The 257,097-nt window shown below is 52.5% G+C and overlaps 2 protein-coding genes across 9 annotated transcripts; one reads left to right on the forward strand and one right to left on the reverse strand.

Moving 5' to 3' along the window:
* Positions 1 to 11,324: 11,324 nt before the first annotated feature.
* TMEM241 (transmembrane protein 241) lies at positions 11,325 to 64,274 on the forward strand. 7 transcript variants are annotated; one of them, XR_013814256.1, is made up of 15 exons: positions 11,325 to 11,471; positions 15,509 to 15,555; positions 21,070 to 21,147; positions 24,131 to 24,212; positions 26,302 to 26,379; positions 31,233 to 31,258; positions 34,299 to 34,350; positions 35,884 to 35,932; positions 36,644 to 36,689; positions 39,486 to 39,521; positions 42,205 to 42,239; positions 43,519 to 43,588; positions 45,418 to 45,511; positions 46,205 to 48,293; positions 48,542 to 53,786. XR_013814256.1 is itself a non-coding variant. In XM_079785281.1 (15 exons), the coding sequence occupies exons 1-15, from the start codon at positions 11,400 to 11,402 to the stop codon at positions 63,338 to 63,340; spliced, it is 897 nt and encodes a 298-aa protein (XP_079641407.1). In that variant the 5' UTR covers positions 11,325 to 11,399; the 3' UTR covers positions 63,341 to 64,274. The 7 variants fall into 7 exon arrangements, 6 of the variants coding, with proteins under 6 accessions (XP_079641407.1, XP_079641405.1, XP_079641409.1 ...); XM_079785281.1 differs by lacking the exons at positions 46,205 to 48,293; positions 48,542 to 53,786 and adding exons at positions 58,521 to 58,585; positions 63,274 to 64,274; XM_079785279.1 differs by lacking the exons at positions 46,205 to 48,293; positions 48,542 to 53,786 and adding an exon at positions 57,326 to 58,217.
* A 6,097-nt stretch (positions 64,275 to 70,371) lies between these two features.
* CABLES1 (Cdk5 and Abl enzyme substrate 1) lies at positions 70,372 to 149,169 on the reverse strand. 2 transcript variants are annotated; one of them, XM_079783965.1, is made up of 10 exons: positions 148,019 to 149,167; positions 109,827 to 109,898; positions 104,917 to 105,009; positions 96,647 to 96,724; positions 86,846 to 86,942; positions 84,973 to 85,129; positions 83,898 to 84,001; positions 74,422 to 74,528; positions 72,813 to 73,020; positions 70,372 to 71,840 (listed from the first exon to the last, which is right to left on the reverse strand). In XM_079783965.1, the coding sequence occupies exons 1-10, from the start codon at positions 148,639 to 148,641 to the stop codon at positions 71,700 to 71,702; spliced, it is 1,680 nt and encodes a 559-aa protein (XP_079640091.1). In that variant the 5' UTR covers positions 148,642 to 149,167; the 3' UTR covers positions 70,372 to 71,699. The 2 variants fall into 2 exon arrangements, with proteins under 2 accessions (XP_079640091.1, XP_079640090.1); XM_079783964.1 differs by lacking the exon at positions 70,372 to 71,840 and having other exon boundaries at positions 72,301 to 73,020; positions 148,019 to 149,169.
* Between the last annotated feature and the right edge of the window lie 107,928 nt (positions 149,170 to 257,097).

Here is a 257,097-nt window from a genome sequence, read left to right on the forward strand (position 1 = left end):
GCCTCCCATTTACCTGCCTTTTTAAAAAATATATATAATTCGACCTTAAATGCCATCTAAGGTTATGGTCTTGCCCCCATCCCCAGTGGTCCACCTGTTCAGCAAGACATGCTGACACTGAGACATCCTAGGAATGAGCCTTCCTAGCAACGTGGGATTCCATTATCCAACCAAAAGGTTGGTCATCAATGCATCCTTTGGATTGATTTATGACCAAAAGGGGAATGTGTGGACGAAAGGAGCCACATGCTAACCTGACAAGCTCAGGGGAGGCCTGCGTGGCAGTCTTGCAAACTCAGAGACCTGGAATAACCACAAAGGATGGTTTGAAAATTAAATATTTAACTACAAACAGGTTATGGTGGGCAGTCATTCCTAGGCTGCTATCTTCCCTGACAAAGATCAACTTGGATCTTCTTTACTGAGCCCATTTGCCTTTTTGCCTCTACGATAACATATCTGTGAGATGTCTGGGTAACTTGTAACTTCCTTCTTTTGCTGGAGCCCCTGGGGCACAACCAAATGTGGTGGGCGCCAGGACAGATGCCTCAAATTCCTTCATTATCCTGTTAATTGTTCCTGTACCCACCTAAGTATGTGTCCATCATTTTACTTTTTGTCCAATCCCAGGGGTTTCCCACCGTTTGACTTTATCCAATGAATTTCATGTAGCCCACCTATGTCCCTCCTTTAATGGCAATGCATAAATACAGATGTAACCCACCATTCTTCGGAGCATAATCTCAATTCGTTGAGGTTCTGCTTCCCGGCATATGTCGACAGTTTGGCTCAAATAAACTCACTAAAATTCTTTACAGGTTTCAATGGTTTTTTCGTTAACAACAGTTAAGCATTACATTTCTCTTCTATATTCATGCACTGTGCCAGGTTCTGTGTCAACTCGCCAGGCCTGAAATACTCCTGAGGGAAATTGTGTCGTTTATCTCGGTGTTACCAACCAAGAAACTGAGGCAAAGGGCGGCGAAGTCACGTGCTCCGGTCCTACAGCAAATAAGGCCGGGACCGCTGTCTTCCCTGCAAACGGCATCGCTCTTCCGCTGTTGCGGTTCTGAGCCAGGCTCCACGCCTGACACCCCTGGGTCCTGACCTTGTGATTTCCAGTAGCATACTGTTCTTGCCTCCTTCCCATTCCAGTCAGAACGGTTCTGAATCTTCCGAAACTCCAAACTAAAATAAGGCAAAGCTACCTATTATTATAAAAATGTAATATGCTAATTAGACCAGACAGCCAAACGACCTTCCAGAAGTCATTCCAGACGTCCTTCCGGAGGAGCCATGGCAGCGTGGCAGAAGACAGAGGTGGTTAGGGGTGATCAGGCAGGCAGGTGAGTGGTTAGGGGTGATCAGGCAGGCAGGTGAGTGGTTAGAGGCAATCAGGCAGGTAGGTGAGTGGTTAGGGGCAATCAGGCAGGCAGGCAGAGGGGTTAGGGGTGATCAGGCAGGCAGGCAGGCAGAGGGGTTAGGGGCAATCAGGCAGGCAGGCAGGCAGGCCAGTGGTTAGGAGCCAGCAGTCCCAGATTGGGAGAGGGATGTCCGACTGCCGGTTTAGGCCCGATCCTGGATTGTGAGAGGGTGCAGGCGGGCTGAGGGACCGTTCCCCCCACCCCTGTGCATTGGGCCTCTAGTAGCTATATAATAAGATACAGACTTGTGCTTGGCAAATGTTGTCTATATTTGTGAATGTGTGGGGGAATTGTATTCCCTCTTAGTGTTTAAAGGATTACAGTCAGTGTTCAAAGGTGTAGACAGTTGAGGACAAATGGTTGTAACCAGAAATTAAATGGACCTCTCACTTCTGGGTAAGAAAGGAATAGGAGAGAGGATTAACCAAGAGAAGTTATTGTTTGTTTTGTGTGTTTTTTGCCATATATATTTTTATCTTAATTTTCTACTACAGTTGACATACAATATTACATTAAAGTACAAATAGTGATTAGACATTTACAGACCTTATGAAGTGTCTCCTGTGATAATTCTAGTACCCATCTGACACCAGACATAGTTATTACAATACCAGAGGCTCAGTGCATGAAATTCATGCACTGGTAAGGTCCCTAGTGGCTACCAGCTGCCCACTGGTGCCTCCCTCCCTTCCCCCAGCCGGCTCCACCCCCTGATCAAATTCCCAAACAACTCTTGGTCAAGGGGACAATTTGCATACTGTGCTTTTATTATATAGGACTAGAGGCATTGTGCATGAAATTCATGCAAGGGGAGGGGTCCCTCAGCCCACCCTGCCCCCTCTCACAGTCCGGGAGCCCTCAGGGGATGTCCAAAACTAAAATAACGCAAAGCTACCTATAATAATAAAAGTGTAATATGCTAATTATTACATACGCTCCCTGCGGGCCTAAGCCATCAGTAGGCCTCCTTCTGCAGGAGGCAATCTGGCTGATCAGGGGAAGGTGCTGCCCCCATCACCCCGCTGCTGCTGCCACTGCTGGCCGCCAAAGCTGCCAAGGTGTTTTCATCAACACAGACTCCAGTCCTTTCACCATGAAAAAATGACAACTTTCTTTAGGCATTTTCAAGATGTCTGTTTCATAGGATATGACATTTCTTTTTTTTTTTTATCCTCACCTGAGGATGTTTTTCCATTGATTTTTAGAGAGTGTGGAAGGGAGAGAAACATCAATGTGAGAGGGACACTTCGATTGGTTGCCTCCTGCATGAGCCCTGACCTGGGCCCCAGCCAGGGAGGAGCCTGCAACCTAGGTACATGCCCTTGACCAGAATCAAACCTGGACCCCGCGGGCGGCAGGCCGAGGCTCTATCCACTGAGCCAAACCAGCCAGGGCAGAATATGACATTTCTTAGCCCCTCCAGCAGCGGACCTTCATTTTTTCCTCCAGGAGTGTGGTGGAAAAACCCTAGATCAGGGGTCCTCAAACTTTTTAAACGGGGCCAGTTCACTGTCCCTCAGACCGTTGGAGGGCCAGACTATAGTTTAAAAAAAACTATGAACAAATTCCTATGCACACTGCACATATCTTATTTTGAAGTAAAAAAACAAAACGGCAAAAACACCCGCATGTGGCCCGCGGGCCGTAGTTTGAGGATGCCTGCTAGATCACCTTCTTGGATTCTTATTACCCAAGTTACCAAGAACACTGTGAGTAGCGTACAGGGAGCTTAGCCAATGAGTGGTCAGAAAAGGTGTTTCCTCTGCAGCTCATGTGCAGAGGCGGGGCCGCTGGTGAGGGCCTTTTCTTCTCCTCCTCTCCTTCCCATTCCCTCCCCCTCCCCTTCCCTCTTCCCCTCCCTCTGGTCCACTCTCTCTAAAAAGCAGTGAAAAAATATCCTCTGGTGAGTATTAAAAAACAAAGCAAAACACAGGATAACAGGCCTCCTCCGTGGAGATGCTGAATATGTAGGCCTGAAAGAGAGAATTCTTGGCTCTGAAGATCCCTACATGAATTTTATTAACAATATTTGGAAAATTAGCCTAAGCCACACAATGACTCAATTTTTTGCTTTTCTGTGTTCCAGGGAAGACTCAAATGATCTTTTGTTTTATTGTGTCAAAACAAAATTTTGCATGTGTTAAATACATTATTCTTATTCAAATACATAATAGCAGATGCAAAAGTTCTCTTTAACTCGGTGAAGGGACTGGCAGGATGATAATGCTGTTCAAATGAGATTGCCAAACATGAAAGCCTGAAGTAAAACTGCTAAATTAGATACAATCTGGCTAATGTCCTAAGGGACAATAAAACCATCACTTTTTGAATTGGTGTGTCTTCTAGACAGAAATTAGTAACATCTTTAAAAGCCTAAACATTCTTTTCATCTTCTCACTTTGCTGATCATTATATGTAACTTCCCAGAGCTGTGAAATGTCAAAATAAACGGAACTGCCCTAACCGGTTTGGCTCAGTGGATAGAGCGTCGGCCTGTGGACTGAAAGGTCCCAGGTTCAATTCCGGTCAAGGGCATGTACCTTGGTTGCGGGCACATCCCCAATAGGAGGTGTGCAGGAGGCAGCTGATCGATGTTTCTCTCTCATCGATGTTTCTACCTCTCTATCCCTCTCCCTTCCTCTCTGTAAAAAATCAATAAAATATATTTTTTAAAAAATAAAATAAAATAAACGGAACTTATATAATTGTAAATAGTGTGTCAGAGTTACGTGTTTCATAGAAAAGGAAATAATCATTCTGTGGGCCTCTAATGCCCCAATTATACTGAAAGGACTTGCTGTCAACGTTTTACTCCGGGCCTGCGCTCAGCCGTGGAGGCTGTGGGCCGGCCCCCCGTCTCTCAGAGGCCCTCCACAGCGACGAAGCAAGCGTCCCGCCCTGGCCGCTCCACACCCGCTGCCCAGAGGCCCTCCGTCGCCGCGGTGGCGAAACAAGCATTCCGCCAGGCTGCTCACACTGCCCACTCCCAGCGGCAGCCCCCCCAGGAATGGGGGACTTCGTTGAGGCTGAGGGGACTGGGCACTGCCATCTTGTGGCTATGGGCGCCGCCATCTTTGTGACAGAGTGACGGTTAATTTGCATATCACCCTTTTATTAGATGGGATTATTGACTATGCCATACTTTACACGCCGTGACTGTTTTTATAACTTGGAGCCTCCAAGTACAAGTTGTAAATAAGCCGAGAGTTTCTAAAGGTTACTAGAGTGGAATGTTATACATATGAGTTAGTCAGGTTCATATGAGACTCGACAGTTCTGAACTCTATGTCAATCATGGCCATTTAAAAAATATATATATATATATACATATATATATTTTATTGATTTTTTACAGAGAGAAAGGGAGAAAGATGGAGAGTTAGAAACATCGATGAGAGAGAAACATCAATTAGCTGCCTCCTGCACATCTCCCACTGGGGATGTGCCCACAACCAAGGTACATGCCCTTGACCACAATCGAACCCAGGACCCCTCAGTCCTCAGGCCGATGCTCTATCCACTGAGCCAAACCGGTTTCGGCATGGCCATTTTAAAATAACAGATATCTTGTTTTGCTTCCTTAATGGAAAAGTATTTTTATATGTGATGGTTTTTATTGAGGTGTATGTTAAATCAATGTGTACGGATCTTTAAGGGTTTCGTTTGTTGAGTTTTTGACAATTGTATGGACAAGATGTAGGACATTTCCATCACCCAAATAGTTCTTGGTGCCCCTCCCAGTAACATAACTTTTTAAACATGAGTTTTCGATAGCACTGGAAGTGAAAGGAACGGCGCAATATTTTTTTAAATTGTTATATCGCCCTCACTGACTGTAAAGGATAAATAGAAAGAGAATATTTTAATGAAATATATGTGCCCTAGCCGGCTTTGCTCAGTGGATAGAATGTCGACCTGCGGACTGAAGGGTCCCAGGTTCAATTCTGTCCAAGGGTACATGCCCGGGTTGCGGGCTTGATCCCCAGTAGGGGGCATGGAGGTGGTGGCTGATCAAAGATTCTCTCATCATGTTTCTCTCTCCCTCCCCACTCCCTCTCTGAAATCAATAAAGATATATTATAAATACGTAAATAAATACATAAAATAAATGTGTTTGATTCCACCTATATGGGGTATCTAAAGTAGTCAGACTCTTTAGAAAATAGAATGGTGGTGCCAGGGGCTGGCGGAAGTGGGACGAGAATTGGATATAGGCTTTCTGTTCAGTGAGACCTTATGCGTAGCAGTGTGCATATAGTTAACACTATTGTGCTGTACAATATGATGTGGCTAAAACAGTAAATTATATGTTATTTTTAATACAATCTATATATACGCCAAAACCGGTTTGGCTCAGTGGATAGAGCGTCAGCCTGCGGACTGAAAGATCCCAGGTTCGATTCTGGTCAAGGGCATGTACCTTGGTTGCGGGCACATCCCCAGTAGGGGGTGTGCAGGAGGCAGCTGATCGATATTTCTCTCTCATCGATGTTTCTAACTCTCTATCCCTCTCCCTTCCTCTCTGTAAAAGTCAATAAAATAAAACATATTAAAAAAATAAATAAATAATACAATCTATATATATAAAACCCTAAGCGACCAGTCGACCGTTTGACGCACACTGACCACCAGAGGGCAAGCGTTCAATGCAGGAGCTGCCCCTGGTGGTCAGTGTGCTCCCACAGTGGGAGCACCGCTCAGCTGACCGAAGGGTGCCAGATACCGGGCTCATGGCTGGCGAGCGCTGCTTCGGCAGCATGAGCCTCTTCCGCCTCCACGGCAGCGCTATTGAGCAGCAGCAGCGGCAGGTGCAGCGGGGCTGGGATGAGCAGGAGTGGCTCAGTGCCCTGACTGGGCTCGGGCTCTTCTCTGGTGGCCTGCTGCTTTGGGCACTACTCCATCCCTCGGGGGATATCGGACTGCCGGTTTTGGCCCGATCCCTGCGACTGGCAGTCTGACATCCCCTGAGGGGTCCTGGATTGTAAGAGGGACCCCATTGGTGCACAAATCCATGCACCGGGCCTCTAGTAAAATATAAATTTGAATATGTAAATATGTCTGAGTAGATTTCTTTTCATTTGGTTTGCTTGGGATTTGTTGTCCCTAATGTATCTGAGGATTCATGCCTTACATTAGTTCTGGGGGGGAAAATGTCTCTCACATTCTCAATATCCTCTTTTTATGGAACTAATATTAAATGACCTTATTCTATCTTTTATGACACTTAATACTTTTCATATTTTCCATATCTTTGTTTCTTTGTGCTGTGTGCTTTTTATTGAAGTCAAACATTCATACCAAAAAAAAAACAAAAAAAAAAAAACACAGCAAAGTAGTAAGTGTACAACTGACGTGGATAGTTACAAACTGAGTACATTGTGGAACCAGCATCCCCATCAGGAAAGAGACTAGTACCAGCACTCCAGTTACAGCTACCCTCAAGGGTAGTCCCTGTCCTCTTTACCTTAGTCTTGAGGTAGATGTTATCTATGGGATGTTTTTGCCAGGGGCTCTGTTGTTGTTGTTTTAATAGAAGTTTTGTTGAGATATAATTCACACACTCTGTAACTCAGTCAGTACAATTCAATGATTTTTAGTATCGTCACTAAATTGTGCAACCCTCAAGACAACCAGTTTTAGAACATTTCATCACCCCTTAAAGAAACCCGTGCCCCTGACCAGTCACTCTCCACTCCCCTCACCCGCTCCTCGCAGCCCCAGGAAACCACTATTCTATCCTCTGTCTCTGGATTTGCCTATTCTGGATATTTCATATAAATGGAATCACACAGCATGTGGTTTTTGTTACTGGCTTCTTTCACATAGCATTTGAGTTAACTTTTGTAGATGGTATAAGATAGAGGTCTAACTTCAGTGGAGATCAGCAGTCTCAGCACCGTTTGGGGAAAAGTGCTGTTCTTTGCTCATCAGATTGTCTTGACACCTTGGACAAAAATCAGTTGGTCATAATGTGAGGGTTCACTTCTGGATCTCAGTTCTACTCCATTCATCTGTGGCGTATCCCTGTTTTGCAATCTGGATACCATACTGTTTTGACTGCCAGGGCTTTGTAGTAATCTGTGAACTTAAGAACTATGAGTCATCTAAGTTTGTTCTTATTTGGGCTCACATTGGTCTCTTGAATTTCCATATGAGTTATAGGATCAGCTTGTTAATTTCTACAGAAAAACTACTCAAATTTTGGTGAAGTTTTGAGCTGAATTTGTAGATCAAGTTGGGAAATATTGCCATCTAAATAATATTAAGTGTGCCAGTCTATGAGCATGAATATTTTTTCATTCATTTTGGTCTTCTTCAATAATGTTTTGTAGTTTTCAGAGTATAAATTTTGCACTTACTTTGCTAAATTTATTACTAAGTGTTTTATTCTATTTGATGCTATTTTAATTGAATTGTTTCCCTAATTTCATTTTCATATTGTTCATTGCAAGTGTATCAAAATACAATTGATTTTTTGTGTATCGGTCTTATATTTTGCAACCTTGCTGAACTCATTTATTAGTTCTAATAGTATTTTTTAAAAATATATTTTATTGATTTTTTACAGAGAGGAAGAGAGAGGGATAGAGAGTTAGAAACATCGATGAGAGAGAAACATCGATCAGCTGCCTCTTGCACACCCCCTACTGGGGATGTGCCCGTAACCAAGGTACATGCCCTTGACCGGAATCAAACCTGGGACCCTTGAGTCCTCAGGCCGACGCTCTATCCACTGAGCCAAACCGGTTTCGGCCTAATAGTATTTCTTTAGTGTGTTCTTTAAGGTTTTCTATATTCAAAATCTTGTCATCTGTGATACAGTTTTTACCTATTTTGCAATCTGGATGCCTTAAAAAAATTGTTTTTGCCTTAATGTCTTGTTAGAACCTCCAATACCATCCTATATAATAACAAGCTAATAAGCAAATCAACCCAACGGCAAAACAACCGGTCGCTATGATGCACTCTGACCACCAGGGGGCAGACGCTTAACACAAGAGCTGCCCCCTGGTGGTCAGTGCGCTCCCACAGGGGGAACGTCACTCAGCCAGAATCTGGGCTCACGGGGGCGGTGGGGGGAGGGGGTGGTGAGAGCAGTGGCGGTGGCCAGAGCCTCTCCTGCCTCTGCAGCAGTGCTAAGGATGTCCGACTGATGGCTTAGGCCTTGCACAGGAAGCGGGCGTATGCCGTCAGTCGGACATCCCCCAAGGGTTCCCGGACTGCGAGAGGGCGCAGGCCGGGCTGAGGGACCCCTGCTACCCTGAGTGCACGAATTTTGTGCACCAGGCCTCTGGTGTTTAATAAAATGACAAGAACAGTTATCCTTCTCTTGTTCAGGAACCTTAGGGAGGAAAGCAATGTCTTTCATTAAGTATAATGCTGGCTGTAGGGTTTTTATGTATGCCTTTTATTAAGTTGTGGAAGTTGCCTTCTATCCTGGTTTTAAAAAAAACTTTTTTTAAATCACGAAAGTGTGTTACATTTTGTCAAGTGCCTTATCTGTTTCTGTTGAGATGATGATGTGGTTTTTGCCCTTTGTTTTATTGATATGATGTATTACATTAATTGATTTTTGGATGTTAAACCAACCCTGCATTCCTGGGATAAATCACGCTTGGTCATGTGTCTGTTTTTTTTTTTTTTTTTTAGGTTAAACCTGCTTTATTTCCCCCCCTCATTATATATATATCTGAATTCCACTCACTACTGTTTTGTTGAGGATTTTTGTATTTATATTCATAAAAATATTGATTTTTTAATCTGTTTTGAAGAGGAAATTAGGAAGTTTCAAAAAGTATACAGCTGCTTCTGCTGTATTTTGAAAATTCTCCATGTTTGCTGTCAAAAAATCATTATTAAAATAGATTTGTATGGGGAAAAAACTCACAAAGTATTTTTTTATGCAATTTCTCTTCTTTTAAAAATATGTTTTTATTGATTTTTAGGGAGAGAGAGGTAGAAACATTGATAAAAGGGAAATATTGATAGGCTGCCTCCTGCATATCCCCTCCTGTGGACCGAGCCCACAACCGGGGCATGTGCCCTGACCAGGAATCGAACGGTGACCTGGTTCATAGGTCACTGACTGGGCAGGTCCTGTTTTTTATTCAACAAACATTTCCTGAGCACTTATGGATTCATTATAAAAAATAAATTAATGACTGTATTCTTTGGACACAAAGACCTCAACTAACAGTATAAATACTTAAACCTTTTAAAAAAATATTTTTATTGATTTCAGAGAGGAAGGGAGAGGGAGAGAGAGATAGAAACATCAATGATGAAAGAGAATCATTGATTGGCTTCCTCCTGCACACTCCCAACTGGGAATCGAGCCTGCAACCTGGGCATGTGCCCTTCACCAGAATCGAACCTGGGACCCTTCAGTCCACAGGTCGACGCTCTGTCCACTGAGCCAAACCGGCTAGGGCTAAGTAGTTAAATCTTTTCATATGTATAGGATATCTGCTTCAATCTCATCTATAGCAGCTTATTGTTTGTCAATGTAAGACCTGATGATTTTATTTTGATTCAGTCTTAGTTTAGTTTGTTTTGTGGAACAAAATAATATAGCTTGGGAAAAATCATTACCTCTGGCAAGGTTTGTAGCTCCTTTGCTACAAATGTTACCTTCTGTTTACAAGGTTCTTAACTGTGCTGGCTGTTTTTTGCTTGTTAATCAAATTCTGCCAAACAAAATAAGTGAAGCAATAACCAAGAAATAATAAGGCCTGAATTGAATTTGTTCATCTACTAAAAGAGCTCAGGGAAATCTCAGGAAATCAAATCAAACATTGGTTTCAATCAAATTCGATTGGGCAGAAATTTTTGTTATAAGGACAAGTTATCTCTGAAATAGTTTTTCTAAAATAATGTCAAGAGAAAATAACTTCTTAGTTTATTTGTCTTCTACGTGGAGACAACACGTCCAGTAGTTGCTTGGATGCCATAGTTTGACACACAATGTTAACTAGGGAATACGGATAAAAGGAAGAGAGGGTTTTGTGGTGTGTGTGGTATTCCTAAAAACCTGCATGTTTCTGCATGTGGTGAGCGCTCACTTGCACCAGACAAAGTCCATCACCATGTGGCGGGGTATGGTCCCTACTCTTGGCCAGAAGCCCAGCGAGGTCGATTTTCCACCCTAGAAACTAGGAGCAGGGCTCTGGGTTTGAAAACCCACTTTTGGAAGAATTTCTTATGTAAATCTCAACACAAATCTCCCCCTCAGCCTGTCTTCTTTAAAAAAAAAAAATAAATATATATATATATATATATATATATATATATATATATATATATATAATTGTTAACTTTTTTGTGTTGTTTACAAAAGTAACATAAACTCAACGTAGAAAATTGGGGAAATTCAATAAACCACAAACATTTTAGCCCCATCATGTAGAGATGGCTATGGACATTTTTCCTTACTTCTTATTTACTTTCCATTTTTGAGAATCCTCTCCAGAGGATTTTTTTTCCCCATTGAGAGTGGAAGGGAGGGGCAGAGACAGAAATACCGATGTGAGGGAGACACATAGACTGGTTGCCTCCTCCACTCACCCTGCCTGGGGCCAGGGATCCAGCCTGCAACGGAGGTACCTGCCCTTGACCCTTGGGTCCGAGGGCCTGACCCTCTAACCACTGAACCACACCGACCAGGGTCACTTTCCACTTTTTTACTCTTGTCCGTTCTTTCTCTGCAGGTGCTCGCAACCCCACCCCGGCTGACCTAGCTTCTCCTGCAAGGTCATGCCGCCCGCTGGCTCCGTGGTGCCCACCTGAGTAAGCCACATCCTTGGGGGGGCCTGGCCCCTTTAAGAGCGGGGGGGGGGGGGCGGGGTGGTCCCCGAGGGGCGGCCCCCGCGCCGATTGGCGGAGCGCGGAGCCACGTGGCAGTCCAGGCGGCGGCCGCTCCGCTCTGGGCCGGCCGCGGGGCTGTGGGGGTCTCTGGCGGGGGCCGCCCGCCCGCAGATGTGCGTGAGGCGGGGCCTGGTGGGCCTCGCCTTCTGCACCTGCTACCTGGCGTCCCACCTCACGAACAAGGTGAGGGGGCGGCAGCGAGGGTCCGGGTGGGAGACTGAGCCCCTCCGCCTGGTCCCGCTTCCGGGCGGGGATGGGGAACGACTGGCGGCTCCGTAGGGTCGAGATTGGGGACCGCCCCGCCCCAGGCTGCTCTGGAGCCGGCGCCGGGACTGCAGCCCCGCAGGCCGGGCGCGGAGTTTGGGCAGGGCGAGCTCTCTGAGGGCGAGAAAGCGGTGGCTCCCAGGTGGCTCCCAGCCCGGGGAAGGAGGAGGGAAGAAGAGGGGACCCATCGCTTCGCCCTGAACCCGCCCCGCCCGGAACCGCAGCTTCCCGAGCCTTCGGGGAAGAGCTGGTCCGCCTCCGTCTCCCACCGCTGATTCCAGACCGATTTAAAAAGATAGGTGACCATCCTTGGTACTTCCGGCACATGCAAGAGATTTTCGTGGAATTCTTTTTTAAAAGTAAAGATAATTAGTCTGAAGTCATGTCAGGATCCCTTTGGATGAAGAGGCAGAAAAGCGGTGGTACCTTTTCTGTGTTTGCAGGAGGGGAACTTCCTGGGGTTGGTACATGCAGGGAAGGGTGGCCGCGTGGGGCTCCCCTGGACCCCCCCAATATAGGGTCTCTACTGCCCGCTCTGCACCACCCCAAAGCCCCTCTTGCTCTCTGGAAAAGAACCATTAACTGACAGCATTTTCTTTTTTCATTGATTTCAGAGAGAAAGAGAGAGGGAGAGATGGAAACATCACTGATGAGAGAGAATCACGGATCGGCTGCCTTCTGCACGCCCCACCCTGGGGATGGAGCCGCAACCAGGGCCTGTGCCCTGACCGGGAATGGAACCATGACCTCCTGGTTCATAAGTCGATGCTCAACCACCGAGCCACACCAGCTGGGCTTGATGGATATATTGATAAGGTTACACTTGAAAACAGAATGACCTTCCTTTAATTTCCATTTAATCATCAGAAGGGACAGAGTAACAGGTCTTTCATGACAGCCCACAAGTCATGGCATTGGTTAGGAAGAAAAAGTGTATTTAAGCAAAAAAATACCCAGCATGCGGACAGTGTTTCGTTCACTGACATTCATACCCTTCTGGATGTACATCTGCATCGGTGGCATTATTTCTGTATTTATTGGGGCACCACAGCATTTTATAACTAATGTAATAAAGACTGAGTACCTTCTACGTGCAGCGCCTCGAGGTGCTACATAAAAATAACCCAAATCTTCATGTCCCCAGGAATATCTAATCTGAGTAATAGCGATCACTCAGACTCACACAATCAGCCAGAGACAGCGCTCTGCATTTCCCATGCTGGTGTGGATGCTTTGGGACGTGTCGGGAGCTGGATGGAGAGGAGGAGAATAACAGCAGAAGGCAGCGGGGAGGCGAGGAGACGCATGAAGAGGAGGGAGGAGGTGAAGTCAAGAGTGATGGAGATGCCCTGGCTGGTGTGGCTCAATGATTGAGCAGTCCCATGTAGGCCGTGGGTTTGATTCCCGGTCAGGGCACATGCCCGGGGTGCGGGCTCCGTCCCCAGCCGGGTCATGCAGGTGGCAGCCCATCGATGTTTCTCTCCCTCTCTCAAATCAATAAAAACATTCTTTTAAAAAAAGAGTTGTGGAGAGGAGGTGGGAGACCCAGGTAGGGCTGGTGAGATGGTTGTTCACAATGGGACTCTGGTAGGGACTTAGTAACGCTCAGGTAATGCTACGGTTTCTCCTCAGCCAGGGCACTTCCTGTGGCAGCCCAGGCGAGTGGGTTGGACCAAACAAAGGCCCAGTGGGAAAGGGGCTGGGGCTGTGCTCGGGCTGGGCACCCCCTGGGCATGTGCTTCTGCATCCAGTCTCTGCCAAAGGAATTCTCTTTCATTGTGAAGTCTTTTCGTGTCGACAGGAGAGGATCTTTTCTTCAACTTTTTAGAACGCTCTATGCTAATTTCTTTGTTGTCATAGTTCTCTGTAGTTTTCTCCTCAAACTGTTTCCCTCTCTATTTGTCTAAAGGAAGTTCATTAAGAAAATCTTGCCCATCTTAGTTTCATTCCTTAGTCTCATTACTGTTTAAAAGAGTGGTGAGCCCTATCCAGTTCAGCTCATTGTTTAGTGCTTTGGTCCTTGAACTGAAGGGTGGCAGGTTTGATTCCAGTCAAGGGCGTGTACCTTGGTTGCAGGCTTGATCCCAGGCCCTGGTCTAGGGTGTGTGCAGGAGGCAACCAGTCGGTGTCTCTCTCTCACATCTGTGCTTCTCTCTCTCTCTCTCTCTCTCTCTCTCTCTCTCTCTCTCTCTCTCTCCCCCCCTCTCTCTCCCTCTCTCCTCCTCCCCCCCTCCTCCTCCTCCTCCTCCTCCTCCTCCTCCTCCTCTTCCTCCTCCCCGCCCCCCCCCCCCCTGTTTAAAAATCAATGGAAAAAACATCCTTGGGTGAGGATGAACAAAAAAAATCCTATATAATAAAAGCCCAATATGGAAATCAACCCAACAGTGGAGGTTGCTATGATGTGTACTGACCACGGGGGGTGGGGGGGGGGTGGGGGGGGGGGTGGGGGGGCAGATGCTCAACACAGGAGCTGCCCCCTGGTGGTCAGTGCGCTCCCACAGCGGGAGCGCTGCTCAGCCAGAAGCCGTGCTCTCCCGCCTCCCAGGCAGTGCTAAGGAGCAGCAAGCTGAGGGGGAAGGAGCAGTGAGCAAGCGGGTGGTAAGGAGCAAGGGGTCCCGGACATCCCCCGAGGGGTCCTGGACTGCGAGAGGGCGCAGGCCAGGCTGAGGGACTCCCCCCCCCCCCTCCGTGCACGAAATTTCGTGCATGGGGCCTCTAGTAAATAAATTAAAGTGTGGTTGATGTTTGCTCAGTTTGGACAGCAGGTGCTGTGGCCGCCTGGCTGGCCGGCCTGGTGAGAGTGGCGCACTCCTCCATCCTGCAGGAGGTCCAGCCGTAGCCGGCCTGGGCCCAGGCAGCCACCTGTCCTTCCCCTCACAGGTGTTAGCCCTTCCGTCTGGAGGCAAAGTCCAATCCGTTCTCCTCGTAAAGGCCCCAAATTGATCCTGTTCCCTTGAGAAACTCTTACTGCTCCTCTTCCAAATAGGCCTCTGTCTGAGCAACACTTTGCTGACAGGAGAGGTAGCCGTTGTTCAGAGATTTCCTTGTTTTCTCACTGTTCTTGCGGGAGGTGAAGTGGGAGCTGCAGCGTTCTCTGTCTCCCCGGTATCGACAAAGCCCAGCACACAATAAACTAAATATTTGTTATCTGCATGAGGGTTGTTAAGGGAGATGCAGGATATGGCCCAGATATTCACGCAATCCTTTCTCTATGTCTGTTTTAGAATGAAAATATCGGGAAAGTGGGAGGGACATGGAATTATGGGAGTAAATAGACCAGAGAAGAGTGAAGGTATTCTAATAAATAAGTGCATAGGCGGGAGCCAGAATTGTGACATTTAGGAACTCACACAGGCAATTATGTGCAGGCTGCTCCACGGGGACCCAACACCGTTCTATTCCATTTTTCAGAGCGTGCAAGGAATCAGTAGAGTCCTTCCTAAAGCCCTTTAGTAGAATTAGGCTTTTAAATAATTCTTCAAATGTTTAATAGAAAAAGTAGCAAAAGATATCCATAAGGACACCCCCCTCCCCGCCCATTCGTAAAGTGCTGTCAATCTGATTGAAAGACAATAGAAATACAAGGTGACCTTAGCTGAGCTGGTTTTTAAAAAAACGATTAAGCCCTTCTGGGTCCGGGAAGATGCTGGTCAGCCATCCCAGCATCAGACCCGGCTGCTGCCCCATTGCTCATGCGCCCCTTCCTCCCCATGAGGTGGTCAGGCTTCTGGGGACCAGGGGAAGCAGGCAGGCCTGCTGTCTAGAGCAGGGGTTGGCAGGTTTTTTTTTGTGTGTGTTCTTGCCCTGTGTGTGATAGTGGTGGGGAGAGGATGGGAATAAAGGCCTTTTTGAAACTTGAGTGTTCTTATGTTTTTTTGCTAGAGATTTCTGGATTATGTGGTTTCTTAATTCTCTATCATTTGAAAACGCCCATTAACCTGGTATTTGTTTTTCAGTATGTCCTGTCTGTCTTGAAATTTACCTGCCCTACATTGTTCCAAGGGTGAGTATTGCTATGCTCTTCACATACATTTGTAGGAAAGGTTCTACCAGCATCATCAAGTCTTCTTTAAAATATAAATTTAAAAATGTTTTTAATTAAATGTATTGGGCTGACCTTGGTTAATAAAATTACATAGGTTTCAAGCTCATGATTTTATAATACAGTAGAGGCCCGGTGCACGAATTCGTGCACGGGTGGGGTCCCTCTGGGTGGCATGCAGGGATTGGGCTGAAACCCACAGTCCAATTCTGCCTGCAGCTCCTACATGCCACTCCCGCTCATCCTGGCCCCACTGTGCCTACTGTGGGCTTGTGCCCAATCAGTCCCGATCGGGAGACTCACCAGCCATGAGCCCTGCATCTGGCGCCCTCCCAAGGGGAGTGGCCTGCAGGATTGGGCTGAAACTGGCTCTCCGACATCCTCCGAGGGGTCCAAGAGGGTACAGGCCAGGCTGAGGGACCCCACCAGTGCACCATTGTGCCAGGGAGGGACTACGGGAGGGCTCCAGGGCATTTCCGGCCCATCTCGCTCAGTCTTCATCAGCCAGACCCCAACAGCAAGCTAACCTACTGGTTGGAGCATCTGCCCCCTGGTGGTCAGTGCACATCATAGCGAGCCGTTGAGCAGCCTTGGCATATCATTAGCATATTGCACTTTGATTGGTTGTTCAGTTATTCTACCGTTCAGTCTATTTGCATATTACCCTTTTATTATATAGGATCATCTGTATATGCATTGTGTGTTCACCACTCAAAGTCAAATCTCCTGTTACCAAGTACTTGACCTTCTTTACCTTTTATCTTTTATATATATATATATATATATATATATATATATATATTTTTTTTTTTTTAAATATATTTTATTGATTTTTTACAGAGAGGAATGGAGAGGGAGAGAAAGTTAGAAACATTGATAAGAGAGAAACATCGATCAGCTGCCTCCTGCACACCCCCTACTGGGGATATGCCCGCAACCAAGGTACATGCCCTTGACCGGAATCGAACCTGGGCCTTTCAGTCCGCAGGCCGACGCTCTATCCACTGAGCCAAACCGGTTTTGGCTTTAATATATTTTTAATGACTGCATGGATTTTTCACCAAATAGATATAATATTTAACTATTCTATTAATGGGCATTTAAGTTGTGACCCAGTTGGGTGGTATAATACAATAGAGTTATCAGACTTTTTTTATATTTAACTCTGCCAAATTTCAACTATTTCGTTGGCATAGATTCATTCCTACATTAGAAATTTGCCTTAAAGAATATGAACTTCTTTAATATTCTTCTTGAATGTTAACAAAATCTTTTCCAAAGATGGCTTACCAATTTACATCGTCAGCAGGCTGTACATGAAAGTTTCTGTATTATTACACTAGAACCATGACTATTTTTTCCTTCTCTGCTGATTTCATGAGCCAAAATTGGTATCACATTGTTTTATCATTTCTTAAATTACTCATCAAGTTGGACAGTTTTCTTACATTTATTACTCACTTGCATCTTTTTTTTCCCAGTGAATTGTCTATATTTGCCTTTTACACTTTTATTTTTACAGGGTTTTCTAAATATTTTTCTTAGCAGTTTAATGAATTCCTCATATTTTAAGGATGCCAACCACTTGTCCGTTATGTTTATTGGATTTTTTTATTTTTGTTTTTTTTTGTGGCAATTTTAGTTTGTTCTTTGCCTTTTTATTTTGGTGAACAGAACAATGAACAACCAACCGAGCCACCCGGGTAGGCCTCCCATTTATTATGTTCTATTTATAACCCTTTCTTTGCCTTTGGGTTGTTAATGTAATATATAAAGTTGTTTCTCTTTTTTTCAAATGTTTTTAAATTGATTTTAGAGAGAGAGGAAGGGGTGAGAGAGAAAAACATTGATCAGTGCCCTCCCCCCGCCCATGTGCCCCAACCAGGGATCGAACCCCCAACCCAGGCATGTGCCCTGACCAGGAATCGAACTGGTGACCTTTGGGTGCATAGGATGATGCTCACCCACTGTTCCCCCCTTCCAGGGCTGAAGTTATTTTCTTGGGGTCTATTTTTAAGCATTATCTTGGTAATACATTTCCTTTTCTTAGCTTTTTCAGTTACAGTTGACATAAAATATTTGTTCAGGTGTACAACATAGTGAATAGACATTTGTATAACTTACGAAGCAGTCACCCTGATAAATCTAGTACAGGGTATATTATTGAGTGCTTCTTTGTCAACTTTTATGGAAAGGGGCTATGCTAAATTGTTTTAATTATTAGCATTTAAATATGTGGTAGAGCTCTTAATCTCTCACTTTTCTTCTTTTTTTGTGTTACACAAATGCAAATAAAAAAGCAGGGCTCATGATCTTAATGTCAGACGAAGCTGAATTCAGGACAGAAAGCATGAAACAAGTGAGAATATATACGTGTTATAATGTGGGAACGTAGTTCAAAATGAAAATGATGGTGATGAACATCTATAACCCAGTCAACAGGGCATCATCATTTACCAAACAAAAGTGCAGGAATACCAGGGATAAATAGAAACAAACTAATAATAGGAGACAAGTTTACTACTATATTTCCATGACAGTTCAGTTGGACAAACAAGAACTTCATATGTATATTAATTATATTAATTAGCCCCCCCCACACACATATCTGCTAAATAATACAATCTATATCTATATATATAAAAGCCTAAGCAACCATTACAACTGGTTGCTATGATGCGCACTGACCACCAGGGGGCAGATGCTCAATGCAGGAGCTGCCCCCTGGTGGTCAGTGCACTCCCACAGCCAACCTCCTGCGGTATCTCCCCCCGGCCGGCTGCCCGATTAGGACTGGGCGAGACAGCCCCAGTCGGCCCTGTCGCTGCCAGGCCGAGGGACCCCACCCATGCACGAATTCATGCACCGGGCCTGCCTGAGTATATATATACATTAAAAATGGTTGATTCTTCCCAGTGCTGCAGGTGGCAGTTCTCAGCCACAACATATGTGGGGTCATGAAGCTCACCTGAGACACATTTCCTCAGCCTGCAGAGTTTAGGGGGAGCACAGGTTATAAAATAAACACCCCTCCCTTTCCCAATGCAGAAAAAAGTATAGCAAAATACCAAAGTAATGAGAGGGGAACTATAGGCATAAACTTATCCTGTTCCATTCTAGTTGCTTTTTTATTTAAGCGAATCATTCATAAATTTCAGAACCTTATTTTTAGTTATGACTTGAGACACGACCTCAGAAATGAGTACCACACACCTAGGTATCGCGACACCAGGACTGAGAACCCTGGCCTAGAGGATGAGGTCATTGGTGTGGCTCACAGGCCTCCCGGGGCTTGCACCCACCCCTCCCCAGGACCAGGTGCTGTCCCGGGCCATGGACAGCCACCTTCCACCACGCTGATCGCCCGCAGCCTGGGATGTGCCAGGCCGTTTCACACTTCCGGGAGTTTGCCCGTGCTGTCCTCTTGACCTTCTAGACCTGCCCAGAACAACGTAATGTTCTTCCATCTCCTTGTGTGGTGTGGTGGTGAGCAGCTGCTTATTCTAAGATCAGTTTTCCAGTCCCCCTTGCGAAGCCTTCACGGACAGGCAGGCAGAGCAGACGATATGGGCCGTTCCCTCAAACAGCTTGGTCTAGAGTGGTGGTTCTCAGCCAGATGGCCCCCCCTCCAGGGGGTACTGGCAGCATCTGGAGACAGTGTGGGTAGTCACAGCCGGAGGAGAGGAGGGGACGGTTGCTCCAGGCACCTGGACAGTGGAGGCCTGGGGTGCTGCTGAGCTCCCTGCCCGGTGCAGGACGGCCTGTAACACAGACGTCCACTTGGGAAAGTGCCCTCTTTCCAAGGGAAAGGGGATCTTGGAGAAAAGTAAGATTGGGCCAGAACACAAGCTAGGAGTTGTTAGAGTAACGGAGAGAGGACAGCGGCCAGGAAGGGGCAGCTGGACGAAGAAGGTGGACAGATCCTAACCGTGTCCAGGAGGCCTTGGTGGCTACCTGCATGCTAGGGCTGCAGGAGAAGAAGGAAGCAAGAGTAACCACAGGTTTCATCACTGCGGGTAAATCTAAGGGGCAGGCAGAAGAGAAGGGCAGGCCCACAGGACAGGGGTCTTTGTTTTCTTCACTGATGCTTGGAGTGTAGATCAGCACTGGGCACATAGTATGCACCCAATAAATATTTGTGGAAGAATTACTCTGCCCTACTGTGCACCTTCTATTGCTTTATTCATGGAGAATATTCCCAGGGCATTTGCGAAGAGAACATAATCTCTATTTTCAAGATACAGCGTTTGATATTTATCTAGTAACTAAAGGCTCGGTGCATGAATTCGTGTATAGGTGCAGTCCCTCAGCCTGGCCGGCGATTGGAGCCGATTGGGGCCATCTTGCCCAGTCCTGATTGAGAGCGGGGGGGAGGGGGGCGGGGGGGGAGAAGGGGATGATCCGGGGCGGCCAGCCGGGGGGAGGGACTGCGGGAAGTTGGCTGGCCGTGGGAGGTTGGCTGTGGGAGTGCACTGACCACCAGGGGGCAGCTCCTGCGATGAGCATCTGCCCCCTGGTGGTCAGTGTGCGTCATAGTGACTGGTCATAATGGTTGCTTAGGCTTTTATATATATAGATTTTTATTGATTTCAGAGAGAAAGGGAGAAGGAGAGAGACATAACACATCAATGATGAGAGCAAATCATTGATTGGCTGTCTCCCACACACCCCCTACTGGGGATCGAGCCTGAAACCCCAGGCATGTGCTCTGACCTGGAATTGAACCTGTGACCTCCTGGTTTGTAGGTCGTCGCTCAACCACTGAGTCACACCGGCTGGGCTTGACCATTTTCAAAACAAGCGAGTAGCACATTTAAGTTTGCATTTCAGAACAAATCCTTTGGCTTCAAGGGAGAGACTGGATGGGGCGGGGCATCCCTGGATGGGGGACTGGTGCTGGGGTTCAGGTGGGAGCTCATGGGAGTCTGAGGAGACAGAGGCGTAGGGATGGAAGGAGGGCTTCTGACGTGGGAACTGTTATGGGGATAAATCAGTAGGATTTTGCAAGTAAAGGCGGGGGGTGAGGATGGAGAAAGGGCTAGGAGGGCATCGAGCTTCCTGGCTCGCTGATTAGGGAGAGTGGGAAGGCGACCAGAATGGAAGGTGGAAGTTCCAGGGAGTGTTTTGGACGTGTTCTATGTGGGAGCTTGTGGGTTTCGAGTGAAAAGGCGACTGGGAATCGTCAGTGCAGAGGCAGTGGGAACGCAGGTGGCTGTGGGGAGTTGTAGGGCAGCTCTAGGAAGGAGAGCTCGGTGTCAGCTCCTGGATTCAAGGGAGTAAGTAGAAGCTGGGAAGGACGTGAGCATCGGGGTGGTCATAGGAGAGAGGGGGAGGGAAAGGCCCAGAAGGGTGGATGTGTATTTGTGTCGGCAGATCTTCCTTCCGGGCGATGGCTTTTGAGACCATTAAGTTAAATTCAGATTGGAAAAAAAAATAAAAAATTTTAAAATTCAAATGGACCCTTATTCCTTTCAGGTGGCAGACGTTAGTTGGTGGACTTTTGCTTCATGTGTCATGGAGACTGGGCTGGGTGGAGATCAACAGCAGTTCCAGGTAGAACCTCCTGTATGCTTCGTGACTCATACCTGCTTCCTCTTTCTGTAATCTCTTTTGGCTTTATATTGGGAAACACGGATGTTTATTTGAGTTGTTTGGTCTCTTAGTTCTCTTCTTCCTTTAAGATGCCATGATTTCATAATCAAATAGAACTCAAGTAGTGTTTTTCTGGTAAGTAATGCCACTAATATGGTATTAAAATTAATTGAGATATATAGTGTATGATACCATACTAATTTAACTTTGTTTTAGATCAGAAGACCACTATGAATGAGTTTTTAAATAAATTTTTAAACATTTTTAGTAAATTTTGAAATTTTCTTATAGAAGAATTAGAAATAATATAAAGAACTTCCACTCTCTTTACTCAGATTCCCTAACAGGTGGGAGAGAAGCCCCCACCCCTTATTTTCCATTGAGTGTCTTTGTGGAGAGCCTTAACAAATATCTTTGATAAAACTCCCAAATGTACTCAGTCCTGTCCCTAAAGAAATGAACAGGGAGACAGTCAGTTAGGGTCCGGACTATACTTTCTTTTAATGATGGGTTATTTCTCTTTTTATTTTATTTCAGAGAGAGGAAAGGAGAGGGAGAGAGAGATAGAAACATCAATGATGAGAGAGATCATGGATCGGCTGCCTCCTGCACGCCCCCTACTGGGGACTGAGCCAGCAACCCGAGCATGTGCCCTGACCGGGAATCGAACTGTGAGACTCCCAGGCCAGAGAAATGGGAAATGGGGAGAAGTGATGATTCCAAAGGAGAAGAACCAGTTATGAAAGTGCCCTGAAAAATTAAACTTTACCAAAAAAAATGGCAGCGGTCCCTCTGTCTAGCCAGGGATACTGCCTCGTGTGGGAAGCCTCGGGCTCCCAGCTCGGAGGTTCTGGAGGTGGGGACCAGGCGGCCTTCCTGTAAACCAGGAGCCAGCGACAGAGACAGAGACGAGGTACGTTAGGCTTTGTGGGCCGCATGTCTGTCACAGCTGCTCCTCTGCCTCTGCAGGGAAGCAGCCGCAGACGGACTTGAGCGGACCGGCGTGGTTGTGTGCTAACAATATGCTGTTTGCAGAGCGAGGCAGCAGGCGGGATCTGGCCCACAGGCTGTAGCTTGCTGACTCCAACTTTAAGTTGTGCTCTGTGACAGGGAGGATCATCACAGCGTTCTTGGGATCAAGTAATATCGGGGTTGAACTCTGTCAGGGGTATGTGGCCTTCTGTGAGTCAGAGGAAGAGGAAAGAGGGAGGAGAAAGGTCTAAGAAAAGGAGGAGGGAGGACAAGAGAGAATAAGACTCTTTGGGGACCATATTCACCAGTAATGGACCCCCCAAAATGGAATCTAGGGACCTTCTGTAAGTATTGAGCCAATATAGCTAGAAGTCCTGTAACCTGTGAAACAAATGGTGACTTGACAGCTGTCAGGCGTTACTGTTGAGGCAATGCCGACAGTCACCACCAGAGCCTTGGTGTCTTGGCCACTTGTTATTCTCATGCAGGGGTCCTCAAACTATGGCCCGCAGGCCACATGCGGCTCGCCAAGGACATTTATCCGGCCCGCCGGGTGTTTTTGCCGCCGCTGCCTGTCCTGCTTAGCAGCCGACTCGTCCCGGGCCCGCATTGCGCATGTGTGGAATGTGCGATGCACTCTCCGACTCCCCTCCTTCTCTCCGAGGGACAGTGAACTGGCCCCCCGTTTAAAAAGTTTGAGGACCCCTGTGTGTGGAAAGGGTTTCTCCATCTACTGGGTGTCAGTATAACAAGAGAGTTTCCGAGAATTCAGCCCAAGGGGCCCTTTTGGCATTCACGACAGATGGACGGAGTGCTCCAGGGAGCAGATGCTCCCTCAGTCCTGTGCTCTGTTTGAGAGACAAGTGCTTTAATGTAATCAGCCTTCATCTCAGTAACAACAGTTTGATTCTTCAGGCCAGCATTTCACATGCTGCTTGTAAATGCTTTCTTCTCCAGGTGCTCAGGGACAGGAGTGTGCACACACCAAAAGCAGACCCACAACTCCAGCAAGGTGCAGCATTTGTGCTTATAAATCCTGTGAGGTATAAAGCATAAATCCTGTGAGAACAATTGGATAGCACCGCGATTTTCAAATCAGACCCGGTGGCAACTAGTCCTTCAACAGGGACTGCATTCTGCAATTGCACAGTCTAATCTTTACCGCAAGGAGTCGCTGTGAGCTCCCTTCCTTTACACACGCACACATACATACCTATACTTACACCAGACACACAGACACAACATACAGACATAGACACACACACACACACACACACACACACACACACACACACCCCTACACACCTACTCACTGGCTCGGCCACTCCCTGGAGGCCCATGGACCACAGAGAGCCAGGACCACCCCAGGATTTAATTCCCTCTTGCTTCCTTTGTTGGCATGGAGACTGTAAGAACACACCAGCACAGGAGGTCCAGGTGGTGTGGTCACGACTGAAGCAGGCCCTTGGGACTCTGGAGCCGGCACTCGGGGCTCACGGTCGGAGAAGCTGGCCCGTGGCCCCCAGCTCAGGCTCTCTCTCTGCTGTTTCCCAGTTCTGTCCTTGGGCACTGTGGGTCCTTCGGTTGTGGTTCCTCGGAGCTGTTTGGTGTATTGCCTTTAAATAGCCTTTAACATTTAATGATGTGGCTTAAGTTCAAAACTTCTGGCTGCTTAAAATCCACAGAATAATGTTCACTGGCCCCTTAAAAATTAGGTTGGTTCTCCCTCCCAGCCTGCAGGAGGCTTTTTCCACGTCCAGCTCACCTGTGCCCTGCGGTGGGACCCCTGCCGCTAGGTAGGTGGCCGAGTGGCCTCCATCACTCAGAGATACACGTGTCACACTGCTGGACTCCCCCAGGGATGTGTAATAGCTGCTGTCACTGCACCTGGGGCACCTGAGGTCATTCCTTCCAACGAAGGCTTTTGGACATAAAGTGACGGAAGTATTACAGCCTCTTTTCTTCTTTCTAGATATGATGTCTTGGCGTGGCTTCCTGCTTCGGTGCTGTTTGTGGGCATAATATACGCTGGTTCCAGAGCATTATCCAGACTGGTGAGTGATGGAGGTTTTGGGGGACAGCCCTTCTCTCTCCTGCCCCCCTGCCTGTTAGCTTATTGCATCCGATTAATGGGACAAAGCAGTAGCTTTGATAATGGTACGGCTGAGTGGAGAGCCAGCCCTGGACCTGAGGCAGCGGGGGGCCATTACCCACCCGCTCCCTGGATTGAAGACACACAGGCAGCAGGGAAGGGCCAGCTCCTTTTAGACGACGAGGCGCACAGATGGAGGTGCAGGAAGGAAGGCTGGTGGCTTTGTGGAGCTGTCGGTAGGGCCGCCGTCCTCGGGCCAGGAGAGGGTTGAGCCTGCCCTTTGCTTCCGGGGAACCGTAACCCTGCCCCCTGGTAATGTGGCCCGGGGCATGCTGGGTTCAGGCGTGGAAGTACGTGCCGGGTACAGGGTTGATTGATGTCCAGTAGCATGGGATGCCAGTGAAAAGAGTCTCTATCCTCCTACCCTGTCCCCCCGGATTGAGCTCCTCAAAGGTGGGAACTGTAAAGAACAAACTTCTTCTAGTTTCGTTATATGGAACTCCAAAAATTTAGTTGTTTTGCCATCAAAAGATAACCCATTCATACCACCACTGGCTAGAGACTGAGAACGTGGCTTAAAACAATCTTAACGATAGTAATGTCCCTTCCATTTAAAAAAAAATAAGTTTTTATTGATTTCAGAAAGGAAGGGAGAGGGAGAGAGAGATAGAAACATCGATGATACAAGAGAATCATTGATAGGCTGCCTCCTGCACGCCCCCTACTGGGGATCGAGCCTTGACCTCCTGGTTCAAAGGTCAATGCTCAACCACTGAGCCATGATGGCTAGACTAACCACTTCCCTTTTTTTGCCCTGCGACTAACTGTTCTTATCTATCGGGAAATGATTGCATTCCTGCTTTTTTGGATAAATGCAAAATTTGCAAAACAATTCAGGCCTTTTATGTAAAGTTTGTTGATATGTGAAAGCAGTAATAAAACAAATGAGAGCTCTCTAACTGGATAACAATATTATTGCTAGGACAGCTCCCAAGTTGCAAAATAGTGGTTGAGAATTAAAAGCAGTAATTTATAAGTTAAATCAACATTTTTCTTTCTCGATTTATAAGCCTGAGTAGATGGGATGCTGCGTGCCGTGGGGGAGAGACGCCCTGGGTGGGCTAAGGAGTGACCTGCAGTGCCAGGCGGTGCTCAGCCAGACCCCGAGCTGCGCTGGCCGTGCGGCTCTGCTGGATGCTGTGCCCTCGGGCTGGTCTGCTGCCTTACTCGCAGCCCGTGGCCTGGGGGGCTTCCTCTCCTCTGCAGAGTAGAGCACTGGGTAAGAAAGGTGTGTTGTCCAAAGGTTTTTAACATTTTGTAGGATCTGGGTAGTTACTGATGCCAGAATTTTGAAGTTTGAATAACAAGGGTGTCGTACTAATAATAACAATATGTTTTTGTTGTACAGTGCTTTTTCATATGTTTCTAGAGTGATTTTCCCCCTGTATGTTTGTATGTGTTTCTCATAGTCACCTGATAGGTGATGGGTGAGGCAGAGGGTAACCGCCTGGCAGAAGAAGGAACTCAAGTGTTTCAAGGCTTGGTTATCTGCCTCTGGTTCTAGACAGTGGTCTGGACAGTGGCAACTCCTCTGGCCTTTCGCCTTTCCAGACTCGCTCTTTAGGACCCATGCACACCCACCGAGAGCAGGCCAGTCCGTCTTGCAGGGGTCCACTTATTCACGGGATGTGTCCTCTGTACCTGGCACAGTGCTTGACACAAAGCTGATGCGTAGTAACTGTGTGCTGATGGAGTAGCCGTGGGAAGGGAGCCTCTACAGCCACCTCCCCTAGCACAGGACTCCGACCCAGAGCACCAGCCCATGCAGGAGGGGTGTTGCTGGAGATGATTATGCTAGTACATGTGACCACATGGGGGCGGCCATCTTGTGTGAGGGCGTGACAGTCAATTTGCATATTACCTCTTTATTATATAGGATATGTGAATGCCAAACGTTCCCACGGGTCTTTATTTTTAAGCAGAAATCAAGAATTATGTAATTATGAGATCACAGAAAATATCTTCATGCTTCTTATTCTGTTTCCTTTCAGGCCATTCCTGTGTTTCTCACTTTGCACAATGCAGCTGAAGTCATCATCTGTGGGCACCGGATATGTTTTCGGAAAGAGGTAAATGATAATGCATAATGCCAGTCTCACGTCCCTCGCTTTAAATTTCAAAGACGCGCCTTTTTTTAACGGCTGAAATTAGTGTCTACCTTCTCCGGATATCTGTTGCCAGTCAGGACTGCTGGACATTACTTTTGAGGACCACGGTTTTGACATCCGTCAGTCCACCAAGCATAGGTGGGAGTGCGTGTTGACCCTGTGGGACTCCAGGCCAAGCCTGAGCCAGGGCCTTGGGATGCCAGGAGGGATTCCCAGTGGGCCTGGTGGGTCCCCTCCCAGCGCCTCCCAGCGCCTCCGAGTACCACATGGACGCCCCTATCCAAGCTTTCTATAGAGCTCTGGGGCATTGCCCACTTTCCACCCCGGGGACAGACATTCCTTTCCCTTCCCAGTGCCAGCTCAGCCTCAAACCAGCTAGGACATGCTTCTTCACCTCTGTGCCTTCGTCTGCGAAGGGGCAGTGACTTCACCCAGCTCATAGTGCTGTCGGGAGGGCACAGTGCAGCACACATCAGTGCTTCCCACGGTGTCTGGCACGTAGTCGGTGCTCTGTATGTTAGCTGTGTTGATTGACATTATTAGTGGTGGTTTTAACTCTGTCCCTCTTTCAGGAGTTACTTTTTTCCTAACATCTTCCCTTTTAAAATGATTCCATATCAAAATTTTGGAACTTTTAAGAGAGGCTTGTGAGCCATTCAGGCAGCACACTTCTTACAGGTGGGGAGGAGGGAGGAGTCCCTCCCGTGGCCGAGGCCACTGCGCACCCATGCGCCCTATCATGCCTGCCTGCAGCTCCTGGGTTACCTGCCCTCCTCTCCGTGCTAGTTACCCTCCCACTCTGCTGGCTGTTCGCTCGGCCCACAACACGCTCAGTGCTCTCAGTCAGGGGTGGAGCATGTCCCAGAGACCCACTCACAAAAACTGTGCTTACTTACTTGTTTTTAAGTTTATCTTTATTGTTGAAAGTATTACAGATGTCCCTTCCCCCATTGACTCTCTCTATCACATACCCGTCCCCCATTCGCCATCCTGGGCCTTCACTGCATATTGTCTGTGTCCACAGTTAAGCATATCTATATATATAAAAGGCTAAGCGACTGTCTGACCGTCTGACCAGTAGCTATGACGTGCACTGACCAACAGGGGCCAGCTGCTCAACGCAGGAGCTGCCGAGCTGCAGTGACCTGGCAGTGGCAGTTCTCGGGGGAAGCACCCCGGAACCAGAGAAGAGGGAGCCCAATTCTGGGTGCATCACCTGAGAACCGCCGTCTTGCAATATGGGACCCCTCGGGAGATGTCGGAGAGCCGGAGATCCCCACAGGCCAGGCCGAGGGACCTCACCTGCTGGAGGGACCCTGCTCACTCTGTAGACGCCCTTTGAGCCGTGGTGCTGCCCCAGCTGTGACCACCAGTGAAGGGAGAACCCTGCCCAGTCCTACCCTGCCGGCCACCTTCTAATTAATTTCCTCTCAATGTACACGAATCCATGCTCCGGGGCACTAGTCCTATATAATAAAAGCCCAGCGACTGAACGGCCGAACGACTAGAACGACCACTCGACCAGTCGCTATGATGCACACTGACCACCAGGGGGCAGATGCTCAATGCAGGAGCTGCCCTCTGGTGGTCAGTGTGCTGCCACAGTGGGAGTGCTGCTTGGCTGACTGGGATGATGAGCGGCTGCTCCTGCTGTGGGCCGATCCCCGCAGGCCACGCCCCCTACCAGGGCACTAGTGTACATATAAGCTCTTTGGTTAATCTCTTCCCACCCACCCTCCCCTGCTGGCCCTCTGAGATTTTGCACTCTGTTCCATGCTTCTGTGTCTCTGGATCTGTTTTGTGTCATCAGTTTATTTTGTTCATTAGATTCCACGTAGGAGTGAGGTCATGGATACTTGTCTTTCTCTGACTGGCTTATTTCGCTTAGCATGATACTCTCCAGGTCCCTCCATGCTGTCTCAGAGGGTAAGAGAGCCTTCTTTGTTACAGCTGCATAGTATTCCATGGTCTAGATACACCACAGCTTTTTTATCAACTGTGTTTGTAAAACCAAAACCGGACAGGAAAGCCAGCACGCTGCTGTGCCCATGCACACCCCCCCCCCCCTGCACCTCCACTCTTCTCGTCCTGGCCCTTGCCCGTACCGAGTCCATGCTGTCCACATCCTCCTGTCTCTCTCACCTCCCACATTTCCTGCTTCCGCCCCCACCATTACCTGAAATTGCTCTGGGGAAGCCCCTGATGGCTTCATGTTTGCGACTCTGTTGGTCTTTTGCACCTTCCACCACCCCACACCCTGCTCTCAGCTCAGCTCACATGACCTCATTCCCCTCCCTGCTGGCCTCTTCCCGAGTCTCTGGCTCTTTCTTCATAGCCGCCCGTCCTTCTTCCTTTGTCTGCCCTCCAGGGCCTCCTAGGGAGCCTCGGAGACCAGACACGTTCTGGACAATCTCCTCCCCCTGTGGCACCAGCTGCCTTCAGTTCCTGGTGACCCCAAGTCCGCTGCCTCTTGAGCTTAGCGCTGCCTCTTCAGCTCAGCCCCGGGGCCTGCTGGGTGTTTCCTGGGCAGCCGAGCTGCCAGGGGGTCCAAATGGAACTGGCATGTTTCCTCAGAGTCGCTTCTCACTGGGCTCTCCCAGCCTGATCATTGTCTCCCCAGCCAGAACCAGCACGTGAGGGCTGAGGCCTGAAAGGGCTATGGGGCTGGGGTAGCGGGGGGAGAGACAGGTCTGGCCGGTGGGCTGTGGCCGAGCAGGGTCATAGGGTCATAAAGGGTCGGGCTGTGGCGCTAGGTTGTGTGTCCCAAGCCCTTCGACCTTGGGCAGCTGACCTAATTCTCGGGGCCTCAGTGTCCTCACGTGTAGCCCATAACCCAAGACCCTAATGAACGCGGACGCAGTGAGGACTGGTAGAGCGCGAGGATAGCAGCGGCCAGAGCGAGGAGCCTTGGAGGCGGTCAGCTAACCCAGCCACGCGAGGTTCGTGCGTGACGTTGGCAGTGACTTGGAGGCGTGTGCTGACCCAATCTGAGCCCTGGGTCAGCACCAGGACTTACCCTGATGACACCCCCACCCCGTCTTTGTTCCTGGAGCCATGGGGGATGGAGCTCTGTCTCAGGTCGGAGCTCCTTTAGTCTGAGGGGTTTAAAATAAAAAAGGACGCCCAGCTGGCGTGGCTCAGGGGTTGAGCATCAACCCATGAACCAGGAGGTCGAGGTTGGGGCACATGCCTGGGCATATGCCCGGGTTGTGGGCTGATGCCTAGTAGGGGGCGTGTAGGAGGCCGGCGATCAAGGATTCTCTCTTGTCATTGATGTTTCTATCTCTCCCTCTCCCTTCCTCTCTGAAATCAATAAAAACATATTTTTAGAAAATAATAACATAAAAAAGCACCCTCTCCTCTGTGGAACCGGTGTGCTCGCTCAGGCACTGGACTGGTGTGCTACCTGTAACGAAGTTCCCAAACGGTGGGGTGAGCATGTCCCTCACAGGAGAGCTGGGGGCCTCCCTTTGTGTCTGTCCCTCTGTCCCTGCACCTCCATCCGTCCTGAGGTGTTGGCTATATTTAGCTCAGAATCTCTTAGGGACACGTTTTCCCCGTCCTGGGGACGCTTATCCAGTTGTCAGGAGCAGGTCACCTGGGCGTGGGTCATCCTTTCTGTACTGAAGGGCTAGGTGTCGCCACCAGGGGGCAGTGGAGGCAAGGTTAGCCTGTCCCCTGTGCTGCTGAGGCAGGGCCCACAGAGATGAGCGAGGGAAGTCTGTGCATTGAAACTGCGGGCTGGGCTGTTCAGTGATGTGGGAGACTTAGAGTCTCCTCATAGCAAACCAGGCGTCCTCTTGTCAGTGCTCTCTCTTAACCAGTGTGGTTGTACCTCACACTTAATCCGGATTCAGAAAATTATAGTTAGGCCTGGCCGGTGTGGCTCAGGGGTTAAGCATCGACCTATGAAACAGGAGGTCAGGGCTCGATTCCCAGTCAGGGCACAGGCCCAGGTTGCAGGCTCAACCCCCAGTGGGGGACGTGCAGGAGGCAGCCGATCCATGGTTTTCTCTCATCATCGATGTTTCTATCTCTCTTCCCCTCTCCCTTCCTCTCTGAAAGCAATAAAAATAAAATTAAAAAAAAGTATAGTTTGTCCTCAGCCAGCAGCATAACCCTTCTGAAATGTTCAGGATTCGCCTGTTCTCCTACTCGACCGTTTCCCCTGCAAGTACAGCGCGATCTGTGCTCCTCCCTGCAGACTCTCTCCCTGAGTGCAGAGACCAGTGCCCTTCAACCCACCACAGACAGGAGGCGATCAGGGAGCGTCCGCATTAGGATGTCTTCATTTCCCTGAGCTTTGAGCGCCAAGTTGAGATTCCTGCTCTTATTTTTCCTTCTCGGTAAGGGTGGAGTCCAATGTCCCTTCTTTTTTTGTTTCTTAATTTACACATCATGCCAGAGAATTTATAGCACCGCCGAGAGTCAGAGCTGGATTAATGGAAGGAAAATTAAAGAGACGGCTGTACTGGGAGTCGGACACACACTTCAATCCTTTATCACAGTCACATGGGTCTCTCCCTCCCTCCCGTGATGCGTGGGATGGGAGGCTTGGCCCGCGTCTTGCCGCTCTCTCCCATGGAGCGTATTTGGACAGGGCTGGGGGTGGCGGGGATGGGGAACGCTGCACCCACAGGCGCTTTGCCGAGGTGACAGCCTGAGCGCTGAGTCATCCTCCTCCGGTCCCAGCAGCGAGCCTCAGCACCGCTCCATGCAGCTGCCGCTCGGCCCCCAGTACACTTGACCTTCACGTTTTCTTTTACGGAAAAGGGTCTTTAAAGACTAATTATAAATCTCTTATTTTCATGCAGAAAACGCCTCCTGCCAAGATCTGTAGGTAAGTTTAAAACACACACACACACACAAACACAAACCCACAAACCTCTAAAATACAAGATTTAACCTGATTTTTAACTTCGATGGTAAAACTGTTTGTGGAAGATTCATACTTGAGAGTTGACAGAGGAATTTGTTATAAATACTCATGTATCCCTGTTTTGTGTCTTACTCTAAAATTTACTTCCTCTTTTTCTGGAATATTTTATTCGTAAGGCAAAAACAACCCCTGCTCGATTTCAGTCGTTGATGCCCAAAACTTCACAGAGTTGTGCAATACCAATGGAGAGTGAAAATGGAAAACATGGAATGACTTAAAAATTTAAAAATAGTGCTCAGTTCATTGGGTTTGAAAGCATTCCCAGTGGAGAAAGCACTGGCCTGCGAGTCAGGGATCTGCACCGTGAGCCTGGGCGAAGGCCAGGTGACAGCAGGCAGGTGCCAGCGCCACCCCCTCCTCCGTGCCTCAGTTTCCCCAGCAGGACACTCAGGCAGGCCCCTGCCCAGGGGCGCTGATTCTGACCTGGATGACTAGTGCACTTCCTGTCCCTCTGCAGGAGTTCCGTGCCGGGGCTGGAAACCCAGCGAGAGGCTTGTTGTTCCCAGCATTTCTGGGCTTCCATTCAGTCTCTATTTTTTACTTTATTTCAGGCTGCTACTTGGAAAAAGAAAAGAAACATCAGGACTCATCCTCTTGTTTAAGAGATTAGCAGGTGCTGCCCTAGCGGGTGTGACTCAGTGGATAAAGCGTCGGCCTGTGGACTGAAGGGTCCTGGGTTCGATTCCAGTCAAGGGCACATGCCTGGGTTGCGGGCTCGGTCCCCAGTGGGCAACGTGCAGGAGGCAGTCAATCAATGATTCTCTCTCATCATTGATGTTTCTATCTCTCTCTTCCTTTCCCTCCTCTCTGAAGTCAATAAAACACTTTTTTTTTTAAAAAAAAAGGTTAGCAGGTGCTCAACAGGCTTGAAAGCCCACCCACACTGAGGCAGTTAGGCACTGCCAGGGCCATGGTTGGTGGGAAACCAGGGCTGTCTCCCTCCCCTCAGCCCGGGGGTTGTCAGCTTGAGGGGACCCTCCTGCTCATGGCCTGGGATGAGGAGGGGCCCTGTGTTCTGGAGAGCCTTCCTCCGAAGGTAGACCCCAAACTCATTAGGAGCCACCTCTCCTCCCAGCTTAACCCTTCCCATCCCGGGCAGCCCAGCAAAGCCTCCCGACAGCTTCCCTCCACCCAGCCCTTTGCCTCTGAGCCGGGGCAGTCTGTGCCTTGGCGTCCTCCGTGTGTGCGTGTGTGCGCGCACACGTGTGTGTATGTGTGTGAGCTGGAGGGGCTGGAGAGGAGAGCCTTTCTGAGCCTCAGGATGACCCATGTTGTCCTGACCTTCCCAAGGTTGTGTTGCCCCCACTCTCTGAAATCCCTCCATACCAGTCCCCAGGCCTTGGGCCCAGGGTCCGGGATCGATGCTGCAACCGAGGTATGTGCCCTTGACTGGAATCGAACCCGGGATCCCTCCGTCCTATGACCGACGCTCTAACCACTGAGCAAACTGGCTAGGGCAATAGTTTTCACCCTGTGCCTCCACCCAGGGCCTCCCACTCCAGCAGATCGCAGGCACCGTATCATCTCAGCTGTAAATGTCTGAGTAAGGATAAAAGACTTCCTAATAAAACCTTTTATTTGGGAAAAAGGTTTAAACCTACTGAAAAGTTGCAAGACCATTACAGGAACTCGCTCACATATACCTTTTGCTTAGATTCGAGAAATCTAAGCAAAAAAATATATATACATACATATCACATAAATAAGAATATGCATATACAATTTTTCTTTAACTAGAGGCCCGGTGCACGAAATTCGTGCACTCGGGTGGGTCCCTCAGCCCAGCCTGCGCCCTCTTGCAGTCTGGGAGCCCTCGGGGGATGTCTGACTGATGGCTTAGGATCGCTTCCCATGGGGAGCAGGCCTAAGCTGGAAGTCAGACATCCTTAGCGCTGCCGTGGAGGTGGGAGAGGCTCCTGCCATTGCCACTGCACTCGCCAGCCATGAGCCGGCTCAGGGCTTCTGGCTGAGTGGCGCCCCCGCTGTGGGAGTGCACTGACCATCAGGGAGAACCTGCGTCGAGCGCCTGCCCCCTGGTAGTCAGTGCGTGTCATAGCAACCAGTGGTTCTGTTGTTCGGTCTATTTGCATATTAACCTTTTATTATATAGGATTTTTTCTGAGCCATTTGAGAATAAGTTGCAGAGACCTCACCCTTACCCCTGAATATGTTAACGTGTGTCTCCTAAAAATAACACTCCTGTGTAAACTGCAATTATTAAACTTAGGAAATACGTATCTTGTACAATCCTGTTACCTAATATGGAGTCCATGTCCACACTTGGCCGTCTATCCCAATGTGGTCTTTCATGGTCATCTCCCCCCGAGGTGTTGTGTCTGCGTGCTCTCCAGTCTGGACGGTTCCTCTGCCTCCCGTGGTCTTTCACTGCCTTCGCTGTGTGCGTGTGTGTATGTGTGTGCGTGTGCGTGTGTGCATGTGCGTGTGTGTGCACGTGTGTGTGTGTGCATGTGTGTGTGTGTGTTAAATTTTTTAAATTTTTGGGGTGACATTGGTCAACATGAACATAGAGGTTTCAGGGTGGGTTTCTGTTTACAAGATCTCTGTATTGCACCTTGTGCCCAGCACCCGAAGTCAGATCTCCTGTCCCCACATACTATGAGCCGTCACATTTTTGAAGAGGGGAAGCCCAGTTTTGTGGATTGTCCCTAAGTTTGAGTTTGTCTCAAATGTTTGCTTATGATTCAGCTTTGATTTTGCAAATGTCCTGCCAACGCCCGTCTTTGGGGAGACGGCTGGTGGTCGGTGGGGCACACAGTTGAAAACTGCGGAAGTCATGGGCTCTCTGAGAGTGGACAGGGGCCAGACTTGGTCTCGCGGGACCATGGCCTCCGCTGAGCTCCGTCCATGTAGCTCAGCCCCACGCTCTCGAGGATTCGCGGATGCTGAACCCTGAATCTGCTTGTCTTCCTTCTCTCCACAGCGCCCTCCTGCTCCTGGCCGCTGCGGGGAGCCTCCCCTTCAATGACGCCCAGGTAAGCTCAGTCAGCGTGTTTTCTTTCCCCCCAAGGCCTTTTCCTATGAAGCTGCTCATGGAGCAGAATTTCCCAGTCCTTCCTTTTGGGGTCGGCACAAGCCTGGCCTGTGCGTCGACATTGAGTGCTTTCAGGCCGGGTGCCTGCTGGCCAGGCCAACGCGTTCCCTTGGGGCCCCACCTTCTACCCGTGGCTGCGCAGTGTGGCCGCAGAGCTCTGGCCTCTGGGTGCTGCGGTGGGTGCTGTGATGGGTGCAGTCTGCCTCCGTAGGTTCTCGGAGAGCCTGCAGCCAGCGCCCGAGTTGCCCGAGCCTCGCACATTGGGGCGCAGCTGACCTCTCTCCCCAAGGCCTCTTCTGCAGAGTGACTTTCACTTGCCCTGCCCCCCTGCTTTCTTTCTGAGGCTGAGAGCCACCCGCACTCCAGTAGTCCCCTCGCTGCCTGCCTGCCGGGACTTTCTTTGCTCCCCCAGCACTTACCGAGGCTCCAGGAAGATTCAGGCCCCGAGCCAGGCTCTGGGGCACAAAGAGGTGTCCTCTACAGACAGAGGCGGAGTCTTGTCAGAGCAAAGGAGAGGAGGGCAGACGATTGAGAGAGAATTACTAGTACAGCAGGGCAGCGTGGGATGTGTGAGCACCTGAGAGACCTGGGGACACGGGAACGGAAGCTAACGGTTCCAGGGCCTGCTGTGCCCTGGGCTCGGGCCAGTGCTTCCTGTGCCCTATTTAAGACCTCACAAGTCCACAGGGGTCACTGGTGTCTCCATGTCATAGCCAGAGACTGAGGCGGCCCATGAGGCCACCAGCTGACGATTGAATGGGCTTTTAGAGTTTAACCCAGATCTTTCCGATGCTGGAGCCAGGCCCTGCTTTCTGGACCTAATCATGAAGAGGGACGATGATTAGCCAGGAGCAAGCAGGGGTGGGCCCTGCCCTGGGGTGCCCTAAGCATGCTGGGACTTAATTCCATTGAGCACCTACTACACACGTGTGTGCTTCTAGGCTGGTCACTGGCTCCTGGAATTTACGTTCAAGTGCAGGTGGCGACAGAGACAGGAATTAGTAAACCTGTGGGATGAGAACCTCTGTGGAGACAGGAAGGGGAGGGGAGTAGGGCTGAGCCTGGGGGAGCATTGGGACTGGGGAGGAGGAGTTCCCTTTCTCTATAGAGGGGCCGTGGATGCACTCTATAGGGGGCAGGGGCTTGTCGCGATGCCGGGTGCCCTGAGTTTGGAGTTTACCCTGAAGTCTCTGGAGCACTGCCGAGGGATTTGAAGCCATTGGTGACATCATCACGTGGCCTTCTAGAGGCCCAGGGCGAGCGGGGAGGGAGAGGGAGGGAGCTGGGGGCAGGGAGCATGTTGGGAGGAGTGGCAGGCACCTGGGTGAGACCCTGACTCCAGGCCCCACAGTCCCATCTGGGCCCCTGGCTGGCGCCTGTGCCTGGCACTGCGTTAACATTTAGGGTTTCTGATTGCCAGGCTGGCCTGTTTGTGGGAACCTACAGCCATTTTTCTCTAAATCCTGTGTTACAGTTTGATCCGGATGGGTACTTCTGGGCTGTGATTCACTTACTCTGTGTAGGTAAGTCTTGAAAGAATGCTCCCTATGATGATTAAGGCTTAGTATTTAGATCTTATTGTGAATCTGCAGTTTAGTGACTTTGGACAATAGGAAATTAAATACGGCGTCGAGGTTAAAATAAATGGACATTCTCTGGTTTGACTGTCCTGTTTGGGAGGTTTCCTCAAACTGTATTTCCAATACAGTCTCCTCTCTTCAGGGACAAACAAGAACAAAATCACCACCGCACAGTTCTGCTTGCTCAGGTCCTCCGTGGGAGGCTGGTCGGTCTTCTCTAAACACGGTGGGAAGAGACCCAGAAGTCTGTGCCAAAGACACTCCATCAATATACAAAAAAGGAACTGGGTGAAAAAAGGGCCATCTGACTATTCAAGTCATACGTTCAGTGCTTCTTGTCTGTGGTCCTGGGGCACCGTGCCCCGAGGTACCCACGGTCAGACATCCTGGAGTTTCTCCTGCGCATCACTCGATAGCTTCCTGTTAACCACACCCCGGGACCACCGGCCTCCCCCAGCACCTCTGTGCTGAAGGCATCACCACCCGGATTATCCACTTCCACCCCAACCCTCCCGGTGTGGTGGCGGCCCCTGTGGGCGTGGGGACCTGCAGGGCGAGGGCTGCCTTCTCCCTGTGGATTTGGTGCTTCCTGGAGGTGCAGGCAGCCCCTTACCCAGAGTGCCCTGTGCCAGTAACACGTTGCTTCCTTTTCAGGGGCCTATAAGGTCCTCCAGAAGTCCCCGAAACCCAGTGCGCTAAGGTAAGTGCTGGGGTGGCGCGTTGTGGTTTGGTTAAGGAGCAGGGTGAGACCCAGGCGCCAGGGCTGCTCCGGTCCGCAGACTCTGCCAGTCGGGTGCAGTGGGCAGCAGGCTCGGCCCAGAGCTTTCTTTTGTCTTTGAGTCGCTCCAGGCAGGTGCCCAGGGCCTGGCACGGGCCAGCGTCAGTGCCAGGCGGAGAGGGAAAGTCTGTCCTCCTCCTTCAGGGGTTACTCCCTCGGCTCAGGGCTCCTTTTCCTAATCCCCAGCCCTCCCCAGCATGACTCTGGTCAGACCCCGAGTCCCCGTCAGAGGCTCTGTGCTGGGGAGAGTGAGGCCCTCGCTGTGGGCAGGCAGTGGGTCAGCCTCGGCGAATGTGAAAGAAGGGAACCCAGGCTGGGGCTGGGCTGGGCTGTGAGGTGGGAACCCCAACCAGCCATCTGGCTGTGGGTCCCAGGCCCTCCTAAGGCCGAGAGGGGAGAGGTGCAGAGGGAGTGGCTCCTGGGAGCAGGTTACACCTGAGAACGTGTGACTCTGGGCCTATAGCACGTGTTGTGCTGTTAATAAAGTATTTTCTGCTGCAAAAAGCCAGTGAAGTTACCAGATAAAATATAGGGTACCCAGTTAAATTTGAATTTCAGACAAGCAGTGAGTCATCTTTTTTGGTGTAAGTACTTACCATACAATAATTAGAACGTAGTTATAATGAAACATTGTTCTTTATTTGAAACTCTGGTTTCTTTGGGGTCCTATGTTTTTATTGGTCAAATACAGTAACCCTAGAGCTGGTGCCCTGGTCTGAGCTAGTTGACACTCATTTAAAGTGGCCGATGAACCTATTATCTATCTATCTATATCTCTATCTATCTATCATCTATCTATCTATCTATCTATCTATCTATCTATCTATCTATCATCTATCTATATCATCTATCATCTATCTATCGTCTATATCTATCTATCTATCATCTATCTAGCTAGCTATCTTACCTAATAAAAGAGAAAAATGAAAATTAACCATCACTCCGCTACGCCCACAGCCTATCAGAGTGAGTATGTAAATTAACCCATGGAGGTTAATTTGCATATGCAGGCGCGGAGCGGCCGGGAGGGGCGTGATGCCTGCTATGAGGGGAAGGGGAGTGGTGGAGGGAGCTACTGGAGCGGTGCTCTGGACAGAAGCGAGGACTTGCCGGCTCCAGGGCAGGCCGGGAGCGGAGACTTGCTGGCTCCTGGGCGGTCGGGGAGCGGGGACTTGCCGGCTCCTGGGTGGGCCGGGAGTGGGGACGTGCTGACTCCTGGGCGGTCGGGGAGCGGGGACTTGCCGGCTCCTGGGTGGGCCAGGAGCAGGGACGTGCTGACTCCCGGGTGGCCAGGGAGCGGGGACGTGCCGGCTCCTGGGCAGCTGGGAGTGAAGCCAGGGGAAGGAAGGCCTATTCTTGCACGAATATTGTGCAACGGGCCTCTAGTCTATAATAAAAGAGTAATACGCTAATTAGACTGGACAGCCGAACAACCTCCGGATGTCATTCCGGACATAGCGGAGGTGGTTAGGGGCAATGAGGCAGGCAGGCAGAGTCATTAGGGGTGATCAGGTAGGCAGGCAGGCGAGTGGTTAGGAGTCAGCGGTCTCAGATTGCGAGAGGGATGTCCGACTGTTGGTTTAGGCCTGATCCCATGGGGATCCCTGTGGGATCAGCAGTAGGACATCTCCCAAGGGGTCCTGGTTTGCGAGAGGGTGCAGGCTGGGCTAAGGGATACCCCACCCCCTGTGCATGAATTTTGTGCACTGGGCCTCTACTCCTATATAATAAAGAGGTAATATGCAAAATAACCCTCACACCATCACAAGATGGCTGCTTATGACCAGGCTGGCAGGGGTGTTAGTGAGGGACAACCAGATGACTGAACAAGCAGGCTGTGTGGGGTGACCAGGCTGGCAGGGGGGTTAGTGAGGGATGGCCAAATGACTGAACAGCAGGCTGTGTGGGGTGACCAGGCCGGCAGGGGTGTTAGTGAGGGATGGCCAAATGACTGAACAAGCAGGCTGTGTGGGGTGACCAGGCCGGCAGGGGGGTTAGTGAGGGGAGACCAGGCTGGTAGAGGGGGCAGTTGGGGGTGACTAGGCCAGCAGGGGGGCAGTTGGGGGCGACCATGCTGGAAGGGGGGGGCAGTTAGGGTGACCAGGCCAGTAGAGGGGGGCAGCTGGGGGGTGACCAGGCCGGCAGGGGGGTGGGCAGTTAAGGCCGACCAGGCTGGCGGGAGGGGTGCAGTTGGGGGCAACCTGGCCGGCAGCGGGGGTCTGTTAGGGGTGACCAGGCCAGCATGGGGGGGCAGTTAGAGGTGATCAGGCTGGCACGCAGAGGCAGTGAGGGGTGATCAGGCCGGCGGGAGGCGGGTTGTTAGGGGTGACCAGGCAGGCAGGCAGGTGAGCGATTAGGAGCCAGCGGTCCAGGATTGTGAGAGGGATGTCTGACTGCCTGCAGTTGGACATCCCCCGAGGGGTCCTGGATTGGAGAGGGTGCAGGCTGAGGGGACCCCCCGTGCACGAATTTCATGCACCGGACCTCTAGTGAGAAATAATCAGCCACAAGTGAGTGTGTGTGACCAGACTAGGAAACGTGTTTTTTAAATGAACCAGGATTTAGTTTTGAGTATGAAGTACTTTTCAGACCATTTAATGATAATTTGTAAATGTAGTAACTTATGCATGGATATAATTTATTAACACAGGATAGCGACTACTTTCTATACGTAAAACACTTCTATTATTTTATGTTTGTCTTTTTCTTATTCCTTAGTGACATCGACCAGCAGTACATAAACTATTTATTCAGGTAAATATAATTTACATTTTCAAAGAGTAACTCATATATTTTTAGAGCTATTTTCTATATATTTCTAGAGCTTATTTCCCAATAATATTGTGACTTGGGAGTTCTGAGCCAACATGCCCCCAGGGAGGCGAGCTAAGTGTCTGTGAGGGACCAATCAGGACACCAGCCAGCAGCCCTGCCTAGATCAGGTGGGAGGGGCCCTAGACCAGGTGGGAGGGGCCCTAGACCAGGTGGGAGGAGCCCTAGACCAGGTGGGAGGGGCCCTAGACCAGGTGGGAGGGCCCTAGACCAGGGGGGAGGGCCCTAGACCATGTGGGAGGGGCCCTAAACCAGGTGGGAGGGGCCCTAGACCAGGTGGGAGGGGCCCTAGACCAGGTAGGAGGGGCCCTAAACCAGGTGGAAGGGCCCTAGACCAGGTGGGAGGGGCCCTAAACCAGGTGGGAGGGGCCCTAGACCAGGTGGGAGGGGCCCTAGACCAGGTGGGAGGGGCCCTAGACCAGGTGGGAGGGGCCCTAGACCAGGTGGGAGGGGCCCTAGACCAGGTGGGAGGGGCCCTAGACCAGGTAGGAGGGGCCCTAAACCAGGTGGAAGGGCCCTAGACCAGGTGGGAGGGCCCTAGACCAGGTGGGAGGGCCCTAGACCAGGTGGGAGGGGCCCTAGACCAGGTGGGAGGGCCCTAGACCAGGTGGAAGGGGCCCTAGACCAGGGGGGAGGGGCCCTAGACCAGGTGGGAGGGGCCCTAGACCAGGTGGGAGGGGCCCTAGACCAGGTGGGAGGGGCCCTAGACCAGGTGGGAGGGGCCCTAGACCAGGTAGGAGGGGCCCTAAACCAGGTGGAAGGGCCCTAGACCAGGTGGGAGGGCCCTAGACCAGGTGGGAGGGCCCTAGACCAGGTGGGAGGGGCCCTAGACCAGGTGGGAGGGCCCTAGACCAGGTGGGAGGGGCCCTAGACCAGGGGGGAGGGGCCCTAGACCAGGGGGAGGTCCCTAGACCAGGTGGGAGGGGCCCTAGACCAGGTGGGAGGGGCCCTAGACCAGGTAGGAGGGGCCCTAGACCAGGTGGGAGGGGCCCTAGACCAGGTGGGAGGGGCCCTAGACCAGGGGGGAGGGGCCCTAGACCAGGGGGGAGGGGCCCTAGACCAGGTGGGAGGGGCCCTAGACCAGCGGGGAGGGCCCTAGACCAGGAGGGAGGGCCTCTGTCCTGCCCACAGTTCCGAGGCTGAGTCTCCTGGGGTGTGGAGTCTGTAAGGCTAAGGGGGCAGTTTTCCTAGAGCCCAGAGCCTCCCTCTAGCCTGGGCCCTGGACTTCCCGCCCCGAGTGGTCCTGACTTTGATTCCAGGGCCTCCCTGGCCTGTCTTCCCAACTCATTCCCAGACCCAGCGGTGCCCGTGGGGAGGCTGTCAGTGGAAGGCGAGGCGGTGGGTGGACTTGCAGGCTGAGGGGTCCACATGCAGCATGTGAGGTCCTCGGGGTGCAGAACGGAGCCGGAGCCAGGGGCCGGGGCCGGGTCTCCCCACGGCGCCCCCTCCGGCAGGGAGCTCCTGGGACCCCTCGTTTCTAACTTTTAATCTGGCCACAGGTTGTTTTGAGGCTATAATCTCTGTTCATACCCGCTCCTTGTTTTGCAGATGAAATTGTGTGTGTGTGCGTGCGTGTGTGTTTGTGCGTGTATGTGTGCACGTGTGTCTCTGTGCGTGTGCATGTATGCATGTGCATGCATGTGTGTGTTGTGTGTGTGCGTGCATGTGTGTGTTGTGTGTCCATGTGTCTGTGTGAAAGGGGTGTGCATAGCTGTTCTCTCTGGGGTGTGACTTGTGAAACTGAATGTATTGGAGCTCAGCCTCTGGAGATGATGGTTTTCCCACATTTCTCCATTTCATTCCCATGAGTGTAGGAGTATCTTCTCTTTTGCTTGCTGTGTCCCCAGATTAGAGCAGTACCTGGCACTTCCTAGGCACTCAGTAACGATTGCTGAGTGAATGGATTTAAAAGGTCTGCTGTGTATCTGGCCTGATTGGTCTTGGGGGAAAAGTCTTACTCCTGACCTCTGACTGGACCAGCTGCCTGGTGGCTGGAATGGAGAAGGACAGAGTACAGAAGTGGGCTCGGGCCCGGGAGGCACTGTCCACGGGCCCGGGAGGCGGGAGAAGCTTCCGGAGAGGAAGGTAGGAGAGTGCCAGGAAGAATATGGCCTCCACAGCAGAACACGCCTCCTCCTCTTCCTCATCCTTTCTGGCATCGATTGCAAACCAGGAGTTTTCAGGCCCGTGGTGGATGGGGTGGGTCATTTTGTGGGCTGGCTTCGTGAGCATTTAACTTACCTGCTATGCAGTTAATTCTGTGGCAAAAATAGACTTAGCTCACGTTCAACAGCCACGGTGTAGAACGCAGCCTGCTGTAATTCGGAGGCCGCTTGATGTGGCTGACACGACTCTGTGGAGGAGGTGGGTGTGATGACAGCCAGGGCACGGCTGACCCTCGGGGGTGGGGCATGGACGCTCGTGTCCGGGCAGGCTCCACCCGGGCCACCGGGAGAGTTTCAGGAGGCTCCACTCACCGAGGAGCTGGGTGCGGGCGGAGGGAGCCCATCGGCGAGGTCACGTGCCAGGTTCACGTTTCCGAGGAGAAAGGTTGGAAACGTGTGTTCTTGGTGCGGGGTTCCTTCACTCGCCGTTTCCGTTTCAGCGTGGCGCTCCTGGCCTCCGCAGCTCATCCCACAGGTAAGCCTCATCTTGTCTGTGTGTTTGCCTCACGGTGTCTGTTCAGTGCAGGGCTGCCCCGGTCCTGTCTCTGAGGACATGCTGGAGGGTACGTGGCTGCCTTCCAGCGTGTCACACCCAGGGTTAGACATGGCCCCGGAACCTTCCGGAGTCATCGCCCACGCACTCATTCTCATCCCCTCCTTCAGTTAAACACACACATGTGATAAATGGAACAAAACAGTCATCTTCATGAAAACACACAGCCCCCGAGAGATGGAATTCAGAACGTTCCTTCCAATGCGAGGCGGTGATCACGGAGATTGTTAGGGTCTGAGGGAGGGCCTTGTGTCCTCAAGTTCCTGATGAACGAGTGCCGTGCGGCCCTTACAGCGCCCGTGCTGCCAGTGCTCGCACACCCCCCCCCCCCACCCCCCCCCCCACCCCCCCCCCCCCCGGCTCCAGGGCTGCAGAACCAGAGGCGGCAGAGCGGGGCTTGAGGCCCGGCCCCTCCCGCGCCTCCGAGACTCCCGGTTTGGAAGGATGAGCGATCTGTGGAAACGCTCAATGCCTTTCCTTGGGACGTTTTTGGAAGACTTGCTGCTTTTTTAATCTCCTGACTTCTTGTTTGTGACCAAGTTCAAATTCCAGAGAGGGAAGCAGCCAGTATGTGTGATTATTTCCTCTCGCACCAAGTGGGACTCAAAGAATGAACTGACTTCACGCGAAATACATGTGCCCTTTGGACCGGCACCTAAAACGAGCGTGCACGGCCGGCCTGGCCCTGGGCCGGGGCCGTCATGAAACACGACAAGGGAAGAGGATGTCAGGCGTCTCTCTCAGTCTGGCTTTAGGTCTGAGGCAGAGGAGAACAGAACAGTCTTTGGAAAAGAGGATTGTTTTTGTCCCCCCTCTGCTGCGGGCAGGGTGCTGCTGGGGAAGGGGAGGATCCAGGCTTGTGAGGGAGGGGTTCCTGCTGTGGCTCCCAGCTCGAGTGGTGCCATCTGGGGCAAATCTCTCACCTTCTCTGAGCTCCAGGCCAAGGGGGGAGACATTGTCACAGCCCTGAGAGAGGTGATGTGCAGGGCTTGAGCAGGGTCCTGCCCAGGGCCGACTCCCTCCGTGCATCCTCCTCTCAGACTATTATAGTTACTGGGAGAAAGGGCCAGTACCAGGAACCTGGGGACACTGGTGTGAACTCATTGCCGGCAGCTCCTCGCTCGGGGGCTGGGCGGAGGCCCTGTCTGGGACCGTGGGCGCGGGCGTGCGGGCCACCGTCTCACCCTCGCTGTGCCCGCAGGTGACCTCCTCCGCGCCCAGGACTTCCCCTTCTTGTATTTCTACAGATTCCACGGCAGCTGCTGCGCCAGGTAATCTGACCTCATGACCCTCGCACGGTTCTCTCCTGTTTCTGTGCTCCCAGCGGTGTCTTTGCTCCGGCGAAGCCCAAGGTCACTGGCGGTCACCCATTGCGTGGCCGGGGGTGGGGTGGGGGAGGTTGGGTGCTCGGAGCTGGCTTCGGCCTTCGAGGACCCCTGTCCTGCGGAAGTGTTTATGCCCCAGCAGTGGTTTCCAAACTTGCCCAAGAGCTGGGATTTCCTGACTTTCTTTTCCTCTCCACAAGCAGTTCTTTCAACTTTAATCTGAGCTAGTTGAGTTCAAGGGAAGATTGGGGTCCACAGTCCTACCCTCTCCACTTCCACCTTGGTCTCCCTCTTGCTCCTGAAGGGCAGCCTCAAAAAAAACTCCACTGAACCCCAAGATTATGAGACAGACTGTGGAAACCACTGAGGAGGAGCTGGCTGGACGAGGTGATCTTGAACAGGGGCCTTGGGAAGTACTCAGGGATGTGGACCAACCACGTGGATAGAACTAGGCACGTGCGCCGTCCTGTCTCCCTGTTCCCCTCCCCCGCACCCCCACCCAGCCCGACTTCACTGCTCTGGGGGGGCAGGTCTCTGCGGGCAGGCTCAGCGCGTGCCCTCGGCTGTGGCGGGAAAGCTGACGTGGGGTGAGGTCCAGCCCGCTCCTCCCTGACCGTGTGTCTCAGCCACGTTACCTGCTTCTCCCCGCCCTCACTCGTTTCCTCGTCTGGAGGAGGGAAATGCTAGCAGGGCAGGGCTGTGTGCCCTGAAGAGGGAGTCTGCAGCCCTGCATGTGCCCGGCCCCGTAATGACGGCCACCGTTGTTACCTGCCGAGGCCGCCTGTGGGTCCAGTGCCCGCAGACCGTGAGCAAGTGCTCCATGAAGTCCCGGCTGGGGACCTGCAGAGCAGCCAAGGCCAGGCCCCGCCCCCCCCCCCCCCCCCCCCGAGCTCCCGGTCAGGTCAGAGCCACCCATCAGCGCCTGCACAACGGTCAGAGGGCAGCATGGGACTCGAGGCCCTGGGGGTGCAAACGGCACAGCTCACAGCCTGCCTGTGGTTTGGGGCACAACTGCAGGCGTGTCTCTTGCTTTTCGAGCCACACTCGCCCTCACTGCGTGTCTTTGCTGAGTCGGCCTCCATGCTGGCGTCCCTGCATACTCCCTTCCCCAGTGCCTGCCCCACGTCAGGAGGAGCGATCATTCCGCTTGGAGTTCCCTTTGCTTTGCACGTGGCCACACGGTGACCGTGAAGATGGTTCTGGTGCAGCCACTGCTCCCGACCACGGCTGTCAGTGCCGGGCCCCAGATGCTCCCACCTCCGGCCCCCAGGGTGGGGCGCGTGCAGGTCACCCCAGCGTAGGCTCGTTCCTAGAGCGCAGCTGCTGTGTGGGTGCCTCGCTTGGGGGCGTGTCATGGGAGCCAGCCCTCCCCAGACCTCGAACCCAGACCCTCTGCCCTCAGGTGGTGCTTTCCCTGGGGAATCTGTCCTGGCCGTGTGTTCTGCTGGGAGAAATGGAAGCTGCTTGGCAAGCACCAAGCTCCAGCATAACGGAGGGGCGGGAGGTGCTGTCCCCCCTTTCCTTTTCTCGTGATTTAACAGAGACCTCCCAGATTTCTGTACCCCACTCCCCAGCTCTAGTAAAATGCTTTCTTCACAGCTCCTAGGAAAGTAGCGCTTACTGGGTTTCTAATTGTCTTTTTTAAACCTAGAGATCACTGGGAAGCAGAGGAAGTGGGTGTGTAAGTTAGAACTGGCTGGTGAAGTGTCCCAGGGAACAGTTCCCTGTTGGCTCAGAGAAGACAGGCCTCACTCACAGGTGGTCTCTCCTTCCAGTGGGCTTGTGGGCTTCCTCCTCACGCTAAGCGCCCTGAAGCTGAAGAGCCTGGTGGCCCCCGGGCAGTGTGCGGCCTGGCTGCTCATGGCTCAGGTAAGAGAGGAGGCGGGAGAGGGCTTGGGCTGGACCCAGTGCTCGCAGAGCTGGCACCGTCAGCTTTACTCCACGGAGTCCGTTCTAGGCGCCGGCCCTTCGCCTGATCCCGCTCAGGTCCATATCTGCGCCTCCTCCTCGTGCTCCCGGCCGGGGCGCCGGGGAGCCCCCTCGCTCTCCTGAGCCCTGATGTCCCCACCTGAACACAAGAGGTTTATAAACAAACAACATCTCGAAAGCTGCTCCAGTCCTACGAGACTGGCCTCTGGATGCACGGGGAGTTCTGACCCCTTCCTGGGCCATGTGGTGTCAGAACCCAACTGGCCAGGAGGTCTCACCTTCAGAAGTGGCAGAGCAAGGGAGTGGGCCCATGACCCACTGGATGAAGCGGAAAAGGGGCGCCTTATGGTCGGACCGCCCACCTGTACCTGACTGGCCGGGCTCCTCGGGAGCCGGGAGCTGGGAGAGAGGAGACAGAGGGGAGGAGCAGGAAGCAGCTGTGGGACCAGGATCCTCGGGAGGTCCTGGTGGAGCATTTCGTTCCCTCGTGTGGCCCGCAGGGGCTGCCTGCCAGGAGTGGCCGTTGTTAATGAGCTTGATCGAGGGAAATAATCACCGAAACAAGTGCCCTTAGTCATCTGTATGTTGATTGGTTAGTCCCCCCCCGCCCCCCCCCCATGTCTTTGAAAGGAGATTTCACAGCGGCATCTTCACCCGCGTGGTCTCCTGTGTGAGAGCACGACTAATTCTGACCCCACGGACGGGAAGCGTGGCTGAGATGCTGACTTCCGCGTGATGGAGGAGCATGTGGACCCACCCTCTCCCCACGTCAACTGGAAAGCCAGACCACGGCGCACTGACCACAGGCCGCGGCACACGGAGCAGCCTCGTCATGAGAGCGGCCGCTCCGGGTGGGGTTCTCACCTGAGGTTGCTCCCGCGCCTTCCTCCCCAGCTCTGTCCATGTCATAGTGGAACCAGAGCGGGGCGGCTGCGAAAACCAGTGGCCTTGTTGGTGCTTCCAGAATATTCCACGCACAGTATTTTCAGTTAAAGGCCCTGTCAGTGTAAATGAGCAAGAAGAGCCAGGGCCCCGCCGTCCTGAGCTCACAGCTCTGTGGTACAAGCAGTGGACAGGTCTAGCTGGGGACATGGGAGCTCGGGGGGCTGAGAGGCCCATCAGGGGCTGGACAGCTCTGCATGTGCCCCGGCTGACCCTTGTCTGTGCACCAGAAGCAGAGGTGTCGTGCGCCGGAGCCCCCACACTCTGCCCGCAGAGCCCGAGCGCACTCACGGGATGGGAGCGAGCCGGCAGCAAGGGAAAGCCGGGCGGCGTGAGCCCCCTGAGATGCGACGTGCTCCCCGGCCACTCACAGAGCCAGAAGCAGAGAGTCTCCGGCTCCAGGTATGTGAGCGCGACCTCCGACTAGTCTTTGCCAGAACTCTAAGCTGTGCAGACGGGTGACCCCGAGGAAAGCCGGCTGAAGAAAACACGGGAAACGCGGTGAAGACCTCAGAGCTGCACCTTCTGTGGGAGATGGATCTTAAAGACTCCGTCCAGGCAGGTGACTGAGCGCAGGACAGACCGACGACGGCGCTCCAGAGGAGGTCAGGCCCAGAGCTGCTGCCGTGGGTTATGTCCAGTGTCCAGTGTCCAGCAGAAAATTAGATGCTTTCCGAGAAACAGGAAGGCGTGATTTATGCCAGGAAAGAGCAGTCAATAGGAACCGTGACTGCGTCCTCAGATTTACAGCTTAGCAGGAAAAGACTGCAGTGCGGCTGTTTAAATATGTTCAGACACAGAAAGGAAACCACATTCAGAGAATTCAAGGAAAGACAATACAGAACCTCAATAAAGAGGCCAAAATGATTTTGAAAAAGAAAGCCAAATGGGAAATCTGGCGTTGAAAGTGTAACTGACATGAAATGACAGAGTCTCCAAAGGTGTTCGCTAATAGATTAGAGATGACCCAGGAGGAAGAACGAAGGGAATTCTTCAATCTAAAGAACAAAGATTAAAAAATCCCTGAAGAAATATAAACAGAGGCTTAGAGATCTGTGGGACATCAACCACAGCCACGTCTATATAAGAAATCCAGAAGAAGAGGAAAGAGAGGTAGAAAAAAATAGTATAAATGGATGACTTCTCATAAAAAACACCGGAGGGTAGCACATTTAATGTGCTGAGAGAAAATCTCCAACCAGGAATTCTGTATACAGCAAAACTATCCTTCAAATATGAACGAAAAAGACATTCCCAATTAAAGACAGGGATTTGTTGCTAGCAGTCATATCAATAGTTATATGGGAATAGACTAAATAGCCCACTCAAAAGTCAGAGATTGTCAGTCTGGATAAAAAAGCAAGACCCAACTGTATGCTGTCTGTAAGAGACACATCTTAGATTCAGAGACACAGATAGGTTGAAAGTAAAAGGATGGAAAAACAGAACCATGCAAACAGTAGCCATAATGCAGCTAGCCAGAGTGACTATTAAAATCAAACTAGACTTCACAACAGGAGCTATGCCTAGAGAAGGTCACTACATTGGGAAGATGTAACAGTTATAAACACCCCTAACAGCAGCCCAAAGCATACGAAGCAACAAGTGACAGAACAGAAAGGAGGAACGGTGACAGCTGGGATTCCAGTACTGCAGGAGTGCGGACCGGGGCAGCCACTGGAAAACAGTGTGGAGCTTCCTCAGAAAATTAAAAATGGAGCTGCCTTTTGACCCAGCGATCCCACTTCTGGGAATAAGAATCCTGAAACAGCCGAAACCGGTTTGGCTCAGTGGATAGAGCGTCGGTCTGCGGACTGAGGGGTCCCGGTTTCGGTTCCGGTCAAGGGCATGTACATTGGTTGCGGGCACATCCCCGGTGGGGGGTGTGCAGGAGGCAGCTGGTCGATGTTTCTCTCTCGTCGATGTTTCTAGCTCTCTCTCCCTCTCCCTTCCTCTCTGTAAAAAATCAATAAAATATATTAGAAAAAAAAAAAGAAAAAAAGAAGAATCCTGAAACACCAGTCAAAGAATACACACACCCCTATGTTCATAGCAGCAGCATTTACAATAGCCAAGATCGGGAAACAGCCCAAGTGCCCATCGGCAGATGCATGGATAAAAAAAGCTGTGGTACATTTACACAATGGAATGCTACTTGGCCGTAAAAAAAAGAAGGAAGCCTTACCTTTTGCAACAGCATGGAGGGCCTTGGAGATGGTTATGCTAAGTGAAATAAGCCAGTCGGAGAAAGACAAATACCATATGGTCTCAATTACATGTGAAATCTAATGAACAAAATAGAACTGGGGCATTAATGCATGGAACAGACTGAGCTGTCAGAGGGAGTGGGAGGGAGATGGGATGGAAGAAGGTGAAGAGCCTGGCTGGTGTGGCTCAGTGGTTGAACGTTGACCTAGGAACCAGGAGGCCACGGGCCATGGTTCGGTTCCTGGTCAGGGCACATGCCTGGGTTGTTTGCTCGCTCCCTAGTAGGGGGCGTGCAGGAGGCAGCTGATAGCTGATGTTTATCATTGATATTTCTAATTCTCCCTCTTCTTTCCTCTTTCTCAAAAAAAAAAAAAAGAATAAAAACATATTTCTTTAAAAAGTTGAAGGATTTTTAATCCTTCCTAAATGTGAAGGATTGAATAAAAGGAGCCATTAAGGATTCTTCTGGCCTCAATATATTAGACAATCTTCCCTTCTCTCTTCTTCTTTTCTATTGAAAAATAAACTCTGACCTTTAATGGCATACTATTTACGCATCCCGACATGCATTTTCCTACAGACCAGATGTGCTGACATTGAAGTGCAGCAAGTTGTACGCCCTTCCCGTGATGTCACTGGGACCGCCAGGCGCCAGTGTGTAGAGGGGCTCCGTTGGCCCCAGAGGAGAATTGGGATTCTGTGAAACACTCATAGATACACAGGCCGAGAGGCCATTCGGAAGGGCCTGGGACACCTTCTTCCTCTTCCCAAAGGTACCCAGGCTCCGCCCCTTCCAAGGAGGTGTCACGGCGCGTTATCACGCCCGCCCTCCTTGGGAGAGGAGGCATCCCTGCTGCTCTCTTTCCTCATCTTTCTCTGCCTCTTTCCTGGGCTCAGTGCTCAGCAAGGAAAGTGCCTTCTCAGTCACTGTGTGTCATCACGGTTATTGCTGTTCTCGGGGACTGGAGCGACATTCTAAGAAGCTGAAAATAACAATAATTAGCAACCTTTTCCGTTCCTTCGTTCTGGTAAAGCGAGCTATGTGAAATCTAACGCAGCCTCATGAAATCTTGGGGTCCCTTCCCACTTGTGCTGAAAAGCGTTGATCCAGGGAAAAAGTGGTTGTGTTTAAGAGAAAAGCGATGACATGTAGGCGTGTAAGGAAGACGTGTTTGCTGGTGGGTTGTCCAGCAGCTCTGTGTTCTCCTGAGAATTCTTCCCGTGTCAAGTAGCGTCTCATCTCATCCTTCCGACGGACGGCAGCTCTCCGCGTCCGGGGAAGAGGCAGCTGAGGCTGAGCCAGGAGAGGAGACGCAGCACCGGCCCCAGCTCTCGAGGACCCAGTGTTTGCTCCCCATGCAGAGCTGCTCCCCAAGAGGGCAGAGTCTTCCGCCGGCGAATGCAAGGCGATGGCAGCCCAGGAAGCGGCTTCCTCTGCTCCTGTGACCCTCGGAAGCAGCTCGCTGTCCTTGCCTACAAGCGTCTGCTGACTTGTTGGCTTAGTTTTTTTATTGTTCGAGTTTCATCTTTTAGACCGGGACTAGGTGGCTGTCGGCGCTGGCCATGCAGGCGGCGTGGTGCGGCGTGATGTCTGCGTGTGACGGGGTTCTCGGGGCCTGCGGGAGTGAAGGGGCCTCACTCACCCCGCCCAGCGCCCAGGTGTGCTGCCTGCGGAACAGCTGTGTGTGCACGGGGTTTTAAGGGTTACTGGGCGTGTACAGTTTGGGGGACATCGAAGGTGTCTTTGAATGGGGGGGGGCTCTGAGTTGAGGCAGCGGAGTGGCTGAGCGGCCCCTGTCAGCACCGAATGTCAAGCACGTGACATGATGGTGCGATGTGTGTGCGCTGTGAAGGGATCACGCGGAGGTAAGCCAGCACCCGTCCTCACACACTCACAGGAGGACACGGGCGCCTCAGGTGTGGGCGCGGCCTTCTGCGGCTCCGCGTTAGTGTCTGTGCTGCAACGTCTTTCTCTCTGTTGTCTTCATCACGCCGGTCTCCCCGTCTCCGCCACCGCCGCTGGGTGGGCGACACTGGCTGTCCTTCTGGGGAAGCTCGGCGCTCTGAGGCCTCGCCCCTTCTTCCTGTCACACACGGAGTCTCACCTGAACGCCTGGCTTTCCGGGAGCAGGCCAGTCCCGCGTCCTCTCCCTCTGGCTGTGGCTTGCACCTCCCTGTGCCCTGGACCGGGCGGAGAGCAGCTGCTGACTCGGTGATGTGCGCGGTGAGGGGCCTCCCGTGGAAACCTCATCACGGCTGTTTCCGCGGACGGCTGAGCGGCTGTGGCGAGAATGATTTTTTGTGGAAAATGAAAACCTAGCGGCGGCGAATTTCCCTTCGCAGCCTCTAGCTGGGCGGCCACAGCGCATGTCCGTGTCGTTCCCGGGCGTCTGTGGGGCCGCATGGCAGCGCTTATCTGGGAATTATTCCTTCATGAGCACGGTTTTCCCAGAGGGACATGGGCGGGGGGCGGGGGCATAGTTTTGGATTAAAGAAAAACATTAAAGTTCCATTTCCTATTGTCAAATAATTCATCGGGAAGTGAGGCATGTTCATAGACATTTTGCTATTTTGGATGAAGTTGTTTTTCTTGTTCCCAGTGATGAACTCTAATTTTTTTCTGGGCTATTTTTAGAGCCATTGATCATCCCAATGTTCTGTGCTGCAGAAATATGATAACAATTCTGGTTTCACAACTCTGACCTGAATGAGTTTGCTTATTGAGGAAATACTTTGAATTTCTGTAAATTTCCTGGCTGCAAGGTCTTATATGGATGCTGTTATTACCCACGATTATTTATTTATTAAATGTGCCTTTATTGATTTTGAGAGCGAGAGAAAGGGAGAGGGAGAGAGAGAAACATTGCTCCACAGACAGCAGCTCAGCAACCAGCCAGGCTTTAGGTTTGGGTCCCCCCGACGCCCCTGGTCCCTGGAACAACGCAAGTGCGGGCAGGGTCACAGCCAACATGGCGCTCCCGTGTGCAGCCGTGTGGTTGGTACTCGGGCACACGTTTCTTATTTAATTCCCATCCGACCGTGTGGCCCGACCATGTGCTCCTCTGGCCCCTTCGGACGAGAGGGAGCACAGATGTGCGTGACTCCTCTGTTAGAGCCCAGGAGCGGCCCGACCCCAGGCCCCCTGCAGGAGGTGCCCCCCCCCCCCCCCCCCCGCCTTTCTTGAGGGACTCCGGGAGGAGGTCCTTGCGCGGGTGACGAGGGACTAGGTGAGTGCGTGCGCTGGGGGGAGTGTCTCCGGGGAGGAAGGCTGTACCCTGTAGTTACCGTTTCCGTAACCGGTAACCCACGACGTGGAAAACCCTCCGGGAGCTCATGGAAAACAGAGCGTGAAGGGACTGGACCTGCAGCCACGGGGGCTGTGCCTGGGGCCACCCCGGCCACCCCGGAGCGCCGTGCTGGCTGGGCCGGGGATGTGGGCGCTGGCTCCGGGGTGAGGCCTTGAGGCCTTCGGTTCTGTTCGGTGTCTAACTGCAGGTGTGTGCTCCACTAGGAAGCAAATAACCTTTTCTTTCATTTGTAACTTTAATTTTGGCCCATGACTTACATCTTGATTCCCCCAGGAAAAAGCCTTAGGAACCATTTAGTTAACTCCCTTCACTTAAAGAATGTCACAAGGCTTAGGATAGAAAACTTGGAAAGTTAAACGAAAAAGAGAAGAAAGCGTCTGTGATCCCAGCACTGTGGCCGTCTCTCTGAACACACACCTGGGCTGGCTGTTGTCACAGAGACGGGGTCACTCTCCACCCGTTGTTTCTATGGAACGGTGTTGGGGGCGTTTCCCCACGTGGGCGAGGGGGTTAGGTTTGAAGGGAGCTGACCTGAGACCATAGGGGAGGGGCCGGCACCGCGTGGTGCTGTGGGAAGTGCTGAGGGTCATCTGGTCTGTCCACGGCATTCACTTCCTGTCTCTGAACATCTCAGGGAGCACGTTTTATGTGCGTCTGTGTTGGAGACCAGCGTTGTCACGTGGAGCAGGTGCTAGGAGATGCCCAGATGGGGCGGGGCGGGGCCGTCCGGTGTTGCTGGCACCTGGACACAGGAGGGCAGTCGGCAGGTCCCTACTGCGCAGGGGTAACCGGCTCCTTGGAGGACTGCGGGGGATTGTGAAACGCGTGCGGACTCCGTCCGAATCCCGGCCTGGGCCTGGCCCCAGGGTCCCCATTTCTTCAGGGAAAAGTCGCTCTGATGGAGGAAGGGGTTGCTGGGCTCCTGGCTGCGCCCACAGGGGGTGGCCCTCGCCCACACCTGTGCCTAGGTCCCGCCACAGAAGCCAGGCAGAGACCAGGGTGCAGGCCCTGAGCCTCACGAGGGGGTGCCGAGAAGTGGGATGGAGACAGGGCACCGCTGGGTCCTACCTGGGTCTCGTGGCCGCGACTGACTGACACGCCACCTGCTCTCTGCTTCCTCTGGAACGAGTGTGTTGGCTTTACACCCAGGAGAGAATCAGAAGGAAGTGCACGGCCCCTCACCTGCGCCGTCTTACTCACGGGGTGAGAGGTGGCTGAGCTTGGCACTGCTCTCCCTCCCGCCATTCCTCGGCAGCTGCCTTAGTCCATCAAGATGGGCCCAGGGGTGTGGGCTTCTTCCCACGACACTCGGCGTGCACCGTATCTCGGCCTTCGCACATCCCATTCCGTTACCTGCCAGTGACCTCGGGAACCGGCTGGCCGGGCCGAGGCTGCGTGAGGCCAAGGCTCTTGCCTCCCAGGTGCCTAGTGTGGCTTCAGTGAGCACAGTGTGGCCTCAGCCTCAGCCAGCAGCAGCGCCAGGCCCTTCTCCTTGTTTACTTCTGAGTCAGCTCCACTTCTGTGACCGTTAGTCATTGCTTTTTTAAAAACTTTCATTTTTTAAACTCCGAAAGAGCAAGGGGTATCGTCTTCGCTCAGGCTGCTGTAACCAAATACCACAGGCCGGGTGGCTCCCACACGGACATTTATTCCTCCTCGTCCTGGAGGCGGAGGTCCAAGACCAAATGCCAGCAGAGCAGGTGTCTGTGAGGGCTCTTCGCTGGGTTTGCAGATGGCTGCCCTCTGGCTGTGTTCTTACCTGGGAGAGGGGGGGAGGAGGGGAGGGGGCGGGAGGAGGAGAGGGGGAGTGGGAGGGGCGGGAGGAGGAGAGGGAGACACCACCCCATCACGGGACCCCTCATGCTCTCATCTCACACCAGCTAACTTCCCAAGGCCCCATCGACTGAGGCAGGTGGGCAGGGGATGGGGACACCCAGTCCATCCAGGCGGCAGGGTGACGTCTGCAGTGAGTGCCAGGTGCTGGCAAGTCCTCGTGGTCTGTGTGTCCCTGACGCGGGCTGAGAGGTGGGCGCGTCCTGGGCCAGCGAGGTGCATCTCTGAGGTTCTCACTCTCCGGTCCGGTTGGACTGTGACCAGGTCCGGAGCCAGGGCACAGCCTGGCATCGTGGGCTGCTCCTCCCAGCCGACACCAATGCAGGGTCGCTGGGGTGAAGGAGGGAGGCTGCCAGCGGTGCGGGGTTTTACCAAACGGGCGCCACATTTCCTATCTGAACATTTTCCCGGAGGTGTTTCACGTGTATCTTTGGCAAATGCATTCTGTCACCTCCATGTTGCTTGACCGTTGTATCAAAGGAGGTGAAGAAACCTCCCGCCTTGGAGCAAGTGTAATCGTGGTGCTTTTATTTAAAGCGCCTTTGAGCCTAAGTTCGTTTCGTTCCTAAAACAAGCTGCAGAGACGAGATCTGCCCTTTGAGTGAATCAGAACAACTTCCAAAGTAAAAATGCCTCGGCCACCTGCCCCTCGGGCCGGGAGCGCTGCTTCACTTGGGAACTTGAGTCCGGGACAAAGGTGACCCTCTTCGGTCTGCGAGCTGACAGGCGGTGAGCATGTTTACGGTAAAAGGAAACGGAGGAAGTTGAGCAAGTGACAAGTACTAGAATGGAGACGCCACTGACCCCACACCGGGCGTCTCTGAGCGAGTTTGAGGGGAGTAGGAGGGCCTCGAATTCCCCGTTTGTCTTCTGCAGTCGAGTGCTTTAAGGACGTCTACATTGTGTGGCTCTTCATACCACTTGGCAAAGGAGAGGACGTGTCCAATGTGCAGCCTCTTTATTCAGAGAACACAGTGAGGAGAGCCAGGGCTTGTGGGCTGAGCAGAACGGTGCACCCCGAGAGCAGGAGAGGACTCGCCTCCCGGAGGTCCGGGCGCACCGCTCCCCCAGCGGACATCACCACGGCCTCTGGGGAACGGAGGCGCGTCTGACTCTCAGCGAGGGAGGAGCGCCCCTCTGCACGCCTGTGCCAGGAGCGTTGCACGTCCAGGGAGCAGAAGGCTCCAGCGCCCCCAGGTCTGAAGGTGCAGCCAGGGGACCGTGTCGAGGGTGTGAACGGCTCGGCCTTTTCAGGACGCGGCTGTGTCCACCGCTGAGTGTCGGCACTCGCACTGCTGCCTGCTCTCTTCCTCCTCGGGGTGCAGATGCGGGGAGCACGCCCTCCTGTGCAGGCGGAAGCCTGGCCGTCTCCGAGCTCGCTGCGCAGCTTTCCACCCACGGGTGGCTGGTCACAGACGCCACCACCACCCGGTTCTCAGGTCTGGGCCCCAGGCACCCTGATGTACGAAAAGGAAAGTTAAACAAACAGCAAACTGGCCTTCGGGCTGTGCCCAGCGCCGATGGTCCGAGCAGCCCCATACAGTGTGCCAGGCGCTGGCCTGGTGCCGGTCTCCGCTGGGGGCCCCGGGCATACAGCGACGCCGCGTGCAGTCCCTGCCGGAGACTCGGGCAGTGGCTTGGCCTGTGCCGGGCAAGTAGGTGTGGGAGCCCCCGAGGGGCCTGTGCGGGCAGGCCCAGCGCGGGGAAGGTCTTCTGGACGTGTGTTCCCAAAGGGCGAGAGGAATGTGGGGGGTGAAGTCTCCAGGCAGAGAGGACTTCGAGTGCAGGTGAGACGATGGGATAAAGTCGAGTTTGAAACCGTAGCCGGTGAAGTGGGGGGCGTGGGCTTTACCAGCAGTTCCCGTGGAGGGCACACTCAGTCAGCGCTTGTTAGGAATTCACCACAAATCGCAGCAAATCCTAACAACCAGTCTGAATCTCGGATTCTCCCCCAAATACGGGACTATCGGGCAGGTTCCACTCACAGCCACTTTATTTTCTTAAAAAAAAACAAAACACAAAAATTTATCTTTGGATTGGAATGAGTGTTTCAAAAACAAATCTGACCTGCCTGAAACACCACCCGTTTGAATAACACGAGGCTGTGACCGCCTTCCACGAAGCCAGGAAGTTCAAAGCCGGCACAGACGCAGGGCGCCGAGTTCCTGCGGTTGGCGTCCCTCCGCGTGGTGACCTGCTGTTTGTTATTCGGCTCCGCATGTGCGAGGGAGCCGTTCCTCAGGCCACAGAGCTCTCTCTGCAGACAGATGTGTCCTTCAGATGCCCTTGGTGAGCGAGAACGAGGGTGCAGTGGCTGCCGCTTCGTGTCTTCAGGGTCCAGTTCCAGGAGCAACGTGACGTCTTTCACAAACAGATTCCTGCCTCCTTAAAGCTCAAGACCAGCCCCTGCTCTCACGGACATCCATCTCCAGAACGTCTCATCGTCCAAACCGAAACTGCCCGTTAGAAACGACCCGAGAGTGACGCCCGGTACCTCACGCGTGGGGTCACACGGAGTCAGCACAGGGCCCCCGGCCTCACCCCCGCTGCCGCGTGCTGCAGAGCCTCCTTCCTTTAGGGCCAAGGAATGCTCCGTGTGTCGTCACGTGTCGCTGTCGACGCGTCCTCAGTGGGTAGTTGGGGCGCTCCACAGCGGTGGCTGTGGGTTGCTGCGATGAACATAGGGGTGCAGGTGCCTGTGTGCGTCCCTGCTTTCAGTGATTCTTCCCCGTGTGCCCCCTCCCTCCAAAACCCACAAAAAACCTGGGGGCGCTCGTAGGCCCTGCTGAGTTTCTGGCTGAGAGAAGGCAGCCCGGTTCCTGTTCTTTGGTGGAATTGGAAGTGGGCGGGCCCTTGGCACGAGCAGAGCTGCCATTCTCACCTCCGTGCCCTGAGCGCCCTGACAGCCAGGCACATAGGGACCTGCCCTCCCACGGGAGGCGGCAGTGGGAGCCTGAGTCACCGTCACCGAGTGGTGCCCAGGCCGACCAGCTGCTCTCCGCGAGGTGCTGGCTGGCTGCTCCCATCCTCCTGTGGCGGCTTTTGTGAAGGGTTAGAACTTTGGTGAGTGTGTGTGGGGAGGGGAGAGGGCGGGAGAGAGGGAGAGACTGGGGGGGAGGGGGAGGGAGAGGGAGGGGGGAGAGGGCCGCCATGGAGAGCTGCTGGGGCTGGGCTGGAGATACGGTGGAGGAGCTGAGGAGCTGCGGTGCCCACTGAACAGACTGGACAGCAGCCATGTGACTCCCCGTGCCGGCGCATTTGCTGCAGAAAGGAGACAACCCTGTGGAGCGCCCGTGGTCAGCCGCAGAGCGAGCGCCGTGAGATGGGTGTGGAGGCGGCGGAAAGAGCGGCGGGAGGAGGAGGCGGCCATGACGGGGCCGGGAGGCAGAGGCCCCGGGCTCCTGAGCCAGCCTACGTTCACATGAGGGCCGGTGTGACCACTGCGGTGTTTTCTTGGCAAAAGGTGCAGTTAATCGGGACAAGCCGGCCAGCCGGCCACCTCGGAGCAGGCGAGGTTTTTCCAAAGCGAAAGGAACTCAAGGAAACAGGCGAGTCCCGGCTGTGGCTCTGCAGGTGCGGGGGGTGCCCGCTCCTGGCTTATTCTCAGACTTCCTGTGGAGATGGCCGACGGGCGACAGGGACTCGGTGAACGCACTTTCCTCCTGACCGCCGGCTGCAGCCCCGAGAGGCCTTGGTGCAGCATAAGTCCCTTCGTGAGCGGCGCCCAGCACAGCCTGCTGAGGCTTTTTTACGTTTTTACGGATTTCAGAGAGGAAGGGAGAGGCAGAGAGGAACACCAATGAGGGAATCATCGATCGGCTGCCTCCTGCACGCCCCACACTGGGGATCAAGCCCGCAACCCGGGCGTGTGCCCTGGGAATCAAACCGTGACCTGGTTCCTAGGTGGACGCTCAACCACTGAGCCAACGCCCGGGCATGCAGCCTGCCTCTTTCTTGTTCTTGCAAGAAAGCCAGTCCTGGGTGACCGCCCCGGATGCTGTTGGGCAGCGTTCTGGGGGGACATCTTTTCCTGAGCGGACGTTCCAAGTGTTGACAAAACAGGGCCTTTGGGTCACATAGAGGCACTGCCAGGTCCTGCCACCGACAGTCCTCAGAGACGTTTCTAATTTCCAGCTCAGCTGTGGGAGGGGCCTCCATCTGGCTCCTGTGTTTGCAGATAATTAGTGATCTAATTGCTGTCTCCCCGGAAGCCCTGGGCTCCTCGAACCGAGAGACAGAGGCCACTGGGCAGGGAGGCCGGGCCGCAGGCCAAGGCAGGACAGACGTGTTGTCGGGAGGACCTGGGATGGCCGTACACCTGGACCTGGGTTCACGTGGACGAGACGGAGACAAGGGTCTGCTCTGCCCACCGGGGAGGGGGGGGGGGGAGGGGGCTGAGGGGGGCTGCCCACCGCCTCCGTTGACCAGTTTGGGAATGAAATGCCTTTGCAGACGCCCACCTCCCACACAGACAGGGTTTAGCGTTTTCCCGCCAGAGCTTCCCTCAGAGCAATGCTGACCACAGGCACTGGGCGTGGGCAGGGGGGAGGGGAGGGAGGGCAACGTCGGGGACCTGGCCCAGCCTGCACTCGGCGTGTGAAGGGCTGGAGAAGGTTCTGGAGTCCACGCTGACGCTTTTGTTGGGCTTCTCTCTGCAGGTGGCCACAGCTGGCGCCTCGGTGCTGCTGTTCGAGGGGGTCCTGACCAGGGCGGCCGTGGGCTGGTGAGTCTGACGGTGGGTGGTGGGGTTCTCCAGGTGCTGCCTTCCGCTCCAAGAGCCACGGGAAGGGCGAGGCGTGGGCATGTGCATGCAGAGGCGTGCGTGGCATGAATGCAGCGTGATGGCTGTTCCCACTGGGTACACCCTCCCTGCCGTGCCGTGCAGCCGAAAACACAGAACACGCAGCCCCTTGCACCCTCGTCTGCACGGGAGCGCACGGCAGGCAGCCATGTCCGCGTGTGAGGCTGTGTGGGTCTCTTCCGTCCTCCAGTCCGTTTGCTCTCGGACAAGCTCCAACCGTCTTCCCTAGAAGGACCCGGCCTAGCTGGGAGACAGCAATGCCTCTCTGACCGAGCAGAGACCTGAGGAGCGAGTCGTGGGGTTCGCGGGGGGACAGCGCGTGCAGAGGGCCTGCGGTGCAGGGTGACCAGAGCTGTGTGGCGAGGGAGAGCGGCAGGAGGGAGGCTGGAGAGGCAGCTGACCACATGGGCCTTGAAGGCCGTGGTGGGCGTGGCTCGACCTGAGTGGAGGGGAGGGGAGGCGACCAGGACTGGGAGCCGCACTCCCTGTGCCTGTCTGAGGCTCACTGTCGAGCAGGCCGGCTCCGGCAGCGATCTCGCAGGCAGCCCTGGAAGTGGGGGGCTGGTCGGACCCTGCATGTGCTGGCGAAGGCCGTGGGTTGGAGAGGAAGGGAGGAGGCGGGATGATGTGCACGCTCTGGCCGAGCTGTGGAGAACACGCGGTGCCTCTCGCTGAGGTGGGGAGTCGGGAGCGCAGCGCTGCAAGTTGGGGTGCAGGGTTCGTGAGGGCTGGTGCCCGTTCCCCGCGTGTCGAGGTCTCCGTGGGCAGGTGGCGAGAGGCCTGGCGGTCGGGAGGGGGAGAAAGGGGTGTGTGCCCGAGTCACGGGAGCAGCCTGGGCGGTTATTGCAAAAGGAACCTGGGCTCGGGGAGTTCCTGGGTCTTGAGAGCTCTTGGGTTGAAGGATGGTGTGTTTTCAGCCGCCAAGAGTTCTCCAGCCGCAGGGTGAACCGCAGAGGAGGGCGTCCGACGGGGCCTCCGCGTGGCCGCTTCAGCGAGCGGTCTGCAGTCTCCGTGTGCCGTGTCTTCAAGCCGAGACGGGTGCTGCCTGGCACCTCCGGGTGGGGCCGGGCTGGTCTCTGTCCGTGGGGCTTGGACCGTCACACGTCCCAGAGGGCAGCCCGGGTGGTTCTTGCTTCTGTCTCGTGTCTTTCAGATTTCAGTCGACAGTCAGAGGTCGGGGATTTCCCCTGAAGTCCAGCTCTCTGGATTCTTCTGAGAATGTGGCCTGCACGTCCCGCTGTAGCCGCTGCGGGAGTGGGGAGAGGCTGCCCCTCCGTGGACGTGGGCTCGGCCGTCAGCCCCTCCGTGGACGTAGGCTCGGCCGTCAGCCCCTCCGTGGACGTGGGCTCGGTCGTCAGCCCCTCCGTGGACGTGGGCTCGGCCGTCAGCCCCTCCGTGGACGTAGGCTCGGCCGTCAGCCCCTCCGTGGACGTGGGCTCGGTCGTCAGCGTAGCCCCACAGCTCCGGCAGGAGCCAGGCCCTAGTCCCCGTGCCTCTCCCACCCGGTGCTGAGGACACGCGTGGCCAGCCTTTCACAGGCTCACTCCAGAGAAATTACAAATCTAGGGCCAATGTCGGTCACTGTCCAGCTAATGAGCTTGTTTTAAATTTTATAAAAACAATCTCTGACAAGCCCAGTAACTGACATACACAGGTTAATGTTTATTCTTTTTTGTTGTTAATCCTCAATCGAGGGTTTTTTTTCTATTGATATTTTTACAGAGAGTGGAAGGGAGGAAAGGAAGGAGGGGGAGAGAGAGAGAGAAACATTGATTGGTTGCCTCCCACATGCACCCCGACCGGGGCTGGCATCGAACCTGCAACCCAGGTACGTGCACGGGACCCAGAATCAACCCGTGACCCTTCGGTGTACGGGCCGACGCTCTAACCACGGGCCACACCGACCAGGGCTAAGAATTCATTTTTAAGTAACAGAGTTTTAGGGTAGGTATCGATAGGAATTCCCTCTTCCAAAATTCAGCCAACAGGGTTTAGTCCATACCCTGTCAAGTGGAATTGGTTGTGGGGCCTCCTTTTAGGCCAGGAGAGTCCCTCTTGTCCGTGGGACGGTGCCGGCCGGTGTGCGGAGAGAGGGAGTGACCAGACACACCACCATGTGCTCTCAGGGCTCCGTGCTCAGCCCTCGCCTTGCCCGCCCGCCCTGACCGCCGTGGACCAGGGTGCCCGGTGTGGGCATCACGCCAACTTGGTCCTGGCACCGGCCTCCTGGCACCAGCGTCCTCACGAGTGGCCGCATCTCGTCTTTGAGTGGAGATGTTTGCCTTCAGCTCAGGGCCAGCATGGCGACTGCGCATCGCTTGCAGGGAAGGGATTCAGGGTGGAGGGGGCTCCCCCGCATGGCACACTGCACCCAGGACCGCAGCCCCGGAGTCACCGCCTCCCGCCGGGTGCACACGGGAACTCCTCTCTAAAGCGCTCCGAGCGCCTGCTGTCTCCCGCACAGCCCGGCCCCAGGGATGCGCACTGTCCCTCGCGGGTCCCCCGAGGACGGTGCCTTACGTCAGGCACACACATTGGTGAGGAAACGCGAAAAGAACAAAGTAGTTTGAAATATAGGTGGGAAAGGGGAGCGTTTCATCTGTTGACTAGAGAAGGCCTCACAAGGTTTATTTGAGCCAAATGTTGAGGACGCGCCCAGAAGCAAAGTCGCGACAGACAGAAAACGTGGGAGAACAGCCGTTTCCGCTCCCTCCTGTGCATCAGAGTCCGGGGGGCCACAGGGAAGGTCCTGGACCCACTGGCGGGGGTGAAGGCAGCGGGGAAGCAAGGCGGGAGCACTCCAGGGTGGGTGAGCGGCAGCAGGAGAAACAGCTTCCTTCCGTGTGGGGACAGAGATGGTGCTGGGGCAAAGGTGACCGTGAGGTCTGTGGTGTCTGCTCTGAGCTGCGGCGGTGCCGTTGAGGGGCCACAAGAAAATTACTCTCATTTCCAGCGGCGTGCTGTCCTGGGTGCGTGCTGTCCTGGGTGTGTGTTATCCTGGATTCGTGTTATCCTGGATGTGTGCTATCCTGGGTGCGTGCTGTCCTGGGTGCGTGCTGTCCTGAGTGCGTGCTATCCAGGGTGCGTGCTGTCCTGGATTCGTGCTGTCCTGGGTGCGTGCTGTCCTGGGTGCGTGCTATCCTGGGTGCGTGCTGTCCTGTGGGATCCCCTTTCACGTCCCGCGTGATTCAGGGTTCCGGTTCAGGGTTCGGTTTCTGGAGAAGGGCCGCACGCAAATTAAAAGAGACTAGAAGAAAATTAATTTGGCGATATGGGGGGCCAGGCGGGAGCCCACCTCTAGTGGGAGGACTGCCGCTAGGCTCTGGCCTTGCTGTGCCTTTTATTGAGACTGTGGGATACACCCATTACCCTTAAGCAGGTTTGGGATACACCCATAGCCCTTAGGCAGGTAATAAGCGGATTACCATATCAGTAAGGATTTACATGATTACAGATGGGGAAGTTGCCTCAGTTACCATTGTCTCAGATAGGGAGTGGTTGGCTCTGACCTTTCAGAGCTTCAAGGTTGACCAGCCTTTTTCTATTAGTGAGACAATGGTTGGTTTCCGGCACTGTCCTGGGTGCGTGTTATCCTGGATGCGGGAGGGCGGGAGGGCTCGCTGAGGGTCAGCACGGCCTTGCTGAGGCTCTAGGCTGCCCTGCACCGCCTGCCGGTCGGAGTTTGTGATCAGACCATGCCATGAGGTTGCTGATGGTCACTGAGCGTGTGTGGCCCGCGTGTGCCCCCGAGCGTGTCAGGTTCATGATGGAGCCCTTTCGCTCACATCACCGACCGAGGAGATGTTTCCTGGGTGCGACGGGCGTGCGGGACGCAGCGGGAAAAGGTGCGGCTCTGTCCTCCGCCCGGCGGTTCTGTGGGATTCACTGAATGACCACAATAATAAACGTGAACATCGAGACGGGCCTGGTCCTGATGGGAGAGAAGGGAAGGACGGACGGGGAGACGCTGAAAGCCGTGGGAGAGCGGCGGGGGGTGGGTTTCTGGCCGGCGCTCGGCCGCCCCCGTGTTAGTCACTGTGACTGAGGAGGATCCCTGGAAACGAGAAAATGGGGGGTGGGGGGCCTGGAGACATCAACAGGAGTAAAACCCCCAAACCCAGAGTCCGGGCAGCCTTCCCTCAGGCACGGCGGCCCCGCCCTGCCCGCTGGGTGGTGGGTGCATCCTTGACGGGAGGGTGAGGGAGCAGCAGCCTTTCCTGGGGGAGCAGAGAAGCCAGGTCACGTGATGTGCAGTGAATCCAGCTAAAGCGGGTTCAGAGGTCGTCACCGTAGCAATTCTGCGATACGGAGACTCCATGGCACCAGCCCCTTTAGCAGACGGCCCAGCAGCTCCGTGGGGACTCTCCGGCGGTATTTCCTCCAGAGTGTGACCCAGGCACACACACACACACACACCCCTGTCAGGCGAGTGGACACAGCCCCTCCTCCACCTTGCAATCCCCTCCCCCAGCTCAGGGGGACTTTGCATGATGGGCGGTTCCTGGGCCTGACCTGGAAGGGGGTGCGGGGAGCCCCAGGGCAGAACCAGGGCGTCCCTCACCCGCATACGTGGCACCCGGCAGCCTCTTGACCTCTCGACTCCTTTGCAGCCTCCTGCTCGGCGGACTGGGAGAGGCCTTGCTGGTGTTTGCAGAGAGGAGGGGCGCCCCGAGATGACGAGGTGACGACGGAAAGGGAGACGGCGTGTGAGCTCCAGCGAGGGTGAGGGAGCCGAGCACGGAGCCGAGCACGGCAGGACCACTTCCCCTGCGCCAGGAGCTCGCGGGCGTCTGGCCGCAGAGAACGGACCGGGTGCCTCTTCCTTGAGGGGCTCGCCGCGCCCCCGGGTGTGCCGACGCCTGGGACGCCCCGTGGAGGCGCCGCTCACCTGCCTGCATGCGGCCTGCTGGAGCCCGCACAGACGCCGCTCTCCCTGCTCACGCTCCGGGGGCCGCCCCGGCATCTCGTGGCATTTTTGGGGTTTGTTTTTTGTGTTTACATCTTCGGAGCCTCCTGGGACATCCCTTCCTCGCGCTCGTGCGGGCTGGTCCGAGCCTCTCCCACCCACTCACGGGGATCCCTCCCGAGGGCGTCCACGGGGCGAGCGGGCGCCATCGGCCCAGAGCGGGCGCCGAAGCCTTGATGTGGTCACATGTTCCTTCTGTGGGTTGTCATCCCGCTCACCGTGCAGTTAACCTGAGGCGAAAGGGTCGCCACAGAAGAGGTGGGTTCGCCCTGAGGTGTCCTCCGGCCAGGGAAGAGGAAACACGTCTCACATGGACGCACACACCTTTATGTTCACGTTCCTTAAGCTCTGAGGCCGTTCCTTCCCCGTGTCTGAGGAGGTTTCAGTCACTGAACAAAAGTGTCTTTTTCAGGCCAATTAAAGGTTGGATTAAAGCTCTAAACTGTGCCTAAATGGGACTCAAAAGAAGTGAATTTGCATGAAACGGTTGTTTGATTCTGAGCCCACAGTGAAGGTTTAGGAAAATAGTGCAAATCCACATGGCTCTGCCGTGTCGGCCTGGGGCACCTGGAGATGCAGGAGGGCAGGACCCCACGCAGGTCACCATGGGACCCCCCACCCAGGGTCATCATGGGAGCCCCACCCAGGTCACCATGGGAGCCCCCCCCCCAGGTTGCCGTGGGAACCCCAGCCCGTCACTGCGGTTGCCCCGGCCCCAGGCCCCAAACGGGCCCCCTTCAGGCACCCAGGCACCCTTCCCCTGAAGGGCCCGTGTGCTCACGTCCTCTCTAGATCCTGGTGACCCGAGGCCTCGGTGGCTGCGAGTCAGAGGGTTTTGTTTGTACAAGGAATTGCTTTGTGTCGAGAGGCGGTTGCTGACCGCTGCGGCCGGGAGGAGACGTAACCCTGGCATCTGTGTTTGTGGGTGACCTGCCTCTCGTCTCTGCAGCCCCAGCAGGGGAGTCGCCCTGGGAGGGCGCCCTCCCTCTTTCTGATCCTCGGCCGAGGAAGCTCTTTCCATAGTTCTCAGACAGAGGGGAGCGGTTGGAAGGAGCTGCCCCCGCCCAGCCCCCAGCCCCCTCCCTGGCAGCGAGGTGGACCCCAGAGGAGCGCGCAGCACGAGGCCCACAGGCCGCCCGTCTTCACCCGGCACGGCCTGCACCTCGGGGAGAGCGCGGCCCTGGAAACGGGGACTTAGTCCAGACGCCGGTCCTGGGCCCGCGGATTCACAAGTAGAAGGTGGGGCGGGGGGCGGGGGGGTGGCTACTTAGTAACAGGGTGCCAAGTCAGAGCTGGGGCCCCAGGGTCTGTCCCAGGCTGTCCCCCACTCGGGCCAGGGGTGTCAATCACGCCTTCACTGGTCACCATCCTGCCTCCGGCACCCACTCACTGCCTGTCCACGGCTTCGGCGTTGTCTCCAGCAGAGCGGCCATCAGCGGGAGCCGAGTGGCCGGTCCTCAGGTCGGTGAGCTGCAGGCCGACTGCCCAGCGGGAGGCGCTGGGCGTTCACACGGTCGCAGACCTAAAGCAACGCACATCCTGCTCCCAGGGAGGCCCGGGCCTGCGAGAAGACCCAGGGATTGAAATTACACACAAACCACCCGCTTTATTGAGCTGTAACCCACGTGCCTGGACGTGCACCCAGGACGAGCAGACCGTCCGCGGTTCTCAGTGCAGTCACAGCGTTCTGCAGCCGTCACCACCATCCGCCTTCAGCACATTTCATCCCCCCGCCCCCACGGCCCCCACGGCCTCCCCCTCCCCCGTCCCTCCCGCTGACCAGGCCGTGTGCTGTCCACGCCACAGACCCCTGTCCGGGGCTCCACAGGAACGGGCCATGCCCACGTGGCCTCGTGCTAGACTCGGGCCTGAACCTCTCCTGCCAGCTCCGGGGTGAAGATGGGCCCTTTGAAGCCGACAGAGAGGTGCCTGGCCTCCGCGCACGGTGGGACGCCCGGCAATGGCGCCACGACGGCTTTTCCCAGCAAATCCTGTGCCCGTCTCGGCGGGAGGCTCCACGTCCTTCCGGCACAGACTGCGTTTTCCTGAGACCAAGTCTGCCTGACACACATGGCACCCAAGAGCCTCTCATCGTGCCGGGCCGTGTGGCTCCATGGTGGCTGAGCATCGGCCTGCGGACTGAAGGGTCACGGGTTCGATTCCGGTCAAGGGCACGGACCTCGGCTGCAGGCTCCCCGCTCTGGTCAGGGTGCGTGCAGGAGACAACCACATTGATGTGTGTCTCACATCGACGTCTCTCTCATCTTTCCTCCTCCTCCCACGCTCTGAAAATCAGTGGGAAATACCCTCGGGCGAACCGCATCCCTCCCAGCCTCCCACCCACGCTCTGCAGCCCGGGGTGGGGTCCACCCAGCTGGTGCCAGGCTGCTGGGTGGGGCCTGGAACCTGCCTGCGAGCGGCTCAGAGGCCAGTGCAGCCCCCGCTGCACTGAGGGGGCAGGGACCAGGGGCCCTTCCCGTGGACATGGGCAGCGAGGCGACGGGAAGGCGGAGGGGACACAGGTGCCTCGGCGCAGCGTGCCGCCCGCTCCCGTGCGAAGCGCAGCAGCTGGAGGGCTGGGTCGGCCCCTCTGACCTGGTCCGCTGGCTGGAGAGGAACGTGAGGCACCGGGGACCAGCTGGGAGGGGCTCCAGGCCTGACCCTGACCCCCCGCCTGGCCCCACCCGTGGGGAGGTTAGAGCTGGGTCCCTGGTCCTCGCCCCCTCCCCTCCTCTACCACCCTCTCCTCGGCAGCGGCCTGGGCAGCTGGGTCCCTGCTGCAGCTCCTGACTCTCCTGCTCGACCTCGGGACGTCCGAGGGACCCTCACGCCCTCTCCATCCCTGGCCACAGTCCTCTGAGGGACCCATGTTCCCTGCTGCACCCCAAGACCCTAGCAGCCAGCCGCCCCGTGGACCTGGGGAGGGGGAGGCTCGTCTCTCTGGCTCCCAAGGGGACCAGTACGCCCTCTCCCCCGCCCTCAGAAGGCTCCGGAGTGGGCATTGCTCTCCCCGGCTGCCTGGCACCATGCTGTCCTGAGCAGAACAGCCAAAGGCGCCCCCTCCTCCGGGCCGTGCCACACACGGGCTTGCAAGGGCTGTGTACAGCCTGCCTCCTGCCCCGCATGGGGCACCCGGCCGGGCAGGCTGTCTGGCTGCACCCCCGTGACCCAGGGAATTCAAATGAGCAACATGTTTATCGTCCCCGTTCTGACCCAATGCCAGGTCTGTGCTCCAAGAGAGTCCCTGCGAACCAGGGGTTTGTTTATATAGTTTTGCCAACTCAGCTGAGTTCCGGGGTGGTAACAACATTGTCCTCCGACTGAGCGCCTTCAGGAGTCAGCGGCAGCTCACGTGTCCTCTGGACGCCCGGCGCGCTCTTCGCAGCAGGTACCATCCTGCGGCCGGCCTGCCGGGGTCACACCTTCCCCTCTGCACCTCGGGGTCACCGCCTCCTCCTACCCGGGCCCCGCAGGGCCCTGTGCAAGCCCGGGCCTCCGCTCCGCTCCGGGCCGCCTGCTCTCCTTCCTCGAGCACCGTCCCGCCGTCTCCGCGCACAGGGCAGGAGCTGGAGAGCAGCCGTCCTGTTTGGGTCTGGCTTGTATTTTGCAAATAAAATCAAAACTGGTTTCATGAGCGCAGGCAGCAGCCTCAGGAAACAGTGACCTCGGACTGAGAGCCCGTAAAAGCCTGCAGGTCTCACCGGGATCCCCACGGAGCCGCCAAAGGTCAGCCTCCCTCCGGGCTCCGTCCTTTATGGTCGCCCTGGAGCCCAGCTCTGGCTCAGGAGTCGCCCATAAAGGGGCTCCGAGGCCAGGAGGGAGCGGCCACGTGGGGTGAGGGGAGGGCGACTGCTCGGGGCCAGACTGCCTTTTCCTAAAGGGGCAGTGACCCTCCTGACTTTCCCATCAATTCTTTTTCTTTTTTGCTAATCCTCACCTGAAGGTGTTTTTTCCATTGAGTTTTTTTAGAGAAAGTGGAAGAGAGGGATGCGGAGAAAGAAACACTAATGTGAGAAACACCTCGATTGGCTGCTCCCGCATGGACCCCGACTGGGTCTGGGGATCGAACCCACGACCCAGGCACATGCCTGTGACCCTTCCGCAGAGCACATCGCCAGGGATCCCGTCAGCGCCTGTGCTCTCGTGAGCGGTCCGTGGGCAAAGGCCACCCTCACCGGCTCAGCTCCACCAGCCCGTCTGCACTTGCCCGGAAGTCTGTTTGTGTCTGAATGGTCCTTAACGGGGCGGGGGACGGACCTCGGAGCAGGGAGCGCTCCGCATTCTCACTGGGCTCCTTGGGCGGCCAGAGGAGCTGCTACCATGTTCATCAGCCGCCGTTTCCTCCTCTTACAGCTTTTTACCTCATTCGGTCTGCCTCCCACCCCTGCGGCCCCCCCTAGGCACACCCTGCCCCCCGCCCGCAGCCGCCCCACGGGACGCCTCCTCCTGAGCCTTCAGTCCCGATTCAGTCTGTGTCCTCCTGTCCTGCCCTCCGCACTCTCCCGACCCCCTGCTGTGGCCTGGCCAGCTGTCCTCACCAAATGGCACAGGGCCCTTGGGGTGGAGCTCAGGACCCTCTGGGCGAGGGGAGACCCTGGGGCGCCCCGCCCCCCCGGCCCCCAAACCCCTTTACTTGAAAGACTTCTGTAGCTGGACAGACAACACCGTCACCAGGTGACAGAACGGCCTGGCTCAGCCCTGCCTGGTTCCCCAGCCCAGCCTCCTCTGCAGCCGGATTGTGGGGGGGAGGGGGAGCCCCGAAGGCTGCAGGCCCTGACGGGTTAGGGAGGCCAGGGCGAGGAGGGCGGCCTGGCTGTAGGCAGACCCGGAGGAAGGACTCAGCAGCAGCAGGCAGTAAGAAGTTTTATTGGCTGTTGGGGGGATGGGGGGACAGAACCCCAACACCCCATTTCCACATCAGCAAGGCAGTGTCTGTGGTGTGGGGGAGGGGTGGTGTAGCTTAGGGTTCCCCCCGAAGGGCCTGCGGGTGAGGAGGGAGCCATGCAGGGTCATCGTTTGTCACCCCCCCCCCCCCCCGCATCAGGAACACGCGTGGCCTTGGGGGGGTCCTGCTCCGGGTGTGACAGGGAAGGGGGGCGGTGGCTGCACGAGTCCCGGGCTGCCCGGGCGCTGGGGGCACAGACAGGCCCACCGCCTCCTCCCGGGGGCGCGGCGTGTCCCCCCACACACACACACCTGATGAAGCAGCGAGGAGCCCTGGGACCCCAGGACAGTCTGGGGAAACCAAGTCAGGCCGAGAGACGAGGGCTGCCCCGGAGCATGGGGTGGGGGGTGGGGGTTGGGGGGCTGCAGGGAGCTGGGAGGCAGCAGGGCAGGGCCTCAGGGGCTAGACCAGTGGTTCCCAACCTTCTTTCGGCCACATCCACCCCCCAGCATCTCTATATCCTGAACCCCGCCCCCCCCCCCCCGTGACAGAATTCTTATTCAGAAAGTGAGCTCCTATTCACGTGGAGGAAGCCGAAAAGGGCATGAACTTGGTCTAAACAAGCTTCCAAAGAACATGGCATCCACGAAAGAGAAAAATAAGAGAACGGAAGGACAGTGGAAGTCCTGAGGAAGACATCACTAGAAATTGTTAAAATAATATGAAGTGATATGAGAAAATAGCAAATAAAATTTCAAAACGTATTACAGAACTAAAATGCACAAATATGTCGCAATCTGTATTTATATGCTGTAGATGAGGCCCCTAGAACCGTAAGAAATGCAAAAGGTTCAGCGTTAATAACTCATTCTCAAATCGCCCCCCTTAAAAGCCAGACCACCCCCCTGGGGGCGTGTGCCCCGTTGGGAGCTGCTGGCCTAGAGGGTGCAGAGTGGCCTCATCCTGACCCCTTCCAAGCCCAGGGCTGAGGCCGTGTCTGACATGCACCCACCCCGGAGCGTCTCTGGCAGCCAGCGCCCCCTCCCCCAGCCCCCCAGCCCCCCAGTCCCTTCCTGGCTGTCTTTCCCCTCGGGTGACACACAGATGGTCTCAGGCTATGGACACACCTCTGGACACACAGCTATCATCCTCCCCCCCTCCCCCAACTAACTTCAACCCGACAGGCCCGCTCTCACAACCCACAGGCCACAACAGTGTGAGACTTGACCCAATGGACCAACGTCCGTCTAGAAGGAAAAGATGAAACCAAGCAAGCCCCACATCCAGGAGCACCCGCTCTCCCCCCTCGTTGGACCAGGCCTGGCCCCCAGCGGACGTCCCAGGTGCAGCCCGAGGCTGGAGGACCCGGAGGTGGTGGGGGGCCGGGCGAGAGCCAGGGCCACCTGGGAGCTGGGAGCAGACACCCGGAGGCAGGGCCCAGGGCACGTGGGGCCTCGGGATGGAGACCGTGGAGCGCTGGGCCCTACATCTTAGCGGGTCCAGCCAGACCCTCCACAGAATCCCTCTGACACGCAATCCACCGAAGGAAACGTGTCAGCAAACGCTTAGCACCCAGCACAGCCAATCGGGAGCCTCCCGCTCACTCTCCCCAGCGGCGCCGGAACCTCTGACCTCTGGCCAGCGAGCCCGGTCCAGGCCGCTAGGAAGGCTGCTCCAACCCCCCCTCGCCCGGGCCCCGGGGAGACGGGAGAGCGTCTGCTTCCCGTGTGAGGTCTGCCGTGGGAACGGCGGCAGGTGAATCAGTGATGCAGGGCGGGGGGTGACCACTGAGACACGTGTGTAAACACACACACACCCACACACACACACACACACACACACACGGATATAGAAACAATAAAATACTTTAATTCTCTTTACATGGCCACAGGCCTTCCCGCTGGGCGAACCTCGGTGGGCGCTTCTCTTGGGCTTTAGGCGAAGGCGTGGTGACTACAGGTGGTGACACGCAGGCTGGTCACGTACAGGTGGTCCCAGGCGTCAGCACAGGTCCCTGCACGCAGCACCGCCCGCACGCAGGGGTGACCCTCTCAACGGGCACAGCCTCAGCCCGAGGCGGCTGGTCCCAGCTGGCTAACAGCCTCAAATACGAACTGTGCGTCTTGCCCTTGTTCTGGATTTTATAAAACACGGGGATGTATGTACATACAGCACAACAAAGTGCCTAGCGTGCACTCTAACATAGAGCACCGAGCCCACCACGGAGCGCTGCCCCCGCCGTCCCCATGGGCAAGGGCGGGGTGAAACACGTGAGAAAGGTAGGATGCAGGAAGGTGCAGAGCCGCCTGCACCCTCCCCGCGGGACCCCCCACACGAGCACTGGCTTTTGTCCGTGGGGGGTGAAGTGAAGAAGCCAGGTCACTGTCTGGGGCACAGGTGTCAGACAATCTGGTACCGAGAGCGATGGCTACTCAGAGGTTCTCCAGAACCAGAACCCACCGTGAAGGCCAGCTGGGCTCATGGCCCCGGGCGAGCAGTCCCCGGGCGAGGAGTCCCCGGGCGAGGTCTGTGCCGAGGGGCAGGGCTGGCTGGGGCTCAGGGCTGAGGCAGCATCTCTCAGACACACTGACACGCACGCGGGCACACGCCCCCGGGGACAGTGCCCCCCAACAACTGGTAGAGACACTGGCCCCTCTTCTGACACCGTGAGGGCCTCTGCACAGCTTCCCTCCAACGTGTCCACGCCGTCTTCCCTGCTCGGCTCTAGCGTGACGCTCAGACTTGGCGTGGGTCTGGAGAGTGCTGGACCAGCCGCAGGTCTGTGTGTGCCCGGGAGGAGGAGGACTGGGGTGGGGGGGTAAGAACTCTTGCTGGTGGAGAGCCGGGAGGGCCACCGTGTCTTCCGCCCAGGCCTCCCCTCCCCCGGTGGGCAGTCACGGCTCCCAGGGGCTCTCGGCCAGCAGACCAGACTCCCGAAAAGGTCCCCGGCACAGCCTCTGTACACGCGTGTTGGGAAGAGAGTCCTGTGTGCTGAGCTCTGCTTGGGAATGAGTCTCCAGCAGCAGCGCGGCCTCTGGTGCCGGGAAGCATCAGCCTCTGGGCCTGTGTTGGGAGCTCCGAGGGGAACCAGGAAGCGCCGGCCCCCTCCTCCGGCACCAGGAAGCGCCAGCCCCCTCCACCCGCACCAGGAAGCGTGTGGCACCAGGAAGCGCCGGCCGGCCGTGCTAGGAGCTCTGGACCAGGCGTCTGTAGTGGGGCATGACCTCGTGCTCCGGCAGGTGAAGGGCGAACTCCAAGGCCACCAACACGGGGAACTCGAAGGCGATCAGCTCGCGTCTGTTCAGCCGGAACTTCTCCTCCAGCTTCTGCAACAGGAAGAGAGAAAACGAAAGCACGTGAGCGTGACAGACCGAGTCCCAGGCTTTCTCCACGTGGCGCCTCTCCCCACCGCCAGGGAGGCTACAGAGAGACGGGTGGTGGGCACGGCCGTGGAGGGCGTGAGGGCGTCAGAGCTCGGGAGCAGAGGGAGGCCTCGCACGGGACTAGTGCCGGGGCGTGTGGGCACTGGCCGTGGCGTGTGGGCACTGGCCGTGGCGTGTGGGCACTGGCCGTGGCGTGTGGGTCCTGGCCGTGGCGTGTGGGCACTGGCCGTGGCGTGTGGGCACTGGCCGTGGCGTGTGGGCACTGGCCGTGGCGTGTGGGCACTGGCTGTGGCGTGTGGGCACTGGCTGTGGCGTGTGGGTCCTGGCCGTGGCGTGTGGGCACTGGCCGTGGCGTGTGGGCACTGGCCGTGGCGTGTGGGCACTGGCCGTGGCGTGTGGGCACTGGCTGTGGCGTGTGGGTCCTGGCCGTGGCGTGTGGGTCCTGGCCGTGGCGTGTGGGCACTGGCCGTGGCGTGTGGGCACTGGCCGTGGCGTGTGGGCACTGGCCGTGGCGTGTGGGCACTGGCCGTGGCGTGTGGGCACTGGCTGTGGCGTGTGGGCACTGGCTGTGGCGTGTGGGTCCTGGCTGGGGCGTGTGGGCACTGGCTGTGGCAGCTGGCCCCTCCCTGCTGGCTCCCCCCACGTTCTCCGTGAACTCAGCGTGTGAAGCAGGCCTTCGTGGACCCCCTAAGGAGGCGAGCGTTTCCTTATGCCAAGGGGGGTCTCCTTTAAGAGAGGAGAAACCCGCGCCCTCCCCCGAAGAAGAGGCCACCGAGGCCATAGGAGGCCGAGGTCAGTGACCCGTGTGTGACGGATGCCCTGAGGTGACCGCCCACGAGACCCCGCAGCATTACCGTGGCTGAGAGAGTAACATGGGTGGGGCAGCCGGCCACGGCCACGGCCACGGCCACTCACATCGATCAGGTGCTTGACCTCGTGCTTCCGGAGGTCGCTGCTGATCTTGGCCGCCAGCAGCACGCAGGCCCCCGCGCAGAGCTTCCGGTTCTGCTTGTTCAGCTTCCCCTTGAGGGCGAGCTTCTCGAAGTAGACGAAGGCCGTGGCCACCGTGGGCTCCTCGAGGCCACAGTCCTCCTGCGCCAGCTTCCGCATCTCGCGCTTCAGGCTGGAGGGGCGGGGAGGGGCCTGCTGGAGCCTGAGCACCAGGCCCCGAGGACAAGACTTCGCCCCGAAAGCGCTTCCCTTCCCGTTCCCAAGGGGACGGCATGAAACGTGAGCGAGACGCCTAGACCAGCCGTCGCCAACCGGTGGTCCGTGAGGTCCGAGAGGGTGGCGGCCGTGGTCTAGACCCCGCGGCACGGGCGCACCCGGGACCCCAGGGCGGGCGGGGTCCCTGGACACTCGGAGAGCTGCCCAGATGGAAGAGGGACCCCACGGAGGGACTAGGTCCCACCAGAGACGGAGCCAGACGTGAGGCGGGCGTCCGGAGTCCGCGCTGTGGAGTGACCGTCACGCTTGTTACTGACGTCAGAAGGTCAGGCTCAGAGCGCGCTGCGAGCTCAGGGCGGCTGCCAGCGAGAGGGCAGAGAGAAGCCCGAGCTCTGCTCACCTCTGGTCAAACCGAACACGCCAGCACCAGAGCAGCACTGAAATCCACACGGACATACATGCTGGCAATTACTGCCACACGGCGTTGTTACACGCAGTCCAGCCCCATTACCACGCGCACACACACACACACGCATACACATGCACACACATGCACGCGTGTGCACACACACTCTCCGGGTACACAGGCACCACACGCCGGTCTCCCTCCGGCGCAGCCAGAGACTGCTTGGGCAGCAGACACGCGCCCCCAAATCGACCCACGGCCACGAGGAAACGTCGGTTTTGCTTCGGCTGCTTTGCTGCAAGACCGGGCGCGGCCGTCCCTCCCGGGAGTGGCTGTGGGCAGGGAGCCCTTCCAGACCCAGGAGCCCAGTTCCTTGCTCCGGCTCTGCCTGCCTCTGAGCACGCAGGGACCCGTGTCTCCTTCGCCGTTTCCCGTAACATAAATCGGACTGAACGGTGGGCTGCAGACATGACAGCGGGAATGATTCCTCCCTAACAGGCGCCTCCCCTGGTCCTTGCCAGCTCCTGCCACAAGACCCGCCCTCTGCCCTCCGCCCTCTTCCCTGGCGCTCACAGGGGGCCTCCCAGCAGCTAGCCCCTCATGGGCCTTTTTGTTAGTTCTCCCCCAAGGACGTTCTCCCATTGATTTTTAGAGCGTGGAAGAGAGGGAGAGAGAAACACTGGTGTGAGAGACACACTGACTGGTTGCCACCCACACACGCCCCCACCAAGGCCGCGATCCAACCTGCAGCCAGGTCCGTGCCCTTGACTGAAAAGCAAACCTGTGACCGCCCCCCCCCCCGCCCCCGGGGACGCTCTAACCACTGAGCAACCGCCAGGGCTCAGGAGCCTCTTTGCTGAACTGCCCACATTTCGCTTGATCCGCCGTCCAGAGCACAAGTGTGAGGGGCGCCGGGAGGGGCTGAGGGAGTGTGAGCGGATGGCCACGTACCTCCTTATTTTGCTGAGCGTCAGCTTGATGTGAGGGAACCTCTCCCTGAAGGTCTCGTTCATGTCCTTCTTGAGGTCTGAGGGCTTCACGTAGGCGATCACTGTGGTCTGCAAGGAAGGCCGCCAGGTCACGCCTGCCCGAGGCCCCGCCGTCACTGCAGTGGGTGCTCACGGTGACTCCCACGCCCCATGCCACGGGGAGCCAGGGGAGCTCCGGCCTGAGGAGGCCCCGCCTCCGGAGACAGAGGGAGACCACCCCGGCTCTCAGCAGGACCGGGGGACGCGCAGCACATGGCCTCTGACCTCCAGGCTCAGCGCCGACAGGGAGGGAGCCCCACTCGCACACGTGGACGCGCACGGCGTCACCCCACCCCGGCCACCACCGGAGACGACATGTGATGGAACCTCAGGCTGCACCTCCGGAAAGTGAGGCGGCACGTGCCTCCCCGGAGGGCCACTTCGAGAACCACGGGAGACGTCTGTCGTGCTTGGCATTCAGCGCGCACTCAACACACGTGAGTACTTTTCCGATTGTGGGAAAACATACGAAACGGAGACGCGTCCCCATGAACCCCCCTTCCTCCCTCGGCTCCTCCTGGCCACCATCCACCTCCTGTCGCGGCCACGCTGACGACCCCGAGGCCTCAGACGAGTGGGACATGTGGTGTCTGTCCCTCAGTGAGCACAGCATCCTCAGGGCCCATCCACGCCGCGGCACGTGTCAGCACACGTCGTGGCATGTGTCAGCACACGCCGTGGCACGTGTCAGCATCTCCTTCCTTCGTAAGACTCAGCAGCGCGGGCAGGGCCAGTGTGGCCCCAGGCCCCCCGTCTCGCCCCTGCCCCTGCTTTTCTGTCCTTAATCCGATGGAACAGCAGCAGGAGTGGGTCTGCGTGGGGTCAGGGCTCCCCGCCAGCCCACTGTCGCTCTGAGAAAGTGGCTAACGTGCCCGAGCCTCACCGCTTCTCCTCTGCACAGGTGAGAACGCCTGGCGGCGGCTCCAGGGGCTTACCGTGACGACACACAGAACAGAGCCGCCGAGAGGCCACGGGAGCCTCATGGAGAGCAGCGCAGGGGAGGGCAGCACCGCTCGGCTCCGGCCCAGAGCCGGTCTGAGGTGGGCCCGCTCTGCAGGCGACGCTGCCCAGGGAGTTCCAGGGAAGTCAGGTCCTCCTGAGCCCGGGTGCCGGGGGCCGGGGGTGACAGCCCTGCCATCCTCAGCCCCATCTCCCTAAGGCACGCTTTCTGGGGTCCAGCAGCCACGACTCCTCTGTGTGGCTCATGTGCCTGGGACGGCCTATGCCACCCTCAGAGGGAAGACCAACTCCCCACCATCCTGAGAGCCGGCCACGGGTCACCATGGCCCCTGCCACCCTCCTCCCGGCCTGAGAGAGAATGGAAAGCGAGATCAAGGCTCTTCCTGACTCTCCTCTCAGTCTAACTACAGTTCATAGCGACACGCCCAGCCCCCGTGGTTCTAGTTACCACTAGAGGCCCGGTGCACGAAATTCGTGTGGGGCGGGGGGGGGGGGGGGCCCTCAGCCTGGCCTGCATCCTCTCCAGTAAGGGACCCCTCGGGGGATGTCTGACTGGAGGCAGTTGGACATCCCTCTCGCAATCTGGGACCACTGGCTCCTAACTGCTCGCCTGCCTGCCGGCCTGGTCGCCCCAACGGTCTGGAAGGAAGTCGGATGTCAGGAAGATGTCCAGTCACCGGTCTAACTAGCACGTTACCCTTTTATTGGTGCAGATCATTACACAGACGAGTCAGGTGCTAACACACAGGCTGTGCGGCCCCTTCCTGGTCATGAGGGCGTTGTGCAGCCGCAGCGGCCGACCCCTGGGCCGGCTGCGTGACATGGGGATGGTGGTGGCTCCAGGCTACCTGCGTGTTTGCAGAGGGAGCCGTTCTGTGGTTGCGGGGGGCGGGGGGGGGGGTCCCATAAACTGATTTCCTCGCAGCTGCCTGGCGGCAGGGAACGGCGAGTGCACCGTGCTGAGAGGAGGCCACCAACTGCAGAAGGTCCGAGAGGAGCCCGCCCGCCGCCCCGCTGGGGCAGTCAGGAAAGGAGGGGCCGGCGTGGGGGTCCCAGGGAGAGCGAGGAAGACCACGCTGTCCCCCACCTACTGCGGAGACCGGAGCAGCCTTTGCTGAAAAACAAACCCGGGACTGAGTCGTCAGGAGAGCAGGGAGGCCTCCACGGAGCTGAACCAGGGCCCGTCCCCCCCACAGCAACGTCTCGATGCCCAAAGCGAAGGCCTCGGGCTGGTGGGCTGCAGCGGGAGGGGCCGGGGCAGAGCGGAGAGGAGGGGGCAGCGGGTGTGTGGGGGGCGGGAGGTGCGACAGCACTGGAGACAGTGGGGCTCCCAGCCGACAGGCCGCCACGGGAACAGAAACAACGTAAAAGGTGCTCCACCTCGGAGCCCCTTGGTCTCTCCTCTTCCTCCCCCACCCCCTGCCCTCCACATCGCCCCGAATCCGCGTGGGCAGCCCGAACGGGGTGAGCTGGCTGTGCACTCCCTACTGCTCCCCTCTGGGCCGGAGGGGCCCCGACAGGACATGCCCAGGGAGGCTGGTTCCCGCCCAGGAGCCCCGGGAGCTGGGGCAGGCAGGCCCCCTCCGGAAGCCCAGGTCCTCGGTCCCTCGCTCCTGAGGGAGGAGGGAGAGGGTGAGCAATGCCCAGCCAGGCTCACCTGCGCCTATCGCACCTGTCGGCACCATCGCCGAGCTCAGCCGGGAAAACAGATGCTCCCGCTCGCTCAGCGAACTAAGCAGACGGCGACGACCAACTAAACCTCTCTCACCACCAACAGCTGGGCACCCGGGTGCTCTGTGCAGTAATTCTTCCCCGAGAGGACAGTACGCCACAGGGCGCGATGGGGATGGCGGGCGGCCGGCGCATCTGCTGCTATTTCTACCCGTCGGCTCCAAACACAGAATCCTGGGCCTCCTCTCCCTCCCCCTCCTCAGGGGAGCCGTTCTTCTGGTTCCTTTGCTGAAATAAAGTGGAGGAGAGAAACGCGGGAAAACGGCCTCCGCTTCTGGTGTTCACACGGCTGCGTAGATTTAAGAGATGCTGCCAGAGCAGGCCCACAGCTTCAGAGGTTTGTCACATGTTCACCGGGCGTCGTAGAAGCTCCCAGAACATCCTCTCCGCCCGGGGGACCCCCGAGTGCATGTGGCCCGAGTTCACGCTCACCCGACAGGACGCGGACTCACTTTCAAATGCACGGTGGGCTCAGACACGAGCCGGTGAGCTGAGTGTGGAGGCCACGTGGCTGCATTATCAAAAGTCTGAGACCAATCACAGACCAGGAGCAGCTGCTGCCACGTGACGGGTAAAGTGAAAAGCTAACATTTCACTTTGTACTATTTTTACAAGGAAGAGAATTTAAAAAGCCACCCCGATACCGACGCTGCTCTGACATGGGTGAACGTTATGCCGTGACCAGGTGCAAACGGCCCCATGGCGTACGACTCCATTTTTATGAAATGCCCAGAACGGCCAGGTCTACAGACAGGAGGAGGTGAGTGCTGCCTGAGTCCATCGGGTGGGGACGGCGGGGCTTCTTGTGGGGAGAAAAAACGTCCTCAACTCCACGCCTTTGTGAATAAGCTAAAACCCGCTGCACTGTAAGCGTTGAAGAGGTGAACTGTGTGATGTGTGAATTATCCTATACAATAAAAGCCTAATATGCTAACTGTCCAGTCAACCAGTCAGCCATTCAACCAACCAAAGCATAATATGCTACTGATATGCTAAGGCGGCTCAATCACTCGCTATGACGTGCACTGACCACCAGGGAGCAGACAGTTGACCGATCAACCAGTCGCTATGATGTGCACTGACCACCAGGGGGCAGATGCTCCGACCAGCAGGTTAGCTTGCTGCTGGTGACTGAGCCAGACGGGCCGGACACAGACCCTCCCTGGCTGGCCAACCTCTGCATCTCTCCCTGGCCCCCATTGTGCACCAGTGGGGTCCCTTGGCTTGGCCTGCACCCTCTCGCAATCCGGGACTCCTTGGGGGATGTCGGAGAGCCGGTTTCGGTTGGAGAGCCGGTTTCGGCCCGATCCCACAGGCCAGGCCGAGGGACCCCACTGGTGCAGGAATTTGCGCACCGGGCCTCTGTGTCCAATAAGGCTGTTACAGCCTCCGATCCCGAAAGAGAGCAGAAGAAACCGACATGGTCGGCGCTTTGTGTTTAACGCCCGCACCGAAGCCGCTGCCCCACAGGCCTCTGCTCACCCTGCGCTGGAGCAGGTTCTCCCAGGAGCGGGGAGTCCCCTTCACGGCCCGGGAGGTGGGGCATCCACGGTGTTGGCGAGACTCCTTCACCAGGGTCTGCTGGACTGAGGAAGCTCCGTGCACCTCGACCCTCAGGGCCCGGAAGGGACTGCAAGGGAGGCCGCGGCTCCAGCTGCTCCAGCTCCTCCGTGAGCCGCGTGCAGGCAGGCGCAGGCGTGCGTCCCCGAGAGCTTTCACAGACAAGGCAGCGTGCAGAGCCCACGGGAAGGACTTGTCTGCCTTTGCCACGCTCAGCATCGCACACTGTGCCCAAAATTACACCCTGAGCCACATTCCCACCACCCTCGGGAGACGGCGGGAGGAGGGGTCTGTGGACACGTAGGTTGTCATAGTAAGTGATCGAGCACGGGCACTTGGTCGGGGGCTCGGGCCCAGCGCTGACCTGGAGAGGTATCACAAGGGTTCTGTGTCGAAACAGTTGGAGGGTTTATCTTTCCTGAGAAAGGAAAGGGGTCCAGAAACCCATGCAGATCAGTTAATCCTGTTGGCGTTCCCTCAGTCAGCTCTTCCGCTCACTTTCTCTTCCTAATCGCTCTCCACGCTCATGGGGGCGGGGGGGGGCCCCGAGGGGGGGGGCGCTGTGGCCTCAGCTGCTCTGACAACAAACAGCCTCCCTCGCGCAACTTCCCTGACAGGCAGGCGGCACGGGAGCAGGAAGCGCCGGCCCGGCCCCAGAAACACCGTCCTCAGTGAAGCCGGCGAGAACCTGCCGGCGGCCGGGGGCTCACACCTCCCGTGTCCCTGGTCTCCTTCTGGGAACTCGGCCGGAACCACAGGGGCTGCGCCCATCCGGCCTCCACACCGGCCCCCGGAATGTCTGTGTGCGTCATGACCTCTGACCTCTCCGGGGGCTAACGGGAGAGACCTGCACGGATCAGAGTGAAAACCACGATGGGAACGTGACGGCGAAGCCAACGGTACAGGGAGCCACTGAACCCACGTAAACCACAGGCCTTCTGAGCCTCCGATCGTCCGCCTCCGGAGCCTCCCGCTTTACGCCGTGTCCCGACCCTGAGGACCAGTGGCCTGTGAACCTGGAACAAACGTGCGTGAACAGATGACCCGGCTACATCCTGGCTCTAACGTCCCCTGCCCTGTGACGCAGGAAGCCTGCGCCTCGGTGTTGGCCTGAGAAATAAACACACGTCCTGAGAAAGGCACACATAGGAGCCTCATCACATCCCTAAACTGGAAACAGCCCAGATGCCCCTCACAGGACGACGGGGAATGAACTCTGGTGAAGTCATACCAAGAAACCCTACTCAGCAATTTGTAAAAAGCTTACTGAGGCGCGGAGCCTAAGAGAACCTCACAGATACCGAGTGGAAGACGGACGAGAAAATAAAAGAGTGCACAGTACGTGATCCCATTCATGTGACGTGTGAGTGTACGCAGAACCGGTCCATGGGCCAGGACTCGGAACCGCGGGGCCTGTGCGGGGTGAAGGCGGAGGTCGGGCAGGAGGGCATCTCCCGAGGAGACAGAACGTCCTGTGTCTTGGTCAGAGGCTGCAGCAGCCACGGACCCGGCACTCAGAACGGGCGCATCTGGTCGTGCGTCACATGACGAGAAAATAAATGGTGCAGCAGGTCGGGGGTCAAAGGTCAGGGCTGCTTCTCTCTGCAGAGGCCACAGGAACAGCTCAGACCTGGAATCCCACAGGCCAGGACACCCCCAACACCGGACACAGCCCAGGTCTCCAGGCTCGAGGCCCCCCCGGGGGCGGGGGGCGCTCACTCAGCTGCCCTGGGGCCAAGGGGACAGGCATGAGCAGCAGCCCGAGCCCTGGCGACCCTGAGGGAGGGGGTGCCGCGCAGACCTCTGCGACCAGCAGGCCACCCTCCCCCCGCTCCACGCCCAGGCCCCCGCCGGGCCCTGAGGGGGCAGAGTGGGGGCGCCCTCCCGACATGAGGTCACCCCGCAGCGGGCGTGCACCAGCCAGGCCTGTCTGGGCAGCGCCCACCTGCCCCAGGGCTGAGAACCCAGACCTCAGAGGGGTCTCGACAACCTGGGCCGAGCAACCGCGTCCTCGTCTCCTCGGTCCTCAGAGCCTGTCACACGTGAGGCTCCGCACCCGGGGGAGGGCCGGTGTCAGGAGCGCCATCCTGCAGGCTCGACGTCGTGTGCGTGTGCGTGTGCGTGCGCGTGTAAAGAGTAGGACAGCGACTCTTACTGTTTTTCTTTTCATTGATTTCAGAGAGGAAGGGAGAGGGAGACAGAAACATCAATGATGAGGGAGAATCATGGGCCTCCTGCACGCCCCCCACTGGGGATCAAGCCTGAAACCAGGCATGTGCCTTGGCCGGGAATCAAGCCATGATCTTCTGGTTCATAGGTCGACGCTCAACCACTGAGCCACGCCGGCCGGGCTGACGCTACCGTTGAAAATACTGATTTTACACCAAGTCAGCTTCTCTCATACCGCAGGGTCTCCCACGTGGGCTCCCTGCGAGGCCTGGCATGGCCCCCTTGCCAGCACCCATTCTCAGTCTCCTTCTTCGGGGAGCCTCTCACCTGTGACCTCCAACCTCCGACCCTCCCTGACATCTACCACTTTCCTCACGACTTCTCCATTCACCATGAGGTCAAGGAGCATGGCGACTGTGGTGGGTTTAACCTCCTCTGAGCAGGAAGCACCTGGCCTGGCACACAGGAGGCCCGTCAATAGGGGCCGAGTGGGCAAATCCTATGCCTGTTGCCCAACACACAAAGTGAGCAAGCAACCTCCCCCCACACACTCCTGCACACTCCATGTGAGATACACGTGAGGAGGCCCGTGCTCCGGGCCCACTTCTGGCGAGGGATCCCCTGGGCGCAAAAGTGAGGCTCACGTGACACGCACATCCGTGACTGAGACGAGCGTGCCGAAACGTGGGCGCCTTGCGTGTTACCCAAGTGCGCGTATCTACAGCAAAGGAGCGTTTCTTTCTCTGGAAGGTGAACCACGACGGAAGCACGCAGGTTCGATGCGGTGAATGAAAAATGAGCAGCTTGGGAACATGAAACACGCAGTGGGACACGTGTGCGGACCGGGCAAGTCACCCAGCCACTGTGCACGGAGGGAGAACCACCTGTGTGCACAGTGCCACGGGGACGGCAGCCCAGCCCGTGAAGCTCCTGAGAAATGATTTAAAGAGAAAAACCCCCAACTGGGCAGCAGCCGGACCCCAGGCCTGTGGCAGGAGGGGCCGTGTCATCCCAGACGTGACGCGTCTGTGGACGAGCTCCCACTGAACCTCCATGTCCATGAGAACGGTGCCGCTGATTCTCGGGGGGCCTAGAGCTCGTTAAACTGCTGACCCAGAGAGTCCTTTGCTCCTCCCCAAGTCAGCGGTGCGGCCGCGGGGCGCCGAGGGCTGTGGGGTTCAGCGGCAAAGGGAGCCAGGCTCTGCGCCAGGAGCTCCGGCCCCACGCCCACTTCCTGTCTGTCACCGTGACAGCCAGTGGCTCTGGAGCAGCTTCCTGCCCAGTCACTTAACAAATGAAGTGACTGATGAGTAAAGCAGGGACATACAGGCCGCTTCCTCCTACAGTCATGACCTCTGCTCTCCCTGGACATCAGGGCAATGCGTCTGGCTGTTTACTAAGCGCTTACTATGCGCTGGCTCAGACCGATGAGCTCCCTACTGTGTGCTGGCTCAGACCGATGAGCTCCCTACTGTGCGCTGGCTCAGACCGATGAGCTCCCTACTGTGTGCTGGCTCAGACCTATGAGCTCCCTACTGTGCGCTGGCTCAGACCTATGAGCTCCCTACTATGCGCTGGCTCAGACCTATGAGCTCCGGTGGTTGTTTTTAAAGAAGCAATTGACAGGTCAGAGTGGAAAAGAAGTACCCACAGGTCTGGTTCGCTTTCTGTGTGAGCAGCTGGGGAATAAGGAGGCCTCGTGGGTGTTACACGAGGAAGGCCGGTGTGTAACACCCACACCGTCCTGCTTCCACTTTCCCGGGAGAGGGCTCGGTCTCCCTGAACAAGGAGTCGGGGCAGTTTTAAACTAAATGCCTTTGGCCCAGCCTGCGTGGCTCAGAGGTTGAGCATCGTCCTACCAGGAGGTCACGGTTCGATTTCCGGTCAGGGAACATGCCTGGGTTGCAGGCTGGGGTGTGGGGCGTGCAGGAGGCAGCCAGTCAATGATTCTCTAGCATCACTGATGCTTCTCTCCCTCTCTCCTTCTCTGTAGTCAATAAAAGTATATTTTAAAAATGAGTAAGTACACTAAATGCCTTTGGTAATTCATCCCGACTCTGTGGCACACTGGAATGTCTCTGGCTACCCGCCCAGTTACAGGAGGAGACACGCGGAGTAGCGGGCCAGGCCCCGGTTTCTCTGACGTCGGCTCGTTGCCAAATGTTCCGTGAGGAGAGGCGGAGGGCGGGGCCCTGCACGGGGGCCGCTCAGCGCTGAGTGGGTGCCAGGCGCCCTTTCACACGTAGACTGGGCCACTACGGCTTCCGAGACACGGCTCGAGGCCTGTCCCAGGAGAAGGGCCGGGCTCACTGTGCTCAGCTGTGCCCTCCGGCCGGCAGGGAGGCGACGGGGCGTTCCGGTTGCGCTCTCCACCGATTCCTGTGTGCAGCCCAGGGGCAGCGGGTTTCCCGAAAGCCCTCGTGCCTCTCCCCCACGGCGTCCCGGGCTCGGCCTGCCTCCGAGTTGGCGCGTCTCCCCAAGGAAGTACCTGGGCCCTGCCAGGCCCTCTGATCTCGGGGCATGGCTGCCCGGAGCAGAGCGGTGGGAGGTGGTCAGCCAGGAGCCGAAACCACACTCACAGAGGAAAACAGGAAAAGCCCGAGCAGCAGCAGCGAGGAAGGCCGGCGTGTAACACCCACACGGTCCTGCTTCCACCTTCCGGGAGAGAGCTCGGTCGCTCTGAGCCCGGCCACGTGTCTGCTCAGCGGGCACTGCAGACCCACCCTCGCGAGGACTCCACCGAGCCGCTTGACCTCAGTGTGGCCGGCGGGCCCACCCTCTCCTAGTGGGTCTACAGATGCCACGCTGTGGCGAGTGAGCCGGTAGCTAACGTGATGCGTGCAGGCCAGTGACCAGCAGAACCCTGGACCGGCCACGCTCCGGTCTCCCCGTCAGCAAGGCACCTGGAGGGTCCAGGCTGAGCAGGTTCCAGGCAGCGCAGCCGAGGGAAGGCCTGCCTGCCGCCTCCACGCTACTCACCATGTACGAAGGGAAGATGAGGACCCGTTTGTGCTTCCCACAAGGCCACTGGGGGTCGTCCAGGAGGTTCGGGTCGTAGTCCACAAAGTCTCCCAGGTCGCTGCCTAAGGGCCACAGGCAGAGGGACGGTTAGGGCCCGGCCTCGGGCAGCGCAGAGGTGAGCGCCCGTGCGGAGGGGCTGAGGGCTGGTCAGGGCACCGCCTGCCGTGCAGTCACGGTCTCTGCAGCCAAGGAGGCGTGTCCTCTCCGACAGGGACACCAGGTTCTCAACGTGACGACGATCTTTCCCACTTTAGAAAGCGACGTCTGAACCTCCCAGACCCCGAGAGCACAGAACCCCCGGAGCACGGACAACGCAGGGACTCTCGGGTCAGAGCACGTGGCGCCGAGAGGCTCGTTCCGAACCCTGCAGCTCATTGGCAGCCGAGCCCCGCGAGAAGCACATTTTGGGGTGAACCCTCCTGGGCAAACCACTGTGTCCACAGAAACACAGATAAAGCGGGCCCATGCGCCGAGGCCCAGCGTGGCGGGAGCACGGACAGTGTTTCCGACTCAGCACCTGAGCCCTCCGATCGCCTGGGGTCTCCGAGCAGTGACACTGCTCCCCAAGAGCTCCCGGCGACCCCACAGGGCCGCTGAGGCCGAGCAGGAGCACCCAGCCTCCTTCCGCAGCCCGTCTGCTCGCGCGGAGACCCACAGGCACGTTCTCATGCAGATCCTGGGCCTCCGGCCCAGCTATTTGAAGAAAAGCCCAACCTGAGCGTGCGAAGTGCAGGCAAGGCGCAGGTGACAGGGAGGCGACTCTGAGGTGCAGGAGGTGGTGAAGCCAGATCCCGCCCAGCCCCCTCCGCACGAGGCCGTGGGGTTTCCCCGGGGGCGCTCAGGGGCTGGGGCGGAGGCATCTCACTGGAGAGGCCACCCTGGGGCCGCTTGAGGCTGCGTGGCCTGAAGTCCTCTTGCCCAATCACGTCGCCTGCGGCACGAGCTCACACTCAGGGACCCCGGCCCTCCAGTCTGCACACGGAGACCCACCCACGCTGTACCCCAAGACGCCTCCTGCCCCAGCCCCCCGCACCTGTGTCGAGGCTCCCCTGGGTGCTGCTGGCCCGCCCTATGGAGAGGCTGCGGTGGCTCAGGGTGCGGACGTGGGAGAAGGAGGAGGTGGAGTCGATGGTGCCCCTCCGGGCTCCCAAGGCGTTCGTGGGCCACAGGAACTGGGTGTAGGACACCGTCTAGAAGGAAGGCAAAAGGGCAGGTGAGGGACACCCCAGGCAGCGAGGTGTCCACGCCTCCCCAGCGACTCGGCATCAGCGACCTGGAAGTGACCTCTATTCCGGCCACACCTGCCGGAGCCACTGCCTGTGGCTGTCCCTGACATCCCCCCACCCCCCCCCCCCCCGCCCCCCCTGAGAACGCTCAGGTGACGGGCAGATGAGTGTTTGATAACAAGGCGTTGTCCTTGACGCTGTGGGGATGGGGTGAGCTGTGGGGATGGGGTGAGCTGTGGGGATGGGGTGAGCTGTGGGGTGGGGTGAGCTGTGGGGATGGGGTGAGCTGTGGGGTGGGGTGAGCTGTGGGGTGGGGTGAGCTGTGGGGATGGGGTGAGCTGTGGGGATGGGGTGAGCTGTGGGGATGGGGTGAGCTGTGGGGTGGGGTGAGCTGTGGGGATGGGGTGAGCTGTGGGGATGGGGTGAGCTGTGGGGATGGGGTGAGCTGTGGGGATGGGGTGAGCAGTGGGGATGGGGTGAGCTGTGGGGATGGGGTGAGCTGTGGGGATGGGGTGAGCAGTGGGGATGGGGTGAGCTGTGGGGATGGGGTGAGCTGTGGGGATGGGGTGAGCTGTGGGGTGGGGTGAGCTGTGGGGTGGGGTGAGCTGTGGGGTGGGTGAGCTGTGGGGATGGGGTGAGCTGTGGGGTGGGGTGAGCTGTGGCGTGGGGTGAGCTGTGGGGATGGGGTGAGCTGTGGGGTGGGGTGAGCTGTGGGGTGGGGTGAGCTGTGGGGATGGGGTGAGCTGTGGGGATGGGGTGAGCTGTGGGATGGGGTGAGCTGTGGGGATGGGGTGAGCTGTGGGGATGGGGTGAGCTGTGGGGTGGGGTGAGCTGTGGGGTGGGGTGAGCTGTGGGGTGGGGTGAGCTGTGGGGTGGGGTGAGCTGTGGGGTGGGGTGAGCTGTGGGGATGGGGTGAGCTGCGGGGTGGGGTGAGCTGTGGGAGGCGCAGACAGGCACTGCTTTCCATACACCAGCACCTGCAGCATTCCAGGCCCCGACGGCTGGAGCCCCTGACGAGGTACGTGACCCGGGCCCTGCGGCAGATCCATCCACGGGGCTCACCTCCGCTGTCCCTCCCCCAACCCCCCCATTCCTGGGTGGACACTCCGCCTTCTCACCACCTGCCTGGGGACCACGGCTCAGGCCCTGGGGGAGCTGTGCCACCCCAGCAGCTCCCTGCATGCACTCTGCTGGGACAGTCTCCCCAAGGACACCCTGCATGGTCTCCCCAACAGGCTTTGGGGGGCTCCTGGAAGACTGGATTCACCCTTCACACCCAGACCTCACCCGCAGCCTGGTGAGCTGCATGTGGAAGAGGCGTGGCAGCCCTGGTGCCGGGGGTCTCCGCTCAGGGCCCCAGGAGGCCGGCACCCCGTCTGGTCGTGGGGGCGCGGCTTGCGGGCACCATCCGTTACTGCTGTTCACACGACCCACATCCCTGCACCCAGAACATGCATGTGGACACATGTGTGTGTGCAGGCAGGAAAACCATGTGCTGCTATGTAATCGTGGCCTCGACGGACTTTGCCTGCCCGCTGGGAGCGGAAGGCTGGCGTCACGAGCCCAGGAAGGTGCCCCCTCCCCCCCGCCCCGAGGGAGGCGCGTGGCCTGCCCCCCGCTTCTGCTTCCCGACCCTGGGGCTTGGGCACAGGCTCGCCGGCGGGAGCCGGGCCGCCTTACCTTCCCGTCAGCGCCCAGCTCCACTCCTTCCAGGCCAATGACCTCTTTCAGGCTCACGGCACCCGCTGACTGTCGCCCTCCATCCGACTTCAAGTCCCTGGAGGACAAGCCAGAGAGGAAACGCTGCTGTTTGCACCCAAAAGAGACGCTGTGGTGCTCACCACACGAGGCACCAGTCGTGCTGACGAAAGGGACTGAGCAGGCGCTGCCGGGCTTCCCTTTGCCCCTCCGCTGGGCCGGGTCAGCGGCTCAAGGGCAGTCCCCCGCTCCCCCCGCCCCCCGACATGAAGAACGTGCAGCTGAATGAGCGCCTGAGGGAGAGAGGGGGTGCAGAGTGAGGGATCCCCGGCTTCCTCCGCTCAGCAAGTCCCTCCCTCTGCGACGGTCCTGGCACAGGGACTACGTTCTCCTGGGCTCGTGCTGCTGGCTTCTTAAATCTGGGGGAGACCCCCTCTCGACCCCCCTTTATTAGACAGGAGAATCTGCCATCCTGAACAGCTCTCAGGCTTACTGCTGGCCACGAAAGAACTGGCGCAACCGGAGTCACCCCACCTACCTGCCAGGCCGCCTGGAAACGAGTGTCTTTCTATAAAACACGCTAACAGCACGCTAACAGCACACAGTTACAGGCCACGTCACACCTGACAAGGCTTCCACACACCATCCCTTTCATTCTTTTTTAAAAAAATACAATCTTACTGATGTCAGAGAGGAAGGGAGAGGGGGAGATAGAAATACCAACGAAGAGCGAGGATCACGGATCGGCTGCCTCTGCACGCCCTCTAATGGGGATCGAGCCCGCACTAGGCTTGTGTGCTGACAAGGAATCAAACCATGACCTCCTGGTTCATACGTCAACGCTCAACCACTGAGCCACGCCAGCAGGGCACTTTCATTCTTGATGATGCCCTTATCAGACTGTTGTTGCTGTTACTATCCCATTTTACAGATGAGAAAAACGAGGCCCAGAGTAGCAGATGGCTTGCCAGGTCCCCTCTCCTTACAGTTCTCACTAAGCTGCGTGTTGGAATCACCGGGGATTTCTGACAAACTCCTGCTGCCTGGCTCCCACCCCAGCCACGCCGATTCCGTCGTCATGGGTGCGAGCTGGGTGGCAGGAGTTCTGAACGCTCGCAGGGGACTAAGCCCAGCCATGTCCACGAAGGACCGCCTTCCGCTGCTGCCTCTGGGCCACAGGCAGACCCCTTCGGTCGAGGCGCCGTGTGTGCCGAGAGGCACCGTGCTCAGGGCTGTCCTGTAAGCTGGAAGAGCCAGCGGGCTGGAGTGATGCTCACAACCACTCCCCCTGCCCAGCACCTCAGGGCCACAGACGGGACCACCCGCCCTGCCCCGCCCGCCCCTCCAGGAGCCTCCAGGCAGCCCTCAGACTTCCTCCAGCAGAGAGGACAGAGCACAGGGAAACGCCTGGGAGCCAGGTCCGGGCACCGAGGCCAACACAGCCCGTGGGTCGGGAGCGAGGTCCCCAGGGAAGCCTGGAGCAGAGCTGGACAGGCCTCGGGGGAGCGAGGAGAAGCAGGAGACCGTGGCCTTGATGCCCCTCTTTCGGACCCAGAGGGTGGGCAGGCCCTGCAGAAAGGCCCGGAAGGGTGCGCTGGATCCCCCAAAGGGAGAGAGGAAAACACCCAGCGAAGAAGCCGCCGAAGGTACAGGACTGACTAGCGATCACGTCTTCCCGTCTCTCAGATCACAACTCTCACCAACACGGTGACGAACACGGACCGCGCGGGTGCCGGGCTGACCCTGCAGCACCCGAGGCGGACCCCGGGGAACTGCGGCTCAAAGTGCTAAAAGCAAACGAAGCTGGGCTTTGCAACTGGTTTGAAAAGCCTCAGAGATCATCTTCCCAGATGCATGTTGAATTCACATATGAATTTATTTATGTTCCGCCTCCTTCTAAGCATGGAACGGAGGCAAGTTCAACGGCCACGTGTGGGTCTCGTCCAAAACCGCGAGCGGAACGGTTTACGTGTCGCTTGGACTCGCAGGTGAGCATGGTCAGTCCGGTTCAGCACAGGATCTCGTGGGCACAGATGCCCCGACAGGACCGCTGCTCTGATTCCCCGCGTGCCCACAGCCCCAGGGCGGGCTGCTCAGCTTGTTTAGCTGCACGACCTCATGTCTCACGCTATTCAAGTTTCTTTTTAAAAAATATTTTTATTGATTTCAGAGAGGAAGGGAGGAGAGACAGAAACATCAATGAGGAGAGAGAATCATGGATCGGCTGACTCTGGCACACCCCACACTGGGGACGGAGCCCGCAACCCGGGTCTGTGACCTGACGGGAACTAAACCGTGGCCTCCTAGTTCCTGGCTGACGCTCAACCACGGAGCCACACCGTCCTATTTACGTTTCTTAACCTTTGCAGAGGCCGTGAGCATCAAACACACTTTGAAAACACAGGGCGCGCGTGCACTCACCCCGTGACTGTCCGTCAACCAGGACTGCTTCTCAGGGGTCTGTCCCCAACACACACACCGTGCAGGCGCTCCTCTGCTGGGATCACGAGCGTGGTTGTTTTATAGAACCCTCAACCACAAGCTCCGGGACGCACCCCGACTTCCCTCCCATCGAGCTACACGGCACAAGTAGGCTCACAGCCCTGGCCAGTGTGGCTCAGTGGGTTGGGCATCGCCCACAAGGTTGCTGGTTCAATTCCCGTCAGGGCACACGCCTGGGTGCAGGCTCAATCCCCAAGAGGGGGCGTGCAGGGGCAGCCAATGGATGCTCCCCCCTCTCCCTTCCATTCTCTCTAGAATCAATTTAAAATAGAGGTAGGCTCACAGTTGTACGAGGATCCGAGCTTATTCTTGTGTTCGTTAATATTGTATCACTGCCCACGGAAACGGCAGCCCTCCTCTGCCCCACCCTGTACGTGCAAGAGGCCTGCGGGTGCCCCCCTTCAGGGGTGGAAGCCCATCTGGCTCTCACGCAGCCCCTGTGCAGGGGTCATGCTGGGGCTGCCCCGACTCCAGGCCTGCAGTGTCCCGCTCACAGGGGGGCCCGCTCCCAGAGCTGTGGCGTCGTCCGTCTGGGACGGGGCGTGCCCGTTCCCGCTGACAGGATGCCATGGATGAGCGAAGCCCACAGGACGCCCTTTCAGCCTGTCATGCAGCTGCTCTAGCCCGAGGGTCCAAGCAGGAGGTCCGGTCGCAGGAGGAACAGGCCAGAGGGTGGTAGAGGGCGGAGAGGCAGGAGGAAGCTCTGGGGCCCGGGCTGACCTTCGGCAACACTTTAGAGGTCACGCTTACATCATTCCCACCTCCCTCTCCAAGCCTTTCTTTCCCGCCAGGATCCTCTCCTTAGCCGCTCCGGCTTTTCATGATTTCTCCCCTCTGTCTCTGCACCCAGAGTCCCGTGCAGCAACCAGGCTTCAATCCCTGGTCCCAGGGTGGCCCAGAGGATGGTGGAGATGCCGGGGGGGGGGGGGGGGGGGGGGTCTTAGCTGGAGGGGTGGACCCGGCGAGGGGGCTGCCCACTCAGGAAACGGCAAGAACTTGCTTTCATCTCCCTTTGTCAGCGGAGGGTCGCCAGGCCAAACACAAACCCTCACCCGAGGGGAGAAGGCAGGGACTCACGCGGATAAAAGGCACCGGGACCCAGACGGCCTTGGCAACCGCCGGCGAGGAGAGGCGCTGGTTTCAGGCTGGGACTTGGCCCAGAACACGTGTAATTTACGAGCTTAATCTGAGGAGCGTTCACAGGACGGGAAGGCCTGACGTCACGGCGACCGCGGCAGAGACGGCCACACTGCCTGCCTTCTGTGTAACTGGCTGAAAACCGCTCGTTGGAAAAGGTGGGCTCTGGCAGAGCTTCCTCGCGCCAGCAAGAAAGATCAAAACCAAACAATGCCCCCGTCACAGTCCACGCGAGGCCACGCACCAGGAAGGAGAAACGAGGAAAGACTGGAAGGAAATAGACCCCAGTGGGAGTGAGGCTGCTCACTGCTGCTCAGGGCGTCCCTCTCCCTTCACACCTGTGCACCTGCCGGGGGGTTCTCAGCCCAGGCAGCTGAGGACACAGGTGAAAAGCGAGTGAATGCGGAGCTGACGGTGGGCCTCGCTGGTCGGGACGCACGGCGGGCGAGGCCGGGGAGCCGCCGATGGCTGTGCTGGGGCAGAGCCGGGAAGAGCAGCGCAGCGGCTCTCGAGACGGAGCAGGAAGGGGCCCAAAGCGACGCTCAGTGAGCGCCCGCCGCAGGGGCAGGCGCGAGAGCCTTCATTCCTGACGTGCCCCCGTGCTCAGCCCGTGACAGCACAGCCGGTGCCACAGACGAGCAGCGCTGTCCACTCTCTCCCGAGACCCACTGCTCCCAGCAGCACCCACTGGGCAGGGGCTCCGGGCCAGGGCTGTGCTCTCTGAAAGGGTGAGCGACCTGAACAGCCTCCGTCTGAGCTGCCAGCAGATCCCACATCTTCCCGACCAACACCTGCACCCGGGGAGGAATGGCCAGCGGGGCCGCGTGAGGACCAGAGTGTGTGTGAGTGTGTGTGAGTGTGTGAGAGAGAGACAGAGAGAGAGAGGGGGGGGGGGGGAGACACCAAGGCAGGGGCGCCCCTACACTGAGAGGGGCTCCAGGGACAAGACAAGTCCCCTCCCGACTTCCACCCAGAACTGACCTGGGGAGACCACCCCCTTCCAACTCCACGCCACATTCAAGCCAAGACTGTCCCTTGCTTCAAGCAAGCCCAGCACACGCAAAAGGAAGGCCTGTGCTGATCTGCTCACACGGGCTGCATGCTATTTACATTTCACGCCGACCACAGGATGCTCGGTTGGGAGGTGACACGGAGCTGACGGAGGGCGAGGCAAGCAAACTGCTGACAGCCAGAGACCCGAGGGGTGTGGACAGGGACGGGGAGCTGGGTGTTGTCTGAATGCACCCCGCCCTGCACCCCCTCCATGCCGATCATGCCCCGGGAAAGACTGAATTCCCAACGGGAAAAGAAGAGAGTTATTAGAAGCATCTCCTACCTCAGAGGGCAGTAAGGAGCCGGGAAAATTCCAGGGCAAGTGCAATAGGGAAACTGAGGCAGGAAAGTGCAAGCAAGGCCAAACAGCCCTGGCCCGTGTTGCTCAGTGGATAGAGCATCTGCCCACGGACCAAAGGGTCTCGTGTTCAACTCCTGGTCAAGGGCACGTACCAGGGCTGCAAGTTTGACCCCCTGCCCGGGTTAGGGCTCAAGCAGGAAGAATCTATCCATGTGTCTCTCACATCAGTGTTTCTCTCTGCCTCTCCCCTCCTCCCTCCCTTCCACTCTCTCTAAAAATCATTGAAAAAATTTCCCAGGGTGAGGACTGACCAAAACAAAGAGACAGAAAACAAAAAACCAAGACCAAACAGTGTGGGCCATTGGCAGCCAGCCTGTCACTAACAATCACGGTGTTCCCAGCCGAGGACCAGAGAGCAAAGGGTTAGAAACCTCCCTAAGGAGCGAACGCAGAGGGAGGGGGAGGGAAAAGGCCTTTCACTCCCCAGCAGAGAAGCCGCAGCCTTGGGCTGGCAAGGCCAAGTGGCAGGTGCTTCTCAGGAGTTCTGGGAGGCCACACCAAGTAAACAGGGGCATGAGAACTAATCTGCACCAAGACAGTCAGCAAGGAACCCGGAACCCTCAGGCAGGAGGGCCTGTAAGGCCTTGGACCCCCAACCAGAGGCGTGGGGCTGCTTGCCTGGCTTCTTTAGAAAAGGTGCCGCTTCAACTGCTTTAACACAAGGGCTTGACCGCAGCGCAGTCGAGGTCTCTCGTACGAATCCATTTACATGAGAAGGCTGGGTGGGGGCCGGGACAGCTCTCCCTCTGACTCGACTCGACTGGACTCGACTCTGGTGTCGGGGAGGGGCCTAGCAGGACGACTGAGTCAGGAACGCACGTGAGCAGTCCAGAGACGGAAGATGCTGATGTGGCCTTCCCATACTAGCAGTTAGCAGCTGTGCGTCACTGCAGATTGCCCAGGACCAAACCGGACAGAGTCGGACCTGCATTACCACCATTTGTCCACCATCCAGAACTGAAAAGTCAGTGCTGACATGTACACATAAGGAACTGTTGGACATTGAAATTGGGTCTCAAAAGAACTGTTGGCCCAGAAAGAAACTCACTACACACTGATTCATTTGCCTGTCACCATAACCATTATTGCTTGTTTCATTTTCGGTTCTTATAAGTGTATTTCTAATAGCACATGATCTCACTCATCTAGGGGAAATAATGAACAACATAGACTGATGAACAAGAACAGACCCAGAAACAAGGAGGCATGGATCAGACTGTCGGGCCTCAGGGGGAGGGTAAGGAAGGGTGGGGGTAAAGGGGGAGATCAACCAAAGGACTTGTGTGCAAGCATATGAGCCTAACCAGCGGTTAAGGACAACAGGGGGGTGGGGGCCTGTGTGGGGAGGGGTGTGGGATGGGAATGGGGGGACGAGGACAAATGTGTGATACCTTATTCAATAAAGAAATTAAAATAATAATAATAAAAAAATAATAATAATAAAAAAGGAACGCACGTGAAGCCCCCCCCCCCCCCCCCCCCGCCAGGCTGGCCTGTCTGCTTCGCTCGCAGAAGTCAGGAGCCAAAGTCAGTCCAGTTCAGCTTAAACCCAAGGACAAAGCGGGGGTGGGGGTGGGGGGTAGAGGGGCTGGGACGCTCGGCAGCCGCAGAGGCCAGCAGACGGACCCGGAAGAGATAAGGCCGCCCCGACGGATGCTCTCCACGTCAGGGGTTCCAGTGCACAGCGAAGGGACCTTTGAGTTTCCTGTTTTTAAAACTTTCTTGGGATGAAGTTGGGACTGCAGATGCACCCGTCCGGGGTGGTCTGCGCCTGTCGGAATAATCGGGGACACATGGCCTGGTCCACGTGCCTAAGCACAACAGAACCATGGGAGCCAGAAACCGCGGGGTGAGCAGCCCGGTGGCCGGAGTCCGGGGGCTGGCTCAGCTGGGGGTGGGGGCAAGGAGCATCACCCCCCGTGCCTACGGGCTTGAGCTGCCAGGCAGGGAAGCCCCCCACCTCATCCCTCACGTCCTTTCCACCCGGAACGTCTAGGACTTAGGTCCTGGTCAGGAAGAGGGCTTTAGCGTAAAAGGAAAGGAACTGTCCACAGTGAAAACATGCTAGTTAACATGTACGTGAACTACAGTAGTTTAAAAAACACGTATATGTATAAATTTACTAGCATAAATACTTATCACTTGAGCATAACTGTTTCCCAATAATCAGTTTAAAAATCATAATTACAAGTGGCCGTTATTATAAATAGGATATCTGTTCATGAAAACATTTAAAAAGCAGGACAGCCCGGCCGGCGTGGCTCAGAGGTTGAGCACTGACCTATGAAACAAGAGGTCAGGGTTCAATTCCCCGTCAGGGCACATCCCCAGTGTGGGGCGTGCAGGAGGCAGCCGATGCGTGAGTCTCTCTCATCATTGATGGTTCTCTCTCTCTCCCTCCCTCTCCCTTCCTCTCTGAAATCAATAAAAATATATTTAAAAAATGAAAAGCAGAACACTTCTCAGTCCTGCTGCTCAGGCCGACTGTGCTCCGTTCTTCCGAGGACCCCAGCATATGCTGCCAGTGGGCGTTCTTTCTCTGCGGGGGGACACGGGACCCGACCGCGGGCTTTGTTACAGAAATTCCTCTCCTGAATCTTGGTTTCTCATCTATAAAAGCGGAGGGAGCGGCGAGTTGGGTTGCTTGTATCCAAGATGTGAGGCTGTGTCCCGTGAGCCCTGCCTCTGGGACAAATGCAGGACGCGTCTCCCAATAACCCCCCGCAACTCCCCTCAACGCCCCGTCCTCTCTCACCCGCGGCTTCGCCTCCTGCGGTTTCAGTGACCCCTGGTCCACCGTGGCCCGAAAATATTAAATGGAAAATTCCAGAAACAAACAATTCATGTTTAAATTCCGCGCCATCCGCAGGCCAGGATGAATCTGTCCGCTCCGTCCCGCCCAATGGGAACCCCCCTGTCAGTGCGTCATACAGACGCCCCCGTCACTCCGCAGCCGCCTCCGTTATCAGACCCCGTCCCCGTCCGAGGGTCTGTGCTCACGCGACCCCCGTCTACGTGATGGGCCACGTTCTCCCAGCTGTCACTGCAGCACTGCTCCACGGCTCCATTTCACTCCCAGTTACTGTTGTCAGTCTCTACCTGTGCCTGATTCACAAACTAAACTTCATCACAGGTGTGCGCATCTAGGAGAAAACGTGGTCTATACAGGGTCGGTACCACCCGCAGGTTAGGCCTCCACGGGGTCTTAAAACGCATCTCCCAGGGACCAGGGGCAGCGTCAAGGGTGTATCAGCACCGGGACCACGCGCCCTCCCCCGGCCAGGTCCTGTGTGGACAGCCTGTGACCGTCACAACGCCCAGAGGCAGCCCTGCACGCCGCTCCCACGCGCTCCCGGCTCCCACGGTGCTCCCGGCTCCCACGGCCCCGCCCTGAGCACCCGCGCTCCCCACACAGATGCAGGGAACAGGGGCGGCGCGGGGCAGGACTCCGAGGAGGGGCACAGAGTCGGGCTGGGAAGGAGGCAGCGCTTTGCAAGGTCCGAGCCTCACGACCCACGTTTTTTCAGACCGAAGGGGAGCTTGCTGACCGTGAGAGGTGCTCCTCCTCCGCTTCTGGTCCACTTGGCTCTGGTTCCGGTTCCGCGGGCTGGTCGGGTTCCAGCCCCAAGCCCAGGCACAGGAGGCAGAGTGGGCACACGGCTTGGGTCACTCCTTTCCCGACCGACCTGTCTCCAGAGCTGGCAAGGCCCAGGGCCTGGGGTGGGCCCTGCATTGTCCTTGCTTCACAGGATCGGGAGATGCCAACGTGCACATCAGAAGCAGCAGGCAGCATGGCGAGGACACACACGTGCGTGCACACACACACACGCACAGATACACACGGGGATACACACAGATACACACGGGATACACACGGGGATACACAGAGATACACACGGGGATACACACACACAGATACAGGGATACACACACACAGATACACATGGGGATACACACACACACAGAGATACACACACACAGATACACACAGGGATACACACACAGATACACATGGGGATACACACACACACAGATACACACGGGGATACACACACAGAGATACACACACACAGATACACACAGGGATACACACACAGATACATACACACACAGATACACACGGGGATACACACACACAGATACACACGGGGATACACACACACAGATACACATGGGGATACACACACGGGGATACACACGGGGATACACACAGATACACACGGGGATACACACACACAGATACACACGGGGATACACACACAGATACACACGGGGATACACACACAGATACACACGGGGATACACACACGGGGATACACACAGATACACACGGGGATACACACACACAGATACACACGGGGATACACACACAGATACACACGGGGATACACACACGGGGATACACACGGGGATACACACAGATACACACAGGGATACACACAGACACACACGGGGATATACACACAGATACACACGGGGATACACACACAGAGATACACAGATACACACGGGGATACACACACAGATACACACGGGGACACACACACACACACACACACACGCACACACACGCGCACACACACCCCTGCAGGACGCTTTCTGGCTGAAAGAAGGTAGGATTTTTCCTGTGACGTTTACACTCCATTTTCAGTGTCAGAGAGAGGCCAGCCCCTCCCACACGTGGTCCCACAGCCTCGCGCCCAGAGAGCCACGATGAAACGCGTACGTACCCGGGCTGGGCGCTGTCCCGATACGGCAGCACGGAGAAGACGCTACAGAAGGACCGCCTGCCACTGAGGAGGACGATTCTACAAAACAAAACAGAAAAAGAACAAACTAAACGCAAAGACTCTTAAATTTAAAAAACCCCAGCGATGAAGCGCGCATGGGATTCGCAGTGGTGCCCGCCCCTCCCACGGCCCCTGCTGACGCTGCCTCTGATCCCAACGTCAGCCGCGGGCGAGACACCCGCTCGGCGGGTCTGCAAGGAGCGCACGGCACGTGAGTCCTCCTCCGTGCGACCTGCTCGCTGTGGCTGCCCAGGCAGACGGTGCGGGGCTGAGCTGGTGCCCGTTGCTGTGCCCGCAGCCATGAACCCCTGGCTCCCACCCTGCACCGCGGAGCCAGAGCGACGGGCCAGGACCGGGCAGGAGACACGCAGGTGCTCGTCAGGCGTGTCTCTCAGCTGCAGCGCGTGAGCTCTGGGGGCCAACGCAGGAACAGGACCAGCAGCCTCAGCCTCCGTCCTGCGACACGCTCCTGGGAACGGCTCTCCACGAGCTCTCCCGCGGTCGGCGGGCACGCAGACAGGCGTCAGCGAGCTCCCAACAGCACTGACCCCGGCGTCGAGAAGAACGCGTGCGAAAGAACGCCGGGTGCAAACAACGGAGAAACAAGTGGAAATTAAACAACAACCTTCTGGGCGCCATGGCAACACGTCAGGGCGAAGCTTGGCTCCTGCTCTCTGTCCTTCGTAACCGTCACCCTGGAGCCCCGCACGCATCAGGCTGGGGGCTCTGACCTTGTCTCCCCGTGACCGGCCGTGGCTTTCATGCTCGCAAGTCGCGCTTCTCAGCACGGCGACGGCTTGTCTCCTCGCTCTTCCTGCCTCTGGTCCTCACACACGGCACCCCCCGCGCCCCTCACTCACCACGCCCAAGGACGTGCACACCCTCCGTCAAGTCCCGCCTCGCCCGCCTCTGTCCCTGGCTATTCCTCCTGCCTGTTGTGCCCACACGGCACGCCCATCACTCCCATTTGTCCCTCAACACCGGCTCCGCAGGCCCCTCCCCAGGGAGCACGGCCCGTCCCCCGAGTTCCTTGTTCCCCTCGGCGCTGCTTCTGCTCCCGACTCCCACTTCAGGGGGGCACGGACCCCGCGCGGCTAACCAGGGCCGCTCCCTTCTTCCGGCGGAGGGCGCAAGTGCGGCACCTGGCAGCCCCCTCCCCCCAACGCCCTGGGAGCACTGAGCCCCGCAACCGGGGACAGGACTGCGGCTGCTCCCTGCACAGCCACTCCTGCCCACAGTGGCCGACAGGACCCAGCTTCACACTCCAGTGGGCTTTCCTCTGAGCCCGGGTCCCACACGGAACGGAGAGGAATTGTAACCACCTTGTTGGAACACCCAACAGCGCATGGAGCACAGGGAGCCAGTCAGAGCCCGGTCCTGGGGGGGTTTCACCAGCGGGTCTCGGACCGAGAACCCTGCGGTCTGTGCTCCACGGATAGACGAGGACCACGCGTGGCCTGTCTGTGAACGTACACACACACAGAGGTCCTCTTCTCCCTCAAGGGGGATTCTCATCGGCTGCCACAGCCCCGAGGCCTGCACACCCCACCCCCACACACACCGCTCCCGGGTCCGCACCTGCTGATTGGCTCAAGTAGATGTAATAGCAACTGCTCACAAGCGTCTGTCCGACGCCAGATTCTAAACATTTTAACGGAGGGGACATGGGAGGTGACGCACTCGCGGGGTGACTGGCCGTGGGCCCATCACCCCGTGGGCCTGAGGCTGCGCTCCTCCCTGAGACCAGAGAGGCTGCTCCTGTGGGCGGGGCGCCCTATGGCTCCGGGGGTTGAGGGTGACTTTCAGCCTGGCCTGCTGGTCACCAGGCGGAGCGTGGGGTGGGGACGGAGGTGACTGATCCCCACAACAGCCTTGACATCAGGGCTCTGTGTCCCCTGCTCTGCACAGCCTGGGCCCCTGTCCAGAGGGGAGGAGAGAGGTTCTGCACCCCCAGCCGGACCCCGCTTCCCACCAGGAGAAAAGCCTGAACCCCCCCCTCTCCCCATGCCATGCGAGGAAGGCAGGCGTCGGGCAGACTTGTCTGGCTTAGCGACGGCATCTCGTCACTCAGGGCTGAAGGGCGCTCCTTCCCACACAGACTTGTTGGGAATTTCCACTAGAACAAGAGCATGAGGGCATGCACATGCCTGCGAAATGCGGGCATTCTTTCCACGGCTTCGGCCACCGTGTGCCATCAGTCAATGAGCTGCCTTGTTCGGCCACACGGAGCTCGCACTGTGGTCTGGCCGGGAGGCCTGGGGGCGGCCGGCAGCTCGCGCCCATTCAGAAAAGCTCGTTCCGCCAACAGGGCAGGCTCAGCAGCGAGCAGGTGCCTCTGGTCCAGCCGCCGGGCTGGGGGAGGCGAGGGAGGACCGCACGCCTCTGGGCACGTCCCTTCCTTTCTCGGCCGCCGGCACCCGCCCGCCTCCTCAGGGACAGAGCAGCCCACGGGTCTGCAGCGGTTCCCGCCCCGCGGAGCCGGAAACGGTCCATGCGGCCACCGAGAACACATCCCACGTGTGTCCCGAAGTAGCTCTGGGATCCGGGGGCGGCAGGCCTCGGCCTGAGCAGCAAACACCAACGCGCGGCGAGCTCGTGCCTCTGCTTCCCACACCGGCAGCTCCACGCCGTGGCTCCAGAGCCCCGCGGGGTCCGACCTGGCGGTTCCTGTGAACGTGCCGACTCGCTCTTTGTGAGCGCCAGGCAGCGTCTGTCCTGCACACGCACGTCAGACTCGCGGCCCCTACACACGTGTGCGCATTTGCAGGAGCAGATCAGACGCAGCACAGGACGACATGACAGCCCCGCTCCGTTCCGATGGCCGCTTCGGAAACCGGCGCCTCCACACCTCCCTCCGGCCACGGGCGCCCTCCCTCCTGCGCGAGGGGCCTGTGAAGCCGAGTCCCGTCAGGATGAGCAGGAAGCAGTACACGGAGGGGAGGGCTTCGAAAGAGGCACTAACTGCAGAGAGCTGGGCCTCTGAGGGTTCGAGATCACAGTCCCACACGCAGGACCCGTCAGCGCGGCGGCCCAGGCTGGGCTCCCTCGGGCCCAGGGTTTTCCGAGCCTCCAGGAGGCTCCCTCTAACTCTCTTCTCCACGCAGCCCTTTCTGTGCTTAGGAACGTGCTTCTGGTCTGAGGGAACGTGCGCTTCAGGCCACAAAGCCTACACCCTGGTGAGATGTCGGAGGGCCCGGGACGCCGGGAAATGCACTCGGCCCCGCAGCCGACAGAGCCCCGTGGCCATGGGCACACGTCTGCCTTCAGCCCGCAGCCCGGTGCCCGGTGTCTGCGCAGACGGGCCAGGGTCATCCAGGGCTTGTCGTGTTGCCTCTGACGCCCAAACCAGCACCGGCTCTATTTCTAGACCTCGAGGCGTCTCTCTTGGCCGTGAGGAGGCCCAAGGTCTCCAGGTGGAACGTTCCAGTTGGGCAGGAGTGTTCTCCTCCAGACAGAGAGCAGGCAGCCGACTTTGGAAGTTGGAGCGAACAGAACGGCACGCACCACGTGGTGGCCGAGTCGGTGACGCAGGGACACAGCCCAGGCGTCCACGCGGGTGCCGGGCACACAGGCAGAAACACTCTCAAACGCTGCAGTTCACCCTCACGTGCCCAGGGAAGCAGGAAGGAACACGCCGTGAACGTGTCGAGCCGTGTTCCCCAAAGGACGTGTGGAGTCCTATCCCTGTGAGTGCGGCCTCACCTGGAGCCAGGGGCCTGGCAGAGGCAACCAGCCTAGGGTGAGGCCATGCTGGACGGGGTGCGCCCTGGATCCAGGGACGGGGTTCCACAGGAGCGGGGTTCGGAGAAAACCCGATGGCGAGGGAAGACGCCACGAAATGGAGGTGGGGGCGGGAGGCGCCCACGGAGAGGGACCTGAGCCCGAGCAAGTGCGTGGCCCCGTGGGGGAGCACGCCGAGTGTGAGGCGCCGCGGTGCAGACTGTGTGGCTGAAGGTGGTGTGATGAGTTCTTTCTTTTTTCTTTTTCTTTTTTTTTCCAGAGAGGGGGAGGAAGGGAGGGAGGGAGAGAAACATCCGTCAGTTGCCTCTCATACGCACCCAGTTCTCTTTCTGCCTTCACCTGGAGATGGGCTGGCGATGGGGAAGTCCGTTGGACGTGACAGTCGGAAAAGAAAGCACCGCTTGGCTGGGTTTGGGGAGAACAACGATTTCGGGAAGTCCAGACTACGAAGGGATGCTGGGTTGCCGGCTGGATCCCAGTCGGGCGTACAGGAGGCAGCAGGTCCATGATTCTCTCACTGATGTTCCTCTTTCTCCCTCTCCCTTCCTCTCTCTGAAACATGGGCGTGGCCGTGGGCAGCCATGAACAGAAGACGGGCAGCTCCGTGACGACAGCGCCACCAGCCCGTATGGCGTAGGCCTGCAAGGCATTTTCCCACCTGACTGTGCCAGCTCCGCGCCCCACCCCCCGCCCCCCGCGCTCCGACGCCCCGTGACGCCCCGTGCCGCCTCACTCACCGCCGTGCTGGCCACGCTTCCCTTCGTCTCGGGCTCCCCCTTTCCCGTGCTCACCTGTAGGCCCGGTCCCTGCTCCAGGACCTGTCCCGGCCCAGCCCCCTCCAAGGCCCGTCTTCTAGGTCCCCCTTCTCCGTGGCGCCCTCCCTCCTCCGCCCCCTGAACTGGAACAGTGCTGTCCACGCACCCGCAACGTGGCAGGGCCCGGAGCCGCTGAGCGGCTGAGGTGTGGGCTGAGCATGCTGGGAGAAGAGAGAGCAGCCGGCTGCCTGTTCCCTGGGGGTGCCCCCAACGCGCCACAATGGGGCGCCTTCCACAGCACACTGTGCCCTCCCCGGGCTGGAGCCGGACACCAGAAACCAAAGCGCCTGCAGGCCCACAACCCTCTGAACGCTCCAAGGAGGGCCGTGCCCCTTCCGGCTGCCGGTGGCCTCGGTCCTGGCACCCCCTCCCTGACCCGCTCACTCCGCAGGCCCCAATCCAGCCTCACGGTGCTCACTGATTCAGGACACGGGGAGGTGGTTCTGACTCGAAGCAGATCCACCCGCCATCGGACCACGCCTCCCGCCAAGGCTCACTTCCCCTCCACTTGCCTGGGGTCTGATGTCATGGAGAGAGCGGGGAGGGGGGGGGGGCGCGGAGAGAAAGGGGGGGTTGGGAGGGAACGCGGAGAGAAGCGGGGAGCGGGGCGGGGGACGCGGAGACGCCGAGGCCCCGACTGTGTCTCCAAGCAGCTACCTGACGTTACTGACCGTGAGGCTGACGGGAGTTTTGAGTTGCTTTCCGGGTAACACGGGATTGTCTTTCCTCACGTCTGGCTTTCAGTGTCTGATCTTTCCCCTTCTACCTCACACTGTGCTGGACACTCAGGGTCGGTCAGGCGTTGTGTCCGAGGGCAGAGGCCGCCCTCTGGTCCTGGCGGAGCCGGAGCCTCTGCCACGGCAGCAGGTCTGGGGACCGAGGAGCCTCGGCACCGAACAGCAAGCGCCCGTCCGCCCGCAGCCCGAGTCACAGGAGGCGGGAGGGGCCCTGAGGGGTCAGAGGTCGGGCTGAGCGGCTCCCTTCCCCGGGGGCGGGACGAGGCGGGCACAGCGGCACTGAGGCCCTTCTGTTCTCAGTCTAGCCCAGTGGTTCTCCTCCTTCCTAATGCCGAGACCCACAGGTTGAGAACCGCTGCTGCAGAGCCTAAGACCATCAGAAAACACCGATATTTACATTACGATTCATAACAGTAGCCAAATTACAGTTATGAAGTAGCAACAAAAATAATGTTATGGTTGGGGGTCACCACAACATGAGGAGCTGTATTAAAGGGTCGCGGTGTTAGGAAGGTTGAGAACCACTGTTCTAGACCTTCGCCGTCTTCATGAACACGCCGCCTCCTGCGTGAAGCCTCGTCCCCCAGCGTGGGCAGGAAACGTGTGTGAGTGGCCCCGACACGCTGTGGGCGTCCCGAGTGCCCATGAGGGGGGCACAGGAGGCCACGCCCCCCACTCCCCTCCCCCCCCCCCCCGAGGGCTTCTGCAAACTTAGCAGGACCCTCCTACCCCCCGCGGACCGCAGCCGTCCGCTGTCCCCGGCCCCTCCCCCCTGCCCCCCCCCCCCCAGGACGATGGCATGGCGGCCGTGGGCACTCCTCTCCTCTCTCGGAAAGCTGGGCCACGTCCTCCCACTCGTCAGCTCCGACCCCAGTTCCCTCCGTCACCGCAGGACTCGTACTGTCCCCCTGGCGTCCTCCCGGCCGTCCTCCATCTAGAACTTCCCTCGTTGCTCCTAAACCTGCCGTCCTCGTGCCCCTTTGGCGCAGGAGAGCCGTTCTCCCCTGGGCCGTTAGTCCCGGCTGGCCAGGCCACGGCCACAGCCTGCCGTCCCTCACAGCGGCCAGCGCCTGCTTCCTGTCCCCATCCCAGTCCTCAGACCGTCAGGTGAGCACACGGCCTCTCCTGCCCCAGAAACTCCCCGCGGACCACCGGCAGCAGCGTGCTCTCGGCTGTGCCTGTGGCTCCGGGCGAGGGTTTGCCGAGGAAGGCAAGGCGGCTCCGTAATGGCACCGGCGATGCCGTTAGTGCGCACCCTGCATTAGCCGCTCCCTCACTGCTCACCGGCCCGGCGTCACCTGGCCTGTGCCCCCGACGCACCTGGAGGTGGGGTCGCGTCACACGCCCGCTCCTGTGGCTGTGCCGCTGACCACCAGGACCTGAAGGCTTCCCTGCCTCTTTCGCGGGCGAAGAGGATGGACAGAAGCAGAAACGTGGCTAAAGGGCGAGCAGTCACAGTAAACACGGCGTCAGGAAGGCTGGTTCAGGGACTGGGAGCCACAGAAGACAAAGGCGGCGGTTCGATGGGCGAGGCACACGATTGTGAGCGAGAAGGGGGAGAGCGAGTCGGAAGAGTCTTTTAACAAACCCAGTTGGGTACGTTTTAACTGAAAACCTTGTACTTAAAATAAGAAAATACGCTGACTGTGTAAATATTATTGGACAAAAGAGCTCAGTGTTGCTATTCTAAAATTACTGAATAGCCCTTAATTATGTTCAACTAAGGCTTAAAAAGTAGGTATAAACTTCAGGAAAACAAGTCTGTAAACTGTAATCATGATTGTTCACGTTGTACAACGTGTTTTACAGCCAATCAGTCACGCTGGGCCCTCATCCTTCCTGGAGTCTAACAGCCTTTTCGTCTGCATGGACTAGACATGAGGGGCCTTTTGCAACCAGAACATCAAGCAGAGTGGTCGGCCCTGAGACTGTGTCCCTAATGCCCCCGTTTGGGGGACCCACTACCCAGGTCAGAGGTCAGCAGAGGGAGCTGCCCCTCGGTGCAGCACCAGGGACCCCGAGCCGCCGTGGGCTCTGGTCCAACGCTACCCTCGCTGCCATGAATGCACGCAGCCACCCCTCGCCGATGCGCCAGCAGTGATGACTCCGATCTACGTGTCCCGGACGGCATTCCTATTGGGGTCGTGTAAGCTTTCACGACCAGCGCTTTCTGAAAGGCCACGTGGAGAAGCTGGAGAAGCAGGCGCCCGGTGCCACCAGCCAGGCAGCGCAGCCAGCGCCCAGGGCGCCAGCGGGCACGGCTACGGCTCCCCTCCTGCAGCTCCACAGCCGCACCCTGACCCCCCCCCCCCGCACAGGCCTGGGGGCATCAGCTGACCAAGGCGCACGGCCCAGGTGGAACAGAAAACAGCCCAACAAACCAGAAAAGGGAAAAGACAAAACACGAAAATTCAGCTGTTTTTCTTTTCAAAGGTTTCCATGCGAATATGTTTGTGTTGTATTCAAGACTCAGTGTGGCCTGGCCGGTGCGGCTCAGTGGATAGAACGTCGGCCTGCGGACTGAAGGGTCCCGGTCGATTCCCGTCAGGGCACATGCCTGGGTGTGGGCTCGATCCCCAGTGGGGGACTTGCAGGAGGCATCCGATCCATGATTCTCTCTCATCACTGACGTTTCTGTCTCTCTCCCTCTCCCTTCCTCTCTGAAATCAATAAAAATATATATATATATAAAAAAAGACACAGCGTGCGGTTAACCTAAATCTCACCGAGCCTCCGGGCAGTGTGAGGAAGCACTGCCTTCTATAGACTTCTCCGACGATTCTGGCGGGAGGCGGGTGAAAGGTCACGGGAGAGCCTGCGCTTCACTTGGCAGGTCCCGGCATCAGGCGTCCCTCGCCCTTCCCCCGGCCCCACCCCTCCTACAGCCGGAGACGAGGGCGGCGTCTGAGTGAAGTACCTGCCGTTCCTCGTGTCGTGCTGCCGCATGTTCTTGATGAAATGTATCTTCTTAAAGCTCTTCGGTCTGGGCGAACCGGAGAGAGTCCGACATCTGAAAAACAACGTCATTTAAAAAATGCAGTCAGTGGCCGCTGGACGGCAGAGCCATCCCCACACAAAGACAGGAAGGAAAGACCAGACAAACGGGTGAGTCACCCCGGATAATGAGGACAATATGGCTGGGAGCGAGGAAGCTTAAAAAAACCCAACGACAGACAACTTCCTTGATGATGCTGATAGTAATTTATACGAGTCTCCAAAACGCCAGCTCATGAAAACCATTGTCCTCAGTCACAACAACCCAGCCTCCCGGATTCCAAAGACATCGGTCTTGCTTGCCATCCTAAAGCCCTCCTGCATCCGCGTAGGGAACGGAAACAGAGACTGTGAACCTAAGGGTTTGAGGGGACGCAGCCTGGTGCAAAGTGGGGGAAAGTCGGGGTGAAACAGCCGGAACCATCTTTCTCGTCAGCAGCCTCTGGCCTGAGCTGCTTCGGTTTCAACTTGGCTCCACCTGGAGCTTCACTAGAATGAGAGGGGGCGGCTTCTTTTCCTTTAAGATAAATTTTAAATAAATATTTGTTGGACAGAACGACCTGGACTGAAGTTATTTTTTCCTGGAATGTACGACATGGGCGCACGGCGGGGCTGACAGCACAGCCCGCGGGCTGAAAGGTCTTTTTTGTGTGTGTTTTTCCACAGTTACCGGGTGCAGTCCAAGCTCCGCAGCTGCAACAACACGAGGAGAGCAAACACCCCCACACGCGAGAACGAGGCTTAGTCTTTTCTCGGAGACGGGAGCTGTGACTTTTCCGTTTGGGTTTTTGCTACCAAACACTGTTGTTCACTTAGACCTTTCCGACCACGGGCCCCAGGGCTGACTCTGCCATTGGGAGTGGGGACCCCAGACTTGGCCTCAGAGGGAAGTTGCGGGGAGCTGTACCACTGCCGAAGCCACAGCGAGGTCCGGGCTGGGCCCCCAACTTCAGTCAGGTCTGAGCTTGGAGGTTCAGGGACTAGAGTAACAAGGGAACCAACACGCAGGTGAGTGTGGGCAGGCGGGCGGAGGGCGGACGGGCGGGGTCACAGACCCTCAGCCATCCAGCCTCTCAAATCCCCCAAGGCCAAGCTCGGGGAATTAGGTCCAGGCCTCAGGGTCCCGTGCCCCGAGCCCCCTGACCCACCTCTAGGAAGGCCAGTCTTTCCAGAAGCCGTTCGCCAAAGGGCAGACACTGATTTCCTTTCTAAGCAGCAGCCCCTTCAAATGTGACTTCACTTGCAAACAATCACAGTGGAGCCAGGAGTGCGGCAGAAGCCAAGGCGTGACATGAGGTATGTGGGGGTGACTCTGTAGGAAAAGGGGGTTCCCTGGCCTTGGGTCTAGTCAGGTCGCTGCATCCGAGCAGGGTCCGCAGCCCTACCCGCAGACTCGTCCCTTCCCTGGCGCTGCTGTGAGGGTTCCCGCGGTGGCGTGTACCAGAGCTTCGCCAGCTGTAGGTGGCGCATGATGCGGTCAAATGGAAATCTGCACCTCCGTGCATTTGCACATGGATGCAAATATGCACACACATGACATATGTGTTGCGGTTATTGAGACCATCAACCTCCAAGGGTGCACACCTTGTCACCGTCACCACCCACCCCCTATGTTGAAAGTGCATCCTTGCCAAGGGTCCTGAGTTCTTGGTTTTAAATAGATTCTTTCCAAGACCTGCACAGCCTGCTGGAGGGCACGTAGCAGAGCTTCCTGTGGACTTCGGGGACAAGCACCCCCAAACCCCACACGCCTCAGGCTCTAACCCAGGCTCAGTCTCCTTGGGGCTCCTCCTGTCTTCTCGGCCAGCTCTGTGGAGCAGACCCAGGACCTCAATGGCCTCACTTCTTCCCCAGAAATCAATGCTGGAGTCTGCAGTCACTCAAGGTCCCCAACTGTGTGTCTCCCACACGGCAGAAGATTCTCGAAGCACAGTCACTGGTGAGGGGGCCTCTGAGAGAGTAAGGAAGCTCCCAGGGGATTCTGCACAGGGCGGGGGGCCAGTTGTGCCTCACACCCTCCCCTGCCTTCCCCACAGGAGAGCTTCCTGGGCCGGCCAGTCCAGGGCAGTGGCCACAGCAGGGTGAGCAGGACTGTGAGCACCTTCCCATCCTGAGCACCCTCCCAGGCCAGAGGAGGAACACCCGCTGCTCCCTGCCTCTGGGCCTGCAGAAAGGGCTGCCGGTCGGGGGACACAGCCCCCCAGGCCTCTGCAGGAACTGGGAGTCATCGGTGGCTGTTGGCACCAGCAGGGCAAGGAGGAGGGGCACCAGGCAGTCCCCACGGACCCAGACAGGCTGGAAACGGGGGCGGCGGCGGCGGCTGCCACGTGTGCACAGGTAAAGGAGGTTTCTGGACACCTAGGGAGTCCTGGGTCCTTGTTTCTAGGACACTAGGGAACCACCAGCCGGAGGAACCCCCCTCCGTGTAAATGCTCAGTTCTTGGACGCTTCCTAACAAACTCTGATGCACAAGAGAGAGCAGGACTTGCAAAAGGAGAACTAACAAAGGTGCCTTCTGTGGCTCTCAGCGCCCCATCCTAGCCGCCTGGGCTCCCTTTCAAGAGCCGTGTTGTCTTGCGTTTTTTAAGCATTCAGCTCCACCCCAGGGAGCCTAAGGACGCCCTGGAGAACCGTGGCGTTAGCAACCATTGCCAAGGAGACCGGAAGACTGAGCACGTGTTGTGGCAGGGTGAGCAAGAACGAATTAATTTTGAAACCGCCTGAATTAACATGCAAACATCCATTTTAAAACATACACTTTAAGTGATGCAAAATTAAATTAGTAGGATTAAATTAAAAGCTAATTTAATGAAAGATTAGCTCTTTCTTGTTAGCACTGATTACGGGACACACTCAGTGATGCAAAAGGTTTTTAATAGATGCCTTGGAGCCACTTGTTCAATGTGCTGAGGTTAAAAGCAAGTTGGGCATTAGCATTCCACCCCCAGTTCCCCCAAAACCAGTGCCATTAACGATATATTCATTTCACAGAACCCAGGAGCTGGGAGGACCGCAGCGAGCAGCCCCTTGCCCCTCCCATTTTACAGATGGGAAGACTGAGGCCGCAGAGAAGCTAAGTGAACTTCCAAGGCCACGTGACAGGTCTGTAGAAGAATCCGGCCAAGCCCTCAAGTCCCCTGACTCCTAACCTAAGGTCCCCTCCTGCCATGCTAATTTTATTTCTTAGGAACAAGTAAATTTCTAAGAAAAAGTTTTTAATTAAGAAAGAAGTCCATGGGAAAATGAAGACTTCTCAAGCTGCCTCGATTCCCTTGATTTCTGACTGACGGTTAAATGCTGGATTTGGTTGGACAAGATTTGCTGGGAGCTCAGCAGTTTCTGGAAGAGCTGAGGGAGAGAAGCCGGCCTCACTCTGCCTGTGTGTGCCACCAGGGGCTCAGCCCGGGCCGATTCTGAGAGGTGCAGGGTGACGGGCGTGTGACAGGAGCTCCGTGCCCAGTGCCTCCTCGGCCCCTTAACCACCTGGAGCCCCTAAAGGGGAGCGACGTCTTCCCACCGGCCCCCTTGTCGCACGGCCACAGGCGCCCTGAGGACGAGCTGCTCGGGCCCTGGGACACCCCGGGGGCTTCCAGCTCCGCGCACCGGCGTCCGTGTGTGGCACCTGCTCGGACGCCAGAGCCGCCCGGTGCCTCCTGAGCACCGCCCCCGCCTCCCCCCTCCCCCGCTCGCTGACCACCTGGAGCAGCCCAGCCTCACGGACTTGGGTGCAGCTTTTACAGCACCTCCTCCAGGAAGCACCCCTTCTCCCAACATTGACAACAGTGACGACGAAGGGCGCTCGCACACGCCCCATCTGTCACGCAGCTACACGCCATTCACCTGGGACGGGCCCAGAGGTCACAGCCGTCTTCAAAAAGACATCGAAGTGGAAAGTGAACTGTCAGCCCCGTGTCTCTTTGGAATAAAGTCAATGATGAGACTCAGGGGCATCTGACACGCTTGACCCGACCCAGGCCTGTCCATGCTCCACCCTCCACCCGGTGGTCTGTGCACAAGACCCAGGACCTGGGGTGAGGCTCTGGGCCGGGAAGGAGCCAGCCCCAGGGTGAGCGGCCTCCCTCCACATCAGCACCTCCCAGGCCCAAAGGGAAGGGCCCGAGACTCCCCAATCCTGACCCTCGGCCCCACACGGGTGCAGGTGTGGGGTCCCTGGTGCGAGCTGAGGGCACATCCTCCGCAGGCCCCCGGCCGCTGCCACACGTGCCCTGAGGCGGCGCCCAGCTCGCTCAGCTCCTTCCGCAGGAGGAGCCCCCACCGGCCACCAACCGGGCAGCAGTGAGTGCTGCCTCCTCCAGGGGCCTGGGTGGCCCGTGGCGCAGACGGGCGGGCGGCAGAGGGGGTTAGAGGAGGTGGCACAGCTCAGCACTGCAGTCACCCCAAAAGGTGCCTGCCAGCACCTCTCATCTCCAGGGAGAAATGGAACAGCCCCGGGAGCACCACAGCCCCCTCACGCGTTGCCCAGCACCTGCCTGCCCAGGGCACCGCGGGCACCATCGAGCGAGCCCGGGGCTGTGGCTGCTGCGTCACACGGCACCTGGACGGGGGCCGCTGGGCTGCTTTGTTGCCGGCAGCTTTCCCAGGGAAGGGAGAAGGGCCCCACATGCCCAGGGGGATGCCAGGCGGATGGATTTGGAGGTCAATCCTTTCCAGTCCTCATGGCCTCAGGGCAGGGGTGGCCAAACTCTGACCCTGGGGCTCAGAAGGTCATTTTAAACACTCAATTCTGCAGACCAGGAATTTTAACTTTGGCCGTGACCTTGTCCAGCGAGCCATTCACACACAGAAACACAGGCCGGATGGACGGACACTCACCTGCGCAGGGGGGCGTTCTCCTCAATGTCTTCCAGCGTCTCCAGCGAGGACCTCTGCGAGATGAGCCGGCGTCTGCAGAGAGAAGGGGGAACCTGGGCGTTAAAACCGCCTTGTGAAAGGGAACAGGCGCTCCTGTGCGTCTAAGAAGTCGAGTCCAATCAAGTCCAAAGAGATGGGACAAAACCTCTCCTCACGAGGCCGCCGTGCTCCCAGCCTGCGCCCTCCAGGCCAGGCCCAGCGTGCCGTCCAGTTCCAGGGCTGCTTGGTGGCGATCAGGGAAGCGACTGCTCCGTTTACGCTGCAACTTTCCCCAGAGACCAGAAGACAAGGTGGCTCTTCCAATGCGCCCTCGGGCACCGAGTCAGACAGCGCTGCTACGTGTTCAGATGTTAGTAGTCTGTACAAGGCTACCTGATGAGTATTGCATTTTAAAGTATTGCCGTGCTAAATGGAATCGCAATCAGGGTGCAATAACACCATTCGGATGCAATAAGAAAGTGATGGTCTCCGATGGTCATGATTTCAAAAGCCATTAGAAACAAGGACGACCGATTCCCTCAGGAGAGTGTCTCAGAGACCAGTGAGGCACATATGGGCACGTTTAGACAATCCGTTTACTCCTTCCCATTGCTGAAGAGCTGCAAACCGCCTGCCAAAGCCTCCTCAACCTCGTTTCTCTGAAGAACAGGCCGTTAACTGAGACTCCCCCGTATGGGACGGGGCGGGGCGGGGCGGCTGAGCCTCACAGAAGCCACCTGAACAAGGACCTCATTTCCTGTAAGTGGTCTGGCTGACGGGGTGGAACGAGTCTGAATGGGTCTCTCTCTACCTTGAAAAAAACGGGACTAAAACTAGAGGGATAATTCTATTTTGTATTACAGTTGACAAAACTTAGGTAAGAACATGCAATTATAACTACTTTGTTCTAAAGAACAAAAAAGTATAAATGAGACACTCTGAAAGCTCATTTCTGCAAACTATTTAAGGGCACCATCAACTTCTAAGAGCCTTGTCTCATCTTTGATATTTCAGTGCTTCCTAAAGTGCTCATCCCACACCCCCTCCATCGGCGAGCTGCCTAATTTGTGGGTGTGTGAGCACCAAGAGCGTCCTCACGCCCCAGGGCCTTCTGCACGGCCCCACGTTCAGCTCTGCAATGACTCACAAGGAACTTCCCGGCGAAACTGCAATACTGCCCGATTCCCAACGGCCAGCCAGACCGGAGGCCACGGCTACGGGAGACACTGGTCTTGCCTGCAAGGTGCAGGGGGCCTGAGGGATGGGGAGCTAATTTTATAGGCGCCGACTCGCCAGTCCCTGGGGCTGGTCTGCGCAGCCCTGCAACTCGGGGCTCGGCTCAGGGACACCAGGACCACAGCTCGCAGCTGTGACTCTGAAGTGTCCAGGCCACAGCTGAGGCGCGGCCGCTCCCAGTCCTCGGCCAGGCTGGTCTGAAGTCCCAGCGGGACAGGCCGACGCCAGCAGGTCACACCCCTCCCGGCAGGCCCGCATCGCCTCATCCGAAGGCAGGGCAGTTCCACAAGGAGCGTGCGTGCCAGTCAGCCTTGGACGTCCGTCCTGGGGCTGGAGGCTGGGGCTCAGAAAATGCCTTCATCCCGGAGCCTCAGTCTCCTCGCCTGTGAAATGGGAAAGTGCGAGGAAGCAGCAGACACAGGGGTCCTGGGTGCAGGGCAGTCACTGACATGCAGCTACTGGGTTTTGATCAACACTCACTTCCTCCACTGGAGATGCACCCTGACCCGCCTTCCCCTCAGATGACCAGGATCGGGGGCTGTCCTAGCTCTGCCAACCCCAATCCCAGGCAGGGGCAGGGGCACCCCAAAAGGCCTTGTGCCTGAGCTTACCTGGGACCCTGCTCCTTCTATACGCGTACCCACAGAGCATAACTAACTCACGGGCCACCCATAAAATTACCCCCCCCCCCCCTGACTGTTCCTTTAAATTGGGCCGACGTCTTCCCTTCTCATGAGAGCAACTAGCAGCGTTTTCTCCGAGATGCACAGCTTGGGAAGGACCATGTTATAAAGAAACCGTCACGGCACCACGGAAACAGGCGGGGCTGCCCTTCCACGTAAACAGGGACCTGTTTGCTGCCTCGAGGGCCTGCCCCGTGGTGGTCACACAGGTTCTCACCTCTGCCCTCTGCCCTCTGCCCCCTGCCAGGTCCTCCCAAGCCATGTAGCAACCGTCCTTGGAAAGCCCGCAATGGAAAGAAGGCTCAGGGCAGGTGCCAACCCTCAGCAGGCACGTTTCACCCACAGCGTGCCTCCTACACTAAGCCCACTGCCAGGCAGACTCCTCACCAGGGACAGCCAACAAGCAAGGTCTGCACATTTCAATGACGGGCAATACCTAGTCTTGGACCACAATGTCCTGCCCCTTACGACCACAGCCAGCCAGCAAGAGGCCGGCAGACGCAAAACAGCAGCACCGGGGGCCACGTCATGAGAGGGAACGCCTGCGTCTGGTCCTCAGGTTCCGTCTTGTCTGACAGCAACACCCTGGCCCCTCCTCCCGCCTTATGCACGGAGGCCAGTGTGGGCCCCATGCAGCGCCCACAGGTGAGGCCACCTCCCCGACGCCCCAGACTCCGTCCGAAGGTCACCTTGTTCTTGCTCCACTTGGCCCGAGCGAGGCATCGTCAGCCGGGACAGGGCTGTGCGCCTGGTGGACACACTCGCTCCCCATGAGTCCGCGCCTCATCGGGGCCAATGGTCCACCTGTGAGTGCAAGTCCCTGTCCCGGGCCCGGGCTCACAGTGGAGGCAGAATAAACCCACTTGTGGAGGCTCACGGAAGGTCACGGGGAGGAGAAGAGGAACCCGACAGGAACGCATGTGACAGGACAAGTGGGGCAGGACCCACGGCCAGTCCTCTCAGTGTCTCAGCACAAACCGTCACTGGCCCCATTTTTAGGGCAGGAGCGTGACCCACCCCCCACACTGACCCCTCACTGACCCCCCCACTGACCACCACCCACACTGACCACCCACACTGACCACCCACCACCCACACTGACCCCCCACCCCCCACACTGACGACCCACCACCCACACTGAGCACCCACCCTCACTGGTGACTGGGAGCAAACAGCCCGCAGCCTGGTCTAAGCTCGGCCGTTGCCCAATGGACAGCACCCGGGACCCAGGAGAGTGAGGGGAGGTGGGAGTGAGGCCCAGGGCGCCTCCATCAGCATCTGGAAAGAGGGCGTCTCTTCTTAGCCGGGTGGGCAGAGCCCCTGGGAGAGAGGGCTAGCGTGGGCAGGACTCCGGGCTCGCTGTGTCCCTGCTGACCGGCGAGGCCAGGACAGGGTGACCGGGGACCAGCAGTGCCAGCTCGTCATGGCTGATCCCCTTGTGGGGTAACCTGGGCAGCAGCTCAGCCCAAAGACCAATGAGCTTGTGGGCACCACGGGGCCAGCTCCAGTCTGAGGGAGGACGTGTGATGAGGAGGGTGGCCCTGCCTCCGTGTCCAGGGAGGAGGTTAGACGGATCCACGCGCCCCACCTGGTGCACGTCGGGCCCCGGGGAGCGTAGAAATCTCTGGAGGCAAAACAAATCCCGAGGGCAAACGCCCCGCCATGTGGGCGAACCGTCGCTGCCACCTCTCCTCACAGAAGGGCCCTTGTCCACGTGGCTCTAACCCCCCCCCCCCCGCAGGGGCCCCTCCGGCTGTGAGAGGCCACGGGTGGGAGGAAGCAGGGCTTCCCGGGCACCTCAGTCACACAGGTGAGGGTGAGCCGGGTCATGATCACCTCGGAGCGTCCAGACAATTATGACGACAAAAAACCCAACCATAAAAGTAGCTTATTCACAGTCACATGACACCCACACCCGTAATTTACTGCTTTGTCACCGTGTCTGTCTCCCACCGACCTTCTCCCGCCCCAGACGGACTGACCACCCCAGACGGTCAGCGGCTCCCGGAGGGACGCCGCCCTCACCGGTCTGGCCCCAGGGAGGGCGCCTCTGGGCAAAGGGCAGGCGCTCAGCGGAGGCCGAGTTCACTGGGTCTCCCTCTGGGGGGGCGGGGCCGTGGTCTGTGGACTTCCCCAGCGCCTCCCGACGCCGCGCGATGGCTTTCTGCACGGTGACCAGGGGCCTCGGCGTCCACACACAGGCTCCCGTCTGTCACCCGAAGTCGTCCTCAGAAAGCCCCCGCCCCCTCACTACAAGCAGGACAGGGAGGCAGACGGCGTGCAGCGAGGGGCGGGGGGGGGGGGGGGGGACCGCTGTGCAGTGCACAGGGGTGAGGTGGGATCTGTGTAAAATGCATTTCTTCTGTGTAAGATCATCAACTGCTCATTTTCCAAGTGGAGTTTTATGTCTCACTTTAAAAAAATCAAACCAGGCCCGGCTGGTGTGGCTCAGTGGTTGAGCACTGACCTATGAACCAGGAGGTCAGGGTTCGATTCCCGGTCAGGGCACAGGCCCAGGTTGTGGCTCAATCCCCAGTGTGGGGCGTGCAGGAGGCAGCCGACCCATGATTCTCTCTCTTCATTGATGTTTCTATCTCCCTCTCCCTACCTCTCTGAAATAAATATATTAAAATCAATATTTTTTTAAAAATCACACCAGGAAACGCATCAAGTAGAAACTGAAGATGAGCTGCTAACCCCAAGGCCCAGAGTCTGGTGTGTGCCTGTCAGTCATCAGAACTGTGAAAAGGAAAAGGGTTGTCTTTCCAAACACCAAGGCAATGAGGGAGAACGTGCCCTGGCACAGAGCTGGAGCCCGGCTCCACTGCTGGCGACACCTGTGTCTGAGCCGATAGGAGCGTGGGGCGGGTAGGAGCGACTGTAGGGGCGGGTAGGAGCGTGGGGGCGGGTAGAACGGGATGGGTAGGAGCGTGGGGGCGGGTAGGAGCGTGAGGTGGGTAGAACGGGACGTAGGGGTGGGTAGGAGCGTGGGGATGGGTAGGAGTGTGGGGTCTGGGGAGACAGCAGCCGGGAGGGAATCAGGCTCCTCCCCAGGCGGGAGGCGTCCCGGGCTGGGCACCCCGATCTGTCCCGCTCTGGCTATGGGGAGGCTGCAAGAAGAGCAGTCACATAAAGGGCCCTGGCTGGTGGCTCACACCAGCTGGGGGAGGGGATGAAGGACCGGCAGGATTAGGGCTCCAACCTCATCCCCAAGGCCTGGTGATCCCCGCGGGCCCAGCAGCCTTCCCCACGTGGAGCTGCAGGTGTGGGAGCAGAGGCCTGAGACCCTCTAGGGGCGGGTGGGAGAGCTACGGGGACTAGCCCACTGCCCAGGTGGGGCGGGTGCTGCAGGGCCCAGCGAGCAGGGTGTGGTGGGGGGGGAGGGGATGCAGGGTGGTGAGGGGGCAGGACAGGAAGGAGGGGGGCATGGTGGGGGAGGGGATGCAGGACGGTGAGGGGGCAGGGCCAGCCGGCCAGCCTACAGGCCTCCTCTGAGCCTCCTCCTCTGAGGGGCGTTACAGAGCTTTCATCAAGGGCCCATCAGGCCCAGCGGGAAAGGGCTGGAGCCACCAGCTGGAAAGCAGAGCTGCCTTTAGCAGATGGCGTCCCCGTAGCACGTCCTAAGATCGCCCCACTCCTCAGACACGTTTGTCCTGGAAACTGCTCGGCACAGGGCTCCTGACGGGCAGGGCTGGACTGCACCTTGTAGACCAGGTAGGTCCCTGCAGAGAAGAACCTCCACCCCCGGCAATTACACTTTCCTCGCCGCATCTTTGGTGAAAATGCTGGTTTTCAAATACCAGGCTCTCTGAAGGCCAAATGCCCTCTAAAGGCCACGGCTCTAGCCGGCGTTTCTCTAGCAGCTGAGCTGTGGAGGCCGCAGCACCAGCTCGCTCTCCGGACTCCGCTGCTAAAGGATGACAACTCGGCTCGTGATCTGCCAACTCCACAGCCGGGATCCCAGAGGCTCTGGAGCAGAAGTCAGTGTGTTCACTGAAGGAGCAAACTGTTTGCAGCAACACATATGTGTTCACAGATGAAGACAGAAAAGGCAGCTGTCGCCTGCGAGCAGACACCAGTCTCGGAGCAGAAGCGCCTCGGCTTCGGCCTGGCGACGCCTTCTTCAGACACGACTCAGCTCCCTCCGTGGATCTACGCTTTGTCCGCGGCCAAGCCGCTGAGGAACCCGAGTGTGGCCTTGCCGGCTCACCTGGCAGCGGCTGCTGGACGGGCTGAGAGGAAATCCCACGGACCGCGCTGGCTCTGACACTGCCCTGCAGACGGCCGGGCCGGTGAGCAGGCTGCAGCCACCGCAGAGCACCCTGCGGGCCCGTCCACCCTGCAATGGGCACCCGGCTGGCGGCTTGTGAGGGAAAAGCCTCCTCGCCCCTCGCACTTCTGTGCCCGAAGCCGGACCCACACCCAGGACACCCACACCCACACCCACACCCAGGACACCCACACCTGACACCCACAGAAGCATTTCACCTCCCCACAGTCACAGGCGTCTTCCTTGTAAAGGACGAAAAGTAGGGACACCTTTAAGAAAAGGAGAGATGCACGGTCCAGGAACGGAGAAAACGCAGGAAACGGACTGTGAGTGCCTGTTTTAACGTCTCCAGCTGACGAATCAGCAAAAGTCAGTGTAACTCCACACAGAGAACCGCCAGGCCTTGTTCAAACAGGACCCGTTTCTACGTTTTCGTAGGCAGGTCATGAAAACAGGCCTGAATGTTTACAGAGAACACAAAGGCACCCGCTGCCCATCTGCTTTTGTTTCACGGTCTCATCAGACTCGTCAAATTCTGGAAAACCAAGGTGTGAGGTCATCGCGGCGTTCAGGGCTTTGAGAGAATTTAAAACCTGGCGGGGACTCCCTCGCAGATCTCCCGGAGCCCCTGCCCACGGCCCCCGTCCGTCCTGCCACTTCCCACCTGGAGACGCACTTCATTCCTCAGGGAACAAGTTCAAGGCCGCCGGAAGGCACCTGCCCAGGCTCCCAGACGCCTAGGGTTTCAGGAGAGAAAGGGGGGGCCACGGGCTGAGTGACAGCTGACTCTCCTGCTCAGCCCCACCCCTCGGGCGGAGCCGTGCCCTGCAGCTGAGGGAGCAAGCCGAGCAAGTGTGCAGGAGACAGAAACCAGAGCAGTTGTAGGAGTGTGTGTGTGTGTGTGTGGGGGGGGGGGGGGGGCAGGATCAGGAAAGCCTGCGTTTTGTGAGGCTGATGAGGCGAACGGCCTTGTCCTTGCTACATAACGTGCTGGATGCCCACTGTGGGGGGTGGACACGTGGGGGCCAAGCCAGGACAGGGTGCGGTGTGAGGGATACGCAGCAACGGAAAACCACTCAGAATAAAGGGCCAGCTTCATCCTGGAGGAAAAAGAGCCCCTGAGGAAGCATAACCAGCCCCAGGAGTTTGGGGCAGCTCGTGTGTGTTCCGGGTGGGCGTCAGCGTTCCAGGAAGCGAATCCAGCCTCCCCTGTGAAGGGGCTCCCTGCGCCAGGCAGGGAGGGCGGCTGGGCGCCCTGCATGTGGACCCAGAGGTCACGGCCAGGACAGACCAGGTGTGGTGCGTGGGAACTGAGCTCACAGAGCCCAGAGTAACTGGGAAGATGGGGGCGTACCCCCGAGAAGGACTGCCCAGACCCATGTGGACGGCTCAGGGGTAACCCAGGAAGGACCGACCCCGATGGAGCAGCCAGTGTGTGTAAGGCCCAGAGGACTCCCCGAGCAGAGTCAGGGCAGGAGCCAGCAGGAGCCAGGAGGCAGCTGGGCCCCAGCAGACCAGGGCCAGTTCTAGAGGGAGCTGCAGAGACCCCACGGGCCAAGTGAACACCCACCGATGGGTGGGGTGGGGCTGGCACCAACTAGAGTGCTGCACACGTGTGTGCATATATGTGCACGTGTGTGCGCTCATGCAGCATTTCTTCTGAGACCAGAACAAGGAGGTGCCAGGACCCCCGCAGGGCTGATGGGGTGGGGGGGAGTAGGGGCAGAGCAGGAGGCTGAGTGGCTTCCTCAGAGGAGGCTGGCGGCAGCCTCCCAGCCCCCTGAAGGCTCAGTCCTGGCCCGGCCTCCGCGCAGCCCAGCTTCAGGAGCCGGTTTCATCGGGGACCCTCGTCTCTGCACTCGGGATGGGCAGTCTCTGAGACACACGCCTTGGCAAGTGGTGGCCTCGCCTGCAGTTCCCAATCAGGGGCTTCGGGTGCTTTCCGGGAAGGCCGCTGAACGCCGGACACTTTCCAGGCCAGACAGACCCACATTCATTTTCCATTAGAAACAAAACGCAGGCTCACCGGGCCCTGCTCTATGGGGTTTGCAGCAGAAGCCTGGAGATGGGCAGGGGGAGGCCCCACGCCTGCCCGGGCCCCCGTCCTGAAGAGCTGAGCGGTCAGTAACTAGACCAGCAGGGCCTGGGGCCGGCTCGCTTCGAGGGCATTTATTCACCGGGACCTTCAGGAGCTGCCTCCCCACAATCCCGCCCCACCCCCCTCCCTTGGTTTCCAGCATGACCCTCCCTGTCCCGAGGGCCTTCCATGGAAATGGATTTTGACAGCTCGGAAACCGCATTCGATAATTCCTAGCAGATTCACGATGGATGGGATTTCGTCCGTTACTTTGTAGTTTTTCAGATTCACGGTGACCTGCGCCCAAGAGCAGCTCATGGAAATGAAGATCGATGCTTCCTTATCCACCAGCCTCAGCCAACACATCCCTTTTCCTCCCAGGAAATGAGCTCATTCCTTCCCGGGACCCTTTAAAAATGCCTCGTTTCTCCCTGACCACCGCCGCCTATTCCCATTGCTGTACACGAACGGGCCCAGCGGAACCCGACTGCACGGGGAGTTACGGGGTGAGGATGCCCGAGGGTGGCCAAATCTCACTTCGGAGGAAACTCGGAATCGGCTCCATCCACCTGCACCGAGCCCTCCACAGCCCGGTGCCGCGCCTGCTCCGCCAAGCCGTCCCGACGTTTTCTGAATTCCTGCGTGTGGTGTCGTCTCCGTGTTTGGAAACAGTCCTACCCGGACACTTGCAGGGTGACCGCCTTCCCTCTGGCCCACACCCGGATCTGCACGCTGACGCCGCGCCTGGAGGACAGAGTCCTTCTCCGAATCCCCTTCCACGAGCAGCCTGTTCCCTTGTTGGTGCCCAGCGCACCCGAGTGCAGCACGGTCAGTGCCCACGGCCCCCCCAGGGGCAGGGGCAGCCCTCGGCCTCCGTTGTTTTTGAGCAACAGAACATTGTTTGTTCGTTTTCAAAGTCAGCCTTAGGCCAACCCCAAACACAATCTAGAGTAATTACAAACGTTCAGAAGAGATTAGAACAATTACTTCCCTTACACATCTGAATGGACACATTTACTTGTAACCCAATCACTATTGGAGCAACAAAGTGAGTTTGATAAACAGTAAATCTGAAACCAGGAGCTGTGAACAGCACTTCCAGTCCACGGTCAGTCTCAGCATCTAATTCCTTACCTTCTGGTCTCAGTTGTACGTCTGGAGATAATCCCAACGGGCACAGATGAGTAGGTGCCCCTGGTACCCATTTTAAACATCTCCGGGTCCCATTCAATTCAGTGTGGCAGGTGAAGGTTAGCTGCACACAATCACATGACTGGCAGCAGAGTTAACTGATGTGTAACGAACGTATCGATGGTCACCGGTGTGACAGGGTTTGCTGTAGAACATGCCAAGTTTATGTTTTACTGCAGCTTTAAAAATCTTTATATCACTAGGTATGTCTGTAAGTACATACTATGCACACATAAAAGTCAAACCTCAAAATGTTAAACAGAGAATTACCCATGTGTCCTGCAGCTCCATTACCAGATATAATCCAAGGACAATGAAAGCGTACCCCCACAAAAGTTTGGACGCGAATGTCCACAGCAGCATTATTTACATAGCCAAGACTGCAAACAACCCGAATGCCCATCGGCGGGTGAGTAGACGAATAAAATGCACTATTATTCAGCCACAGGAAGGACAGAAGTCCTGACGTGTGACACGGAATGGATGAACTTGGAGACATGGCCTAAATGAAAGCAGCAGCCACAAGCGACCACAGAGTGTATGATGCCACGGACAGGATCCGCCCAGAAGAGGCCAAGCCACAGACCGATAGGAGATTCGTGGCTGCCCAGGCCTGGGCGTGGGGAGTGGGAGGAATGGGGCGCGACCGCTAATGGCCATGGGGCTTCTTTTCTGGTGATGGAAGTATTCTAAAATTAGATACTGGCAACAGTCGCACAACTTTGTGAATATTCTAGAAACCACTGAATAGTACGCGTTAAATGAACCATTAAAACAGTTATATGAAATTTATATATGTAAAACTTACATAGTTACAAAACTTATCCTGTCTAATAAAGAGGGAATATGCTAATTGCTGCCACACCCTCACAAAGATGGCGACGCCCACAGCCAATAAGGAGGGAATATGCTAATTGACTGTTACGCCCTCAAAGATGGCAGCCCCCACAGCCACAAGATGGCGGTGCCCAGTCCCCTCAGCCCCGCCGGGCAGCAGGCACACGGCTCGGCCAGGCCCACCCCCAGGCGAGTCCAGCCACTCCATGTGCCTGCCTCCAGGGTCCCCCAGTCCCCTCAGCCCCCCAGCTGCCCAGGGCCGGCCCAAGGCACAGGCAAGCCTTGGATGTTGGCTGCCCAGCCACACAGGGCCACCCGAGGCTCAGGTAACCAGGGCCGGCCGAGGCTTGCGCTGCCGGCAGTGGCAGCAGCAGAGGTGTGATGGGGCATCGCCTTCCTAATTGCCGGGTCGCCTCCTGCCCCTGAGAGCTCCCGGACTGTGAGAGGGGGCAGGCCAGGCTGAGGGACCCCCCTCCAGTGCATGAATTTTCATGCACCGGGCCTCTAGTGTATTATAAAATGTGTATATGTAAGAAAGACATACTTTGGAAAAAATACTGTACTTTCCGGTGTATAAGACGACTGGGCGTATAAGATTTTCCTGGGTTAAAAAGTCGTTTTATACGCTGGAAAATACGGTATATTGGACTAATTGATGGGATTAGATATAATGGATTAGATATATTGGACTACCGTATTTTCCAGTGTATAAGACGACTTTTTAACCCAGGAAAACCTTATATGCCCAGTCGTCTTATACACCAGAAAATACGGTACATGGTGACCTGAATCAGCCATCTGTGGACCGCCTAAGGCCCTTGCCGAGACCCTGAGGCTCTAGATTACAGAATTCTGAAAACAACGGATCGGTTCCGTTTCCTTTGATTAACACCCCGGAGACTGAGCTGGACTGACCCGCCCAGGCCAGAGCTAGATGGTGGGGAGCGAGGACCCGCCCAGACCCTCTCATTGCAGAGCACCCCCTTTCCTTTCTAAGTGGGGGAGGGACTTTCAGCCGCAGGCACAGGTGAGCATGGAGGGCGGCTCATCACGTTCCCCGGGGTCAGCCTGCAGCTGCATCACCAAACCTGCTGACAGCCCGCCCACCCCTTCTCCCTGCCTCCCCACAGGGCACAGAGGAAGCCCGACTGCACCCGCCGAGGGGGTTGTTGGAGCCTGGGACACACGTGCAGACGCTCCTCTTGGGGAGGCGGCACGTGTTCAGGAGAGCCGCAGGCGGCGCCCGGGAGGAGGAGGAAGGCAGTGCCTGTCCTGGGCCTGCCAGGGTCCGTCCGGGGGCAGCTCGTCTCTGAGCAGCTTGTGCGGAGCTCGGTGGAAACGTACGATCAGTGCGGCTGCCTCACCGCAGACACTGGCCGCCCGGCGCAGGCTGCGCAGGGAAGGTTCCCAACGCGTCTGCGGCCGAGCGCCGAGCCGGAAACCACGCGATCTTCACTCAGATGTCACGTGCAGTCCGCTGACTGCTTCTCTGGAAAAGCCTACCCAGGGGTTGAATGGCCCCTCTGTCAGGGCTCGGGATGGTGCCACACGGTTATGATGGAAAAGGACAATTCTGAACTACTTGCAAGTTGGCGATATACCGTTTCCAACCGATGTTTTCAGAAAGCAACGGACTAAAACGAATGCAATCAGCTGCCATCATTTTCCTAAGGATGTTCAATGGTGTCCTTCTCTCTTTCCTGTTAACCCTCACCCGAGGATATGTTTTTGTTTTTGTTTTTTTTAGATTTTTGTTTTTTTTACTTTTGAGAGAGAGAGGAAGGAAGAGAAAGAAACATCAACCGGTTGCCTCCCATACTCACCCCGATCGAGGTTGTGCCCCCACCGGGAATTGAACCCACAACCTTTGGTGCACTGGACAACCACCCAACCAACCGAGCCACCGGCCAGGGCTCAATGGTGCCATTCCTCAGGGCGGGACCTGTGAGCTGCGGTCCCTGGCCCTCCGAGGGTCTGGGCATCTTCTAAAACCAGGTGCAGAGCACGCCTGTGTGCACCTATGTCCTCCTTCCCCTCTTTTCTAAAGTGTCTCTGAGCCCAAGAAAAGACCAGAGGCCACTGCTGTCGGGCGAGGTGGTGCTTGGAGGGCAGCGGGAGTGGCAGGGCCGGTTCCAGACGCAGATCTGTCTCTACCCTGTGACCTGGAGCAAGTGGTCATTGTCACAGTCGCCACCACATATACAAGGGTCCAAGGTCTCCCAGGGCGGGGAGGGACCTTCTTCCTGCCAAGGACCACTTGGGTGTTTACGTCATTCGAGGGCCACACAGAATCATCAGCTTAAAAACGAGCCTGCGGTGTTGGCTCCAAGTTAATCAACTCGCCCTCATGCCATGGCAGGGCTGGACCAGAGGACTCCTCGGGCCTTACGTGGTCCACAGGCCAGATGTTCCCACCCCTTCTAGGTGTTAGGATACAAAGAAGCAGGAAGGAAGGTAAGACCTGGTCCCTGCTCTGGGTGGCTCACCACTAGGATGGAGATGGCAGACACAGCTCTAAAATCTGTAAGATTTTGGTTAAATACAGACCAGAGCTTGGGAAGCAATCAAGCTCGGAGCCCTGCCCCGAGAGTATTCCACAGGGGATGCTCAACACACGTGACTGTTCCCCTCCACCCGGCACCGAGCTCACCAGGATGACAAACTGTCCCTCCGTGTGCGTGCCATCGTCCATCTGCCACCTACTAAGCACCCACGACACAGTGCTGGGGCATTAAGGACGAACAGAGCATCCCTGCCCTCAAGGCATATGATGGGAGACACCTTAAGAGAGAATATGCCGGTGGGTGTGGCTCAGGGGTTGAGCACTGACCCAGGAACCAAGAGGCCCCAGTTCAATTCCTGTCAGGACACATGTCCGGGTTGCGTGCAGGAGGCAGCTGATCAATGGTTCTCTCTCATCAGTGATGTTTCTGTCTCTCTCTCTCTCTCTCTCTCCCTCCCCCCTCCTCTCTAAAATCAATAGACATAAAAAAGAGAGAATTATGAAAGTGGAGAGCGCACTGACAGATGTGTCTGAGGGGTTGAGGGAGCAAGAAGGGGGACCCCAGCCTCAGGGCAGGGCCGAGGAGGAGCAGATCAGGAAGGCTCCCTGGGGTCAGGGCTGGGCTGGACCTGGGAGACCGCGAATCCTGGTGAGAACCCGGCCCAGCTGTGAGTCACGAAGGCAAAGGCCACAGGCCCCAACACTCACCCACTCACCTCCAGGGGCAGAGCAGGCCTCACCTTCTCTGCAACCCACGCAGATGGGAAAAGGCCCTCACGCTAGTCCTCGTTCCCTGCTCCGTCCACCCAACTTCCGGCCCTGCGTGCTCAGACGTGTCCCCCGAAACGGACGCTCGTCAAGCGTCAGGATGTGCCGGGCTCACTCCGAGGCTGGACTTGCCTCCTCCATCGCTCCACAGCTCAATCCTCACAACCAGCACGAGCCCATTTCCCCGGGTCCAGGAAACCCCGCATCTGGCTCCTGATTTTAAACGAATGAAAAGCATACGGGGCAGACACAGACCCACGGCCCGTCCACATGCTGCGAGAAGCCGTGGGTGTGGTCTTGGGACCTGGCAACACGGCGGACAGCTTGGCAGCCGCCCTGCCGCCCAGCCCTCCGGACGGCAGAGTGAAGATGCGAGAGAAAGGGGCCTTCACCCTATGCAGGCCTCACACTCCTTCAGACAGCAAAGTCAGCAAGGCTCAGGCCAGATCAAGGCTCAGGCCACAAGTTTCTATTTCATTTTGCAAACAGTACATAACATGCACTTTGCTAAGGTTTTTACAGACATCTTTGCATTTAATTCTTACTCCTGTAAGGCTGGTACTATTCTGACTCCCATTTTACAGATGGAGAAACTGAGGTTCCAACATGGAATGTCACTTGCCCAAAGCCACAGAGCCAGGGGACGTATAGATAAGGAACAGGGCAGCTTCTATGCTCAGCAGTCTGAGGGGGCACTCGGACAGAGATGCCTTTTTGTGAGATGAAGCAGAGTTTGATACCCCAAAATGTGTCTTTTAAAAAAGACAGCGACCATTTAAAGCTTGTTATCTTTCATTTTATTTTATTTTTTTGTTAATCCTCACCCAAGGACATTTTTCCATTGATTTTTAGAGAGAGTGGAAGGAAGAGGGAGAGACAGAGAGAAGCATCGATGTGAGAGAGAGACACCGATTGGTTGCCTCCTGCACAAGCCCTGACCAGGGCCGGTGAACTTGAAACCAAGTCCGTGCCCTTGACCGGAATCAAACCCAGGACCCTTCAGTTCGCAGGGCGACGCTCTGTCCACTGAGCCACACTGGCTAGGGCTTAAGGTGGTTATTTTAAGAAATGAAAGACTCAGGAAAAACCTCTGGCCTTCCTTCTCCCTGACTATCTAAGAGAATCTGGGCCGAGGACCTGCTGGTAAGTCCAGTGTAACATGAAGTAACGTGTGAGACACACAGGGGGGCCTGCAAGGCCCGTTTCCTCCAGGGCCTGGGTCTCCTTGTTACAGGTGGCCCTGCAGCCACCTACCCACCGAGCATCAGCCTTCCCATCTCCGTGTGAACTGCCTTCCTGCCCTTTGCAGCCCAAACCACAACCGCTCCTCTCCTCCTGAGTTCAAGGGGCAGATAAGCCTTCACCCTTGGTCCCATCGTCTTGTGAAACCCCTGTATGTACATAGGATACATTTAGTCACTTTCTCCTGTTAATGTAAATGTGAGCATTAAACCAGCTGAAGAGCTTAGAAAGGTCGAATAAAAATTGTTTCTCCTCCCACACGGCACCTGGGTAGCAGTAACCTGTCTCCTTGGGAGGGAGGGAGGTGGCTCAGTGACCTCTCCTCCCACAGGGCTGGCAGCCCCACCCCCACCAAGCCAGGCACCGCCTCCGCCCCAGGCCGCCCCAGGCTGCCCAAGGCCACGTGGTGGCTGCTCCAATTAGGGGAGAAGCCAAGGGGATTTCAAAGGCTCCTCAGGAGAGCCCCTGCGGTCACAGCCACTCCAACCCCTCAGGCACCGCTCTGAGCCACAGGACGGCTCAGGCCTGTCTCCTGAGTCTGTTTCAAAGGACAGAGGCCGTCTGTTCCTGCGTGTTGGAAGGGAAGCTGCTTCAGCTCCAAACCACTTCAAAGTTTATTTTCAAATGAAAGTTATTTTGCCAAAGAAATAAGTAAGTTTTACCCAAGCAGGGCGCGATGACGGGTCTAAAAATAACGTTGACTTTGGAACCTTGGATGGGGCCGTGCTTGGAACTCGCCGGCCCACCGACATGAGAAATGACTGCTTTCCTGGCAGGCCAGGCAGCTGCTTGGTAAAATATCTGACCGCACACGTGTCACGTGTTCCATCGTCGGATCGCGTCTTCAGGCGACTGGAGCCCGTGCAGAGCGTGCATCTTGGGTCCTGTGGGCGACCTCTGGGTGATGGGCGGGTGCATGGACCGCTCTTGCTCCTCAGGATGGGGAGCCTCAGCAGAGGGAGGTGGAGGGGGGCATCTCTGATGGCTCCAGAGTCAGCCCGAGGCGGGGCACAGCTTTGCTCTGTGCCACAGCCTTTCTTTTTTCCATTAAAAATAACGTTTTGATTGTGGTAAAAAAGACACAGCCTGACGTTACCATTCTAACCACGTTTACGAGTATGATGCAGTGGCATCAGCACATTTACATTGTTGTGCGATGAGCACTGCCATCCATCTGTGAAATTCTTCGTCATCCCGAACTGAAACTGCGCCCCCGCCCCGCCCCCTTGGCACCCACCGAGCTCCTGTCCGTGAGGTTCTATACACGTGGCCGCGCAGGGGACTCTGACAAGCCGAGTCACAGGGCATTTCCCTTCTGTGACCGGCTCACTGCACTGAGCAGGACGTCCTCACGGTTCCCACTCTACGCACGTGTCAGAGTTCCTTTCCTCGTTTTATTATGGAGCACAGCGGACATTTACTGAAGAAGAGTCCAGACCCCACGGGGGGAGGGGGAAAGACCCCGTTCCTTGTTACGGCCGAGTGGTGGTCGATACCACACCGTGCGCCAACATTCCTCCGCTGACGGCACGGCTGCTCCCACCTTTCGGCGGCCATGCGCACGGGCCAAGGGCCGCTGAGGCGCCACACCTGCCGTTTAAACTCTGGGAGGGAACCTGACATCCGTTCCCCAGATGCCCCAGGGCTGCCCGGAGGGGCCTCGGGGTGGGAGGCCCAGGACCTGCCTGGCTCCATCCTGCCCCCCAGCCGGGTATCACCCCAGGACCTGCCAGCTCCGCTCTCGTGCTCACGGAACCTGCCTGTGGCTCTCAAGTGTGGGAATGGAGGAAGGGCACAGCCCAGTCTCCTTCCATGCCCCCCACACCCTTCCCTCCAATGAGGCAAAGCTACCTGCTGAGCTCCCCCAGAGCACACCGTGGGCTGCAGGGCCCTGCTGGGGGGGGCGGGCGCCCATCCTCCCTCACACCCCTCTCTGCACGCTGGGTCCCTCCTTGCTCCCATGGCATCCTGAGCAGAGCTCTGCCGCATGTTCTTGTCTGGCTCCCCACATGCTCAGGACTCCCTACATCCAGGGCTACACCTCCTGTTAGTGCACAATGAACACCTGCTGAATGACTGAACAAACAAAATAATCAGCACCCCAAACCCTCAAAACAATGAACAGTACACCGACTACAGCGGACAGATGTAAGCAATGACTCCATAGGGTGGCACCTGTGCAACTTTACAGCGTATTTTGAACAAGGTAATAAAACTGCGAAAAAGGAGGCATCCTATATAATAAAGAGGTAATATGCAAATTTACCCTCACACCCTCACAAGATGGCTGCCTACAACTAGGCCGGCAGGGGGGTTAGTGAGGGACGACCAAACGACTGAACAGCAGGCTGCGTGGGGCAACCAGGCTGGCAAGGGAGGGCGACCAGGCCAGCGGCGGGGGGGAGCAGTAGGGGGCAACCAGGCCGGCGGGGGGGGGGGAAGTTAGGGGCAACCAGGCCGGTGGGGGGTACAGTTGGGGGCGACCAGGCTGGCTGGGGGGCAGTTGGGGGCAATTAGACTGGCAGGGGGGGAAGTGAGGAGCGACTAGGCGGTGGGGGGGCGGGCAGTTGGGTGTGACCAGGCTAGCTGTGGGGGGCAGTTAGGGGCAACCAGGCCGGCAGGGGGGGGGAAGTAAGGGGTGACCAGAACGGCAGGGGGGGAAGTAAGGGGTGACCAGAACGGCAGGGATGGGGCAGTTGGGGTTGACCTGGCTGGCAGTAGGGGGTAGTTAGGGGCAACCAGGCTGGCAGGGTGGGGGCAGTTAGGGGTGATCAGGCCAGCACACAGAGGCAGTGAGGGGCGATCAGGCCGGCATGCAGAGGCAGCGAGGGGCGATCAGGCTGGCAGCAGGGGACAGTTAGGGGCAACCAGGCAGGCAGGCAGGTGAGCAATTAGGAGCCAGTGGTCCAGGATTGTGAGAGGGATGTCTGACTGCCAGTTTAGGCAGGATCGGGCCTAAACCGGCAGTCGGACATCCTCCAAGGGGTCCTGGATTGGAGAGAGTGGGTGCAGGCTGGGCTGAGGGGAACCCCCCGCCCCTCCGTGCACAAATTTCGTGCACCAGGCCTCTAGTCTGGTAAATAAAACAGACCCTGTGCTTCTAACCAGCCTTTGAAACAACTGGCTACAACTGGAAGCCGGACTCTGAGGGTGGGTCCAGGGCTCTGAGAGCTTTGTGGCCTCAAAAGTTTCCAGCTCTGGGCGAGGGGAGACACAGGGAGTCGTCCAAAGAAGCCTGGGCAGTTTTCCTTCTTTCTTTCTTTCTTTCTTTCTTTCTTTCTTTCTTTCTTTCTTTCTTTCTTTTATTTTTTTGAGAGAGAAAGGAAAACACGTGGAATTGAAATGACCATGAAGCAAACATGAAATGATGGAAGCGCACTCCCAGGAGATCAGGGAAAATGACTTCCGCTGATAGCGATCTTGAGAGCAGTTTTACCGCGAGGAGGAGCACCAGGCAGGGAGGGACCTGGTCTCTGTGCAGCCCATCCCGGTCAGGCCGTGCCTGGTGCACGCGGAGCCGGGAGCTGCTTCTCCTCCTGACGAGGGAGGAGCCACCCTGCTGCGCCTGAGGGTGCGGACCAGCAGGGCTCCTCCCGGGGCAACACGGTCACCGCATGACCAGCCACCGACAGGCACGGGGCAGAGCCAGGACGCACGACTTAATGAAAGTGGGAACCTTCCAGAAGGACACATGCAGCCTGGTCTCTCGTACTGAAACGAGAGAGAATATGCACACAGACACCTGACACAACCCCCGCCCCGTCCCTGCCGCCCCCCCCCCCCCGGGCGGCAGGGGAGGCGTGATGGGAATTTCTGTTTTTTTCTAAACGTTTCACACAGGCATTCCTTTTTGTTATCAAAAAGAAAAAAAAATGGAGTTTTAAAAAAATGACGTGTTTGTATTACATGCAGAGACATAAATATGTATGTGTATATACACAGGTGGGCAGTTAGGTTTATAATTGTTCATAATAAATAATAATAAATAAATAAGTAATACAAGAGTACGCTGTCTCTCATACTCACACCTGTGAACCTACTTTTGCCCACCCCTGTATGTAGAGATGGTATTCTAGGTAGTATCTGAGAATCAACTGGCACCATTCATTGAAGAAAATAGAGAGGAAGGCAAAAAAAAAGAATAGAAGGTTGGTAAGACAGCCCCTTATGAGTAAGTACTTTCTTAGCTGCTTGTACACATTTCAAAATATTCCTAGAATTGCTTCTTTCCAAAAGACAGGAAATCACTCATTTCCCTGAAATGTGAATTTTCAGGCATCAGTTCTGATGAGGAATCGGTGCATTCAAACAACCTTCCCTTTCCCTGGAAAGCCGCCCACACGAGGCTGCTTCCCGACGGGAGGGAGAGGAGACGCTGGTACCAGGCACAGCCGCCCTCACAGCAGCCAGAGGTGGAACCACCCAAATGCCCCCCGACAGGTGATGGATGAACGAAACGTGGCGTGTGCGTGCCATGGAGTCTGCAGCCTCAGAAAGGAAGGAGATTCTGACATGCTACATGGATGGACCTTCAGAACCTGGTGCAAAGTGAAACAAGCCAGTTATAAACAAATACTGGGGTTCCACGCATACGGGGCACCCAGAGCCGTCACATTCAGATACAGAAGGTGGGTGGAGGTTCCCAGGGCTGGGGGGCAGGGGGATGAGGAGTTGTCGTCGATGGCTACGGAGTGTCGGTCATGAGAAACGAAGAGTAACACCACTGCCCCGCACAGGTAAGAACGGCTCTGATGTCGTGTAAGTGCTTGTGTGGTGTGCGCACTCCATGCTGTTTGCTTACAGACGCACGGAGCAATTCCTAGATCCAGAAACCCGCTCCCGGGACCTCACGCCTCTCGTCCAGCAGAGCTTTGCCTGTACTTACACCTGGCGGGGAAAAGAATATCATCCCGCTTCTGCAGCCGGCGTGAGGACCAGAGGTCTAAAACCACAACAGGGCCTGGCCGGGCAGCTCAGCTGGCGAGCTCAGCATCGTCCCAAGACACCAAGGTGCGGGCCAGTCCCCGTCAGGACACAGGTAAGAGTCAACCCATGAATGCGAAAGTGGAACAACAAATCGCTGTTTCTCTCTCTCTCCCTTCCTCTCCCTCTCAAATCAATACATTAAAACAGTTTCAGAAAATATACAACAGAAAACACTGAATGCACAGCCCACACAAAAGACTAAGTATTTTAGGAGAAAGGCTGAAGGTGAGACATGACAGATAAAGGAATGGTGTGCGTTTTTCAAAGCAAGATTTCACCCCAGTCCCAGGTCAGTTTGTATTTAGACGGGGCCTTCACAGGCCAGGGTACACGGCCCTAGAGAGTGCCTCTGGGAGCCTCCGGGAGCCTCTGGGAGGCATGCCCAGGACCCCGCCCCCAGGGGGCCTTCTGCTGTAATGACTACAGACGACAGCGGTGCCTGGTCCCCCCAGGAGGGCCGGCTGGAGGCCAGCAGGCAGCACAGGGCCACAGGGCACAGCCACCTGGTGCCTGCACGCCCTGCTTGGCATGCACCGGGCAAGGACTCACAGCAGTGAGCCGGAGGAGGACGGGGGAGCCGGAGGGTGACGGGGGAGCCGGAGGAGGACATGGGAGCCAGAGGAGGACGGGGGAGCTGGAGGGGGACGGGGGAGCCGGAGGAGGACGGGGGAGCCGGAGGAGGACATGGGAGCCAGAGGAGGACATGGGAGCGACGTGGGAGCCAGAGGAAGACGGAGGGGGACAGGGGAGCCGGAAGAGACGTGGGAGCCCGAGGGGGATGGGGGAGCCGGAGGGGGACGTGGGAGCCGGAGGAAGATGGAGGAGGACGGGGGAGCCGGAGGGGGACGTGGCTTACGTCCTCACCATCTCCCACTACGGGCTCTGGTAATCCATCTGCCATCAACACAGTTACCTGAAAATCAACATCTTTTCCAAAGTCCTCACTTCAGAGGAGTTACCTTATTTGGGCAATTTCCGAGCCGCCACAGACAAGAATGACCTTGCAATTCTCCAGAGACACGGAGGTCCCAGCACCAGGGGAGGGTGTGGTAACTGTAGAACTGGACTCTGAGTGAAAAATAATTCAAGCCTTTGTCTTTTAACTACCTAGGCTTTTATCTTTAGATGAAATTTTGAAAATCGTAAATTCTTTTGAGAGGAACATGAAGAACCCGTGTAAACCAGACTAATTCCAACCAGGCGGGCAGCGCCTCTGTGCACGTGCTCAGTTCGTCTTCTTAAACCCGACAGGTCTTTCAGGAGCACATGCAGCCGGATCACCTGACGGGAATCTATTTAACAGCGAGTCTCCCACGGTCACCTCGGGCTCCGTAAACACAGACAGAGGAATCACTTGTTCACGGATGAGAAGTGTGCACAGCAGAAAACATCTGGGATAAACTGTCTACTTCACACGCGTCACCAAACACTTGCTTATAGGAAAGGCACCCTCTCCCCTTAAGGAAACAGAGGTTTCCTAACAAGAAGCTCCATCCAGCTTATGTTTATGAACACACCAGGGCAGGCAAAGCAAAACTTAATCCTATCTAATAAAGACGGAATGTGCAAATTGACTATAACTCCGTGACAAAGATGGCAGAGCCCGCAGCCAATAAGGAGGGAACATGCAAATTGATGCGACAAGGCGAGAGGCAGAAAGGCGGCTCCGTGCTGGAGCGAAGGCGGTGCCGGCAGCCAGGGGAAGGAAGGCCTATTCTTGCACGAATCTTCGTGCATCGGGCCTCTCCTATTAGATAACAGAACAAATGTGAATTTAGGTCTGCAGTTTTTTGCAAGCAAATAACAGTGAACACACACACACACACACACACACACACACACACACACACCCCAGGGCTGGAATGTTCCAGACTCCGTTTCTAGAAAGCACAGAGAATGTCCTACATTGCTCTCACTGCTGCCTTATGTCCTTGCTCCCAACTAAACCCACAAAAAGTTTAATTTTGTGCCACTCAGCTGTGAGCCTGGGTCTGTGGAACGAAGAAACGGAGCAAGTAACCTAAATGCCCAGAGTGAGGCTTCTGGGAGAAGATAAAGAACCGGTTTTCCAAACGACGGCCACCTTGTAGCCGGACCGACGTGGCAACACGCCTGCCTCCTGTGCCGCTCCCTCCTGCTGGTGACACGAAGGGCAGTGCCAGGCGGGCGGACGGGCTGCTGAGGTGCGGTCAGAGGGCACAGGGCTGGGTCCGGGGTGACTTCAGGCTGGGGACCCTCCACCGAGGTGCTCTCCCACCCTGGGTGGCACGCAGCCGCCTTCTGCCGACATGTCCCCCAGAAGCTGAGCAGAAGGAAGGCAAGGACAGCCTGGCAGTCTGAGTACTCTTAGAGACTGAGGTTTGGGGGACACAGATTGGCTCTTCTCATGCCTAATGACACTGCTCTGCAGCGCCCGCCTCTGGCATTCTGCTCTTCCGTCACTTGGACATTCACAGACGGAACCACTGAACTCGGTGGGTGGCCGGCACCCGGCAGTGACCACTAATATTTGTTCACTGATTAGCTGTCCGTTCACCTGGAATGACAGACTTGACGACATGTTTCATGTGCTGACCGCCGACCGCCACGCTGGACGGATAAAGCTCTGACCGGGTTTTCCAGGTCTCAACTCTGTGACCCAAACGGACCCAAAGGACTGGAAAGCTGCAAACGCTCCTCTCGGCTCCGAGCTGTGCGACTGCACCGTCCCTCACCGTTCCCCTTCTTTCCAGAGCCAGCACTGACTGACGGGCACGCGCTCCCCGAGCAGCCGTCCGCGGAGTGGCACCATGGCTCACACACACCCTGTGCCACGCGCAGACCTCAGCACTAAACACGAATCAACTCGCCTGGTTCTCACCAACCCACACACCGGTGTTCATACTGTCTTTATTGACAGAGAAGTAAGCCCGGAATCGGGAAGGTTTTCTGTCATTTCTAAGCTGCCCCCAGCCCCACAGGGTGGCTCGGGCACAAGGCCGTGCTGCCCTCGTGTGAGTGAATCACAAATGAAGGAAGCCACGGTCACTTCTGATAGAGCGAGCGTATGAGGTCAGCCTTCAGTATGAAGCACTGGCTGATTGTGTGCCGGCGCCTGCCGGCCCAGCTTGGTGGGAGGAACACGGCATTCGGTGCCTGAAGGTCACCCTCACTTCCCGCTGGGACCCGAGCGACACCGGCTCTGTTCTCGTTTCCTCGTCAAGAAGCCAGCCCTCCCCCCCCCCCCCCCCCCGAAGGTGCTCTCAGAAACACAGTGGGAACCAACAGGCAGCCTCTGTCAAACAGAACACAGGCTCCTTCCGAGACAGCCCCGTCCTGGGAAGCTCCAGCGCTCGGCACACGCTTGAGGAACACCTGCGTGAAGCACAGCTGTCCCCCCTCGTTCGCGGGGACTCGGTCCAAGACCCCCAGTGGATGCCAGAGCCCGAGGGTAGTACCAAACCCTGCACACGCTATGGTTTCCCTGCACAGCCATCACCTCCTCAGTCAACAGCCCTTCTGGTCACACCTGAATCGTGAGCATCACCGCTTGTGCTGAGGGACATCCTTCGGGGAAACAGGGGCCTTGAACACAGGCCCTGGGATACAGCGCGTCGACCCGATGACCGGGATGGGGGCTACTCATCGCATCCACGCTGGACAAAGGGACGATTCCTATCCCTCGCAGGACGGTGCGAGAGTTCAGCGTGCTACTTAGCGCGGCGTGCAATTTTATATGTGAGTTGTTTATTTCTGGCATTTTCCATTTCATATTTTGGGACCGCAGTGGACTGTGGGTAACCCAGGCTAAAGAAGGCAAAACCATGAGTAGGGGACCGCTGCACACTGGGTTCTCGTTCGTTGAAGATTTTGTGGCCGCGAATCCTCCTACTTGTTTAAATGCATTTGCAACTGCAAAACCAGGATTTAGGATGCTTGCCGGTCACCTGTGGACACGTGCACTGCAGAGCAGAGAAACCCCTAAGAGGCTGTTAAAATGGCGGGCATAGCACTGAGGTGCTGTCCAGTGCTGCCGAGTGTGAGGGGCAGCGTGGCCAAGGAGAACCGGGCGTGAGAGGGGCCCCTGCCGGCCTGCGTCACTGCCGCCGTGGGCACAATGCCAGTGAACCAACCTCACGTGCTACGTCAGGTACCTTTAAACAGAAACAGAGAACCGGTGAATCGACTGAACAACCAAAATGTGACTGGAGGCTCGCGAGCTGAACCCCGAATTTCCGCTGGGAGCCGTGGTTCCGTATTCGGTGTCAGCAGCTAAGGCGGGTCCACCCCAATGTTACAGAACATAACTCTGCGCCTGAGGACGCCACACAAGCTGGACGCTTGGTAACACATTCACTCCCGCGGCAACGGCCGCTGAAGGGGGTGAAGTGCGGCCACCAGGCTCTCGGGAGGAAACGGAGAAGCCCTGGACACGCCGCCTGGGCTCTCTCCCGTCTCCGTCCAACGCTGACGGCCTGTGGCGAGGTCCCCGTGTGCGAGCGAGGGCTCCTGTCCTTCACCCTCCACGCCTGGGGCTGTGCACGGCAGCCCACCCCGGTGGGCCTCTGAGAGCCCTTCTCGTGCAGCGGAACGCCGAAGTCCTGGCTGCCGTGGGGAACACAGGACAGGTCTGGGGCCGGGAGCAGCCTCACTCCGCTCCTCTCCCTCCTACCACCCAGCTCCCATACTCCTCTTCTCCCCAGTGGCGCTCACCACGTCTGGCAGTGAGCGTCGCTCTCCATTCCGTGAGCGTTCCAGGGCGCAGAGCCAGAACTCAGACGCGGCCCGGCTACCTGGGTGATGCTCAGCTGCTCCAGGGGAGACTCGGTGGTTCCTACACCGCAGCCCCTGCCAGAAGGCAGGCAGGGGGCGCACGGAGTGCCAGCCGTTCCAACTCACTTTACGAGCTATTCAGGTGCCAGCAAAAAGGTGGCCCGTGGGATAAGGAACACTGTTGAGACCAAACCTCAGACTCACAATCAAAAGCCACTTTTTTAAGCCAAAGTGGGAAATGGGCAACCCCCTCCCCCCAAGCCTGGGGTCCTGCCACCTGGAGGCCCCTGAGGCCACGCCCCAGACAGAGCTGCTGGTGTTTCTCCTCCTTCCTGAGGCGAAGAACATGGCGGCACAGGCCGAACTACACCCCCGCTCACAGGAGACCCAAGGCTAACAGCGTGTCACCCCACTCCATTTGCCATAAAAAGAAGCTGGAACCTTCCTCCCTCGGGCACCTTCTGTTAATTGCCTTTTACAAAGGTCCTGCTTGCAAGGCCTGCAATAGGCAGTACTGACCCTCATGAAAACAAAAAGAACATCCATCAGCATTCCAAACGGCCAAGTGATTTCTTTTCCAACTCACACTCTCGGATCAGCCGGAAGTCTGTCTGAAAAGAGCAGGCATCTGGGACTAACTTGTGACAACATAAAATCAAAGTGCAACTCCCGTGTAAACATCCTATGTAATAAAGAGCTAATATGCTAATTAGACAGAACAGCAGAACGACCGGACAACCTTCCGGATGACCGTCCGGATGACTTTCCAGACGAAGCCAGGGCTGCGAGGGCCGGCCGAGGCTGCGAGGGGCTGAAGGGCCGAGCCCCTTGCATGAATTTCATGCATCGGGCCTCTAGTCTTCTTTAAAAAATCAAGATGTCACCAGCCTGCACATACCTTATATTCCAGTCTTGACTCTTACTTTCCTGGCTCCGAAAGAACTGAGTTACACATAAACGCTGTACCTCCTAATGAACTCCGCAAGCGCTGTGAACCACAGATGGGCTGAGTGCACTGAACACGTCGTTCCCATCTCTCCCAAACTGCATGGCCTCCGTTCCTCACGTGCACTTGGACAGACGAGGTCGAATAAAAAGGCGGGATCAGTCACTCTGTGCACACAGCAGCTCCCATGGCATCGCAGCCACACGTGGCGGGTGGGTCCAGGGCACCAGCACTGGCATCTGGCCTTAGATGGTGACGTGTCCAGCAGAGCGAGTGTCAAGAAGCACCTCCTGGACCCCAAAACCACACCGGTTTTCTCAGGAAGGTCACAAAACGTGTTTGGATACAATGTTACGAGTCAAAGGCAAGAAAGCGCAGTGGCAGGCAGGGGTGTGGTCTCCAGGGCTAGACGGGCGCTAACTCCTGAGGGTCAAGCCCCTCGTTTCCGTGTGGTGTCAGCCCCACAACATGCGAGAACCTGCAGAGCCGCCGGGACCACGTCCTCACTTCGAGTGTTTACTGAGAACCATGTGCCTGGCACTGCGCTCGGTGCTGCACCCAAACCAGAGGTACAGCCTGGCAGGCACACCAGGAGGCATCTGATTAATCTGATTATGCGATATCGCCCCCCCTCCCTCCCGCAGATGAGAACGGAGGCTCACGAAGGTTCCAGCACCTGCCTGGGGTCAGGATGCGTGAGGAGTGATTCCCACGTGGCCCCACAGCTCCTAAGGTCAGTGCTCTGTCAGCAGACCATGTGGCAGCCCCTCACCGGGTTTTAGTTACCAATGGTCAGCAGGGGTCCTGACATATCAATTAGAAAATTCCAGAAATAAACAATTCCTAAATGGCATGCCGTGTTGAGCAGCGTGTTAAAACTGCCGTCTCACTCTGTCCCACCAGGACAGGAGTTACCGCTTTGACCTGTGTCTCCGCCGTAGAGACTCTTCCCGCCCGTAAGTCACTCAGCAGTGCTGTCTGGGTGATCGGGCGACGCCACAGGATCCCACACGGGGCTTAGACATCCCCCTTATGAACGTCATAAAGGCCCCAAAGTGCCGGGATGCTGGCAATCCCAACCTCCAACAGAAGCCATTCAGCGCTTCCTGATGGGTTAGTGCTTAGCTAAGACGGGAAAGGCCGAACACCCGTGCGTGGAAGACAGGAACAGGAAAAGCACGTGCTGTCACGACGGCGGCGTGCTGCGCCAGGAAGTACGGGGCCTCCAAGCAGACTCGGCCAGGATGCCCTGAGACTAGGGACCACGTCTCAGAACCTCTTCCTAGTCATTGCTGTTCATCGCTTACTGTGCTCACCTTATAAACCAAACTTCATCGGAGGTATTCCCATGTAGGAAAAAACATAGCGAAGACAGAACTCAGTCCTCTTCCCGGCTCCAGGCATCCAGAGGTGCTGGGCATCGCTGTCCCCAAGGATAAAGGGGGGGCATTACAAAAACCACCAATAAAACTAGAAAGAGATGCAATGGCTGCTGGACTGTTAAGACTGCTCCGGCCTTATGCTGAAGTAGAGACCCACGCGGACCTGGGTCCCCGCAGCAGAGCATAACGCACTTGGCAAAGGCTTTTGCCTTCTCTCTTCCAGAACAAATCTTTACTCTCCACATTCAAAGTCTCTCGGGCTTCGGCACCTGGTCATCAGTTGCAGACATGTGCACGCTGAACTGGGGACTGTGTGAAAAATCTCGTGATCTCACTGAAGGGCGTTTTTTTCCTTTAATAAAAATAAATGATATATCTTTAACTGAAGTTAAATGAATAAAATCTGATTTGGGTTATTTATTTGAAACGGATACGCTCAACATTTACCTGAACAGGTATTATTAGAATTTTTAGGCCCAAAAAGTTGGAAATGAGCATAAAACTTGAGATGATCTCGTTAAGTATGAACGGCACCAACAGTGGAAAGAGGAAAACGTCCCCACGCACGTCCTCACTCAGCACGTCATTTATAACCCGCAGCTCCGCCCCCTGCAGCTCTGGGGAGTCAAGGCACAAGTTGGGGAAAATAAAAATAATGAAATGAAAGGAAACAGGGCCACCCTCAGTTCTACAACTTCCCCCGCGGCGGGTTTTTCAACGCACAGCATCGGACTGCGCCCCTCTCCTCCGGCCAGAGATGGCACCGCCGTCCAACCAGGCCACACAATGAAGGCGTCTCCCTGGACCGCGTCTCCCATCCTCCACAGCCAGTCCATCTCCGAGTCCCTCCACGGCCTCCTGGACCTCTTGGTCTGCCCCCGCCCATCACTACCCTCTCCTGAGGGCGGCACCTCCTGCCGGGCCGTGGCAGGGGGCTCTGGCTTAGTTGCGCACCTGTTCTCCCACTGCAGTGGCACACAACTTTCAAAACAAGCCTCATTCTGACTCTGCCTGGCTGACTCCCTTGGGGACCCCCATGCTCAGGATGCTGATCAAAACCCTCAGGTGGCCCCAATCCCCTTTCCCCTCCTCCCTTCCGAGCTGCCGGCACACGGCCCTCCGTCTGCTCCCTCCGGGCTCCCTCTTTCCCACTGTAAGCTGGCCCAAGCCACTCTGCAGTCTGGCCAGGCCTCCCAGCCCTTGTTCATCCCGCAGGCCCAGCTCAAGGGCCGGACCCAGGTGACTGCCCGCTCCCAGGTGGGCACAGGATCCTGACTGCCCCTGCCGCCCGGCCCAGCTGCCTGGCTGTAATTCTTCTTTTCTGGGAGTCGGACACTGGCCCCCACGATGTCGGAACAGCCCAACCACGTGGCTGCTGCACAGAGGGGTGTGACCCTGGAACACAGAGGGCGTGGGCTGACCGATGCCAGGGGGGCTGGCTCCACTGGGGTCCTGGACCGTCCAACTCAGTCTCTCCAGGGCTCAGAGAGGAGGCGGGTCAGGTGCAGAGAGACCCGTGAACAGGGAGGGGAAGCGATGGGAAAGGTGAGGCCTCGTCACCAGACCGACTCTCGGCCACATGGGCCCCCAGGAGCCTCACATCGGGGTATTCTGCTTAGAAAAGGAGGCCAAGCAGGCAGCACAAGGACCACAGGACGAGGGCCGTGGCTTCTGCAAAGGGAGTGAGCCATGGTGCATCTTCCAGAACTGTCCGTGGGGACACCGCCCGCGGTGCGGCCCATGAAGGCCGCGGGATCCCACACAGGCAGCATCCTGGGTGCGGCGTGGGCTGGATGCGCTGCCACTCGTCACCTCTCTGCACTAAGGGTCACCCCTGAATGTGTGACTTCACCGTGTCCTCCCTCCCTGTCCCCAAGGCCTTTGCTTTGGCCATGGAAATTGTGAAGACTCCCCTTTACGAGGGCCAAATGCACTGCCTAATGGAGGGGGTATTGTCTTCCTTTGCTTCTCTGATTTTATTGTACTTGACTGAAAATTAACACAATGCCTCCCATTACCTGCTCCAGCCCAGCACAGCTCCTCCAAGCAAACAGCTCCCTCCCATGACCCCAGCGACCTTGTCAAGTTTCTCAACTGCTTTTTTTTTTTAAAAGAGGGAGAAAGAGAGAAACATCATCGATCGGGTGCCTCTCATATGTGCCCCGACTAGGGATTGAACCTGCAACCCAGGTAAGTGCCCTACACAGGAACCGATTGAACCGGTAACTTTGTGGTGTTTGGGACCACACTCCTACCCAGCCATCTGGCCAGGACTCACCTGCTTCTTGACAGACAGACAGTGTAGGGCACAAGGCAACTGTGAACAGAGTTAGCAGCTACAGGTCCCTGCCCAATCACCAGGGCCCCAACCTCTGCTGGCACTGCATGCAACACCCCAACAGCAGGACTGCTAGTTCCATTTTACAGAAGAGGATGCTGAGGCTCAGGGGACTAAACGAGTTGTCCAAAGGTACCACTCAGGGGCGGAAGCTGACTCCAACGCTGGTCCTTCTACTCTTGAATCTGTTCACTCAACTTGCTGAGGAGGAGGCCAAGCCGCAGGGTGCAGGGAAGGAGGACCTGACACCAAAACTATTATGTGGAGAAAGGTCATTACTGGGGAAATTTTCCACATCTCGGGCCCTAACCCAGGGTTCTGCTGGCTGGCCCAGGGTTATCACGTGGAGATCAGCATCCGGCTTGATGAGAAGGCTGGCTAGCCAAACTATAGGACACTATTTCTTTGTATTTTCACACAGTGACCTCGGCTGACTTAGCCCATAGTCTGCAATGGATGCGGGCCCAGCACTGTGTTCTCCTGAGGTTAATACCCAGTGGAAGATTTGGACCAGAGGGAGGAAACATTTTACAGCACCTAACAGGGTGCTTTGTTTCTCTTAAGTGATACTGCGATGGTAGAGTTTTTTGTTTGTTTCCAAACTCTCAACTTAAAGTGGCAAATGAACTAAAAACAAAAAACTCATAGATACGACAATAGAACGGTGGTGACCAGAAGGTCGGGGGAACGGGAGGGTGAAATAGGAAAAGGGGGTCAAATACACAGTAACGGATGGAAACCAGACTTTTGGGGGGTGAACATGCAACAGAGCATACAGATATCAACCTGGAACACTGTACAGCTGACATTTATATAATGTTATTAACTGATGTTATCTCAATACAATTTTAATTTAAAGAGACAAACAACCTCTCCACGTAGAATTAGAAAATGTAGGTTTTGAAATCCCAGCTGGGCCTCATGTGGAGACTTAACCACAGATGAGTCACTCAGTTCTTCATGGTCTCCACTCTCTAATCTGTAAAACAGCTACCACGTTGCTTTTTTGAAACGACTTGATAAAATAATATATATGCAAGCGCTGTGCAAGTTTTTGTAACGCCCCAAACAAGTATCTAGAACTTATATGATCAGATGTTTGTTTTGTGATGCATGAACTGGAGCCTCAATTACCCACACAATTACCTTGGACATTTGTAATGTCATCTTCCTTCTTCACTGTTCTCTCTCCCAAAGCAAACTTTTACTCAAATCAATAAAATGTAACGCTTCATCAAGACTACCTTTCACCACCCGATCAACCATTTATCCCCTAACATGACAAGCTTGTTGTTACTTGTTACGAAAAACACTACAGACCTGACCTCTCCTCCAGCCCCTCCCTTTTCCCCTCCTCCTGAGAGGATCAAAGCAGACAGTTTGCTTTAGGTACCAGTGGGTCAGGGAATAAAATGCTTTAAAATAAGACTTGATGTGCAAGGCACATAGAAATCATTGGCATTGTTGAGTATTCGATTATTCTCTCCTAGAACCGTCTGTCATCTATTTATCATGACATTTACCTCAGAGCTAAGTACTCCCGGCCTCAGAAGCTGGGACAAGACCGGGCTCTTCATACACACACACACACTATTATAACACTAGAGGCCCGGTGCATGAAATTCGTGTAGAGGGGTGGGGTGGGGGGTCCCCTCAGCCCACCCTGCACCCTCTCCAATCCAGGACCCCTTGGGGGATCCTACAGGGATCAGGCTTTAACTGGCAGTCGGACATACCTCTCACAATCCAGGACCACTGGCTCCTAACTGCCTCACCTGTTGGCCTGGTCAACCCCAACTGCCCCTCCCCGCCCCCCCCCCTGCTGGCCTGGTCGCCCCAACCTCCCCGCCGCCCCCCCCCCCAACCCCCGCTGGCCTGGTCGCCCCACACAGCCTGCTGTTTGGTCGGTTGTTCGCCCCTCACTGCTCCCCCTGCTGTTCAGTCATTTGGTTGTCCCTCACTAACCCCCCCTGCTGGCCTGGTCGCCCCACGCAGCCTGTTCGGTTGTCTGTTCAGTTGTTTCGGTTGCGACGGTCGCTTAGGTTTTTATATATATAGATTCCAAGTCCTAAACTCCTAGCACTTGCATGTTCTGTTTTAGAAGCTTTTGTCTTTCTAACTACATGCAGCAATAAACCCCAGACCACATTAATGATAACCCTGTTAAATATAAACTATGTGCAGCTATCCAAAATGCTAACACAAACAAAGAAGGCGGGGGGGGGGGGGGGGGAGGGACAGGAAACCCTGACTGATTGGTTTTTGAAAGCCTCCAAGAACATACAAACAAAAATAAAAGTACAACATTACACAGTTTTACGGAAGAGTAAGGGCTAATGATTTTGATTCCTGCATGCAGTCTCTTTGAACCCCACAGTGTTTGTGAAAAGTTCGGTTTTAAAATTACATGGTGGATGAAACTTGAGTGGGTCAGATTTTTTTTAGGTGGAACATGGGTAAAGGGGAAAATCACAAAACTCTGTGAAGTAACAGACTCTCATAAAAGCGCCTGGTCTTCACCACTCTTTCTCTGATGCTGACAGCCCCACAAGGGGAGAATGGGAGGAAAGAAAAAGCCCTGACTTGTAACGCTGGCCAATTCTTGTCGTGTAAATATATACTCAAGTCACCAACCAGCTCACAGATTCCTCAATCCATAGGAGCCAGCGAGAGCACACTACCAGGTCTAGACAAAACCTGGCTTAGAAGCCAGAGAAACCAGCTTCAAATTCTAGCTCTCGATTCTATGAGGTCTTGGGCAAGTTTGGCAACAAGCCTCAGTCTCCATAGCTCTAAAATGGGTATAATCCCCAAGGGAGCAGGGGGGCTGCAGTGGTGGCCATGGCTTCCTCCCATGAAATACAAGGAACTTAAAACAGAGCAGATGTGGGTTTCAGATGGAGGAGAAGGTGTTGGTGGGTCCAAACAGAAGCCGGGAGCATTCAGAAGGCCAGGACAGGGAGGGTGGTGTGGAGGGTCCAGCACTCACCTCCGGGGCAGAGAGCACTGGACTAGGACAGGGGTCACACACTTTTCCTGCAAGGAGCCAGAGAACAAACATGTTAAACTTTTCACCCATGTGGTCTCAGCCGCAACTCCTCAGTGCTGTCCTTGGAGCACAGGGGCAGCCAAAGACAATACAGGCATGAACAAGCCGACCGTTCACAGCAGATTTCATTTCCACACAGCCCGTGGCCACACTGGGCCCATGGGGGGCGCAGTCTGCAGAGCCCTGGGCTGTAGGGGAAAGGGTGAAGCTGGGAAGACACGGAGGGTTCAAGCCAAGGAAACTCACAGGAAGGAGGTGTTGTTATTCCCATTTCATAGATGAGAACAGTCACGAAGGAAGTGACAGCCAGAGCCACAACCAGCTCCTGCTGTGCCAGGCCCTGACCCTACTCCACCAGGAAGTACACAGTGGGAAGCCCGGATGCTGAGGCAGCAGCCAGGCCTCAGGGCGTAGGTGTAGGGGAGGGGAGCAGGCAGGTGCTGGGCAGGAGTTCCTAGTCACCGAGGCCTCCGTCCACCCTGGACTGCCCTCTGGGCCCGCACACACAGGGGTCCTTCCTGAAGGACTGAAAGGCAGAAACCATACTCAGGGAACCCAGGGCGAGGAGGGCCCTTTAAGCCAACGGTCAGCCAAAGCCAGTTTGACAAGCATTCCTGAGCCCGACTCACAAACCACAGCCCAGGGAGTGTACTGGGGAAGGAAGGGCACAGACCCCGGTGCCAGATGCCTGGCTGAGCCCAGCTCCCATGTGTGGGCTGAGGGACCCTGGGCAAGTCACTTAGCCTCTGTGCCCGATCTAGGTGGGGTGATGACGGTGTGCCACCTGAGGGCTGTTACATACAGGCATTCACTTAATCCCCATTAGAAACTGTGTTAGATAAAGACACTGTCAAGGCACTGAGCCTCCCCCCCCCGCCGGGGGGAGTGTCCCAGGCCTGGTGGGGGCTCCAGCCAAGCCCTCCCGGGGAAAAAACGGCCTATTTACGTGCATCGCCCAACAGACGGCCACAACGCTTGTCCTAAGACCAGCACGGCGGCTCTGCACGCCTGGTCACTGTGCTCAGTGCGTGAGAGAGGATGACACAGACATTAAGCTCCAGTACCAGAATTTCCTCCACAGCATCCCTGACGGCCCACAGAGCCCCAAGTCACCCTCTGCCCCGTGACCTTGACTCCTGACCCTCTGTGTCATTAGGGGCTGAAACCTATGTGTACAACCTGCAAGAGGCGACGCCTGCAGATCACTCTGGGATGCAGGGGGTGGAGAGGTGGGGGGATGGGGGGTGGCAAGGACTGACCCCTCCCAGGGCAGTGCGTCCAGCCTGGATGGCTCCTAAAGTTGCCGGTCCAGTTGTGACACCTTCGCTGCCAGATGGAGCTCCGCCAAAGGTGGTTTTAAAGGCCTCCCTCACACCGAGAGAAACCCATTCACCACTCATTCGTGCATGTCCTGTGGCCAGAGCCACATGAACAAACTTAACACCATGTCTGCATCTGATTCTAAGGTCAGGTTATCCAAACGCCCCCAAGCTAAACACACAAGCCTCCGCAGCAGGACGCAGGATGACGGCGCCCAAGCCCGAGACCCGGAGAGCCTCAGTGTCCCTCCAGCCCAACCCTCCAATCCCACAGGGAGAGGGAGGACGGGTAGGGCGTGAGGCGACAGCCCAGGCCCGGAATCCAGGCTGCCACGTCCGCCCTGGCACCCTGATCCCATCCCGCCCCCGGCCTCACCCGCCTTCCTCCCCAGTGGGCTCTAAAGCCACCTGCCCTTGGCCCTCTCCCTGCCTGACAACTCTCCTTCCGACGACGGGAAACAGTCCATCAGGCAGAGCTTCCTGGGCAGCGTGGGCACAGCCGAGCCAGGCCGCAGCTCTCCCTGCCCTTCCTGGAGGGCAGAGGTCACACGTGGGCCTGCTGCCCTCCCTGGGCACTGGCCAGCAGTAAGCAGGCTTCTGATTTATTTCCCCTTCCAAGCTCACCCACGGCATTTCGGACTTGGTGACTGCCAGGAGGGCAGCAGGTGAACCCGGGCCACTTGCCTGGGTCCTGAGGGCACGGCCTCCCCGACCCTTGGGGGAGCTCCTGACCAGGGCCCGGCTGGAACGGCAGCTTTGCTTCCACAGTTCATGTTTCTGAAAAAAATGACTCAACAGTAACGTGGGTCGGCTTCCTGCAGAGGAGCTCAAAGTCTTTCACTGACCTCTGCACTCAACCTCTGAACCCCGGAGGGTCAGTGGCTTACAGTTGAGCAGAGTGGTAACTTTGCCTGAAGTCACAAAGCCAGGTGGGAGTCAGGGAAACATGTCCAATCCCCTCTCCTCCTCTGGGGTCCCTCCCCTCGTCAGCTCACAGTGAGGCGACAGTCACAGCAGAGCCCAGGTTTCGCCCGCCCGAGCAGGGCAGTGCAGAGGGAGGGAGTCCAGAGCTCGAGTCTGCAAAGCAAAGCGGTGAGTGTGCAGGAGCCTGGCTGGGTCCCAGTGCTGAGTAACCATACAGCATCCTGAGCCCAGCTCCCTCGGCCCCACGAAAGGAGCACAGCACAGGGAGCCTGTTCTCAACGTGCAGCTCAGCTGCATCCCAGGCAACTGTTTAGAAACAGGAACGGAGGTCCTGTCAGACCTGCAGGCCCGAACCTGCCTTCAGGGAGGTCCCCTGTGACTCTAAACACGTTCACGCCCCAGAAGCTCCGGTGTGTGGAGCAGTCATTGCCTCCCAGGGCCAGCTCTCAGCAGGGATGTTAAGAGCAATTAGCACTTAAAAGAGCCCCCAGACACAGGCCAAGGCTCTTATGAGGAAACACCCAGAAAAACTGATTAACTTGCTCCGGGTCACACAGTGGCATCAGGATTCAACCCCAGACCCGGGGCTCTTCTGTACCCCAGGGCCCTGTCCTGCTGAAGTCCTAACTCCCCACAAGGCACCGCGCTCACTCAGATGTTCTAAGAAGCAACATCCTCACGTTATTTTAAAAGAATACGCTGGTCACCGTGCACCTCTCCTGTCAAGGGCTCAGACTGTGGGCTTCTGGGTGGCTGTCTGCTGCCAGCTGCTGCCTTAGAAAGGAAACCTTAAAACACACCTCATAAACTTGCCCTCCCTTTCACCCATTAACACCTTCCCCATGGGCAACCCAAGTGGAGAAACAAGACAGGGTATCAAGGAAGAGGCATCTTTTGACTTCCACCTCCGCCACCTGGACTAAGAGCCAACCCCTGTGCAGGCTCCCCAGGCTGGAGTCGGCCACGGGGCCGTGGTTCTGGGTCCCCTAGAAATTACCAGGCAGAATGGCAAGTAGCAGAGCAGCTAGGGGGCCCAAACAGAGGCCACATGGGGCCTGTGGAAGAATCGACACACGATGACTGAGGATTAAACGCGACCAATGTCAACCCTCCAGCCCGGGGCAAAGCGACTGTGTCATCGTCCCACTGACACACCCGTGCCAGGCCTGGCACAGGACATTTCCTGTGTCGTCTTTCAAAGTTTGGAAGTCCAAGCAACAACGGGATCGGTTTTACACGTGTGCAGGTGGAAGTGACAGAAAAGCAAGGCTTTCAAGATTTCAGAGGGGATAATTCTGGAAGCTTATACACCCACAACAAACCCGGTACATGAAACCTCAGGCTCATGAAGAGACAGATTCAGATACACTGTGGCAATGAGCTCCCCATTTCCTTTTGTAAGGAACCAGCTGGGGATCTTGTTAAAATGCAGAGTTGGTCTCAAGTAACCTCCGTGGGATCGGAGAGTTCGCATTTCTAAGAGCTCCTGTGAAGGTCAAAGAGCCCACACTTTTGAGCAGCAAGGTTTACACAGCGAGGAACAAACGCAAGGAGAGCATAACGGGATTTTAAAACCCACGGAGGTGCCAGGGACCCTCCATGAAGGCATACGTGGAACCAGCCCGTCTCACAGGGTTTCTTAAAGGGAGGCACGCGGGAGAGCAAAGGGCATTCTCTCTTCGAGCGCATGTGCAATCTCCATCACTGTCTGGGCAGTTCAAGAGCGCGTTAGGGATCGTAAAGCACATGCCTCTGGCAGGACCCTTGGAAGCAGCACAGCACGGGGAACCCGGCGTCCCAGGGTGTCTCCACTCCAGCATCTGTGCTCAGGCGAGCGCTCACGGCCGTTCTTAAGTCAAGTTTTGCCCATTAACAACCTCTCTGTACTTTACATTTGATGCTGTTTCTTTGGACAACTGTAATTTTTTGAATGCTCACCAAGGTGTCAGTTATAGAGAATCCCTAAGTAGAAAGATGGATGTGATTGTCGGGTAAGGAGGGACCTTATATTGACTAACCCATCTTAGTGTGTGTGTGGGGGGGGAGGGGCGGAGGGTCACACAGACAAGGGCTTCGCAGTGATAGGGTCAGAGATTAAATTCCAGCTCTTCTTTGGATCAGAAGTGCCAACACACAAGAGCCTCCACAGGCCCTCACAGGACATTCCCGAAGTGGGAGGTAATCTGATCTCCGGCTGCTCTTCGCACAAGAACACATCCGTCTACCAGGAGACACAGGCCTGCCGTGCACACTGGCTTGGAATACCACGGATGTTTATTACAATTCCTGTCTTGACCTTCTGGATAGCTGGGTTTATGCTCAAACTATAGACAAGACGAGCCAGTGAGTGATGTCAGGCGGTAACATCCAGCTGCCCAGAGAGAAACTGCTGAGTGCGCACACTGCCCAGCACGGGAGGGATTTCCCTCCCCGCAGCACCCGCTGATGGGAGAGGTGAGCGCTGACACGAAATGCCAGGGCCAGACCGTGCCCTGTGCCCAGACCGGTAATCCACCCGCACAGCCCAGGCTGCTTCCCCGCTCCTGGCCCGCCTGCAGCCCTGGGCGCTCACTGCTGTGCTCCCCTAGCGGCAGGACCTCGCCCACTGGGAAGAAGGAGACTCAGCAAACTTCTGGAGGAGGGCAGCTTGCTCTTCCCCATCGGTCCCCTGGGGGAGGCAGTGCAGTTCTCCGCAGGCACCTTCTCCCTGGGCCAGAGCACGCCTGAGCTTCCAGCCCAGCATTACAGAACGGTCTCCCTCACCTCAGGCCGCCACGTAGGCGCTGGGTCCCATCCCGGAGAGCAACCCCAGGCCGCTGGAGGTCACACTAACCGCGCCAAGGTGGAGTCCGCTGTAACTAGCCGCCTGGGAGGCTGGACATCCCGGGAACAGGCCAGCATTCCCAGCCCCTTGGGCCTCTGCCAACCTCGTCCACTGCCTGACAGTCTAACTCCCCGCTGTCCCCTGAACACGTGGTGACAAGCTCCAGCTATTTCCCCGAACAATAAGCCAATGTCCAACAGTTCATGTTTTTGCTAAGATGCTCAATACCTGCAGATAACAAGTTAGCAAGCAAAACATGCTTTTAACGAACTCTAGCAAATTCATCTTGGCATGGAAAAAAGAAACCCAAGCCCTATTTCACCCCTGGCCTGGATCAAGGGAATGTAAGAAGGACTTGACATTTTTTGAGAAAAGTAAAAGGAAAACGCCACGTCTTCCTGAGGCACGGGAACACTGGAGCGCAGGCAGGAATCTCTCAGGAGGGATTCACCGCGTGTCTGGGGCAGGCTGGGGCTCACACGCGCCCCTGAGCTGCCAGCGGCCCATTGCTCCACTGTGTGCCCCGCAAGTCTCCCCGGCAGGAGGGAGCGCATCTCCGGTCCGGAGGGTGGAGGTCTGCTCCTGGCGAGGGGAGGGTTTGGCGCCGCTTTTTAATGGGCTCCCGCAAGTCCTAACTCTGCACCCACTGCGGGCCAGGGTGCTTCTGCTCTGCGGGCTGCCCACACTCAGGCCTGGGGACTCCCCCACCCCCGCGTGCCCCGTGGTTTGGAATGAGGGCTCGAAGCCCGGGGACCCGCCGGGCTCGGGAAGCCGGGAAGGACCGTGCTCCGCAGCGCAGAGCCGGCGGGAGGGGCACGGGGAGCGTGCGCGCGCCCCGGACACTCACCGGGACCTCTGCAGCTGCTCCAGGGCGCCGGCGCCGCAGACTGGGCCCTCCAGGGCGCAGAGGGTCTGCGAGGTCTGCCTGGCGAAGGCGACGGGCAGGATCCCCGGAGTGAACGAGCCGAGGCGGCCCCGGCTGCCGCTGCCGCCCCCTGGGGTCGCGGGGCCCAGGAAGGCAGCCACGGGCCCCTGCGCGCCGGCGAAGGCGTCGTCCTCCTCCAGTTCCTCCGGCCCGTCGGGCGGCGGCGCGCAGGCGGCGAGTCCCGGCAGCGCGGCGTGGCCGCCGGGGGCCGGGGGCGGCGGCGGGGAGGGCTGGGCGAGGCAGGGCCCCGATCCGGCCTCCGGCAGCGCCGTGCCCGCCGCGGCGAGCGGGCTGAGCCGGCTCCTCGCGCCGCGGTCCTCGCCGCCGCCCTCCCCGTCCTGCAGCGGCGGCCGCCCGTCCAGCGAGATGCTGGTGAGGAAGGAGAGGGCAGCCCGGCGGCGCCGCGGGTCCACGCGCGGCTTTCTGGGCTCCGGCAGCTGGGCCGGCGCGGCGGCTGGGGGCGGGGGCTGCGGCGGCTGCGCTCCGCTGGTGCCCGAGGCGTCGGTGCTGCAGGCGGCGGGGCCGGGGGTGGCGGCCGCCGCCATGGTGTCCAAATGCGGCGATATTTCCGCGGCGCCCGGCGAGCGAGCGGCGCCCAGTGCTAAGCGGCGGGCGCGAGCGCCGGCGGCCCGGGCAGGGCAGGGCGCGGGGCGCGGGCGGCGTGCGCGGCGGACCGGCCCCCCCGCGGGCGGGCCATGCTTGCTCCTCGGCGCCCGAGCGGGGACGCCGCCGCCCCGACCCACGCGCGGCTCCTCGGTTCCCTGGCTGCTGGCTGCCGGCCCGCGGGCCCCAGTCGGCCGGTCGGTCCCGCCGCTCCCCGGCCGCGGGCCCGGTGTCCGTATTTATAGGGGCGCGCGCCCCACGCTCGCGCTCCGAGCGCTCTTGGCAATAACAGTGTCACGTGTGGGCACGGAACCTGGAGGAAAACAAAGCCGCGGGCGGCGGCCGCGGAGCCGGGCGGCGGGCGGCCAGGCCGCGGGAGGAGGAGGAGGAGGAAGAGAAAGTGGAGCGGCTGGCGGGCGGGGGATCCGCCGGGCGGTCCGGGACGTTCGCGCTTCCCGGGGAGAGTTGGTGGTTCCCGGGACTCGCGGGAACCAGGGAAGGAGGCGAGGACACTTCCTGGGCGCGCGCATTCCGGGGAGTGGGGGTGCGAGCGAACCCCTCAGTCGCGGCGTGAGCAGGTGGTCCCGGGAGTTGGGGGTCTAGATTTGGCCCTTGAACTTTGTAACTGGACCCTGCGCTGCCCTTGGGCCCGGAGAAATCAGTCGTTATTAGTAGTTACGGGGGTGGGTCCACAGCCCTTACACCTTGAAACGGGCTGAAAACCATTGAGGTTGCGCCTCATTCACTCGGAGGACGCGGCCCCGGAGACAAGCACACGCCCAAGGCGCTGGAGTCCAGGCGCGCGGACGTCTCTCCTGCGGCCGGACGAGGGCACGTCCCCACTTGATGGGCTGTCACTTTTCATCTCGTAGCAGAGGCCAACATGAATTTTTACTTTGGTCCTGAATGTGCTTCGTTTTCTATGAAGTCAGAGGTGGACTAGGATGGCCTCGCACACCTTCCCCTTTTGAGGATTATGATCTCTTTTCGTCTTAAATAAACTGGGACCAGTATGTATTTTCTGTCCTCCAGAAACACCCGTTTTGCACCTACCCTGCCTTCTGTAAGGATGGGTTCCTGGCCAGAGTGGCAGCTCTGGGTCTGGGAAGAATCCTTGAATGCAGTACCCCAGCCCCACCCCAACAAGTAAGCGCCTGCCCTGCGGGGGGTGGGGGTGAGGACGCGGGGGTTGGGGGCAGAGCTGTGTGGAGGGAGCAGGTCTCCCTAAGTGGTTCGGGTGTCACACTCAGTTAAGCTCTGCGACATCCAAGAAACCTCGCTACACGTTTCTGAGGGAGAAGCAGTGTGTTTGAGTTCAACGGATTAATTTAACTAAAGGTTTAAATTTAGCCCCGGGGCTAATGGGTAACTGCATGGAAATTCCACTCCATGTCAAGTTCAGGGGAGTAAGCTGAGTAAAGGAGAGTAAATACACCCTGTCCAGAGATGTGCCGCCAACCTGGAGGAGAGATATGGGGGAGTTTCAGGTGACATTTGCTCAGGACAAACGTGGCACATGGCCATTTACATGAACAATTGCTCATATTTTATTTTATGCCATTTTTAGGCCTTTTGTAAGAGGGAAGCCTGGTGTCTATTTATAGTAGCCTTACAGCAGCTAAGCCAAAGCTTAAGGACCAGCTGTGTGAAATTTCATTAGGATTTTAATTACTTTGTTTAACTAACTACCTAGAAACTTCCAAGCTGCTTTATTACAATTAACTTACTTTCCATGACCACTGGCCTAGTGTGCTGGCAGGCAATGTTCATGAATGGCACCAACTGGGCACATGTAAAAGCAAACCTATTTTTTAAATTACAACAGTGATATATGTTCATTGCAGAACATTTCGAGAATAAGATAAGCAAAGTAGAAAAAAAGCATCATTAACAATCTCATTTCCTATGAAAATAACTGTTAAACTTTTGATTTTTGTCTTGTGAGGGTTTTTTAAAATTTATCTTTATTGGGGGAGGTAAGGACAGAGGGAGGGGTGGGAACCGGGTGGAGGGGAACTATGGGGGGAAAAAAAGGAGAAACAACTGTAATCTGAACAATAAAGGTTTATAAAAAAATAAAATAAAATTTATCTTTGTTGTTGAAAGTATTACAGATGTCTCCCTTTTTCCCCATTAGCCGCTTCTAGCCCACCTCCACCCCTACCCCTTGTCCTGTGTTGTTTTATAAACAGAAGCAAAAGCAGGCTGTTTGTGTCTTGTGACTTTTAGCTTGCTGTGTTGTGGTCATCTTTCCATGTAGAATATTCTTCTACGGCATAATTCAAATGACTGCGTGATGTTCAATTGGACAGAGAGAGTAAATCATTAAACCTGTGCCAAACATTAAACATTTAGGTTGTTTCCACTTTTGCTGATACAGAGTGCTGATGACATCCTTTGTTTTTCTAAATCTTGCTGCCGCTCAGTATTGGTTTCTTAGGTTACATAGGTTCTGGGGCAAGCGGCACGTCGTGTTGAAGGCCTTCCACCTAGAAAAGTTCCAATCTGATTTCCCTCCCTCTTGCCAGCATTGGGCATTACATTTTTTTTTTTTTTTTCAGAAATATCCATTTCTTTGCTCATTCGATACAACTCTGCCTATTTTAAATGCCAAATGTGCAAACTAATTTAAAATATTTATTGAACCATCAAACAAGAATCAATATCTACTTTACCTCCACACTGCTCATGTGAGCCTCTTATAGGGATATGGCAGGTATGATTTACTGTTCACCTACTACATGCCAGCCACAGAATATTTCTAATCCCATGACCACCCTGTAGATGGGGTGCATTACATCAATATTTTACAGATGAGGCTCAGAAAAATTAACTAATTTCCCCCAAGATAACCTAGTCCTTAAAGTGGTTGGGCCAGCAAGACCCAAACATGTTCTAGCGCTCTCTGCTGGTGAGGATGTTTTATGGGAGGGGGCCAACACCACATTTAATCTTGTATTTGTTGTAGTGGCCCAGTGCATGGATTCATGCACATTGAAAGGAAATTAGAAGAAATATTTTAATGTCGCTGTTCGCCCTTTCTCTATAATAGAAGTGTCAACCAAATTCACAATCAACCATGACAGATGGAAACACACGCATGCGATTGGCGCCAGTGAGAGCTTTATATGTATTGTGCATGCGCAAGTCAACTTCGCCTTTTATGTATATAGAATAAACCTGCTTAATCAGACCTGCTTTCTGATTTAGCTAAACTTTTTCCAGCCCAGTGAAGCACCCCAACTTCTCTTTCAGGTAATTGTCAGCAACACAGCAGTAAATATCAACACGAAGCAGATTATTATTGTAGATCATGCAGGGAGAACAAAGGGTAAAATATTTAACTGCAGAAGGTTTGACTATATTCTGTGCAGTGAGAAAACCTGAAGTCATTTTCAAGGTCCACCATTTCTTCTTTTCAGTCAGGTCAAGTTTCCTGGCTAATGAAAAGAAAATAGGATTCCACTGAGTCTCCTATCTACCTACTCCAGGACTTCTATGAGGATCAAATGAGATGAGGCACCGGAAAACGCTTCACAGACATTTGGTTAAAGAGTGAAATGTTTGCACCTGGTGATAAAGCAAGTCGTGTTCCTGGGCTGAAGAAACTGCAAGGAGGCTAATTGTCGCTACGGAGAGGAAACCGAGCATTGCTACGTGAGGTCATTACCTGGACTGACACTTAGCACATTAGCCTAGCCTTTTATATATATAGATTTCAGCATCAACTATAATGGAAATAATAGAAGCATTAGAGCAAGAGGATTTGGGTGTCAAAAAAATCTCTTAACCTCTCCACACCAGTTTCCTCTTTGGGTTATTCTGAGGTACAAATGAGACTGAATGAAAAGCATTTCAAATCCTTAAAGTACTTTTTAAAAAATGTCTGTTGTTATTTAAACCATCCTAATCTATTTACTTTATGAATTATTCCAAATTTACTTATTTTTCACCTAGTTATTGATCAAGTCAGGGCAACTTCCATGGCACAGCACCACCTTGCCACAAAAGGGATAAAAAGAGTGGCCTTTAGCCCTGGTGCCCTGGACAGTGAAAATAGTGGAAAACAGAAGTTCGGGTCACATTTAAATAAAAATGCAAGGCAGACTCGGATTAAGTGAGCAATCTAACTGGGACTATAAATGGTATCGAAATGTGAAAAAAGGAGCTCTTTTTTGGAGTAAGGCCTGAGGGGAAGAGCTGCCCTGGGCAATAAAAAAGGGAAGGAGGGCCCACTTCTGGGAGAGGAAATTCTACACATTCCTCCTGGATTGCAGGCCTAGGAGACTAGACCTTAAAATGTAATTCCTTTGGATCAGCCAAGGTTTCTATTTCCAATTACTTTCATATTGACCCTTCCAAGCACCCATTCTGAAGACTTTTTTTGCATGCGTGAGCTGTTTTGTTGGACATATACAAGGGTTAATTTCAAAAAGAAAGAAAGAAAAAGAACCTGCAAGTAATGGCTGACTCTTAAACAAACAACCCTAGCAGACTGTGAAGACTGACATTAGTTGAGGTGTGACATTGGCTGTCACTCCTAACAGAAGCCATCTGACAGTGGGAAACGAGGCTGTCGTGTGAGCTCTGGGGGCCCTATGTTGGCCCCGCTGCATGCATGGGCTTCAGATGAAGGTGCCATTAGACTCTGTACAAACAGGCTGGCCTAGAGGGCTCGGTCTTCAGTATAAAAAGCATTGTTTTATAGGGTTTGTGTTTGTTCAGGCCATTCTCACATCAGAATGGGGTGGATATGGCCACATTTTGGGGCACATCACCATTTTGCCCACCACTGGGAAGTTCAGCTGGACTAACTGGTGGTCCATGGCAGAGACAGCTCACAGGAAGGGAAATGCATGTGCCTGGCAGTTGCTTGAAGGGAGGAGAAATAAGAGTGAGGGACACTCTTTTTTTTTTTTTTTTTTTAATATATTTTATTGATTTTTTACAGAGAGGAAGAGAGAGGGATAGAGAGTCAGAAACATCGATGAGAGAGAAACATCGATCAGCTGCCTCCTGCACACCCCCCACTGGGGATGTGCCCGCAACCAAGGTACATGCCCTTGACCGGAATCGAACCTGGGACCCTTGAGTCCGCAGGCCGACGCTCTATCCACTGAGCCAAACCGGTTTCGGCGTGAGGGACACTCTTAAGCTGCTGGTGGAGTGGAAGCTGAAACAACCTTTCTGGAAAGTCATTTGGCAAAATACCAAGAGCCCTAAAAAGTTCATGACTGAGAGTATGAGCTTCAGAGTCAGGCTGGCCAGGTTACATTTTGGCCCACTATCATGGCTTTGAGTGTGTTGGTGAGTATGTTACTTATTTGTGCTTCAGTTTTGTCATCTGTGAAATGGGAGTGAAAATACCTACCTTATAGCATTGTTAGGAGGATTCAGTGCAGTAAGTGCTTGAAAGCACTCAAGAATGTAGTTGCTGTAATGATCCTAAAGGGCTATTGAGAAACATGGCCAAAGACTGATGCACAAAAATATTCATTGTTTAAAATAAAATTTGAAAAAAAGAAATCCTAAATGTGGAGCAATGGAAAACTAAGTAAATTATGGCTTAGTCAGTTGGATAATGTGCTTCTATTTTTAAAAAATTATCTTTACCAACCTTTCTTAAGGACATGAAAAATGGTTTTTGGAACAATGCTAAACAAATAAAACAGAACAGAAACTAGATCAGAAGGATTATGGTGATTTCTACTTGCTTCTTTTTGCTTATCTAAGTAGAGATAAGTGCGTGGTCATTTTGGAAATTGCTTAAATTTAAGCATTTTAGAAATTGCTTAAATTCAACAATTTAAAGAATAGTTTTAAATGCATGGAAATAATGGGTTTCCTTTTTATTTGGGAGCCCTGCGATGGCCTTTTCTGCCTACATCCTTTGAATTCTCACCACAGTCTTGCTGTTTATCCTATCTGACAGGTCAAGAGACAGAGGCTTAATGTAAGCGTGTTGACCTGCCCTGGTCCCGAGCTACCCCTGGATCGTTCCTTCTGTAACACCTGAGGGTGGAGGTCTGGGCCAGCAGGGAAAGGCCTACTCCTAGGGTCTGAGAGGCCCCTCAGAGAAGGTGATATTTGAATTTGGACTCCAGTTCACATGTGAGATCGGGCATCTCAGGCCAGGCAATAGCATTAGGACTCGATTACAACAGTTCAGGCCTGAGGCAATGAAACTTGGAATTGGCAGTGAAAATGGAAAAGAAGGGTCAAGTGCGAGAGACATTGAGGAGAAACTGGTTTCCAGATTTCCAACCTGGGGGGGCGGGGCGAGCAGCTGTAACTTCTGAAAGAACCAACCGTACCCCAGGACGGGGAGAACAGAGGAAGGGTAAAATGCTGGCTGGATTTTGCATGAGTTCCTGTACCACCAGACAGTGGCCCAGTGCAAAGGCTAAGATCTCATTTTTCTAACCCACAACGTCCCTCATCCTTATGACCAGAAGAGAAGCAGACCCCGAGTCTGCCATGGCACAACCCTCCCATGTGGGCACCTCACAGGGCGCACGGCTGCAGTGGCCGAGGACGGGCTCGGGAGCACCCTGAGCTGGCCACACACGCAGTCCATTTGCCCTTCGAGACACAATTCAGAGGGAAAGAGCATCCTGGCCCCTGTTGTGACGTCGGGAGAGAAGGCTTCAGAAACAAACCATCCTGGGCCAGGCCCATCCCAGCCTTTGAGGACCTCTTTGATGGCAAGTAGACGTCCCAGTCAAAGCAGCGCAAGGAGAATGTGCTCTGAGGACACAGGAGGGTCTCAACCAACACAGCCTCAGGAATACAGCCGACGCCCAGCAGCTCACAGAGCACTGTGGTCATGAACCTTGGGAACCCCCCTTTCTTGTCCACTAACCTTCTCCGGTGCCCAAGTCATGCTCCATCGTCTCCCTCTGCAGGGTAGGTTCCTCTGCTTCTCTGGTACATGAGGCAAGAAATGTGCCTCAGACAGAGACTGGCCTCTCTAGGTTTCTATTTCAAATTAACAAAGACCATGATTGGCAAAGCTTGTGCGGAGCTGGTCCTGGACCAATCAGCTTGGAGGGGTCTCAGCTAACATGTTCACGTCTGGAAGCAGGTGGGTGGGGTGTGTGGAGTGGGCAATTCCCAGAAGAAAGGAAGTGCTGGGCAGATAAGACAATAGAGGGTTGACCCTGGTGGGGCACTTCTTAACGAGGCCTATTGTCCTTACTTGGAAAATGGAGAGCCATACCTGGTGTGGCTCAATTGGTTGAATGTCATCCCGTGCGCCAAAAGGTCACTGGTTCGATTTCTGGTCAGGGCATGTGCCCAGGTTGCAGGCTCAATCTCCAGTTAGGGCTCAGTGGGAGGCAGCCAATCGATGTTTCTCTCTTTCTCAGCTTCTATCCTCCTCTTTCTCTAAAATCAATAAAAACATATCCTATATAATAAAAGCCTAATATGCTGTGTCCGACCATTTGACCAGTCGCTATGATGAGCACTGACAACCAGGGGGCAGAAGCTACGATTGGTAGGTTAGCTTGCTGCTGGGTCCGGCCGACTGGGATTGGGTGAGACGGTCTGGACATGCTCTGGAGCCCTCCCACGGTCCTTCCCCAGCTGGCCAACCTTCCATGGTCCCTCTCTGGCCAGCCGGCCCCCATCGGCCCCGATCCGATTGGGACTGGGCGAGACAGGCCGGATACTCCCTGGAGCCCTCCCTCGGTCCCTCCCTGGCCCCAATCATGCACCAGTGGGGTCCCTCGGCCTGACCTGCACCCTCTTGCAATCTGGGACCCCTCGGGGGATGTCAGAGAGCCAGTTTCAGCCCGATCCCTGCAGGCCAGGCTGAGGGACCCCAGCGGTGCACAAATCCGTGCCCCGGGCCTCTAGTTTAAAAGAAAATGGAGACACACGATCTGCCTTGGAATTTATTGTTGTGAAGATGAAAGCAGGTTAAAAGATTTGATGCCCAATCTTCCCACCAAGGGCTCCTAAAGACCAGAGAGAGTGGACTCACACTGAGGGGTCTGTTGATGGAGCTTCAAGCAGAACATCCCTTTGAGGTTTCTTTTTAGCTTAAAAATGTATGATCTATGGCTCTGGCTCAGTCTATAGGAACGTCAGCCTACACCAAAAAGTTTCAGGTTAGGTTGCAGGTTTAATCTCTGGTCCCAGACCCTCAGGAAAGCAAACGATCGATGTATCTCTTTCATATTGATGTTTCTCTCTCTCTCTCAAATCAGTAAAAAACATCCTCAGGTGAGGATTAAAAAATGTTTTTTGTTTGATCTATGGGAATTTAGCATGTGATAAAATTGAGACAACTGGGTTGTCACTTGGGGGGAAAAAAAGGCAAATACCTCACCATTTACACCAGATTAAATTCCTGATGGAATTAAGATTTAAGTCATTTAAGTGTAAAAAAAAAAAAAAATGAAACCATGAAAGTACTTAGGAAAGTGCTAGAAACCTGAGCAAGAGAACTCAGAACATGGACTCATGGTGGTTTTGTTCAGTGCCGGGCACAGAGTTGGAGCACAGTAAACTTCCAGTGAAATGAATTCATAAAAGAACGTTTTTTAATCACTTCAGATAGGGGAACATCCTTTCCAATGTGGCATAAAACCCAGAAGCTGTAAAAGCAAAGGTAAATTCGGTGCCAGAAGAATTTACGAATGATTATATGGCAAGGAGGAGGAACTAAATCAAAAGACAAACATACCGGAGGGCAATATTTGCAATTCATATAAAAAAGGTACCTTTCCTTAATATCTAAAGAAATCCCAACTGTTTAGGAAAAAATGCACAATCAAATAGGAAAATGATGTGAAGAAACAGTTCCTAGAAGAAGAAATACAATGGGTCTTGAACATTAAAAAAAACCATACTCAACCTCCTTCATATTTAAGAAAAGCAAATAAAAACTCTAATGAGATTGAAGTTTTTACTCATCAGATTGGCCAAGGTCAGAGAGTCTGAAAACACATAACTGTGTGTTGGCTAAGGGGTGAGGCGAGATACTCTGACACAGTGATGGAGAGATTGGACCTAAGTACACCCTGTGGCCCACTTCTAGGAATTTTGCTACAGGTACACTACCTAGTGTACAATGAGGAAAATTTAGGGTTATAGTTACTTAGTGTTGTTTGTAATAGGAAAATATTGGAAATAGCAGTCATTGGGCCAGTGAACAAATTCTGGCACATCCATACCGTGAAATATTGTGCAGTTGTTAAAAGAATGAAATAATTCTATGAATGTGTTATGAAAAGACCTCCAAGATGTAGTGTTTTTCTGGAAAGAAGCAAGCTGAAAAGCGGTATGTATTTTATGCTATCATTTTTACTTAAAAAAAAAAAGCAACTCACAGGCATAGCTATTTATTGTACTACATGTAGATGGTCTCTGGAATGATTCCTAAGAACCAGAGATAGCAATTGCCTCCTGGCCATGCTGGACATGGTTCAGTACACACAATACATTATGTAACAGGTAGTTGGTATATAATGGCCCACGATCGGGGCCAGGGAGGGACCACAGGAGGGCTCCAGGGCATGTCTGGCCTGTCTCAGTCCCAATTAGAGCTGATCAGGGTCAATCGGGGCCAGCCAGGCTGGGGAGGGACCGCCGGAGGGCTCCAGGGCGTGTTTGGCCCATCTCGCCCAGTCCCGATCGGCCGGACCCCAATAGCAAGCTAACCTACCGGTCAGAGTGTCTGCCCACTGGTGATCAGTGCGCATCATAGCAAACGGTCCAACACAGCATATTAGGCTTTTATTATATAGAACTAGAGGCCCGGTGCACGAAATTCGTGCACGGCGGGGAGGGGGGTAGCGGGGGGTGTTGTCCCTCAGCCCAGCCTGCAGTCTCTCCAATCTGGGACCCCTCAAGGGACCTTCATCTTTTCCTTCAAGAGTGTGGTGGAAAAACCCTAGATCACCTTCTTGGATTCTTATAACCCAAATTACCAAGAACACTGAAAGTGGCAGCCTACAGGGAGCTTAGCCAATGAGTTGTCAGAAAAGGTATTTACTCTCAAAATGGTTTGGCTCAGTGGATAGACCGTGGGCCTGCAGACTGAAGGGTCCCAGGTTTGATTCCTGTTAAGGGCATGTACCTTGGTTGGAGGCATATCCCCAGTGGGGAGTGTGCAGGAGGCAGCTAATGGATGTTTCTCTCTCATTGATTTTTCTGACTGTCTATCCCTCTCCCCTCTTCTCTGTAAAAAATAAATAAATAAATAAATAAATAAATAAATAAATAAATAAATAAAATTTTTTAAAAAGGTATATCCTCTGCAGCTCATGCAGCCCCAGGGTTGTGTCCACTGGGCTACGGGCGTGTCCCTGCCACCTGGTGGTGGCTGCCGGGGTCTCCGCACACCCCAGAGGCCAGCAGCCATCCCCCTGTGGAGGGCGCTAGGCTTGGGGCATGGACACAATCTGCCACTTGGTGCTGGAGCTTGGAAAGCCTCTGGGGCGGGGTGGGAACATCCCCATCTCCAAACGCCCCAAGGCCAGCAGCCATCCCCACCATGGGACCCAGGCTCGAGGCTTGCAGGGACCCTGGGCAGCACGCAGCGGTGGCCGCCAGGGTCTCGGCAAACCCAGGAGGCCAGCAGCAGCCCCCGGTCCTGGGCGCCTGGCTGGGGGCGTGGCCCCAAACCGCCGCTTTGTGCAGGAGCCTTTGCAAGCGGCTTGGGGAGGCCAGCAGCCAGCCTGACCATGGGCCTCAGGCTCGGGGCTTTCAGGGACCCCGGGTAGCACACAGCAGTGGCCACCAGGGTCTCGGCACACCCCGGAGGCCAGCGGCAGCCCCCGGTCCTGGGCGCCTGGCTGGGGGCTTGGCCCCAAACCGCTTGCAAAGGCTCCTGCACAAAGCGAGGGTTTGGGGCCACGCCCCCAGCCAGGCGCTCAGGCTGGGGGCTTGCAGGGACCCTGGGTAGCACACAGCAGTGGCTGCCAGGGTCTCGGCACACCCCAGAGGCCAGTGGCAGCCCCCGGTCCTGGGCACCTGGCTGGGGGCGTTGCCCCAAACCGCTGCTTTGTGCAGGAGCCTTTGCAAGCTGCTGGGGGCCTACACCCATAGGCTGCTTGGCACCTACACCCATAGGCTTTGAGTGGCCAGGGGGCGTTCTGGGACCCCTGCCGCTTAGGACCTAAGCACGGGCCTACAGGCTAGGATCGGCCTGGGTCTGGAGGATGTTTCCTGGACCCAGGCCGCTCAGCGCCCGCATATGCAAATTAACCGCCATCTTGTTCGCTCTGATTGGCTGTGGGCATAGCGGAGGTGCAGTCAATTTGCATGTTTCTCTATTATAAGGTAGGATGATTTTCTCCCCCAGGAACATGTATTACATCTTCAAATAATAAATTTAAAAAAATGATTGTTAATTTAGCATTCTGCTCCATAATATATCCACGATTGATTTAATGTAAAAATAATGTTTTAAATTACTTATCTTATACTAATTAACTTTCCATCCCAACTCTAGAGTGAAATTAACATTCTAGAAAGATGCAACGCATTCATCCTGGGCCTTTGTCTTTGGGCACAGCCAGTATCCCCGTTTGGAAGAGAACGGAATGTGGAGTGTTTGGCACATGTAGTAGCTGCCCTACAAACATGAGTTCCTGTCTCTGTGGGAACAGCTGTTCCTGGGAGCGTAGCTGGAGGACCCGGCTCCTGGGAAGATCAGAGGACTGATGAGTGACCTACACCCTAAGTGGGGCTTTGGAGGTATTATCCCATGAAATCCATGTTCTTTAGCTGGGACCAGTGCCTGGCTCATAGCAGGCACTCAACAACAACAAAATATCTATGTATATTTCTGGAATGAACACACCAAGAGTTGCGAGATCTCACCTGAGAGAGAGACAAATGCTGCTCAGAAGCATTGGGGGAGTCCGTAGTAGGTGACATTTAACCTGGGGCTTGAAGGAGGAACTCTTCGGGTAGAGGACAAGGAGGAGATGAGCGGCATTTCAAGGGGAGAAAACCACTTATTTGCGGGCAGGAGAATGAAGGGAGGGGCCTGGGAGGCCCCGTGCCAGCTCACAGCGGATACCTGCCCAGCTGGGAGCAGAAATCGCATGGGGCCAGTTACCTGGGGCATCATGTGTGATTGTGGTCTCCTGACAAGTTAATTTGTAAAGGTCCATGGGTTGGCAGGCAGGAAAGAATAACCAGGTCACATCCACCTGAACCTAGATGGACTTTGGGAAAGGAGACCTTGGGGACCCCATGGCGGGGGGGTGGGGGTGGGGGGTGGGCAGACGGACTAGGAGCTGGTGGGCGGAGCTGTTCTCTCAGCCTATCAATCCAGCGCCTCCTTCTTACATGGGCCCTTCATTATTGTCCAGTGAGAGCCACAGGTAACAGAGAGCCAAGACCTCTATCCAGAATCCAGTTTGGATAATACAAATGTTTGTGTTTTTTTTTTTTTTTTTTTTTTTTTTGTGTGTGTGTGTGTGTTTTAAGTTTAAGAGCAACACCCATTTGCCAGCCAAACCTGCCCTGAGTGGACCTGAAGCTGCAAAGACTATCTGTCCCACTCTGTGTGTCTGTCTGTTTTGCTGCAGAAATACTCATGTGCTTGAGTATAGGATGCTGGTTTAGACCCACTAAGGCATTATATAATGTATTGTGTGTACTGAACCACGTCCAGCACAGCCAGTGGTGAACTTGAGGAGGGCGGTGAAGGATTAAAGAAAACAAACAAGAGAATATAGTTGGGGCCAGGTGGATCACTGCGCCTGGATGAGGAAACAGTGACACAGCCTGTAAGCTGAGTCTTTATTTTATAGTCAGATCACACAAAGCAAAACAAAGGAGTGGTCAAGATGTTTACAATGTTCTTTCGAGTTTCAAATCTGCTTAATTACATGCACCTGAGAACTCTTATCAAGCTTTGTTTTGGCAGCACTTGCTGCACCTCCCACAGCCCACATCCCTCAGCTATCTAGGACTACAGGGTCAGACTATAAGGTCAAGCTTACAACCACAGCCTTTGGCTATAATTGTGCTGGGAGGGTTTTTCCTTTCAAGCTGGGACTTGTATGTGGCTTTGCTACAAGAGGACCGTGCCCTTTCATCAGTCCGAGGCTTGAACCTGTCCAAATGCTGTAGCTGCTCTCCACAGTGTACCATGTACTTTTAGAAAATCTGGGAAACTCTGAATTCTGAAACACATCTGGCCCCCATATTTGGATGATGAGTTGTGGTCTAATATAATTGACCAACATACATAATGTTTAGAAATAAAAGTACTATAATGCCCTGAGTGTAAAATAATGAAATATGAAAGAATAGCTGTGTATAAGAATATAAGGTATGCTTCAATATGTAAATGCTGGGGCAGGAAGACCTAAGAAATGAATTGGATACTTGCCCCTAAAAGGTAGACTCTCCTGAATGTGGCAATTCAAATGCAACTGATAAAGTTGTATATACGTTTTTGCAACTCAAATACTAGCAGTGACATTGCTGTGATTTTACAAAATGATGAACAACTCTAGTAAAGTTCCAAATATTTAGAAATGCAGTCTCTCAATGTACTTCCTAGTTGCATTCCTGGAAAATCTGGTGCATATAAAACCATGCAAAATTACTTTGTGTACATTTGTAAAACATAATTAGGTCTTAGGCTCAAATAATGACAATGAGGCTCTTTGCTTACGAGATACATTTTAATGAGATGTTTGAAAGTGATTCAGGATGCCTGATGATTCTGTTGTGGGCAACGGCCTCACATCGTAGGCAGGGGTCCTGGCTCCACATGTTAACCATGAGCAGCGCCCCCAACCGGGTCATTATGAGAACAGAAACGCCCCTGACATTTCCACAAAGCCCCTGGGTGGTGGCTGCAGGAGGGGAAGCTACTCCTCCCAGCCCCGTGGAACCACCGGTGGAGGAAGCTGCCAGGGGCTGGTGCTGAGCCTGTGGAGCCAGCCCGAGGGCAGGCTCTGGTCGAGCTGGGGAATCCCAGGCAAGTCCAGACGGAGCTGTTTGGATTTGAAGGACCTTGTTTACCTTGGAACCTAAGCCTTAGGGAAACAGACTGGAATTACAGCCTGTTTCTCATCAGGTGTGCCAGAACGGATCTGTGGCCCTCCCATTGGCCCACCTACAGGAGGTTTTGGCTGCAAGCACCTGTCTTCCCGGCCAGGAAGGTGGAGCCTTCTTGAATGGGCTGATGGGCCACGTGGTACTCCACTGATCAGGCGTCTGGGGTGTGTCACGCAACCTGTGGGCTGGGTGTCCTCCTTCACGCCACTCCTCTAAGTCTCAATGTATCTTCAATGGTTAAGAGAAAACACAGCAGCATTATTTACAACTAGTGGCCTGGTGCACGGATTCATGCACATTGAAAGGAAATTACTTAGAAGAAATATTTTAATATCACTATTCACCCTTTCTCTATAATAGAAGTGTCAACCAAATTCACAATCGACAATGACAGATGGAAACACGCATGCGATTGGTGCCAGTGAGAGCTTTATATGTATCGTTCATGCGCAAGTCAACTTAGCCTTTTATAGATATAGAATAAACCTGCTTAATTAGACCTGCTTTCTGATTTAGCTAAACTTTTTCCAGCCCAGTGAAGCACCCCAGCTTCTCTTTCAGGTAAGTGTCAGCAACACAGCAGTAAATATCAACACGAAGCAGATTATTATTGTAGATCATGCAGGGAGAACAAAGGGTAAAATATTTAACTGCAGCAGTGTTTGACTATATTCTGCGCAGTGAGAAAACCTGAAGTCATTTTCAAGGTCCACCATTTCTTCTTTTCAGTCGGATCAAGTTTCTAAGCTTTCTAAATCTCAGTTTTCTGGCTAATGAAAAGAAAATAGGATTCCACCGAGTCTCCTATCTACCTACTCCAGGACTTCTGTGAGGATCAAATGAGATGAGGCATGGGAAAATGCTTCACAGACATTTGGTTAAAGTGTGAAATGTTTGCACCTGGCTATAAAGCAAGTCGTGTTCCTGGGCTGAAGAAACTGCAAGGAGGCTAGTCGTCGCTACGGAGAGGAAACCGGGCATTGCTATGTGACATCATTACCCAGCATCCACAGTGACCATTTCCAGGCTGGGCTGGGCTGTGGGCTGCATTTTGCACCATGGGGTCTTGGCAGCATTGGCTGCGATTTGGTGGGCTGTTGCTCCGGGGTGGTGGCGGGGCCTGCGTCCCACTTGGGGGAAGCCAAGTGTTGTTTTGTGGGTGCCAGGTCCACAGTGCCTTTTCTCTGTGCATGTCACAGCAGCTCCTGTGTTGACCCTCTGCCCCCTGGTGGTCAGTGTGTGTCATAGCAACCGGTCAGATGGCTGGACACTTGGCATATTAGCCTTTTATATATAGAGAAAGCCAAAAGGTGGATGCAACCCAAGTGTCTGTCCATCCAGAGGTGAATGCACAAACAAAATGTGGTGTATACATATAATGGAATATTAGTCAGTCTTAGAAGGGACAGTTGTGACATGCTGAGGTTATTATGTTAAGTGAAATAGGCCAGTTACAAACAGACAAATACTGTGTGATCCCACCAACTGCAGTAGTCAGATTCAGAGGCTGAAAATGGAGCGGTGGTTGCCTGGGGCTGCTGGCGGGCACAGACGATGGGAAGGGAACAGGGAGTTGTTGTTTAATGGATACGGAGTTTTCATTCTTGCAAGATTAAAGGAGTTCTAGAGATGGATGGTGGTGGCGGCTGCACAGCAACATGAGTGTACTCAATGCCACTGAACTGTACACTTTAAAATGACTGTATTGGTAAATTTTATGTTACTTGTATTCCACCACAAATAAAATTTAGAAAATAAACAAAAAGCAAAGGCTCTGATGGAACTGTTACCAAGCAAGGGCTCGCTGCCTGGTGCCTATAAAAGCCAATACTATAGTACCAATAGTACCAGCTTTAAAAAAATATATGTTTTTTATTGACTTTAGAGAGTGTGGAAGGGAGAGAGAAACATTGATTGGCTGCCTCCTGCACGCCCCCTACTGGGGATCGAGGCTGCAACCTGGGCATGTGCCCTGACCAGGAATTGAACTGGAGACCCTTTGTGCATGGGACAAGCTCAACCAACTGACCCACACCAGCCAGGGCTGATCGCTTTTGAGAAAAGCAAAAGAGCTTTTATTGTGATGCCAACTAGGAAGGAGACAGGAAGCGAGGCTCAAGTCTGTCTCTCTCCCAGATCCAGGGTTGGGGGCAAGATTTCAGAGATCCCAGCACCAGATCTTCCTGGACAATGGACCCGCCCTCTGAAATGTTCCTGTCCTTGCTTCTATGGAGGAAGCAATTAAAGATTCAAACATGTTCCATGCGAGTGGTGTGCCCATGGTTTAAACTTGGCTTCCAGGTCTTGTTAGAAACAGGATAGGACCAGTTTGAGCTGGTGTTGCCATTACAGAGTAACCAGTGATCACGGCAGGCTCTGCTCGTGGCCACATGAGCCTCTCTGTGCCTCGGTTTCCCCATCTGTGAAACAGAGACAATGATTGCACTCCTCGAGGGGGAGGTGTGGGTTCATGGAGACCACGTGTGTGAACCCTGGCACAGCGCCTGCCTGGAACAGCACTCAGGACGCGTCACTGGGGTCATGCCACTGCTCACCGGCACAGTCTTTCCTCCCAGACTCTCCTATAGAAGTATGTGGGGCTTCACGGCCAGGTGAGGAGGACTCTGACGGAGAAGAAGGACTGGGTCAGGGTGGTGCATGTGTGACTTCCTGGGTCTCCTGCCTGCCGGGCAGTCTCCTCCCCACTCCACAGCGTACAGTCCTGGGGTCCCTGGTACCCGGAAAACTCAAAGGCATTCCGAGCAACTTTGCTGTTTCCAGAGAAAGCCCTACTCAGTGGACCCCCAAGGGACACTTCTCCTTAAGTGCACAACCTCCACATCCCACTTAGACTCACCGGGAGAGTTGGTCATTGCTGACAACAGGAAGAGTTCATTTCTTTGTTTTGATTAAACGCTAATTTGATTGGAAACGGCTTCCTGGAGCAGTAATTAATGACCAGCTGGAGTTGCTAGCACTGGAGGAAAAGCCACAGGCACTGAGCCCAGCTGGTCACTAGCCACCGGGAGCTGTTAGACCTGGAGGGAATTCCGGATGGCACAAACTCTGAAATTGGTAGGAGGAAAGAGGGGGAGGGGACCTCAGCAATTTCTTTTTATGTGCAGCGGAAGGTTAAAAGTGGAGCGTTGCATTGCACAGACACACTGCTGCTCTGGGCTGCCGCACGCTGGCCCCAGCTGCACAGCAATTAGACGCCTTGTCAGCGGGCAGCTGGCCCAAGCACCTGCACTGAGTCTGCAGCTCCTGCTCCTGCGGAAACCCTCAAGCCTTGGCTCCACCTCATTTCCTTGGGAAGTGTTTCTAAGGACACACTTCTTGCTGCCCGCTCCAGGTCAGGTCTCCGTGCATACAACGTACGAAATGCATAAAACCACAGAACAGCCAGGGGACCCTGGAGTGGTCCAAATACGTAAGCATTGCAGGGTGTGATGCGTTTGCACGAGCAAAAACACCAGCAAAGGAACAGCATGTGCCTCCTTGGTAGCTCTAGGGGTCAGAACCATGGCTGTGTAACTACACAACTTTCAGCTCCAACTCAGGCATGTTTATTAACTACTGTAGGTAGTAGGGTCTTTTGGATGATCGCCTGGGGTTTGCCATTTAGGGGACATCTGGCAATTTAGTTCCTAGAGCTGAAAACAGTTACCTTTGGGCTCTCTTAGCTTAGGAAATTCTCCAAGATGTAAGGCAACTGAAATCAAGTTAGATCTAAATCCAGATGCTACTATTTGGATATTAAGTTTTTTGTTTCTTGGTGTGTGTGTGTGTGTGTGTGTGTGTGTTTAGTTGAGTGAATTAGAAAATTCTCTAGCTCTTGAAGAAGGGACAAATAGTTTCTAAAAGCATGGATTCCTGCCGAAACTGGTTTGGCTCAGGGGATAGAGCGTCGGCCTGTGGACAGAAAGGTCCTGGGTTCAATTCCGGTCAAGGGCATGTACCTTGGTTGCGGGTACATCCCCAGTGGGGGGTGTGCAGGAGGCAGCTGATGGATGTTTCTCTCTCATCGATGTTTCTGACTCTCTATCTCTCTCCCTTCCTCTCTGTAAAAAATCAATAAAATATATTTTTAAAAAATAAATAAAATAAAAATAAAAGCATGGATTCCACTGGACTGGGGCAACCCCTGCCCCACAGAGGGGGTCTGTTTCCACCCCCTCCCCCACTGTGTTCCCTGCGGGACCGAGGGGTCCTGACTATTCGGTCATCGTGTGGGCCCAAGGAACTGTACCCAGTGTACCCAGTTGAGCACCTGGGCAGTGCCTACTTGGGGAGGCTTGAAATCGATGCTCATGTAAAAACCTGTCCTGCCCCGACCCCACTCCCTAAGGAGTTACAGCAGGAAGTGGCGGCCTACAGAAATGGCGCTTGCTCCAGCTCCTTCTGCCCACCAGCCCTCCTCCCCCCTCCCCCTAAATATTGAATGCCCAGGCCTCCGTCCAGGGCAGATTCAAATAACCCTTCAGCCTCATTAGCAATCAAAGAAATTCTTAGTAAACTGCACTGAAATAACATTTTTTAAAAATCAAATTGGCAAAGTAGCCCTAGCTGGTTCTGCTCAGTGGATAGAGCGTCAGCCTGTGGACTGAAGGGTCCTGGATTTGATTCTAGTTAAGGGCACATGCCCGAGGTGGGGGCTCGATCCCCAGTAAGGGGCATGCGGGAGGCAACCGATCAATGATTCTCATCATTGATGTTTCTATCTCTCCCTCTCCCTTCCTCTCAGAAATCAATACAAATATGTTTTAAAAATTTGGCAAAGTAGTTTTGTTAAGATAATATGCAATGCTGGCAAGACTAAGGAGACCGAAATTGATGTTTAAAGGTGCATGTCAAAGCCTTCAACATGGGCATGCTCTGTGACCCAGCACTTCAACATCCCCAATCTGTGCCCAAGAATTTGTTGCTGAGATTTGCCAGGATCTGTACACAAAGATGCCCCATGAAATACTAGCTGTAATAGCAGAAAATTGGGTTAATGTCCAGTAATTGAGACTTGGTTAAGTAAATCATAGCACTACTCTTAATGATATCCCTATTTCAAATGCTGATATGAAATATTTAATGAAGTGGGAACATATTTATGTTATATAGTTATTTTTTTTTTTACATTTTTATTGATTTCAGAGAGGAAGGGAGAGGGAGAGAGAGACAGAAATATCAATGATGAGAGAGAATCATTGAGCGGCTGCCTCCTGCATGTTCCCTAGTGAGATCGAACCCAAAACTCCAGCATGTGCCCCAACTAGGAATTAAACGTGAACTCTTGGTTCATAGGTCAATGCTCAACCACTGAGCCATGCTGGGCAGTTAATATTTTATAAAGTTAGTTTACACGGCAATGTAGACTAATTTAATTCTTCATTATATATATAAAATGAAATACTCGCTGTAAATAGCAGAAAATTGGGTTAATGTCCCAATTATATATATATTATGATATATATATTTCATAAACATAAATGTTCATAGAAGACTAGAAAAATTTACACCAAAAATTTTAGGATTCTGGATTTTATGTTTTTCATCTCTTTTGATATTTTCAAACTTTCTACACTAAGTTACGTTCTTTTCTCTTCAGGAAAAAATACCATTATTTCTTTTCAGTAGTGTGGAAGTTGCCCCTGAAAGATAGCTGGGAAGGCCAGTTCTGGCTGTTTCCTCAGAAAACATCCCAGGCCCCAGCACACATTTACAATAACCCACTCCCTCCTGAGAATAGGCGGGGAGGAATCTTGGTGACTGTTTGTACTTGTAGCTCGTCCTGCAGTCAGTCTTTCAGGCTGTGGGAATAGATGTTTGTGTTCCATGGAGCTGGTGCATGTACCTCAGGTCTCCTGTCCTGTGCTCATCGTGCAGGAAGGTCTGGGAGTGGAGGGCTTCGTTCCTCTAAATGCCACTCCTACCTCATCAGGACCATTTCTGTTTCCTGGGCAAATGCCCTGCTTGATTTGCCTTATTTCCTCCAACCAGAAATAAAAGGAGGGCACAGTGGTCCTGTGCACGGCATGTGGGGGTGGAGGTTAGGGGTCCACAACATTCTGCAGCAAAGCAACAATGGGGTGGCTGTGAGGAGCTGGGTCATAAGAAGGAAACACGGTTTCCTTACCTTCCCCTCGTTTAGCTCTTCGTTTTCTGGGAATGCACAGAGGCATCTGATAGGAATAGTCTCTAAAATGAAAAAACATAAACCTGTGGTTCAGCTGTCATGAATTCCTCAGACTGTATTTCCAAAAATAATTCCTACATAAAACCACCCCATTTCACTTTGGGGACCACTAAAGTGAATATTATAGGACAGAAAAAAAGGAAAAATTGTAAAACTGTGTGTTTAGATGCTTGCACCAAATATTAAAACCTGTCTGTCCACAATGTAGAATCCTGCCTGCCCATAGTCTAAAGAAAACATCTCTTTCGACTCCCTGGTATTTTTTCCATTCTATTATTGCTATTATCAAAAGCTTAGGCAATGTCTTAAAATGTGTGAGTGGTTTCTTTTGGATTTAGGAAGCTTTGAACAACATAAATGAGCTCTACACAGATGCTTCTAGAATGTTTATGACTCATCCCAGAGGTTCCCAGGGAGTGGTCGGCTCCATCCCACCTCATGGGGCCCATGACCATGAATGAAGTCAGAGAGGCTATAATTCTCTCTCAGCCTTCTTCAGGCTGAACCTGGAAGTGCCACAGAAAACAGTGAATTCAGTGACGCATCGGATTGTCCTCCCGTGCCTGCAGCCCCGCCCAGGAGGGGCCAGGACTAGGAGGTGCGTTAGAGGCTGGAGCCCCTCCAGAAGCTGGAGCTGGGGGTGAATGCGGAACCAGAAGGGACATTTATTTCATGGGCTTCCCTTGTTTCTGTTCTTATTTCACTCTTGGACAAGCCGATGAAGGAAATGGTTTCCAATGACCTTTTTCATAAAACTATTTGCTTATTTAACTGAATTATCTCTAAAAATGTCAAAGGGCAATTTAATAACCGTGCAAAGTCCCCAACTCTCTCTAAATATAGCTCCCATGCTCTCCCGCTGCCCTGTTAGTCTTTCTCCTCCACACCCTAAGTTCCCGAGCCTGGCCAACTCTGGCCTTCTCTCTGATCCTTTTCTCAGTTTTTTCCAATGGATGTTTCCTCCTTCCTGCAGCACCTTGTTCTTCCCGTGTAAGTCAATCAGCCTACCTTGGCCCTTCTCAGGTCCCTCCCTTACCCCCCACAGGAAGCCCAGAATCTGTGAGGAGAGGAGGAATTGTCCCGTTGGGTGGGGAACTCTGAGTATCAAATACAGTTCATTCACTTTGCAGGTGTCAGACCCAAGACCGAGAGCAGGTATGTCAAGTACCCAAAGCCACCCAGCCCTCGAGGAGCAGAACCAGTCTTCACGCTCCCTCATTCCAAAGCTTGGGCTGTTTCCAAAGGCCAGGGCAGGCCTCCGGAGGCTCTGGTGGATGAGGAAGAGCTCAGTCATATTCAGGGACAGCCACATCCTCTCCAAGTACTGGTGTTGCATGTGCTTTCGGGCCCAGGACAGTCACAGCCCTTCTCCCAGGAAGCGCCCTGGGGTGTGTGTCCCCAGAGAATCAACAGCACCAAGTAGCGTTCTTGTGCTCAGAGGCCTGTACCTGCACATACCTGGGGGCAGTCACACGTTTTCTGTCAAGGGTGCCCCCTGGAACTGTGGAGGCCTGGCCCGGGCTGCACAGTTCCTTTATGTCCCACAGTGGCTCTCTGGAGGTCTTGAGGGGAAGGACTAGGACATCTGTTCTTGGGATGTTTCCTGCCCCTGCTGTGGTTCACAGCCCACATGCGCACCGGAGCCCTAGCTTCTGGTTCCTCCCACCAGCTCTCACTGACACTTCAGGCGGGAACCAATGACTAAGCTTGGAACTCAGATTGTGTTATAAGCTTAGAAGAATCAATTTCTCTGACAGTTGAAAGTATGTCAAAGATGCCGAGAAAAAGGCATCCCAAAAATGTAGGTGTAAGTATATGACCATGGTCTCTAGAAGTTACCATTACATAAAAGTCAAAAACAATCCCTTTTAGGTGAGACTCCATAAGGCATTTTGGGGAGTGCAGGGGTGGGAGAGGGGAAGAGCAGGAATGGCGGAGACTTTAGGATTTGTATGGAAACAATGTAAGGGTTGGGGGATCTTCTCCCATTTCTTAGGTCTGTCCCCCCAACTTTGCTGGGCCCATCAGAGGCAGAACTCCACATTTCCATGGCCAGAGGCCCAGCAGTTTGCTGGCTTGACCTCCTGGGGAGCAGGTGACCCATGGGAAGACCAGCTTCAGTGAGAAGGCAGCCTTGATCCCGACTGAAACTCCGTGTGCTTGGGGTGTGGATGGGCCTGAACCTCCGACCTCATTTTTGGTACCCATCTTTGACCTGTGCGTGAACAGTGTGACTGCCCCCCGCCCCGGCGTTGTGCAGACACAGGTGCTGTGATTCTCCTGAGACACACACCCCAGGCGCTTCCTGGGAGAAGGGCTGAAAGCAGGTCGACAGACAATGGCTCATGAGAGCCACGCGGGAGCTGAAGCTGAAGGAGCGGCTGGAAAGCCATGTTCTCAAACAGAGTCTCTCTGGTGGCCGTGAGGCTGCCACCTGCCAGCAAGCTTCTGGGTGGGATCAGGGCACGGAAGCAAAACCAAACCAAACACACACAACGCAAGTTACGAGCCCCTCCCCCATACTTAATCAATAAAGGTAACAAACCTGAGGTGATTACACAAAGAAACATGTATTTGGTCTTTGTCACCAGCTCCTGACACAGAGCTCCTCAATCCCTTGGGATTTGGGGTGAGGGAAGCCTCTTTTGCTCTGATGAGGTGGCCCTTGCAGGCCCCTAGGCAGCTCCAGGATGGGGTTGGTGTCCAGAAAGGTCAAGCCACATTGGAGTGTTGGACCTTCTGGGAGGGTGAGCTGGAGATTGAGCTCAATCGCCAATAGCCAATGACTTAATCAATCCTGCCTATGTAATGACACCGCCATAAAAAAAAAAAAAACCTAAAAAAAGGGTTTTTGAAGAGCTGCTGGGTTGGTGAGCACCTCATGGTGCTGCCCAGAGAGGGCAATGAAGCTCTGTGCCCCGCCCCATACCCCGCCCCATGCATCTCTCCGATTAAGCTCTTCCGGAGTTGAATCCTTTATAATAAGCTGGAATTATAAGTAAGATGTTTCCCTGAGTTCTGTGACCTGCTCTAGTGAGTCATCAAATCTGAGGAAGGGGTTGTGTAACCCCCAGTTTATAGCCAGGCGATCGAAGTCCCAGTGACAACCTCGTGCTTGCGTTGGCACCTGAACGGGAGGGGGCATCTCGTGGGGCTGAGCCCGTAAGCCTGCGGGGTCTGCACTAGCTCTGCAGAGCGGGTGTCAGAATGGAATCCAGTTCTAGGGCACCTCGTCCGGTCGGGTAGTTGGAGGATCGGTTGGTGTGGAGAAAACCCCTCATTTGCTGCCGACGTGGTTGTGAGTGAAACTGGCACTCCTCTGATATAGGTGTTCTGTTCTGAGGTCTGAGAATTCGGGAACACTGAAAAATAAAATAAAATAAAATAATAACACCAGGGTGAGCATAAACTCCTGGCTGTCTTTGTTCTTACTTCACTCCTGGACAAGCTGCTGAAGGAAGATGCTTTAAGCAGCCGGTGTGATGTAACCAGCTGTCTATTTGAGGCTTTTGTTTTCTAAGATGAAGGAGTTAACAGACATTGTTTTGGGGAGCACACTTGCAGTGTTGTGCTCGATTCTGTCAGTAGTGGGAAGACGCTGATGCTGGGACGCAGAGGGACCTGCTGGCTCTGTCAGTGCCGCTGGACGCCGCACACGACACTCTCAGAGAAGGTTTCCCACCCGGGCCCAGCGAGGCTGCATCCGGCTCAGCCTGGTGACCCGCTTCCCGCAGCCAACCTTGGAGACGGGTCCAGCCCCGCGTGTCACAGACCAGTGACTGGCACATTGTATTCAAAGCTATTCACATATTTTATGGTAAATAAAGTTAACAGTATATTCATAATTTGTTTCTTAGGACCAAAGTGTGTTCATTATCCAAAAACAAGTTGACAACATGTTTTCTAAACATACCCAAAGAATTTTAAGCAGAAGCACACTTGCTTTCAATGAGTGAAACTCCATGTGCTTAGGGTTGGCCTGAACTTCATAATTCATTTTTAATATTTGTCTTTGATCTGCTTTTTGCATAATGATCAATCAGCAGACATCTGAGTGAGTACTTGAAGAACCTTTGATGTAGGAGAGACTGTGCTAGATTCATCATTTTGTGTCTTATTTGGATTCTGAAAAAGAAAAACATTCTTTCTAGGTGAGTGCTCGGAAGAAATCGCTTCATTAATTATGTCAGTATTCCCAATTTGGAGCGATTAAGATGTGAAGTAGAGTGAGACTGAAGCATTAGTCTTTATAGAAACTCAACTATAATCACACTGCAGGGTATGTCCATGGCCTGGTCTTCCCTGACACCCTAGAAAACTGTCTTCGTAGAAACTCTCCATATTCCCCAGGCCCAAGTGTTTGGTACAAACTTGTACACGAACAGCATCAACTGCTCCCAGTCTCCAGTTTTCTGGAGGAAATATGCTTTTTTTATCAAGCATCTATGTGTTGCCAAATTTTTTCAGCTTCTCAAAAGCTTTTAATGAAGAGAAATGTGCACCAGAAAGCATAGCAATAACAGACACACACACACACATCCTTTGAAAATTCAGAACATTCATGTCTGTGTCAACATGATTTCAGAAAAGCACAAACCCAAGAACCCAAACACGGTGCCTGCAGAACCTGTCAACAAGGCAGCTCTGCTTGCCACCCCCCCCCCCAACCCCCGTGTTCATGGCCAGCGTCTCAGCGCATTTCTATTGCAGAGCCAGCCATCATCCTAATTTCTGTTTACTTGGAATTCTAGGAAGTAGAGTTTCTAATTTTTAGCAGAAAATGAAATTTCCTTCATCACTTAATGAACGTATAAAACATATATACTAGAGGCCCGGTGCATGAAATTTGTGCACGGGGGTGGGGGGGGTGTCCCTCAGCCCAGCCTGCACCCTCTCCAATCTGGGACCCCTCGAGGGATGTCCAACTTCCTGTTTAGGCCTGATCCCATCGGCAGTCAGACATCCCTCTCACAATCCAGGACTGCTGGCTCCCAACTGCTCGCCTGCCTGCCTTCCTGATTGCCCCTAACTGCTTCTGCCTGCCAGCCTGATCACCCCTTAACCACTCCCCTACCAGCCTGATTTATGCCTAACTGCTCCCCTGCCAGCTTGTTTGCCCCTAAATGCCCTCCCCTGCCAGCCTGATTGATGCCTAACTGCCTTCCCATGCAGGCCTGGTCACCCCTAACTGCCCTCCCCTGCAGGCCTGGTCCCCCCCGCAACTGCTCTCCCCTGCAGGCCTGGGTACCCCCTCAACTGCCCTTCCCTGCAGGCCTGGTTGCCCCCAACTTCCCTCCTCTGCTGGCCTGGTCACTCCTAACTGCCCTCCCCTGTTGGCTTGATCACCCCCAACTGCCCTCCCTTGCAGGCCTGGTCCCTCCCAAGTGTCCTCCCCTGCTGGCCTGATCACCCACAACTGCTCTCCCCTGCTGGCCATCTTGTGTCCACATGGGGGCAGCCATCTTTGACCACATGGGGGCAGTCATATTGTGTGTTGGAGTGATAGTCAATTTGCATATTGCTCTTTTATTAGATAGGATATACAGTTTTAATCAATCACATTTACAAAGAACATACTGATTTATTTCTGGCTATGGTGAGTATCACAGCCCCAACATGCACATAAATTACACAGCAGGTTTATTTTGGCCACAGTTTATATCATGACTTCAAGATTTTTTGACTCTTGGTAGAGCTGATGGATCAATTTCTTTTAAGCTGATTCCAGGTACAAACCTGCTACTGATTCAGTTACCAACATTTTGGTAAAGAGTATTCAAAAGCATTCCAGTCTATCGTTTATGACACATTTAAGTGAATTCCTCCATTTGGCACCAATTTTTAGAAAATAAAAAAATGAATAAATAAAAAAGAATCAGTCAAAACATACAGAGAAAGAGAGAACATTTGTGGACCAAATTTCCCTTGATTTGATTACTTGAAGACACCCAAAGACTGTGAGTGTGGGTCCCTCTCCATGTAGAACAGCCATGCTCATCTCCTTTCTTGGGAATGTGTCTGGCTGTTTGTCCAGGGGTGGCCAGTGGCACCTCCTTATCCCAGGCGGAGGCGCTCGGGGCGTTTGGCCAGAAGAGGTCCAAGGCCGCAGTGTCTGGACATCTAAGACCCAACAACAATGAGTCAGAGGCAGGTGCACCACAAAGTCAAGAGCCCAGGAAGATTCAAGGTCGAGCAAGACAAAAAGGCTGAGTCCGAGCACAGGCCAGCCAGAAAGGTCATTAGGGCTGAAGTCCTCCGTCAAGACATGGTCTAGGGATGAGGCCTTTGTTTATTTCCTTTCCTACCCCCCCCCCCAACCCCAACAATCCTGTATGTTCTACAAATGCATAATCTCATTTAGTCCTATCATTATTTCCTTATATGTGTATGTGGCATAGTATAAATATAGCAATATTTAAAAGTATTTAATAAGACACCTTTTATTATTTATTTAGTAATTTTATTTTTCAATACAGTTTACATTTAATATTATTTTCTATTAGTTTCAAGTGTACACCACAGTGGTTAGATAATCATATACTTTACAAAGTGTTTCCCCAATATATCCAGCATCCACCTGGCAGCATACATAGTTACTACAATATTACTGACTACATTCACTATGCTGTACTTTACACCTGTGACTATTTGGTAACTAATAGTCTGTATTTCATAATCCCTCGACATTTTTCACCTAGTACCCCAAACCCCCTCCTCTCTGGCCACCATAAGACAGCTTTTAGAGCTATAAAGACTGCTCTGGGCCAATGTCACTCCAAATCATTGATGCCTACTAGAAAAATACAAAAAGGAACAAGAAGAACCAAGAAGTAATTCAAATCAGGCACTTAACTATACCCTTCTCTGGCATTCAAAATTCATCTCTCACTTAACAGGGATTTCTAAGCATCTAAAAATACAAACAAAAACCCATAGACACAGACAACAGTATAATAGTTACCAGAGGGAAGGGGGTCAGGGGAAGGTAATAAAGAATAAAGGGGGTCAAATATATGGTGATGTGATGGAAGAAGAGACTTTGGGTGATAAACACACAATGCAATAAACAGATGATGTATTACAGGATTGTACACCTGAAAACTGCATAATGCTATTAATAAATGTTACCCCAATAAAATTAATTTGTAAAAGTACTCAAAATTTTTCTAAAAATAATTATCTATGCACTCTTAAAAACTATGTCGGCAGTGACTCACAATTTATAAAGAATAAGAACAGGCTTACCTTCTTCCAAGTCATCACTTTAACAATTATCCATTGTCACGTCTTTGGTCAAGTTTGTCTAGACTCTACAGCTGCGGTTCTCAACCTGTGCGTGCCAGCAGGGTCGCCTAAGACCATCAGAAAACACAGATATTTACATTATGATTCATTAACAGTAGCAAAATTACAGTTATGAAGTAGCAACGAAAATAATTTTATGGTTGGGGGTCACCACAACATGAAGAACTGTATTAAAGGGTCGCGGCATTAGAAAGGTTGAGAACCACTGGTCTAGAAGGTGGCCTCTTTTCTCACTCCTACGCTTCAGTATAACAAAAGGAGACACCTTCAAATGCAGTTCATGTGAAACCAGAGAGGCTGAGAAGCAACTAGAGGCTGGAGAGGAGATGCCAGCTTCTTCCAGGCGAGGTTGCATCCTTTTTATAGACTGAAAACCTGTCTTTGCATATTGGCTTGTCAATAGCAATGTGGTTCCTAAATATCTAACAAACAATTTAATGAAATTACAACACAGCCACACAACAGGTTGAGTCAATTAAAATGATTTTTTTAATGGGGAAAATTATAGTGCAGGGAAATCCTTGGAATAAAATAGTAAATGATAAAAATCAGGATATAAAACTGTGTGATATGTCCACAAGGTTGTTTTACACACACACACACACACACACACACACACAAGCAAAATATTAACAGGGGCTACTTTGAATGTTGTAGTTATATTTTTTCAAAAATTTTAATTATCATGCTTTCCAAATATTCTATAATAAACATTTGTTACTTTTATAATAAAAATATGATGTAAAATACTAAAAGGGTTGTATATTGCGGTTTTAACATAAATAAGAGTTTCTGAAGATTATAGTTTCCAAAAGTTAATATGCTGTTGTAACAGCACTGTTTTAATTGTGAACAGAAACATGGTTTTTTAATGTGCTTTTCCTTATTGTAGATGTTCTTAAGCAGATCCCTATTGCACTACATGGCTCAGATTTCCCAGGAGTACATGCTAAATGTTTGGGTCCAATGACTTTCAGGTGACTGGGGCTCTGCCTAGCAGGAATCCTACAACACACTGAGTTTCCTTCTAATTAAAAGAGATTATTTAAATTTGCCTAAAGCTCCCAACATGCTGCTTAAAAGTTCTGCTAAGCATAGAAAGAAACTGAGAAAAACCCCCATGGAATAAAAGTGACAAAAATAGGACTGAGTTACATTTTCATGAGCAGGTATTTGAATATTAAATGTTGATTAAAAAAAAGATATTTATTAATTGGAGAGAAACTCCTGAAAACCACTTGAAATGTAAATAGGGGACATGATCATAATACATAGGTACTTATTTCTCCCTTTGAAAATTATTTTAAAACACAACTAGAAAAACAAAGCAGAAATTAATTAGGTTGGTGTTCCCTCCCAATCACCAGCCCTCAAGGAGAGAGGGCTTGTTCTCCACGGGACTGCGGGTCTGTGTGGAGCCCTGGGCGAGAAGTACGGCACCTGCAGTGGCCGAGCTGCATCCTGGGGCCCAGGGGCTCTGGGGCGTGACTGCGCTCCCTTCTGCTGTCAGACCCATTCCCTGCCTGTCGCCCGCTGCTGCCTGCTGCTCCAGGGACCCTCACTAGTCCAGTTCCTGGCCCTCTGGCTTGAAGGCCCAGTGGAAGGTACTGGAAGATTGGGGTGAGGAAGGGAGAAGCCCTGGTCCTTTTCTCCCTCTCTCTCTACCTTGGACTGTGTCTCCGGGAACGACACTGCTCCTCTGGCACGGGCGTCTGCCAGGCGATGCCAAGCCCTGGGCTGCACTACCCGCTGCTCCCTTTGCCTTCCAGACTCAAGAGCTCCCGGTGTTGCTAATCTCTGGTTCTACACTCTCTCATCACTTACATAATGGATTCCCTATTAAATGCCCTCCCAAACACTCAAATTGGTTTCTGCTTTTCTCACTAGATTCTGGCAACAAATTGGTTATAATTAAGGATCCTGCTGGGAATGGCACGCCAGCTCAAGCGCACAGAGAGGGAGGCTATTGCACAGAGCTAGCACGTCAGATACATTTGTTGCGATGGCAGCGGTAAAATGCAGGAGCTGCATACCCTGGGGCTTGTTTATGCCCAGAGATTTGGAGAGCGTTTTAAGCATGCATCAAAAGAAAAACTAAAATCCGAGATCTTAATGATCCAGGCCTGATGGCTGACAGCTTGCGGGCTGTTTATGTACCACGCAGAGAAGCCACTTACTTGCGTAGGAATGAACTTTTTGATTCCAAGAGCTGTTCTCCTGAATAGAGAACATCCACCTTTAATAAAACTCGAACAAAGCCTGGATACAGGAGGGTGCCTCCCATTGCTATGTTAAGCACAACTGGGTAACAGAGCGAATATGATTTTTTAAAAACCACTCTGGGATAATTATTAGCTGCTCTTTACATTTTAAAATTCTCCACTCTGTATTTATGAAGCCAGGACCGTAATTTGTGAAATAAAAGAATTACCCGTTGCTATAGTTTTGTCACAACGGGGAAATCCTTAAGATCGAAGCCGGCATAGACACCTCCCAGCTGTGCCTTGTAAAGAAAGAAGGCAAACGAGATGGGCTCGGAGTAGAGAAGACAAATTGCTGCTGAGTGAATGCCTGCAAACCTGACATGGTCAGTGAGCAGAGTGAACAATTCGTTCTGCCTGGACGGAACAGTACCTGTTCGACTGACTGGGCTTGAAGAATGGCAAGGCCTGTGCAGGCAAGAGCAGGCTGGGACCTCAGAAGACCAAGAGGTGATGTGGAGAGTGTGAGCCCCAGCCAGGTAAGGCTGGAGTGGGGAGTGTGGGGAGGTAAGGCTGGCTGTGTCGGGCAGATTCAACAGGTTTGACTTTCTTTTCTTTCTGTGAGAGAGCACAGAAGTTTCTTGAATTGAGTGACATGATCAGATCCGGGCTTTGCAAGCTTTTTGCATGTGCAAACTCAATAAATAATTGTCAAATTACGTTCTTGAAAGATGATAATGGAACAGCAGCTTTAATTCTTCTGAATGTAATTATAGTACATTTTAGGTTGGGAGCATTTTTGAGCCAGGGGTGGTGAACACCTATTGTTGGTTTCCTGGCAACCATGCATCCTTTTGGTAGAGAAATTAAAGCGTCACTTGAACATCTCCACTAGGAATCACTCAAAGGACAGTATGTTGCAAAGGAAACACTTTCCTCATTTGTTCCCATAGCTTCTGGGGATACATGTTCCGGTCAGAAGGGATGGTTACGGTTTGGGGTGAGGGTGGGAACCTGCTTCTCCAGGGAAGTGGGGAGCACAGGATAAGGGAAGCCGTTCAGTGCTCTCCCGTCATGCATGTTTCCATCAGGGGGTCCTCACAGAAAACTTAAATACAAAGCAATTTGCAGAGAGAGGCTCAGATGGTATGGGAGGCACAGGTTGTCAGATGAAATCTGAGAGTGAGATGTGGGTGAGGAAGGACAGAGACAGAAAGCATGAAGACACATCAATAAAACACTAAGCCTCTTTTTAGTAATCCTTAGAACAGTCCTGAAGGAAGCTGCTATCGTGACCAATTTATAGATGAGCAAACAGAGACCCATAGAAGTCGCCTGACCAAAGGAGCAGACGGGGACCTCGTCACTCTAGGGTCGCAGGGCACCAGCTCAGAACTCATTGGCTCATCTTGGTCGCCATTGGCCAACTTGTACTAAGTCCATTCTCTGCTGATCTTCCTTGATCTCTCCTTGGCACTCATTTCCCATTTTCTCCTCAAAACATTGCATAGGCTCTGTCCCCACCCTCCCACCCCCTCCTCCTTTTACCCCTCCAGCTGCTCCTTGTAGCATCCTTGGCAGGCCCATCTGCCTCTGGCCACCCCTTCCTCTAAGAGATGGCATTCCCCAGCACTCCATGACCAGCCACCTCTCTCCTCAAACTCTCTGCAGTCATTTGCCTACCGTCCTGGCTTTAACCTCCACTCACACGGAGCTGATGACCTGCAAATGTCAGTCTCCGCTTCCGAAAGTTTGGCTGCCTCTAGTCCCCACTTCTCAGGATGTATGTGGACCTCCCACATCATTTCAATACCAGAGAAGAACCCCAAAGCCACCATCTGACTCAAACTTCTGTATGAGCCTCACCAGGGGACCATGGTTTCAAAAACATGGCCCCCTGCACCTCTGGGGTTCCTTTTATATCTCAGTGGTCCAAGTCTGTGATCACAGAACCTGAAGAAATTAAGACCAGCCCATCCTCTCCAAAAGGGGAAAATAAATCTTGATCTGTAATGTGAGTTTCAGAAACTGAATGGCAGCTTTGTCCCAGATGTGAGGTTTGGTCAGTAAACCTCTCACTCCTCACTCCCACCTTTCACTGTCTTGGGTGATCTTTTTCTTGTTTCTATCCAGTGAGAAGCGGGGGATGAGGGAGAGAAGGGAGGTAAGGAGACCCTTTTATCACAGAGTCAGCAACTGCTGAGAATAAAGCCAGTTACCTAGCAACAGTGCCGCATCACCTCACCCAGGTGTTAGTCTGGGATATTCCATTTCTCCCTCTTTCTCTTAGGGCTGCTCGCAGTGTTTATTTTAACTGATTTTACACATTAACATTGGGAGGTAGGAGATGCATATAGCATGTTCTCATAGCTAAATATGGACTTTGGGAATCATAGAGAAATGCAAGATTCTTCAAATGTAGATGTTTTCTTTTTGCCATTACTTATTTAAATACTATTTATTGAACGTGTTTGCAATGTGTCTGATGCTCTGCAATGTATTAACTTGAAAAATCTTCCACAGGAAGTTATAAAAACAGAAATGAATCCCTTGTGTCCAAGAAAGACTAAGAATTGCTGAGGAAGCACACACTAAAATTCTCACTGTGAGCATGTATGTGGGTTGCTGGACATAATATCAACATATCAAAAATTAGCTACATTACTATACACCAGCAATAGACATTTTAAAAATACCATTTACAACATCAACAAAATCCCAAGGTTACTTAGGAATTAAATTAACAAATAATGCACAAAACTTGTGTGGAGAAAATTATAAAAGTCTATGGGAAAATATTTTAAGAAATCTAATCAAATGAAGAGATATCTACCATGTTTATAGATGGGAAGACTCCTAAAGAAGTTAACTCTCCCCAAAATAATCTTTGAATCTGATAGAATTTAGATGACAATCCCAGTGGGCATTGTGTGGGTCTTCATAAGCTGATTCTAAAATTGCAGCAGATAAGTAAAGACCTAATACCAGCTACAGTCATTTTAAATACAAAGAACATGCAGGAGGTTTGGGTGACATGGGTGCAGGAATGGAAAGAATGGAGACCCCGAAACAGACTTCTAAAGAAGTCTTGCTCCACAACACAGATAGAATTAGCAATTAGTGGGGGAAAGGTGGGTGGCTTAGTATACCACTCTGGGAAAACTGGCTTTCAATAGGAAAAGAATTAAATTACATCACCATCTCACACCATAAGCAAAACCTTATTACAGATAGTTTCTATAACAAAAGCAAAACTTTAGTAGACCTTGAAGAATATATACCCCAGGTGTACCGGTTAATAATGTGGATTTTGTAATCAAAGAAAACATGATAATTTCAAGAGAAACATCAAAAGTGCTTTATTCAAAGTAATGTCCATCACTAGCTACACATATCCCCCATCTTTCAGGAAATTTGTGGATACCGTTGCAGGAAACCGATCATTGTCTCACTAATAGAAAGATGTGGAAGGCTGGTCAACCTTTAAGCTCTGAAAGGTCAGAGCCAACCACTCCCTATATAATTAAGACAATGGTAACTGAGGCAACTTCCCCACCAAATAATCATGTAAATCCTTACTGATAAGATAATCGGCCTGTTACTGGAATTACCTGTGTAAGGGCTATGGGTGTATCCCATAGTCTCAATAAAAGGGATAGCAAGGCCAGAGCCTAGGGTAGTCCTCTCTTGGGCTTTCCCCTGGCCCCCATTTCCCATATTAATGCTTTTCTAGTCTCTTTTCATTTGTGTGCGGCCTTCTCCAGAACCCGAACCCTGAACAGGAACCCTGAACCACGCAGGATGTGAAAGAGGCTCCCACATTTAAACCAGTGTTCACAAGTATCTTGAGATGGAGCATGTTCACCATAAGCTTCCTGAAGTATAACTTTCAGCAGCACTTTTCTTCAAAATAAATTAATGAATTAAAACTTCCCGCAAATGCTCTTTTTTCGGCACGAAATTCGACATTTTTAACCATAAAAATATATGTGATGTTAACATCTTCAGAAAATTTGACATATAAAGTTTTGAAGCTTGCTGTCAATACAACAAAATAGCATACATATCAAATCGCATATAAATCAACATACGTGTAACTCCATCTATTGAAAAAAAATCCGCATTATTAACCGGTAGATGAGAGTATCTTTATAAGCTCGGAGAGGGAATCATTTCTTAAGATTCCCAAAACCTAAGCTGTAAAGAAAAAGATTAATACATTTGTAAAAGGAAAATCTCAAAAAAGGTAAAATCATGACTTCGTACAGACATAAAACCCTCTTATTTACTTCATTATTAATGAGGAAACATGGCAGATGCCATTAATTATTGAAAGGAAAATTCAGGGAGCCACAGATTTATGTGGAATAAAGAAGCGCTGAAATAAATGAACAGATGGACATGAAGCCAGCTCTCTCCATGGGCAGGTGTGAGCAGGAGGAGTCAATCTAGTGACCCAGACAGAATTTATCTTCACATCTAGAAACAAGAATGAGTTTGCATTGCTATCAGCATCTGCAACTTAAAAGTTGTAAAATAGCTCAAAACAATAAGCGGCTAAAATCCAATAACCAGGAAGCATCTGGTCTAAACAATGCATGAGATTCCATGAACACCCAGTAATCTTTTGCAAATTTCTTGTGTATTTCTTATGTACTTGACCACATTTACAAAAAAATCTTTTGTCCCTCAAAAGCTATTAAAAATAATGGGAAATAACACGCCACCAACTAGGAGAAGCTTTTTGTAATACTTACAATTATCAAAGGCTTATTCAAAATACATGAAGACTTCCTACACAACTGCTTAAAAGCATAAGCAGCCGGTAGAAAATGGACAAATGCTATGAACAGGCAAGTCGGGAAAGAGAATCTCAGAGGGAGAAATAAATGTGTGCAGAGATGCTCAACCTCGTAGTAATCAGAGCAATGCAAATTCAAACCCCCGTGAGAGAATGCCTCACTTGTGAGGGCGATAAAAATGTTCTGAAATTGGATAGTGGTGATGGTTGTACAACCTTGTAAATATACTGAAACCCACCGAATAGTCACTTTTAAAAGATCAATTTTATGGTATGTGAGTTATATTTCAACAAAAAAATGATAGATCCAGTAATTGGCCCTGTGCCTACCATGTAATAAATGTTCAATAAGTAGGAACTTTTTAAAAGAGGCCATCTATCATTTCTCTTTCTCTCTCTCTCCTTTTATCCTTAAAGAAAGGAAGATCTTTGGGAGATTGCATATAATTTTCTAGACTCCTCTCTCATCTACCACCTTCTGTCGAAGTCTGAGGGACCCACCTAACTCATTCTGTCGGTTCCACTCTCGCCTTCTGATATGTATTGGGAAGCAGAGGCTGCTCCTTCTTCACTTCGCCTGTCGGGTTGATGGCCACCCCCTAGATTAGTTGTGTTGTCAATGAGAAACAGGACAGCTTCAATTTACGTTGCCGGCCTCTCCTTATATATAAGGCTAAAGCCAAGTTTAAAAGTTAGAGCGTCTGTAGTTAAAAGTGTGATTTGTGATTCTGATACCTAGGTATGTTAGAAAGATCTGCTTCTAGACATTCATTAGGGGTCTTTATTGCTTCCCCAATATACCTATAGCGTGTTTATCTTATAAATATTCATAAAAAGAAAGCTTTAAAAAGCTGATAAAGCACTAAAAAAATAACCAGACTGATGCAGGAGAGACACATTGCACTAAAAGATGCATTAAATTATTATCTGGAGTGATAATCTGAAATACAAACGAGTGAATGACTTATGCCTACTTTTAAAGTGGAAAGAATTATAAAGTTATTTTTCTCCCTTTGGAAGGTGACCTTGAGGGGACGAGAACTAAGTTATAAACCCGTATAATCTACTTTTCTCCAGGTTGGCCACTTGGTGACTGGCGATAACTAACCACAGTTCGAGAGCCAGGAACACAGGAGGACAGTTGCTGTGACCCCATAGAAAACCAGCCCCTGTTACAAGCTCAAAAGTGTTGTTAAAATAGCCACTGGATACCCCACTCCACAGATCACCAGACTATGGACTTGGAGGTCATAAAAAAGTGAGGCTTTTTGTTGATCTCAAAGTTTGATAAACAGGGTGTTATAAAGAAGACACAATTTTTGGATGATACTATTGCCCTATCTTCTTAAAGAACAGGGAGAAATTATTTATTTATTATTATTATTTTTTAAATATATATTTTATTGATTTTTTACAGAGAGGAAGGGAGAGGGATAGAGAGTTAGAAACATCGATGAGAGAGAAACATGCATCAGCTGCCTCCTGCACACACCCTACTGGGCATGTGCCCGAAACCAAGGTACATGCCCTTGACCGGAATCGAACCTGGGACCTTTCAGTCCGAAGGCCGACGCTCTATCCACTGAGCCAAACCAGTTTTGGCGGGAGAAATTATTTAATTTGGCAACAGAACAGTTTCTCTCTTCCAAAGAACTCAAAATATTTATACACGTGTTAGCTGATAACCTTGCAGAGCTGAAAGGAGTGGGGAGAGGGGGGAGGGAGGGGAAGAGGAAGAGGAGGGAAAGAGGAGGCCACTGCAGGGCCAGGTGGGAAAGATGATAAAATTATTTTCCTGTTTCTCTTAATCATCCCCGAAATGGCCACACCTATGTCAGCTCACCAGTACGTTGGCTATAAAATACTCTGTTCTCAACCTAATCTGATCTATAAACAGAGCACCCCGCTCTATAAAGTAGTCTCTGCTGGGAACACGTGCAAACATTTCCACAAGCCGATCTGTTATCTAAGAGAGCCCAGGATTTTCCAAATGCAGCTGCAATTCAGTGTAGTGAATATTTATTGAACAGATGCTAAATTCTGGGCATTTTAGGGATTCAGTGGTGGATGTGTTCATTTGGTGCTCCCAGGGCTAGGACAGTGGCACCCCTGGGAATTTTTAAGAAATACAAATCCCGGAGCCCCACTCCATTGCTACACTAGTGGATACTCAGGGGTCCTGGGCCCACAGTCTGTACCTTAGGAAGTCATGGGGGTCACTGTGATGGTCTAAAGGTGAACCACTGAAGTTGCACTAATGGATGACTGAAAACATAACAGCCCAATGACTGTGAGATGAATGAATGAGGGAGCTGTGCTAGAGTTGGGAGGGACAGTATTAGCTTATCCATAAGAGCAGGAGAAAGCAGGCCTGGTTCTCACAGCCTTCCTCGGCGGCCGACTTTGGCACACGCCTGTGTTCGCAGAAGGATGTGTTGATTTCTTTCTCTGTATTTTCGGTTATTGGTCATTGCCCACTGCCAGCTGTGGGAAGAGCAGAACAAGAAAAATGACCAAGATCAGACAAAACCAGAGCGGTAGCATGTTTGGGTTCTGATGCTGTGAGCACAGACTTTGGTTCTCCTGATCCATTAGGGAGTCGTGAGTGGAGTTAGGTTTGTTTAGAAGCCAAAGGGAAATTGTCAATTCGCTCTTCCCTGGGGTGGAGAGGATAGGCACTCTCCTCCCTCCCTCTCTGAAAAGGCTGCAGAGCCGTGTTGGTGACCTTAGAACTTGCTTGGGGACACAGAACTTCCTCCACAAGAGATTTTTATTTTTATTTTTAATGAAGGACACACTTTTGCGTCCTCTAAGCTCCTGCTGGCCCCCCGCCTGCTTCTCTGCACCCCGGCCTCCCCATGACCCGACTCCGAACCTGCAGGGGCTTTCTTTAGCATCCCAAACCCTCCGACTTCGTTGAAGTGAAATAAACGCAGGAATAACCTCTTGAAGGAGTTTCAAGGGAGTCTCAGCTGGGAGCCTGGGACCTCCTCTACACCAGGAGTCTGGAGCTGCTGATATGGGGACACTGGTTTTCACGATGGGACTGTTGTCACCGAGGAGCATACCTTAGTGTCTCACTTCCTCTTTTAATTCTGTTTGGAAATTAAATCTTCTGAGATTTCATTTCAAAAGAACAGTTCAACTTCAGGAAGAAAATTTCTCTGCAAACTAGAAAGCGAATGGGAACAAATTTGTAGTCAGTGGGTCCTGACACAAGTTAAATACAAATTTTAGCAGCCAGCTGGTTAAGGCTGGTAGTTAAATACTGACAGTATTTAGTGTGGTCAGCCTTGGCCTGTGTCCTGAATAGCCAGGGGTGGGGGATGGGGTAGTGGAGAGAGCTTCCCATGGGGAGGTGAGCCAGGTCTATGGCAGAGCAGACTGGGAAGGTGAGAAGATGGAGGGATCACACAGGGTACATAATGGAGAGCAGGGCTGAGGTGTGGAGGGAGGGGATGGAGAGCAGGGCTGAGGCTGGAGGGAGGGGATAGAGAGCAGGGCTGAGGCTGGAGGGAGGGGATGGAGAGCAGGGCTGAGGCTGGAGGGAGGAGATGGAGAGCAGGGCTGAGGTTGGAGAGAAGGGATGGAGAGCAGGGCTGAGGTGTGGAGGGAGGAGATGGAGAGCAGGGCTGAGGCTGGAGGGAGGGGATGGAGAGCAGGGCTGAGGTGTGGAGGGAGGGGATGGAGAGCAGGGCTTAGGTGTGGAGGGAGGGGATGGAGAGCAGGGCTGAGGTGTGGAGGGAGGGGATGGAGAGCAGGGCTGAGGCTGGAGGGAGGGGATGGAGAGCAGGGCTGAGGCTGGAGAGAGGCGATGGAGAGCAGGGTTGAGGTTGGAGGGAGTATGATGGTGGGAGCACAGGCTGTCTGGAGTGCCCTTGTGCCATGAGAACCATGACTTCACTCCATGGCCAGAGGGAGGCGCTGAAGGTGTTTGCTCCAGAGGGTGGCCCTTGCCATGTGGTGTATGGAGATCGTTTTTTTTTTTTCTTCCATTTCCAGTTGCTAATTTTTTTTTTTAATTAAGGTATTATATGTGTACATATCTTGGTGCAGGAAAGGAGGAAGCAGCTGGGAGCCTGCAGGGATAGAGCTGGGGGTGGGGCAGGGGCTGCCTTCTGGTCCAGGCTCTCCCCACAAACCCAGAGCACCCCAATTTTCCTCCAGAGCGGCCCCTGCCAGACTGAAGCACAGCTGGAAACCAGAGATGGCAGGTGGAAGTATCATACTTTGTCTTTGTTAAAAATTCATGCCAATTCTGCACTCTGCTCCATGAAATGGGCACTTTAGGAAGCTGGGCCATATTTCCTTTTTCTGTGACCTCTGGGGCACTCTGCATCCTCCAGGCACCCAGTCCAAGCTGCTCTGCTGACTCCCCTCACACACCACCAGCGAGGATGTTGGGCTAGGAATGCAGAGCAGTGAGCACATTTGCAAAAATAATGCCTTTCTGGGTCACGCAGACATGGATTCCCTTGTGTTGAGTAAAAGGATTTACTGAATTGGATTTCCGTAATGACTGTTATTGTCATTCTTTCCTAATACCCTTTCTTCCCCTTCAAAAACACTCAGTTAATTGGTTTTACGGATCAATAGATAGCCAATTGGTGGGCAGAGCAGAGTGCCAGGTGGACTCCCCAGTAGGAGGTCTAGCTTGAATTTGATTGCATAGTATTTTTTATTTTACACCAAATTTTTCTAAGTTCGATAGTGGGTGCCGGGTAATGACGTCACGTAGCAACGTCCTGCTTCCTCTCCCTAGCGGAAGAGGCGCCACACGATACACTGGGTACATTATGTCATTTCCTCTTTAAAACAAGCCCGAGGCATGTGCTGTTGTTATTATCCCACCTTGCAAGGGTGAAAACTGGAATTTGGAGACTTTTTAAGTCTCTCCGTTTTCCACAACTAAGAGATGTGAAAGCTAGGATATGATCTCAGGTCGTGTGGTCTTAGCTGCTCCACTGCAGGAATGAAGTTGACACTTGGGTGGACAGCTAGACCAGGAACATGTAAACCCTGTGCAGCTTTAACGCCCAGTGACTCTGTGGATCAATCTTTAAAGAGCAGGTTGATTTTGTTGAGACAGATGGACAGAGAACTGTGAAAATCCATGTCTTCCTCTTGAGACAAGGGTGCTCCGTGAGACTTTTCCATGGGAATTGTGTTTTCCTCGTTTTCACTGGGCACATGGGTAGAAGCTGCAGAGATTAATATGTTTTAAATAAAATATATCATTTATATTATGTTTTTAGCTGTAAAACAAAAATGAAGACTTGTCACTGTCTCCATTATCACTGGGTGGTTGGCTTAAGCAAGGGAGGTTATTTTCTCACAGTTTTAGAGGCTGGCAAATCCAAGATGAAGATTCCAGCAGTTTCCATGTCTGGTGAGAACTCTCTTCCTGGCTATTTTGTCCTCACCTGGCCTTTCCTCTGAGGGAGAGGGAGTGCGGGGAGCAGGAGAAGGAGAGAGAGGGATCTCTCCTTTTTTTATAAAGCCACCAATTCTACTGGATCAGGGCCCCACCCTCATGCTTTCATTTAACCTCAATTACCTGCTAAAGGCCCTATTTCCAAATAGTGTCACATGGGGGGTTAGGGCTTTGACATATACATTTGGGGGCCACCACTGAGTCCATAGCAGCTGCTAGCATTCGTCTTGGCACTGAGCTCCCCTTTCCTGGGGTGGCAGCCCCGTGACTGCACACTTACCTGCCTCGCCCTCCTGATGTGTCCCTGCCTAATGCCACCTGGCCATGCTTTGGTTAATTTGTTGTGTTTGCAAAGCTGCCTCTCTTCCCCTAGATTTAGAAAATTAAGTTAAAGTCTCACAATGAATTGCATAAATTTTTCTGGTACATTTTAGTGGCATTCACTGTTATATGTGGTATTCCAGTGAAACTTTACTTCCTTTATATATACACTACAGAATACCAACAGTAGAATTCTAGAGCACTTTATAGTTTTCATATTGAGCTCATTTACCTAATTTCCTCATTTGAACCCTGGGTGATGAGTAAGATGAGTGATATTATTCCCATGATACAGGTGAGGAAATAAAAACTCAGAGGAATGCGTTGACTCATACAGGGAAACTCTTATCTGCAAACTAGAGGCCTGGTGCATGAAAATTTGTGCACTCCGGGGGTGGGGGGGTGTCCCTCAGCCTGGTCTGTGTCCTCTTGCAGTCCAGGACCCCTTGGGGGATGTTCACCTGCCAGCTTAGGCCCACTCCCCGGAGGATCGGGCCTAAGCTGGCAGTCAGACATCCTTGTGGTAGCCTGGGAGCCCTTGGGGGATGTCCAACTTGGGGAGTGGGCCTAAGCCATTAGTCGGACATCCTTAGCACTGCCATGGAGGTGGGAGAGGCTCCTGCACTGCCGCTGCACTGGCCAGCCATAAGCCGGCTTCTGGTTGAGTGGCGCTCCCCCTGTGGAAGTGCACTGACCACCAGGGGCAGCTCCTGCATTGAGCATCTGCCCTCTGGTGGTCAGTGTGCATCATAGTGACTGGTCATTTGCCTTAGGGTCAATTTGCATATTATCCTTTTATTATATAGGATTATATAGGACTAGAGGCCTGGTGCACGAAATTCGTGCATGGGTGTGTGTGTCCCTCAGCCTATCCTGCACCCTCTCCAATCTGGGACCCCTTGAGGGATGTCCGACTGCCCGTTTATGCCCAATACCTGCTCCCCTGCCAGACTGGTTGCCCCTAACCTGCCCTCCCCTGCTGGCTTGGTTACCCCTAACTGCCCTCCCCTGCCAACCTGGTCACCCCAAACTGCCCTACCCTGCCAGCCTGGTCCCGCCCCAACTGCCCTCCCCTGAAGGCCTGGTCCCCCCAACTGCCCTCCCCTGCCGATCCAGTCACCCCTAACTGCCCTCCCCTGCCAGCCTCATTGCCCCTAACTGCTCTCCCCTGCTGGTCTGGTCTCCCCCGCAACTGCCCTCCCCTGAAGGCCTGGGTCCCCCCAAAACTGCCCTCCCCTGCAGGCCTGGTCCCCCACAACTTCCCTCCTTTGCAGACCTGGTCCCCCCCCAACTGCTCTCCCCTGCAGGCCTGGTTCCCCCCCAACTGCCCTTCCCTGCCAGCCTGGTCACCCCTAACTGCCCTCCCCTGCAGGCTTGATCACCCCCAACTGCCCTTCCTTGCAGGCCTGGTACCTCTCAACTGCCTTCCCCTGCAGGCCATCTTGTGTCCACATGGGGGCAGCCATCTTGTGTGTTGGAGTGACGGTCAATTTGCATATTCGTCTTTTATTAGATAGGATTATTATATAGGATAGTCTTCTTCCTAGAATGTCTCACTTCTTGCCTACACCACCCTCTATAAACTTACATCCCAGTTTCTCGATGGCATGTATTGACTCTCTAATTTTCTCTCGGTTGAATACCTCCTTGGCACCAGAAAGCATTGTTCCCAGAATTACGTTCTGGAGTTGTGGTGACCCCAGTCATTCAATGTAAGGACAAAGTTCTGGAAGATTCCATATAGGGCTTGTTTTGGTGAGATGCTCTGTGTGATGGTGCGTCCTGGTGTCTAGAGCTTCAGGATCACTCTGCCACTGAGACAGCTGTGCTGAGCTCACGGGGCACCCTGGTTGTTTTGACTGGGCATCTGTGTCATCTCCGAGTTGTGGCTATAGTGGTTTTGGGATGTTAAAGCTTCACAGATGACAGATCAGACTGTAAATACTCCATCTCCCATCATACACACACACACACACACACACACACACACACACACACACACACAAACAGCCTAAGGAAAACACCAAAAGCTAATTGAAACTAAGACAATAGTGAAAATATTTATCAGAGCAGAAATTGATATGACAGTAGCAAACAAAGAATGCATTTCAGATTGGTATTAATTAAACTAAAAGAAACATAATGGTGTCTGAGGGAAAGATATATATATATATATATTACCATCAGCTCTGATGCCTTTGAATGATTGTTACTGGGAGGATAAAGTCACATAAATCATTTACTTAAAATAATAGTTAATTTCAGCCAGTTGCCTTCATGCTGATTGTCTGGTGTTGCACAATGTCATAGGAAGGGCACAGAGGTAGGAGCTGTCTAACTCTGAGCATGTCACCTAACCTGGTTCCAAAGGGACCTCTGATTTCTTCCCCTGAGAAGAAAGAAGAGAGGAGAAGAGGAAAGAAAAGAAAGGACGCGGTAGAGGGACCTCCAGGCAGACGTGGCATCATCCAGAGGCCTGAACTATTCGCCCTCTAATGTACTGGCTCCGACTGTGGACTTGAACTGGGGTGCCCAGGTTCAAATCTCTCAGAGACCAGCTGTGAAGGGAGACAAGTAAATGGGAACACATGTTAGAGTATGATCCATGCAATGGTAAAAGTTATACAGGAAAACAATGGGGTCAGGGAAGGCTCTCTAGAGGAGGTGATATTCAATTTGTGTCTTGAGAGATTTGAAAAGTTAGCCGAAGACCCGTGCCTTCCAGCAGAGAAAACAGTCTGTGCTCAAGTGTGGGGAGGAAGCAGGGTGGGACCAGCAAGAGACTCAAGGTGCATGGAATAGGGGGCAGGTGACCTGGATTTTAAAATGAATCTGAAGAAGAAAGGGAACTAAGTGAGGTGATGACGTGTTAATTAACTTGATTGTGGTGATCATTTCACAATGGACACTACTAGATCACATTGTGTATCTTTAAAAAACCATGCTGTACAATCTAAATATGTACAATTTTTATTTGTCAATCATTCCTCAATAAAGCTGGGAGGAAAAGAACTTGGAGCAATTTCAGAACAGAGATTGTTCTATAGTAATCATAACAGTCTCGTGTCAGGTAGCAGCCACCCAATTCTGAGTGGCACCAATGGGACTGCAGGGGATACATGGGTACAACCTGCTGATGACAGAAGTCGGCCAGGCTGGGCCAGACCAGCCGAGCTAGGCACTGGCTGAGAATACCCACTGACTCCTCGTGTAGAGGGACAGACAGGGACCTCCTGAGCCCTCTCCGCATGCTTGTCATGTGTTCACCTATCACACTTCAGCCAGGCGATGAGTAAACCATGACACAGTGCTCAATTCATGTTAGAGAAGCATGTGGGGTTGGAGATGCTCTCTGGTGTGACACTCGTGCTACGCTCTCTGCTCCCCCCCATCTCTTTATAGGTAAGGAATTTGAAGACTAAAAATAAGCCAAGTCACCCAAGATCACAGTGATCTTACTTGGTCTTATTTTGGGGAGCTGTGGGAAAAATGACAAAGAAAAAAGATGGGCTAATCTTTTAAAATAGTTAAGCAACATTTTTCTTAAAGCACCAGAGAGTAAAGACTCAGGGTTAGGAGCCATCAAGTCTCTGCCATTGCAGCAAAAGCAGCCATAGACAGTGAAAGAATGGTCATGGCTGTGTTCCTATAAAACTTTATTCACAAAAAGGGCAATGACACTGAGATGGCTGTAACAATTAAAAAAAAGAAAAACAAGGTTAGCAAAGATGTGGAGAAATTTGAACCCTCGTACATTGCTGGTAGGAATGTAAAATGGTGCAGCTGCTGTGGAAAACGGTTTGGCACGTCCTCAAAAACCTGGACACAGAGTTACCATATGACCTGGCAATTTTACTCCTAGGTACGTACCCAAGAGAATGAGAACACGGACTCAAACAAGTACATGTACCCACATGTTCATAGCAGCCTATTCACACAGTCCAAAGGTAGATATAGCCCACATGTCCATCTATCGATAAACAAGTCGTTGGATACACAGACAATAGAATCGTGTTCAGCATAAAAAAGAATGAAGTATCCACATGTGCCACTAAGTGGATGAACCTCCACTGTGCTAAATGAGAGAAGCTAGACACAAAAGCCTACAGATTGTATGATTTCTTTTATATGAAAGATCCGGAATAAATAAATCCGTAGACAGAACACAGATTGATGGATGCCAGGGGCTGGGAGAAAGAGGGAATAGAGAGAGATTGTTTCATGGATACAGGGTTTTACTTTGGAATGATAAAGATGTTTGGATTGAGACAGAGGTGGTGGTTGCACAACACTGTGAATTTACTAAATGCCTCTGAATTATTCACGTCAAAACAGCTAATTTTGTTATGTGATTTGCACTTCAATAAGTCATTTTTTTAAAGGGCAACAAAGTGTATGGATAAGGCCTATAGACTATATAATATCCCAATTCCTGTTATAAAAGAGACAATATAATGGTTTAATGAAGAGGTTTTCTTTTGGCCAGGGAGGTTTGTTGTTATTATAATCATCTATCCTGTCAAGGAACAGACTTAAAAAAATTTCCAGGAGTAATATTCATGGCCAAGAATATTAACAAATGTCAAGATGCCTGCAAACCTAACCATGAGAGTTTTGGACACATTTCAGACTAAATATAAATCCATTGAATCTTTTGGTAAAAAACGAGATTTGATGTTAAAGGGCTTTTTGCTATTTTTAGAGCTCACTGGACATCCCCCATCCCAATTTTGGGAACAAAAATAAATATTAGGAGCTTTTCATCAACTTCCTGTTTCTAAAGAAGAAGAACCTAGAAAAGACACATGTAAAATGTGCCAGAAGCTTTTGGAACTTCAAAGAATTCCTAAGAAACTAGGGAATTAGTTCATTGTAAAAGAATCTGAAAGACTAGATAACTTTATTTCATAAACACACAGAATGACTCTTTCCCAAAGGAGACTTAAGGGATTTAATCAATTCGGGGTTCAGTGACCCCAAAGCCATGTCTAATCAGACTTGAAAACAAACCGTGTGAAGATTTGTGTGTGATGGGAAGATGAGAAATTCTCATGTGAAACTGGACAACTTGGCCCGATCAGGCTCACTGGCATTTTAAATTAATTTTAACAGTTAGTAGGCATGAGAGAAAGAGGCTATTTCAGAGAAGAAGGTAGAAAAGAAATGACGTCTGTGATCTGACTCGTGTCCAGACCAGCTTGCCGGTGATGGAGATGCTCTGGTGCCATTTCACGGAGGATAGGCCCCTCTGTGGCTTTTTCTCAAAGAATGGCCGTGTTGAAAGTCACCGTAGGGTCAGTCCATTTGGGTTTCAAAAGAGCCGTTGAGAGAAGGGCTGCCTCACATTAGAATGGCTGCTCCTGAATGGGCACCTGCTTCCTAACCCAGATGCCTAGAGTTCTGCGGTGTCTCCTTCTCCTCCTGGACACACAGAATGTCCTTAACTCACGTTTCTCTGTGAGTGAGTCCAAGGCAATGCATGTTTCCACTTAGTCAATTTTAACTGAGATAACAAGTGCTGTTCCTGTATTCTGATGCTGGGGAGCAGATGGGAGAAGCATATTTCTGGGCAGAAGCCTTCTGGGGATCCTGAACGTTCACTTTCTAGGGGATCCCAATTCTGCCCATCACTTAGGGTGGCCCAGACGTGCCAACACTGGCTGGGGGACTATGCATGAGACACTCGGGAATGAAGGGCAGATACCACAGCATATTAGGGTTCTTGAGCATGGAAGGTTCACTTAGCTCTGCCTCGTAGGTTGAAAAAGTTCTTCACAGTTGGGTGGAAAGAGGGCTATTGGTGATTCTTATTTTCTTTATGCCTTGATGACTTTTCTGCAATGGGCTGCATTATTAAAAATCAGTTAAAAATTTATAAATTGTGAAATTAGCCCTGGCTGGTTTGGCTCAGTTGATAGAGCATCGGCCTGCGGATTGAAGGGTCCTGGGTTGGATTCTGGTCAAGGGCACATGCCCGGGTTTTGGGCTTGATCCCCAGTAGGGGCGTGAGGAGGCAGCTAATCAATGATTCTCTCTCATCATTGATGTTTCTATCTCTCTTTCCCTCTTTCTTCCTCTGAAATCAATAATATATACATATATATAATAAAAATATAAGCTTTAAAAAATTGTGAAATTAAAAAATAGTTTTCTGCCTATAATTATTCTCACTGGCCCAAGACTCATCCAAATTTGCACTAAATTGCCACCATTCTGAAACTGCTTCTTAAAATAATTGCAATGGGATCGATGTATTTCTGTTTTTGTTTTTTTCTCTACACAGCCATGGAAAGCTGGGAAGATCAGCTAGTCCATCTCATGGGTGAGGACAGACCGCCACACTTGGTGTGATTGAAAGAGACAATTGGAATTGTTGGAATATTCTGTCCCTGTGTGCAGAGACACAGTCTTAGAAATAGTTGTCCTTCTGTACCACTCCCCATATCCTGAAACAAAAATACCACAACTACTCTGCTCATGGTTCACAATCTGATCTCCCACATTTCATTGTGGAAGAATAGGAGAAAGGAGGGGATGAATGAATGTGGACCCAGGGTACTGAGCGAACATGGACTTCAAGGAGACATGGACGGGAAGGAAAGGGGTTATAAAGATATATCTATTGAACATATATAAATATGACATATATTAAATATATTTTTAAATACTCCTTTTCCTCCCTGTCTGTGTCTCCCTGAAGCCCACGCTGATGCGATATCCTGGGCTCCGCATTCATCCGCCCATACGTATTCTATTGAGGCTGCCTCACTGTCTTCCAGATCCTAGGTATGTACTATTTGACAAGTTGTCTGTGATCTTCAACACCCATTTTTATTTCTTTGTTGCTATAAACTTACATCTCTGAATCAGTATTCAAGTCTGGAGGAAGGTAGAAATATTTCACTATCAAAGTTGCTAGGCCTGGCTTTCCTTTTGAGACTGTAATAAAGGGTTTAATCACCAAACCAGTCACTTAGCCAGCTCGTCATCCTGGTTCGCGCCAGCCCCGCCCGCCCTGCTGGCTCAGATGACTGAGAGAGCGGATGGGTGGTGCTCCTCAAGCCACAGGCCACACACAGGGCAATCGCGGTCTGGACTCGTCAGCTCAGAGTGCAGTTAGAATAATAATGATTCTCTCCTTTTAGATATTCACACATTGTGGCAAGATTGTGATGTCAATGATCTAAGTTTCAAATCTTCCATCAAGATGCTTTTTTGGGGCAGCAGGCTTTGCTCTTCTTTCCTGAGCAGTTAGAATCCTTGCCAATGCACTCCCCTACCCCATGCCCTCTTTTGCCCCCATAAGCTGTTTGAGACACATCACCTGCTTTAGTGGAACGCATTCTTGTTTCTATTTACAAGCTCTCGAAAGTAAAGCATGTATCATGCAAGCAGTTCAGGTCTCCAGAGATGACCCATTGGACCTCCATGGCATGTCGCTGTTCCGATCTGAGTTTGCATATTTGGAGTCTCGTATCTCGCAACGAATGACTTTGAAAAGCTGCCTGGGTCGACCAAGGGCTGGGACAGATGATCTCTTCTGTGCCCAGCCGTCTGCCTCAGCCTGGCATCCTGGGCAGCTGCATGTTGGTGGAGTCCCCATGTCCCAACTCTTAACTTTGCAAGTTCAGATCCTCAGTATCATCAGGTCCCCAGAGTGAATCAGGCTTTTGGAGGCCGATACCCAGAAACCAAACTCACAGAAGGCTGATGGACAAACATACCTCACAATGTGCTTAGGAGGATTAAATGAGAGTGGATATAACTCTAGAGTAAGTGTCCTGTAACTGTTGGCTTTCACTTTATCCCATGACCCATCAAACAAAATATTGGCAGCACAGGGTAAACCCCGACAACTACTTCCTCTTTGGCTGCCTCTCCTGGTTCTTGTGGACCAAAGGGGCCATGTGCTAACCTGACAAGCTCAGGGAAGGCCTGCATGACAGTCTTGCAAACTCAGAGACCTAAAGTCACACCAAAGGATGGTCTGAAATTAAAATTTAACTAAAAGCAGTTTATGGTGAGTAGTCATGTCCTAGGCCAGTATATCCCCTGACAAAGATCAACTTTGGTCTAACTGAGCCTATTGTCTTTTTGCATCTAAGATAACTTGGGGCAGGTCAGGGTAACTTGTAACTTCCTCTTTTCTGGACCCCTCAGGGCACAACCAATGCATCAGGGCGGAGACCACAATTTCCCTCATTGTTATTTTTGTCATGTTAATTCTTGACTATTAACTATCCTGCACCCACCTAAGTAAAAGAAGTATGTGTCTATCATTTTACTTTTTACCTCATCCCAGAGGTTCCCCCTCTTTGCTTTCTCCCACCTCCCTAATCTATCACCAGTGGATTTCATGTGAGTCACTTCCTTTGATGGTAATGTATAAAACAAGGTGAAAAACTGCAATTCTCCGTCAATTCCTTGAGATTCTTCTTCCCAGCAATTGTTGACAATGGCAACCCAGGACCTGAAATGAGAAGCCGGGCCAGGAAGACCCAGAGTCCGAAGTCCACTCCTCAGGTGAGTAGTGAGGCAGACAAGGGGTGAGGCCAAACATGAGGTGAGCAATGGGGCCTAGTGAGGGGGCCTTGAGGTGAGCTGGGGGTGGGGGTGGGGTGGGAGCAGGTACAGCCAGCCTGTGAGGACCAGAAAAGTGTGCCTGGACTGTTTCTGGGGTACAAGTCTCAGGTGCCAATTTAAGTGAGACCACCCATGGACCACCTTTCCGTGAGCTCATCCTGTAGACTGGACAGTGGATTTAGGAGTGTACAGTTCTGGTCCCAGTGTACTTGAGCATTGCGAGGGCCAACATTACAGGCTTTCAGAAACAGAGCTGAGTCTTAAGCCTAAGTTTTTCAACAATGAAGTGGAAAACTATAAAAATGATAAATTTATTAGTAATGAAAAAAGACCCTAAGAGGTTTGTTCCATGTCCAGAAGAACATGGCTTGTAAATGCAGACCCAGGCTCAGATCAATTTTAGAGACCAAAGCCTTAGGAGTTCCCTCTACCAGAACTGCTGCAATTACACATGAAGAAGTGCAAATGAGAAAAGGAGCGAGTGTGGTCTAAAACGTTTGGAATAATTTCCCCCTCTGACTGCCAGGAGACAAACTGGGTGCCCAAAGAAAAGGCCTCTGGTGTTCTCACCACAGCAATCCAGGTTCTTATACTTTTTAAATTATCCCATGTTTTCCTCTAGTCCTTTTTTTTCTTTCTAAAATGAAAATGGCTTTGTTTTTTGCAGCCTACTTAAACTAAACAGAAATATACAATTAATTCAAAATCTCACCCCAAGAGGTAAAAACTGCTTTTGTTTTAAGTACATGCCCTTCCAGACAATTCTACATGCACAGTTCCTTTCCTCTGCTTTCTGTGGATTTAATTTACTATTCTAGATTCTAAGAAGGGTGTAAAACTTGTAAATATTCAGCTTGTTTCTTTCCCTAATATGTGCACTAAGATTGCACATTTTTCTGTAAGTCTTGTAATGTAGTATTTTTATTATAATTCAGTTCTAATTATTTTCTAACTCTTGGGCCCCTGCTCTTGAGCCCTGCTGACAGTGTGAGGCCTGGGGCCTGTGGTTCAGCTCCTGTGTCTGGCATCTGGTAACTGGTGTCTGGTGTCCAGTGCCTACTTAGGGGCCTGGGTTCCTAAACACAGATCTGAGTTCCGACTGCAGTGTCTGTGGTCTCGGGGAGAATTGTGTTTAGCTCTTTGTCTGGGTTCTGGGTTCTGTTTGGGTGTGGCTGTTTTTTTGCGTTCCTGTGTGGGGCCCACGTGCAGCTATGACATCAGGGCCTGATGTAAGATGTCCTGTGTCATTCTCTGGCACCTGGTGTCTGGCATTCATGGCCCAAGGTCTGGCTTTATGTCTGAGGTTTAGCTTTTGGTTCGTGGGCTGCTGTGGGGACCGGGGTCTGTTTCTGGGGTCCAGAGCCTGGCTCTGCTGTCTGGTGTGTGTTAATGATGGTCCTTGCCTTTAGCTCAACGCCAACTGGAGTCCTTGTCATGCCCTGAGGAACCCTGGGGTCAGGCTGCCGTGAGTGAATTCCCTTTCAGGTGACACAGTTCAGCTCCACTGTGCTCCAGTCTGTGTGTTCTGGTCTGGTCCTGGCATCTCCTCTTTGCTCAGTTCAGACAACTTGATTAGTGAGTGTAATGTAGTAGGACATTTGCAGTCACTCCCTGAATTGAGTTTGTATGAGAAGCCCCAGTGTAGAAATGAACACGAGGCTCTGTTTTGTTTTGTTTTTTTAATTGTTGTTGCTAAATTTGAGCTCAGTTATTCATCAGGAGCCCTTTATAGTAGGGATCTTTATTCTTATCATCCATATCTGTCATCTGCTCTGTGAGTTGCACAGAGAGTCCTGTGGTAAGGGACGAGGAGAGAGCTGGAGGCAGGTTTTCTATCCTGGTTTGAACCAGCTATGAAGGAGATGAGGGTTATCTGGGGAAGAATGTAGTAGACCTGGGACAACATTTCCATTCTGCCTTGAGACCAGTATGTGAGGGGCAGAGCAGGTGTTTGGCTAAGGCGGTGAGGAGAGAACAGGAGACAAATTACTTTAAACACACCTTTAAACACACCTTTAAGGGGGTCATGAGTCAGTGGGCAAGGAGAGACCTGCAGGCACATTCTCCCTCCCTGCTCCAGCCGCTGTGAAGGGCACAGTGGTTGTTGGGGTACGTGGCCAGGAAAGACCTTGAGCAGAACTCTGTATCACGGCTCTAACCAGCCTGTGTGGTTACAGCGGTTGCCTGGCAAAAGGAGAACCCCCTGGAGCTGAATTTCCATCCCTGCTTTCGCCAGGATGTGATGGGAAAGAGGACACGAGGAAAGGGGCCGGGGACATGAGGGCCAGTGGAGACCTTGAGGTGAATTATGTGTCCCAACTCCAGCCCAGCTCTAATGGGCAGCTGGCACCTGTGGAAACGGGCGAGGAGAGACCTGGATGCAATGTCTTCGTCTTGGTGCAGGCAGTGTGGGGGGTAGAGAGGGTGCCTGAGATAAGGGTCGAGTTCCAGCGAGTGTTTGAGAACCAGAGGGGGTGCCTGGGTTGGGGTGCACTGCAGCCAGCTGGAGTCTGTGAGCACTTTCTCCCACTGTTCTCAAGTCAGCGCTTCCACAGGACCAGTTTCCTGGGGAGAGTCCTTCCTGTTCCACCCCCTCCAGACAGGATTCAGGAGTGCACTGCTTCCCAATAGACACATTTCTAAATCTTTATGATTTATTGATTTTTAGGGAGAGAGGAAAGGAGAGGGATAGAGAGACAGAAGCATCAATGAGAGAGAGAGTCATCGATCAGCTGCCTCCTGCACAACCCCTACTGGGGATTGAGCCCGCAACCTGGGCACATGCCCTGACCTGGAATCGAATGGTGACCTCCTGGTTCATAAGTCGATGCTCAACCACTGAGCTACAACAGCTGAACTAAATAGACCAATTAATGAAATTAATTTGTCTATTAATTTGTCGCCAGGTGTGAGGCGTGAGGTGAGGGATACAGAGGTGTAGTAATAGACTTAAATACAAAGATACATTTTGTATGATAAACATGTCTCCTCAGGTCAATAGAAAAAATGTGCATTCTATAATAAATGGTGTTGGGACATGAGGCCAGCAGCAGGTCACAGATAAAAGTCCAGCTGCAGCCCTAGCGTGTTTGCTCAGTGGTTACAGCTTCGGCCCTGGGACTGAAGGGTCACTGGTTCAGTTCTGTTCAAGGGCACCATTCCCCTCCTGGTGGGCTGCAGGTGAGAGGCAACCCATAGATGTGTTTGTCTTCTCCTCTCCCTCCCACTCTCTCTTAAAAAATCAATGCTAATACCCTCCGGTGAGGATTAACAACTAAAAAGGCTAAACCATAAAGCTTTTACCTGATGGAGGGGTGGGGCCAGGTTGGAATGAGGGGCGGGGCGGACTTGAGGCGGGAGCTGGTCTGGGACTTTGGGGCGTGGCCTTGCTGTGCATCCTGCTCGCCATGATGTGCTTGCAGAGTGGGAAGTGAGGCGAGAGGCGTGTTGAGCCTGAGGGAGCGGAGGTGTGGACCTGAGGAGAGGAAGGTGGCTCAACTGGAGCCACTTGTGGTTCAGGGTACGAGGCAGGAACTGGCAGACCTGAGGCGAGTGGTGGCCTGGGAGCAGCGTGGCCGGGTCCCGAGGTATGAGTCGCGGCTCAAGGAAAGGCTGGCGGGCGCGAGGCTGAGGCTGAGGTGAGCCGCACGGAGGCCGTGAGGAGAGGCCAAGGGGTGTGAGGCGTGAGGTGAAGGTGCAGAGGACGTGAGGAGAGGCCGCCAGGTGTGAGGCGTGAGGTGAGGGTGCAGAGGACGTGAGGAGAGGACACCAGGTGTGAGGCGTGAGGTGAGGGTGCAGAGGACGTGAGGAGAGGCCGCCAGGTGTGAGGCATGAGGTGGCGCAGTGGCTGGGCCCACAGGTGAGGCTGCTCAGGCTCGGCTCCCCGTTGTTGCTGTCACTTTTATTTCTCAGGAGCCACAGCCCCGCCCAGGCTCTCCTGTGGCTTCTGTGCCGAGCCCTCTTGTATGTCACTGTCCGCAGCTGTAATGGACGTTCTCTGAGGAATGAAGATGTGTTTCAGCTGCAACAACATGGCCCTGTGACTCGGTTGGTCCTGGACACAAACAATATTGCGGCTTTGATCCCAGGTCTGGGCGTGTCCGGGGTTTCTCTGTCTCCTCCCCATCCTCTGAAATCAGTGAAGATTAAACGGGAAAATACGTAGATAGTTTAAGCTTGGAAGTTCACAAAGACTACTGGTTTAGCTTCTGGATGTGAAGCTTTTATTTACCGTCCAAAGGTGGGACTAAAGAGGACACAGCAGTGAATTCTGCATGTTGATGTTAAACTGGTAGTTAAGTTTAGAAAGAACCTATAGTTTTCCCCCATTTTTTCCTAAGAAGTTTCCATGGCGATACCTGGTCTTCAGGAGGGAACGTTAGCGTAATGGCCTCAGCTTCAGACCTTAAGGTGCAAACAGGAGCCTGCTGGCCACCCCACCCGTACATGTCCCATTGCTTTTGGGTTTTCTTATAAACATAACCTGCCAAGTGTGCTGCGCTTTTCCTAAATATCACCCTGCTTCACCGTTTCCCGAAACCTTTACTAGTATATTCCAAATATTACCTCATTGTTTTTCGCACTCAGTTGTTTGTAAATTAATGGAGCAGCACAGAAGTGTTAGTAAATGACCCCAAACCATCAATAAATTGTGTAAGATACAGATGTCTCTTTAGACCAGTTGTGTCAACATGCCTTGTACAATAACTGGTTTTGGGACACAAGGCAAACAGTGGGTCAAAGATAAAAGACCACCAGCAGGATTTTTCCTGACTTGAGAGGCCAGTGGACGTCAGTGAGCCTTTCCTGTGGGACCACTTTTCACGAGAATGTCCTGCGGCTGAACACCAGCATCTGGAGCACCACCTCCCTGTCAGTCCACTGAGCTGCGCGGTCCCATCCTGCAGTCTCTTTGGAGGCAGAGCCCAGGCGCTGAGGCTGTTTGTCAGCAACGAATGTTAAAGCTATAAAACAGGGATTCGGCCTGGCTGGTGTGACTAAGTGGTCAGAGCGTGGGCCCGCATCCCGAAGGTTCTCGGGTTTGATTCCCAGTCAAGGGCATGTGTCTGGGTTGTAGGTTTGATCCCCTGCGAGTATGGGAGGCAAGCCATCGATGTTTCTCCTTCACATGGACGTTCCTCTCTCTTTCCTCCTCCCTCCCTCCCTCCCTCTCTGAAAGATCAATGAGGAAAATATTCTTGGGTGAGGATTAACAAAAAAAGTGTGTGTGTGTGACTTTTACAATTTGCAGAATGAAGACCCTGAGAGGTCTGTTCTGTGTTCAAAAGAACATCACTTGTAAATGTTAGAACGAGGCTCAGGTAAATTCCAGGGACCCAGAGCTTAGGAGTTCTTCTCAGAACTGCTGGGATTGCATAGGAAAAAGTGCAAATTATGAAAGGAGCCACTTTGGGCTAAACAATTAGGAAGAGCTTCTATTCTCTTTGGACTAAGAGACCAGGCTTGGTGAGTAAAGGAAAGACTTGTGTTGCCTCCACAATAGTATAGCTTATTATTTATAAATTATCCCATGTTTTCCTCTAGAATATGTTTTCCCTAAAATGAAAATGGCTTTGTTTGTTGCAGTTTAATTAAGTAATGCAGAAAAAATAAAATTAATTCAAAATTCTACCCCAAGAGTTAAAAAAATTGCTATGGTATTAAGTATATCCCTCTTCAGATACACGCACACATTTCCTTGGTTTTGTTTTCTCTCAATTTATTTTACTGTTTTAGGTTCTTTTATGTATATATAGATTTCAGAGAGGAAGGGAGAAGGAGAGAGAGATGGAAATATCAATGATGAGATTGGCTGCCTCCTGAATGCCCCCGACTGGGGAGGGAGCCCACAACCCTGGCATGTGCCCTGGAATCAAACCATGACCTCCTGGTCCACAGGTCAACGCTCAACCACTGAGCTACACCCGACAGGCTAGGTTCCTGATACGGATGCAAAACATGCAAATTTTCAGCTTTTATTCCTAATATGTGCATATATGAGTGCACATTTTTTCATCTTAAGTTTTGGTATGTACTATTATCATTCAGTTCAAATTATTTTCTAACTTAAATTGTGATGTATTTTGGGGTTATTTAGAAGTGAATTTCATAACTTTTATTATTTATTTATTTATTTATTATTATTATTATTTTTTAATTTCTTTATTGAATAAGGTGTCACATATTTGTCCTCATCCCCCCATTCCCATCCCACACCCCTCCCCACGGATGCCCCCACCCCCCTGTTGTCCTTAACCATTGGTTAGGCTCGTATGCATGCACACAAGTCCTTTGGTTGATCTCTCCCCCCTACCCCCACCCTCCCCTACCCTCCCTCTGAGGCCCGACAGTCCGATCGATGCCTCCTTGTTTCTGGGTCTGTTCTTGTTCATCAGTCTATGTTGTTCATCATTTCCCCTAGATGAGTGAGATCATGTGTTACTAGAAATATACTTATAAGAACGGAATGTGAAATGAGCAATAATAGTTATGCTGACAGGCAAATGAATCAGTCTGTAGTGAGTTTCTTTCTGGACCAACAGTTCTTTTGAGACCCAATTTCAATGTCCACCAGTTCCTTATGTGTACATGTCAGCACTGACTTTTCAGGTCTGGATGGTGGACAAATGGTGGTAATGCAGGTCCTACTCCCTCTGGTTTGGTCTCGCCCGGACCCAGGGGCGTGGCCTCACCCGGACTCAGGGGCGTGCGGCCTCACCCAGACCTGGGACCCAGCATCATCCGGGCCCCGGGGCGCGTGGCCTCACCCGGACCCAGGGGTGCGTGGCCTCACCCGGACCCAGGGGTGCGTGGCCTCACCCGGACCCAGGTGCACGTGGCCTCACCTGGACCCGGGATCCAGCCTCTCCCGGACCCAGGGGCGCGCGGCCTCGCCTGGACCCGGAACTCATAACTTTTAAATATAAGGAGTTTCTAGGTGCCTTCTGTTCCTGATTTCTAGATTAACTGCAATGACAACAAGAAACATAATGTATATGATTTCAGTTCTTTGAAGTTTGTTGAAACTTGCTTTATGGTACTGCATGGTCACATAAACTATAATTGAAGTGTGCTCCTCTGCTGCCATCTCGTGTGCAACTTGGGAATAACACCTTTGTGCCTTTCAGTAGGAAAGGTTGTTGGGTACAGTGGGTTCTCTGAACATTGACTACAGTTTGCTGCTCAGATTGTTGAAGTTTTTTACATCTTTACTGAATTATTTGTGGGAGGCTATTGGTTCTGAAAGAGTTATGCTCTGTCTCTGAATGAGAGAGGTGTGTTAGATGTATTATGATTATAAATTTATCCTATATAATAAAAGGCTAATATGCAAATAGACTGAATGGTGGAACAACCAAACAACTGGTTGCTATGACATGTGCTGACCACCAGGGGGCATGTGCAGAACATGGTGGGCATTGGCTGCTATGGGATGGTGGAGCAGGTGAGCGGGGGTGCCAGACCAAGGTGGGGCACCGGTTGCTGTCATTGAGGCGAGCCTCTGGTGGTTACTGAAAATTCTTTGATCCCATGTGCCGCGGTCCACCTGCTGCTGGAGCTGCCGCTCGCATCTGCTGCTGGTGCCCGGTGCCAGTCCCGATCACTTGGCACCATCAGCAGGTGCGAGTGGCAGCTGCCCGCCCTGATCACCCCTGAGGGCTTCTCCACCTTCCCCTGCTCCTGAGGGGCGATCGGGGCCTCAGCCGCCTCTCCCACCTGCTGACGGTGCTGGCCCCGCTAGCACCCACTGCTGGCGCCGGCCCCAGTGGCTCCACGCTGTCAGCGGATGCAAGCGGGACGGTGCTGTCAGCGTGTGGGAGCGGTGGCCACAGAAGTGGGGCTGCTGGCAGACAGGGGACTGGGGGGCTGTGGTGGGAGTGGCCGGGTGGGGGCACAGAGGATGGGCCTCACAGCCCACAGTTCCTTTCAAGGTGCACGAATTCGTGCACTGGGCCCCTAGTTATGATGATAAAATTGTCTAGTTTCCCTTGTAGCTCGGTTCTGTGTACTTTGATTTCATGTGATGAAGTGCTTGCGAATGTGGATTTTCCTGTTAAAATGAAGTTATTGATATGAAGTGCTCTTTATTTACAGTGATGCTTTTTTGCCTTTAAGTCTCCTGTGTTATCATATAATTTTTATTTGGTTTATGTTTGCTTAATATATCTTTTTCTATTCTTTTACTTTGATATCTTTGTACCTTTATGTTTTCATTAGCTTTCAGATTTTATACTAGTTATGAGTGAAATGAATTGTTTTTTGGTTCAATATTTTTTCCCATTCAGTTGTTCCAACACTATCTTACCTAATAATAGAGAAACATGTAAATTGACCGTACCTGCGCTATGCCCACAGGCAATCAGAGTGAGTATGCAAATTAACCCAACAAAGATGGCGGTTAATTTGCATACATACCTGGGTCCCGGGAACCTCCTCGGCACCCAGGTCACTCCCAGCCAGCCATTGGACGGAGGCATTAGGCTTGGGAAGGGGCCGAGCCTGCGATCGGAAGAAAGGGGAAAAAAATCAATGGAAACATATCCTTTGGTGAGGATAAAAAGAAAAAGAAAGAAAGAAATGTCATATCCTATGAAAGAAACATCTTGAAAATGCCTAAAGAAAGTTGTCATTTTTTCATGGTGAAGGGACTGGAGTCTGTGTTGATGAAAATACCTTGGCGGCTGCAGTGACTGGCAGTGGCTGCAGCAGTGGGGTGATGGGGCTGGCGCCTTCCCCTGATCAGCCCGGTCGCCTCCCGCAAAGGGAGGCCAGACTGCGGCTTAGGTCCGCTCCCAATGGGGAGCGGACCTAAGCCATCAGTAGGACATCCCCTGAGGGCTCCCAGTATGTGAGAGGGGGCAGACTGGGCTGAGGGACCCCTCCCCAGTGCACGAATTTAGTGCACCAGGCACCTAGTTTATTATATAATGCATATTTTTCCCACTGGTCTAAGGAGATATTTTTATTATACCAAACTTCCATATGTATTTTAGTCTATTACTGGATTTTGTATTCTGTTCCACCAACTTTTCTATTCATAGGACATTACCCAAGTTTTTAAATTACTGTAGCATTATAACACAATACATTATCCTATCTGGTTGGGGTAGCTTTTATTCATTCATTTGCTTTTTCAGATGTTTCCTTTATTATTTTCAAATATATTTTTATTGATTTCAGAGAGGAAGGGAGGGGGAGAGAGAGAGAGAGAAACATCAATTATGAGAGACAATCATGGATCAGCTGCCTCCTGCATGCCCCCTACTGTGGGGATCGAGCCCACAATCTGTGCATGTGCCCTGACGGAATCGAACATGTCTTCCTGGTTCATGGGTCAATGCTTAACCACTGAGTCACACTGTCCAGGCTACCAGGAGTTTCTTGATATTCATATCTTACCCCTTCTCCCAATCCTATAGTTTTTGAGATTACCTAACAAAAATTAACATTCCATATATCCTGCACTTTTCCTAAATATCACCCATTTCACCTCCACAATCTAAGACCCTGGTTCCCCATTTTCCAACATTTCCAGTTCCTAACATTTCCTTCTTGTCTTTGGCATTCATTTGTACGTGAGTTTTCCTTGTGCATGTATTAAATGTAGTACATCTCTTGTTAATTTGATCATGTTAATTTGGTTATTAGCCCAGCTGTTAGAATTTACAAGGTATGAGGCAAATAATTACTTTTTAAATCTCCCACAGTTTTGAAGAGCCAGCCTTGTTAAATTATCGGCTGGGACACGGCTAACTTATCACACTGCTGCAGCCGAGAGATCATGGACACCTGCCAGCAAAGGTAAGCATTATTATTACTTTTTCATTCTGTTAGCCTTATGTGTGTGACACTGCAGGGTTTGGTAGGATTTTGAAGTTCTGAAATTATTTTTTCTCTTATACATTGACATTGGCATGAAAAAAAAAGTATTTGTGAAACTAGCTGCTTGGACTTAGAGTGACAGGATTTCTCTTTATTGAATCATGGGTTTGTGTGCAATGTGAGGATCTGGTTCAGTTCATGCATCTGGCATCTGGCAACTGAGGTCTGGTGTCTGTCTTCAACGCCAGATTGTGGCTATGGCGTCTTAGTCATAGATCCCTGCTATATGTCCAGGGTCTGTGGTTTTGGGTCAAATAAGTATTTGGGTGTGTATCTGGAGTTTTGGGTCTCTTTGTGTGTGGCTTTGTGTCCTGGGTTCTTGTGTGGGTTCCGAGTGCAGCTATCTATAGATTCAGATTCTGGTGTATGGAATCTGGTTTTAAGAATCCGCTGTCAGTCTCTGGCATCCGGTTTCTGGATTTTGTGCTGCATAGTATGCTGGAGTCAGGGGAATTGCTTCGAGTTTGAATCCCAGGGCCGGGGGTCCAGGTTTTGGTTTGTGGTCCTCTGTAGGGTCCAGGTTCTGGAGTCCAGGGTGTGTGTCTGGGGTCCTGATTATGGCTCTGGCATCTAGTCTCTGTCCACTGGTGGTCATTGCGTTGAATTCAACACTAATAAGAGTCCCCAAATGTATAGAGTTGTGGCAGGTTATGAAAAAGCTAGGAAAAGTCCTTGGCAAGGGGAATGGGGAATCTGAGACTCTAACAGGGCCTAGTAATTTATAGGCACAACTAATAAATCACAAGAATGTATCTTTCCTGACCTAGGATGCTTAGGAGCCAATGGGTTACACATTCCAGACCGTGTCTGGGCCGATCCCCCTTGGTTCAAGTCCCTTTCCAGTGACATTTTAAAAGGTGAAACTGATCAGAGAATGACCCTGATCACTGTTTCTGCTCTTTGTAATGCATCAGCATGTCAAAGGACACATGAGGCGTTAATAAATATTCTATTGAGATATTTCATTGAGACCTCCCCTAAAATTGTCACCTTGAAAAAACAGGTAAAACCTTGCCCTGGTCAGTTTGGCTAGAAAATCAGCTTGCAGACCAAAGGGTCCTGGGTTCGATCCCGGTCAAGGGCACGTACCTCAGTTGCAGGCTTCTCCCTGGCCCGGGCCCTGGTTGGGGCTTGTGCAGGAGGCAACCAATCAATGTGTTTCTCTCACATGGATATTTCTCTCTGTCGTTCCCTCTTTCTTCCATTCTCTCTAAAAAGCAATGAAAAAATATCCTTGTGTAAGGATTAAAAAACAAAACAAAACAAAATAACAAAAAAGAGGTAAAACCTTTGCCCTACCCATTGTGACTAACTTGGTTGAGCATCATCCCATTGCATCAAAAGGTCACGTGTTCAATTCCAGGTCTGGATACATGCCCAGGTTGAACCCTCTTGTGGGTTCAACAAGAGGTAAGTGATTGATATACCTCTCACATCGATGTTTCTCTCTTTTCCCCTGTGTTTTCATCTCTCTGAAATCAATAAAAACGTGTGTAAAAACACAAATAAATAAAACAGGTAAAATCCTTAAGACAAAGGTGTGTGTTGTTCCTCACTCCTGTGTGTTCCCTTCTCTCATTTCCTATTTTTACTTTGTTTCTCCTAAGCTCTAAAAGTACCTTCGAGACCTGCAACTAGGGGAGCAGTGGGCAGTGGCAGCCCATCCAGGCTAGCCCCCTGAACCTGTCTCCAAGGGCCCCTTGATCTTGTCTCTTCTATTTAATCCCTTCCTTTGTTTCACTCTGTGGATGAAAACGGGCCACATACTAACCTGACAAGGTTAAGGGTTGACAGAACCCAGGCTATAAGGTGAGACAGGAGGAAAAATGGGTGGCTGGTTTTTAAATTTGGCTTTTCAATTTGAATTGTTTTCTGAGAGTTTGAGCAAATGCCTTTGCTGTATAAATGAGAGCTGAACTAGTTCAGCTCCGAAGATAAGGGGCATGTCCTCCCTCCAGCCTGAATCTCTAGTGCTCTTAGGGGACTAAAAATCTTTGTGGAGGTGTCAGAGGTCATTCCTCATGACTTGTAGGGGCCCCACAGGGAACCTCCAACACAACTGTCATTAAGAAATTGACTCATCCGGGGACACGCATATAAAGGTTGGTCACCTAGCACTCCGAGCCCTCAGGGCTGTATTAGACAGCCGGGGAGAGAAACTGAGGTATGTAATAGGGTTGAATGCCACTCAATGGCTGAGAGCCTCAAAGAGTTCAACCCATAAGCAGCACACTTTGACCCACTACATAGCTTCCCTAGAGAATTTGCTCAGACTGCCAATGTTCAACCCCCCCTCCCCCACTACAATTTACATGGGAAATTGTGCCTCCAAGGTCAGAAACTCCCAGACCCCAGCTCTCAATAATACTCCTGATAGGAATCCTATTACTGGCAAGCATTTTACAGAAAAAAGATGGTTTTACTTGAAATCTTATCTTAAAATGGCCATTAAAATAAAAAATATATATTAATACAAGTCCATGTAGGCAATAATGGTTGGTTAATATTTCATTATCATTGAAAATTTGGACTTCCAAACACTAAAAATTCTCATATATTAAATTACTTTAAATAAAAAAGTATAAAATATTGACATACATCCCTGGCTGGCATTGGTCAGTGATTAGAGCATTGTCCTATGCAACAGAGGGTTGTGGGTTTGATTCACGGTCAAGGGCACTTAACCTGATTTGCAGGTCCAGTCAGGGCACATGTGGGAGGCAACCAATAGATGTGTCTCTGTCACATCGATGTTTCCCTCTCTCCTGCCTCTTTCTCTCTCTCTCTCTCTCTCTGCCGTCCTCACTCCTCCCTTTCACTCTCTAAAAATCAATGGAAAAAATATTCTCACTCCTGGTGAGGATTAAAAAAATATGAAAATACATATTTAAGCAAAAAAGGCGAGTTACTCTTTAATTATGTATATGATCTGTAAGTATATGGTATTTGTATGATACATATACATCTTTGTATTATGTGCTGTGCATTTTCTCCCTCCATATGGCATTATTAGGATGTAATCTTTTATGGGCCTAAAAAATTAAATACTTCTAAATTAAACAAAATCTTATAGTCTGGACAAAATATTTAATACTAACACTATTTTTACCCAGCCTTACCTAGTTTTACAAAATTTATGTCATAATATTTAATTAACAATCTTTCCAAAGTTTAAATTGTAAGAAATGTTATAGTTGAACGAAAAATGACTAATTTATTCCAATGGGCCCTGAAATACCTCAACAATTTAATCCCTGTCTTTATGAAAAAATTTTTTAAAAGTCATTAGGACTAGCCCTAGTCGGTTTGGCCCAGTGGATAGAGCTTTGGCCAGCCGAATGAAGGGTCCCGACTACGATTCCAGTCAAAGGCATATACTTGGATTGTAGGCTTAATTCAGTCAAGAGCATTACCTGGGTTGCAGGCTCGATCCCCAGCCCTGGTTGGGGAGCATACAGGAGGCAACCAATCAATGTGTTTCTCTCACATCGATGTTTCTCTCTTTCTCTTTCCCCCCCTCCTTTCTGCTCTTTCTAAAAATTAATGGGAAAATATCCTCAGGTGAGGATTAACAACAAAAAGTAATTAAACATTAACATACTTAAAATAACATAATAAAGTAATAATAATGATATTAATAATAAAAATACTAACATCTATGTTCTATTTATATACATTTATTTTTTATTAAAATGGATGTTATAAAAATTTCAACCTGCACTAAGAAAAAAATTGCAAAATTTGAAAGCCAGATTTACACAGGGAACTCCCAGCGTAGCACGTGTCCTGTCAGTACACTACGCAGCCAAGAGCAGTGGTTCCCTGTGAGGCCGTTCGGCAGTAACACTCCAGGTCTCTGTGGTCCACACACTGGAAGGTTATGAATTGTTTCTAATGTTCAACATGCACTTCTGATAATCCATGGTCAAAGTTTTAAAATTATAGATATTAATTGAAGTTACATATTAAGTCTAAAAAAATATATGGACTATATGTTATTCTCTATGTCATTGTACAATAATCATTAAAAAGCAAAGTTTTCCTCAAGTACTTTATTAAAAAAATCTATAACCATGCTACCTTATGTTTTGCCATTTATAGAATCATTGTTTTACTCTAGTACAGTTTCAAATAAATTACATCTTTTATTTATTTATTTATTTAATTTTTTTTTAAAATTTCTTTATTGATTAAGGTGTCACATATTTGTCCTCATCCCCCCATTCCCATCCCCCACCCCTCCCCATGAATGCCCCCACCCCCCTGTTGTCCTTAACCATTGGTTAGGCTTGTATGCATGCACACAAGTCCTTTGGTTGATCTCTCCCCCCTACCCCCACCCTCCCCTACCCTCCCTCTGAGGTCCGACAGTCCGATCGATGCCTCCTTGTTTCTGGGTCTGTTCTTGTTCATCAGTCTATGTTGTTCATCATTTCCCCTAGATGAGTGAGATCATGTGTTACTAGAAATATACTTATAAGAACCGAATGTGAGACAAGCAATAATAGTTATGCTGACAGGCAAATGAATCAGTCTGTAGTGAGTTTCTTTCTGGACCAACAGTCCTTTTGAGACCCAATTTCAATGTCTACCAGTTCCTTATGTGTACATGTCGGCACTGACCCCTCAGCTCTGGATGGTGGACAAATGGTGGTAATGCAGGTCCGACTCCCTCTGGTTTGGTCTCGCCCCGGACTCAGGGGCGTGCGGCCTCACCCGGACCCGGGGCGCGTGGCCTCACCCGGACCCAGGGGCGCGTGGCCTCTCCCGGACCCGGGACCCAGCCTCACCTGGATCCAGGGGCGCATGGCCTCACCCGGACCCGGGATCCAGCTTCACCCGGAATCAGGGGCGCGCGGCCTCGCCCGGACCCGGTGGCGCGCGGCCTCACCCATACCCGGGACCCAGCCTCCCCCGGATCCAGGGGCGCACGGCCTCACCCAGACCCGGGATTCAGCTACACCCAGACCCAGGGGCGCGCGGCCTCGCCCGGACCCGGGGGCACGCAGCCTCACCTGTACCCGGGACCCAGCCTCATCCGGATCCAGGGGCGCATGGCCTCACCCGGACCCGGGATCCAGCTTCACCCGGACCCAGGGGCGCGTGGCCTCTCCCGGACCCAGGGGCATGGCCTCACCTGGACCCGGGACCCAGCCTCACCCGGATCCAGGGGCACACGGCCTCACCCAGACCCGGGATCCAGCTTCACCCGGACCCAGGGGCGCGTGGCCTCACCTGGACCCCGGGGCGTGTGGCCTCTCCCAGACCCAGGGGCGCGTGGCCTCACCCGGACCCAGGGGCGCACGGCCTTGCCCGGACCCGGGGGCGCGTGGCCTCACCCGGACCCGGGATCCAGCTTCACCCGGACCCAGGGGCGCGTGGCCTCACCTGTACCCCGGGGCGCATGGCCTCACCCGGACCCGGGACCCAGCCTCACCCGGACCCAGGGGCGCATGGCCTCACCCGGACCCGGGATCCAGCCTCACCCGGATCCAGGGGTGCATGGCCTCTCCCAGACCTGGGGGTGTGCGGCCTTACCTGGACCCGGGACCCAGCCTCATCCGGATCCAGGGGCGCACGGCCTCTCCCAGACCTGGGGGCGTGCGGCCTTACCTGGACCCGGGACCCAGCCTCACCCGGATCCAGGGGCGCGTGGCCTCACCCGGACTCAGGGGCGCGTGGCCTCGCCTGGACCCAGGGGCGCGGCCTCACCCAGACCCGGGACCCAGCGGGGCTTCGTCTTCTTGATCCCAATTCCTGTCAGTCAATTCCCTCTCAGCAATTCCTTTGGCCATTTTCTCAAAGCTCCGGGGTGGCTGCCGCGGAACTCACTGGGTGGCGGGATCAGCGAAGCTCCAGTGCGCCCGGTGCGCAGTGGCGGGCTGGTCCCAGGTCGCTGCGGTGGCACTCGGGCCTGCCGCGGCGACCAGTCGCTGGGCGAGCGCACCTGGATCCAGGACCCAGCGGGGCCTCGTCTTCCCCACCCCAACCCCCATCGGTCAATTCCTTCTCAGCATTTCCTCTGGCCATTGTTCTGGATGGTGTCTGCTCTGTTTTCCAGTTGTAGTTTCAAAATTGTTATGGTAGGCAACAATCAGGCGTCTGCCCTATGCCGCCATCTTGGTCCTCCAGAAGATTCTTAAGTAACCTTATAAATGTGGTTCTGAACACTGTGTTGTCCATTAGTTTACTTTCCTTCATCCCTTCTATTTGTGACCTGCTTCGGTGTCTTCACCTTTTGGCTGCCTCCCTATAGCTCAGCTTCCCCAATCTCTCTAGGTGGTCGCTCTTGATACCCCCCTTTGTGGGCTGAGTGCAAAGTCTTGGTGTTGTTAAGCCTTGATTGCTGTTGGTACACTGGGAGGATTTGACCTCCAGTCCAATTGGCTGTGAGGATCAGCTGTGTCTATGCCGGGAGACAGCCTTATTCAACTAGACTTGCAAAATTGTAAAAGCCTCTGTGCTCAGCTTGGATGGGGCGGAGTTTCAGGGTGGAGCCTACAGCCTTGGCTTCCCGTCAGCCCCGCCCTATGAGGTTCCTGTGTCTCAGTGTCCCTCTGTACTCCCTGAAAACACCTCTGAGAGAAAAGCGCCCTGGAGTTTCGCCCACTGCCAAACAGTCTAGTTTCTCCCCCAATGAATCTGGATTCCCAGATTCTCGCCCGGAACTGGGTTTCAGTGCAGTCGGAACTGGGGCTCAGTGCAGTCTGGCGCTTTTGTTTCCTTCCCACCAGGGCAACTCAGCGGCACAGTCAACAGACCATCCCCTGCACACATTCCCGTGCGCGCCTCCGGTGCTCTGCCCCTCGCCGCTTCCCTGCATTTTCGCCTTACAGCCCAGATTCCCCCAGTATGAGCCTGGCTTCCCAGGGTCTTGCCCGGAACTGGGGTTCAGTGCAGTCGGAACTGGGGTTCAGCATGGTCCGGAGCTTTTGTCTCCTCCCCGCCAGGGCAATTCAGTGGCACAGGCAACAGTCCCGTCCTCTGCGTGCATTCACGTGCGCGCCCCCGGAGCTCTGCCTTTCGCCGCTCCTCTGTGTTTCCGCCCCACAGCCCAGATTCCCCCAGCATGAGCCTGGCTTCCCAGGGTTTTGCCCAGAACTGGGGTTCAGTGCAGTCGGAGCTGGGGTTCAGTGCAATCTGGAGCTTTTATCTCCTTCCTGCTAGAGAACGCCGGCCAGGTCGTCAGCCGCCCCTTCCTCTCTGGCTCCGTCCTCCCCGCATGCGTGCATGCTCGTGTCTCTGCCCCTGTCTCCATACCTCAGGCTTTTACGGCTCCTCTGATTTTCCTTGTGGTTTTCTCTTTCCTTCTAGTTGTGGGCATTTCAGTCAGCCAGCTTTCCTGTGTTTCTGGATGATGTCCGTTTTGACTTTTAGTTGTATTTTTGAAATTGTTGTGCCAGGCTGTAGGTTAGGTGTTTAACCTCTGCCGCCATCTTGGTTTCTCCTAAATTATATTTTTTTATAAAATTCATGAGAAGGAGTGGTTTGCTGTAAATTATAGATTTCTAAACAGGTCATATCCTACCTAATAATAGAGTAATATGCAAATTGACCGTACCTTCGCTACACCCACAAAGCCACACCCACCAGGAAACTGTTGCAGGGACGTTGAGGTGCGGCGGAGCCCAATGCCGGGAAAGCCTCGGGGAGCCTGCATGGATCACAGGGAACGACCAGGGGGTCGGCTCCTACGATCTTTAGCAGGGACGTTGGGGTGCGGCCGAGCCCAAGGCCGGGAAAGCCTTGGGGTGGAGGCTTTCCCGGCCTTGGGCACCAGTGGGGAACCCACACTGATCGCAGGCAATGACCAGGGGGTCGGCTCCTAAGATCTGTAGCAGGGACGCTGGGTGCGGCCGAGCCCAAGGCCGGGAAAGCCTCGGGCGGAGGCTTTCCCGGCCTTGGGCACCAGCGGGGAGCCTGCACTGATTACAGGCAATGACCAGGGGGTCGGCTCCTAAGATCCGTAGCAGGGACACACTTTCCTGGCCTTGGGCACCAGCGGGGAGCCTGCACGGATAGCAGGCAACCACCGGGGGTCGGCTCCTACGATCCTTAGCAGGGATGTTGGGGTGCAGCAGAGCCCAAGGCCGCCGCCTGGGGCCAAGCCCCAACCCTGAAAGAAGGCAGAAGGCGGTGACCACAGCCAAGGCCTGGGTCCCCGGTGCCTGCAGAAAACTGGTGCAGGCAGCCAGGTGAATGAAGGTCTATTGCACGAATCTTCGTGCAAATGGGCTGCTAGTATTTAAATATTTATAAGACTCTAAGAAATACCTGAATTCATAAAAATGTTGGCAAATCAAAATCAATAAAAGTTGATTGTAGGCTAAATAAAATAAAAATGATTATTCTTATCACTGTTTTAAATATTGTTAATTTTTATGTTATTATTTTTCAAATATAAGAAAAACCAAAAGGAGACATTTTACATTATTATCAAGGCTTATTAACCAGGTTACAGGGACTGATAAATTTACAACATTAATGTCACAATATTCTCCCAGAGACAAAGAGGTCAATGACCACGACTTAACACCCGGACATTTTTGTCCATTTAAAGAAACATTAATTAAAGACTCACCAACATTGTTGCAATGAACCTTATTAGGTTCCTAACCGCTAATGGACATCTGCCCTGTCTGTGACACCTCCACCTACAGTGGAAATCAAAAGCTTTTCAAGGAGAAAAAGGACAGATATCAAAAATAGTCAGCCATCCTGAGGCACTGACAAGGTCTGTATACCTACAAGTATTGTTAAGAATTAGAGGCCCGGTGTATGGATTCGTGCACCGTCGGGGTCCCTCAGCCTGGCCTGTGCCCTCTTGCAATCTGGTACCCCTTGGGGGATGTTGGACTGCCGGCCTGCAGGGATTGGGCCGAAATTGGCAGTCTGACATCCCCTGAGGGATGTAGCAGTGCATGAAGCGGCAGGCGGCTGGGGAGGAGCCCAAGCTGGGCTGGGCACCACTCCTGCTCATCCCAGCCCTGCTGCTGTGGAGGTGGGAGAAGCTTGCGGTGTCACAGCTGCACCCGCCAGTCGTGAGCCCAGCATCTGGTGCCTGTTGGTCAGCTGAGTGGCAGTCCTGCTGTGGGAGTGCACTGACCACCAGGGGGCAGCATCTGTGTTGAGCATCTTCCCCCTGGTGGTCAGTGCACATCATAGTAACTGGTCTTTTGGTTGTTCGGTTGCTTAGGCTTTTATATATAGAAACTAGTGGCTTGGTGCACAAAATTCGTGTACGAGAAGTGGGGGGGGAGGGGTGTCCCTCAGCCCGGCCTGCACCCTCTCCAATCTGGGACCCCTCGGGGGATAATTGGCAGTTGGACATCCTTCTCACAATCCAGAATTGCTGGCTCCTAACCGCTCGCCTGCCTGCCTGATTGCCCCTAACTGCTTCTGCCTGCCAGCCTGATCATCCCTATCTGCTCCCCTGCTGGCTTGATTGTCCCTAACCACCTCTGCCTTGGCCCCGCACCCAGGACCCAGGATTCCCTCCTCCAGCCGGCCACAGGCACACGGGATCCAGGCTTCCCTCCCTTTGGTCAGCCATAGGCACCCAGGATCCGGGCCAGCTTCGCTCGGGCCGGCTGCAGCTGCAGGGGATGGTGGGCAGGTGGCTTCGCCTGGGCTGCAGCCGCAGGTGGTGGTGCCCAGGACTGCGGGGTGGGTGGCTTCTCTGTCTACCATGCCTTAGGCTGGCACCTGGACCGCAGGCAGGCGGCTTCTCCGTCTTCCCTGGGATGCAGTATGGGTGGCTTCTCCGGCTGGCTGTGGCCTGGGATCACTGGGTAGGCGGCTTCTTCATCGCCTGGGACGCAGCCAGTCTCAGGCGCTGGCGCCCACATCTCCGTCTCCCCCGACTTCTCTGACTCCCAGAGGCGCAGAGCGGCTGGGGGGCAGGGTTGCTGCCATCTTTGTCAGGTTAATTTGCATACCCACTCCTGATTGGCTAGTGTGTGTCGCAGAGGTATGGTCAATTTGCATCTTTCTCTTTTGTTAGTTGCGGGGGCCTGATGCGGGGGGGGGGGGGCAGACATGGCGGGGATCTCCCTTTTCTGCGTCCCGCGTGGAAAGAGAGATGAACGAACTGGTTCTAAGTGGAGGCAGGAAGGGATTGAGAAATATTAGAAATAAAGAGAGGAGACACAGAGATAGATTTGAAAGCTGGGGCTGGGTGAATCTTAATGTGCCTGGCTGAGGCCACAGAACAGATCCAGACTGCAAAGCTGAGGCTTTATTTATAATCAGGGACAAACAAGGCAATTAACAATGTTCTTGTAAGTTTCACATGTTTTGGCAGCACTTGCTGCCCCTCCCACAGCCCACCAGCTACCCAGGAAGGATCTAGGGATCAGTTACAGGATTAGGCTTAATTATGCTGGGAGGGGTCTGCCCTCCAAACGAACTTGTTTGTGACCCTGCCACAGGTCAGTCAGAGGCTTAACCCTATAACCGCTTCCTACATCTCACCCTTTCTTTTAAATCTAAGGTACTAATAATGGAAGTAAAATTTAAACATCAAGAACAAATTTCTGACTTAAAACATTAACAAAGCAATGCCAATGCAAAACCCAATAACAAAACAATGCCAATGCAAAATCCAGACATGGCTATTAATAAAACAATGCCAATGCAACACAACAATAAAGAAATAAAGCTACAGTAACATTTTCCTAGTAAATTAAAGTTTCTTTTGCTGATTTACTCAAGAGTCCTCAGACTTGGCTGTGCATGGCCAGAAACATGATTAAAGAAGTAGCTTCAACTTCTTGCTTTAACACAATCTGCTGTGCTTCAGTCGTTTTCTTCAGATGACTCCATGTTGGCACCTCAGTCCCCTGTGTAGCTTAGCTTTCATTTTTCTTCTTCTTCCGCTTCGCTGTCATCAGGGCAGCTCTCAGTCCATTTGAGTGAAGGGACACAGGAGCTTCTCTGGGTCCATTGTGGTGACGGACGTAATGCTCTGGCACCCAAATTGGCTGCATTGCTCCTTCTGGAAAGATATAAAACACAACCTCTTCCCCACATTATTACTGAATCTGATAAAACTCTTGTCTGGTTTATGCTTCCTTCCACCTAGCTGACTCGGTGGAAGCTATTGTACAGGAGGCCTGATGCCTTTCACCTGCTGTACAATCCTTTGCATTATAATTCAAAAATTTTAAAGTATAAAAAGCATGGCTGAGCCTCTTTTGAGGTGACACATTAACACCTGTCTCCCCCTTTTTGTTTTAATAAATGATTTTAAGAGTACGATTGGCTCTTTCCACTATTGAGTGACATCCATTTTGTCAGATTTGATTAGGTTTAAGTCCTCGGGGATTTACCCCTAAAGTTGGTACAGAAAGGAGGATAACATACTGTGACATTGCTTCCAATAAAACATGGACATTGTCCTTCTCTAATAACATTTTAAAGGCTGAAAATTAAATGAAAAGTTCCTCTGAATTAGTGTGCCCTGTGGTAGCTGTTTCAATAAATTTGGTCATACTTACCACATAAGCACTGTTACTATAGGTTGATGGGCTCTGTAGCAAAATCTGTTAAGGCATAAATAAGAGCTTGTATTTCTACTGATATATAAAAAGTTTGAAGGATCCTTGCTCCCCTGCTGCAGTAGATCCAGCCTTTTTGGAACTGGATCCATCTGTAAAAATGGTTAATGCCTGAGGTATAACATCTCTTTTAATGTGGCAGCTAATACTATTCTCTGTGTTAAAATAAGGCAAGCCCCTAAGTCAGGGGTCCTGGTAAAACACAAAACATCAAATATTTTGACTTCTATGCAGAAGGGTGTGCATACATGGTCTGTAAGCGTGCACACCGACCTTCCTTACCCTTGGTCCTGGTCAACCTGCAGCAATGCACAGGTAATGACTGCTATCATGGCAAGGCATCTTCACTATCTTTATTTCTGGACTATTTCTCCTCTGTTCTCAGGGGCCACTACTTATTCTGTGGCTGGAAACAGTCCTATCAGGTCCTCTCTGGGATCCGTTGTTGCAGGAATCCATATGGGCTTTGGAGTTTTCTGGAAATATAAACATATTCTCGACCAAAGGTTAATAAAGAACTCTTTTCTATAAATTAGACTTGGGATCCTTTTGATTTTTGTCCAAATGATTTTCCTTTGGCTTATTTTGACACCATAAGATTTTTCATGGGTGCCTTATCAGCATTATAAATGAAAAATAATTTTTAAAGTACAATTTTAAAGCAAGTAAGGCTTGATGTAATTTACTTACAGGACATTTCTTACAGGATATTATTCTACTATCCTTTTTTGATTAATTATTATGAGGCTATTATAAAAAAATTTTAATGCAGTCTTGATGACTTTTATTTTTAATTTTTGCACAAGAATATGACTGCTTTGGATTCATTGGGTGTTAAGCAATTTTACCATAAAATGAACTACCAATAGAAATTTTGGTTAATACTTTAGAAACAGCTTTTTGTACAATTAGATTTTTCTTGAATATTCACTTATTTCATTTAGCCAATTTAAATTAATCTGAAAACTTGACTATTTTACTGTCAACATTTAATATTCTAACAACAATCTTAGTTTATCCTGTAAATATTAATGGAAAGGGTTATTTTGCATCCTTGAGAAAGCCCTGAGCATTCCTGGATTTAGGCTGGATTTAGATATAGGGCAGCTGCCATGGGCCAACTCTATGTTGCCTGGGTCCCAATCCAAGCTGGGCCAAGTCTCTTTCTGTTATCTGGGTCCAGATCTGATCTGGGCCAAGTCTCTGTATATTGCCTGGGTCCCAATCTGAGCTGGCATGGGAAGCGCGAAGCAGCCATGGGGCAGGAGACCTCCCTCAGAAGGGGTGAGTGTTCAAGCCCCTGTAATGTTGGGGGGGGGTGAGGATCTGTGCCCCACCTCTGTTGACCCCCAAGTTCTCTCCTTATGGCCCCTCTGTGACTGTGCCTGTGTTAGGTTGTTCCTCCCCTGAGGAATCTTACCCGTCTTTGACTAACCAGCCATCCTCCGGGTCAAGCAGGGAGATGTGAGGTTCAGTTCTGTCTCCTTGATAGCCTATGCCCCCATGGCCTCCACGCCCAGCACCTGCCTTGGGATACCCTCGCCAGCTGGCGGGGCCCCGGCACTGATCACATATCTTTGGGGAACCCAGGTTTCTTCTCCATGGAGTGCCCAGCTCACGCCATTGGGCGAGAGACAGATTCATGGTACCAGCCACCATGAGGCTTCAACCTCAGCATGAACAGAAAACTCAGGCAACAGCTGTGGGCAATTGGATTGTGAGAAGAGGGTCCCTCTTGGCAAAAAGGGCAAGAGGGACCAATATAGAATGCTCAAGTGCCTCCCCAGGGGGCCTTCCACACCCTGGAAGGGGTTAAATCCTTTCATGTCCTTTTTAAATTGCTGCCAAATATTCAAAGAATTAGTTTGTAAGTTTGATTGGGATAAATGTACAATATGCTGTTGTAAAATATCAAAAATTATAATGAAATTGTAGAATAATATCATGTAAGGATATTCTTTGCTCTAGGTCATGGCAATTCAATTTCAAACTGGCTATCAATTTCTTTTTGTATAGACCAGGTTTTAACCAGTTAATGTCCCCTAATAATTTCTGAAAGTCATTTAATCTTTTCTTATCTCCACCTTCGGAGGCCTAATGCTGCATTGGTTATCAATTACAATCCTTATGATATTTGAAGGAAACCTCTCTTTATTTCCTTCCAAAATAATTTTTCAGGCTACAGAGAGTTTCATTTAAAAATCTTTGCCACATGAAACAATTTCTCTTAAGGTTATGGTGACCACTAGTATGGATCAGATTTAATCCTCTCTAATAAAACGGTAATATGCAAATTAACCATCACTCCACTACATAAGCCACACCCACCAGCCAATCAGGGCGAGTATGCAAATTAACCCCAATCCAAGATGGCTGCAGCCACAGAGAGCAAGGTTTCCCAGGTAACAGAGCAAGCCAAGCTTTCCATAGCCGTTGCAGGCCTAAGCCTCCACTCAAGCTACAAAGTTTCAATTATAGAAGGTAAACAAATTCAAACAAAGGGCGGCAGAATGGAGCTTGAGAGAGCAGGCCAGGGTTGCCGGCGGCAACAGGGGAAGCAAAGCTTTCCGCATACCCTGGCCGGGCTCACCCGCTTAAGGCTACAAAGTTTCAATTGTAGAAGGTGAATTAACTGCCACAGAAATGGCTGCCGCCCCGGAAGGAGCAGCAGGCTTGGCTCCACTCCTGGCTACAAAGTTTCTACTGTAGAAGGAAAATAAATTCCAGATACCAGGGCCTCCTGCTTAGGTTGCCAGGGGGCGTGGCCGGCCTGCAAACCACCACAGGCCCCTCGACCAGGCCGCCCCACGCCCCAAGGGAACCCCACCCTGATCCGGGACACCCTTCAGGGCAAACCAGCTGGCCCCCACCCGTGCACCAGGCCTCTATCCTATCTAATAAAAGAGTAATATGCAGATTGATCATCACTGCAACACACAATATAGCTGCCCCCATGTGGTCAAAGATCCTGCCCCCATGTGGACACAAGATGGCCACCACAAGATGGCCAGCAGGAGAGGGCAGTTGGGAGGCACCCGGCCTGCAAGGGAGGGCAGTTGTGAGGGACCAGGCCTGCAAGGGAGGGCATTTGAGAGGGACCAGGCTTGCAAGGGAGGGCAGTTGGAGGTGATCAACCCTGCAGGAGAGGGCAGTTAGGGGTGACCAGGCTGGCAGAGGAGGGAAGTTGGGGGCAAACAGGCTGGCAGGGGAGCAGTTAAGCATCAACCAGGCTGGCAGCAGAGTGGTTAGGGGGTGATCAGGCTGGCAGGCAGAAGCGGTTAGGGGCAATCAGGAAGGAAGGCAGGCAGGCAAGCAGTTGGTAGCCAGCAGTCCTGGATTGTGAGAGGGATGTCCGACTGCCCATTTAGGCCCGATCCCACAAGAGCAGTTGGACATCCCTCCAGGAGTCCCAGATTGGAGAGGGTACAGGCTGGGCTGAGGGACAACCCCCCGCCGTGCACGAATTTCGTGCACCGGGCTTCTAGTATTTTAATAACAATCCTCAGTTTATCCTGTAATACCAGTGAAAGAGATTTCTAAATTTTCAAATTTCTCCTTTTTATTAAGCAAGAAATTTATTTTTAAGAGTATTCCCACTAGCTAATTTGCATATACAGAGGGATCATGGGAAGCCTTCAGTAATTTTCTTAGAAGACTTATTTAAATTGCTTACAAAGACATTGGCTTATTTAAAGGAAGGGGGTTGGCCTTTGTTATTTCAAGATGGCGGCCCCCAAGCCACGTGAGTGGTAAGACATGTGGCCATCATGGAGGCTGCTCAATCTGTTCTTTTAAAAGAAAGTAAAAAATCACACTTCAGACAATCACTAGCTGTTTTTGGTCTTTATTAGAATTGTTTATAAAATTATTGGCTTTTCATTAAGCTGAAAACCTTGATTATAATTTAATAAGCTAATTTATTTAAGTAAATAAAGTAGGTATCTTCATTTTAAAAATAAAGCAAAATTACGTCTGAATTCACAAGCCGCAAATGTTGCCCCACCTCTAGCTTAATGCAGGAGTCTACATAAAGTCAGGCAGTAAATGGTGGCTTCTAATCTGTTCTTAAATATTATTTGGATTCAGTTACTTATAAAAACATTGGCTTCTCATGTAACTTAATTTATATGAGACCTTGATTATATTTTAAAAAGCTAATTTATAAAGTAACTTAAGTAGGTATTTTTAATTTTTTCAAAAAGGCAAAGAAACTTATTCAGTAAACTTATAGGTTTGATACTTTATTGGTCTGATCTAAAAGCATAAACAGTGTCCCACCTCCAGCCGATTAAAAAATGCAGGCTGCTTGAGGCTTTTGTCTTTCTTGAAATTCTGCTGCTGTTGAAAATTTTGGCTATATTTAAGAAATAAATTGTTTTTGCCCTTCTTTCAGGCGAAAACTGTCATAACATTTAATATATATGTATATAAGTAAAATATGTTAATTAATTTTTATTTGATAAAGCTTTCCATGTGATTCCAGGTATCAATCGGTTTAATTAAAAAAATATATTTGTTTTAAGAGAGAACAGACTTTTGAATCATTTTGGGGCCCGTGAAATGTCTAAAAGCTACTCTAAAAACCTTGAAATACACTTGGAAAGATCAAATATATATATTTATATATATGATTTGAAGTTTATATACTTAAATTGTCTTAAATATTATCCGTTACATTTAATCTGGATCACAGGATTAACCCTCCTTTTTAAATCAGACCAAGAAGTAACATATTTTGAATTCCTAATTATTTAAGAGAAAACACATTTTATTTTCTCAAAAACACATTTTTATATTTTAGGTATTATTACCACATTTATATAATTTCTCCCAATTCAATTTGAACCTTAAACTTTCAGAGCTTTAAATTTTAGGTAGCAAAATTAAATACTTAACATTTCTCAAATCAATAATACTTTTACATTTTTAAGGATACATTTCAAATAAAATATAAGGCATATTTAATGAATAGATTAACTTCTATCCTCTAGACTTCATGCAATGCATACTCAGATCAACATTTCAGTATTATAACAATTCAATACATTTAGATCATTTAAATTTATCATTTGATTTAGTAAACTTCCAAGTTCTTTTAAATTTCCAGCCGATAGGCCTGGCCCAGCCTCTAAATTTCAAAAGGGTCACAATTTTCTTGCTGGGGAAGTCAAGAAGCTAACTCTCAGCCATTCATATGTAAAGTTGACTATTTCCTTCCTGCTATTTACTTGCCTCTGGTGGGAAATTTCAAGAGTTACTTTAGATGTCTTGGGAAACTAGCCTGTATTTCTTTCTCCGGTTCACCTTTGCCATTTTTAAGGCCAAAACAGTCAGGTTTTTATTCTGTACACAGCAAAAAGTCAAGTTCAGCTCAAAACTATGCGCACTCGTTTTTAAACTGGCCTTTTCCCTTTACATGTGCACAGAAACCCCAGATGCATTTATGAATTTGTAAAAGCTTTTAAGTTGCCCTGACCCGCGGGGCAACAACACGGACACCAGAGACGAACCTAAGAGAAAGAAACAAACAAGGAACGCGAAGAATGGAGGCAAGACAAATGGGTTTCTGATCAAGCCTCAAATTTTTATTCTTACAGCGGTGCCTTATATCCAAGTCAGGGAGTGGGAGGTGGGGTGCGGGGAGTGAACTGTGGACCTATCAGTGCTTGCCAGCAGGGGCTGCAGGCAGGGGAGGGGGTATGAGGAAGTTCTAGAAGGGGAGATGTCTAGGAGGGATAGGAGCTGAGCGGATCATGTGGACTTAGATAATTTGGCTAAGGTCGTAAAGGGTGTTGACTATAGATAAAGGATGGGGCGGTTGAAGGGCAGCTATGCGAAGAATGCTTTGTCCTCAGGCATGAGGAAGTAAGCCAATGGTGAGGACTAAGTTTCCATGAGGTTCTGTTTCATTAGCTTACTAAAATAATGTTAGAATTAATTTGTCATTGACTCTTGGCTCCTGACATAAGTCATTAGCTGGAAAATAAATAAAGATGGCGAAGATGAGGCCTCTCAAAGCGGCCTTTCCCCCACCTCCTTGTTTCTTCGGGGGAAGTTTCAGTAATGGTCTGGCATCCATTGTTTTTATCTTATTTATTTTTTCAATTTTTATTGTTATTTTTATATTTTTTAAGGAAAGAAAAAGATTTTTTAAGATAAAGAATTATTGGCAGTTGCTGAAAAGTTCCTTTTAGACTCGCACCCTTCCACTGCAGGAGGCAGAAGAGGTGCAAATGGTATTCACACAACTGCTTTCTAACCTTTTCCCAGGTTTCATCAACAAAACTTAAGAAATCAAGAATCTGACTATGCCTAACAGAGCATAGTTTAAAGCATTTTTGAGGATTTACCCATGTTTTACACCAGGCTATTTCAATTCAGTTCAATACAATATGCGGGGGCCTGATGCGGTGGGGATCTCCCTTTTCCGTGGCCAGCACGGAGAGAGATGAAACTGGTTCTTGATAGATGCGTCCGGGCATTGAGAAATAAGAAATAAAGAGACTTGACACAGAAGTAGCTGCAAGCTGGGTCCCGGGTGGGTCACTGACCTCTTCTGCTGGAGAGACAGACGACTCCCTGAGCCACGCAGCACATTTATTTATACTCCCATATACAAGGGGGGTTCACCGGAAAACTTAAGATTAAAGGAGCTTGGGAGGGCCCAGGTCTATTTCATTTCCTCTTTTCCGGTGCTAGACTGGTTCCACATCTCAAAGCCCTCTTCCGGAACCTAGACAAAGGTAAGCCAGGAACTGACAACACCTCCGCACTCCTGGGGCGGGGTGCAGCTGACATGACTCTGTCAAATATCTTGGGCTTAGTCAACAGAAATCTAAAGAATGTCCATGTGTCTTCCCAGGGGGCCATCTACATCTCCCCCATTTTTAATTTTTTAAAAATCTTGCATTTACAGACCAGAAATAAACATATAAGAATGAAAAATGTTTGAGTCCCAATTTCAATGTCCAATAGTTCCTCATGTCTACATGTCAGCAATGATATCTGGATGGTGGGCAAACGGTGGCAATGCAGGCCCTACCGTCTCTGGTTTGGTCCTGGGCATCCTGCAGTGACATACTGCTGCTGACTGCTAGCATGGCAAGGTGTCATCAGCGTCTTTCATCCCTGGATTGTTTTTCCTCTTGTCTTCATGGCTGGAGCATTCCTGTCAATTCCTCTCCTGTAGGAATCCATATGGTCTTGGAGTTGTTTTCTGAAAATATACAAACATATTCTCGACCAAAAGTTAGTAAAGCAATCCTTTCTATAGATTTGACTTGGGATCTTTTTCATTTTTTCCAAAATGATTTTCCTTTGGCTTATTCTGATACCATGTGTGTTTTTTCATAGGTGTCCTGCTCTTAGTATTATAAATGAAAATTAGTTTTCAAGGTAAAAATTTTTTTCTGGATATTTTTCCTTACATAATATTTTTCCACTATCCCCCCCCCCTTTTTTGATTTAATTATTAGGAGGCTTTTGCAAAATTTTTATAATGCAGTCTTGATCACTTTAAGTTTTAATTTTTTGCACAAAAATATGACTGCTTTTAGGTTCATTACATGTTAAGTAATTTTACCATGAAATGAACTACCAATAGAAATTTTAGTTAATACTTTAGGAACAGCCTTTTGTACAATTAAATTTTCTTGAATATTCAATTATTTCATTTCGCCAATTTAAATTAATCTGAAAATTTGACTATTTTACTGTTAAAATGTTAATACTCTTAACAACAATCTTAGTTTATCCTGTAAATGTTAATGGAAAGGGTTATTTGCATCCTTGAGAAAGCCCTGAGCATTCCTGGATTTAGGCTGGATTTAGACATAGGGCAGCTGCCATGGGCCAACTCTCTGTTGCCTGGGTCCCAATCCAAGCTGGGCCATGTCTCTCTGTTATCTGGGTGTCTTTCCGATTTGAGCTGGGCCAAGTCTCTGTTTGTTGCCTGGATCCCGATCTGAGCTGGGCATGGGAAGCGCGAAGCAGCCATGGGGCAGGAGACCTCCCTCAGAAGGGGCGAGTGTTCAAGCCCCTGCAATATTGGGGGGGGTGAGGATCTGTGCCCCACCTCTGTTGACCCCCTTTTTCTCTCCTGATGGCCCCTCTGCGACTGTGCCTGTGTTAGGTTGTTCCTCCCCTGAGGAATCTTACCCGTCTTTGACTAACCAGCCATCCTCCGTGGCCAAGCAGGGTGATGTGAGATTCAGTTCTGTCTCCTTGGTGGCTTATGCCCCCATGGCCTCCATGCCCAGCACCTGCCTTGGGATCCCCTCGCCTGCTGGCGGGGCCCTGGCACCGATCACATGTCTTGGGGAACCCAGGTTTCTTCTCCATGGAGGGCCCAGCTCATGCCATTGTGCGAGAGACAGATCCGTGGTACCAGCCATCACGAGGCTTCAACCTCAGCATGAACTGAAAACTCAGGCAACAGCTGTGGGGGAGGGTCCCTCTTGGCAAAAAGGGCCAATATAGAATGCTCAAGTGCCTTCCCCTGGGGCCTTTCACACAGTGGAAGGGATTAAATCCTTTCATGTCCTTTTTAAATTGCTGCCAATCATTCAAAGAATTAGTTTGTAAGTTTGTTTGGGATAATTGTACAATATGCTGTTGTAAGATAATATCAAAATTTTAATGAAATTGTAGAATAATATCATGTAAGGATATTTCTTTGCTCTAGGCCATAGACATCAATTTAAAGAATATCCATGTGCATTCCCAGGGGCCTTCAATGTTAGCAATGTTTGTGCCACCATAGGACGTCTTATTCTCTTGACCAAGCTGTAAACATCCTGAAGTTCCCCACTAAAGCCATTATAAGTATAATCACATTGGGTTTCGTCTTCTTGATCCCAATTCCTGTTGGTCAATTCCATCTCAGCAATTCCTTCGGCCATTTTCTCAGAGCTCCAGGGCAGCCACCGCAGAACTCGTTGGGCGGCGGGCTCGGCGAAGCTCCGGTGTGCCCGGTGCGCGGCGGCGGGCTGGTCCGGGGTGGCTGCGTCTGCCCTTGGGTCTGCAGCGGTGGCCGGTCGCCGAGCGTGCGCACCTGGCCGCTTCCGGGGCGTTGAGATTCTTGAAGGCCTCGGAGGTCAGCAAGCACGGAGTCTCCCACCCCATGTCTCCCAGGGGCTCGTCTGTCCGTGCTCGGCAGTGAGTGGAGCCTTCCCCTCAGCCAGAGACCGCTGGGGGAACTGCGCCGAGCACGTTCCAGGCCGCCATTGTGTTGCCTGAGCCGTAGTTTTTAAAGTGTGGTCTTTGGGTCACCGGCCTCAGCTTCATCCCGTGTACCCCTCTCTTTTATTCTAGTTGTAGAGCATCTGCTCAGTCAGCCCTCCGGTGGTTCTGGATGGTGTCTGCTCTGCTCTCCCGTCGTAGTCTCAAAAGTGTTGTGGTAGGCAACAATCAGGCTTCTGCCCTATGCCTCCATCTTGGTCCTTCTTTGTATAGTTAAGTCTTGATTGTTGTTGGTGTCACTGGGAGGAATTGTCTTCCAGGCCACTTGGCTGTGCGGACCCTCTGTGTCTATAAAGGAAGAGTTGCTGTGTGGGAGACACGTTTATGGGCCGGGTCTTGGTGCAGCAAGGCTTTGGCACTCACTGAGTCTGCCTCTTGAATGTGTCCCTTATGCGAGTGGTTGAAATCTGGTGTCATCTCACACCGACCACTAGATGCCCTCGTTTCTGGGTCTCCAATGGAGTGTAGGTCAGCTACTGCCTGAGGCCCCTCAGCAGGAATTACAGCATCCCTTATATTCGTGACCTGTTTCGGTGTCTTCCCCTTTTGGCTGCCTCCCTATCGCTCAGCTTCCCCAATCTCCCTAGGTGGTCGCTCTTGATAACCCCCTTTGTGGGCTGAGTGCAAAGTCTTGGTGTTGTTAAGCCTTGATTGCTGTTGGTACACTGGGAGGATGTGACCTCCAGTCCAATTGGCTGTGAGGATCAGCTGTGTCTATGCCGGGAGACAGCCCCATTCAACTAGACTTGCAAAATTGTAAACGCCTCTGTGCTCAGCTTGGATGGGGCGGAGTTATAGGGCGGAGCCTACAGCCTTGGCTTCCCGTCAGCCCCGCCCTATGAGGTTCCTGTGTCTCAGTGTCCCTCTGTACTCCCAGCAAACACCTCTGAGAGAAAAGCGCCCTGGAGTTTCGCGTGCTGCCAAACAGTCTAGTCTCTCCCCCAATGAATCTGGATTCCCAGATTCTCGCCCGGAACTGGGTTTCCGTGTAGTCGGAACTGGGGCTCACCGCAGTCTGGCGCTTTTGTCTCCTTCCCACCAGGGCGATTCAGCGGCACGGTCAACAGACCATCCTCTGCGCACAATCCCGTGCGCGCCTCCGGTGCTCTGCCCTTCGCCGCTTCTCTGCATTTCTGCCTTACAGCCCAGTTTTCCCCAGTATGAGCCTGGCTTCCCCGGGTCTTTCCCAGAACTGGGGTTCAGTGCAGTTGGAACTGGGGTTCAGCATGGTCCGGAGCTTTTGTCTCCTTCCTGCTAGGGCAATCCAGCGGCACAGGCAACAGTCCCTCCTCTGCGCACTTTCCCGTGCGCGGCTCCGGCGCAACTCCTCTGTGCCTCCGCCCCACAGCCCAGACTCCCCCAGCATGAGCCCGGCTTCCCAGGGTTTCGCCCGGAACTGGGCTTCAGTGCTGTCGGAGCTGGGGTTCAGCACAATCTGGCGCTTTTATCTCCTTCCCGCCAGAGAACGCCAGCCAGGCCGTCAGCCGCCCCTTCCTCTCCGGCTCCGTCCTCCCCGCACGCGCGCGGGCTCGTGTCTCTGCCCGTGTCTCCATACCTCAGTCTTTTACGGCTTCTCTGATTTTCCTTGTGGTTTTCTCTTTCCTTCTAGTTGTGGGAATTTCAGTCAGCCAGCTTTCCTGTGGTTCTGGATGATGTCCGTTTTGACTTTTAGTTGTATTTTTGAAATTGTTGTGCCAGGCTGTAGGTTAGGTGTTTAACCTATGCCGCCATCTTGGTTTCTCTCTATAAGTATAATCACATTGGGAAGAAGGAGTTATATGCTTGTCGGAGCTACCCCCAACCATATTGGTGTGGTTAGTAAATACTGGCACTGAATCTCCAGTCCAGGTGGCTGGATTGGCCATAGGAGGGTCTGAAACATAAGTCCAGTAAGTTTCTGCTGCAGCCATACTTACCTGGCAGCTGACAAGTGCCATCATAGCAAGATAAAGGTTGGAGGGGGTTACCTGAACCCCCTGTTCTTTCACCACTTGCTGGGCATCGGTGGTCAGCTTCTTCAGTTGCCCCCATGTGGGGACACTAGCTTCTTGGGTGGTCTTAGCCTGCTGCCTTACTCTTCTCTCCTTTGGGGCTGGTGGTTGGGCTGGCATCATCACCGGAGGTGTATGGTCCAGGTCCATGGTGGTGACGCACCGCTCGCTCTGGCACCCAGATGGGGTTAGAAGCACCTTCTGGGAAGATGCAAATGTGGCCTCTTCCCCACTTCATTACTGGATCTGACCCTTTCCACTGTCCTGTTTGCAAATCCTTCCATCGTGCCATATCGGCAGATGCCATGGCACCAGGAGTTTGATGCCTCTCGGCTGCTGTGTGACCTTCATCGTCACAATTTAAAAAATTTAAAGTGTAAAGGGCATGGTTTAACTGATTCTGTGGAGTAGGATTATACCTCTCTCCCCCTTTTTGTTTTTGTAATTGAGTTTTTAAGGTTCGATTAGCTCTTTCTACAATTGCCTGTCCCTGGGGATTATATATAGGGAATTCCTTTTTTATGCATAATTTGGTATTGCTTGCAAAATTGCTGAAAGGAGGAGCTAGTATATGCAGGCCCATTATTTGTTTTTATTTCTAGGGGCCGTCCCATGACTGGAAAAGCCACTAGACAGTGGTTAATTACATGCTTTGCACTTTCCCCTGTTCAGGGAGTAGCAAAAATGAAACGTGAGCATGTGTCCATAGAGACATGGACCCACCGAAATCTGCCAAATTCAGGCACATGAGTAACATCCATTTGCCAGATTTGATTAGGTTTAAGTCCTCGGGGATTTACCCCTAATGCTGGCACAGGGAGGTGGATAACACACTGAGGGCATTGCTTGACAATTTGGCGAGCCTGCTCTCGAGAAATATGGAATTCCTTGAGCAAGGCAGAGGCATTTTGATGATGCAGGGCATGCGAGGCCTGTGCCATGGAAAATGGGGTGGTCTCCTTTACTGAGGCAACGAGACGATCTACTTCCTCATTACCTGCAGCCAAAGGACCTGGAAGGCCAGAATGGGATCTAATATGGCCAATAAAACACGGGAATTGCCGTTTTTGAATAACTCTTTGCAAGGTGATAAACAGATGGAATAGCTCTTCAGAGTTTGTATGCCCAATGGTAGCAGTTTCAATAATTGTAGCCATTCCAACTACATAAGCACTATCACTGTAGATGTTGACAGGTTCAGAGGCAAAGTTTTCTAAAGCATAAATGAGAGCTTGGATTTCTACTTGTTGTACAGAGGAGTAATTTGTCTGAATTACTTTAGAACTCTTTATACTGTGAAATCCGGCTTTCCCTGAGCTGGACCCATCAGTGAAGACGGTTAGTGCTTGGGGGAGAGGTTGTTCCTTAACTATTTTTGGAAAGATAAAAGTTGTAACAGACAAAAACTGTAAAATCTTATTAGCAGGATAATGATTTCCAATTTGAACAGGATAGTTAGCAAGAGCTGTTTGCCAATTAATAGAGTATTGCCATAGCCAATTTTGCTGTGCTATGGTAAATGGCACTGTAATGAGGGAAGGTTCTTGCCCTACTAATTAAACTAGTCTGTACCGTGCTTTCACTATGAGCTGAGAAACCAAATCATGAAAAGGTGTTAATACTTTGGTTGGAGAGTGGGCCAGGTGGAGCCATTCTATTACTCCTGGGTCCTGCCAAATGACTCCCATGGGAGTGTGAGTAGTAGGGAAAATTAATACCTGAATGGGTTTAGTTAAATCTACTCTTGCAAGCTGAGCAGCTTGAAGGGCAGCTTCTACTTTGGTTAAAGCAATACCAGCTTCTGCAGTTAATTGTCTCGGAGAAGATGGTGAGGAATCTCTTCGAAGAATACCATACAAAGGAGCTAAATCTGCAGTAGTCAATTTTAAGGAAGGATGGACCCAATTAATGTTCCCAAGTAACTTTTGAAAATCATTTAAAGTTACTAATGAATTCGTCCGAATTTGTAAGCATTGAGGACGCACAGTATGTCCTTCAATTAAACTGCCTAGATATTGAAAAGGAGAACTTTTCTGTACCTTTTCTGGTGCAATACACAGTCCATAGTTAAGAGAGAGTGTTGTAAGTCTGCAAAAGCTTTATGAAGAGTGTCCACATTCTCATGAGCCAATAGGATGTCATCCATATAATGGATGATGTATGCCTGGGGGTGCTGCTGCCTTATGGGGCGGATAGCTGCATCCACAAAATCCTGGCATAACGTAGGACTGTTAGCCATTCCCTGCGGCAGCACTTTCCAGCAGTATCTCTTCGCTGGCTCTTTAAAGTTTATTGCAGGGACACTAAATGCAAATCGTTTACAGTCATCTGGATGCAAAGGTATAGTGAAAAAACAATTCTTTAAATCTAGAATGAGTAGTTCATAATTAAGAGGAATAGCAGTAGGTGAGGGCAGCCCCGATTGAAGGGGCCATAACCTCCATGGTTTTATTTATTGCTCGGAGATCTTGCAAAAGTCTCCATCCACCTGATTTTTTCTTAATTACGAAAATAGGTGTATTCCAAGGACTATAAGTAGGTTCAATATGACCAGCTTCAAGCTGTTCTTGTACTAGAAGCTGTGCTACTTGAAGCTTCTCTCCAGTTAAGGGCCATTGGTCAACCCAAACAGGGTCGTTAGAGAGCCATGTAATTTTTGCAGCAGTTTTCTGGGTCGGAGAGATGACCAAGGCCCTTAATGAAAAGGCTGTGGCTCCCTGTATCCTAGCCCTCTTCTCCCTTGCTGGGAGGACATGGGGATAGGAGATACTCTGCCTAGCTGCCTTTTGCCTAGTCCTTTAACGGGATAAAATCCTTGATTTAACATTTGAGCTGTAACCGCAGCATTGGGACTCATTAGTAATACTCCCATTTGCTCTAGAATGTCCCTTCCCCAGAGGTTAATAGGTAAATGATTAAGCACATAAGGTGTAAAATATCCTGTATTTCTTTCTAAATCTTCCCATTTCATGAGCTGCGCACTCTGTTGAGGCCGAGAGACTTGGCCAATGCCTTGTAGATTGGCAGTGGCTGTATTAAGAGGCCATGCAGGAGGCCAGTGCCTGGAGGCAATCACAGAAACATCTGCCCCCGTATCTATTGTTCCTAGGAAAACTTTCCCATTTAATTTTAATTCTAGCTCTGGGCGCCCTCTTTTAACTAGCTGCGCCCAGTACATTTGATTAGAGGATCCAAATCCTCCTTCTCCCCGAAGCTCTGTGGAGAGAAGTTTCCCTGCTGTACAATATGGCAAAATTATAATCTGGGCTATCCTAGTTTCTGGAAAAATTTGAATTATGGTATTTGTTGTTTGTGCTATAACTGTAATCTCACCAGTATAGTCTTGGTCTATTACACCTGGTAAAACCTGAAAACCTCTCATAGTTAAACTACTTCTCCCTAAAATGAGTTCCATGGTGCCCTTAGGTAATGGTCCATAAATCCCTGTAGGGATTGCTTGTGGCCCCATATCTGAAGTTAGTACATATTTGGCGGTGGGACAGAGGTCCAATCCTGCACTTCCTGGGGTGGCGTGGTAGAGTTCTTTGACAGTGGGCCTATCGGCAGGCCGGTATGGTACGGCTGTGCCGGGGTGAGTGACAGTGCCCCTACTGTTTGGCGGGGCCGGAGTTGGCCCCACTTGCCGTTTCCCTGATGTGGGACAATAGGCCGGCCATCAATGTCTGTCTGGGAGCGGCAGCCACTGGCCCAGTGTTTCCCCTTGCGGCAGCGAGGACAAAGACTTGGCTGCCGAGCAGGGTGACTAGGAGAACTTTCCTGCCCCCTTAAGGCAGCCCGTTGCCTGCAATTCTTTGCAAAGTGGCCTGGTCTCCCGCAAGTGAAACAAGTCCTTTTTTCTTTGCTCCTTGAATGGTCCCTCTGCAGAGACTCCTTCAATGCAGCAGCCAAAGTCACTCCCTGAACAAAGGCAGGCCCAATATCAGCACAAATATGGATGAACTCAGAAATTGACCCCCTTTTTCTGTAGGGGCGTAGAGCCTCCTGACATGTTCTATTGGCATTCTCAAAAGCCAGGTGCTTCACTAGTAGGGATCCCGCATCGGAATCTCCAACCATTCTGTCTACTGCCTGAAGCAACCGTGCCACAAAGTCCTGATAGGGCTCCTCTGGCCCCTGTATAACTTTAGTAATGTCCATGGTCTTTTCTCCCTTAGTGGGCAACCCCCTCCAAGCCTTAGTGCCACAAACATTTATCTGCTGATAAGCTTGCAAAGGGAACATCATCTGAGCCTGTAAGCTGTGATATGCCCCGGTTCCTATTAACATTTCAAGAGTGAGAGGCACACCATGTTGTTGATGTTTAGCCGCCTGCTCTGCACTAAGTTCAGTCCAATTGGATTTCCACATAAATAATCTCCAGGGGTAAGACATGCCTTAGCCAGTGTTTGCCAGTCGAGAGGAGGCAGAGCTTCACTAGTTACAGTGTCAAGCAAGCCCAAGACAAATGGAGAAGTGGGGCCATACATGGAAACAGAGGTTTTAAACTCCTTGAGGGTTTTAAAAGGAATAGGCTCATGCACTCTCAGTATCTGCCCTGGGTTGGTAGGGTCTGGCCTTTCTACAACCGGATACATTGTAAGTCCTGTAATATCCTCTCCCGCTTGTCTTGCCTCCTGTAAGGTTAGTTGTAAAGGGGACAGTATTGGCTCAGAAGTTGAAGTTTTCACATTTGGCTGTGCACCTGCTTCTAGCCTTAAAGGCCGGGTGGCGAAGGCCATTTTTGCAAAACTGTGAGCGAGATCTTCCTCATCATCTGAATCATCCCACTCACCGTGATGCTTGATTCTCTTTTTCTAAAGCTCTGGCTCCCACTCATATTTAGGAGCAACGGGTGGAGGTGGGGAAGGTGGAGGAGGCGCAGAAGGTGGGGGTGAGTAGAGATCTCTTTCCTGAGACCCTGAATTACCCATATTTTTACACCCGGTTGATTCAAATTTTACAACAATCCACTCCTTACCTTAAGTCTGTGGTGCGCGCACACTTCTAGGAGTGATCCCTTGCCTCTTGCCTCTCGTTGGGCGTCAATATGCGGGGGCCTGATGTGGCGGGGATCTCCCTTTTCCGTGGCCAGCACGGAGAGAGATGAAACTGGTTCTTGATAGAGGCGTCCGGGGATTGAGAAATAAAGAAATAAAGAGACTTGACACAGAAGTAGATGCAAGCTGGGTCCCGGGTGGGTCGCTGGCCTCTTCTGCTGGAGAGACCGACGACTCCCTGAGCCATGCAGCACATTTATTTATACTCCCATATACAAGGGGGGTTCACCGGAAAACTTAAGATTAAAGGAGCTTGGGAGGGCCCAGGTCCATTTCATTTCCTCTTTTCCGGTGCTAGACTGGTTCCACATCTCAAAGCCCTCTTCCGGAACCTAGACAAAGGTAAGCCAGGAACTGACAACAGCTCCGCACTCCTGGGGCGGGGTGCAACTGACATGATTCTGTCAAATATCTTGGGCTTAGTCAACAGCAATATAAAGAATGTCCATGTGTCTTCCCAGGAGGCCCTCTACAACAATACACTCCCCATTACCTTACATTTCTTAAATCTCTGGCGCGCGCATTTCTTGGGAGAGATCCCTTGCCTCTTACCTCTTGTTGCCTCTTTCATGGCCCACATTGGGCGCCAGAATGTGGGGGCCTGATTCGGCAGGGGCCAAACATGGCGGGGATCTCCCTTTTCTGCGTCCCACGTGGAAAGAGAGATGAACGAACCTGTTCTAAGTGGAGGCGGCCAGGGATTGAGAAATATTAGAAATAAAGAGAGGAGAGATAGATTTGAAAGCTGGGGCTGGGTGGATCTTTCTGTGCCTGGCTGAGGCCACAGAACAGATCCAGACTGCAAAGCTGAAGCTTTATTTATAATCAGGGACAAACAAGGCAATTAACAATGTTCTTGTAAGTTTCACTTGTTTTGGCAGCACTTGCTGCCCCTCCCACAGCCCACCAGCTACCCAGGAAAGATCTAGGGATCAGTTACAGGATCAGGCTTAATTATGCTGGGAGGGGTCTGCCCTCCAAACGAACTTGTTTGTGATCCTGCCACAGGTCAGTCCGAGGCTTAACCCTATAACCGCTACCTACATCTCACCCTTTCTTTTAAATTTAAGCTACTAATAATGGAAGTAAAATTTAAACATCAAGAACAAATTTCTGACTATTAAAACATTAAAAAAGCAATGCCAATGCAAAACCCAATAACAAAACAATGCCAATGCAAAATCCAGACATGGCTATTAATAAAACAATGCCAATTCAACACAACAATAAAAAAATCAAACTACAGTAACATTTTCCTACTAAATGAAAGTTTCTTTTGCTGATTTACTCAAGAGTCCTCAGACTTGGCTTGCATGGCCAGAAACATGATTGAAGAAGTCGCTTCAACTTCTTGCTTTACCACAATCTGCTGTGCTTCAGTCGTTTTCTTCAGATGACTCCATGTTGGCACCTCAGTCCCCTGTGTAGCTTAGCTTTCAGTTTTCTTCTTCTTCCGCTTTGCTGTCATCAGGGCAGCTCTCAGTCCTTTTGAGCCAAGGGACACAGGATCTTCTCTGGGTCCACTGTGGTGACGGATGTAATGTTCCGACACCCAAATTGGCTGCATTGCTCCTTCTGGAAAGATATAAAACACAACCTCTTCCCCACATTATTACTGAATCTGATAAAACTCTTGTCTGGTTTATGCTTCCTTTCACCTAGCTGACTCTGTGGAAGCTATTGTACAGGAGGCCTGATGCCTTTCACCTGCTGTACAATACTTTGCATTATAATTCAAAAAATTTTAAATTATAAAAAGCATGATTGAGCCTCTTTTGAGGTGACACATTAACACCTGTCTCCCCCTTTTTGTTTTAATAAATGATTTTAAGAGTACAATTGGCTCTTTCCACTATTGAGTGACATCCATTTTGTCAGATTTGATTAGGTTTAAGTCCTCGGGGATTTACCCCTAAAGTTGGCACAGAATGGAGGATAACATACTGAGGACATTGCTTCCAATAAAACATGGACATTGTCCTTCTCTAATAACATTTTAAAGGCTGAAAATTAAATGAAAAGTTCCTCTGAATTAGTGTGCCCTATAGTAGCTGTTTCAATAAATTTGGTCATACTTACCACATAAGCACTGTTACTATAGGTTGATGGGCTCTGTAGCAAAATCTGTTAAGGCATAAATAAGAGCTTGTATTTCTACTGAAATATAAAAAGTTTGAAGGATCCTTGCTCCCCTGCTGCAGTAGATCCAGCCTTTTTGGAACTGGATCCATCTGTAAAAATGGTTAATGCCTGAGGTATAACATCTCTTTTAATATGGCAGCTAATACTATTCCCTGTGTCAAAATAAGGCAAGCCCCTAAGTCAGGGGTCCTGGTGAAACACAAAATATCAAACCTTTTGACTTCTATGCCGAAGGGTATGCACACATTGTCTGTAAGTGTGCACACCAACCTTCCTTACCCTTGGTCCTGGTCAACCTGCAGCAATGCACAGGTGCTGACTGCTTTCATGGCAAGGCATCTTCACTATCTTTATTTCTGGACTATTTCTCCTCTGTTCTCAGGGGCCACTACTTATTCTGTGGCTGGAAACAGTCCTATCAGGTCCTCTCTGGGATCCGTTGTTGCAGGAATCCATATGGGCTTTGGAGTTTTCTGGAAATATAAACATACTCTCGACCAAAGGTTAATAAAGACATCTTTTCTATAAATTAGACTTGGGATCCTTTTGATTTTTGTCCAAATGATTTTCCTTTGGCTTATTTTGACACCATAAGATTTTTCATGGGTGCCTTATCAGCATTATAAATGAAAAATAATTTTTAAAGTACAATTTTAAAGAAATTAAGGCTTGATGTAATTTACTTACAGGACATTTCTTACAGGATATTATTCTACTATCCTTTTTTGATTAATTATTATGAGGCTATAATAAAAAAAATTTTAAATGCAGTCTTGATGACTTTTATTTTTAAATTTTGCACAAGAATATGACTGCGTTGAATTCATTGGGTGTTAAGCAATTTTACCATAAAATGAACTACCAATAGAAATTTTGGTTAATACTTTAGAAACAGTTTTTGTACAATTAGATTTTTCTTGAATATTCACTTATTTCATTTAGCCAATTTAAATTAATCTGAAAACTTGACTATTTTACTGTCAACATTTAATACTCTAACAACAATCTTAGTTTATCCTGTAAATATTAATGGAAAGGGTTATTTTGCATCCTTGAGAAAGCCCTGAGCATTCCTGGATTTAGGCTGGATTTAGATATAGGGCAGCTGCCATGGGCCAAGTCTATGTTGCCTGGGTCCCAATCCAAGCTGGGCCAAGGCTCTTTCTGTTATCTGGGTCCAGATCTGATCTGGGCCAAGTCTCTGTATGTTGCCTGGGTCCCAATCTGAGCTGGCATGGGAAGCGCGAAGCAGCCATGGTGCAGGAGACCTCCCTCAGAAGGGGCGAGTGTTCAAGCCCCTGTAATGTTGGGGGGGGGGTGAGGATCTGTGCCCCACCTCTGTTGACCCCCAAATTCTGTCCTGATGGCCCCTCTGCGACTGTGCCTGTCTTAGGTTTTTCCTACCCTGAGGAATATTACCCGTCTTTTACTAACCAGCCATCCTCCGGGGCCAAGCAGGGTGATGTGAGGTTCAGTTCTGTCTCCTTGATAGCCTATGCCCCTGTGGCCTCCACGCCCAGCACCTGCCTTGGGATCCCCTCGCCTGCTGGCGGGGCCCCGACACTGATCACATATCTTGGGGAACCCAGGTTTCTTCTCCATGGAGGGCCCAGCTCACGCCATTGTGCGAGAGACAGATCCATGGTACCAGCCACCATGAGGCTTCAACCTCAGCATGAACAGAAAACTCAGGCAACAGCTTTGGGCAATTGGATTGTGAGAAGAGGGTCCCTCTTGGCAAAAAGGGCAAGAGGGACCAATATAGAATGCTCAAGTGCCTCCCCAGGGGGCCTTCCACACCCTGGAAGGGGTTAAATCCTTTCATGTCCTTTTTAAATTGCTGCCAAATATTCAAAGAATTAGTTTGTAAGTTTGATTGGGATAAATGTACAATATGCTGTTGTAAAATATCAAAAATTATAATGAAATTGTAGAATAATATCATGTAATGATATTCTTTGCTCTAGGCCATGGCAATTCAATTTCAAACTGGCTATCAATTTCTTTTTGTATAGACAAGGTTTTAACCAGTTAATGTCCCCTAATAATTTCTGAAAGTCATTTAATCTCTTCTTATCTCCACCTTCGGAGGCCTATTGCATTGGTGATCAATTACAATCCTTATGATATTTGAAGGAAACCTCTCTTTATTTCCTTCCAAAATAATTTTTCAGGCTATAGAGAGTTTTATTTAAAAATCTTTGCCACATGAAACAATTTCTCTTAAGGTTATGGTGACCACTAGTATGGATCAGATTTAATATTTTAATAACAATCCTCAGTTTATCCTGTAATACCAGTGAAAGAGATTTCTAAATTTTCAAATTTCTCCTTTTTATTAAGCAAGAAATTTATTTTTAAGAGTATTCCCATTAGCTAATTTGCATATACAAGGGATCATGGGAAGCCTTCAGTAATTTTCTTAGAAGACTTATTTAAATTGCTTACAAAGACATTGGCTTATTTAAAGGAGGGGGGTTGGCCTTTGTTTTTTCAAGATGGCGGCCCCCAAGCCACGTGAGTGGTAAGACATGTGGCCATCCTGGAGGCTGCTCAATCTGTTCTTTTAAAAGAAAGTAAAAAATCACACTAGACAATCACTAGCTGTTTTTGGTCTTTATTAGAATTGTTTATAAAATTATTGGCTTTTCATTAAGCTGAAAACCTTGATTATAATTTAATAAGCTAATTTATTTAAGTAATTAAAGTAGGTATCTTCATTTTAAAAATAAAGCAAAATTACGTCTGAATTCACAAGCCGCAAATGTTGCCCCGCCTTTAGCTTAATGCAGGAGGCTACATAAATTCAGGAATAAATGTTGGCTTCTAATCTGTTCTTAAATATTATTTGGATTCAATTACTTATAAAAACATTGGCTTCTCATGTAACTTAATTTATATGAGACCTTGATTATATTTTATAAAGCTAATTTATAAAGTAACTTAAGTAGGTATCTTTAATTTTTTAAAAAAGGCAAAGAAACTTATTCAGTAAACTTATAGGTTTGATACTTTATTGGTCTGATCTAAAAGCATAAACAGTGTCCCACCTCCAGCCGATTAAAAAATGCAGGCTGCTTGATGCTTTTGTCTTTCTTGAAATTCTACTGCTGTTGAAAATTTTGGCTATATTTAAGAAATATATTGTTTTTGCCCTTCTTACAGGCGAAAACTGTCATAACATTTAATATATATGTATATACGTAAAATATGTTAATTAATTTTTATTTGATAAAGCTTTCCATGTGATTCCAGGTATCAATCGGTTTAATTAAGAAAATATATTTGTTTTAAGAGAGAACAGACTTTTGAAACATTTCGGGGCCCGTGAAATGTCTAAAACCTACTCTAAAAACCTTGAAATACACTTGGAACGATCTAATATATATATTTATATATTTATATATATATGATTTGAAGATTATATATTTAAATTATCTTAAAGAATATCAATTACATTTAATCTGGATCACAGGATTAATCCTCCTTTTTAAATCAGACCAAGAAGTAACATATTTTGAATTCCTAATTATTTAAGAGAAAACACATTTTATTTTCTCAAAAACACGTTTTTATATTTTAGGTATTATTACCACATTTATATAATTTCTCCCAATTCAATTTGAACCTTAAACTTTCAGAGCTTTAAATTTTAGGTAGCAAAATTAAATACTTAACATTTCTCAAATTAATAATGTAAGGATACATTTCAAATAAAATATAAGGCATATTTAATGAATAGATTAACTTCTATCCTCTAGACTTCATGCAATGCATACTCAGATCAACATTTCAGTATTATAACAATTCAATACATTTAGATCATTTAAATTTATCATTTGATTTAGTAAACTTCCAAGTTCTTTTAAATTTCCAGCCGATAGGCCTGGCCCAGCCTCTAAATTTCAAAAGGGTCACAATTTTCTTGCTGGGGAAGTCAAGAAGCAAACTCTCAGCCAATTAATATGTAAACTTGACTATTTCCTTCCTGCTATTTACTTGCCTCTGGCGGGAAATTTCAAGAGTTACTTTAGATGTCTTGGGAAACTAGCCTGTATTTCTTTCTCCGGTTTATCTTCACCATTTTTAAGGCCAAAACAGTCTCGGGTTTTTATTCTGTACACAGCAAAAAGTCAAGTTCAGCTCAAAACTATGCACACTCGTTTTTAAACTGGCCCTTTCCCTTTACATGTGCACAGAAACCCCAGATGTATTTATGAATTTGTAAAAGCTTTAAGTCATTAGCTGGAAAATAAATAAAGATGGCGAAGATGAGGCCTCTCAAAGCGGCCTTTCCCCCACCTCCTTGTTTCTTCGGGGGAAGTTTCAGTAATGGTCTGGCATCTACTGTTTTTATCTTATTTATTTTTTCAACTTTTATTGTTATTTTTATATTTTTTAAGGAAAGAAAAAGATTTTTTAAGATAAAGAATTATTGGCAGTTGCTGAGAAGTTCCTTTTAAACTTGCACCCTTCCACTGCAGGAGGCAGAAGAGGTGCAAATGGTATTCACACAACTGCTTTCTAACCTTTTCCCAGGTTTCATCAACAAAACTTAAGAAAGAAATCAAGAATCTGACTATGCTTAACAGAGCATAGTTTAAAGCATTTTTGAGGATTACTCATGTTTTACACCTGGCTATTTCAATTCAGTTCAATACAATACACTCCCCATTACCTTACATTTCTTAAATTTGTGGCGCGAGCAATTCTTGGGAGCGATCCCTTGCCTCTTACCTCTTGTTGCCTCTTTCATGGCCCACATTGGGCGCCAGAATGCGGGGGCCTGATGCGGCGGGGGCCAAACATGGCGGGGATCTCCCTTTTTCGTGTCCCGTGCGGAAAGAGAGATGAACGAACCGGTTCTAAGTGGAGGCGGCCAGGGATTGAGAAATATTAGAAATAAAGAGAGGAGAGATAGATTTGAAAGCTGGGGCTGGGTGGATCTTTCTGTGCCTGGCTGAGGCCACAGAACAGATCCAGACTACAAAGCTGAAGCTTTATTTATAACCAGGGACAAACAAGGCAATTAATGTTCTTGTAAGTTTTACTTGTTTTGGCAGCACTTGCTGCCCCTCCCACAGCCCACCAGCTACCCAGGAAAGATCTAGGGATCAGTTACAGGATCAGGCTTAATTATGCTGGGAGGGGTCTGCCCTCCAAACGAACTTGTTTGTGATCCTGCTACAGGTCGGTCCGAAGCTTAACCCTATAATCGCTTCCTACACAAGTCTCTGGAAACATATCCCTGGATGCAGTTTACAGGCACTGACAGTTTATGTTTGTTTGGTGTGTGTGCTACATGCAGCACAGACAGCTGTGGGTGCACTTGTTCTAATTTGGGATCAGGGTTCCTGCACAAGTGACTTGCTTCCGGTTCTACTTCTCTCCGTTCGGGAGGCTTCTTTCCGTGATGGCGGTCTTTCAGAGTTGCCTATGTCTGCAGTTCTGATTTTCCGGCACGCTCGTGTTGTGTCCTACAAGCCTGTGCATCTACCATATGTGCCTGTGTAATGCTGCTCAGGTCCTCTTTTTCATTGACATTGTGTTTGGAAATTGTTTTAAGACTAGAGGCCTGGTGCACGAAATTCATACATGGGGGGTGGTGTCCTTCAGCCCAGCCTGCACCCTCTCCAATCTGGGACCCCTCAAGGGATGCCCGACAGCTCTTGTAGGCCCGATCCTATGGATCGGGCCTAAACGGGCAGTCGGACATCCCTGTCACAATCTAGGACTGCTGGCTCCCACCTGCTCACCTGCTTGCCTTCCTGATTGCCCCTAACCACTTCTGCCTGCCAGCCTGATTACCCCCTAACTACTCCCCTGCCAGCCGGATTGATTCCTAACTGCTCCCCTGCTGGCCTGATTGTCCCTAACTGCCCTCCCCTGCAGGTCTGGTCATCCCTAACTGCCCTCCCCTGCTGGCCTGGTACCTCCCAACTGCCCTCCCCTGCTGGCCATCTCGTGTCCACATGGGGGCAGCCATCTTTGACCACATGGGACAGCCATCTTGTCTGTTGGATTGATAGTCAATTTGCATATTTCTCTTTATTTAGATAGGAGAATAAAGGCCTGATGCACAGGTGGGGACTGGCTGATTTTCTCTTAAGGGTGTCCCGGATCAGGGTGGGGGTTCCCTTGGGGCATGGGGGAGCCTGGGCAAGGGGCCTTTGGTGGTTTGCAGGCTGGCCACACCCCCAGGTGACCCACATGGAGTCCCTGGTATCTGGGATTTAATTATCTTGCATAATTGAAACTTTGTAGTCTTAAGCGCAGGCCGGGGCAGGCTAGGAAGATTGGCTTCCTCCATCGCTGGGGAAACCTAAGCCTCCTGCTTGCTCCGTGGCCGCAGCCATTTTTGTTGGGAGTTATTCATCTTCCATAATGGAAACTTTGTAGACCTGAGTGGAGTCCATGGCCAGTCACAGCGGGCAGAGAGCTTGGCTTCCTTCATCACCCAGGAAAACCAACACTCCTGCTAGTTCCCTGGCCGCAGACATCTTGGTTGGGATACTTTCCATACTCGCTCCTCATTGGTTGGTCGGTATGATTTGTGGGCATAGCGGTGTGATGGTTAATTTGCATATTGCTCTTTTATTAGATAGGATTGTGTTTGAAAATTAATTTAAGATATGTTTCCTTATGTGAGTGTTGTTTTGATTGGCTCTTTTCTTTGCTGGTTGTCTTTGTCGTTGCAATGCATCTTAGCCTCATCGTTGCCTGGTGTTTCATGGTTGTGTGGGTTGAAGGCGTCATTTTTCATTGCGGTTTTTTAAGATCGCCTGCATTTCTCTCTGGTGGAGAATGCAGGTTGACAGTGTTGCCTGCGTTTGATTCTGTTTCTGCGTCTATCATTTGTCTCATGTTGATTATTTCTGTCAGCTAGTACCAGGGGTCCTGTTTCCAAGTGATGTTTGCTGTGCTTTCATTTTCTGTTGTATTCTGTGCTAACATTTTTGATCCCCATTCAGGTTAGTTAGATCTTACTCATAGAGTACAGGGAGGGCAGACAAGGGGAAGGAAGGAAGGGAGGAAGGAAGGAAGGAAGGAAGGAAAGGAAGGAAGGAAGGAAGGAGTAGCTTGCTGTAGGATAGGCTTTGTTAGTGACCGTTACCAGGTTGCCAGTTACTAGTGGGGGTCAGGGTCAGGGTCAGGGTCAGGGTCAGGGGTTAGGGTCAGGGTCAGGGTCAGGGTCGGGGTCGGGGTCGGGGTCGGGGTCGGGGTTAGGGTCAGGGTCAGGGTCAGGGTCGGGGTCGGGGTCGGGGTCGGGGTCGGGGTCGGGGTCGGGGTCAGGGTCAGGGTCAGGGTCAGGGTCAGGGTCAGGGTCAGGGTTTAGGGTTTAGGGTTAGGGTTAGGGTTAGGGTTAGGGTTAGGGTTAGGGTTAGGGGTTAGGGTTAGGGTTAGGGTTAGGGTTAGGGTTAGGGTTAGGGTTAGGGTTAGGGTTAGGGTTAGGGTTAGGGTTAGGGTTAGGGTTAGGGTTAGGGTTAGGGTTAGGGTTAGGGTTAGGGTTAGGGTTAGGGTTAGGGTTAGGGTTAGGGTTAGGGTTAGGGTTAGGGTTAGGGTTAGGGTTAGGGTTAGGGTTAGGGTTAGGGTTAGGGTTAGGGTTAGGGGTTAGGGTTAGGGTTAGGGTTAGGGTTAGGGTTAGGGTTAGGGTTAGGGTTAGGGTTAGGGTTAGGGTTAGGGTTAGGGTTAGGGTTAGGGTTAGGGTTAGGGTTAGGGTTAGGGTTAGGGTTAGGGTTAGGGTTAGGGTTAGGGTTAGGGTTAGGGTTAGGGTTAGGGTTAGGGTTAGGGTTAGGGTTAGGGTTAGGGTTAGGGTTAGGGTTAGGGTTAGGGTTAGGGTTAGGGTTAGGGTTAGGGTTAGGGTTAGGGTTAGGGTTAGGGTTAGGGTTAGGGTTAGGGTTAGGGTTAGGGTTAGGGTTAGGGTTAGGGTTAGGGTTAGGGTTAGGGTTAGGGTTAGGGTTAGGGTTAGGGTTAGGGTTAGGGTTAGGGTTAGGGTTAGGGTTAGGGTTAGGGTTAGGGTTAGGGTTAGGGTTAGGGTTAGGGTTAGGGTTAGGGTTAGGGTTAGGGTTAGGGTTAGGGTTAGGGTTAGGGTTAGGGTTAGGGTTAGGGTTAGGGTTAGGGTTAGGGTTAGGGTTAGGGTTAGGGTTAGGGTTAGGGTTAGGGTTAGGGTTAGGGTTAGGGTTAGGGTTAGGGTTAGGGTTAGGGTTAGGGTTAGGGTTAGGGTTAGGGTTAGGGTTAGGGTTAGGGTTAGGGTTAGGGTTAGGGTTAGGGTTAGGGTTAGGGTTAGGGTTAGGGTTAGGGTTAGGGTTAGGGTTAGGGTTAGGGTTAGGGTTAGGGTTAGGGTTAGGGTTAGGGTTAGGGTTAGGGTTAGGGTTAGGGTTAGGGTTAGGGTTAGGGTTAGGGTTAGGGTTAGGGTTAGGGTTAGGGTTAGGGTTAGGGTTAGGGTTAGGGTTAGGGTTAGGGTTAGGGTTAGGGTTAGGGTTAGGGTTAGGGTTAGGGTTAGGGTTAGGGTTAGGGTTAGGGTTAGGGTTAGGGTTAGGGTTAGGGTTAGGGTTAGGGTTAGGGTTAGGGTTAGGGTTAGGGTTAGGGTTAGGGTTAGGGTTAGGGTTAGGGTTAGGGTTAGGGTTAGGGTTAGGGTTAGGGTTAGGGTTGGGTTAGGGTTAGGGTTAGGGTTAGGGTTAGGGTTAGGGTTAGGGTTAGGGTTAGGGTTAGGGTTAGGGTTAGGGTTAGGGTTAGGGTTAGGGTTAGGGTTAGGGTTAGGGTTAGGGTTAGGGTTAGGGTTAGGGTTAGGGTTAGGGTTAGGGTTAGGGTTAGGGTTAGGGTTAGGGTTAGGGTTAGGGTTAGGGTTAGGGTTAGGGTTAGGGTTAGGGTTAGGGTTAGGGTTAGGGTTAGGGTTAGGGTTAGGGTTAGGGTTAGGGTTAGGGTTAGGGTTAGGGTTAGGGTTAGGGTTAGGGTTAGGGTTAGGGTTAGGGTTAGGGTTAGGGTTAGGGTTAGGGTTAGGGTTAGGGTTAGGGTTAGGGTTAGGGTTAGGGTTAGGGTTAGGGTTAGGGTTAGGGTTAGGGTTAGGGTTAGGGTTAGGGTTAGGGTTAGGGTTAGGGTTAGGGTTAGGGTTAGGGTTAGGGTTAGGGTTAGGGTTAGGGTTAGGGTTAGGGTTAGGGTTAGGGTTAGGGTTAGGGTTAGGGTTAGGGTTAGGGTTAGGGTTAGGGTTAGGGTTAGGGTTAGGGTTAGGGTTAGGGTTAGGGTTAGGGTTAGGGTTAGGGTTAGGGTTAGGGTTAGGGTTAGGGTTAGGGTTAGGGTTAGGGTTAGGGTTAGGGTTAGGGTTAGGGTTAGGGTTAGGGTTAGGGTTAGGGTTAGGGTTAGGGTTAGGGTTAGGGTTAGGGTTAGGGTTAGGGTTAGGGTTAGGGTTAGGGTTAGGGTTAGGGTTAGGGTTAGGGTTAGGGTTAGGGTTAGGGTTAGGGTTAGGGTTAGGGTTAGGGTTAGGGTTAGGGTTAGGGTTAGGGTTAGGGTTAGGGTTAGGGTTAGGGTTAGGGTTAGGGTTAGGGTTAGGGTTAGGGTTAGGGTTAGGGTTAGGGTTAGGGTTAGGGTTAGGGTTAGGGTTAGGGTTAGGGTTAGGGTTAGGGTTAGGGTTAGGGTTAGGGTTAGGGTTAGGGTTAGGGTTAGGGTTAGGGTTAGGGTTAGGGTTAGGGTTAGGGTTAGGGTTAGGGTTAGGGTTAGGGTTAGGGTTAGGGTTAGGGTTAGGGTTAGGGTTAGGGTTAGGGTTAGGGTTAGGGTTAGGGTTAGGGTTAGGGTTAGGGTTAGGGTTAGGGTTAGGGTTAGGGTTAGGGTTAGGGTTAGGGTTAGGGTTAGGGTTAGGGTTAGGGTTAGGGTTAGGGTTAGGGTTAGGGTTAGGGTTAGGGTTAGGGTTAGGGTTAGGGTTAGGGTTAGGGTTAGGGTTAGGGTTAGGGTTAGGGTTAGGGTTAGGGTTAGGGTTAGGGTTAGGGTTAGGGTTAGGGTTAGGGTTAGGGTTAGGGTTAGGGTTAGGGTTAGGGTTAGGGTTAGGGTTAGGGTTAGGGTTAGGGTTAGGGTTAGGGTTAGGGTTAGGGTTAGGGTTAGGGTTAGGGTTAGGGTTAGGGTTAGGGTTAGGGTTAGGGTTAGGGTTAGGGTTAGGGTTAGGGTTAGGGTTAGGGTTAGGGTTAGGGTTAGGGTTAGGGTTAGGGTTAGGGTTAGGGTTAGGGTTAGGGTTAGGGTTAGGGTTAGGGTTAGGGTTAGGGTTAGGGTTAGGGTTAGGGTTAGGGTTAGGGTTAGGGTTAGGGTTAGGGTTAGGGTTAGGGTTAGGGTTAGGGTTAGGGTTAGGGTTAGGGTTAGGGTTAGGGTTAGGGTTAGGGTTAGGGTTAGGGTTAGGGTTAGGGTTAGGGTTAGGGTTAGGGTTAGGGTTAGGGTTAGGGTTAGGGTTAGGGTTAGGGTTAGGGTTAGGGTTAGGGTTAGGGTTAGGGTTAGGGTTAGGGTTAGGGTTAGGGTTAGGGTTAGGGTTAGGGTTAGGGTTAGGGTTAGGGTTAGGGTTAGGGTTAGGGTTAGGGTTAGGGTTAGGGTTAGGGTTAGGGTTAGGGTTAGGGTTAGGGTTAGGGTTAGGGTTAGGGTTAGGGTTAGGGTTAGGGTTAGGGTTAGGGTTAGGGTTAGGGTTAGGGTTAGGGTTAGGGTTAGGGTTAGGGTTAGGGTTAGGGTTAGGGTTAGGGTTAGGGTTAGGGTTAGGGTTAGGGTTAGGGTTAGGGTTAGGGTTAGGGTTAGGGTTAGGGTTAGGGTTAGGGTTAGGGTTAGGGTTAGGGTTAGGGTTAGGGTTAGGGTTAGGGTTAGGGTTAGGGTTAGGGTTAGGGTTAGGGTTAGGGTTAGGGTTAGGGTTAGGGTTAGGGTTAGGGTTAGGGTTAGGGTTAGGGTTAGGGTTAGGGTTAGGGTTAGGGTTAGGGTTAGGGTTAGGGTTAGGGTTAGGGTTAGGGTTAGGGTTAGGGTTAGGGTTAGGGTTAGGGTTAGGGTTAGGGTTAGGGTTAGGGTTAGGGTTAGGGTTAGGGTTAGGGTTAGGGTTAGGGTTAGGGTTAGGGTTAGGGTTAGGGTTAGGGTTAGGGTTAGGGTTAGGGTTAGGGTTAGGGTTAGGGTTAGGGTTAGGGTTAGGGTTAGGGTTAGGGTTAGGGTTAGGGTTAGGGTTAGGGTTAGGGTTAGGGTTAGGGTTAGGGTTAGGGTTAGGGTTAGGGTTAGGGTTAGGGTTAGGGTTAGGGTTAGGGTTAGGGTTAGGGTTAGGGTTAGGGTTAGGGTTAGGGTTAGGGTTAGGGTTAGGGTTAGGGTTAGGGTTAGGGTTAGGGTTAGGGTTAGGGTTAGGGTTAGGGTTAGGGTTAGGGTTAGGGTTAGGGTTAGGGTTAGGGTTAGGGTTAGGGTTAGGGTTAGGGTTAGGGTTAGGGTTAGGGTTAGGGTTAGGGTTAGGGTTAGGGTTAGGGTTAGGGTTAGGGTTAGGGTTAGGGTTAGGGTTAGGGTTAGGGTTAGGGTTAGGGTTAGGGTTAGGGTTAGGGTTAGGGTTAGGGTTAGGGTTAGGGTTAGGGTTAGGGTTAGGGTTAGGGTTAGGGTTAGGGTTAGGGTTAGGGTTAGGGTTAGGGTTAGGGTTAGGGTTAGGGTTAGGGTTAGGGTTAGGGTTAGGGTTAGGGTTAGGGTTAGGGTTAGGGTTAGGGTTAGGGTTAGGGTTAGGGTTAGGGTTAGGGTTAGGGTTAGGGTTAGGGTTAGGGTTAGGGTTAGGGTTAGGGTTAGGGTTAGGGTTAGGGTTAGGGTTAGGGTTAGGGTTAGGGTTAGGGTTAGGGTTAGGGTTAGGGTTAGGGTTAGGGTTAGGGTTAGGGTTAGGGTTAGGGTTAGGGTTAGGGTTAGGGTTAGGGTTAGGGTTAGGGTTAGGGTTAGGGTTAGGGTTAGGGTTAGGGTTAGGGTTAGGGTTAGGGTTAGGGTTAGGGTTAGGGTTAGGGTTAGGGTTAGGGTTAGGGTTAGGGTTAGGGTTAGGGTTAGGGTTAGGGTTAGGGTTAGGGTTAGGGTTAGGGTTAGGGTTAGGGTTAGGGTTAGGGTTAGGGTTAGGGTTAGGGTTAGGGTTAGGGTTAGGGTTAGGGTTAGGGTTAGGGTTAGGGTTAGGGTTAGGGTTAGGGTTAGGGTTAGGGTTAGGGTTAGGGTTAGGGTTAGGGTTAGGGTTAGGGTTAGGGTTAGGGTTAGGGTTAGGGTTAGGGTTAGGGTTAGGGTTAGGGTTAGGGTTAGGGTTAGGGTTAGGGTTAGGGTTAGGGTTAGGGTTAGGGTTAGGGTTAGGGTTAGGGTTAGGGTTAGGGTTAGGGTTAGGGTTAGGGTTAGGGTTAGGGTTAGGGTTAGGGTTAGGGTTAGGGTTAGGGTTAGGGTTAGGGTTAGGGTTAGGGTTAGGGTTAGGGTTAGGGTTAGGGTTAGGGTTAGGGTTAGGGTTAGGGTTAGGGTTAGGGTTAGGGTTAGGGTTAGGGTTAGGGTTAGGGTTAGGGTTAGGGTTAGGGTTAGGGTTAGGGTTAGGGTTAGGGTTAGGGTTAGGGTTAGGGTTAGGGTTAGGGTTAGGGTTAGGGTTAGGGTTAGGGTTAGGGTTAGGGTTAGGGTTAGGGTTAGGGTTAGGGTTAGGGTTAGGGTTAGGGTTAGGGTTAGGGTTAGGGTTAGGGTTAGGGTTAGGGTTAGGGTTAGGGTTAGGGTTAGGGTTAGGGTTAGGGTTAGGGTTAGGGTTAGGGTTAGGGTTAGGGTTAGGGTTAGGGTTAGGGTTAGGGTTAGGGTTAGGGTTAGGGTTAGGGTTAGGGTTAGGGTTAGGGTTAGGGTTAGGGTTAGGGTTAGGGTTAGGGTTAGGGTTAGGGTTAGGGTTAGGGTTAGGGTTAGGGTTAGGGTTAGGGTTAGGGTTAGGGTTAGGGTTAGGGTTAGGGTTAGGGTTAGGGTTAGGGTTAGGGTTAGGGTTAGGGTTAGGGTTAGGGTTAGGGTTAGGGTTAGGGTTAGGGTTAGGGTTAGGGTTAGGGTTAGGGTTAGGGTTAGGGTTAGGGTTAGGGTTAGGGTTAGGGTTAGGGTTAGGGTTAGGGTTAGGGTTAGGGTTAGGGTTAGGGTTAGGGTTAGGGTTAGGGTTAGGGTTAGGGTTAGGGTTAGGGTTAGGGTTAGGGTTAGGGTTAGGGTTAGGGTTAGGGTTAGGGTTAGGGTTAGGGTTAGGGTTAGGGTTAGGGTTAGGGTTAGGGTTAGGGTTAGGGTTAGGGTTAGGGTTAGGGTTAGGGTTAGGGTTAGGGTTAGGGTTAGGGTTAGGGTTAGGGTTAGGGTTAGGGTTAGGGTTAGGGTTAGGGTTAGGGTTAGGGTTAGGGTTAGGGTTAGGGTTAGGGTTAGGGTTAGGGTTAGGGTTAGGGTTAGGGTTAGGGTTAGGGTTAGGGTTAGGGTTAGGGTTAGGGTTAGGGTTAGGGTTAGGGTTAGGGTTAGGGTTAGGGTTAGGGTTAGGGTTAGGGTTAGGGTTAGGGTTAGGGTTAGGGTTAGGGTTAGGGTTAGGGTTAGGGTTAGGGTTAGGGTTAGGGTTAGGGTTAGGGTTAGGGTTAGGGTTAGGGTTAGGGTTAGGGTTAGGGTTAGGGTTAGGGTTAGGGTTAGGGTTAGGGTTAGGGTTAGGGTTAGGGTTAGGGTTAGGGTTAGGGTTAGGGTTAGGGTTAGGGTTAGGGTTAGGGTTAGGGTTAGGGTTAGGGTTAGGGTTAGGGTTAGGGTTAGGGTTAGGGTTAGGGTTAGGGTTAGGGTTAGGGTTAGGGTTAGGGTTAGGGTTAGGGTTAGGGTTAGGGTTAGGGTTAGGGTTAGGGTTAGGGTTAGGGTTAGGGTTAGGGTTAGGGTTAGGGTTAGGGTTAGGGTTAGGGTTAGGGTTAGGGTTAGGGTTAGGGTTAGGGTTAGGGTTAGGGTTAGGGTTAGGGTTAGGGTTAGGGTTAGGGTTAGGGTTAGGGTTAGGGTTAGGGTTAGGGTTAGGGTTAGGGTTAGGGTTAGGGTTAGGGTTAGGGTTAGGGTTAGGGTTAGGGTTAGGGTTAGGGTTAGGGTTAGGGTTAGGGTTAGGGTTAGGGTTAGGGTTAGGGTTAGGGTTAGGGTTAGGGTTAGGGTTAGGGTTAGGGTTAGGGTTAGGGTTAGGGTTAGGGTTAGGGTTAGGGTTAGGGTTAGGGTTAGGGTTAGGGTTAGGGTTAGGGTTAGGGTTAGGGTTAGGGTTAGGGTTAGGGTTAGGGTTAGGGTTAGGGTTAGGGTTAGGGTTAGGGTTAGGGTTAGGGTTAGGGTTAGGGTTAGGGTTAGGGTTAGGGTTAGGGTTAGGGTTAGGGTTAGGGTTAGGGTTAGGGTTAGGGTTAGGGTTAGGGTTAGGGTTAGGGTTAGGGTTAGGGTTAGGGTTAGGGTTAGGGTTAGGGTTAGGGTTAGGGTTAGGGTTAGGGTTAGGGTTAGGGTTAGGGTTAGGGTTAGGGTTAGGGTTAGGGTTAGGGTTAGGGTTAGGGTTAGGGTTAGGGTTAGGGTTAGGGTTAGGGTTAGGGTTAGGGTTAGGGTTAGGGTTAGGGTTAGGGTTAGGGTTAGGGTTAGGGTTAGGGTTAGGGTTAGGGTTAGGGTTAGGGTTAGGGTTAGGGTTAGGGTTAGGGTTAGGGTTAGGGTTAGGGTTAGGGTTAGGGTTAGGGTTAGGGTTAGGGTTAGGGTTAGGGTTAGGGTTAGGGTTAGGGTTAGGGTTAGGGTTAGGGTTAGGGTTAGGGTTAGGGTTAGGGTTAGGGTTAGGGTTAGGGTTAGGGTTAGGGTTAGGGTTAGGGTTAGGGTTAGGGTTAGGGTTAGGGTTAGGGTTAGGGTTAGGGTTAGGGTTAGGGTTAGGGTTAGGGTTAGGGTTAGGGTTAGGGTTAGGGTTAGGGTTAGGGTTAGGGTTAGGGTTAGGGTTAGGGTTAGGGTTAGGGTTAGGGTTAGGGTTAGGGTTAGGGTTAGGGTTAGGGTTAGGGTTAGGGTTAGGGTTAGGGTTAGGGTTAGGGTTAGGGTTAGGGTTAGGGTTAGGGTTAGGGTTAGGGTTAGGGTTAGGGTTAGGGTTAGGGTTAGGGTTAGGGTTAGGGTTAGGGTTAGGGTTAGGGTTAGGGTTAGGGTTAGGGTTAGGGTTAGGGTTAGGGTTAGGGTTAGGGTTAGGGTTAGGGTTAGGGTTAGGGTTAGGGTTAGGGTTAGGGTTAGGGTTAGGGTTAGGGTTAGGGTTAGGGTTAGGGTTAGGGTTAGGGTTAGGGTTAGGGTTAGGGTTAGGGTTAGGGTTAGGGTTAGGGTTAGGGTTAGGGTTAGGGTTAGGGTTAGGGTTAGGGTTAGGGTTAGGGTTAGGGTTAGGGTTAGGGTTAGGGTTAGGGTTAGGGTTAGGGTTAGGGTTAGGGTTAGGGTTAGGGTTAGGGTTAGGGTTAGGGTTAGGGTTAGGGTTAGGGTTAGGGTTAGGGTTAGGGTTAGGGTTAGGGTTAGGGTTAGGGTTAGGGTTAGGGTTAGGGTTAGGGTTAGGGTTAGGGTTAGGGTTAGGGTTAGGGTTAGGGTTAGGGTTAGGGTTAGGGTTAGGGTTAGGGTTAGGGTTAGGGTTAGGGTTAGGGTTAGGGTTAGGGTTAGGGTTAGGGTTAGGGTTAGGGTTAGGGTTAGGGTTAGGGTTAGGGTTAGGGTTAGGGTTAGGGTTAGGGTTAGGGTTAGGGTTAGGGTTAGGGTTAGGGTTAGGGTTAGGGTTAGGGTTAGGGTTAGGGTTAGGGTTAGGGTTAGGGTTAGGGTTAGGGTTAGGGTTAGGGTTAGGGTTAGGGTTAGGGTTAGGGTTAGGGTTAGGGTTAGGGTTAGGGTTAGGGTTAGGGTTAGGGTTAGGGTTAGGGTTAGGGTTAGGGTTAGGGTTAGGGTTAGGGTTAGGGTTAGGGTTAGGGTTAGGGTTAGGGTTAGGGTTAGGGTTAGGGTTAGGGTTAGGGTTAGGGTTAGGGTTAGGGTTAGGGTTAGGGTTAGGGTTAGGGTTAGGGTTAGGGTTAGGGTTAGGGTTAGGGTTAGGGTTAGGGTTAGGGTTAGGGTTAGGGTTAGGGTTAGGGTTAGGGTTAGGGTTAGGGTTAGGGTTAGGGTTAGGGTTAGGGTTAGGGTTAGGGTTAGGGTTAGGGTTAGGGTTAGGGTTAGGGTTAGGGTTAGGGTTAGGGTTAGGGTTAGGGTTAGGGTTAGGGTTAGGGTTAGGGTTAGGGTTAGGGTTAGGGTTAGGGTTAGGGTTAGGGTTAGGGTTAGGGTTAGGGTTAGGGTTAGGGTTAGGGTTAGGGTTAGGGTTAGGGTTAGGGTTAGGGTTAGGGTTAGGGTTAGGGTTAGGGTTAGGGTTAGGGTTAGGGTTAGGGTTAGGGTTAGGGTTAGGGTTAGGGTTAGGGTTAGGGTTAGGGTTAGGGTTAGGGTTAGGGTTAGGGTTAGGGTTAGGGTTAGGGTTAGGGTTAGGGTTAGGGTTAGGGTTAGGGTTAGGGTTAGGGTTAGGGTTAGGGTTAGGGTTAGGGTTAGGGTTAGGGTTAGGGTTAGGGTTAGGGTTAGGGTTAGGGTTAGGGTTAGGGTTAGGGTTAGGGTTAGGGTTAGGGTTAGGGTTAGGGTTAGGGTTAGGGTTAGGGTTAGGGTTAGGGTTAGGGTTAGGGTTAGGGTTAGGGTTAGGGTTAGGGTTAGGGTTAGGGTTAGGGTTAGGGTTAGGGTTAGGGTTAGGGTTAGGGTTAGGGTTAGGGTTAGGGTTAGGGTTAGGGTTAGGGTTAGGGTTAGGGTTAGGGTTAGGGTTAGGGTTAGGGTTAGGGTTAGGGTTAGGGTTAGGGTTAGGGTTAGGGTTAGGGTTAGGGTTAGGGTTAGGGTTAGGGTTAGGGTTAGGGTTAGGGTTAGGGTTAGGGTTAGGGTTAGGGTTAGGGTTAGGGTTAGGGTTAGGGTTAGGGTTAGGGTTAGGGTTAGGGTTAGGGTTAGGGTTAGGGTTAGGGTTAGGGTTAGGGTTAGGGTTAGGGTTAGGGTTAGGGTTAGGGTTAGGGTTAGGGTTAGGGTTAGGGTTAGGGTTAGGGTTAGGGTTAGGGTTAGGGTTAGGGTTAGGGTTAGGGTTAGGGTTAGGGTTAGGGTTAGGGTTAGGGTTAGGGTTAGGGTTAGGGTTAGGGTTAGGGTTAGGGTTAGGGTTAGGGTTAGGGTTAGGGTTAGGGTTAGGGTTAGGGTTAGGGTTAGGGTTAGGGTTAGGGTTAGGGTTAGGGTTAGGGTTAGGGTTAGGGTTAGGGTTAGGGTTAGGGTTAGGGTTAGGGTTAGGGTTAGGGTTAGGGTTAGGGTTAGGGTTAGGGTTAGGGTTAGGGTTAGGGTTAGGGTTAGGGTTAGGGTTAGGGTTAGGGTTAGGGTTAGGGTTAGGGTTAGGGTTAGGGTTAGGGTTAGGGTTAGGGTTAGGGTTAGGGTTAGGGTTAGGGTTAGGGTTAGGGTTAGGGTTAGGGTTAGGGTTAGGGTTAGGGTTAGGGTTAGGGTTAGGGTTAGGGTTAGGGTTAGGGTTAGGGTTAGGGTTAGGGTTAGGGTTAGGGTTAGGGTTAGGGTTAGGGTTAGGGTTAGGGTTAGGGTTAGGGTTAGGGTTAGGGTTAGGGTTAGGGTTAGGGTTAGGGTTAGGGTTAGGGTTAGGGTTAGGGTTAGGGTTAGGGTTAGGGTTAGGGTTAGGGTTAGGGTTAGGGTTAGGGTTAGGGTTAGGGTTAGGGTTAGGGTTAGGGTTAGGGTTAGGGTTAGGGTTAGGGTTAGGGTTAGGGTTAGGGTTAGGGTTAGGGTTAGGGTTAGGGTTAGGGTTAGGGTTAGGGTTAGGGTTAGGGTTAGGGTTAGGGTTAGGGTTAGGGTTAGGGTTAGGGTTAGGGTTAGGGTTAGGGTTAGGGTTAGGGTTAGGGTTAGGGTTAGGGTTAGGGTTAGGGTTAGGGTTAGGGTTAGGGTTAGGGTTAGGGTTAGGGTTAGGGTTAGGGTTAGGGTTAGGGTTAGGGTTAGGGTTAGGGTTAGGGTTAGGGTTAGGGTTAGGGTTAGGGTTAGGGTTAGGGTTAGGGTTAGGGTTAGGGTTAGGGTTAGGTTAGGGTTAGGGTTAGGGTTAGGGTTAGGGTTAGGGTTAGGGTTAGGGTTAGGGTTAGGGTTAGGGTTAGGGTTAGGGTTAGGGTTAGGGTTAGGGTTAGGGTTAGGGTTAGGGTTAGGGTTAGGGTTAGGGTTAGGGTTAGGGTTAGGGTTAGGGTTAGGGTTAGGGTTAGGGTTAGGGTTAGGGTTAGGGTTAGGGTTAGGGTTAGGGTTAGGGTTAGGGTTAGGGTTAGGGTTAGGGTTAGGGTTAGGGTTAGGGTTAGGGTTAGGGTTAGGGTTAGGGTTAGGGTTAGGGTTAGGGTTAGGGTTAGGGTTAGGGTTAGGGTTAGGGTTAGGGTTAGGGTTAGGGTTAGGGTTAGGGTTAGGGTTAGGGTTAGGGTTAGGGTTAGGGTTAGGGTTAGGGTTAGGGTTAGGGTTAGGGTTAGGGTTAGGGTTAGGGTTAGGGTTAGGGTTAGGGTTAGGGTTAGGGTTAGGGTTAGGGTTAGGGTTAGGGTTAGGGTTAGGGTTAGGGTTAGGGTTAGGGTTAGGGTTAGGGTTAGGGTTAGGGTTAGGGTTAGGGTTAGGGTTAGGGTTAGGGTTAGGGTTAGGGTTAGGGTTAGGGTTAGGGTTAGGGTTAGGGTTAGGGTTAGGGTTAGGGTTAGGGTTAGGGTTAGGGTTAGGGTTAGGGTTAGGGTTAGGGTTAGGGTTAGGGTTAGGGTTAGGGTTAGGGTTAGGGTTAGGGTTAGGGTTAGGGTTAGGGTTAGGGTTAGGGTTAGGGTTAGGGTTAGGGTTAGGGTTAGGGTTAGGGTTAGGGTTAGGGTTAGGGTTAGGGTTAGGGTTAGGGTTAGGGTTAGGGTTAGGGTTAGGGTTAGGGTTAGGGTTAGGGTTAGGGTTAGGGTTAGGGTTAGGGTTAGGGTTAGGGTTAGGGTTAGGGTTAGGGTTAGGGTTAGGGTTAGGGTTAGGGTTAGGGTTAGGGTTAGGGTTAGGGTTAGGGTTAGGGTTAGGGTTAGGGTTAGGGTTAGGGTTAGGGTTAGGGTTAGGGTTAGGGTTAGGGTTAGGGTTAGGGTTAGGGTTAGGGTTAGGGTTAGGGTTAGGGTTAGGGTTAGGGTTAGGGTTAGGGTTAGGGTTAGGGTTAGGGTTAGGGTTAGGGTTAGGGTTAGGGTTAGGGTTAGGGTTAGGGTTAGGGTTAGGGTTAGGGTTAGGGTTAGGGTTAGGGTTAGGGTTAGGGTTAGGGTTAGGGTTAGGGTTAGGGTTAGGGTTAGGGTTAGGGTTAGGGTTAGGGTTAGGGTTAGGGTTAGGGTTAGGGTTAGGGTTAGGGTTAGGGTTAGGGTTAGGGTTAGGGTTAGGGTTAGGGTTAGGGTTAGGGTTAGGGTTAGGGTTAGGGTTAGGGTTAGGGTTAGGGTTAGGGTTAGGGTTAGGGTTAGGGTTAGGGTTAGGGTTAGGGTTAGGGTTAGGGTTAGGGTTAGGGTTAGGGTTAGGGTTAGGGTTAGGGTTAGGGTTAGGGTTAGGGTTAGGGTTAGGGTTAGGGTTAGGGTTAGGGTTAGGGTTAGGGTTAGGGTTAGGGTTAGGGTTAGGGTTAGGGTTAGGGTTAGGGTTAGGGTTAGGGTTAGGGTTAGGGTTAGGGTTAGGGTTAGGGTTAGGGTTAGGGTTAGGGTT

Source organism: Cnephaeus nilssonii, assembly GCF_951640355.1.
Source record: "Cnephaeus nilssonii genome assembly, chromosome: 11".
Lineage (NCBI taxonomy): Eukaryota > Metazoa > Chordata > Mammalia > Chiroptera > Vespertilionidae > Cnephaeus > Cnephaeus nilssonii.

Bases quoted from the DNA above. Each gene is read 5' to 3' on its own strand.
- TMEM241 (XM_079785279.1), top strand. From the start codon at position 11,400: ATGTGCGTGAGGCGGGGCCTGGTGGGCCTCGCCTTCTGCACCTGCTAC. The intron at 11,472-15,508 runs GTGAGGGGGCGG...TTTGTTTTTCAG, and splicing joins CGTCCCACCTCACGAACAAG to TATGTCCTGTCTGTCTTGAA. The intron at 15,556-21,069 runs GTGAGTATTGCT...TATTCCTTTCAG, and splicing joins TGCCCTACATTGTTCCAAGG to GTGGCAGACGTTAGTTGGTG.
- CABLES1 (XM_079783964.1), bottom strand. From the start codon at position 148,641: ATGGCGGCGGCCGCCACCCCCGGCCCCGCCGCCTGCAGCACCGACGCC. The intron at 109,899-148,018 runs GTGAGTGTCCGG...TTCTCTCTGCAG, and splicing joins GAGCAGCTGCAGAGGTCCCG to ACGCCGGCTCATCTCGCAGA. The intron at 85,130-86,845 runs GTAAGGCGGCCC...CCTTCCTTCTAG, and splicing joins AGCTGGGCGCTGACGGGAAG to ACGGTGTCCTACACCCAGTT.